The 278443-nt window shown below is 56.7% G+C and overlaps 7 protein-coding genes across 10 annotated transcripts; 3 read left to right on the top strand and 4 right to left on the bottom strand.

The window, feature by feature from the left end:
• Positions 1-696: 696 nt before the first annotated feature.
• On the top strand, positions 697-28856 carry GZMA (granzyme A). The gene is made up of 7 exons (XM_054575366.1): positions 697-948; positions 2480-2660; positions 22013-22141; positions 24620-24758; positions 26076-26217; positions 26420-26692; positions 28695-28856. Exons 1-7 carry the CDS (start codon positions 697-699, stop codon positions 28854-28856), a joined length of 1278 nt encoding a protein of 425 aa, XP_054431341.1.
• A 22370-nt stretch (positions 28857-51226) lies between these two features.
• GPX8 (glutathione peroxidase 8 (putative)) lies at positions 51227-55904 on the top strand. Its single transcript, XM_054575294.1, has 3 exons — positions 51227-51453; positions 52029-52290; positions 55356-55904. The coding sequence occupies exons 1-3, from the start codon at positions 51250-51252 to the stop codon at positions 55517-55519; spliced, it is 630 nt and encodes a 209-aa protein (XP_054431269.1). The 5' UTR covers positions 51227-51249; the 3' UTR covers positions 55520-55904.
• Positions 55905-87234: 31330 nt separating this feature from the next.
• On the bottom strand, positions 87235-92881 carry MCIDAS (multiciliate differentiation and DNA synthesis associated cell cycle protein). The gene is made up of 7 exons (XM_054575295.1): positions 92765-92881; positions 92582-92678; positions 92337-92425; positions 89251-89326; positions 88540-88754; positions 87864-87974; positions 87235-87651 (listed from the first exon to the last, which is right to left on the bottom strand). Exons 1-7 carry the CDS (start codon positions 92879-92881, stop codon positions 87235-87237), a joined length of 1122 nt encoding a protein of 373 aa, XP_054431270.1.
• A 3611-nt stretch (positions 92882-96492) lies between these two features.
• Positions 96493-98445, bottom strand: CCNO (cyclin O). The gene is made up of 3 exons (XM_054575297.1): positions 98086-98445; positions 97399-97584; positions 96493-96978 (listed from the first exon to the last, which is right to left on the bottom strand). Exons 1-3 carry the CDS (start codon positions 98443-98445, stop codon positions 96493-96495), a joined length of 1032 nt encoding a protein of 343 aa, XP_054431272.1.
• Positions 98446-107235: 8790 nt separating this feature from the next.
• DHX29 (DExH-box helicase 29) lies at positions 107236-142685 on the bottom strand. Its single transcript, XM_054575341.1, has 27 exons — positions 142398-142685; positions 139083-139156; positions 137832-137945; positions 136829-136958; positions 135954-136099; positions 134426-134554; positions 132785-132911; positions 131934-132089; positions 131349-131514; positions 130979-131102; positions 129487-130095; positions 128107-128250; positions 124297-124473; positions 123373-123513; positions 122094-122238; positions 121838-121955; positions 120683-120767; positions 119348-119436; positions 118164-118292; positions 117980-118055; positions 116874-117098; positions 114374-114510; positions 113885-113978; positions 111727-112029; positions 110686-110817; positions 109728-109824; positions 107236-107487 (listed from the first exon to the last, which is right to left on the bottom strand). Exons 1-27 carry the CDS (start codon positions 142570-142572, stop codon positions 107432-107434), a joined length of 4098 nt encoding a protein of 1365 aa, XP_054431316.1. The 5' UTR covers positions 142573-142685; the 3' UTR covers positions 107236-107431.
• A 50-nt stretch (positions 142686-142735) lies between these two features.
• On the top strand, positions 142736-187681 carry MTREX (Mtr4 exosome RNA helicase). Of its 2 annotated transcripts, XM_054575342.1 has the most exons (27): positions 142736-143166; positions 145584-145721; positions 147035-147101; positions 149574-149636; positions 150439-150551; positions 153673-153847; positions 153978-154068; positions 155054-155178; positions 156101-156199; positions 156650-156752; positions 158922-159053; positions 160551-160630; positions 161911-162021; positions 164139-164240; positions 166272-166397; positions 168428-168578; positions 173307-173479; positions 174054-174122; positions 176472-176600; positions 178478-178588; positions 179727-179915; positions 181998-182161; positions 184086-184191; positions 184524-184580; positions 185110-185272; positions 186135-186239; positions 187432-187681. In XM_054575342.1, exons 1-27 carry the CDS (start codon positions 143039-143041, stop codon positions 187482-187484), a joined length of 3123 nt encoding a protein of 1040 aa, XP_054431317.1. In that variant the 5' UTR covers positions 142736-143038; the 3' UTR covers positions 187485-187681. The 2 variants fall into 2 exon arrangements, with proteins under 2 accessions (XP_054431317.1, XP_054431318.1); XM_054575343.1 differs by lacking the exon at positions 184524-184580.
• PLPP1 (phospholipid phosphatase 1) lies at positions 187632-242749 on the bottom strand. 3 transcript variants are annotated; one of them, XM_054575344.1, is made up of 6 exons: positions 242367-242749; positions 217164-217318; positions 198509-198789; positions 192041-192098; positions 188347-188523; positions 187632-187994 (listed from the first exon to the last, which is right to left on the bottom strand). In XM_054575344.1, the coding sequence occupies exons 1-6, from the start codon at positions 242422-242424 to the stop codon at positions 187863-187865; spliced, it is 861 nt and encodes a 286-aa protein (XP_054431319.1). In that variant the 5' UTR covers positions 242425-242749; the 3' UTR covers positions 187632-187862. The 3 variants fall into 3 exon arrangements, with proteins under 3 accessions (XP_054431319.1, XP_054431321.1, XP_054431320.1); XM_054575346.1 differs by having other exon boundaries at positions 242402-242748; XM_054575345.1 differs by lacking the exon at positions 217164-217318 and adding an exon at positions 203662-203813 and having other exon boundaries at positions 242367-242748.
• Between the last annotated feature and the right edge of the window lie 35694 nt (positions 242750-278443).

Here is a 278443-nt window from a genome sequence, read left to right on the forward strand (position 1 = left end):
ACAGCAAGATCGCTTCTGACGTTGACAGATGCGGAGGTGCCTCAAAAAGCTACACGCAAGTCTGCCAAAGACCCCGAGATTCCGCTCCTAGGTGCAGGGCCAGAAAGTGGGGTTTAGACAGGTCCTCCACCTCCATGCACGTTGGGCCTGCTCACAACAGCCAGCAGGAGACCACCCCAGGGTCCCCCAGCCACGGAGGAGCGGTAAACAGGACGTGGTGCGCACCGGCGGTGAGTCATGGGTTAGCCGTCCCGAGGCACGATGTTCTAGTACGTGCCGCATCCGCCCCAACCCTGATGGCAGTTGAGGAAGCGAAATAAGCCAGGCAAAGGGACAAACACTGCGTGATTTCCCTCCTATGGAATGGCCAGAACAGGCAGCTCTACAGCGAAGGAGGCGGGTGGGAGGCGGCTGGGGCCAGAGGAGCAGGGTGGGGGCGGGCGGGGGAGGGGGGAGGGGTCGCTGCTTGGTGAGGCCGAGAGTTGCTGCCTCAGGCGCCGGAGGAGTCCAGAAAGCAGGCAGCCGTGAGGGTTGCACAGCCGTGACTGTGATTAATGTCACTGAATTGTACACTTTAAATGGTTAAAATGGCAAATTTTATGTGACACATATTATAGCACAATCTTTTAAAATTAGTGCTCAAAGTTAGGAATATATCAAAAACCATCCAACTGTACCTTTTCAATGGTGAGCTGAATGGCAGGTAAAGTGCATCTCCCTGGTGCGGTTAGAAAAGAAGAGAACGAGGGGGCGGCCCCCGTGGCCACCGCGCCCACAGCCCAGGGCGGCGGCGACCAGCTTGCGGGCCATGGGCAGCCTGCGGCGGGGGCGGGGGCCCAGAGTGTCCCGGCGGCCTCGTTCCCTGGAGGGGCCGCCGCAGAGAGGCCTCTGGCCCCAGACCACATCTATGAGACCGAAGCACAACCGGAAAGACTTGGTGGGAACCTTGTAAGTGTCTCTTCTTGTGACGAAATTGACCCTAAAGTTCGAAAAGTCAGAGGAGATGCAGCAACGCCTCTTCCGCCCACCGCTCTCCAGGGGGGACCTGCTCCTACACGTCTGCCCCACAGGAGGAGGGGCGCGGCGGCGGGAGAGGCGGGGAGCCCCTGCCAAGTGCCCCTGCCAAGTGCCCCTGCCAAGTGCCCCCGGCCCCTCCCGGCCCCTCCCGGCCCCTCTCACTGCAAACGCGTCATCGCAGAGTAAACTCACCTAAACCTTCCCGCCCGCACCCGGCCCCACAGCGCCAGCTCCCTCAGGCGTTTCGAATACTTCTGTCCCTTAACGCATGTTCGTTATAAAGACGTTCTCGCCTATAATCGTGACCCAGGGATAACACTTGTTGACATTTGGTATTAAAAGGTGTTCTAGTGTGTCACTGTCTGTGGGTTTACACGTGTATTTGTGTGTGTGTGTCACTGGCTTGAACACTGAGAATATCGTGGCACCTGTTCCTTTACGGAGCCGGAGCTGTTGTCTCAGAAAAGTGGAGCCGGAGGCACAGGCTCAGGTGCTACTATTGTAACAAGCTGGTCTCCCCAGAAGCAGGAGAGAAAGGAGGGGGGACAGGGAAAGACCAGTGAGGCTCTGGAGCTGGGAGGGCCCCGGCCAAGGAGCGCAGGCGCCTCTCGAAGCTGGGGGGGGGGGGCGGCGAGGGAGGGGCCCCCGCCCAGCCCCCCCGCCCCCGCCCCCCAGCGAGCACAGCCCTGCTGACACCCACACTTCCGCCCAGTGGGGCCCGCACCAGACCTCCGGACTCCAGGCCGGACAACAGTGAATTCGGCTGGTTTGAAGTCGCCGCGTCTGCGGCAGCGCGTCACAGCAGCGGGGGAAATCGCCTGGCTCTCCATCTGGGGACATGCAGACTGTTTTCAGCTTCTCATTATGAACAATAACGTGAGGGGACTCTCTACAGCTCAGCTCGTATGCATCGCCCCCATTTCTTAAAAATCGTGGACCCGACTTGCCAGGTCAAAGGTCAGGCAAAACCCACGAGCGGTCTGCACGCTTTGCCCCCCGGGGAGCTGGCGTCAGCGCGGATGCCGGCAGCCCGTGCGAGGCCCCAGCGACAGAGGGTGCGCGTTCCGTTCCTCCGCTGTTGGCCGCCCGACAGGCCGCGACAGGGCCCGGTGCGTCCCACGGCTTTCTCGTGGCCGAGAACTTGCGCTGGGTGCGCGCCTAGGAGCCCCCACAGCGAGCGCTCCGAAGAGCGCTCCCCGCCCCCCACCCCAGAACAAGTTCAAAGATGATGCCTCGAAACAGTGTCTGGTATAGACATGAATTCTCAGCTTTTTCACCTACACTCATGTTTGAAAGTGGAAAAGCTGCCCAAAGAAGAGCAACGCCCACCTCGATGTTCTCCACTTATCACAGCCCACGGCTCCGCCCCTGCCCTTCGAGGCGGGGGTGGTCTAACCCAAAGGAAAGGACCTCGCCCAGAAACCAGTGACCGCACGGCGCTCACGTCGTGTTCCAGTAACAGAACACGGGCGCCCCCAGCCGCACGGCGCAGACGCGGGCGCCGGCACCCTCCGCGCTCCTGCGCGGTGAACCGCCGTCGGCGCCCGGCCCCCGACTGCCTTCGCAGTGGCCGCCGGACGCCCTGCGGGCCCGGCCGGGGCTCCTGCGCCTCACGGCCGGCCGCCTCCTCCTCGTCCCTGGAGGTGAGCCGCGTCCGCCCGCGCGTCTCGGTTTCACTGGTGGGCAAGCAGGGTGCTCTATGTTCGTTTAGCATTGGGTAGGAAGGAAAAAGAAATCGCAAGTTAGCGTCCAACAGTTCTCCTTTGTTCTCTTTTTGAACTCTTTTAATTGTTGTTCTAGGAGTTGTCCCAGTTTTTCTCCTTTTGCCCTCCCTCTGCCCTCCTCTGTCCAGCCCCCCCACCCCTGCTCCCTCAGTCCACCCCCGCCCTGGTGTCCATGTCCATGTGTCGCTCATACGTGTTCTTTGTCCCCTTCTTTCCGCCATTGTCCCCCTTCTCCCTCCCCTCTGGTCACTGCCAGTCTGTCCCATGTTTCTGTGCCTGTGGTTCTAGCTTGTTTGTTAGTTTAATTTGTTTATGAGATTCCTCTTATAAGTGAGATCGTATGGTGTTTGTCTTTCGTGCCTGGCTTAGTTCACTCAGCATAATGCTCTCCAGTTCCATCCGTGCTGTCACGAAAGGTAGGAGCTCCTTCTTTCTTTTCGCTGTGTAGTGTTCCATTGTGTAAATGGACCACAGTTTTTGGATCCACGCCTTTGCCAATGGGCACTGAGGCTCTTTCCAGCACTTGGCTATTGTAAATAGTGCTGTTATGAGCATAGGGGTGCACAGGTTCTTTTCAATTGATGTTTGGGATTCTTAGGGCATATTCCCAGCAGGGGAATCGCTGGGTCAAAAGGCAGTTCCATTGTGAGTGTTCTGAGGACATTCCATACTGTTTTCCACAGTGGCTGCGCCAGTCTGCATTCCCACCAACAGTGCACTACGGTTCCCTTTTCTCCACAGCCTCTCCAGCACTTGTTGTTTATTGATTTGTTAACGATGGCCATTCTGACTGTTGTAAGGCAGTATCCCATTGTGGCTTTAATTTGCATCTCTCTGCTGGCTAGTGACGTTGAGCATCTTTTCATACATCTGTGGGCCCTCTGTATGTCCTCCTTGGAGAGGTGCCTATTCGGGTCCTTTGCCCATTTTTCAATTGGATTATTTGTCTTCTCATTATTGAGTCAGATTAGTTCTTTATATATTTTGGAGATAGGAATACATTTAACCAAGGAGGTAGAAGACCTGTACTCAGAAAACTATAGGACACTGAAGAAGAAAATTAAGGAAGATGCAAATAAATGGAAGCACATACAGTGTTGACGGATTAGAAGAATCAGCATCATTAAAATGCCAGTGCCACCCAAAGCTGTCTACAGACTCAACACAGTTCCTATTACAACACTAATGGCATATCTCAAAGATCTAAAACAAATATTCCAAAAACTTAAATGGGACTGAAAAAGACCCGGAACAGCCTCAGCAACCTTGAGAAAGAAGAGCGAAGTAGGAGGGTCACAATACCTGATATCAAACTGTTCTACAAGGCCACTGTAATGAAAACAGCCTGGTCCTGGCATAAGAAGAGACACACAGGTCAGTGGAACAGAACAGAGAGCCCAGAAATAAACCCATGTCTCTACCGTCAATCACTATCTGACAAAGGGAGTATGACAATGGAGTGAAAATAGCCTCTTCAATAAATGGTGTTGGGAGAACGGGACTGGTACATGCCACAAAAAATCAAACTAGACCACCAACTTACACCATACACCAGAAAAAAAAATGGGTAAAAGATTTATATATGTTTAAATTTAAATTTAACACCAAAAAAGTCCTAGAGGAAAACATAGGCAGTAAAATTTCAGATATTCCATATAGCAATATATTTGCTGATCTGTCTCATGGGGCAAGGGAAATAAAGGAAAAAAATAAACAAACAGGACCACGTCAAATGAAGAAAGCTTCTGTGCAGCTAAAGAAAATGTGAGCGAAAAAAGGGAACTGACTGTATGGGAGAACATATTTGCTAATTTCCAATAGTTTTTAATGTCACCTTTTGTCTCTGCTAAAAAAAAAAAAGCATGTTGACTGATTAAGATGAAAATGTACCCTCTGTGTCTACACAAAAAATATGAAGCATTGACTGTATCTGGCAGGTCTCACAAATCCAGGGCAGACCTGTAAGGCAAACCCTGTAAGTGAAAAAACTGACACCCCCATTAAACGGGGGAGGTGTCGATTACCTGTTAACTGGGTCTCCCACTCATGGAAATACAACTGAACAGTCGTCGCTCTCAGATAAATCCTTACGTGTTTGGTTTTAGAACGTATCTGCAAATGTCGCTTTCCCCTGGGGTTCGTGAGAAAGTAATAATATCAGTGTAGGACAATCCAATGCATATATACAGATGCCAACATGTCATAAAACTTACAGTTAAGCACAGCAGCCTTCTAAGTGTTTTTATATACAATGACTCACTTAATCTTCTGAAGTATCAACGTTACCGGCCCATTTTACACAAGAAGAAACTAAGGCACAGGCAAAGTCATCAGCTAGTAAGTCGCAGGGCTAGGATTCGAGCCTGGGGCTTGAATCCCGAACCGCACACCATGCTATCATGCAGCTCCTAGTGTGGCCAGAGCTGGGCTGCTTAAAGTGAGGTCACAAGCCTCTCAAGGCCAGGGACAGGCATCCAGGCGTCCGTGACCCTCCCAAACTATATGCAAGTATTTACGTGCATGTGCGGGTCTATATTCAAGAAACCAATATTTCAAAAATTACATAGGTAAAGAGACACTGCTTGAGGAAAACAGTGATTCACAATGGAAAGAGTGAGGTTCTTAGGTGACGTGGAGCTGGGTGAGCACGCTGCTGTGTTCGCTCTTTGCTGCCCCGTCAAAACTCCACGTTCCGGCCTGTGCGCGGGAATCAGAACCCCCACCCTGCCGCCTGCCCGCACGGTAGTAGGCGTCAGAGCCAGGGCCTGGGACAAGCCAGTGGCTGGGGAATCCTAGGTGCTTTCAGGATTACCATTCCTGTCGTTGTTTTCTTTGATTTTAATAAACCTTACTGAACTATCATGTCAAGTCATCATCACACCATGGAATATGGTGAGGTTTTCAAGGCCAGTAGCGCGGGGTCCAGCCCGAGACAGAGGCAACCCAGCCCGCCGCAGGGCACGAACGGACTGGAAACTGGGTCAGGGTACTGGAATTCCTCCCACTCCGCCTCCGCTGGGTGACGCTGGGGAAGTCACCAACCCTTCATGGCAGTTGTGAGCATTTAGAAAAGGGATTCTGTTGTCTGATGCCTCCTACTCCCTGAGGCTGGAAAGAGATAAATACTATGTTACAAGTGCTATGAACTCATGGGGCAGAGAAGTAAGTGTTGCTTAAATCCCTGACTGCTGTCCCCCAGAGAATCTGCAATTTTACCATGGAAAATTAGAGAAGCTAGAAAAACACTTAACCTTGAACAATCAAAAGAATAACAGCAAGTCAAGTTGGGGCCTTTTAAAACATCACTTCGCTGACGGTTCTCTTTTTAAGGACTGGCTCCAAAGTGTCAAGTCTGGACCCCCAAGGCACTTACACGTGATGCGCCGTGAGGTTCATTGTAACACTTCTCTCTGGGCCCTGGCATGGTCCCCAGCCCTGCTGCCTGACCGCGAAACCTCCCGCAGCCCCGCCTAGGGAAGCGCAGAGCTTTCCGTCTCCTTCGGAAAGAAACAGAACGCCCGCCCCGAGAACAGGCCCCGCCACCCCGCACAGGGCACGCTCTTGGGCCCCTGAGTCCCTTCAGCGCCTCAGCTCGCCCCCTCGCGGCGCTCAGCTCTGCACAGTTACTTCCCAGGGAGAAGAGGGAATGAACACGTGCGCTGTCCAGGCCCTGCCATGATGTCGGCCTGGACTTCGAGGCACACGCCCAGGTCCACTTCATGAACTTGCTATTTGTCTTTCCCTACTGGGGAGGTTACTCGACATTGATTGTTTAGCCACAACATATACTTTCACGCCCCAACCCTTTTACTGAGCTCGTCGGCCTTGCCTCCCTGCTGCATGAATAACACCAAATCAGAGGAGAAGCGGCGGGCTTCGTGCCTCGGCAGAGCGCGCCGGCCCTCGTGGGGGAAGTCCCCAGCTCTCCAGCCCCACCGAGACCCCCCACGCCCAGGAGCCACCTCGCACACACACTTGATGGGTCAGGGCACCGAGGGGAACAGGCAGGACGGCGTGGCGACCACACCTCATGCAGCAGGACCCTGGAAACTACTGCAAACATCTCGGCAGCAGGGAGAAGGGACTGGGTCTCCCACGAGCCGCAGGGCCCAGTCAGAGCCCCGGATGTGCCCTACTGCCCGCCCCCAGGGCGCTTTCCAAATGTTGAGACCAAAGGTGCTTTACATCCACAGGTACATGTTTCACTAACGAGGGACTTCCCATCCTGGACAGTCCAGGCGAGCTCTCAGCACCCCGGCCTCTGAGTCCAAGGCTGGAAGAGAGTCCCCGTGCAACCAAGGAGCAGGCAGGTTCAGTCTGGGGACCGCAGCCTAGCCTGGAGGTCCTGCCAGGATGCTGCAAGCCGAGCCCAGCCCCCCACTCCAGCCACGTCGCTTGGATTCCACTACCCTGGCTTTGCCTCTGCACAAAGGACCAGGTCCACGCTGCCCCTGCTGGTAGTGCCGCACAGCGGGCGCAGTGCCACTGCGTCTGGGAGCCACGCCACAGCCGGGCTGCCGTGGGGGCGGGTGCGCTGCGGCCACCCGGGGTCTCGTCTACAGGCAGGTTCCCGAGCAGGTCCCTGGGGCGGGCCCGGGGACACTGCCCTTTAAGTAAGGACTCTGAGTGACTATTATGACACCAAAGTTAGAGAGCCCGCTCGCAAAGAAGCATGTCTACGTAGTTATCAGTTCTGCCCTAACAATTTCAGAAGAAGAAAGAGAAATCAATTTAGACATTAAAAAAATAACATAAATGCCTAATGGGAGAGGAATACTTGCGTGTAACAAAGCTTCCCCCCACCCCGGGACTGAGTCCGGAGCTCACCACGGGAGAGCGGCCACTGCCGCGGCCGCGTGCGGTGCGGGGTGGGTTAAGGGCGAGTGGCTGCCTGCCGTGGGGCCGAGGGGCCGAGGCCGCCGGCAGCACTGGCCGGCCTCCCTCCCCGGCCGGCGGCGCCCGGTCCTTCCACCCGCTGGCTCAGAGCGCAGCACGGCTGGGTGAGGGGGCCTTCGCCCCAGGTCACTCTTTTAGTTTTTCCAGAACCCAGTGTGGGCATCATAGGAAGAAAGGAAGTGGCCCCTCACACCAGAGGCTACATGGCGCTCATCAAAGGGCAGAAAATATGTGCTGGGGCTTTGGTCCAAGAGAACCGGGTGTTGACGGCCGCCCACTGCACCCTTCAAGTGCTTCTGGGTTCCTCTCACTCTCAAGGTGCTGGGCTGGGGGACGGGGGGCAGGCGGGGGGCGCGGGGGGCAGGCTCTGAGCAGGCTCCAGAGCTGAGAGCCAGCACCGGGGAGCGACGGAGGGGCAGCGGGCGCGCACTCGGTGCCACCGTCGGTGACCACGTGTCCACAGGCAAAGGCGGTCCTGCCGCGAACAGCTGAAATGCGTGGCCCTTTCTCATACTACTTTAAAATATACGTTCACCATAAGTAGCGCAATTATTAACCTTTGGAAAAGCAGGAAAGGTGAAAGGCAGCGCCCCTCATCTTATCGGCCCCGCCCGTCGCTGTTCATGTTTTACTCCACACAGCGGCAGGCTTGCGCGTGAGCCCCTCACGCAGTCCCGCAAACTGCGTCCCCCGCGATCACCAGTGACAGACAATAGCATAGCCTTAGCATCGCCCCACGATGCCACAGGTTACATTGAACCATCGGAAGTGACTGATATTTGTGTGACTTTTAAAAATAGCAATTTTCTATGGTTTGAACCAACGCTTTTCCTAATTGTGATTGGAAAGTCAGGCGATGCTTGTCACGCGGCCAAGCCGCGACTTTCTTGATAAACGCGTGTTGTCGCTAACAGTGCCTGCAGTTCCCTGTTCCCTTCAGCGTAAACTGTACAAATTAAAGAAGAGACTTAAAACTAGCTTCTCGCCGAGAGGACCCACAGAGATGCGCACTGTCTGGTCATGTCAAACGAGAATTTCCCACGTGGGAACTTCAGCACGGGGCGCGCTCGGAGTAAAGCTCGCCACTGGCCGGTCAGGGCGGCCAGCCTTTCAGCGCCGCGGGGCCACACCGGGGGGAGAAGAGTTGTCTTGGGCCCCGCATCAAACGCATTGCAACACGCAGTCACAAAAGAACCTCATCGTGTTTTAAGTGCATTTACGATGTTGGTTTGGGCCACATTCACAGCCCTCCTGGGCCGCGTGTGGCCCTCAGGCCGCGGATCGGACACTCCTCGGCCCTCCCGGGGCCACGTCAGCCGGCAGGTCAGGACAGGCTGCGCCCACCTCCGCAGACTGGCTGTCACCATGCCACCCCCCAGACCACGGGGCCCCGTTTGGTGGGCTTGCTTCTGTCCGTGCCTCTAGGCACTTGCCTATGTGTGTTCAGATCCCACTTTATTTTCCTGTAAAGCCAAGAGTCATGTCTTCAGTCCCACCTATTAGAAGTTCGACTCCTATGGACCCCTGTCATGATGGAAGATAAAACGGGGCTTTTTGTTCCCCAGAAGCGCAGAAAAGCAAACCTGCTGCTGCTTCTCTAGGTCTCGGATTCAGCCTCCCCCACTACGTGGGGAGGCCACAAATCCAAGCCAGCGGAGGGCTGGCAGCCAGCACCGCCCCCGGGCCCCCGCCGCCCAGCGGCCTCGCCTCGGCCAAGGCCCCGGGTTCCCTTCCCGCAGCCCCGGCCTTAGAAGGCCCCGGGCAAGTTGGAGCGATCTACGATAACTCGCTCCTCGGAGTGTTTGCGAAAAGTCACTAAAACAGCAAAAGAGAAAAGCCCCATCCATTCCCCGTCTTGCTGTGCTTGTATATAAATAAAAAGGCCCTTTGAAAGAACAGGTTTGAATGAATCCGGCTGACGCTCAAGTCCATTCATTCTCTCTTGTAAATGACATCTTGTCCTTGTTTCCTCCAGGAAGGGCAAACCTCAAGTTATCCTTGGGGCTCACTCTATAAAACATAAAGAGAAATAGGTCCAAATATTTTCCATTAAAAAGGCAATTTCCTATCCATGCTTTGATCCAGTTCCAGAGGGATCTTCAGCTCCTTCAGGTAAATATGGGTTTGTTGGGAGTTTTTTTCAGTAACTTTTAAAATAGCTAGTTAAGTAAAAAGTTAAAAAAACTTTTGAACTTTGGTTTGTCTCACCTGAAAATGATTCTTACACCCTTGGCCTCAAGCCAAGGGGGACTAGTGCCCGCTGGGGAGTGCGGCGCATGCCTGGAACCTGGAACCGCGGCTGCAGGGGAACCGCGGCTGCAGGGGAACCGCCACTGCCGCCCTCCTGCCCCCGCGCGGTTCGTTGACATCTGCTCAGCAAGGGAGGCCGCAGCCTCGCGGAGCCCCCAGGCGACTGAGGACCCGAGGGGCTCATCACAGGACCCAGGCTGACATGGGGGGGGGAGCAATTGGAGGAAGGGCTCGCGGGGGCGGGGCCTCCTGTGAGCTGGGGGCTGTCAGGAGGCGGCCTGACGCTGCCTGGGCATCTCAACGGATCTCACTTGTCTGGGAGGCAGGAGGAAGGGCGAGGCCGGCCTGGCCGGGTGCTCGGGGGGCTGGGGCGTGGTCCTGGCGCGCACAGGAGTCCGTCCACGGAGGCACCAGTAAGTGGGGCGACCCATCAGTGTTTCTCTCTCTCTCTGTCTAAATCGATTTTCTTTTTAATGCGTGGAGAAGGCCACCTCTGGGATCGGCGACAGCGGGCGCTCGGCCATCTCTGTGCTGCACGCAGTGAGCTCGCCGTCGCCTGCCCTGGCCCTTGGCCCCGGATGACCTGGGCTCTGCGCCCTTCCTGAGGGCCTCCTCTGAGGCAGGGAAGCCTGGCCAGCGGCGCGGGCTGAGGGCGCGCACCAGTCAGCTTTCCTCTTCCTCCGACAGTGAACAGGAACCCAGTTCCCGGTACCCAGTTCCCAGTTCCCATCCCCGGTCGCTGCCAAAGTCACTCACAGCCCTGGGCGGGGGGCGGGGGGGGGGAGGCGGGGAGAGCGGAGCGCCAGGGGTCAACAGCTCTAACCCTGCAGCATGTCCCTCCTCAGGCAGAGGGACAACTAAGAAGAGCGCAGGGAGCTCCCCTAGAGAAGGCTCTGGGGTCGGTAGAAGGGAGCAGAGGGCCTTCCCGCAGGAAGAACCCCACATTGGGGCTCCCTGGGAGGCGCAGAGAAAGGGGGGCTGTGGAGAGCAAGGAGTGCGGGGACTTGAGCAGGAGGGGCCCGGAACAGAGGGGGCCTGGCTGCACGCCCTGCAACGGAGTGGGGATTGGGGGGGGGGGCTGTTCCAAGCAGGGCAGCGCCTGCTGGGACTGTTTGCAGAGGTTTCCTGGCGGCTGCGCGGGGGGCAGAGCAGAGGGGGCGGGGCTGCAGGAGGGTCGTCCCAGGCCAGAGGGGACCACAGCCCCCCGGGAGAGCGCAGGGGTCCCCACCCCCAGCATCAGAGTGGGCCAGGCCCTAGAACGCTGCGTGCTTCTCACAACCCGACTTCCATCCGGTGCCCCCCACTTGCATACTGACCCCCCACTTACACCCCGACCCCCCACGCTTACACCCCGACCCCCCACGCTTACACCCCGACCCCCACGCTTACACCCCGACCCCCACGCTTACATCCCGACCTCCCACACACCCCGACCCCCCACGCTTACACCCTGGCCCCACACTATGCCACCCAGGGCCCGGGCACGGAGAGGAACCCCGCCCCTGCCCGGAGGGAGCCCCCCCCCCGCCCCGCTGGGCTGCCCCCCGAGCACGGCCCAGGCACCCGGGGACGCTTCGTCTGCTGCTCTGCTCCCTGCCGGGTGGAAGCCCCTCGGGAGAGGGGGTTTTGTCCTTTCCCGTCTGTGTCCGCACCACCTGGAAGAGAGCCTGGAACCTGGAAGGGCCTCGGTCACTCTCCCCTGAACGGCTCTGCGGCAGGGATGGGGTAGGGAGGGGGTTACGCCGGACAGCAGCAGGGTGCGCAAGGGCAGGAGAGAGGTTCTGGGCTCCAGTTTCAGGCCGGGAGTCAGTTCTCCTTCAGGTCCTCGCCGCTACAGGCGGGGGGTGAGTCCGGGAAGGAGTCGGGCCGCCCCGCCCCCGCCCCCACCGGGTGGCTGACCGCGACGCTGCTGGGGGAGCTCTGAGCGGGGTCAGGACCTCACTGCCGTCCACCCTCCTGGCTAAAGCTGGCGACCTCTCATTGCACGGCACGCCGCCACCAGAGAGCCTGACAGGTCTGCTCCTTACAAACCCGTGTCCAGGGCCCATTCGTTGAGGTCCAATGTCCCTCTGGGGGTCTCCTTCCTCCTGGCCCACCAAGCAGGTAGCAAGCGCGGAGGCTGTGAGACCGTGCGTGAGGGGGGGGAGGGGCGGGAGAAGCTGCCCGGGTCCTTGAGGTCCGTCGCGTGGCAAGGCTTCCATCGGTGGCGGTCTTCCTTCTAAAGGTTAGCAGGGCGCGGGCTGGAGCGCAGCAGCCGGGGGGAGGGGCACTGCGGGAGCCCAGTGGCAGGACGTGGGGCCCTGTGCGACGCAGCCGGACAGAGGGCGCAGCTGCTCTGTCCTGGGTCCCCCGAAGGTCCCCAATACCAGGACCCTCTGCTGCTCACACTGGGCTTGAGGTGAGGAGAGAGCACCAGACTTGTCTCCCCGTAGTGTCCACGCAGGCGCGAGCGCACGGCCCAGGGCCGGCCTTGACTTTTGGAAAGAGGCGGAGCAAGGTGCGTGGGGCCGCTTTGCACCTGCCCAGGGCCGGTCTCCAGCCCCGCCCCTCACAGACCTGAGACCACCTGCAGGCGGTGACTGCGCTGGCCCCGCGGCCTCAGCCACAGGGCTGCCAGGGACCGCCCGGGCAGCTCCGCCACCGCCGGGCCGGCCGGCCACACGGCAGCTCACGCGGACGAGCTCGGCATAGCCAGCTGGGAAGGCGGCTCCTGAAGGTCGGCGAGGCAGAAACCTGCCGGCAGCCCCGCCTTCTGTGGGAAAACATGCTCGTGAGCAGGGTGCCCCTTCCCATCCGAGCCGTGTCCCGGTTTGTGTTCCCATCGTCCTCGCCTGAAACCTCCTCTTTTTCAGCTGGAAGGCAAAGCAACCAAAACGAAAGCTGTAGAGATCCTTCAGCTGCCCAAAGCAGGACAAGGCGTCGAACCCCGCACGACGTACCGTGTGGCAGGATGGGGGGGCACCCAGAGAAACTCGCGCAAAATGTCGAGTCACCTGAGAAGCCAACGTCACCGAGATCGATCGAAAAATGTGCAAGGATGCCGAGCACTGTAATTTTTCGCCAGTGGTTGATCGCGGCATGCTGTGTGCCAGTGGGGAAAAAGGCGAAGACGATTCGTGTGAAGTACGTAGCTTACAAATGTCGACGCTTTTTGGCTCTAGGACACAAGGTGAACCAAGGGCAAGAGAAGAGGGTGCACAGTTGTTCCTACCTTCCACGTGCAAGGCCCGACGGGGCCGCCGCTTGACCCGGGCTCGCTGGGTGCCCTTCGCCGCAGGTGAAGCCTTCTGCTCGGAGAGCGTCCCCTCCCTCCTGGCGGTCACTGCCAGGACCCCATTTAACCGCCCTCGTTGGATGCTGTCCAGACGTCTCAGGAATGACCATGACATCCGTCACGACTACACCTAGATTTTTACTGCATGTCCCTTAATCCCCAAATAAGCCCGGGAGATAGGCACCATTATTATCGACTCTATGTGACAGACGAGGGAATGAAGGCACAGAGAGCTACTCACCCCGGCCCGTGTGGCTCCATGGATTGAGCGCCAGCCTGTGAACCGAAAGGTCGCCGGTTCAGTTCCCAGTCAGGGCACATATGCCTGGGCCGAGGCCAGGCCCCTGGCAGGAGGTGCGAGAGAGGCAGCCACACATTGGTGTTTCTCTCCCTTTCTCCCTCCCTTCCTCTCTCTCTAAAAATAAATAAACAAAATAGGAAAGAAAGAAAGAAGGTAGGAAGGAAGTTATTTAACTTCCCCAAGTTAAATGGCTGCCACCTGGCTCTCAGCTCTGCACTGACCGGCCTTTCAAAGTGCCAACAGGCTTGCCCGGGGTTGGGCTGTACTAGGACTCACGAAGCGTAAGGGGTTCGCAAGGTCAGAGAGAAAGCGAGGGGAGCAGACGAATCTCAGAAAACTATCCCTGGCAGCCGCCTGAGATCCACAGCACCGCCTGGTCTGGCGCCCCCCTTCAGAGGGAGGAGTAACCGAGGCGCCATCCACAGCCTCCCAGGGACCCGTGCTCAGCCTCGCCCCCTAGCGCCCACTGACCAGGAGCCGAGAAAGCGGGGTCGGCCGAAGGAGACCACCGATTCTCGCCGCCGCGGGCTTCCTGCGCTCTTCTTCCCGTGTCCCGCTGTTGAGAATGAGTTGGCCCCTCTCCTCCAGAATGGCCTTCTTCAAAAGGAAAATGATTGGGAAAAGATCCACAAATCTGAGTGAATCGGTGCTGAGGGCAGCCGGTTCATCAAAGAGACGTTAGGTTAGCCTAACGTGTGGAGTGAGGAGAGAGAGAAGGTGCGTGTGGGTAGTGAACGAATGAAAAGGTGAGTGAGTGCCGGGGAAAGCAGTCCCGTCTAAAACGTGACTTTCTGTTGCAGGGGGAGGGAGGGGGAAGGACTCCAGAAGTCCTCTGATATGCAAGGGCATTTTCAGGGGCGTCACTTCCTTCGAGGAGTGCGGTGACCCTCCTCTACATTCTCCTGACAAAAAAGTGCCTGGACTGGATACGGAAAACCGTCGCAGGAACCGCCTGACCTTCCTGCTGCGGCGCGGGGCGCGGAGGCGGCCCCAAAGGCGCCGAGTGCGGCCGCTCTCCCTGCGCCCGCCTGAAGCCCCTGGCCCCACTCTGGCCTGGGGTACGGAGGACCTCCCGTCTGAAACAGCGAAGCGGTGGCTTCCTGCGCGTCACGCTTCGCCATCAGCTAATACTGCGTCCCGGGTGTTCTGTGTCTACGGCAAGCGGTGTCCCGGGAGGAGAGGCTCCTCAGTCCTGAGACCCTTCACCCTGCTCAGAATTCAAGGACTGTCGCTTTTGCCTTTATCTTTGAGGGGAAGTTAATTAAGGAAATTTAGAATGTTCTTTATTTCTCAAATGAAGCTTTGAAATGTCTGTGGCCTTTGAAATCTAGAGACTGACAGGCTCTTCAACGTGGGAATTGGGAGAGTGACGAAGGAGGGTTGCTTCGTACTCTGGACTTCCATATGTTTCCATTTTTACAAAATATTAACTCCTACAGGCAACGAGAAAGATCTGGGGTGTGTTTTCGATATTGGGAGGCTTCAGAATGTGAGGCTGGAGGTCGCTCAGAGCGTTGCCTCATTTGTTGACTAGACGTAGAGCGCAGTTCCCGTACCCATCGGTCTCTGTCCAGCCGGTGCCCAGATGTGCACTTCGCCTTCGCTGGTCCGCTTGCCTGTGTGCGCACTGAGCTGATGCTCTGTCGTTCCCAGTAAGCTGTGACACGGAGCGGAGAAAATGGCTCCTTCACCGTCTGCCCTCCATATCTCGTTTTCCGGTCCTGCTGCGTCCGCAGACAGCCGGCTTCTAATGAACTCATCCTCTGATTCCCCTGACGGAGGCGTCCACTTCTGTTCCTCAAACGTTTCTTGAGGCCCCGCCACATGCCAGGCATCACGTCCGCCCCGCAGAGGCCGAGATGCGGCCACTACCTCCAGGGCTGGAAGCCCGGTGGGGGGCAGGCAGGAGCCCCCGCAGCAGAGGACATCGACTTCCGTCCTGGGGAGGCTAAAGCAAGCTGTGCCCTGTGTGTAGAAGGCGACGGGGAAAGGAAGTGCGCGCGCGCCTGCCGGCAGCCGTCATGGCTAGTGCCAGGAGCCGTTCCGGTCCAGGAGCAGGGAACCGGTCCACAGCCCCCTTTTCCCATCTGTAAATGGGACACCCCATCGGATAGAAAAGGGCTTAAAAAGAGCCGCCCCCAGAATTTGATGGTCAGGGTCGCCCCTCACCCCCCAGGGCAGCTGTCATCCAAAAGCAGGCAGTAAGAAGCGTCGGCAAGGGCGTGGGGCCACGGGACCCGCCTCCGCTGCCGGCGGGGACGGGGACTGGCTCCAACAGCGGCAGGCAGCCCGGCCGCTCCTCCAAGGGTCGGACACGGTGGCCCCCGAGGAGCCGGCGGGCGCACTCCTGGGTGCGTGCCCAAGAGACAGGGACACACGGGCGCCCCCAAGGGCCTGGGCGTCTGTGTTTACAGCGGCGTCATTAGTAACAGCCAGTAAGTGTACAGAAACAACCCCAACGCCCATCAGCTGACGACTCTGCAAAGAAAACAGGGCACGTCCGCTCGGTGGGAGATACCAGCCACAAGGAGAAATGAGGCACAAGAGGGGCGGTCCCGGGAGCCCGGTCGCGCGCAAACCCCGCGCACGCTGTGCTGAGCGAAGGAGCCGGGCGGAAAGGCCCGTGTCGCGGGACTCCACATGCAGGAAAGGTCCGGAACGGGAGAGGCCACGGGCACAAGGGGGCAAGTGGGCGGCTGCCAGCGGGTGGCGACAGGGCTGGGGTTCCTTTTTCGCAGGGTGCACGCTGTCCAGCTTTCAGTAGTGGCGACGGGTGCACCGCCTCGTGCCTGGACCCAACCACCGAATTGTGTGCTTTGAAATGGCAACTTTTACAGTGTGTGGATTACATCTCCATTTAAAAAAGAGCCACCTGTGCTCTGAAACTGAAACTAGCGCTGCTTTCCATGGGGGCACGGCCCCCCAGAAAGCGCCACCCCCAGGGGGGTGTGCAGGTGCCACCGAGGAGACCCGGGGCCCAGCCGATCACGCAGTGTCCCCAGAGGCACCCGGAGAAAGCTGTCCTGCGGCTACTCCCCTGCCCTCTGAGCAGCAAGCCTCAGGCGAAGACGCCCTAGAGCAGGGACAGACTGGCTCCGGGGCGGGGAGGCCAGCCACTCGCCAGCGTGGGTCACTGCAGAGGCGACGCTGTCCTGGAGGCCGGTGCCTGGGCCTCGGCGGGCACGTCCATCAATTAGGCTAGGCCGGCGGAGGGCGGAGACAGGCACCCAATCAACGCCAGCCTCTCCTCCTTCCCTCTTGGAGCCTAAATTCCCTCTTGTTTAAAAGTCTGTAGAAGCAGGTGTCTCTGTGCATCTGATGAGACCATCCCAAGGACCGAACAGGCCTGTGGCCACCCCCCGCGGAGACCACCGAGGGGACTTGTGAAAAGCACACCCGCCTTCTCGACCGGAAACCGGGCCCGGAGGCGAGACGGGCCCAGAGCCCAACCATGGAGCGGACGGGGCCTGGCCTGCACCCCGTCCCCGGCCCCGCGGGGCTCTGGGGAGACCCCCAGCTCTCGGCGGCTTCCTCGGCCCGTCCGTCCCTGAGTGTCTTCCAGCCCCCAAGCGCGTCGGTGAAATCGCCCACGACAGGGCCCGTCCTGGGCGCTCGGAACACCCCTGAGCCTTCCGCCTCGCCCGAACCGCACAGCCGACCTGCACCCCGCCGCCCCAGGCCTGCCGCCCGCCGGGCACGCGTGCGCGCCCACATCCAGCCGCGCACCCCCGCTCGCCCACGGACTGGGGGTCCTGAGCGTGGCGCCTTCCTCCGCGGGTCCCGGCTGGAGTGGCAGCGCTCAAGAAAGCCTTCCCTGACCCCTCTCAGACGGACACCCCCGCCGCACTGTCTTCTCCAGTCCAGCGCCCAGGTCTTCCCCTGTGCGGCGCTGGTAACCGCAGACGGTCGCTTCGCATCTGTACAGAATGCTCCCTGCACACAGAGCCGCCTCCGTGCCCCGTCCTGGGGGGATCTGGAGGGGGGCTGGCCGGGCCAGAGCAGAGCCCCCAGCTGCAGACCCTCGGACGGCCTGGTGGGAGCTGAGCTCGCTCGGACACAGGCCGGCACCCTCCTGCCTCCCGCTTCACGCTGCTCCTGGCCAGGCTGCTGCGCTGCCCCGGCCAAGCCCGCCCAGTCAGACCCGTACCAGGGAGCCCTCAGGGACCGCGGTGGTCCCGCCTGTCACCTCACCTGACTCTCAGGTGCCTGTTAGGCGGCACAGGGGTCCACTCGCCTTGCCGCTGCCCAAGGCGGGCCACTGGCTCCCCTTAGTGAACTAGCGGCCACCCCGGGGCGGCCAGCCCCTCGTCTCCGCGCTCCCTGCCCCCCCCCCGCCCCCTGCAGGCTCTCAGCCCCCGCCCCCCGCCCGCGTGCGCTCACAGCCGGCCAGGGCTGAGGCTGCCCTCGTCCCCTTTGCGCCTCGTGCCCGGCACTGCACGTTGCGCCTGGTTCCACATGGGCACGCGGTAAATATTAGCGCAACTAACCAATTCCCATAGTCTCGGGCGAGTTCCCCAGAGCGGTTCCCTCCGCTGCCACCCCAGGAAGAGCACAGCAGATTCAAACAGACACGTGCATTGCTCCCGGGAAATGCCCATTCACCGACTTGTCGGGTTTCTAAATGCTGGCGCATTTCATCACACCGTGCTTTTAAATCGTGTTCGTTCATGTTGCTGCCCGTTCATCAAGGAAGCCCCCGAGCGCGGAGACGCCGTGAGCCCCCGGCAGCAGCCGCGAGCGTTCCGGGAGCCCTCACATCCACTCGTGGTCTCTGATTTATCACTCTTAGCGATGAAAGTTGTTTTCTCTAAAGTGATGGGCTTCCCACATCCATATCTGAGAAAAGGTCAGCCAAGTAGCCAAGTCTGAATGAGCGCCCTGCCCCGAACGACGGATCGGCTCCAGCTCAGGCATGGAGGAGCGTCTCCTCGGGCCGCCTCCACGCTCCGGGCTCGGCCAGAGCACTGGTGGGGCTCCGTGCCCCTCCCCCTTCATGGGGACTGTTAAAACGGCATTTACTACAGGGTAAAGATGTGTGAAAATTAAAATTTGCTCTTATTCTTTCATCCCTTTCACTCTTGGGTGAAAGTGGATTATTTCTCTCCCTTCCTTCCTTCCTTCTTTCCTTCTTTCCTTTCTTCCTTTCTTTCTTTCTTCCTTCCTTTCCCCCCGGTGCCTGACCATGAAGAATACAGTGCCTGCTAGTACCATTTGTTGCTCCTGCGTTGATTTGTGCAAAGGCCCCAGCAGTTTTACCCGTTACAGCTTTTGTGCCATCAGTGAAATTTTATTGTGAAAATAGTTTTGACCTTGTGAACCCCAAAAAGGGCCTCAGGAACCCCCCGGAGTCCACGAGCCGCACCACTGGTTTACAGTATCGCAATGGTCCGTTCACAGCTGGAATGAATTAAAATTTTTCCCAAGAATATGAAGAAATGCCCTGCACACACAATCTTTTAAATGTATATTTTGTAGGCAAAGCAATCTTGAAAAAAAGATGGTTAGAGTCCAACAGAGTTGGCGGCAGAGTTAGTGGACACACGCTTTTCGATTTCAGGACGTCCAGTAAGGCTGCAGCGCTCGCAGGGGGCCGGGGCTCGCCCGAGGCCAGACCGCGTCACGGGGCCGAGAGTCCAGGAGCAAACGCTGACACCCACGGCGCGCTGTCTCGTGACACAGGGAGCAGGACCGTCCGGTGGGAAAGGAAGAGCGTTTCCAACCAACGACGCCGGAACAACTGAATGTCCACAGGCCCGAGGGCGGAGCCGGGCCCCCGCCTCAGACCACACACACGTTAGCTTGAACTGCCCAGAAACTTCCATTGAAGAGTAGACCTAAACGCGAGAACGAAAACTGTGACGCTCTTGGCGAAAAATGAAAGCGATGCCTCCGTGGGGCTGGGCGAGTCAGTGATTCCTCGGGCGTGACACCTGACACACAAGTGATCAAAGAGGCGGGGGGTCGGACCTCGCGGCGGTTAAAATGCTGTGCTTCGAAAGACACCGTCGAGAAAAATAAAAGGCAACCCACAGACTGGGCGAAAATGCTTGCAAAGTGCATGCCTCCTCGGCCAAATGCCTAAGGCCGAGCGATGCCTGAGAAAGGGGCCCTGGGCCCGAAGTGAGCAGGGTGTGCTGTCGGGATGGTTCGTTGAACACCAGACCCTACGACCCCACGATAAAAAGACAATCCAAGTAAAACCAGGCAACCTATTTGAACAGCTGTTTCTCCAAAGAAGGTATTTTGTGTAAATGTCTAGCAAACACATAAAAAGAAGCTTAACATGATTAGTCATTTAAAAAAAGCAAATCAAAACCACAGTAAGAGATGACTTCACACCCACTAGAACACCAGTGGCTTTTTAAAATAATAAAGAACAAGTATCGGCAGTGACGTAAAAAGAGTGAAACCTTCATACGTTTTTATGGGAATGTACAATAAAATGGTACAGACACTTTGGAAAACTATTTAGAAGTTTCCCAAAATGTTAAACACAGGGTTCCCACATGACCCAATAATCAAACTCCCAGGTGTATGCCCAAGAAAAGTGAACACATATTTCCACACAAAAACTTGTCCATAAATGTTGCAGCAGCAACATTTACCTATTCATAATAGGTAAAAAGTAGAAACAACCCCAATGTGTCTCCCCTGGTGAGTGGACAAGTCAATATGGTATCTTCACACGATGGACTATCATTCGGTGATGGAAAGGAACGCAGTACCGAGGCACGTCACACGGACCTCAAAGGCACATGAATGAAAAATGTCTGAAGGCGGCACATGTCTTCCAATCCATTGGCATAAACAAACCTGGGGTACAGGGAGTGGCCCAGCAGTTGCCTAAGGCCCGGGAGTGGGCCCGGGGAGTCATAGGAAGTGACAGCACTTCTTTTGGAAATGGTGAGAATGTTCTAGAATTACCAGGTTGGCCAAAATTTTCATTTGTTTTTTTTCTGTACAACGGCTCTCGCTAACACTGAGTTGTCTCTAACTTCATTCGCAACAATTTTGATAGATTGTCTGTGACAACTGTCATATCAAGAGTATCAATATGCGTGAATTTTTGTGTAGCCATTTTTAATATACTGAAGATGGAAGAAAACATGCAACATTTTCAGCATATCGTGCTTTACCATTTCAAGAAAGGTAAAAACACAACTGAAATGCAAAGGAAAAGGTGCATGCGGTGAGTGGAGAAGGCGCGGTGAGTGGAGAAGGCGCGGTGAGTGGAGAAGGCGCGGTGAGTGGAGAAGGCGCGGTGAGTGGAGAAGGCGCGGTGACGGGCCGAGCGGGTCCGTCGTGGTCTGCGAGGCTGCGCGCAGGAGACTTCTCGCTGGACGATGCTCCCCGTCGGGCGGGCCAGCCGAAGCTGAGAGCAAGCAAATCGAAACACGACTTGAGAACAGTCGATGTTATGCCATGTCAAAGGCAGCTGACAAACTCAGAATATCCAAATCAGTAAACGTATTGGTGAAAATGAAAAACGTGTCTTTTATTTTACGGGAAAAAACTAAAGGGACTTCTTGGCCGACCCAATAATTACAGAGGTGTGGTAAATATGCTAAAAATCGCATTCACATAGAAAGAAACAAATTCACCGATGTTTCCTTTAACAGAGTCTGAGTAACTATAGTCAGTCAATATCTGTTTCTCTTTTAGTCTGCGCCAAAAGGTCCAAAACCAGGAGCTGGGCGTCCCATCAGTGTGACTAGACCTGAGTAACCTGTGATACACTAGGTAGTGATTCCGGGAAAAGGAAACCCGGGGGGCCCCCAGCGGCCCCCCTCCGGGCCATGTGACTTCTGCAAAGTAACCCCTGAGTCCGGAGCCATCAGGGTGTCAATCCGGGGTTAGGGTTAGTTTAACACCAACACCCCAACGGGACAGAGGGCCATAGGTGTTACAATAAAGACCACATCCTCCGCGCAGAAGAGGCGCGAAGCCATTTCTACTAGAAAGCACCTGACACGGTTCCCTCAGGGACGGACACGGGTCCCCCTTAGAGGGAGGTCGCCCCAATACCGGAACAAAGGAAGAAAAAGAGGGAGGGGACCCAGAAATACCTTCCAGGACCTAAAGCTGTAACACCAAACAGTCAGGGGTCTGGAAAGAGCCAGCGGCTCCACCCCGGCAGCTCGTCCCCGCACCTGCCTCCGCTCCTGATGGGAGCCAAGAAATGGGAGGGGCCCACCGCCCTCTGTCCTTGACCTACTGGTCTTCTGTCACCCAAAATGCTAGGCAGAGCCTAGGTTAGTGACCCATCTGTAGGACGCTTTTAAAGCTCGAGTTGAAGTCTCCGCAGAGCATCCATCTGTGTGCAAGATAATGTTGCTGAGGCTGGGAGCCAGAACCCTCACCCCTGCTCAGACGCCCCCCAGGCTCCGTGCTGAGGGCACCCACTCCTGCGGAGAGGCAGCCCACCCTGCCGGAGCTGGTGGGGGTCGGGGGCGGGGCGGCGGGGGGGGGGCAGCTGCTGGGGAGCTGCTCTCACTCACTTCTCTTTCGTTTCCAAACACTCACCACATCCTCTGAGCGCTCGGTATATAGACAGCGTCCCGCGAGGCCTGGAAACAGAGTGCCCCTTGTTTGATGTGGGGACAGCAGCCACAATGAGGAAGCCCGGTGTGTGCCTGCCGTCCTCCCTCTTGGTGGCTGTTCTTCTGCTGATTCCTGGAGGTAAGACCGGCTCTTGTCATTTCCCTTCTAGCCCAAGGGGCCGGCTGGCCGTGAATTTTGGGAATGTGAGCTCAGGGCACTAGGAGACCCTCCCCTAAGCCTACGGCTTCTTTCTTGGATTATAAATGTGTCTCTATTTTAGGAAGAAAAACATCCTCCTTTCTTCTTCACAAAAGATCATAGAGCCACTGGCATTTATTGCTGCCAAGGTGTAAAACTGCCAAAAAGGGCAACGGCGCAAACAAACAAGCAGCCCAAGCGCTCTTGAGTCAGGACGTGAACAGCGCCTTTCAGGGAGGGGACAGAGGGGCCTCAGCCTTTCTTGCTACAGAAAACGCAGGCAGTTTTAACGGCGTTGAAATGCGCCTGACCTGCACACCTGCAGCAAAGCAGGCGTGATGAGAATTTGTAGCCCGTGTCTCTAGGCCAGTGCTGTTAGCACAGCGCGCGCCACCTGGGAAGACTGCAGCGTCTGTGCTGAGCTGACTCTTCGTGTCCTAAGTAGTAGCCGAGGCGCGAGTCCCACGTGCGTCCGTTGTGTGTTTGAAAGGCCATGAGAACTGCTGGCATCCTCACTAGAAAGGCACCAGCCGCTGGGGGCGGGGGTGCTGCAGATTGCCTTTAAACCCCTTCCAGGAAGGGAGGACCCTCCAGGGCAGGGGTGAGCTGCGGGATGGCTGGGGAGCAGCCGTGGGTTTGCCCGGGGTCCAGCCGCTTGGGCTGGGGGCTTCAGGGGCAGGGGCTAGTGATACAACAGCCTGCCTTGCCAGAAACTCCCAGGGAAGTTCCCTGGTTCGTCTCACAGCTAAAAATGAGAAGAAATTGTCATCATTCAGGGCTGCAGGTCATTCGGGACAGAAGGGCGGGCCCAGGGTCCGCACGGCCTAGTCCAAGGCGTGGGGGCGCGTCAAGCTCTCCGCCAGGGTGGAAACAAAGCACGTGCTATTCCGGGCACATCCTCTCTCAAGGGAAACGCCAAACCTCAGGGCCCGGCTCGGCCCTGCTGGGGTCTCTGCAGCTGAGAGAGCGGCGTGGGCCCCCCGGGGGACGACCCACAAAGCAGGCCCCGCAAGCGGCCTGGACCCGAGCCTCCGCACGGGGGAGTGCGCTGCAGGGTTTTTAAACGACAGGGACGTCCCAGCCCCGACCCAGGCAATCCCGATTTATTTCAATTCTGGGTGGGGACCAGGGGTTGCTAGCTTTTAAACATGTTCCCGCCTGTTCTAAACATTCCTAGCGCCAGCCCTTCGAGGAGTGGTTGGTTATAGGAGCTGCAGACGTCTCTCTAGGGTGACACATGGGCTCCCCAAACAGAGGACTCAGCTAAAGAGAGGGTCCTGTTGATTTCCGCAGCCCAGAAGGTGCAAAGATGCACCTTTGGGGTCTGCGTTTACGTGATCCTCCCCAGGAAAAACTGAGATGCGGCTGAGGGCTCTTGGTTTCTCTAAGTCCCTTCTCCTTTTCTTCCCCAAGCGTAGAACTCCCCTCCCTAGCTCCCTCCTGGAAGGCGGAGCCCCTGCCACCACCTGCCGCGCCCTCGCCGCCCCCTCCGTTCGGACACGCACCTTCCTGCGCACCTGGCAGGGCATTGCTGTAGGAATGGAGTGCCAGGCGCCCCGTGGGCCCTATTTCAGGACGCGCGGGCCTGGGCCTGCGGCCCCGGGGAGTGTTCTCGGAGACTCTGAGAGCACTGGGTGCGGGAAGGCCAGCAGCTGGGGGCACCCACACGGGCCAGGATCTCCTGAACCTCATGTCCAGGCCTCCTGTCCCCCAGCGGTGCATCTAAACTCTTGGTCTACTCTCAGGGAGACGCCACATAAGCAGGATTCCCTCCTTAGAGCATCTTCCCTGCTCCCTTCCCCCTCCCCCCCGGAAAAGAGCCGATTAACCACGTGGTTCAGCCTGGAGAGGGAAGGGCGGCCTCAGGTGCAATCGAGGTTATTCCCTCAACTTGTGAATGAGGAGAGTGCAGATTTCAATGAAAGGAAGCCTCCGAGGACCACAGAGCTCAGGGGCGGGGTCACCGCTGGGAGGTATGGGTATCAGTTTGCAAGCTGGACGTTGTCACAGCCACAAGGGGTGCAAAGGGGGGTTCCCAGCCTTCTCAAAGCCTCTCTCCTTCCCCAGATTACACTCGGCCTGAAAGGGGAAGGGGCGGGAGGCTCTTGAGGTTGTCTTCAGCCCCTGGAGGCCAATGCCCAGCTGCCCCATCTTTGCAAGCCCTGAGGCCTGAGGCCCGATGTGCAGCCCGAAGATCCCCGGAACTGCCAATGGCGGCTTCTGTGTGGGAAGGAGGGGCCCCTGAGCACGTCCAGCAGGCACGGGTTTGCATTCAGACCCCCGGGCGCCCGCAGGGACAGCGGGGCCGGGCACTTCCGCCAGCGCGTCCGCTCCGCGCTGGTCTGGTCCTGGGAACACGGCTTTAGGCGGAGCTCTCGGGGCGGGCATGGGTATGACCTGCCTTCTTCTTTTCCGCAGCTCTCTGCATGGAGATTATCGGCGGGAGTCAGGTGGTGCCTCACTCGAGGCCCTACATGGCGCTGCTTCTGGGCCCTGACCTGTGCGGCGGGGCTCTGATCGCCGACCGGTGGGTGCTGACGGCCGCGCACTGCCGCCTGTAAGTGCCAGGTTTGAAACAGCAGCTCGCAGAGACGCTCTGACTCGGGTGAATGTTAATGAAGAAAGGGAATTCCACTGAAGCCACGGGAGGCGCTCTGGAAGCTCGCTCTGCCCGCCCGGAGTTCAGGGCTGGCCATGCCCCGGCCAGGGAGCCCCTGAGTGGGCGGCCCCCCGGCTCCGCCTGTCAGTCCCGCGGCAGCCCCGGCCCAGGCGCCAAAAGGCTGCGGCTGTTCTTGGCTTCACGGATGGGGAGAACGAGCCGGCGGTCCCCAGCGCCCAGCCCGGGGCCGCGCACAGCCACCCAGTCGAGGAAGCTTGTCTCCGGGCCCGGGCCCCGCTGGGAGCCGCCCGCTCTCCTGCCTCATCCCGGCGGCCGCCCTCCCGTTGGCGGGCGAATTCCATGTGGCTGTGGGAATTTAAATGAATACAATTACAACGGGATTTCCTCAGTCATCCTGGCCCTATTTCACGTCCTCTGTAGCCACGCGTGGCTCCTGGCTCCCTTGGGGACAGTGCAGGTGCAGAGGACGTCTCTCCCGTGCCCTGCCCCCGTGGTGCTCTGCTGAGGGCACGACCACGCGCATGTCTTAGCGAGACTCCTGCCCGCCGGAGGAACGGGAGACGGAATGGGAAGTGTGGGTGTCCCATCGCTGCGGTTCTACCAGCTTGGGGAAGGCGAGGGCCTTGGTCAGGAATACACCAGAGTGTTGCGGTTTGATTAATCAGAGCGAAGCTTTAGTACAGAGTGCGGGAGCGGATGTGGGCCCCTCCTTCCGACCGCCAGCCCCCAGTTACACGCACTCAATGGCAGGCAGGCCGGGTCCTCCGCGGCTCAGTGTATTTCTGAAAGTTCAGCCATTTAGATGAGTCTGCTGTTGTCCTACAGAGATGCCCTCCAGTGAGTCCCTCTACACAGGCCACGAGGCCTTGGCTTCTGTCCCTGGGCTACCGAGACCTTGCTCCCTGTCAGCCGCAGCCAGATTCCCAATCCCAGCGGAAGGAGGGTTGCGGGGGGGACAGGAAACCCCCCAAAACCCCACCCAAGATCCCAAGACTGCGCTTAGCTGCCGCAGAATTCTTGCTGTTTTCACTAAACCTAGCTCAGCTTGTTATAAATATGCCGGCGATGACAGTGTTGAATTCATGAACACCGTTCTTTGTGTTCTTTCAAGTACACGGTTTGTGTTCTGATCCCCACACAGCCATTTCCCCGGCAGCACATTCACACACGAGACAACGGCGCCAGTCAGCACGCAGAGTGCTGGGCTCCGTCCTGAAAGAGTAAACCCATTCACAGGGTTGTGTCTGTTTTCAGGAACAGAACTTCCAAAGTCATTCTTGGGGCTCACTCCGTATCCAAGAGAGAGCCAGAAAAGCAGGAGATTTTGGTGAAGAAAGAGTTCCCCTATCCATGCTACAACAAGGACACGCACGAGGGGGACCTCAAACTTGTCCAGGTGCGTGCCTGTGATCGGGCCTTTGGTTGACGTAAAGTCGCAGGGCCGCCCGCAGCCTGGCCACCGACTCGGCACCCTTCCCTGGGGGACCCTCTAGCGACAGACCATGCCTACCCTCGGGGCCCTGTGGGTGATAAAAAAAAAAAAAATGAGTATTTTCATTATCTTGTCCTTTTAATTCTTGATGCTTGTCTTCCAACAGCTGGCGAAAAAAGCAACAATTAATAAAAATGTGGCTATCCTTAATCTCCCCAAAAGGGGGGATGATGTACAGCCAGGAACCGTGTGCCAGGTTGCAGGGTGGGGAATGGTAAACAATCAGGATCAGAGAATCTCCGACAACCTAAGGGAGGTCAAAGTCACTGTCATCGACAGGAAAACCTGCAATGACCCGCAGCACTATAACTACACCCCTGTGATCAGCCTGAACATGGTCTGTGCCGGAAGCCTCAAAGGCGGAAAAGACTCCTGCCGGGTAAGTGCAGGACGGCCCCGCCCCCAGCCGTTGGGTGGGGACGCGCGGACGCAGAAGACGCCCCGTGTGCTCAGTCTTCCCGCGGTTTTGGCTTCCGTGGCCCCCGAGTGCTCAGCGGGGCGCGCAGGCCAGCAAGAATCACACGTTCACTGCAGCGGCGGCATGACCCGCACCCTCTTCCGGATGACGTGTCAAAGCTGCCCAAGAGCCCTGGCCGGGTGGCTCGGTTGGTGGGCACGTTGTCCCGTACACCCAAAGGGCTCCGGTTCGATTCCCCGTCAGGGCACAGGCCTAGGTTCTCCGTTCGGCCCATGGTTGGGTGCACACAGCAGGCAGCTGATCAATGTTTCTCTCTCCCATCAATGTACCCCTCTCTCTCTCTTCCTTCCTTTCTTTCTAAGATTGATAAGCATATCCTTGGGTGAGGATTTAAAAAAAAAAAAAAACACCCAAGAAGCAATGTTGTTTTTTTTATCGCTCTGCATTTTAAGAAACGTGGATCTAAATTTTGAAAAATGTAACACTCAGGAGAGCCGAAGTCAGGGTTCCCCCTGGGCCTTGTGCACCCTTCCCCCCACCTCAGCGCACCCCCAGATTCCTCTGCCATTCCCCCTGGGGGGCCGGCGGGGCCGTCCTTCCCAGGCCGGACTGAGGACCCCACAGCCTCCTAGATCCGAGTCCGACGTCAGCATGCCACTTCCAGGCACGACCCACTCAGACAATGTGTAGGCTCTGTGTCAGCGTCCCCAAGAAGGGATGGGACCGGTAGAAAAAACACTGTACGACTTTTAAGCTCTGGGGGATGGCTTGTCATTTCTCGCCTTTGCCAGAGACCCTGTGGGCCTGGCTCACGGAGGAGCGTGTGCAGTGAGCTGGTTTGAGAGTGAGCAGAACTGAGATCCAGGGTCCTGCATCCTTCCGGGGGCTTCTAGACACTAGCAGAGCCTGAGCAGCCCTCCCTCGGGGCCGGCCTGGGCCATTCCCAGGACAGGGCAGCCTCTGGCCTCGGCGCCGGCCGCTTCTCTCCTGGCCCCCGCCCTCCCTCCCCGCCCTTCGGCACGCTGGGCGCCCAGAAACCCGGAGCCCGCATGCTTTCGGGACCCACCCACGACACCCCGAGCCCATGACAGCAGCCCAAGATGCCCGTCGCCTGCCGCCCTCTGCCGTGTGGGCTTAGCTGTGCTTGGCCTGTCCTGGCGATGGCTCTGAACCTGAAGGGCTCCCCGAGGCAGGAGACACAGCTCCGTGCCAGCCTCTCTCGTGGCCCCCGACCCCGCCACACACAGGCCCGTTCTCGTGAGAACAGGAGGCTCCCCACCACCTGCACGATGCTGGACCCGGCCGCCTGCAGCCCGGGGCCCCGTCCAGCCCCAGCGGCGCGGTCGCGAGCCCGGGGGTGCGTGCACACAGGCCCGTCCTGGGATCCCCTGCGAGAACAGACGGCGCAGAGCCCAGGGGGGAGCCGCCGGGCAGAGCGAAGCCACGGAGTCCGCGCCGGGGGTGGGGGCGTGGGTTTCGGAGCGTCCGCCCAGAACCCGCGGAGGCGTGGAGAGACATTTTTGTCTCTTTGAGGGGGCGAGGAATGGCTGCTTTCATTTCATTTCTTTGGGAAGACAGTTCTTTGTGGGAGAAACTAGGAAACGGGGTTCCTATCTTTTGTCTCCAAGTCCCACCAGCCTCGGACTCTTCTGCCCCCGAGCTATGAGCATTTTGAGAAAACGACAAAGAGAAGGACTTCCTTTCCGAAGCAGAGAATGGGCCCCAGAATCATGGGGCACCGTAAACAGCAAGCAAGCTCCCCTTCCGTTTTCACTGCTTCGTAACCGAATCAAGTGAGACAGCTTAGAGGCGTTAAAATATTCTCGACATTTGGGCTCTCTGAGTGCCAGGTTTCAACGGCGTGAAGGGTGGTCTTAACTCCATTTCAAACGCTGTCTCTTCCGCGCAGCAACGGTCCTGTCCCTCTCTGATGCTGATCCCCGCCCCCTCTTGTCTTCCCCAGGGAGACTCCGGAGGCCCTCTGATCTGCGAGGGGACCTTCAGGGGCATCACCTCCTTCGGCAAGAAGAAAAAGTGTGGAGACCCGCGGTGGCCCGGCGTCTATGCGCTGCTCTCTCAGAAATACCTCAAATGGATCATCAAGACCATGAAGAGGGCAGTTTAGATCGTCGTGCTCCGTTTCCTTTGCTGTTGCTTCTTCTCCTTGTCATAAATAAAGGCAACGTGCACAGCTGCCCCTGGCCGTCTCCTGTGACGTCGGCGGGCGGAGCTCCCCGGCGCAGCAAGGTGCGCCGTAGGGCGGGCTTGTGGGGGGTTCAAGGGGGACACCAGAGAGCGCTGCCCCCTGCGGCCCACATGTCAAGCGGCGCGCAAATTTCTCTTCCGTGAGTCCCCGCGCTGCCTTCCGGGGACCCAGGAGGAGCGACCCCCCGCCCTCCCACCCTCCGGCCTCGGTCAGGGCGTCTAGCAATGAGCCGGGCGAAGGGCTCTGCGCAGGGGCAGAAGCAGCCAGGCCGGGGCGCTGGGCTGTGAGGGAAGGAGTTCGCCCTTCAAAGGCCATTGCTCCACATCTGCACCCGCTATTTAGATTTCTGTGCAAAATCTTGAGTGTCTGGGAGAAGCAGAAGCCGGAAAGGCCTTTTGGTATGATCCAAGGGCAGGCGAGAAATGAACATTAAAGGCCTAAGGGATACCGATGAAGCCGCGTCCCCGAGAGTCGGGGGGGGTCGGTGACCGCGGCGGTGGCCGTGGCTGCCAGCCCGCGATGGGAGTGAGTGTTGAGTTGTGGCCGGAAGGTCCCTTTGGAAAGAGCCCCATGATGTGAATGCCGCACATGGACTTGGTGGATAGTCATTCTCCCAGGAGCTGCTTCAAGGTGGGCTTCTGTGGACAGATCCCTTTGATTTGCATCGGCTCCTTTAGGAATAGAGACGTGACATGCATGTCCACAAACACACACGACGCAAACCTGACCCAAGAACATACAGCGACCCTGGGGGACAGGCGCATGCCCTAAAACCTGACCAGGCGCTGGCACACTGGTTTGCGCCCATGGCTGCCCAGTCGGCTGACTGGGCTCTAAAGTTATCAAGGCCCAGGCGCTTCCTCTGGAGGTTTTTGTTTGACTGGCATCCAGGGGGCCCGGGGCGCAGAGCCCTTCCCAGCAGCCCCCCACAGGCTGTGCGGGCAGCCCGATGGGCAACCCCTGCCCTGGACAGCGGCCCGGCGCTGGGGTCTGGCAGAGAGGCTCTGGGACCGTCCCTGGGGTGGCGGCCACACCCCGCTCTGAGCCCTGGCTCCAAGGTGGGGTTTGGGCCGCAGGGAGGGGTGGGCTCCCCCGCACCGCCCCGCCCGCCCAGCGGCATCCACTGCAGATGTTGTAGCCATTTATAATGTAGCTGCATGGCGCCCTTGTTCCTGGCTGGCGGGAGTGTAAGTGGGTATGACCGCCTGGGAAAATTGGTGATGTCTATTAAAACCAAATGTGTTCATATCCTGTGACCTAACAGTCCCGCTCGTGGGCGTATACCAAACAGAAATGAGTACCTTTTTTGTTTTTCCCACCAAAGACGTGTTCCAGAATCTGCAGAGGAGCTTTACTCTTAAAGGTCAAAGTCGAAAATAACGCAAATGTCCATCCACAGTGAAGTGGATAAACAGTTGTACATTTATAGGTCGGACTACTGCACAGCAATGATGAAGAACTCACTGTAGTTACGCACAGCAACACGAATTCCTCTTACAAATCCAACGTTGACAAAAACACAGTGTGCGTGGGATTCCTTTACCTGAAGGTTGACATCGGGCGAAACTAGTCCATGGAGAGAAGTCAGAAAAATACAGGGTGTTGGCTGGGGGCGGGGGGCGGGGAGAAGGGAGGAGGAGGAGGGGGAGGGACGCAGAGGGAGAAGAACGGAAGGTCAAAGACAAGGTCCGGGCCCGCAGCGGGGGCAGCAGAACAGAGAGCGGGGCGAGTGGGGCGGCACGGGCACTCCCCTCGGGAAAAGCCCCTCGTGTGGCTCGACCCGCACGACATCCCCTGCATCGGACGCACCCACGGCGTCCCTGTCGCTGAGAAATAAGGAAGCGGGGCTCAGGGCGAGTGGCTGCCGCAGCAACGCCACACACGGGCTGCGCCAGCCGCCGCGGCCAAGATCGCTCGGGTCTGGTCTGGTCTGGACCTGATGCCAGGCGCGGCCCTCGGCCCCGGTGGCCGGCAGGAAGGACAGCCGGTGCGCGCTGTCCCAGGGCTGGTGCTGAGGCCCGGGAGCCCCTGAGGGGGCGGTGAATCCCTCCCCAGAACAAGGGCTCCCCCGAAACCTGCCGCCCTCAGAGAACGCATGCGGCGCCTCTGATGTGGCGAGCCCAGCCCAGGCGGACCTGGCCGCCTCCCAACGGGCCAAGGCGTCGCTTCGGTCTCCCCCTCACCGGCTTCCTGTGGCTGCCGTACCCATGGGCCGCAAACCACATCACTTCAGGCAGCAGAAGTGGGTTCTCTCCAGCTCTGGGGGCCAGGCGTCCCAAATCATGGAGGCGGCAGGGCCGGGCCCTCGGCAGGGTCCAGGCTCTGTCCCCGCCTCCTCCAGCTGCCAGCAGCTTTGAGCCACCCCTGGTCTGTGGTCCCATCGCCGCCTCTTCTGCATCTCTTGCCAGGACACTTGCCATTGGATCTCAAGCCCAGCTGGAAAATTCAGGATGGTCCCCTCTCGAGACCCTTAACTTCACTACATCTGCAAAGACCTTTTTCCAAATAAGGTCACGTTCACAGGTTCCAGGGATTTGACGTGGCTATTTTGGGGGCAGCATTTGCAGCCCACCACCCACCTCGGGCCCCGCACCTTAAGAGCACCATCCTCTCTGACCCACCAGCACCCTGGAACTGCTGTGTTCTGCTCCTGCGCGCCCCCAAATCTCATCCAACTGCTTTTGAGAAAGAAGGGGAATGAGAAATAAATAAATAAGCACATTAAATTAACTTTCAACTCGCAGATGAATAGCCCAGACTCCACAGACCCAGCAGGTCCGGGGAGGTGTGTATGGGCCCTGAGCTTTATCTTGAGCGATTTTCACCAGATTCTAGAAGACGGGAGTGAAGGCGAATTCCAGAGGAGCCATTTGCCTGGGAGTCTGGGCTTGGGGTGCGGACGCTCTGCCCAGTATCGATGTTCAGGATGTGTAAGCGTCCATCCCTTGCACTCCGCCGGCTGCAGGGGCAGCGGCCTGCCAGAGACCCCAGGCCATGGCCTTGGAGTTCCCAGCGATCACATCGGCAGGCCAGCCGCAGGGAAGGTGGCCTCGCCACCGCGCCGCCCTCAGCGAGCCCACTCCTGAGCTTGGCGCCTGGCGCAGCCCGGCAGGACTCAGACCCAGGGCAGGACCGCTGTGCGTCCAGAGACACTGCTCAGGGACCAGGAGTCACCCAGGAGGTGTCATGCCCGGGTTCTGAGAACAGCTGCAAGTGTCGTAGACGTAGAAAAGTTACACAACAGCATGTTTGAGAAACTACATTCAGCGCCTGCTACAGGGCAGAACCCCACTGCTGGAGGGGCGGGCAGCGCCGGTTTGGCGCGCAGCCTGCCCTGGTTCGCCCGCCCGCCCGCCTTCGGGTCCCAGGCCGGCAGCGAGAAGACGAAAGCGCCAACACAATCGCTCACAGCTCAGAAAGGCTCATGCGTTTCAGCTCCTGACACATCCCAGAAAACTGAGTTGCCTTTTCTCTGTTTATGAATGATTATAGTTAGCAGTGAAAATCAGGATTTAGTACAACACATTTGTATTGATCATTGAAATGACGGGGGACACTAATTTTAAAGAACATTTTAACAGATACTTTGGTTATATTTATCTGTATATCCTTAACAATCTCATTTTTGAATATCATCTTCTATAGTCCATCATGTTATTGTGTCCTAATTAATTTTAATTTTTGTTCTAACGCTAGGCTAAGGTAGATTTATTTATTTATTTATTTTTTTAGTTTACTGGGTTTGGTTTGCATGAGGTTGGGTTGAGGTTTCAGAGGGAAATAGATTTTCTTGCTTTTTGTGTGTGTATTCTGTTTTTGTTGTTTGCTTTTGTAAAGAATATTATAATAAATATATCCTGGCATATGTCTTTTATTGCTGAAAAGTTGTTTTTTTAGGTAAATTCCGAGCTTCAGGGGTTTCCCAAATAAGTGGGACTTTTCACCACATCAGATGAGCGCCTTGCCCGGCCCCACATCTGCAGGAGGGACCTCGCTCCCCTCCCTTGAGTGGGGCCTGGGAGAGAACACCCCTGAGCCCAAAGGCAGAAAAGCATGGGTTTTTCACTAGAAAGAGGAATTTGAAGTACAGCGAAGGAAGAGAGTATCGTGCAGAGCGCCGTGGGGCGTCGGCGCACCTCTGCGCCGACGGCTGGCCACAGCCTCCTCTCCCGGGCGTGAGCGCAGGACCCGGCCGGCCAGGCCTGCGCCCGCGGCTCCAGGCACCCTCTTTGACTGAACGACGGGCGCGTGGCCGAGGCCAGAGCAGAGCCCACGGGGACTCCTCCGCGAGCCACGGGGAGCGCAGCTTTGTTCTCCGGCTCCCGACGGCGAGACTCCCGCTCCCGGAGCGGCCAGCGCCTCCTTGCCCGCGGAAGGGAGTCTGAATGGAGAAGGAAGCTAAACAGAGAGCAGCAGAGCCCAGAGCCAAAGAGACAGGGCCCCCACGACGTCACTGACGGCCCTGGGTCCAGCCGACACTTGCGACAGCCCTGAGTGCCCCGGAGCCTCAGGCGCAGGACCCTGCATGTTTGCTTTTTGCTTAAGTTCGGTCTGACTTCGGTTTCGGTCACTCAGGGCCAGACGCCTGCCCCCGGGGGAGGACAGGCAGGGCTGTCTTTCCGGAGAGCGAGGCAAGGCGGGCGGCAGCTTCTGGGGGAGGAAACCTCACAGGGTCGGCGCGCGGTCCTGTGCTCCGCGGCAGGGAGCCGGCGGGCTCTGGGGGAAGGGGCACCAAGGGACCGCGCGGCCTTCACATGCATTTACTACAAGGCACGCGGCCACGAGGAAGACAGACTTACGAGGTTACCAGCTGATCCCAGGTTCATGTGCGGGGCCTCGGAATTCAGAATATCTCACGTTATCTCAATGAAATGGTTTTAGTAAATATATATATAGGTCGTGTATTTATTAGTATTAATATATTACTACATGTATATATAGCATAGTGAAATAGTGTACTTATGAATTATAGTAAGAGGTTAGACACAGAAACTTATTTCCTGTTTTTATTAATTTATAGGTCTGTTATTAGTTTGATCACAACCCCTAACATCCAAAAAGAGTATAAAAGTACCTGAATGTCACAGCCAAAGGCAGTGTGGCTAAAAAGCAGCTGATGACAGAGGTTTGCGTCTCTCGCTCCACGCACCCCACATTTCAGCATCTCCACTGTGCCCTGGCAAGCCAGCAGTGCTGCCTTCCCCGTGGGCCGGGCCCGTCCCCCCGGCTGCACAACAAGCTGGACCCCTAACAGCAAGACCCAGCGTGGCTGTATGACAGACCAGATCTATCCCTGTTTAAAATAAATGCGTAAGAACAGGGCACCATTTGCACAGGTCACTCTCATAGAGTAAAACAAAACGCATGTTTCTCGTGCCCGCCCACCGCGACGGTCCCCATTCCTGAGCGTGCAGGCCGCGCAAGGAAGAGCCCACTCTGCTGACCCTATGCGGATGGCACACCATTTAGACGTGAGGCAAAGGCCCATTGGCACTTCCAGAGCCAAACTTCAAATTCGTGTCAGAGCGAGGAAACACTCTGTTGTTTCACCGTTTCGGCTCATCGTCCAAACGAGAACTTAGAGTAGTGATTGCGAAGACCAGAGAGACGCACCCTCAGCTCTGGTTGGAGGATGGCGTTGTTTGCGTCACTGACCCGGCCCCACAGCGTTTCCAGAAAACGGCGGGTCTACACACCTCTGTGATCCTGGAAACAGAGCCGCCATCCCTGACAGTATTCGGAAGCAACAAAGGGCAAAAGAAAGTGGTCAGCGTGACAAAACCGAATCATCGTTGCAGGGAGTGGAAAGGAAAGAAACAATGAAATTGACTTTGGTATTAATGTGAACAAATATTTTTAAAATATCCAGTGACATTGTTTAATAAAGAGCCCAAGAGCGCCGGCCTGAGAACCAAAGGGTCGCCGGTTCGATTCCCAGTCAGGGCGCAGGCCTGGGTTACAGGCCAGGTCCCCGGCGGGGGGGCACGTGAGAGGCACCCACACGTGGATGTTTATCTCTCTTTCTCCCTCCTCTCCCCCTCTCTATAAATAAAAATAAATAATATTTTTTTTAAAGCACAAACCATAGACCTCAGTGTAGGGACAGACCTTGTGAGGAACACGCAGGGACCCCACATGCTTTGAGCCGTCCTTCCATTCCTGGAGATTTTAAAACCAAAGAAAGTGTTGCCCATCTGCACATCACCTCAAAGGCCACCTGGAGCCCCTAAGACCGACTCTGAGCCTTTGTCAATGAATACGGACGCGCTGACTTCGGCTCTCTCCCTCTCTGTCCCTGTGCCACAGCGCACAGAGCTGCCTTGGGCTGGTTTCCGCCATGACTCCCTGAGGTCAGGAGTACAGGTAGAGCTTAGCTTTAACTCCCACCAGAACACGCCAACAAGCCTGAACCGCGGGCCGCTCTCATTTCATCTCTCCGCCCGCTGGGTTTGTGATCAAACCGAGAGTGACACGATCAACAGGAAGTGAGCCCACCCAAGTGACACGTGGTCTCCATGACCACATGGCTTCTGGTAAAAGCATGGCAGCCCCGGGTGGGGGCGGGGATCACCCGCAGCTGTGGGCGGGAAGTGCCAGGTCACTACGGATTCCAAGCACCGCCACTGGAGGTTTTGGAAAAGATCAAGTGCAAATCGGAGGCACAAAAGGAAATGCTCATAAGGGGGGAGTACACAGCACAGCACCTCCAGTGAATGATACCGCGTCGTGTATTGAAAGTTGTTAGGAGAGTTGATCTGAAAAGTTCTCATTAATTACCCCCAAAATAAAATGCTTAGGTATAAATCTAAAAAAAAAAAAATGTGTGCAACACCTATATGAGGAAAAGTACAGAACTCTAATCAAAGAAATCAAAGATCTAAATAAATTGAGAGATACCCCATGTGCATGGATAAGAAGACTCCATGTTATGAAGATGTCAGTTCTTTTCAACTTGATCTACAGATTCAGTGCAATCCCAGTGAGCTATATTTTTTTTTTTGGATATTGACAAAATGATTCTAAAGTTTTTATGTAGGACAAAAGTCCCAGAATAATTGGCACAACATTAAAGGAGAAGAGCCAAGTCAAAGGACCAGCACTATTGGACGTTGAGACTCGCTAGAAACTGCAGGAATCAAGACAGTGTGGTAACTGGCAAAAGAATAGGCAAATGGATCAATGATTCATGGTTGCCAAAACTTGGGAGCAACAAAGGTGGCCTTGAGTGGGTGAGTGGGTGAGTGGGTAGTACTCGGCGGTCCACCCAGACAATGGAACATTATTCAGTGCTTTGAAAAAGTGAGCTAACAAGCTGCGAAAAGCAACATCCTCGAAAAAGCAAGACTATGGAGACCGCGAAGTTTGCCAGGGGTTAGAGGAGCCGGGATACGTGGGGAGACACTAAGGGCTTTTAGAACCGGGAAACTGTAATGGCGAATACTCGTCATTATACATTTGTTGAAATCCATAGAATGCACCACCCAAGAATGGAGCCTACGGGAGCTACAGACTTTGGGTGACGGTGATGTATCGATACGGGCCCACCTACCGTAGCAAATGCACCACTCTTGTGCGGAATGCTGACAGTGGGTGAGGCCGCGTGTCTTGGGGCGGGGGGTGTAGGAGAACTCTCTGCACTTGCCCCTCGATTTTGCTGGGAACCCAAACTCTTCTAAGAACTAGAATAAATAGCCCCGACCCGTGTGGCTCAGTTGGCTGGAGTATTGTCCCATAAACTGAAAGTTGTCGTGGGTTTGATTCCCGGTCAGGCCACACGCCCATTGCGGGTCCAACCCCCCGTTGAGGTGCGTATGAGACGGCAACCAATTGATGTTATCATCTCTCCCACGCTTCTTCTCTCTCTAAAGCAATAAAAGAAGTCCTCAGATGAGTATTTTAAAAAGAAAAAAGAAAAAATAGGATAGAGATATCAATCTTCTAGGATATCAGAGCAGTTTAAGCACATCCCCTCTGCCTCTATAGGATATATAATTTTCCCCCTGTGTCACTCAGCATCTTACAGAAATTTGTTGCTGATCAGCTCACAAGAAGATGGGGGAAGACACCTCTCCAAGTATTTTAGTTTGCCTTTAAGAAAATACAATTCTGAGAAAAAGGTTAAGGAAATCGAGGACAAGCCCCGCTCTCTGCCGCAGCTGCGCGTTCCCCTGCCCGGAAGGAATGGTCAGAGGACCTGAAGACTTGGCGCCCCGGTGGCTCGCCCCCCTTGTCCCCTTCACGCAGCCAGGGGCCGCGGCCGGGGCCGCGCGTGCGCATGGCGCTATCGGGCCGAGCACCTGTCTGTAAATTATCTGTGCAACTTTTAAAAAAGTTCCCAACAACACTTTAAACGAAGAATTAGGATAATACATAAAAACGGAAGTGTCCTTTAGGACGGAGGGGGTCTCCTCCTTGTTCGCGTTTATAGGCGGCCCCCCCACAGGCACCTCCGGCTGGGCTCCCGGGGGCGGGGGGGCGGGGGGGCGACGGACCAGGTGGGGTTTCCGTGTGAAACAAACCACAGTTCTCGTCACAAGCTCCTCTCAGAACTCAGGCTCTGAATCATTCGTTTTCTGACCACGACAGCGGTTTGACAACTGACCAGGAAGAGCATAAAAATGACCACGACCCCCGAGCACTGAGAGAGGGGATAGTGACTAGGCAACGGACTGGGCCTCCAGAAACCCCACAGCAGGGCAGGCTCGGGCCACACGCGGCCGGGACGGCTGTGAACGAGGCCCAACACTAAGTCGTGACTGCGCGTAAAACATCATGAGATTTGCTGGTGAGTACGTGTTGCAATGTATTTAAAGTGTGACCCAAAGTCGCCAAAAGGCTGGACACCCCTGAGAGTGTTTGGGAGACTGTCAAGTTCACACAGGCACACACCCTATACGACCAAGGAAATGCCCACATTTACACACTCCATGCAACCAAGGAAACACACTCACACACGCGTGTGTGCACACGCCAGAAGAAACTAGATGATTCCCTGGGTAAACAAACAAAAAAAGATAATCCCTTAACTCAAGAGCACCAGGCATCCTGGAGATGTACGGGGCTGAAAACAGAGATAGTACAAGAATCTTTACACTGAATTCAGCAACCAACATCTCCCTACCCTAGTGATAGTTCAGAAGCCCACATGCCTCAGGAAGCATTTATTCAGAAGGAGAGAAACCAAAGCAAACAGCAGAGTGGTGGGGGACGGAAAACCAAAGCAAAAATCTATACAATAAAAATCCAGCCTACAAAAAAATTAAAACTAGGATCGCCACAATGAAAAACAAGAAAAACGCAATAGCAAGGGTGGTGGGCAGGGTGAGGCAACCACTGAGCAGGAAGGAAAAAATGAGTTCAGGAAAAAAGAAGAAAATTAGAGCACCAACCTGCCAAGACCGGCCCCATTGTTTCAGAAAGAAAGAAACCAGAAACAGAGGTGAAGAAGTCACTAAAAAACAATTTAGGAAACTTTCTGAGACAAAAGAACATGGTTTCTAAGACTGAAAAGCCTCGCGCGTGGGCTTTTCACTTACACCAAGTTAAGAAGCAAACCCTCCCCCCCCCGCCCCGCCTGGGCCATGGCAAGGCTTTCGGATGCTGGGGACAAGGTTTTCCTAAGAGCATCCAGAGGGAAAAGGGGGGTGACACAGAGTGTAGGGGGTCACAGCGGCATGGGGCTTCCCCACCGTGGACGCCAGGACACAGTAAAGGAACACATTCCAAATCCTGAGTAAAACCACAGCACCTGGCCAGCCAGACCGCGAGGTGAGTGGGAAGGCAGCATCAGGGCCTCTTCAGACCAGCAAGCCCAAGGCGGTCCCAGCGTAGCTGCCGGGAAAGAGAGGACGTGCAACAGGAGAGAAGCCGCGGGACCACAGAGGCACGCCGGCCGGCAGAGCGGCCCGGCCCACGGGCTCTGGGCCGGACGCGCAGAGACCCAGGAGCCCGGGGGGGCGGGCGGGCACATGGGGTAGGGGGGCTGACAGCCGGGGAGCGGAGCGTGGGAGCTTGAGGGTGTCCAGTAAACAGAAGATAAAGTGACGTGTTGATTCCTGGAAGAACAGAGAGTCACTCTAGAAAAGAGGCCTGCGGCAGCCCCACCCCCAGCTCAGCCGTGAGTAACAGTTGTACAGGAACAGGATGTAAACAGTGACGAGTAACTTCACCTTCAAAAGGGCGATGTAAGTGTAGGAGGAGAATGGGGCAAGAGGACAGCGTTCTTATCGACGACGACGCTAGAAAGGCGTGGTCAGGCCTGAAACGCGGCCTCCGCAGCCAACGGGAGTCACTCAGGCAACAGGCCAAGGCCAAGGCCAAGGCGGGCTGCGCGCCTCTCAGAGATGGGACTTGGGGTGGGGACGTTTAAGGCAGAGGATCACAAGAATTGCCGGAACTGCACGCTTGTATCACTGAGTTTAACAGGTATAATATGATACATTTTAAAATAAGGAGAAGATGCAGGAGGCTGGGGAGGCGGGGGGGGGGCACGCAGAGCCCCCTCAGCCCCGCCCTCTCCAGGCAGGTCGACGTGGCTCAGGCAGCTGCCGTCTCCCCTTACCCCGCCAAGCCACTTTCTGGGTCGAAAATAGCTGGTTTAGGCATTTCTGAAAACAAGCACACAAGAGAATACTGCTTTAGAAACGTCCATGGACTTCTCAGAGGTGAGTCGTGATAAAGAGCTAAAATCGATCATTCACTGGGAAGACCAGAGATTCCACATCATCAACGTCGATGCACAGAAATTGCTGTTGCCCCTCCCTGACCGCTGTGCGGTGAACGCCGTGCTGAGTGTGATATGAACATCCTTTCCCACCTCCCCGACCCCTCGGGGGGCAGCCAGGGCCCTGCTGGAACAACGCCCTCTTTTATCCTTCCGGTCTAACCACGCCTGAAGCCCGCACACCAACCGGAGACCGGGCGCGTACGCTGTGACATGGAAAGGCCTCCCCAGAAGGATGGAGCTGCGGCTGCTCTTCACGAGAAAGATCTTCCACGCGATGCCTGTTACATTCACCCAGAGGTGTCCCCCTAGTCGGCCGCTGAGACGTTCCCTTCCCCTGTCACAAGGCTGGGATGAAACTCACCTTCTTCAAGGCCCTTTTCTGTGGCCGTCTTTACCCGTTAGAAATGGAAACACCAAGTCTCAGAAATCTTAAGTAAGTTACCTAAATTTTCATAAGCACAGACTCGGATTGCTGTCTGTCTCGCCCCCCCTGGACACGCCCCCTCTGGACACGCCCCCCCGGTGGCATCTGAGGTTCCTGTCAAGGTGAAAGACCCCACTTTGCTCCCCTCCCCTGCTGCTCCTTGGCCTCTAAGTAGCCACAACAGCAAACGTCTCCATGAAAACAACTTCCGCCGTCTCCTGCCCAGGCTCCTCAGGGATGCTGGGACAATGTCGCGGCTGGAGGACACTTGCTGTCACGCTGGTGACTGGCTGACACCATTGTGACCCCACAGACAGAGCCCCCACCTGTGCGGCCCCATGACCAGCAGCGTCAGGGGCCGGGAAGGGGAGTCCTGGAGGCCAGGGCAGCGACAGCACCACCAGCAGCCGACGGCAGGAGGGACCTGGCGCCGACCACGCAGCCTGGCTCTGAAGTCACCACGCCCCTGGCCGCCCCCGGTCACCCCCGATCGGCAGGATTCTGACCACCCGCACCCCGGCCATCTGCGCCCCCGGACCCTTGCCCAGCAAGAAAGCACCCGGCCAGAGACCTGCTCTGGCGCATCCACTCTCAACTGCCCACGAGTTCGGGCAGCTGAAGTTCACACTCACGATATTCTGTCGTTCCTCCTGCAAGACCCAGAAGCGCGGCGTGGGGCGCACACGGACCGGGCCGTTTTGCCTAAGCGGAGGGCGCATGGGCGGCCCAGTACAGGGCTTTCTGAGTGAGACGCTGACCCCTTCGGAGGCTCCTCATCAGGTTCGATCAACTTCCAAACACGCGGCCGACACCTTATGTGTCCCAAGAATTTAGGGCAGACTCCAGAAATTTTAAAACCATAATAAGTAAGATACCTCCAACGTAGTCAAGGAGCAAACGACAACAACGAAGACTTAAAGGAAATATTTAAAATAAAGTGTTGAACTTATCCCCAGAGACCCCAAAGGGCAGTGTAGGCCGCCCAGTGGCTGGAGATGCCCACACAGGGACCTTCCGGCCAGCAGCAAGCACCCCGCGGTGTGCGTGACCTTACGACACCTTTAACCTCTACCTCTTGGTGGCCATTTTCATTTTGATTGACACTGACCAAACCCTTGCAAATCGGTGCTGTGCTCTATTTACTGAGGAGGTGCCTCTCCTCCTGCCCTCCCCTCGCTCGTTTTTTTCTATCAGGAAACCACCATTTTCTTAGTGATTGGCAAAAGCAGCGGAGCCAGCTCTCTCCTCCCCACAGGACTCCGTGGGTGGCCTGAGCCTGTCCGCTCCCCGCCTCCCCTGCCCGGCGTCCGCCCAGTGCACGGGGAGTCTTGCAGAAATGGAGGGTGGAGTAATTCGTTTCAAGACTTCCTTTGATGGGAGTCTTCAGAGATTCTTTCTGGGATCCTGCAAGAGAAACACGCAGCTGTGAATTTGGCTTTTAAAAAACAAGCTATTCAATAATCACTTTGGGGGTCCACCCCTGGAGCCCTTCCCAGGGGGACACACGGTGGAGGCAGGGGCCCTCATTTCTCCACAATCCCAGGACGAGGGAGGAGGGGGGCCTTGTCCAGAGTCCTGGGGCCAGAAGTGAACCCCCCTCAGTCCCCTAGGGCTGGGCAGACAGGCCAAGGGGACAGGGACAGACACAGACCCAGACCCAGCCCCAGCCCCAGCCCCAGCCCCAGCCCCCGCGGCAGCTGCAAGGCCGCTTGGCCTCTGCGCGGGAGACGCAGTTGCACCTTTGAAGAACCGGTGCACAGGTTCAGCCGTTTAAACTGATGGAGCAAAGAGTCTCCGGCTGGCCCAGGCGGCCGGGAGGAACTCGCTACGGGACCTTGCTTCGCCCATCACGGACGTTCGCTCCATGGCCGCGGGCACATCCCTGCTGCAGAAAGATGTCAGGGCAGTGTGAGGCGACCTCTGATTCGTATCGATGGCCTCACCTGGAATCGCCGTCCCTCCCCAGGCCCCCGGGTTACCTCCAGCTCCCAGAGGTCCCTGGGTGCGTGTCCTCCCCGACAGAAAAGGCCACAGGTGCCCGGGCCCTGGCTCGGCTCTCCCGCCCTGCTGGGCTGCCGGGGCAGCTGCCGCAGGGGCCGGCCCGCCGCCGGCCTCCTCACAGAGGCGCTCTGGAGGCTGGAGCACCGAGCGCTGACGCCTCTAAGGCCTGTCAAGGACAGGAGCTCTCGTCATGGCAACCTCCCGTGCAGGAGCAAAGCCTCGCTAGAGAATCGCGGAGAATTCATGCAGCACAGCGCAAGCAAGACACAGGTGTGGGGCTTCGAAAGCCTGTGACCTGGGAGGGTGCTGTTATGTATATTTTAAATAGAGAGCGTCCGGCAGAGGTCGCACCAGCGAGTGTGGCTGGCCGGGCACGTGAAAGTCTCGCACAAGAGGGACAGCCACCTGAACATGTCACCTAAAATGACACACGCTGTGCTTGAGTGTGATATTGTTATGTAACAGAATGACATGCTTATAATTTTGTGATAAAAGATTTGGTAGAGACTACCAGCTCATAAAAAAGGGGCGTTGTCTGTGCTGTACCCCGTATACATGTTACACACACACACACGTAGAGCTTAGGGAGCAATGATGTTTATAGTTATTACTATTACCTATCAATACGAATACTATAAAATATGAAGTTGAAATACTAGTCTATACACTACACTCAACATGTTTACATAAAACTATAAAATTTCAAATCTGGAAATGAAAAGCGATTTTCCGGCCCAGCCCCTTCATCTTGCAGCTGCAGGAAGCAGAGGCCTGGCTTGCCAGCCCCACCCGCGCCCCCTGAGCACACGCAGGGCGTGGCGCGCACGGAGCCCGTGTGGGGGCGCGGCAGGGGCCGGGCGGGGTTAAAATGCAAGTGACAAGCTAGAAATGAAGTGTTTAATTCTTTTTAAGATTTATTTACTTATTTATCTTTTATAGAGAGGGGAAGGGAAGGAGATGGAGAGGGAGAGAAACACCTCGTGTGGCTGCCTCTCACACGCCCCCTGCTGGGGACCTGGCCTGCGACCGAGGCCTGTGCCCTGACTGGGGATTGAACCAGGGACCCTTTGGTTTGCAGGCTGGTGCTCAATCCACTGAGCCACACCAGCCGGGGTGGAGATGAATTTTTTTTAACAAAATGGCAGGCATGTTGGTTAATACCAAGGGCTCCTTGAGGAATTTAGACAAGTTTACCCACGTAATAAAAAAATGGGTACAGGACATAAAAAAAGATATTCACAAAAGAAGTGTATAAATGTCCCCAAAATAATCAACCATACCAGTAATCAAAAAAATGCGTATCACAAAAAATAACAAGACGTTAGCAACAATTTTCTAAGTTACACTCCCCAGCGTTGAAGGTCCTAAAAACAAACCCTGGCGGGTCCGGCTGGCGGCGTGTGGCTTAGCGTCTGGAAAGGACCTCCTGGCCAAGCGTGTCAAAAGCCTTCCCATGAGTGACCCAGCAATGTCACCTGGAAGAATTTAAGGGAGAGATCAAAGGTGTGCGGGAAGGTGGGCACAGCCACCCAGCGTCTGGGAGGCCCACTTGTGCCCAAGCCCTCTCACGAAGGGTTTACCCCGCGTTCAGGGCTTGGCCCCGGACTCGCCCGTGGAGCAGGTGGGTGCTTCATTCCCGCTGGAGAAGCTGGGGTTTCGAGGTTCAGGGAGCGGCCACGACTGCGCGGTGAGCGAGTGGCGGTGCCGTAGCCCGACCCCGCCGCCTGAGCCCGCAGTCCACCACTGGGAGCGGGGGCACTGCCGCGGTCCACGTGCTCCTGCTCAGAAGCGCAGACGGACGGGAACTCGAAGTTTACCAACCTGCGAGGTCCGTTCCAGGACCGCCATGGAGGGAGTGCTCTGCAACCGTCAGAAATGCAAATCAACGCCAGCCACACCCCGCAGGATGGCTTTTATCACAAACTTAATAAAGAAACAGCAGGGGGTAGGACTGTGGGGAGCTGGGACCGGCAGGCACCGCCGGTGCCGATGGCAGCCGTGTGTGGCGTGGAAACCGACCCCGTGCTGGTCCCTGCTGCACCCAGAAGGGAATCGCTGCGCCTGTGTGTGTGCCCTCTGAGCAACGATCACAAACATGTGATCATGCTAAGCGTCCTGAGGGGGGAGGGGGACCCTGGATTGTCTGGGGGTCCTAACCGCCACCCCGTGTCCCCCAGGAGTGAGGCGGAGGCGGATCTGGCCTGACACTGAGGAAGTCATGTGACCACAGAGATGGAAGCACAGCGACACACGGCCAGGAAGCGCTGGCTGTCACCAGCAACCGGCAGAGGCGGGCGTGGGCTCTCCCCTCGAGCCTGTGGGGGAGCCAGGCCGTGCCCACTCCTTGGTTTCCGTCGAGGGAAACCCAGGTCAGGGCTCCAGCCTCAACCCAAACCGATAGAACAAATGTGTCTTTTGGGGTCATTCGCTGCATCAGCCATCGGGAGCTGACACACAGCCCTTCCCGCGTGGGCTCCCAGGAGAACTCCACCGAGTCTCGTCGACGGCTGCCCTTGCCAGGCGCCGGGGAAGCGCAGCAGAGGCTGCACTATTTAAACGCCTCGCTGCCCGTGAAGTAGGGGCTTCTCTTCGTCGCTGTGCGGAGTTGGAAAAGGAAGGTCCTTGGGCTGGAGCAAGGACAGGCTGAGCGAGGGCACCGGGCTACTCGGCGGCAGGCCCGGGCTGCAGGCCACGCGCACAGCCACACACAGCGCGTCTCTAGGGGTGACACGCAGGGGCCCCAGCGCACAGACACCGCGCCCGAGCGACCGCCGCGGCTGGGCCCACAGGTCGCCCGGCGCCTGTGCCCGAAGGGCCCCGCTCAGGCTGTGTCTGAAGGTTTGTGTCTCCCCCGCCCCCACACAAGAACCCACTGTGCGGTCCTAACCCCCGGGGCACAGAGTTAGGAGGTGGGGCCCGTGGGGGGCGGGGACCAGGGCATGAACGGGAGTAGGGCCCCCATAAAAGAGATCGGCAGCGCTCCCTGCCTCCTTCCAGCACTGAGGACCCAGGGGAGTCTGCAGCCCGGGACACAGCCCCAACCCAACCCGGCGGGGACCCCGCGCTCAGACCTCCAGCCTGCAGACCAGTGGGAAAGGCATTTCTGTTTACAAGCCGCCCAGACTGTGGTACTTTGTTAGAGCAGCCCACGCAGACCGAGACAGCAGACCGGGCACAGAAGGCCTACTTCTCTGATTCCTTTTCTTTCCTCTCCTGTGTGATAACCTTCCGAAGACCAGACACTTTGTCTTTTATCTTACCATCCTCTGAGTATAGGACATCTATCGGCATCTAAATGTGCCATAACAAATAGCCCGGGCTGGCGTGGCTCAGTGGATGGAGCACCGGCCTGCGGACAAAAGGGTGGCCGGCTCGATCCCCTGTCAGGGCACAGGCCTGGGCTGCAGGCCCTCCGTGGGGGGCCAGGTCCTCCGTGGGGGGCAAGGGAGAGGCGACCACACACGGATGTTTCTCTCCCTCCCTTTCTCCCTCTTCCCCCCTCTAAAAATAAATAAATACATTATGTTCCATAATAAATAAATGAGGGAATGGCTCCCGTTGGAGGCTCAGGACTAGAAAGTTGCAGGGGATTCAGGAAAGAATCCGGAGGTAAGGAAATAAACTGTCTTCTTTCCTTCCCCTTCCTTCTTCCTCCTCCTTAGAAAGAATTGTTGTCGGGTTGGACAGGACATGACGACACATTTCTGCAGACACTGGAGCGAGGTGAGCGAAGCAGCCACCTCCGTGTGGGCGTTTCACACGAGCACGGTGTCAGGGGCCAGAAAGAGAAGCGACAACCAGGGCCGCTCCGTTACCTGTGAGGACCTGGAAATGAGAAAACTGCTCCCCAAAGGAGACCGGCCCCTGAGTTCCCGGTTCTGCGACGGGAAGAAGAGCAGGCGGGCAGAAGGGGTCGCTGCCTCCCCGCACCCGGGGCGGCCGGAGCTGAGCCGCAGTGTCTCCATCCCTGGTCTTATGCTCTTCATTTGTTACCAGTGCTTTGGACGGAGGTTTATTATTATTTTATTTACTTTTTCTTTGTTCTAATTCATTCTAGAGAGGGGAAGGGAGGGAGAAAGAGAGCGAGAGAAACAGCCACGTGAGAGAGAAACATCGCGTGGTTGCCTCTTGCACGCGCCCCAGCTGGGGACGGAACCTGAAACCCAGGCACGTGCCCTGACCCCGCGTCGAACCGGGGGCCTTTCACTTTGCGGGACGACAGCCAACCCCCTGAGCGACACCAGCCAGGGCCGAAGATTTATTTATCCCAATTGCTTACCCTAATTTAAAAAAGACAGTTAACATACCAAAGGACAGAAATAGAACTCAAGTTAAAGCGTGGACAAGGTCCAAAACCAGCAAAATTCCATCCAGCGTGGGCACAGGAGGAACCTCTGCCTGCGCTGTTTTCTGCTGCCCGGGCGCAGCACGGGCGAGAACGGGGAGGAAAGTGGCCGCCTCTGGCCCTGGTCACCCGCCTCCGAGCTGAGCCAACGGCATAAACGACCTCGTTTTTCAAGCAGTGCAATTTCAGGCATCATTGAGGGGGAAACAGTGTTCAGAACAAAAGCAAAGAAACCCAATTTTCTGCGAACTGGTCAACCCCCTCTCCGCTCCCTAACCGGGCCGGGGGGAGGGGCGGGGACTACATGCAGCCTCAGAGGGTTGTTTAGGGAGGAGGGAGACGAGACGGGGTGGGGGGGTGGGGGGTACAGACCCTGAGTTTACTTCCCGGAAAGGGAGGGCGGAAAACCCAGCCACGCAGCAGCAGGGGAAGGGAGGGCGCGTCCCCGGGGCTCAGACCCCAGAGAGACACCCGAAAGGAAGGGAGAGACGTCTTCAACCGGGGACGGGCGGCCGTTCAGGAAAAAAGAAAGCTCGCTGTGCACCGCTCCCTATGACAAAAGTAGGACCAAGGGATGGGAGGGGAAAAGCTTCCGTTCCACACAGAGACCTTCCAGCAGCTTTGAGCGCCGCTCTCCCTGACATTTGGAGGCAAAGGACGGTTCTCAGTCAGTCCCTCTGCTATGGGCTTAGCATGGTGGTACCGGTGAGCGTCGTTAAAAGCAGGGACTGTCGTGTGCATTTTTCAACGTTTTCAATTTTTCAGGGTTGCTATAAAGCTTTCGCCTGCACAAAAACTAACTTGAATAAAATAAAGGAGGCCGTTTAGACCAGAAAAGTGAAGTCAAGAACAGACGGCGCGCGGTGTGGCCGGGTCACCGGGCGGCGGCGGCGGCATCGGGCAGCCACGGCGCAGGTAGCGCTGTGGGCCGGGCGTCTGTCGCCGACGTTCTCCAGCTTTGGCTCCAGGCTCTATCTCCCGGCCAGGGAACGCCTGCCTCACAGTTTTAAGCGACTCGGGCCTCTACGGACAGGGCGGAAAAGGAAGATAAGAAAAATGAGAGGAAGAAGGGAAGAGCGTGAACGGCTCTGTCCTCCGAGCGCCTGCCTCCGTTCAGCTTGCCTGCCTGGAGGGGTCGCACCCGCGGGCACTAAAGCGGGAGGAATTCCGAGCCACAGGGCCAAAACCTGCATGGGAACCTGGGGAGGTTAAAAGTCGGGTCAGGAAGTAACAAAGCAAAATCGACAGGTGCCTACCCAGGGACACACAACCCGACACGCAGCTGCACAGGGAGTGGGGAACCTGCACGTTCCAGGAGGGACACACCGGTGATGCCGGCGTCTTTCCACAACCTCGTGGCAGAGACGGAAGTGACGAAGATGGCCCGTCAGCGCTCAGGCGTATCGGCCCAACGCCCTTCCGAAGCCTCAGGAAGTCCGCCCGCCCCGCCCCCCCAGGCACCACCCCCCACCCGCGCCCGGGCCGCTGCCGCCGGCCCCCCCAGCAGCATCCTGTCCAGGAGACGTGTCAGAGTCAAGGTCTCAGGGCTACTCCGATTAGTCACGAAGACCAAAGTGCCCACCTGCTCATGGTGGAACCTCAACGCCTCCTCATCCCACTGGGCAATGCGACCCAAGCTCACTCCAGGCAGACTTTGGGGGGATTGTGACCCCCACTGCCCAGCCTCGGCGGGGGGCTGCAGAGCGTCGTCAGCGTCTAGCCCTTCCCTGGCGTGGCCTTGACCCAGGCTGCCTCTGGTCAGGCACTGCCGTCGCCCCTCAGCCTGACGTGTCCGGAGCCTTGCCCTGAGCCCTCCCGGGGGACCGCAGGACCCTCCGCGGGCTTGCCTGTTGTTCTCCAGTCCCTCTAGTGGCGGCTGACCCCTCCTCCCCCGACCGACCCTGTGGTCTCAGATGAGTCACTAACATCTTTCAATTTCAAACAGTTACGTCTGTAGAGAGCTTTATACTGCACACAGCCTCCTTCAGTGCGTACGTGTGTGTATTCAATCAATAAATAAATCGTGCAGTATAAAGCTCCCTGCAAACACGGCATTTGTTTAGCACTCAGTTATCTGCTGCCTTACCATTGCTCCCTAATTACTTCATGTGTGTTTTCTTGTCTTTCCTGAAAGTTGATTTCAAACCTGTGGGAGGCCAGTTTTGTAACTTACACCTGAGCTGTGGCCGCTGGCTGGCTGGCTGGCGGAGGCAGCGGCTGTATCCCGTCTTGACCCCGCAGCTTCCCTTAGTCTTGACCTGCACCCTCCGCAGCCTCCGCCTCCCTGAGGAAGCCTGCGCCGGCCTTCCGGAGGCGTGCTGGCGGCTTTTCCAGCGTGCAGCCTGCTGCTCTGGGCACAGGGGAGTCTGCAATATTGACAGGCTCGCCGTCTGAGAATGGTTTTACTGTAGACGTGACCTGGGAGCAGCGATGACCGAAAGCTGAGAGGCTACGACATGGCCGCATCCACAGAGGGAGACTCTGCCAAATGAAGAGAGGAGATGTCTGGGGCCAAAACCTCTTCGTGTTCCCCGAGATGCAGGGTGGGAGTTCCCCTGAAGGCTATATATATATTTATAGGTATAAAAATCGGGGTTTTTAAGCCTTAAGAATCATAAAATTCACACACCAGCTCTGATTTCACCCTTGACAAGCGATTTGCTTGCGCTTTCCACGTGGTGTTCGTACAGGGTGAGTTTTCCGCTCACACTGACGGGAGCCCCAGGCCGGCGCAGCTCTTCTGTGTCTGGTGTGCTGGCTGAGAAGCGGCCTCTCGCAAGTTTATGCAGCAAGATTTTGGCCTCTTCAAAGGCCGCGCCCCAGATCACGAAATGGGAGTTTCTGTACTTACCAAGCAAGGGACTGGAAACTACAGTAATGATGTTATCAAAATAAGATCACCCCCCAGGCCCTGCCTGGGGCAGGACCAGCTCCCTCCCCCAGTAGCCCCGCTGCTCCCTCCCCCACAGTGGGGGGGGGCGGGTAACGGGATTGGGTCGCAGGCTGGCCCGCAGCAGGCTTCCTAGGAAGCCGCTCTAAGGCTGACAGCCCTGGGCCCGGCGCGCGAACAGCCTGAGGAGCCCGTGAGAACATCCAGTGTGGAGAGAGACGTGACACACGCCTACCACGAAAGGCAACGGGAAACCAAGGAGGCTTTTTGCGCTGAGAACCAGAGCCAGGTTGTGGTTGCAGCTCCTCACACTGAAGCGTGTGCTTGTCACCGGGGACCGTGTAACAACTCAGGAAGTCCGGGGCAGGCCCGAGGGGCCGCCTTTCCCACGAGCACCCCAGTGACGGCAGCGCCCCGACCCAAGGCCGGAGAGTGAGGGCCGCGCAGCCACGTTCGGGGTTGGCGTGCACGTAGGCTCTTGGACTTGTTCCATGGCTCCCCCAGGGGACCCGGCGTAGAACCACCACAGTTCGGAGGTGACCCAGCACAGGCCGCAGGCATCCGGGTTTTGTGCTAGAAACGGCGTCCCCGGGAGGGTGCTTTCTGAGCGTATCCGCTCTCATCAGGGCACACGGGTCAAGGGGCGTATTGGTCTCGGACGGGTTTCTCGTGGCTAAGCTGTGGGCTTTGCTCAGCTGCCCCGAGCACGCCGCCCGCGGGGGCAGGGAGCAGGGCGCCAAAGACCGAACAGCGCTGGGAAGAGGAGCGGTCCCCCGGGCTCCTCGCCCCAGCCAGGCACCTCCCGCACCTCCCGGAAACACAGCAGTCAGGCCCAGATGGAACAAAGCCCCTCCGTTCACAGCTCGCTGTGGGCTTTGCACGGGCGGCCCGAGGGGGCTGAAGGAGCCGTGGACTCCTGCAAACGCCACCCCTTCCCCACAGCGACCCTGAACTTCCCAACAGTGGAGTCAGCCCCCCTGCCGGAAGCAGCCAGCGGGGAGGGAAGATAAAGACGAAGCAGCCAGACGAGGCCCCCACGTACAGGTGACTGGAGGGGTGGGCGCGGGAGTGGTTTCCTTGTTGGAAAATGATCTTATTTGTTAAATCCCTGCTTTGTTATGGAGTTCAGTATTTTTTTCAGCTACGGGTTGCAGCCCATCGGTGAAACGTGAAATCATTTTCACGGGTCAGAACAAGGTGTTTTAAAAATGCAGTCCACCGAGGCGCCTTGACGTTCAAATGGGAAGTAGTGCTCAGTCACGTGTGTCTGTGAGGTAGCCGGTGCAGTTCATTTCTTGTTGCGGGCCAGAATCAAAACACACTGGGCCACGGGTTCTTTTATGATAGAGGAGGGGTTGTTAAGCCACCGTTGTTTACACTCGGCGCTGTACTCGCCCAGCATCGCCTTAGGGAGGCGGGGCCGGAGCAAGCAGCCTTTCAGATGTTTCAGTGCCCTTCCACTACAAATTCCTGGAACGCACAGAGCTTGCTTAAAATCCATCGTACAAAATTCAGGTCCTTCGGGGCCTCATCGCATTAGCAGATCGACGCCGGGACTGCCGTTCCTGGGTCCCGGGCTCCCCGCCCCCTGCATCTAACCCTGCGGGTGGCGTCACGGCTTCCAAGGTACAAGAGCACCATCTTCTGGTGAAATAGTGTCTCTGCGGGGAGGGTGTTAAAGAGCTCCCCGAAATGTCCTGATTTTTCTTACAAAAATTGCTACTGGCATCAGAAATACCTTGACATCCTTCCGCGCACTCTGCCTGGTTCGGGGGTCGCTCCCTTCCCCCCTCTGAGGAGGGTCTTCCTGCTCCGCCCGCAGGGAAGCAAGCTAGTCTGTCCTTCCTGGTTTTCCGTTAAACGCAGGGTTTCAAGTTTCAGCTCCTCCTTGAATTCCAGCGCCGCCCTGCCCCAGAACCCTCCAAAATGGAGCCTCTGGCCGCTCACCCTGCGAGGTGCTCGGGGCCCAAGGCCAAGGTGTTCGCGGTCCTGCTGTCCGTGGCGCTCTGCTCAGCGATGCTCCTGCTGCTGCAGCTGAAGCTCCTAAAGCCCAAAATCAACAGCTTTTACACCTTCGAAGTGAAAGATGCCACGGGAAGACCCGTCTCTCTGGAAAAGTTTAAAGGCAAAGTAAGTCCCATCCTCTGCTTTTCGTGGCTTTTTTGTTTGGCCGCGTCCTCCGCGCGTTCCCTTAGTGGAATCAGTCTTCTCAGCGAAATGCTCGTGGGATCGTTCGTAATAAAGTGATGTGGCGGGTACATCGCTGTAGTCATCGGCGTCCTCCTAGTTTCTAGACTTCTCATTGATGAACTCAGGTTAACTTAACTGTTTTTCTTTGAAGGGTTTTCATTTGTGTGCTGAGTGAATACTTTAAGTTGTTCAGGAAATTCTTACGTGCAGTTCGTAATGTGACAATGGAGACGTCGACTGAACAGCATGAGCTTTTTTTTTCTTTCCTTCTTTTTTTTTTTTTTTTTTTCAATAAACCATCGTGAGTCCTTGGCGCTTTCTGAAAGGCAGCGCACTTTCAGCGTCTCGTCCGGGCGTCCCGGTTGGCACTTTCAGTAACGCTGGGTGTGCCCACACGTGTGAAATAACCACCTATCCTCCCCCACCCCATGGCTTAGGATTTTATCTACTGGCAGAATTTCTGTGGGTCTTTTCTCCGCTTCACTTTCCGGTTGGGTTTTTTCTCTTTCCGGGAGGTCACGCTCGTCGCCAACGTGGCCAGCGACTGCCAGCTCACCGGCAGGAACTACTGGGCGCTGCAGGAGCTGCACCGGGAGTTCGGGCCCTTCCACTTCAGCGTCCTGGCCTTTCCCTGCAACCAGTTCGGGGAGGCAGAGCCCCGGCCCAGCAAGGAAGTGGTGTCTTTTGTGAGAAACACCTACGGAGTCACCTTCCCCATCTTCCACAAGATTAAGATTCTGGGGCCGGAAGCAGAGCCTGCCTTCAGATTTCTCGTTGGTAAATGTCTCTCTTGCCTCCCCAGTTTCACGTGGTTTGTTGCTTTTCATTTTCAAGCAGATGTATCAGAACCAGACTTTCCAATTTCATTGGACATGTTTTAGTGGGAACATTTCATACAACTATCAAAGAGCCGGAATTTTATCCTTTTGAACTTCCTAGAAGTTACGCTTCCCTGAAATCCATGTTTTAACTTCTGGGATGCCAAAATAATTCTGGTCCACTCTATTTTATTCCTGATGCTCGTTTTACTGACAAATGTGCTTGAAGCGTGGGCTGAGCTATTTTCCTGGAGTGTCTTATTCTCCTCACACCTCAGCAGCCTCTGGGGGCGCGTCCCTCCCGTTGTTAGCGGGGACCCTCTCTCCTGAGCAAGCGAGCACCGTGGCTCCATCATCACCGCGGTGGCACCACGGTGCCTCACGTGCCTGCGACGGCTGCAAGGACGGACAATGCTCAGTTTACTGGGGTTTTGCTAAAATTCAAAAGAAAATATAAGGATTTTTTTGGAAGAAGTAGTGTTACGGTATTTCTACAGTTAGGCTACTAGCTACAGAAATCTGTCAGATCCTCCAGCATCACTTAGCCTGAAGGAGTGAAGCGAGTGAGGGTTAGTCACCAAAGCACAGGCTTGGGCCCCTCCCTCAGCTGCTTTGCGGTGTGGCCTCGGGCACATAGCTCTTCTGTGCCTGTTACCTCGTTTCTGAAAGGAGAGCGTCACTATTGTCTGCCTCCCCAGATTGTGTGGAGCAGGTGTTAATAGTGAGAGTAAGGTACGTTCACACCGCTGACCCTGGGCCGGACACGGTCCTAAAGGACGTTCATGCCATTAGCGGCAGATCTCCTCGGTCCTGTTGTCACTGTGGGTCACCTGAGTTCTGAGAAAACCGTGACTTCAGCCTTGGCTGGTGGGGCTCCGTGGATGGAGCGCCAGCCTTCGAACCAAACGGTCACTGGTTCAGTTCCCAGTCGGGGCACAGGCCTGGGTAGAGGGCCAGGTCCCCAGCAGGGGCCGCGCGAGAGGCAACCACACAGGGATGTTTTTCTCCCTCTCTTTCTCCTTCCCTTCCCCTCTAAAAATAAATTTTTTAAATCTTTTGAAAAAAGAAAAAAAGAAACTGACTTCAGTCAGGCAGTGAAGCTGCCAGTCCAACCAAAGGGCTAAGGGTGGCCCTTAGGTGCACCAAGGCAAGAGAAGCCGGCGCACGCTCCCGAAAGTCTCCATCGCAGCTGCCGAGCACGGGGGCACAGTGGCTCCTGGGTCCTGGGACCCTGCACTCCTAAGAAAGCTTCTCGAGCTCCACTGCCCCGGGTAGGCACGAAGGTCACGTGACGTAAGCGTTCCCCGGGGCCGGTGATGGTGGCCAATTAAAATCAGGTCTTTTAAACTGGCCCGCCTGGACAGAACTGAAGCCGGTCCAGGCCCGCCGGTCACCCAGGGGCCGGGGTGCAGAGGCAGGTGGGGGCTGCAGCCCAGCCTAGCGGCAGGACGGCAAGATGTGCTGAGTGGCTGCAGCTCCCCCTGCCCCGCTCCCCGCGGCCCAGGGAGAGCAGCCGCTTCCCATCCGCCACCGCTGGTGCCCGACCCGGAGGGAGCCGTGCCCTGAACGCACTTTCTGTTATAGGAAACGGCTGTGTTTCAAAATGACTTGAGAAGATGTTAACATAGCAATGTGCTCATACTGAGTCATTGATGTTTGATTTAATCAGCAATACTTCTAACAGTGAAATAACCAATGTAAATGCTCGACGCAGCGTGCAAAGTAAAGCACACAGAGGTAAATATTGGGCCCCATCTTACCATTTTTGACCTACGCCCCCTGCTGGCTCTTCTCCCACCTTTAACGCCCACAGCGGTGCGCCCTTCCAGCCGCTTGCTCCCTGTTTCGAGGGGAGCCAACACGGTTCCTCCCCTCCCCACCCCCCCACTTCTCACACCTCTGCCTCCGGCTCTGGGCCTGGTGGCCTTGGAGCCTGGGACTCCCCTTCAGGCCCCTTTCCCCCTCCTTGGCAGGCACCCCTTTTCTGCCCGCCCTTAACCCGGCTGATGCTCAGGATTTTCCCCAGAACCCATCTGGGCTCTTCTTGTTCTACCCTCTCTCTGCGTGAGCTCTGCCTCCTAGGCTCCGACACCATAGACCCAGCGGCCTCCTCCGGCTGAGTGCCCACAGACACCCAAGTCCCGCGCGGACGGGAAAGAGCTGGCCCTCTTCCTCTGTCCCCTGTGGAGGTGACAGAGCCTGAGCTGGGAAGGAAGGCCCTGAGGTCGCTCCGGGCCCTGCCACCCACTAACCCGGGGACCCGGAGTCCAGGCCGCTGTTTTTCTCATCTGCAAAATGGGGTGACGATGACGGCGCCCAGTCGGCAGGGTTGCCAGCCGGGCGTCCAGCCCGCGGCCCGCAGGCCCCTGGCGGCCCAGGATGGCTACAAACGCAGCCCAACACAAAATCGTGAATGTGCTTAAAAACTTTTTTTTGCACATCGGTTTTCATTGGTGTTTGTGTATTGAATGTGTGGCCCCAGACAACTCTCCTCCGTCCAGCGTGGCCCAGGGACGCCACGAGGCCGGACCCCCCGCGGAGGGTACGTGAGGGACCCATGCAAAGCCCTGAGCGCACCGGACTGGGCACAGAGTTGGCAGCGGGTAAACCTTAGTTATAGCTGTTTACAGCCCTTCTCGGGGTAGTCGGTAACAATGCACAGGAATCCAGGGTGGCATAAGTGGCGGAAAGTCTGCTTTCTTATATGTAAATTAAGATGCATCGAAAGGATTTCGTAATTTCTCAAAATAATATGATTATTTAGAATTTACCATTTTTAGCTGTGGAATATGTAACTGTATTAAAAACATGGATATACTTAATATGAAAAGTAATCCACACATTCCCTTTACAAAGGGCTTTTAGAATATCATTTTATCTTTAAAAAATTCTAAGAAATGGTTTTTGACATGAGGACAATCCTGGGACTTAATTCTAAAGTCGTCACTTATGCGGCCCTAATGGAATTGAAAGTCTTGACAAAAAATAAAATCCTCCTCATGAACATATATTCTGATATTTTAGATTCTTCAAAGAAGGAACCAAGGTGGAACTTCTGGAAATACCTGGTCAACCCTGAGGGCCGTGTTGTGAAGTCCTGGAGGCCGGAGGAGCCCATTGAAGCCATCAGGCCTGAGATAGCCGATCTGATTAGACAAATGATCATTAAAAAAAGGGAGGACCTCTGAAAGCGCCGTTGCCGTGCCAGTGTGACAGCCAGGACACAGGGGTGTCTCCCCGAGGACGCCCCCTCTTTCCAGGTGCTCTGACAACCGCGTGCGGCACCGAGGGATGATTCTCTCTCATTGTGCCAGTGAGTGGCCAGGAACATCTCCCCAACAGAGATGTCACCCAAAGCAAAAATAAAAGTGCCCAAAGACTCAAAACAAAACGCACGCAAGACTTCATTTGACCGCAGGGAGTGACTCGGAATACACAGTCCCCACTGTGCGCCCGGAGCCTGGCGTTCAGCTTGGCCTCTCCTAGGCACGTCCCGGCCGGGAGCGCCAGCACCCTGGGCCGCTGAGTGCCAGACACGGCGTGTGACTGCCGCTTCTGCAGTAACGAGCTGTAAGTGACTATTTTTATGTAATAAAACACAAAATAAACATGGTAAAATGTATGTGCATATAGATTCAAATCCTTAAGTATTTTTGTTTTCTTCCTGTGCAAGATTTTGTTTGTTCATCTCTTGAGTACAAGTTCATAGTATGTTTCACTACATCTGGCCCAAAAGCCAGGTATAAATGACACTGCCGTGACATTTGAAAATGTCTTCATTATTTTCAATATTTATTACTTTCCAGAGGAAACTCAAATTCCGTAAGTACAGTATTAACAGTTGGGTCGGTATCTCTGAGCGAAAATCCCAAGTGTAAGAAAAAAGCCATGCGTATACGACCATTGCGCTGGAATCCTCAGAGGCTGTGTCTGGTGGCTAATCTACTCGGACCAGGTTAGCCGTGTGGCGCAAGGGTTCACTGTCACTCTGGTGGCCGAGACCCTAAGAACCGCCCCCAAAGCGCCAACACGCTTCACGGAAAGAGGGGAGCAGCGGCTGAAGGGGCCGGGGCCGCCACTGAGCCAGGTTCTCAGAGTCCCCGCAAACTTTCCCTCCCCCAGTCATAACCTTTCTGTTTTGCCAGCCACATAATTATCAGCCAACCAAGCAACCTGCCAAGACGGCCAAGGCTAATCGTAGCCCCATGAAACAGTCATTTCATGAAAGGATTAAACAGGAAGCCAGGAGAAAAAGTGAAAATACAGGCGTGTGACATCCGGCAGGGGAGGAAGACGACCTGACCAGCGGCGAGCCGGCCCCCAGGCGCCGCTCGGTTACTGAACGTGCAGTCGCCTCTTCTCTGCGGGTGGGGTCGGCAACGCCGCCTCCGCGCCGCACGTGTAGTTCTGCGCAGGGGTTTAGACTGAGGCTCTGAAAGGAACCGAAAATATTTGCTGGAAGGGCCTTCTTCAACGTACATGTCCAACCGCCCAGACTGGACGTGCCCTGTAAGACATTCGCTGGGACGGAGGCGTAGCTCCCGCCAGGGCTCAGGTGCGCCCACGGGAGAGCCAGGTTAGTGAGTCGGCGGCCTGCTTCTACCTCTGGCCCGCAGCAGGCCTTTGGCCAGGCCCGCTGACCCCTGCTCAGCTTCCTCGCCTGTAAACCGCGGGAGGTGAGACCGAACAGAAAGCCGTCCCGACTCTCCGTCGGCGGAGGCGAGGAGGAAGGAGTCAGGCCCACGCTGGATTGGATCGCAGTTGAGGAAACAGAAGCCACTAACAAGTCCCCCCACCTTCAGTAGCTCTGCCCCAGGGGCCTGTTCGCCGGCGGATTCTCAGCCTCGGGGCAGGATCTCGTTCAGGGCGACCCTCCAAGTGTTGCCTCGAGGGCGGCCCTGCCCTGGCCCCGCTCCGACTCCCGGGAGGTCACGCAGAGCGATGGGACCGCGGTGTTGGGGGTGGGGGCACTCACATCAGGGGTATGAGCGGAAGTGTCTCCATCAGCCACACCGATGGCACGGGAGCTGCACTGGGGGGCGACCAGGACTGTCCCCAAGCACATGACTCCGATGGCCCTCCTCCCCACACGCGCTGGTCACCTCCCAAGCCACACAAGGTGGGCTTTTTGCTTGTGCATCTCCAAGCCCAGCTGCTTTATTCAACCTACAGCCTCTGCTCCAGTTGGCGTTTCCTTCCGTCCCCTAGGCCTCCGGTGTGCAGGGGAGGCAGGCGGGGCTGGGCCAGGGTGCCCCGGGCATCCACACACGTCCTGCGGCGGGCTTGGCGGGCAGAAAGGGGGTGGAGCGCACTGGCCCCCGTAACTCACGTCTTAGGTGAGGTCCTCCAGGTGCACTGAGGAGCCACGGCCTCTCTCTCCATGGAAGGCGGGGTCTTCCCCGTCTCAGCAGCCGCAGGCCTGGGGCATGGCTGCTCTCGCGGCCTGTGTGCGTGGCCAGACAAAAGGCGGGCGGCATCGGCCTCGCAGGACAGGAGCGCGGCCGTCGTCCGCAGGACAAAGGGACAGAGTCAAGGCATCCCATCGCGGTCGACGCCCCGCTGACCTCGGGGCTGTTTGGGCGGTAGAGGAACACTCACACCAGCTCCCGTGCCTCCTGCGGCCGCGGCAAGGGCGCGGAGGACACAGGAGATGTGAATCTGCCTCAGATGCGCCCGAAAGCCACGCTCCCTCGTGGACTGCGCTTAGCGATCGCAGTGTGTCCGTGGGATGTGTGTGCATGTGGGCACATTTCTTAACACTTGAGGCGCGGGCAGTGCCTGCTCTTGGGAGGGGGTCCCACTCTGCGCTCCCGCGCGGCCGACGCCAGCCTGGGGGTGGTTCAGTAACTGGGTGCCCAATCCTGGAGAATTTGACCCCCGGGTCTCCCAAGCCCATCCGGGCAGGCTCCAGAACATCAAAATTCTTAAAAATCTGACTTGATCGGTGTTTCAGAGGGCTCTCCAGAGGTAAATCTAGAGCAAAAACATCATACGTCCTCTTCGTGTTTGTTACAAACGTGCCACTTGGACGGGCTAAGTAATGACGTGGGCGCACCCGTGGGCGCTGGGTCACGGAAGGCGCCCGCACTGCGCCTGGGGACCCCCTCCCCCTGCGGCCCGACCGGAGCATCCGCTGGGCGCTCAGGTCGGAAAACCCTGCGGCGAAGGAAAGGCAGACAAAGCCCGAGAAAAGCAAAGGCCGCAGGTCCCGGGGCCCTGGAGCGCAGGGACCGGGTCGGAAAGCCTGCGCCCCCTGCGGGGCTGGGCTGGCCCTGTCCGAGCCCCCACTCCCTGGGGCGGGCTCCTCGGGCACAGCTAGTGCAGGGACCCTCGGCCCGTACCCAGCCGCGGCCTGATCCCCCTTTGCCATGGCATAATGAAGCTCTAAGGCCCGCTCCACCTCGGGACCCCCGCACCCCACACTCTCCTCCCCGCTCTCCTCTTGCCCATGGGGGGCCGGGGCTGAGCTGCCAAGGGAGGCAGCCCCCCGCCCCCGCCGAGGTGCTGGAAAGCACAGGGGCCGCCCCAGCAAAACGCCTGGGACAACCCGCTCCAGGCCAGCGGGACCTCGCCCTCTCTGTCACCCCTGTCCCCCCCTTTCCCTCCCGGCTCCCCAGTGTGCCCCCTCCTCCCTCTCACGCCTACAGAAACCTTCTCTTTCTGAAGGTGTGTCCTCATCCTCCTCCCTGCCCACGGCCTCCCTCGTTTCTCTTCATTTGCTCCCATTCGTGCCTCCTCCGGGCCCGGAACGGGAGAGCGGCTTTCACTGCCTGTTCTCCCTGTTGAGCATAAGCGCTGGCATTTTACATCTTCTCTTTAGCTTACGTCTTCTCTTTAGTTTACAAGCATTAAAATACAAAGGCCAAACCTTCTACATGTAGTAGGTTTTATTTTCATCAAAAGGTCAGTGACTTTCTATGAAAAATCACATGCTGAAATTTAACCTTTAAAAAAAAAAACAAGATGAAAACAATATTTACGTAGAAGCGATATTTAGACACGAAGATCCTGCAAATGACACTGGGCAACAACCAACAGAGGGTGAGATTTCAGAACAGCAAGATGCACAAGAATGGAATTATGGGCGCTTACTTAGCCCATGGTTCTAGAATGTTTCAATTTAAGGTAAGAATAAAATTATGCTACCAATAACTTACAACCCAGTGAGTGGGGCCTGTGGTCCAGCTCCCACACCGTATCGTGGGTGTAACTAGTTGCCCTCCCACCCGGCCCGCCCCCCGCACCTGCCACTGGGCCCGCCCGGCGCCCAGCGGCCTCGGGCCCAGCATAGCCGGCCCTGCTCGGCGGGTCAGCAAGGCCTCGCGGGAACAAGAAAACACCTAAAATCGTGCCGCACTGTCGGTTCTTCCCCCTCCAAACCTAACGCTCATCCTCACTTCCAAACGTGGCTCCGTGACGTCACCAAGAATGAAGGGAAAAGTGAGGCACGTTTTCCGCATAACTCAGTCCCATCCCCCACCTCCACCCCCGCACCCAGATTCTCTTGATGTGCCAAGTGACAATGTTCGGTCTGGAAAGGTGCCCCAACCTCCCCTCAGCAGGCGCGCACGTGGGTAGAGAACACTGCTAATGCCACCCCTGAGCCTGACCCCACAGACAGGCTACTAAAGGCAGTCAGAAATGTGGGGAAACGCTCAGGCTTTCATTCCAAATTGTCGTTACAGTCTAAATTCTTTAAAGTAAGTATTTAATTTCACTAATAATAAATATTGAATGTCACGAATACTTTAATACTGCCTACAGGTATTAGAGACCCCAAATTACTACCTGGAAACTTTTTCAATACTCAGAACAGCTTCTCCACCGTGAGAAAGCTGTCTGTTGCACTGTAAGTGAGTAACTGACTGGCAGTCGTATGTATTATGGTACTTGTTCGCTGGTTCAGAGCAAAAAGAGCGTGCACACAGTACTTACAGGTTTGATCATACTCGGATGCTCATTGTAAATGCAATAAGGTAGCAGCTGCATGTTAGCTGATGCCATTCGCTTATCAACCAGCTAACAGTACACTGCCAGCCCATCGCACACAGCAGCCAGTGGGCATCGGTGACCGGAAGAATTCATCCAGAAGCAGGTGGCAGGTGGCTGTGGCTGCCGGTCCCACCCGCAGCGGCCAGCCAACCACGCACTGCCTGCCGAACTCAGGTCGCCGCTGCGGCTGAACTTTCCGTGGGAAACATGGCCGCAGAGCTCCGATCTCAAAATGGTCACATTGGTGAGAACGTACAAAGTGTACCCCTCCAAAACCGTTGTAAAAAATAACACCAAAATTTTATTGAAGCTTGTGAAAAAACTTAAAAAGAAAAGCTTTCACAATGCTCCCACTTGAAGTTTTCCAAATTAAAATCCTGGGTATGAAAACGGTTATTGCAGTATAAGTGAATTTTTACAGTTATACTTAACTATAGTTTTTCCAATCACTTCTGTTTACTGGCAAAAGACCAGTCACATGCCCGGGAGTCACGGTGATACATAAGCCTAGCGTAAGACCAATCGTCAGCTATGTTTGGGGGGAAATCAATGTTAGAGAATTTAGGAAAGAACTTAAATGTCACTTGTTTACTCCTGCTATAAAGGGTCTTAGTCACTGCATTTGACAAGTGCAGTCGTGTGTTCAACTTATTGTGCCAGCATTTAAGTAGAGAAAAATGTAAATAGAAAAATCTGTGAAGGTGGTGATGGTTTGGAAACTAGGATCTGTGTGCAGAGATGAAAGAAATGGGAACTACTGGCCTGGGGCGGGGGGTAGGGGGGGAGTGAATGGTGATACGGAGAGATTTAAAGCATATGAGGACTGTTTGTGTGGGGAAAACAAGAAAAAAATCACTCGGGTTGGTTTCACGGTTGCACCGATTACAAGAGAAGCTAAGGGCCTTTGGGTTCCGACTTGCAAGGAGAAGCGCTGCGTCAGATCAACGCTGCAATCGCTGCCGCACGAGCCTGCAGGCCGTGGGTGGTGCCGCCTCTGCCCACCAGAGGGCGCCGTCCCCGCTCCTCGGGGGCGCGCTGACCGAGGCCCCGGGGGGCAGCGCGGCCAGCGCCGTTCCGACGACTGACCGCGGCCAGCTGCCCGTGCGCTGCCTACCTGACACCTCCAAGAGGAGCTCTCTGCTGTCGAGGCAGAAGCTAGAGGGTGCCGTTCAGATCCAAGTCGCCACCACTGTGTGCCCGGGGTCCTCGGGTCCTGACCGCATTCCTTTTGGCCTGCGCTCCCACTCTGCAGGGGACGACAACGTGTTTCCATACTTTCCGATCCGCCCACGCTTTCCACAACTGTCTCCTTCCGCTGCGAGCGTCTGTTGAGCGTCAAGCCCAAGGCAGACGCGGGCGTGCGCGCCGGGCACTCACCTGGGCAGAGCCTTGACTGCTCCCCTCGTGCCTTTGGCGAGCCCCGATGGCCTTCTCCGCCGACAGGAGCGCGAACACGGGGAGAGGGGCCGTTTAGGAAAGTCACGTCAGGTGGAGATGGTCCTAGACCTCCGCTCTCCTCTAAAGCGACCTCCGGCAGGCCGCTGAACCGCTTGCTCAGAGTCACGGTCAGGGTTCCGAGTCGTGCGCTTCCTCCGGTCCCACACTGGTACGACAAGGGCACCCTCCGCACGCCGCCGCGCTGCGGGCTGGGGCCGGGAACTCCAGGCGCCTCCAGCAGCCGCAGCGCCCTCGCTCGGCGCGGAGCCTCCGCGGGGCGGCGCGCTCGACCTCCGCTCGCCCCGGGAGACCCCGCCCCGCCTGCAGTTTAGCCCCTTCTCCACCGCCCCCGAGTTGGCCCCCACGCCTGCATCAGTCGGGACGTCTAGTCGCCGAACCTCGCCCCAGGGCCATCCTGGCTCGCCCTGGGCCCTGGTCCCCCGCTCCGGCCACCGCCCCCAGAGCGCTGCCCCGGACTCACTTTAAAGAGCTCGCGGGGCGGCAACCAGAGCGGGAATCCCCTCTCCGGCTTCCCATTGGCCAGCGCAGCGGTGACGTCAGAGGCACAGGGCTTTCCCCGCGCGCCGCGCCCGCCCCTCCCCCTCCCGCGCGGCGGCTCCGCGCCCGGGCCCGCCAAGCTTTGCCGCGAGCGGCGGCGGGCCGAGCGGAGCGGGCGCCGGGACCGTCCCAGCCGCGGAGGCCGCGGGGACCGCGGGGCTTGGCGGGCCGCGAAGCGGGCTCCGGGAGTTCGCGCTCTGCCCTCGCCCAGAAACCGACAGGTTCCGTTATAACGGGTCCTGGTGCCTTCTCCCCGGCGCCCGCCTTTCCCCCCGCCGCGTCCAGCTCTCTCTCCACGGGGGACGGCCCCTGTGCTTGAGCCCCCAGTGCATCTTCAACAGGCTGGGACACTGTGCTGGCGGGGGCGGGGCTGCGCTCCGGCACCCGGGCTCAGCGCCTCCTGGCCGCGCCAGCCGCCGGCCAGCCTCGAGCGCCCTTCCCGAGCACTAGGGGGCAGGGCGCCCCGAAGAGCCCGCGAGAAGGCTGAGCCACCCGGGCTCAATGCCGAGGAGAGGCCGCTGTAGGGGGCGAGGGAGGGGTTTGCAGGGCAGTAGCCAGGGGCCAGGTGGGCTGGCAGCCTTGGCCGCCCATCTGCGCGGCCGGAGGCGGGAGGGGGAGCTGCCTGGGAAACCCCCACCGTCTGGCAGCCGGCTTTTCCCTCCACTCGCCCACCCCCCAGCTGACTTGCTCTTCCTCTAATGCACCATGTGGGTCTGTGCACTTTTCTGGGTAAAGTGTTCATAGACATCAGATACTCAAAAGAGTGATTTAAAAAAAAACTAAATTCACTCTCCTCCACGCTGAAAGCAAGAAACAGTGTCCCCGAGGCCAGGACCCGATCTCAGGCCAGTTTTCCACCTGCAGTGGTAGAAGCCGGGGAAATGCTGCCCGTGGTAACTTAATCTTCAGATGAGATGTATCCAAATGCTTGATCGTCAGATAGCTGGGGGATTAAAGGACCTCTCAGTTTCACCCACAAGAAGCCGCCTCTCCCCGCGGTGCATTCAGAGGCGAGCCCACCCCCACTTCTGGGAAACCCTTTCAGCAAACAGGCAGGTTCGAAACGCCATTGGATGCGAGTCAGGAGCAGTGTTGAGTTAAAGGATCAGTTTTGCAACTGCCAACTAAAAAGAGCAATACACTGGAAATAATAGACTTTTTCTTTGTTCTATTTTTAAATACCATTTTACATTGACCAATTTATAAGGACGGTTACAAATAAGGAAGTAATAAAAACCACATCAATAAATGAGCTCGTAAATCCATGTAAGTTGGGATTTTAGAATCCAAATGTTTTACAAGTACTAAAAATAATGAACTATTCATTTAGAATTCAATTATCTGTAATATAAATTCCATTTTGGCCACTAATTTTACAGCACAATACAGAATCTCCAAATGCCTGTTTTCCCTAATGTTAAGTAGAAAAAAAAATTAGTCAAATATCTTCACTTAAAATGTGATTGTGCGTTTAAATATGCAGGTTGAAATTTAATGTCGGATTGAGGACGGCAGAGAATCACCACTCGGCCAGCCCCGCGCTGCTGCAGCAGGAACCACGGCGCCAAAACCAGCGGGCACCCAATGCGGACGCCTGCCGCCTTCGCTTAAATACGAAAAGACGAATCACGGCTTTTCATTGGACAAGCCTGGCAGACTCCCCGGTCACCAAGGAATGAAATAATGTCACCATAAGGACACGTTGACCTCGTGTGCCCCCCCCCCCATAGGATGCACTGAAAATGGCATGTCATGTTTGTGGTATTTTTGCCAGAAATACATAATCTGAATTTAATGAGAAAATACTAAACAAACGCAAATTGAAGTACATTCAAAAAAATAATTGGCCAATAGCACCCTTCCAAAGTGTCGGTCATGAAAAACAGTGAGCAACCATCGCAGGTCAGGAGAAACTAACACTTAGATGCATTGTCAGGCCCTGAATTGAATCCTGGACCAGAAAAAAAAGGAGATTTGTTGGGTAATTGTAGAAATTTGAGTAATGTCTTCAGTTTATAAAGCAGTAGTGATGTTAATTTCCTAGTTATGATCATTGTATCAATACTATGGTTAACATTTACAGAAGCTGAGTACATAGTGGAATTCTTTGTAACAGTTTTGTAACATTTTCCTAAGTCAAATTGTTTCAAAATGTAAACTTAAAATATTTAACATGTGGTCATACAAAAGAAACACTATGGTACAACTGTTTAGGAGGAAATAGAAACATAAATATTTTATCTCAGTTTTTATCAACTCATGTCAAATTCCGCTGTCAGGCGCCTGTGACTCCCTGTCCTTTGAAGGGGCTTCGCAGGTAGGTCTGTAATGAGGAGAGAAGACCCCTCGGGAAGGCGGTCAGCGACTTTGAGGAAGGGGGCAGGGGAAGTGACTGAGGGAGAGGGCGCTTGTGGAGGCGGTGTACTCGGCTCCTCGCGTGGGCGCCCGAGAGTCTGGGCAGGTCCCTGCTCTTGATGGATGGCCGGGGGCACCCGAGTTTCCCCGGAGCGGGCTTTTTTCCAGTTGCGGGTTTACGATCTAAATAACACGACGTTAGATGCCCGGGAGATGCGCGACGTCCGGGCGAGCTCCCTCCTCCGCTCGGCGCAGCCGCGCTTTGCCGGCCCTGCTCAGCGCGTTCACGCACGTGCTGCGCACGCATCGCGCGTTTGGCCTGTGAACCCTCCTGCGGAAAAGGCGCCGTGCCTGCGGCCCGGGTCGGTTTGCGCCTTGCCTTTTCAACTTCACTGCATTCCATTGCTTTTCCGGAAATACGAAGCCGGGCGCTCTCCACCCCCAAGGGCAACGGTCGGTCATTCGCGCTTGTCCCCAGAGGCGCCAGCCCACGCCGCCCCTGCGCGCGCGTCTACCGTTGGAGGTTTGACCTCCCCGGGGCCCGTGCCCCCGCTCGGTGCTGCGTGGACTCACGCGGCTCCAGCCAGGGCGGGACAGGGGAGACTGGATGGAGTTCGGGGTGTCCACACTGGCCAGGGGACAAGGAAGGGGAGGAAGCCACCGTGCCCCGCACTGATAAGCCCTCTGGGCGCCTCATCCACAGCTGGCACTAGCGGCCGGTGAGGAAGGGGTGAGTCCCTCGCCATTCCGACGACCTGCAGGCCCTGGGCTTTCCTCGCCAGGGTTCCAGCAAGGCAGATGCCTCCGTGGGAAGCAGGTCACCTCTGACTGCGAGGCTCATCTCTTCAATTATAAGTGGTTTACCTCTACGCACACGTTTTCATCACTGCCTGGCTGCTAAGCAGAAAGTCAGCCCATCCACACCCCAGTTAGTGGAGGCTGGCGCGGAAGTTTGCCCAGCCTGACGCGTGAAAATCTGGCCACCTCCCCTCCAAAGCACGTACTTTAATGTATTTTCATTGCCTTCTCCTTCTCCTTAGGGTCACCCTTTCCCAGGGGGCTGATGAAACAAGGTGCTTCCCCATCGTTTTAGGAATGTAAGGAAAAAGCCAAACCAAAATTAGTATGAATCTGTACGCATGGGTAAAGTCAGGCACGTGAATAGGGCTCCCTCGCTCTCTAAGAAAAGAGGACCCGTGAATGCCCTGGGCTTGGGAATGGCTTTACCGGGTAGCCTACCGGCCCGTGAGCACAGTGCAATCCGAAACAGAACTGGGGCTCTCCGTCCCCTCCCCCGCCCTGCCCCGAGCCATCGCTGCCCCCTGCCCAGCACACCACCTTGGGGGGGGCGAGTCAGAGCGCCCTCCCGCGGCCGCCCCAGCCCAGCTACCGAAGGCAGCCCTTCCCCCGGACGCGCTGGCTGCGTCGCCCTCTCCTTGGTCAGCGACAAGAGCCTAACTGGTCGCTGGGTCTCGGCCCATTCATGTAACACGTCTAACTGCACAAGGCAGGTGCCCGGCACCGTGAGAAGCCGTGGAGACCCTGCGGTGAAGCGGTAAGAAGCCACGCGCGTTTCCGTGAGCGGGTGGCACCTCTCCCCTGCCCCAACTCTGGGAGGATCTTCCCTACTAGTAGAGTTAAGTTTCAAACTCTCCAGCTCAATACAAGCGTTACCGGGGAGGCCCAAGTTTATATCCCCTCCCCCGGCCTTGCCTTGCTCCCAAGGGAAGAGTTCAGGTGAGAGACAGCCCGGCTGCTGGAAACGAGGTAACAAGTTTGTTTACGAGACACACGTGAGCCTCACGCTGCAGGCAGGCACCCGGCCAGTCTGAACGCCCACGTTTGGAGGAAATAAAGTTGTTAGTAAGTTTGTTCTATGCGCTTGAGCCAGCAGCCACAAGCGGGCGCCCAGCTAGTCTGAGTGTGCCAACTCTTGGGGTTCAGGGGCTGTGTGCTTTAGTCGGCTTCTAGGTTCCCCTCCTCCTCCGCTGCTAGGCCTTGGGGTCTATACACAGAGTTCAAAGGCTCTCCTTCCCAGAGAGCGGAGGCCATGCACACGGAGCTTCAAGGCGCCCCTCCTCCTGCACTGGCATGGTGTCCCTGGCGATGTGGGGGACCCCCCCGCCTCGAGGTCTCCTCGGACGGCGCTCAGGAGGCTGAGTCGGCGGTGAGACGCTCTCCCCGTTGTTCCCAGCCTCCTGCTGCAGGCTCTTCACAGGATCGCACGGGGCCGGCTCCCGCGCGCTCCCTTCCGGCAGCTTCTTCCTCGCCCAAGCCCTGCACAGCGAGCGTCTACTCACATCGCCTCCTGCAGCACCACCCACGCCTCCCATCCCCCACGCGGTCGGTGAAGGCCTCTCCTTTGCGGAGGCCGCCTTGCTTCTGAGCGCTTGTCCGCTGCCCTCGTCTGGCCCTCTTGCCCTTGAAATTTCAGTTCCCTTTTCCGAAAGCCTTCTCAAATCTCCCTAGTTGGAATTTTCCTCTCTCCTATGTTCCCATAGCATTTTGTTTGTACCTCCAGTCTGCTTCACGCCAGATTTTATGTCTGTCTAAGCATGTTGTAAGCTCCTAGAATGCAAGGGTCTCACCCTGGCTGGAGTGGCTGAGTGGATTGAGTGCCAGTCTGCAAACCAAAGGGTTGCGGGTTTGAATCCCCGTCAGGGCACAGGCCTGGGTTGTGAGCCAGGCCCCCAGTAGGGGGCGTGTGAGAGGCAACCCCACACACGCGGACACTTCTCTCCCTCCCTTCTTCTCTCTCTAAAAATAAATAAATAAAATCTTTTAATTAAAAAGAAAAGAATGCAGGGGTCTTGACTTTTTCGCCCCTGTGTCCTCTTTGGAGCAGGGCTCCGTGCTCTGGGTGCAGCCGGCTTTGCACATAGGGGCGCCCAGCAGGCATTTGCCCAACCGATTCGCACGCGAGGTGAGGGCCCCTCGCCACGCCACGGCCAGGATCCCGGCGTCCCGAAGGCAGGTGGCCTGAGCCCGCGCTCAGAATGCAAGGACTCGATGGCGAGGAAGTTGCGAATTAGCAGGTGCGGTGGGAAGACACGGTGCGGGGAGGCGGGCAGGCATGGGTCTTCCCTGCCAGCCACTCGTCGATTGTGACACTTGACACATGTCGCCTCTGAAGGCTCAGGCTCCTCACCTGCACAGTGTGTGAATTATTATCTGCTGTACAAATTGTCACAGAGGATCGAGGGAGAACGTAAAACCCCTGAGAGCACAAACCCTTCCTTCCGGGATAAAGCGATGGTACCTACATGGCTAGTTTGGAAAACTATTTGGATAATAAACAAGCCTCTATGAAGCACTGTCCCCGGGTCCAATGCCACACACAGTGGGTATCTGACACATAGTAGGTGGCCAGTGAATATTCTGTGAGTGAATAAATTGTAGCTTCCAACCCAAAATAGAAATGCACTAAATCAACGGGGACCCCATGGCTCTGGTCTGAGGGTTATGTCACGAGAAGCGCATGTTAAGCATGTTCCAGCTCCCCGCTCACCAAGCAACCCTTTGACGTCCGGCTTAAGCCCGGGAAGTTCACCCACCAGCTGCACACCTGGAAGGTCAGCTGCACCGCCGCCGGCCGCTCCCGCCTGAGCGCAGCCCCGCGACCGCAGGATGGACGGAGCGTGGGAGAGCGGTGGGTTCTGCCCCGAGCCAGGCCCCCAGGCTCTGCCACAAATTGTGGTGCGGGTTTAGCAAAGATGCCCCTCCCCAGAGTCGGGTTATGTATAAAATGACGGGCGAAGCTGGAGGGAGCTCCACCACCCCCACCGCTGCATCCTGCAGGTCACGAATGACCCGCCAAGGGACCTCAGAGCCGTCCTGCGGGGCTGGGAGGCTGCCTGGTTCCCCACCCTTTCCCACTCTTCTCGGGGAAACTCGCGCTCACGGACCACCGGCAGCACAGGAAGCGAGTTTTCCGGAGCTGGACACGCAGAGCACCACCAGGGGGCAGCGTGGAGCCTCGGACCCGACACTGTGGCCTCTCCTTATAAAGCCAGAGGCTGGAGAGGTGGGGACGCGGTTTACAGACGGCCCTGCAAAAAGCTGACTAGTTTAAAAATCTGCGTGTGTCCCTTCTTACCTGTTTTATGAGCGCTTGCTCTAATACCTTCTCTCCTCCCCCTCAAGTTTTCCAGGGCCCACTGATATATGATACAGGTACACAGGCGTGGGTGTGAGATTCGATTTTATCCTTGGTACAATGTAGTAAGTTAGCCTATTGCTGTTTCACGGGTGCTCACGTGAGGCTCCTGGGTCAGGAGCAGAGGACCTTGTTACAGCCCAGCCAGCAGCGCGGGCGCTGGGTTCAGATCAGTCCGTCAGCCCGCCAAACCCCCAGGGGCCGCACCGGGGCCCAGAGGGGGGCTGGCCCCCACGGTGGGGCTCGGCGCAGGAGGGGAACCCGAAGCCTGGGGGCCCCCTGCTGCTACGGTGAGCAGGAGCCAGCCTGCCCTGCCCCCCCCCCCCGCCCCCGAGGGGAGGCTGCCTCCCCGGGCAGACTGCCTGAGGCGAGTCCGTTCTGGGAACGGCGGAGGCGGGGGCGGCCAGACCTGGCCTCCTGGGCCATCCAGCACAACGCACCGGGGCCGGAGGGGCCGTGGGGAGCATCTTCCAACACAAATGCCAGAGTTTCTCCTCCTAATTCATTGTTTTTATTGAGTGTTATTATTAAACTCACACTGACACCAAATGTGTGCCTCCCAGCCCCTCAGGGTGTGAGCCCCGCAGGCTCTGGAGCCAGGAGACCTGGGCTGGGAATCAGCCTTTCCGGTCCCTTGCTGTGTGGCCTTGGCCAAGCCAAGGGCCAGGATCTCCACAAGGCCCGCGACCCCCTGCCGGCTACGGCCCCGCCTCCTCCGCAGCCACGCTGCCCGCGGGGCAGGGCTCCCAGGAGCCTGTCTCCAGCGCCATTCCTTCCCTCGAGAAGCGGGGCTGCTTTCTGCCCGGGACTGTGTCCGCTGGGCCCTGCCCGCCGCCCCCGCCTCTTTGCCTGAGCTCCTGTCTACCCTGATTCCAGACACGACTGCCGTCATAGCGCCCTCTCCTCTCCCCCTTAGGACTCACACGGCCTCCCCGCCCCACGTGGGGCCGCGCGCTCTGTGTGACCCCAGGGCGGGGGGCCTCGGAGCCGCCGCCCTTGTCCTGGCCTCCTCTCCCCACGGCAGCACCCAGGGCCTCCACTGCAGTGTCCGCCTGCCCGCAGCGCTCTGATCGCTGCGATTTCAAGCTTATTCAGGGAGGAGTCGGAGGGGTTGGAGGGCAGGCATTAGGCATGCGGGCCCTGGCATCTGGCTTGGTTCAGAGCACCCCTCTCCTGCTGGCTAGTTGTGATGTCTTGGGAAAGCATTTAACCTCTCAGCTGTAACTTCCGGGTGAAAACACGAGCAGCTGTGGACCTGTAGCTCAAAGATCGCTTGTCAGCATGAAGCCCGTTCCAGGCACATGGTCTGTCCGTGCTCAGTAGCTGCACCGTGGAGACGGGTGCGCTGCCACTGCGCCCGGCAGGCCCTGCAGCGAGGCTGCCCAACAGAAATAGAATGCACGCCCCAGCGGGCTGAGCGCCGGCCTGCAAGCCAAAGGGTCTCCGGTTCGATTCCCAGTCGGGGCACAGGCCTGGGTGACGGGCCAGGTCGCCAGCGGGGGGCGCCCAAGAGGCAACCACACACTGGTGTTTCCCTCTCTTCCTCCCTCCCTTTCTCTAAAAATAAATAAAATCTTTAAAAAAATAATTTAAAAAATAAATACGCAGATCATTATTTCTGCATGTAATCCATATAAAAATATTACTGAGATATTTTACAACTCTTTCTATTGTCTCCAAAATCCCGCGTGTCTGCTGTAGTTAGAGCCACCTCAGCTCGTGCTGCCACATTTCGGTGCGAGAGCCCCAGGCGGCAAGCGGCGGCCACCCACCGGGCAACCAGCCGCCACCAAGTGGGCAACCGGCCCTGGATCCCCGCTGTCCGGGCCGCCTCCGGCCTAACCGAGCACTCATCCGCTGGGCGCTATTTTAAGTACTAGAAAGAAGTAACTGCCTACTTGCATGTTTTATTCGACAGAGCAGAAACTTTCCTTACGAGACCGGTCAAAGGAATAAATGATCAAGGGGCGCTGTTAAATCTCTTGGAGAGAACAAAAGTGGCTAATTTATATATTATGATCTCCGTATGGTGTTCCAAAAGAAATTCAGTTAGAAATCGCATGCATTCATTTGCAGTCAGTTTTTCGCCGCCCCACATCAAAATGTGAAAGCGAACACGTTGGTCTGCGGCCTGGAACAGGGCCGGGCGGCTGGAATCCGGGCGGATGTTCTCCTGGCCACGATTAAACTGGAGCAAACGTTGTCCTCATTGTGCATAGCCTTCCGCTACGTGGCTTCGCTCCATCTGATAAGGATGCATTTGCTCTACATTGAAATGAAGTTTCTCTTCCCTGAAGGTGGCACTGTGCACGAGGAAGAGTGATTAGCTCTGTTCACCAACTTCTTCAGGACCTGTGGGACCACCTGATTTGGCTAAAAAGGCAGCAGCATGTGTACCTCGGCTACGCTGATGCCTTCGATCCTCTCAGTTGCTATTTTCCTTTCCTTTTGATTCTTTTCCCTTCTTTTTCGAGGTCAGAGTTATTGCCTATTATAACTGCGCCCTTTAACTTTTTGAGTGAATTTTTATATCGAGATATTGTTTTTGTTTTAAAAACAAAAACCTAATAGCTAAAATTTATTGATTGCTAACTGTGTCCAGCCACTTCACTGAGCACTTTACATACAGTATAGCACTTTTATACACTCCTCAGAGTGAATAAAGAAAGAGGTTTTTTTTTAAAAGACTATTTAGATTCCAGAGCTCCAACTTTACTGATATTGCTGGGGAAATTAAGAGTTCATTAACTTGTTTATCTGCCCCTTCTCCCCCCTCCAGAAATAGCATGTAAGGAGACAAGATATGAGGCTTGCCTTTATTAACTGGAGATGTGACTAAATAAGGGTCTTTATTCGGTTACCAGCTACCAAAGAAAAAAGGAAGATTTCACATATAGGACATTCCTGGTTTCCTGTTCACAAACCCACCCAACAGCGCTCTCTGGAACCAGGCCTGGTTTAACCAGGCGCAAACCACCCGCGCTGTTTAGCGGTCAAGTGCGGGAAGTCTCAACGAAACAGTTCGCAGTCACCTCCCCTCAGAGGGCGGGCGACCTCTGTCCGTGTCCCGCCCGTCCGAGGCCTCGGCCTCGGCCTCTGAGCACCTGGGCTGTGGTGTGTCCCAGGCACTGCCGTTCTCTGTTTTGGGGGCATCTGGGGAGCGGTGTTTGTTCTTGCTTTTTTTTTTTGGAGAGGGAGATCTTACAGCTTTATCTCCTAAATGACATGTAGGCCCCGCAATGCCCAGAAAGCCCGTGGGACGCGCTGCTGCGGGGTGCGCCCACGCGGCGGGGCAGCTCTGGGTCCCCTCGGCATGGAGGCAGTCGCGGGCGCCAGGCTCGAGTCCCCAAGGCGCCCTGTCCGGCTCCAGTGCCAGGCCCTCCCCTCTGACCACACTGGCTCGCGTGCGTCGGGGAATGGGGCCGCCGCCTCCCGGGGCCTCTCAGCCCACGGATGAAGAGGAGGCGCACGATAGTGACCCCGACATCGGTGGGCTGGGAGGGGGCAAGGAGTGGCAGGCCAGTCTTCTTCTGTCAATAAATAGAAACGGCGCCCTCTGTTCGCTTTGCTTCTGAAGGTTAAATAATCCCCATTCCTATTTCTCAGTCCCCGGTTTCCCGGACTCCTCGGAACCCTCGGGTTTCAGTGTTTATCTTGGGCCACAGAACTGCCGCCATGTCACCGGCCTCAGGGCCCGAACGCCGGGCGTTGGGGAAAACGCCTCCCTCCCCTTGTTTCCTAGTGTTCTGTCTGCCTTAGAAGGAACTACAGACATGTCCGCAACCCTGTGAACATGTGGTAAATGCCCAGGCACAGGCGTTGGCTAAAGAAATTATTCCACGTCCATGTAATAAAATGATGTCAGGAACATATTTAAGAAATGAAACCCATAAAACAACCCTAAATAGCCATTAGGTAGGAGAAAAATGCATGCGCGCTGAGGTAGGATTCCTGTTCTTTTAAGTACATGTTTGCATGCACACGCACACGAAATGCCCGGAAGTTTCCGCCGAAGCGGGAGGAACGTGGATGGTTGGTGTTTCTCTTCTTGCCTGCAGTCGCTGATTTTGCAACAAGACAAAGAGTGCTCCATTGTGTCATAAAACCCTCACAGAGCAGATTTTGGAATCCCGGTTTATTACCCTAAGAGGCCGAACAAACCTAAAGCAAAGTATAAACTGTCCTGAGAGGATTCTTACACTCTCAGGACCCGCAAGCTAATTGCAGAAAAGGCGGCCTGCGCCCTGTGCCGGGCTGAGGAGCAGGCCGGGGGGGGGGGGGGGGGGCGGTGCGGCCAGGCTGCGCCTGCGAGAGCGAGGTTGTGCGTGGTGACACGGGACTGTGCGTGGTGATGTGATTGGAGAGGTGCCACCCTGGGGACCCTGCAAGCTTTTGGTTTTTCAGACCTCTCTTTTAACAGGGACATGTCCTTGGTGGGGTCACAGGATTGTTTCATTTATTGACATTTGGCGGAAACGCGGTGAGAGCAGGCATCGGGAAGGATAAACCCTGTGCGCTGTGGGGTGACAGGGACGACAGAGGGCCGGACACTGGGTCCCGTGCGCAAAAACAAGCCGCCGCACGAGGTCCGGGGCAGCGGGAACGGGAACCCCGAGCGCGTGTGAGCGACGTGTGTCCGAGCGCGCTCCACCGCCGGCGGCTGACATTTTCTGAGCTCGAGCGCCCGCGGCTCTGGGCCCCGCTCACTGCGCCTTCAGTTTCTGCGTGAAAGAAAGCCACGCCCATGCGCTTGGAGAGGGTGGGCCCTGCCCGTCTACCGCCATCTCCCAGACGGGAAACTGAGGCACGGGGCGCTTAAATAAGGTGCCCGGTCCCACAGCCGGTAACTGCTGAGCTGGGACTGACACGAGCTGGCCCGATCCAGGACGGCGCTTGATCTCTCCGTTTTTCTGCTTAAATGTTTCTTCAAAGACATGGCTTTTGTTTTGTTTTAACAGCTTTGTTGAGATGTAACTCACAAAGCATAAACTTTACCCCTTGAAGTGGCCAAGTTCATGGTTTTTAGAATATTCACAGGAGTGTGCCATCATCGCCACAGTCGATTTTAGGACATTTTGATCACCCCCAAAAGAAATCCGTCGCCCCACCGCCCCCAGCCCCGGGCAGCCCCCCTCCACTTGCTCATCTGCGGGTTGGCGCCTTTGGACATTTCTCGGGCGCGGACTGGGACTGTCGGCTCCGTGATCCCCTGCAGGTGGCTTCTCTCATCCGGCATCGCGGTCTCCACGCTCAGCCGCGCGGCCGCACTTCCGAGCGCTTCACTCCGCCGCCTGCCGACGCACACTCCGCTGCGCCGGCGCGCGCGGCCGTCTCTAGCCCGCAGGCGGTGGACGCGGGGGTCGGCCCCTTGCCGACTGTGATGAACAGTAGCTGCTGTGCGCACGCGAGCGGAGGTTCTTGAACGGCCACGTTCCCCTCCTTCCGGGCAGGCAGCTGAGGGAGGACGTGCTGGATCGGAGGACACGCCTGCCCTCCAACACCGAGCAGTCGCCAGGCCGCCGTCCCAAGCGGCGACACCGCCCTCGGCCAGGCCCACAGCGTGGGAGGGTCCCCACGGCCCCGCGCCCTCGCCCTCGCCGGCGCCTCCTCTCTTCCTAGCCCGCCCCAGCCTCGGGCAGAGGGCCAGGCCTGCGGGTCTGGCGCAGGGCCGGCCTCGGGAGGGGCATTTCCGCCGCGAAGGCCGCCGCCCCTCCGCGGCCGGGCCCCGCGCCGCAGGCCGCCCTGCTCTGGCCTCAGAGCCTGCCGTTAGCTTTACTCAGGAACCTGTTCACTGAGAATCGACCTCTGCCACCCCCCCTCCAATTTCCCACCCCTCTCGCTGGTCCCCCTGGGGGACGGAGACGTCAGGCATGGACGTTCTGCCTGCCTTGCCTTCCGGCCACTCAGGCATGTCCAAGGCTCTCCGTGTGCCTGTCAAATACATACGTGCTCGCTTGGTGGGGCAGGCGGGAGGGGACACCGTCCAGGTAACAAATTCACATGGAAGCACCAAGGCCACAGTCCCACGTCCCTCCCAGAGAGAGGTGACAACGTTCACTGAGGGGCCGTGTGGGCCGGGGGGCTGGGGCGCCTACGACAGACGCCTGCGACAGAAGCAGCAAAATGGCCTGGCCACGGCGGTCACGACCCTCAGAAAAAGAAAGCCAGTGGCTGTATAAAATGGGGGCGAAACTCGCCCGCAGGTGAACAGCGGTTCTACTGGGAAGGATGATGTGTGTAAAGTGGTTTCCCGCTCCTTTCTCTGCTTTTTCTGAAACGGCAGGAGTGAGCACGGCCTACTGTTATAACAGGGAATCAGACGTTTAACGAGACTCCTTAGGAGCCCAAGTCAGCCTTTAAACAGAGGACAGTCAGCCCAGGTGAGTGCGCAGGCCTGGGGGCGGGGCGGCGGGTCCGCAGAGAGGATTCGGGCTGCACCCCTGCTGGTCGCGGGCCGTCCCCGGGGGCCGGGGGGGCAGGTGGGAGGGGCCGCTGAGTCTCTGGCGCAGCAGTTCAGACACAACAAGCTCATCCGTTTCCCACGGGCCAGTGTAGACACTTAGGGAGCGTAGGAGTCGGCCAAAGAATGATACAAAAGGAGGTTTTAGAAAGAAGAGTATGGAGAAAGAAGGAAGGGAGGAAAGAGAGAGGGAGGGAGGGAAAGGGAGAGAAGGAAGGGAGGGAGGGAGGAAGGAAAGAAGGAAGGGTGGAAGGGAAGGAAGGAGAAGGAAGGCGGGAAGATAAAGAAGGGAGGGGGAGGGAGGAAGAAAGGGAGGAAGGGAGGAAAAGGAGGGAGGGAGGAGACTTTGGACCAGGTGGCTGCAGGAAGCAGTCTGGGCCAGGGCCCCACCCCCCTGTCCCCGCTGGGAGCGGCCAGTTGCCAGCTGCCGACTCACTTCGGCTCCAGGCCCCTTGCACCTGCTGTAGACAGGCAGGCACTTCTTTGTAAGTTATCAATATACAGGGTCTCTTTCACAGGCTGCAGACTCTCCTCTTGTAGCCTCTCAAAGTAAAAGGGTCTCTCAGGGGCTTTCAGGAGGAGCACCCTAAGTGACTAGAGCCAACAAGGATTCACAGGTAGCATCCTGGGCAAGATTATGTTCTGCCAAAATCTTCGCAGTGTAACTACGCCTCCAAAAATTAAGTAAAAACAGATCTAGACTAAGAGGCTGTGGGGCCTCTTAATAACCTGCCATTTACCTAATTAACTGAAAATGGCCCGTCAATATAATATCCTATAGATTCCACAAGCCGGTCTGGTAAAACTGTGTTGTCAATACATATAACACACTTACTAGAACAAGGACATTATTGTAACTAGTTTAATACTTACATTTGACAAGCTGAGTTTTAATTTGTCATTCCAATTTGAGCCAGTAGTTCCATTTAGTTGATAGTTTTTTCAAACTAGTTATAAAATTTTTCCCTCCAGAATAAATCTATTAAATATTTTTGTGCCATTATGCATGATGCTTTAGGGTGCTAAGTATGTGGCCCAGAATATAAAATATTTCTTGAGTAAATCATTTTCTACATTAAATTCAGGTACAAATGTCATTCTCCCATTATACGTCTCAGCCTTGAGACGGTTACATTCCTTTACACCACAACTGCATAGAAGTTGTTCTATGATACAGCTGTTTTCATCATTCATTTAACAACTTCGAATTCACTTCCAAGCTCCCACGAAGACACGGGCAAGGCAGGGCCCCGTCGCCCCAGCCTCATTCTCTGCCCCAGCGGCCCCCCACCCCCTCCCCCTGCTCTGCGTCCCTCCGGTGGCTCTGTGGCCCAGGGCTCTCTGCTCCTCGTACACAGGCTTAGGGTTAAGCCACTCCCTGTGGAGTGTTTACTTTAAGAATCGGTATCAGCAAAACTTTCCAAATTTAAATGCAAACATGTCTCGCTTTCAGCCCGAGAACAAAAGAAGCTAAGGCTAAAGTTTCTCTAAGTAGCAGCACCTGTAAGTTCTCTGCTTGCTGTTGGGTTTGCAGTTTTACACCCGGTTTGTGCAACACTGCTGTTCACCCTGCTGTCAGCGACGTCCTGGCTTTAGCTTGTGGTTTTTAAAGCCAATGGGTGGTTTCCTAGGCATCACGGAAAAGCCCAGCTTTCATCTCTCCCCTGCAGGCTAGAGGGTGTTTAAAGCTCTTTATTCACACACGAGGGAGAGTTTAGGGAACTAAAAGCAAGAAACGAATAGGAGCAATTTTTCTTCTCAAAAGTCTTAAAACGTTCAAAGAGGCAACTAACCAGTGAGGTGGAAGCAAAACTAGGAATCAGCTAGAGTCAGCTCCCGCGTTATGAGAACTTAATGATGGCATTTGACCATTTTGATCATCTAGGAAACGTGGTCAATAGTGTCAGCATATAGACTGGACTACTGCAAATTACAAAGAGGTATAAAGAATCTTACTTGGAAGTGTTAGGTAAATGCCAAACATCAGTCAAAGGGAAAACAAACATAAGGAGTATTATTCTGCTCAGTTCAGTTTTGGCGTAAAGAAAAGACGTGTCAGTTTAGATTTAGAATTAATATTGAGTCTTATAGAACAAGATCATTTTTACTATTTTCTTCACTTAACTTGAAAAGGAAATAACAGACCTATGAAAGAAAGGATGGATGGAAGGATGGATGGATAGACAGACAGAACGGAGATATAAATGTTCCGGGGGGAAGAGACAAATTCGCCAGCAGAAGAGCTCTAAGTAGTGTGTGTAGATATTTCGCCAAAAGGAGGGGAACCCTGACTCTCCCTGAAGTGTGGGCCACACGAAGCGGACTTCGCAGAGAGGGGGACGAAAGCGTGACCCCATTAACCCGGTGATTCAAGTCGAGACCGACAGCCATAGAGCAGGTCGCTGGATCGTGCCCTGAAGATAACAGGGTGGCAACGCGCTTCACCTGCATGACCTTCCTCCACACACCACCGCACTCTCGACAGGAGGAAAGCGTGAGGTGAATTCAGCAGAGGGCCGGGCTGAAGTAGGCTTGGCCAGGGCCCCTCAACACTGTGGGGGGCCTCGAACACAAGAGAAAGTCTTGGCGAATGTCACGGCCGAGGTGAGTGTAAAGAGCTACGACAGCCACGTGTAGCGTGGTGTCGTGGGCGGGATCCCAGAACAGAAAAAGGGACGGCAAGGAACAACTGAGAAAAGCTGACTGAAGTCTGGATTTTGGTTAATAAGAATGTATAGATATCGGTTTCTTAATTTTAACAAGTATACCATACTAATATAGGATGTTAATACAGGAAATTGTGTACAGGAAATATAGGGGAGTTCTCTGTAAATCTCAATTTTTCTGTAAATCTAAAACTGCTCTTAAAAAGTCTATTTAAAATATAAATATTATGCGTGGCCAATTACATTATGTCGAAATATCAGGCAAAATAAACTTCAAGATAACAATATGACTTGCAGACAGAAATACTCCAAAGTGATAGAGAGAGCCAATACCTTAAAATATATCTAATAATTATTAATGTATGTGCCCAATGATAGGGTTCACAATACATGAAGCAAAAATTCATAGAAGAAAAGGAAGAAATAGACAATACCACAAGTATAATTGGGGATTTTAGTAGTATTTGATAAAACAAAGAAGCAAAAATCAGTAAGGATGTAAATGATATGAACAATAATATTAACCACATTAGTCTAATTGACATTTAAAGGAGACTACCCTCAGCAGCCTCAGAATACACACTGTTTTTAATGCGTATGGTACATTCACCAATTAGACCATACGCGAGGCAATTAAACAAATCTCAGTAGATTTCAAAAGATCAAAATCTTGGACAGGGGTGCCCAGCCTTGTGGCATCTCTGCACTCTCGGGAAGAAGAAGAGTTGTCTCGGGCCACACATTACGTACTTTGCAACATGTATACACAAAAGAAATCTCATCGTGTTTTAAATACATTTAGGAGTTGGTGTTGGGCCACATTCACAGCCGTGTGGAGCCCTTGCGGCCCGCGGGCTGGGACTTGGACACCGCTGTTAAAGTGTGTCCTCTAAAGCCAAAGCAGGGTCCACTGCCGCCGTGGCCCCCGCTGGCCGGCGGACGCCTGGCCGGGTGCCCGGTGGGTGGCGCTGTCGGGCCCGGGCGGCGCCAGCGAGAGCCGGAGTGGGTGGGCGCGGAGAGCCAGCAGTTAGAAGCTGCGTGAGTGGCGAAGGAGGCAAAGGCGGCACCTGTGGCCAGAAGGGTGGGGGAGGCGGGTCATTATTTTTCACAGACAGTTTTCTCTGTTATTTATTACCCATGTGTATGTATTGTTTTGATAAAACGTCACATTAAATGCTTAACATTTACTTCCTCCTTAGAGACACCGTTCCTGAGCTTCCTCACATAACTGGACTCCCTGGTCTCATTTCCTCTGTTGCCTCCCCGATTGTCACGGCACCTGCTCTACTTTTAAAAAACACATTTACGTTTACTGGCTGCTGTCTGTCTCTTTTCCTGACCTCTCAGCTCTGCGTGGGCAGACACACGCCTGTTCCGTTTGCCAAATACGTACCCAGTACTCAGCACACAGTAGGTCGTCAGTATATATTAGTTAAATCAATAAATTGTTAAATGACTGCATTTATTTTTCTTTTCTACAATAAATGTGCACTGCTGTTATTACAAATGATGTATTTTAATATAAATAATTGTGTAAATTGAAGAAATGTGTATGTCCATTCAGGCTTGCTTAAATTCCTCTCCTGGGTCACTCAGTTAAAGAGGAAAGGAGAAACACAACACGGTTTGTAAGGCTCGTTAATTATATTAATTTACACTAATTATATCAGGCTTCCCTGTTTTCTAAGGTCTTATGCTCTTATTTTATGGTTTCTTACTCATAAGCATTTTTATAAAATCTGAAGATATATGTGGAAGAGGGAGATACATAAATTAAACCTTCCTGTTTAGTAATGATGTGTTGCTTTCAAAGAGCAGTGATTGGCTATTTCACTATTATACGGAAGGGTTGATTTTTGGTTTGTACAAAAGAAAACTTCCCCACCCATCTCTCTGTTCTGCTCTCTGCACCCAGTGTCCTGTGACACCATAGTGACCAAGGCTCAACCTGGCGACCTTTGGGAGGCTTCACGCTCCCTCCTGTTTCCCCCACAAGGAAACAGCGGGCGCCAGCGGAGGGGCATCCTTGGGGGCCGCTCGCGCCTTCAAAGGTCAGCAACATTCGCCAGCGGCGGGCGCCTTCGGCGGGGCCGCAGCCGTGCAAATGGCCTTTGTTCGCCCCAAGCTGCGGGTGGGAGCCCTAGGAGCACACAGGGCAAGCCAAAGGGCGGGGTCGCCTGCCACCAAAGGCCACATTTTCTGTTCTCTGTTTTAAAAGATGAGTCACCTCCTTTGGAACGACTGAAATCTAAGATGTACAGGAGGCGGGAAGATTCGATTGCATAGGGGTAACATCCACGAAGATCAATTGCAATTAAAGCTGTGGAAGCTTTAGACGTTTCTCATCTCCAACTCCAAGGAAACAACTCCAAGGAAAGATAAACAAAAAGGAAAATTTTTTAAAGCTACAGAAACAATATAGTTAATAATATCATAAGGGCTCTATCTTGCAAGTTGGGTGTTTTTTTCCAAAGGACTTTACATGTGGTGGGTGGTTCTGAGGTCAATGCGAGCAGGAGCCCAGGAACCCCTGCTGGTCTCCCCAGAGCTCTGAGGTCTCCCAGGGAGAACTGTTTCCCCCTCGACACTCAGTCCGTACCCCAACGTCTCTCTGCCCTTCGTCCTGGGAGAAGGGGGGCCTGTCCTCGCTGTGAAGGCCGCCCCCCCCACGCCTCCCCTGCACCCACCGTGGGCGTCGCCAGGAAGGGCCTCCTCTGCCCCAGCGTGACCCGCTCCTCTCGCACAGCGTGGCTCCCCGGGGGGCGGGCCTCGCCTCCCCGGCGGTCCCCGCCCGGACCGCCGCCACAGCCCTCCTGCCGGAGCGCCGCCTGCCGCCACGGCTCTGATGTTGTCCAGTTTGGTGTCTGGCCCAGCATTCTGCCATTAAAACGACTGTAAGTCTCTACGCCTTATTTCTAAGTTTACGTTTTCTCAGGAAAGGAAATTCTGATGAGCTTATCTTACATCAAGAATCTCCTGGATCTGAAAATCAATGTAATAAAACATTTCAATAGCATAATGGACAAAAACCATATAATTATTTCTATAAAAGTCATTTGACACAATTTAACATCCTTTCATGAAAAAGGCTCCATAAACTAGGGAAAAGGGAGAGCTTCCTTAACCCAGTAAATGGCATCTATGAAATACCTGGAGCAAACAGAACGCTTACTGGGGGAAGACCGTCTCCCTCTGAAACCGGGAAGGAGATGAAGAGGCCTACTCAGCCCCCTCCCGGTCAACACGGCACTGGAGGTACTGGGGGCAGGAGGGGGTAAGCGGGCAAGAAAAAGAAACAGAAGATATTCAGATTGGAAGTAAAACTACCCTTCTTGCATATGATTTGATCTTGTATATAGAAAGCGCTGCGAACCATTTCTAATAACAATTAGAATTAACTAATTCAACAAGGTTAGAGGTTACAAGATCAATACACAAAAATCAGTTGTATTTCTATACATTAGCAGTGAAACTAAGAAAATAATTCTATTTATAATAGCATCAAAAATAAAATGCTTACATATAAATTTAACAAAAGAAGTGTATGATGTGTACACTGAAGCTACAAAAAATTATTAAGAGAAGTTTTAAAAATACCTAAATAAAAGGAAAACATTCATGTATCAGAGGATGTGATGTGGCTAAAGTGCCAACAACCCCAAACTGATCTACACATTCAACACAGCCCTACCAAACGCACAGCTAGCTTTTATCCAGAAAATAATCAGATAATTCTAAAATTCACGTGGAAATGCAAGGGGCCCAAAACTGCCATATCCAACTTGAAAAAGAATAGTTAGAAGAACGCACATGTCCCAGTTTCCAACTTACGACAAAGCTACCGTAATCAAGACAGCGCGGTGCTGCCGCGGCCGGCGCAGCCCCCACACGAGCAAGTGAGAGGCACCCGATCGATGTTTCCCTCCCTCTCTTTCTCCCTCCCTTCCCCTCTCTCTAAAAATAAATATTTAGGGGGAAAAAAGACAGCACGGCACTGCTTAAAGGCAGAGATGCAGATCGGTGAGATAGAATCAAGAGTTCAAAAACAAACTCTTACAGTTTTGTCCAATTGATTTTCAACAAGGATGTCAAAACAACTAAATGAAGAAAGAATATAGTCTTTTCAACAACCAGTGCTGGCATACCCGGATATCAACGGAAAAGAATCCATTTGATCCCTCACCATGCACGAAAACTCATTCCAAATGTATCATAGGCCCAACTGCACAGATAAAACTCAGAAGAAAACATAGGAGTAAATCTTTGCGATTGGAATTAGGCAGTAGTCTCTTAGTTGACACTACAGGCACAAGCGATACAATAAAAAATAAGTTGGGTTACAGCAAAATAATGTTCGCTGCAAGGAATATCATCAAGAAAGTAAAAGGCCAACCACAGAAGGGGAGAAACTATCTACAAGCTGTATATCTAATAAAGGACTTGTAGCCAGAATATATAAAGAACACATATCACTCAACCATAACAAGGCTAATAACCTCATGTGAGAGTGGGCAAAGGATCTGGAAAGATATTTCTTCAAAGAGAAGCGGATGGCCCACAAGCACGTGGGAAGGTGTTCGCCACCGTCGGTCATCAGGGAAATGGCAACCACGGCGCGCGATCCGTTCACGCCCACGGGCACGGCTGCGATCGAAGACGACGCCGGCGAGTGTTGGTGAGGATGTGGAGCAACGGGAACCCCTGCACACGGCCGCGGGCGACGGCGAACGGAGCAGCCGCTTCCGAGAGCCGTCCGCCAGCGCCCCCAGTGTTCCGCACAGAGTTGTCCTACGACCCAGCCATTCTACCCGGCTCCGCCCACGAGGAATGAAAGCGTATGTCCACACAAAACTCGTGCACAAATGTCCATGGCAAAATTATTCCTAACAGCCAAAAAAAGCGGAAACAACTCCAGCACCCGTACAATGGAACGTGAGTTGGCCATACAAAGGAATGAAGTGCTCGTGGGCAAACTCTGAACACAACACAGTGAGTGCGGTAGCTTAGTCACCAAGAAAGAGATCATTTCATATGCGATCTCACTTATGCGAAATGTGCAAAGTAGGCAAACCTATAGAGAGAGGGAACAAATCAGCAGCATCCCAGGGCTGGAGGGTAGGGGAGGAGAAGGAGGAGCAACAGCCCATGGGTGCAGGATTTCTTGTAGAGGGGACCGAAATATTTTGCAATCAGGTTGTAGGGATGGTGGCAACAGCCGTGTGAGAACATTGAGTTGTATGTCTCAAATGAGTGAATTGTACAGCCTGCGACTCACGCACCAATACGTCTGCCTCATTGTTTTATAGAGAGTCTCCTGTCACAGTCAGCCATCGGTGGCGGTGGCGGTGCGGCCAGGCGGGAAGACGATGGCGGGGCCCAAACTAACAGCCCGGCCCCTGCGCTCTCCAGTCTCTTCCCGGAGAGGGGCTGACCCGCGGAGCCTGGAACAAGCCCCAGGAGGCATCTTCTGCGTTAGGAATTTCCATTTTAAAGAAATAAATGGAAGACCAGTCCTGCAACCTGGGGAGCCGGGCATGATCCCCTGCGAGCGCCCAAGCCTAGGTCCCTCGCACAGCCTGGCGTTGGGCCGCGTTTGCTTTAAGCCGTGGCACGGCTCAGAAATAATCGCCTTTCCCACGTCCTATACCTAAGTGCGCTTTCTCATCACCACTCGGCGGCCTATGCAAACCCTAAGGAAATCTGTGGCTCCCCCTGCCCCCTGGGTCAGGACGGCACAAACCAGCAGAAATAATTGTCACGGCTGACTTATCCAGAGTTTGCTTGCACAGCTAAAAGTCCAATGGGAAGGGCCGCCAGCTACACAGCCCGAGCAGGCGTTCGCCTGAAGGCCGCCAGGCGTCTCCACGAGCGGAGGCGATGGAATTGCCGCAAAGCGCCACCCTGACTGGGCTGACCCCCTTACCTGTGATGGCGTCGGTTCTAAGGCTCCTGCTCTGTGTAAGGTTTCCTGACAAATGGTCTCAGATTGCTTTCAGGTGTAAGGGGCAATGAACTAAAAGCAACGGGATGCAGACGACATATAGGCCTCAATGTATAAATGAGTGACGCCAAGTTCGCGCCAGACAGGCAGGTGTACGGGCGAGGGGGACGCTCCTTAACAGGAGATCGGGACATTTCAGAGCAAGACGGGAGGCGGTTCGGATGGCAATAAAAACTGTTCACCTAGCGAGCTAGAAAAATGTAGGCCTTTTACCTAACAGTTTACAGAGGTCGGCGGTGCCGTTGTAAGACCGCAGAGCTCGAAAACGCAGGGGCCCGCGTGCAGTGCGTTCCTTCTCTAACGCCACCCGAGGGCCCCGGGGCTGCGGGGCGGTTCCACCGGGACCTGCAGCGAGGCCTGGGCTGCCCCGCTGATCCTGGGCTTCGCGCCCCGTCGCCTGCCGGGGCGGGACCTGCGCCTGGCTCTCCCAGGAGGCCGCTCCGCGTTCCCCGGCTGCACAGGTGGGCTCCTGCCGCCGCCGGCCACGACCCGCCGTCGCCCGCCCGAGTGCCTGCCACGCCCGCGCTCTGACGCCTCCCTCACGCCTGCGGCTTCGCTCCCCTGACAAGCGCTCGGGTCAGAGACGAGCCAGCGACAGGGCAGACGGGCTCCACGCCATTGTCCCGCGTTCCCATCAGAGTCTCTCCCCATCGCACGCAGAACGAAGTGCTCGGCTGGCCAAAAGGGTCTCTTCTACCCAAAGTCCTCAGTTTCCCCTCGTGGACTCAGCTCCAGCCACACTCGCCTCCTTGCTTTTCGCGGACCGCCGGGCACACCCTCCGCACACGCGTGCGCGCGCACCCGGCCCGCGGTTCCCTGGGCCTGGCAGCCGCCCCTCAGGCCTGCGGAAGACTTGCTCCTTCGCTTGCTCCGGTCACCCCGCAAGGGTCACTTCGTCAGGGGCGTGTCCCTGACGGACCACCCCACCTAATGCATTAGGTGGAGGCACCTGCTAACACCTAAGGTCTGTGCCCCCCCCCAAATCCTAGGTGAAGCCCCAGCCCGCACGTGATGGTAGAGTGGAACCTCAGTTCCCGAACCCAATTCTTTCCAGAAAACTGTTCGAGAAGCAATTTGTTCAAAAACCAGATCTCCTTTGTCACCTGAGAGACGCGTGAAGGATCACCCAGGGGGCAGCAGGAAAGGGCTGCGGGGTAGAGAATCAAGACCCCCAGTTTTGTGAGAAAACCCAAACATTTTTTCTACGAACGACTCAGTCGAGAACCAAGTTGTTCGGGAGCCAAGAGGTTTGAGAGCCGGGTCGGCTGCCTTTGGAGGCGGGGCCTTTGGGAGGTAGCTGGGTTTAGAGAAGGCCTGGGCCGGGGGTCGCAGAGCAGGGTTAGTGCCTCACGGGAAGAGGAACCCGGCACCCCCGCCGAGCTGGCACCCTGACCCGGGAGGAGGAGAGGGGTGTCGGCCAAGCCGCAGTCTCGGTGCTCTGCACGGCAGCCGCAGCTGGGACGCGCCCTCCATCCACCGCGCTGACGCGCTCGGTTAGCACTTGTCTCTTCCCAGGAGAAAGTTCCATCAGCGCAAGGGCTGGCTCTGTGTTTTGTTCTTCTGCTCTTTTCTTAGCACCCGTGTTACCGAGAGTCTCGCTAACAGTCAGTACATGTCTGTTGGATAAGTGAACCTGATGTTTTAACTCGAATACTTCTAAGTAACGCAAAGTTTGTAATTTATGCCATTAGTCCACAGGAGGGCGGCTCGCCACGACCCCCCGCCCCCCAAAAATGAAACTGCTGAAGCAGTGGAGTTGCCAGTGACTGACGTTCTTATAGGTCTATTACCTGAATGGTAGCAAGAACTGTATTTTTTTTTAAATCCAGGCATAAGACAAACAGAAAAAAAACCCACACATACTTTTTAAAAAATTTTTCACTTATTGAAGCTAATGCATTATGAAAATACTAATTGAGAAGTGGAGAAGAGAAGAACTTTTGACAAGCTGATTGTTTCTTGGGACAAGCTAAGGGTTTTCATTTTGTTTTGTTTCTGTGTTTACGTTTTTATTCTAGTCCCGGACATGTTAACTTGATATATGAGCTGATAAGAAGTCTGAGCCCTCTGGTGTATTTTTAAGTTCATTTGTTAGACAAAGTATGAGGAAATACGGTCCATTTCATCAATTTCTCTTTTTTCCCTTTCTGAGTGGCTATTTAAACACAGATAACAGCACACAGGACAAACCGGAGGAGCGGGTTCTGTCCGCGGCCCACGCTCACCTGCTGCCTGAGGTCGGCACCCAGGGGCACCCGTGTGGCCTGACGGGTTTGGAAGCCTGCCGGAGCGGAGGCCCCAGCAAGAAGTCCTCGCGTTGAGAACTTGGGCAAATGACTCCTTGACCTACGCTACTCACATGGTTGCACAACAGGGAAGAAGGAGCCTCGCAGCAGAGGGGACAGGAGCCAAGTCCAAGTGAAGGCTCCGGCCAAAAAATACATACGAAGAAGGTGCGCCCCAGTTCTCTTCTGCCAAGATTCCCACGCCTGGTGTCTGGCCCAGAATAAGAACGCTGTCTTCTGTGGATATGTCACTTTCTTAAATCAACGTATGTTTTTTCTTAACAAAATTTGCCTTTTGTGGGCTTATTCGTTTAGACAGAACTGTATATAAAATTAATATAAACGCGGACCATAAATCTCACGAAATATGAGTGATCGTCACAGACAAACGTGTTTAGCACCTGTTTTGCCCAGAAGGCACTGCCTCAGAGAATCGGCATTTTTCTCCACCGTGTTGCCCTCAGGAAAGCGGTCAGGCGGCCTCTCCTCATTTTCCATCCTGGCAGCGAGTGTGGAAGTTTTCACCAGTAACACAGTTCATTGTCCTTCCAGGACCGGGGGAGGCTGGGTGACAAAATGTGCATCCCGGGCAGCGAGAGGGACTGGAGTTCCCGAGAATGTTTCTTGTCGTAGACACGACTCAGCCTTTTAGAGCCCTTTTCCCTCTTACGAGCCAGGGCACTTTATATGACAAGAGTACTAAGCGGGTTCTAAGTCCCTCCCCGCTGTGACAGCGCAGAACGAAGCGCGGACGGACTGCCGCGCAGCACACGTGGGCGCGCGCCGCGCATGCGCTCACGCTGTCCGCGGTGAGCGGGGCGGGGCCTCCGCCTGGAGATTTGCTCCGGGAAAAAAATCAGTGTCAGGTGGCACTGGCCCTGCAGGGGGAGCCTCACAAGCCGGGTGCGAGAAACAGTCCCAGCTACGCCCGCTCAGCCTCCAGGCGCTTCGGTCATGGTACAGGGCAATGTTTTGGGAGGACCACATGCCAGCTCAGCTGGGGACCCAGCGGAATTTGTAACCCCCGTTGGCCGTCCGAATGGTGAAGGCGTTGCCCTGGGGGAAGGCGAGGGTGCGGATGGTGCTGTGGCTGCGGATGGGGGTGCAGAAGGAGCCGCCCTCCTCCAGCGCCCCGTGGCTCAGGTCCAGCGCGCGCGCCGGGCAGTCCGTGCGCAGCCCCCGGAAGGCACCGTGCAGCTGCGCGGGCCCGCGGGCCAGGCTCGCCGACTCCGGCTGCAGGCGGAGCCGCTTGGGGTCGCGGCTCTGCAGCGCTTCATCGCAGCGCTCGGAAATGTCCCTCAGGACGGCGTCCACTTGCGCACAGTCCTGCCCCGCGGTGACGAGCAGCTCCTCCAGGCTCCTCTTGGCGGTGGCCGCCCCGCAACTCCGGGCCTGCGTGATCATCAACTTCTACAAGAGACGAGGAGGGGCGCCGCCTGGGGCCAGCGTCGGGCGCGCAGACGACACCTGGGCGCACTTCAACTGGGCCCGGGCACGCGGCTCCGCGGACTCCCAGCTGGCCCGCCGTGCCCCACCCCGCCCCCGTCCCGCACTGGGAGCGGGGGCCGGGCGTACCCGACATTTCCAACTCCCGCAGCGTCCCACGTGCGCGCCCCTCTTACGTCCAGCACCGAGGCCAGGTGCCGGGTCCGACCGGCGAGCTCCTTCAGCCGCACGTTGCGCTCCTTGAGCGACGCGATCTCCTCCTGCTTCTGCGTCAGCGTCGCGTGCAGCTGCGGGAGATCGGGACGCTGAGAGAGCGGCAGGCGCCGCTCGGTCTCGTCAGTGCCAAACCCGGACCCCAGGGTCCCATCAGCAACGGGGGCCCGAGCGCAGTCACACTGATGAGAATTCGAGTTTTCTGTTTAAACAAAGCACTTGGACGAAATGCCTCTCAGCTAACCCTTGGTGTGGAGCGGCGGTGAAGAGCAAATGACTTGGGCAACGGGCGGACAGGTTCTGCCTCTGGAGCTCAGCCTCCCTGTACCTCAGTTTCCTTACCTGTAAAATGGGGCTGGTAAGAGTGTCCAGCTCAAAAGACATGAGTATGCAAGGCCAGGAGAACGTACATTGGGAAGCACGATACCAGGCCTACAGAAAGCCCTCAATAAATACGGTGGCCCTGTTCGAAATCTGGCGGGAAGAGGATTCCCACGTAGTGAAAATGGAAATTGAGGCAGGGCCCCGAAGCCAAAGCAGCTCCGTGGGCCACCCGCGGGCCGACCGCTTCCCACGGTCCCGGGGCTCCACTCCCTGTCCGGCCCCAGGACTGCCAGCCGCCGCCCCCGAGGCCCTTACTTGGTTGTTCTCAACCAGCGCGTCCCCCAGCGCCCTCTGGTTCTGGTCGGCCACCTCCTTCCAGTACTGCTCAGGCCGGAGCACTTCCGCGGGGCGCGGCGCCGGCGCGCGCGGGTCCAGCGGCGGGGAGAGGCAGGGCCCGAAGGGCAGCGTGTCGCAAGAAGGGAAGGGGAAGTCTCTGCTGGCCGCGGGAGGTGACATCAAGGAGGACGAGTCTGCAGGAGAGGGGGAGCTGGGTTTGCAGCCTCAGACCCGCGCCCGCTGGTACAGGGGCAAGACGCCACGCCGGATTCAGGGGTACGTGGAGACTCCTCTTTAGATAAGTAAAGCGGCCCTCGCCCCGCGTCCCCACGATTCCCAGGCCCTTCCTGGCACCTGCACGTACGCAGCAGGTGCTCAACCTGCCTGACGTCACACAGACCCTCAGCCCTGCACACTCCTGTCACTCACCTCTCCACCCCGCACCGCAGGGTGGGACCCCTGTCCCAGAACTCACACTCGCAAACGAGAAGGCGCTAGAGACCCTGCGACTCATCGGTTCCGCCAGGATGCCTGGGGGCCCCCTGAGCACCGAAGAGCCTGGCCTTGGACGAGTTGCGGGCCCGCCCTGACGGGTGCCCGGTTTACCACCTTCCCGACCCCGAAACCTGAACCGGTCTCCCCGGGTGGGGACACGCCGCCGTTACTGAACGGCAGAGAGACCGCACTTGCCTGCGATGAGATCCTCCACCGTGTCTCTGAAATCCTGCAGATCCAAGTCCGCCGCCGTTTGCGCGGCGGCATGGCTCTGAAATAAACCAGAGGTGTGAGCTACTTAGTGCCGAGTCTGGCAGGCCTGGGGCACTTCCTAGGCTGACAGCCGTCCTCCCGGCTCTGCTCGGCGGCGGGTCTGCACTCGCTCGCGCCCGGAACCGGGCCTCCTACCTGAAAACCAAAACCCCATCCGAGACGCGGGACCCAGCAGCCTTGCACCGCCATGGCGGGGAGCGGGGCGCACGACGTGGGGATCCCGTCCGCGAGGGTCGCGCTGGGCGCCACCACCGTGCGCGGCGGTGTTAGGCACGGAGCCGCCGCGCTCAGAGCGGGGGTCCTGCGCCCAGCCTCCCGCAGCGGACTGGGTGCGGATCGCCGCCTCGCCCCATTGGCCGGCCACCAGCCAATCAGCTGCCTGCGGCGCTCCCCTCGGGCGCCGCAGGACCTCCGCGTCGACCTACCTCCCACCTGGCTGGGAGCTGCGCTCTCCGAACGGAGCGCGCTGCGCGAACTTCCGGTCTTCCCTCTAGGACCCGACACCGTGCCGGGTCTCACAGGGCAGGGGCTTGAGGCCATACTCGCGCCCAGGCTCCGTCACACTAGACCACTCCTTCCCCATAAAGGGAGGGAGAGGGTAGGAAGACGCGTGGGCGAAGATGCTCACTCTGCGGGCGCGGCCCCTGTTGCTCTTGTTTCTTAAAAAATCAGAGCTCACTTTTCCCGGACAGTGTGACGCACCTCCAGCGCCTTGAACTGGACACTCTCCCGGGTTCCTGCCACGTGCCTGGGAGGCCAGGAACCTTCCCATCCCCTTAATCCCCGAACGTTGAGAGTTGACAACTCTCTACACAGGGTCTCGGTTACTTCTCATACCGATGCCGGGGGGCAGGCAGGGCGCAGCAAGCGGCGAGTCCTCCTTTGACCCTGAAGCTCGGAGAAACCGAACTGCCCGGCGCCGCCCAGCTCTGACACGGCGGCGGGATTGGGGCTCGCGTCCCGGAATGCGGGCGCCCTTTCAGTCCTCCTGCCTCCAGGCCTCGGTGCCTCCGGCGCCCCCGGCCTTTCAGGAAGCCTGGCTTCCGGCGCAGACCGACGGGGAAGCAGTCTCCGCGGGACCTGGTGCGGAGGCGCCTCCAGCAGGCCCACCAAAAATCTCTGTCCTGCTCGGTGCGCTACTGTTGATTGACAGGTCCCTTAGTGCCGTCACACCCTCCTCCTGAAAGTGCGTCTCTATACTATCGCGATGTTTGTGAGAAAGGCTTACTCTGACCCTGGCTTCACAGAGTGTGCAAGCGCCAGGGAGGAGGGGGTCAATCAGGGCGCCGCCGGCACCAGCTGGGAACTCAGGCTCTAGGGGAAAGGAGCTGGGAAAGGGGAGGCCGAGGGCCCCAGAAATGCCGGAGCAGAGGTCCTGCCCTGGCGGAAGGCACTGGAGAGGAGGGGAGACTTCCTCTCCCAGGGCAGGAAGGCCTCTCTCCCTCCGTAGAGCCTGCAGACTGGTCCTGGCCTCAGGAGCCTGGAGGCGAACTCAGCAACGCAGACGCAGGACATGCGCCGTCGGTGCGGGCCAAGTCTTGGTCGGTTCTGGACCTCAGACCCTCCGGGGCACTCCTCCCTGTCCGCCTTCCCTGGCAGGCGGCGGCTGGGCAGCGGACCGGGGTGGGGACCGGCCTGGGGTCTCCCTCCCTATGCACCAGCTCTGTCTTCCCCAGGACAAGTCTTGGAACTCTTGTGTGACCTCTATCCTTCAAACTTTGTGTCCCACCTTCCCAATTAGATACAAATCTGGCATTTCTCCACCTACAATAGCAGGCAAAAAACAAAAACAAAGAAAACCTAGAACATACAGTCACATTAAGTTCTGTATACTGAAGCAAAAATCCAGCAAGAGCCTGCCTGGTTCTCGCTCCTTGCGCAATAGACACCTTGGCATGAGGGCCCACTGAAAGGCATTCGGACACTGTCCTTCCTTGTTGAAGCGTCCAGATCCAAGGAGAACGACAGAACAGCCTCCGCAGGGCCGTGCCCACTCTTACCTTTCTCTGCGACAGCCTGTGCTTTCACGGACCACCTACCCTGAGCCCCCCTGAGCTCTGTCCCAGTCCTCAGAGGAAGCTCCGGGAAGCTCTGCTCCATCACCAACTGCAGCAGTGAGAGGTGGTCATTTCTTCTAGACAGTCCTGTGTGGGGCGTGTCCCCACGGGCCTCCTGTCCCCAGCACCTGCTGCCAGGGAGCTGGGATGGGCACCCTTCTGGGCTGCATTTGGCTAGGACCTCCTGCCCTTCCGGCACTTCGTGCCCCGAGGTGAGCAGGCTCCGGAGCAACCTGGGGGAGGCTCCCTTGTCTGCCTGCGGATGTCCCCCCCCCGGAGCCAGCGATAGAATGGGACGGAAGTACGAAGCTGGATTTTCAGGACAAGGAAAAAGTTAATTGCCTCTTTGTCTCAGGAGGGTAAGCAACGTGAGCCTTTGGAGAGGAAGGAGGAAAGAAACTTTTTAGAGCTGCTGAAGGGCCCCCTCTGCAGAGAGGAACGTTTTCTGCCGGATTTTTCCCAGAGTCCTTTGTTCCTCTGCCTGCTTCCTGCAAATGGAAACTCTCTTCCTCGTTTCCAGTCTTGATCCAGAAGTTTTCCTTGGATCTACACACTCCTTAGACACCCAGGGAATGGGAAAGTTTCACGAAAGGCTGGGAAGGGGCCGCTGAAGGGACAGACAAGACGCCCAGCGTCAGGTGCCCAGCGAGCACCGGGTCCCTCGATGAGCGATCGACGCTCCAGGGGATGGGTGGGAAGGAGGATGGGAGGCCGGCCTGGCGGGGGCGCCCTTGTCAGAACGGCTCCGAGAAGGCGGCCGCCGTCGTGACTTACTGGGAGGAGGGAAGAATTCTGGTCCTCCGGGCTCAGACTCCGGCCCCACGTCGCGTCACCAGCCAGACGTGCCTGCGCTCCCCACGGGCGACAAGCCTTTCCGGAAACACACCCATAGCCCCGGAGTCAGAGTTTGGGCACCGGAGGCAGAGGGGCGCCACGAGGAAGGGGAGGTACCTGCCAGGCGGCCGAGTCCCCTGCAAGCGGCGCGTCGGGCGCGAGGAGCGAGCAGTCGGCGAGGTCCTGCAGGTCTATGGTGGTGAGGGCTGCGCGGGAAGAACCGGAGACGCGCCGGGCGGGCTGCTGGCATCGCCGCCGGGCCGCAGGGACCCAGGCAGAGCAGCCCTTCCCGGCCGCGCGCGCCCCACCTGCCCGGCACGGGCAGCCCAAGGGGTGGTCGCGCGCGGGGCCACCGGGCTCACCAGGCAGCGCCGCGGGCTCGGCGCCCGGGGGATCCTCGTACACCGACACCGGGTTGTCACTGCTGCATCCGGGGAAGAACGTCCGCGGAGGGGCGAACTAGGCGAGCACAGAAACGGAGTGCGGGTCAGCCCTCGGCGCCCAGGACGTGCGGCCCCCGCCGGGCCCCGGGGCCCCCGCCCCACCTTCCTCTCTGGCTTCCCGGGCTTGCCAAGGGGCCGGCCCCGCAACTCCGCTATGCGGTTCGGGCAGATGCTGTCGAAGGCGCGGCGTCCCGCCGCTGCGCCCTCGCACGCCTGCATCCCGCCTCCCCACCGGCCGCGGCCCGCGAACCCCGCCGACGGCTCGGAGGCGGCGGCCTGCGGCCTGCACCCTGCGCTCCGCCAGGTGCCCGCGGGCTTGGGAGCCGTCCGGAGCTCCGGGAAGGCGCGTGGCCGGGTGGCGCCGAGGGGCGGGGGCGACCGCGCGCGGGAGGGGCGGCTCGCGCCGGAGCGCCAGAGGTGGCGCCTTGAGCCCGGACAATCTGCGCGCGGGCGCGGGCGCTCAGCCCAACCCGGCAACGGCTTCCCCCGGGAGCCGCGAGCGCGGGGCCCGGGCCCGCCAGCGCCCTTTCGGCCAGGCTTGGCGCCGCCGCCTCCTGGCCGCGCCAAAGGCGGGGAGGGAGGGAAGGGGTGGACGGGCCCCACCGGCCCCTAATGCCGCCTTCCCGCCTTTGGACCGTGGGGAGGAGACGTTAAGGATTCCTGTTCCATTTTCCTCCCACCCCAGCCACGGAGCAGGACAGAAACGCGCAGTTTTCAAAGCCAGGCTCTGCGGGGTTTGGTGGGGCGAACAATCTCAGCAGGAGCAGTTCCCCCCCCCACCCTCCACCCCCATCCCCCGTCACTGAAGCCCTCCCCCCCAAGACTCCCCGTGCAAGGGGTTCCCCGGCCCCAACTCAAGCTGCATCTGCCTAGGTCTGAGGCCCAGCGCCCCGCCCGCCAGCCCGGCTCTTTCCCCTGGCAGCGCCTGGGCAGACTCTGAAAGGGGGTCAGTTAAGAAAAAGTGACACCCACAAACTCTCCTCCAGTTTCAGAAACCGGCACAATGGAGAGCCCCAAATCCCCTACGACTCAGGTCTCGGTCCCGTTCCCCGGAGGCTTCGGCCCCTCTCGGTGGCTCTACCCGCAGGGGCCGCCTGCCCACGCCTGTCCCAGGAAGGGGCGTCTCCAAGTCCGGGTGAGGGGGCCTCTCGGGGCCACTCACACCCATAGAATCTGAACCATAGTCTGAAACCGAGGCCTTTGTGACCTCCCATTGGGCAGCTCGTGTCTTATGCCCAGTACTAGTAGTGAGCAAGCCTTTTTACCTGGGTTAATAAACAAGACCCCTAACAAGTGAGAGGAGCTGGCATTGACTTGGAGACTCTGATCCTCTGTCAACATGAGAATCCAGCGGGGGGAGGCCCGTCAGCCAGAGCCGGTGTGACGTCGCTGACCCTGAGCAGCTGTGCCTTCAGGGTCGGAGTCCGAGGATCAGAACCAGATTCAGGAGCCCCACCTCTTCAGGAAGACTTAACGCAGACTTGGATGGCGTTGTGGCGAAGATGAGATTATTTACGTTGGGACTCGTGCTTCTTGGGGTGGATAAATGAATGCTGTCCAAAAAGGGGCCTTTTCGGGGGCACCTCCGCCCCCTGCAGCCTGCCCCCAGCTCCACCGCCCGCTTCCCCTGGCTCCCGCACAGCGGAGCCGCTGGCCAGCCCAGCCTCCACCCCCCTCCTCGCCGCCTCCCCAGGCTGTAGAAGGAGCGGGGCGGCTCTTGGCTAGGCTCTGGGGAGATGTCTGCACATGGGGACCGGCACCGATTTCCCAGGCCGGGTTCACTTCCCATCAGTGAGTGCCATGTCCGAGGAGGAAAGTGGGAGCGGGCACAGAACCATGTGTATCTACCAGACAGGTCGCCGCAGCAGGAGCTGGGCGCGCGTGATGCTCTGCCTCCCAGGCTGAGTGATTCTGGGACCAAACCTCCCACATCAGTCTTGGCTGCGCGACGGAGCGACGCTGGGGGAGTCGCCCCCTCCCAAGGGGAAAAAAGTCACATTCCTGCGGAACAGCCGCCCCCCAGCCCCTACCCCCAGCCAGGCTGAGGGCTGCAGAGGCTTTGGCATTTGGCGCAGAGGACGCGACTTTTCTCCTCCTTCTCCCCTTCGCAGACCAGCTCCCCCTCCGATAGCTGGGGCCCCCAGTCCCCTCACGCTGAGCCCCGAGGAGTGAGGTCCTGGAGCGCCTGGCATGTCTGCAGACAGGGAGGGATGGTCCCGGAGGGGCCCGGGGGAGCGCTGGGAGGGCGCACATGACAGGAAGCGGAGGGAGGCTCTCTCTTTGCTTCGTTTGCTTTTTATTTGTATACTTGCCACGCATTTAGTTCTAAACTCAGCAGAACATGCCTTGCTCCCCCCCAAAAAAGACCCGTGTTTTCAACCATACAGAACGTGTGAATAAACAGCACCATGGACAGTAGAGTCACCTCCAACTGCTAACGCTCTCCTGCATTTGCTTGATTTCTGTCTCCAAGTGTTTCTCTGTGTAAGCCCCTCCCCCACCCCTCCCCCTCCCCCGCGATGTGCAGGCTGCCACCAGCCTCCGAGGACTTGCTATGTGCAGGACCTGGGCCGGGGGTTTGTGTGGAGCACCGTGTCACACCCCCGCCTCAGCCCTGCCACGGGAGCCCGCTGGTACCCTCGTTCCTACAGAAGGGCCTCAGACCCGCCCAAGGTCGCCCAGCAAAGTGACTCCGGACTCCACTTGTTCAACTAGCACTTTGCACACCGCCCAACCCCGCCTCCCCTTCGGCCTCCCAACAGCCCAGGGTCAGGGACCAGGGCCCGCTGTCCTGTCTCGGGAAGAGGGTTTTCTGAGCAGACCCCTGCACGCAGCCGGGGCAAGTTGAGCAGCTTGGCTACGGGTGGGCGGGGGAGGGGAACGCAGACCACCTGCCTTCTACCCCCCCTTCCCTCTGCTGTTGGCCTCTTGCGGCCCAGGGTCCCTCCCTGAAATGCCAGGGACGGGGCTCCGCCTGGAGAACGCGCTGGGCTGAGACGAGGAGGAAGGCGGAGCGCAGTGCCTGCCGGTGGGGGCTGTGGCGACTGCCCGGCCGCGGGAACCCCGGGCTCACAGGTAGCAGGTGTGAGCGGGACTCAGCTGCTGAGCCACCTGATCGCACGGTCAAGGGCTCGACTGTAGCAGCCGTTGCTGCCCGCAAAGCCTGGCCCTGCGGCACCTGTGGCTGTGCGGAGCACCGCCTTCACCACGCCGGCCCGGCGAGTCCGCGGCGCACAGCTCCCCCGCTGCGCGGGGCGGGGCACCAGCGCTGCACTCTGGCCGCTCCAGACAGCAGGCACGGATGCGGGCGCCATTGGCCTCGCACCCCAGCTCCCGCTTTGGCCTTCTAGGGGCGAGTGGGCCTCCCTCTCCTGACAGGAGAGGGGTGGGTGGCAGGATACAGGCCTGAAGGTGACCCCAAGTCGCCTTGCAATGGAGCCGTGCCCACCTAGGTCTCCCCTGGCCTGGCCGTTCTTGCAGAGATGCCAACTCCAGAGTGGAGCTGGAGGTGGGGGCGGGGGGTGGCTGCCTCAATTGTTGCGTTGTGGCCGAGGCCTCATTTGCCAGAGGCCTTCACCATCCCTCCAGGTGACAAAGAGGAGTGTTCAGACACACGGGGACAGACTGTTTATTGGGCAAAGGCGGCTCTCTCCTGTGCGCTCAGCAAAATAAATAAGCGACCAGACACTAATATCGTACATTATTTACAACCCACAGGGCGAGCTGGGGACCACGCAGAAGCCCGGAACGCTGCTCCGTGGGCCGACACTGCATCCTCTCAAAGCGATGGGAGAGGCCCGGCCCGGGAGCCAGGAGAGCCAGGGTCAACTTTATTTCGAGCTCGGGGACAAGCGGCACTTGTCACAGATCTGGAGGGGCAGCAGGTGCGCCAGGGAGGTCCCGTTGATGGCCACGAGTAGCCGCAGCTTGCCCAGGCAGTCCTGCAGCTCGGGCTCGGCGTGCCCGCCCAGGCTCAGGTCCAGGCGGCGCGGGAGCCGGAGCAGGCCGTCGGCCAGCGCCAGGCAGCAGATGGCCAGCAGCGAGGGCGCGTAGCCGCAGAAGGCGTAGTCGGCCAGGCTCAGCTCCGCCACGCCCTGCGCCAGCGCCTGCGCCTCCAGCGCTTGGGAGGCCGGGGCCTGCCCGGCGTCCACGCGCGCGTGCGTGAAGTGCTCCAGGAAGAAGCCGACGGTGGGTGCGCCCAGGCTGAAGCGCAACTTGTGCAGCACGATGCGCTCGAGGTTGCAGAGCTGCTGCCGGGAGAAGGCGCCGCAGCACAAAGCCAGGAGCTGCTCCACGCGCGGCGGGTGCACCTCCACCTGCGGCACAGGGCGCTCAGCTCCCGCGCCCCGGGCGCACCCCTGCCTCCACCCTGGGCTCCCCCCGCCCCCCAGCCCTTCCAGCCGCACAGCCGGGGCTGCTCCGCGCCATTACTTCCACTGAAGTCACCTGTGCTGGGCTTCCAGACTACCTTCGCTAACTACTGTCTGGCTAAAACCAGGCTTGCGAAGATTTAAGGGGACTGGAAGCGCAGCGGGGCTGCTGAGAGCTGCCGGGACGGACTGGCTGCCGCCTCTCTCGGGCCTGGGGGTAGCTGTGAGGTTAAGGCTGCGGGGCGGACACATTCGCAAACGTCTGCGGAGCGAGTTCAGGGAGCCCGTCCCCGCACCGTGTGGGCCGGAAACCCAGGGGGCCAGAGGGCCGGGAGTTGGGCGCCCCCAGGCTCCGCAGGCAGGTACCTGTTTGCAAGCGATGAGCAGGGACGTGACCCCGAGCAGCTGGAAGCAGTCCGCAGCCACAGGCGTGGTGGCGAGGAAGCGGTCCAGCGTGTTCACCGTCAGGCACAGCGACTCGAAGGAGAGGCCGAACTGGCGGTGCACGGGGATCAGCCAGCTGAGCAGCCTGCAGCGGGACTCGGCGGTCACCTGCCGGGGCGGGGGCGGGCGGCCGGCTGAGCCTGCGGCCGAGGGGCTGCGGAGGGCACGGGCCGCTGCGACCCAGGGGGCTTGCCAGAGGAGGAGGAGAACGCTGGAGAAATGCGTGTAAACTGGGAACGCGGGGCGCGGCCCCAGCGAAAAAGGCTGGGCTGGGCGGCGGGACGCCTGGATCCACGTGCGCCGCTGTGCCTAACGCACAACCCAGCACCGCGCGCAGTCGTCTCCGCAATTTAGCGGAAGGGGGTGGGGGTGTCCCCACCTTGCAGATGAAGAAACAAGCTCAGGGTTGTTAAATAACTCGCCTTGGGTCGGTAGCTGTGCGGACTCAACCTAGAAAACGTCTTAATTCCTCTGCGTGCTACTGCGTCCCCACCACCAGTTTGGAAGCTTCGAAAAGGTCCCCTTAAGCGTTTAGGGCCCACTTCGCTCTGTCTGTAAAATCTACCCCCTGTCCCCTGGGACGCGGGCTGGGGCTCCACCGGCGCTCACCTGCGGCTGCCGCGCCAGCGCCTCCCGCGCGTGGAAGTGGCTCTCCCGCGCCTTGCGGAAGGCGTAGCAGCTCTGCCCGTAGTCGCGGAAGGTCTGCAGGTCCAGCTGCAACGACTGCTGCGCGGGGCCTCGCCCCCCGGTGGCCGCGGGGCTGCCTGCGCCGTCTGAGCCTGAGCCGGGGGACTCGAACAGGTCGCCGATGCCAGAGTCCCCCGGGAGCCGGCACGGGCTCAGCGGCTGCAGCGGCTGCTTCCTCCGGAGGCGCGGGCGCCTGCTTTTCTTGACCGGGGCTCGCAGGTACTGGTTATTGTCCCCTGTCCCAGCCCGGGCGGCAGGGCTGGCGGGGCACGGCGTCACCATGCTGCGTCCCGGTGGCCGCCCCGCCGCTCCGAGGCCGCGGCGGGCGGGACGCGCGTACCAAAGCGCGAAGGAGCCCCGCTGGCTGGCCCGCGAGGCCCTAAGTACCGACCTGTGCCACGCCCCCGGCCTCTCACTGGCTGGGCCCCCGCCGCGACCGCCGCGCTTTCCCGGCCAAACTGCCGCCCCCGCGCGCGGCCCGCAGGCCCAAGGGGGAGGGGCCCCGGCGGCCGCGCACCCACCCTGCGCAGCCGGCCCTGCGCGCTGCCCGCGTTACCTGGGCAACCGAGCGGTGCGACGGCAGGAGGCGCGAGCAGGCACCCAGCGGCAATGGAGGTGGGGCGGCTGCGCGGCCAGGTGAGCTCAGGACCCGGCTGAGCGCGTCCTGGGGCCACTTCCGCCCCTGGTCGCCGGGCGCGCGCTTTGCCACGTCCGCCTCCAGCCCACACGCGACCCGCACAGGCAGCACCCGCAGTTCAGCGGCGCTCGTGGTTTTGTTTTAGTCAGGACCCGAGTAGCCGGGGTCCCTCCCTGTGCGGGGCTCGGCGCGGCGGTCGCCTGGCGGCCGGAGGAGCCTCGCCCAGCGGGCGGGTGTGCGCGCCGGCCGCCGCTCGAGGAGCAGGCCGGGTCGGCGCATTTGCCGCTTTACCGAGCGGCCGGATCTTCGGCCCCTCTGCCCGGCGGCCATCGTTGCCCGCCTGCTCCCGGTCTCCCGTCTCCGCGTCCGTCCCTGCAGGGCTCGGGGAGCGGAGCGGCAGGGGTCCTGCTGGTTTGCTGCGCCGCTGCGTCCCGTCCGGGACCCTCGAGGAGACGCGGCCCTGGTGGCGCAAGTGGCACTGGGGAGCCTTCCAGATCTGTCGCAGGGGCAGGAAGCCCAGGGGTCCCCGAGAGGTGAAATGACGAGGTGCCAGCCCGGCGCAGGTCCGCTTTTCTCACCCCGTTCCAGGAAAAAAAGGAAGAAAACCTCCGAACGTGTGTGATCAGAACGTAACCTTTTGTCCGCAGACCTTCCGTGGGTTTGGGGTGCTGTCTCCCAGAGATGCGGGCTGCAGGAAAAGGGCCGACTGCGGTTCTGGTCAGCGTCACCCCGACTTCCCTGGAAACCTGAGCCAAGTCTTCGGTCTCCAGACGGTAGGGCGTCTCTTGTAACACGAGCGTCGAGCGGAGAATCACCTGGGCCTGAAAGCCCAGGTGCCGGCCTCCGCCCCCTCGTGGGCGGCCGCGGGGAGCCCCGTGGCAGGGCCTCGAATCCAAGCAGCGGGCCCGACATCGGACCCCGGGGAGGCAGCGCTCAGGGCGAGGGGGAGAACCCCGGGGTCTGGCCTCTCCAGCGGCCGACGGCCCGCGGCGCCGCGAAGGGAACTCGGGGACGCAGAAGCGCCGCCCTCGCTCGCGGGCCTCCTTCCCCTCGTCTGTGCCGCGGGTGTGACACCCAGTCCTTCTCGAGCGTGAACCAGGCTGTTGGGGTGACGCCAACAACGCCACAGGCAGCGCCTGGTCCACCGGCGGCCGAGAGGCGAATGGTGCCCTGATCGCAAGGCTGGGCTCCCCGGAGACGCCTGCAGTGAGAGGGAACCCCCAGCAGGGGGTGCGCGAGCTCCCGCCGGACGGCGACGTTTTTTCAGGACAGGTGCGCCTCGTTTTATTGCTCGCCGCTTTATTGCGGTGCACAGATGTTTCGCTTCAAGTCGAAGACAAGGCCCTTCACCTGCCAAGAGATCGCCGATCGCATCGCGTTGCTGCGGAGGTCGGGCTGCCTGCAATGTTCCGAGGGGCCCTTCCCTCTTGGAGCGGACGTTCTGCCAGGGACAGTGCCGCCCATCCCGTGTTTCCTTCATTAAAGTGTGGGAAGAGTTGCGGGAGAGGATCTCCTGGGTGCAGGGTTAGCAGAGAGAGTACAGGACGCCGGTTAAATCCAAACAGCAGGCTGAGAACAAATAAACCCGAAGTGAAGTGTGTCTCAAACGTGGCATGGGACATCTTTATACTAAAATAATTTGTTTATCTGGAGTCCAAATACTGCACGGGGCAGGCTTACACCAAAGTCTTTGTTGTTCACCTGACGTTCAAACTCCCCGCATCTGGTGGCCCTTCCCAGGCACCGGGGAGCCCGTGGTAGGAGCCGCTGGCCTGGCCTGGACAGACTGCCTGGCTCCAGTGCAGGTCAAGCTAACAGAGAAGGCCAGGGTGGGGCGGAGCTGGAGGGGGGTGTTTGGCAAGAATGTCCCCAGCACAGGAACGGGCTGCTGGGGTCTAGAAATGTGACTCCTGGGCGGGCCTGAGGCCGGCCTGACCCAGAGACACAGAATGAGGGGCCGCGCGGGGAGGAGGCAGGGAGGCAGCAGCTGATACTCCCATAAAATTACCGCGTGGTGCTCTTTATGTGAGCTGTACGCATGCCCTCTCCGGAGTATGCTATGAGGTTGACGCTGCATGGTCCCCATTTTACAGAAAAGGAAACAGGCGGACAGAGGACAAGTTTAGACTTGACCTGACGCCCCTGAAGGGGCCAGACCAAGGCAGAGAGCTGGTGTGTCCTGGCTGGGTGGCACAGTCGTTGGAGTGTTGTCCCTGGCACTGAAAGTTTGCAGGTTTGGTTCCCCGTCGGCGCAGGTAGCAAGGCCCCCGGTCGGGGTGTGTGCAGGAGACACCGATCAATGTTTCTCTCTCTCTCTCTCTCAATCAATAAACACATCCTGGGGTGAGGGTTAAGAAAGAAGGAAAGATCCCCGTGCCTGACCAGTGGGAAACGGACGGGAGGGGCCCGGCTGGGGCCACGTGGGTGCAGCGTGCTCCAAGCTAAGGGCTTTTTGGTCTCTCCCTGAAGGGCCTTGAGAATTACTTTGTTTTCTAATCTCTCTGGGACCTGCACCCAATGCACCTTAAAGGCAGTAGGTAAACCTAAAGTACTTTAAAAATGCCAACCCTAACCAAGCCCAGGCTTCTGTGCTGAAAGCTGTTGAGCGCTGGGCCCGGCTTCTTTGCACCTGTGGGCCCGAGGTTGTCTTGTGTTCTGTTCCATCTTCCCAGGAGGCACTTTGGCAGCGAGAGGTGCCCCCGCACCTGCCCAGCTCTCGGCGGCGGCTGAAGTGGGGCGGATGCAGGCACTGGCAGCACTTTTGTAGCAAACCCAGCGGGTCGCTGCCTAGCCGAGGACAGCTTTGCTGGCGCCTCAGACAATCCTTAAACCCAGGTTCGATTGTCACTAAAAAGTATATTTACTTAAGACTCCATTTTCCATTAATGTATTTAGGTGCCCAAATTGAGAAGTAATTAAGGTGCTTGAAGTCAGACAAGTTTTGCCCGTATTTAGTAAACAAAGGACAGGAATTTCCAGCACATTTTTTGAAGCCGGACGTTTGGCTTCCACGCCTAAAAGTCCACCAGTCCCTGCGGCTGCCTCCCCGCCGCTTTGCCAGTTGCCAGCCTGGCCTGGTTCCTAGGCATGCTCAAGCGCGCTGCCACGCCCTCGTTGCCACACGTGCCCCTCCCCCGGACTCACGCCCACCTGGGCGACCTGCCCGGCACAGGTGGTAGCACGCAATGATAGTTAGCATGCTCAGCTCCGGAGTCAGACTCCGTGGGTTCGAACCCCAGCACGCAAGTTCCAGAAACTCGAGCAAGTGTCCTCGCTGTTAAAAAATATGGGGTCGTAAGAGGACCCTATAAAATTGTCCTGCAGGTTGGGTGAGGCATGATATGTGCCCGGTGTGAGTCAGCGGCTACGTCGTTACGTTCTGTCCAAGCTAAGGCACGTGTCTTTTTGCCACCCAGGCCGGGGAAAATTAATACGTATCATTCAGTCTGTTGCTATCTATGTTGTATGTTATACGTTGATGCGTGTTTGTAGCTGTAAGGGGCACAGAGGCTGCTATCCCTCCCGCAGCTTCCCGGGACGTCATCCGAGCCCCGAGGCGGGCCTGGGGTGGCTGAGCGGGGACGGGGCCTCCAGACGAGCGTCGCCTGGGGCAACGCTGACGTGTTTTCCCTCTGTGAAGTGTGTCTCTGTTGTGTTCAGACGCCGCCTTCCAGAAGGAGGACGTGGCATCAGGAGGGCGCAGTGAGCACGGTGGCCCCCAGAGCGGAGGCCACTGGGGCCCAGGTCCCCGGGGCGTGGACGGCCGGGCGCCTGGGAAGGGCTTCTGGGAACCGTGGCCGCAGCGCCGCTCCCCGTGCTGGGGCCCTTCGGCGGGGCGGCCGCACCTCCCCGCAGGCCCGCGGGGGCAGGTGGGGACAGGCCTCCTGGCCCTGCGTGTGTCACGCCCACAGCGTGAGCATTCACTGGTTCACATGCACTGTCAGACCTGTTTCGGGCCTTCGTTATGTAAGAAGCAGGGGACCCAGGTGAGGCCCGAAAGGTGGCGATGACCGCCATGCGGGGACGTCGGAAGGGAGTGGGCAGAGTGAGGCAGAGCTGGGCTGCTGGCCCGGCCGAGCCGCGCACCTTCCTGGGGGCCCTGCTCCGGGGCTTGCGTTGGGTCAGTGAGCAGAGCGGACGGACACCCTGCCTCCAAGGAGCTCCACCCCGGGCCGGGCCGGGCACGGGGGCGCTGGCCGGCCGGCGGGCTGCGCAAGGGGGCCGCTCGCTCAGAGAGAGCTGGTCGCTGCGAATCCAGCAGGGCGCTGCAGGAAGCGGGGAGTCGGCCACGAGGAAGGACACCTGCCGGAAAGCGGCCCGGCCGGCGCGGGGGCGCAGGCCCCGAGGCCCAGGCAGGCGCGCCCCCTGGGGAGCAGGAGCCGTGCGTGTGGTCAGAGGGCTGGAGACGGGCCGGGAGCAGGGTCGTCCGCTCCGTTCGGATGCGCTCCGATCTACCGGAGCGTTTCATCAGTGCCTCTCCCCGAAGAGGTGGGGACAGTTACCGTCCCCACTTTGCGGGCGAGAGAATCTTGACGGGGTTGAGTGGAAGGCCAGGACCCACACCCAGATCAGGGATTCCATCCGGACCGCCGCCCCGATGCTGTGCTGCGTTCGCTACATGCGGAAGGAAGGCTGTGAGTCGCCCGGGAGGAGGGGCCCCTGGGGTCAGAGCGGCCGCACTTTCCCGGGGTGAACCCCAGAGGTCCTGCGTGGGGTGCAGCAGGGCAGGCAGAGCCGCCTCGGAGCCACGGGGCGCCCGCAGCCGCAGGCTGGGCTGGGCTGGGACCGGCAGGGGGGAACGCGGGGCAAGTCCCCCAGGTGGGGGGGGCTCAGCAGCCACTGGGGCTGTGCCCAGCTTGTCCAATGTCTGCGCTCGGCCACCACTGAGGAGGCGGTCAGAGCGTGCGGGGCTGGACAGACAGGTCTGGCCCGTTGCTGCCCGGCAACCTTGCGGGAGGGAGAGCGCTGAGGGGGAGGGGAGCCAGACTCACAGCTGAGGAAAAGCGTGCCCTCCTCCGCACCTCCCGCTCCCGGGCAAACCTCCTCCCACGTGGAGCAGCCCATCAGACAGTGCGCTCCAGGGAGCTGTCCCAAAGCCCTCCTGCTACCAGAACACGACTGTCCTGAAGGCTGAAGCTGTCGCCCGCTGCTCTTCCACAGCCGTTTTTAATGAGCACCCACTACATGCTGGGTGCTGCTCTGGTTTTGCAGGGGTGGGTGAGACGCCCGCGGCCCCAGGTCGCACGGAGCGGCGGCAGGGAGGCCGAGCGCGAAGCCGCCCTCAGAGCAGGAGGGCTGTGCTGGGCGGGAGAGAGGCCGCCTCCATGAGGGGCTCTCGGCTTCCCAATCGTCGGTCAATCATTGAGTGATCGGTCATCTTCCTTCCCCGCTGTGCAACGCCTCTCCCGCAGCGAGGTCTTCCTGCAGGTCCCTTAAATCCCTGCCGTGGGCGGGGACAGGTGACTTCGGGTTGGGGGCGTCCCCCAGTGCCCAGAGTCTCCCGAAGCAGTTACCTGCAGGCGGCCCGCCCAGCTGGGGGAGCCCGGGCCGGCTGGGGGCGCACAGCGGCTTCCCCACCCGGACACAGGGAAGAGCGAGCGGGTCTCTGACTGGCCACTGCTGCCGGAAGGCAGGCCAGCCTGCGGGGCGTCCCCTGGGAGCGGAGCCAGGCCTCGGTCAGAGGGACAGACCGGCCTGCCTCTCCTTCCTCCCCGCAGAGAAAACAAAGAGGGCAGCAATTAGCGCCTTCAGCCCTGGTAAAAGAACCCCGCGGTGGGAGTGAAGCCGAGCTGCCCAGCTGAAAAGCTACAAAAAGAGGACTGGGTGGGTGGGCCCAGCGGGGCAGCTGCAGAGGCCACCTGGTCATGTGCTGCTCAGAGTCTGAGAAAAGACACCCAGGGCCTGCGGCTGCCAGGAGCCCCGGTGGGGGGAGCAGGGTGGGGCTGCGGAAGGGCCCCCCAGCTCCCGGTGCTGCGACCGCGCGGGTGCGCAGCTCTGGACGGAGGGGCTGGCCCTTCTCTCCCGCGAGCCCCGAGCCTGAGGCTGTGCCCTTCGGACCGGTGCTTCCTGGCCCTCACGGAGAGATGGCCTCTTCCAGTTTCCCTCAGCATCATAACCGGCGTTTGCATGTGTTTTTCTCTCTCTGCCGCCTGCGCTGCTGCCGTACAGGCTTGGCGGAGACCCCGAGGGAGCCGTTTGCGGAGCGGGTTCTGCGCTGCCCCGTTAGCCCAGGGGTAACCTGGCCCTGCTAAGGATACACTCACCACGGCAGCGCGGGAGGAGGAGAGCGGGCTCCGCGGGCGCACCGGCCGACCGGCTGCGCCCCGGTTGTGTGTGAGCTCACTCACCTACGGAGCTCATTCGGGGTCGGCCCTGCGCTTTCCGGTGAATGCCTTTCATTGCCTATTCCTGATGAGAAAAGTAATGGCTGCTTATTGTGACAAAGTTAGGAAAGTTGCACAGTGCAGAGAACTTAATACGGTTTCCTAACCCAAAGCCCTGGCGCCTGGTGGGCGCCCTTCCAGCCCCGTGTGCGTGTCCGTGCCTGTCACACAGGGCGCATGCCCGCTTTCACGTATGCTGCTTATTAAGAAAGCGTGCGGCCCCTCACGCAGCCTTCATCCTCCCAGCCCGCCCTCGCGGCTCCGAACGGCGACGGGCCGCGCCTTGCTCTCGCTCCGTCCTGGCCGGCTCCCCTCCAACCTGACGAGCCCGGTGCCGCCTCGCGCGGCAGGAACCCGCCTGGGGAGTCTGCGCGCAGGAGCGTCCGCGGGGCAAACCGGCAGGGGCTCCTTCCCGCCAGGGCTAGAACGGGACACATGGCCCTCGCCCCCAGCCCCTGGATGCGACAGCCACCCCAGGGCCGTGTGTGGCCAGGACGCGGCCTCGTCTCTGGCCGCCGCCGGTCGCACCTGGCGCCGCAGGCTGGCGTTTCCCCGTGACATGGCCGCGACTTTCCAGAGCTGCAGTCTCCAGTCCGGCGTGACCCCGTCCTCCCGGGGTCAGGCCCCTGGGGCGGCTTGTACCCAACGTCGCACGCCCCGCGCGGCAACGCGGGCTCCTGGGACGGACCAGGCCTGGGTCTGGGACGCTGTTTGTGGGCTTCAATTCACAAATGCTGGGACGGCCGCGGTGGAAAGAAGGGGAAGGGACTGGTCCAAGAGCACGCACGAATGACCGAGCCACGGACGCGGACCACAGGCAGGCACGGTGGGAGCGGGGCGGGCGGGCTGGGCGGAGGAGGGCAAAGGGGGAAGGTCGGGACAGCTGTAAGGGAAGGACAACAGAGGAAGAGATGCTGTGACGCCAGCGGGAGAGGCACAGGGAAGTTTCTTTCTCAGCACAGACGTCTGCGGCCAGAAGCCCAAAGAGGGACAGACCGGCTGCGCGTCCCCAGACGCCGCCTTTCCCGGCGTCCCGCTCCCTCTGTTCTTGCTTCTCTCGTTTCTTTTCGCCACACCCTTGTACCTCCTCCTCCGAGGCAGGGTCCCCCCTGGAAACCAGCTGACCTCAGGCTTACACGGCCTGCTCTTCCTGCGCTCGGCGCTCCAGCTCCCTCGGCCCGTCCTCAGCCCCCCGCCGCCCGCCCCCGGCCCCCGCACAAGGCGCTGAGCGGCCGCTGGGTCGCCACGCCCTGGGGGCTGTGGGCAAAGTGGTAACACACCCCAGGCTGAATGGGACTTGCCTGTTAACAGTTTCCACAGCCTGACCCGAGGCCAATAATTCCATTTTACAATCAAATGTAGAGTGTGTGTATCTCCACCCGTTTCCAGATTCTGTCTTCTATACAGAAATTAAGCCAGTAACAAAACTTCTTATTCGTCAGGAAACACTGAGCACCGGTTACAAGTGCGAGCAAACCGGGCCCGTGCTCCTGCGGGCCCGCCTTGGCCCTCAGCGCCGTCCCTGCCGCGGGCTCGCAGAGCCACGGCCGGAGGCCCCCGACGGCCCTGACAGGAGACGAGGGGACGTTCCTCTCCGTCGTCACAGTCACAACGGAATTTCAAAAGGCGCTCGGACACCGAAACAAGTGAGGCCCCCGAGAAAGACCCAAGCGCTCCCCGGCCGCCCCCGGTCCACGGGCGGGCCCAGGCCAGGACTGAGGCCCTGCGCGCTGGCCGCCCTCGGCCCGGGCACTGTCGCTGGAGTGCAGGAGAGGCCCGGGTTTTGACTTTGAGTGTCAAATACTAAATGACTGACTCCCACAGCTGTTCCTTTTCACGGAAACCTAAGTACAGCAGGTTTGGGGACCCACCTTCTCCCCGGGTCGGGAAGGTGTGAACTCGCCAGGCACCAGCGACGCACAGGGCGGGGAGCAGCGGGGAGCACGGGACTCCTAACACCGAGTCCCAGACAGCACAGACCTGGCCTGCCCGCGAGGCACAGAGGGACGCGCACAGCAGGGGTGGCACCAAAGGGTTTATTGTGTGCGTGTGGCAGACCCACTGCGCGGCATCATCGTTAGAAAGAGACGAGAGAATCACGCGTGAAGACGGCACTGCCCCGCCCCCTCTGCCACGGCTCGCGCCGCCTCAGCCAGGACTGGAGGCCCGGCGGGCTGGCTGCCGGCACACGAGTTCATGGCTGTATCTTCATCTGGATTTTTAAAGCAGGAGATCATGGATTTCAGTTTCAATTAATATTCTCTGTTTTTATCAGTTCCGTTATGATCTGTAGAATCTTGTCATCTGAGTGGGAGAGGAAAAACAAAGTCATTACTGGCTCATTTCCCAGTGTATACAGATGTCAACAACAGGCACACTTCGTTAAAACGTTCTGTTAACTTAAAATACAAAACTAACAGTAATTACAAAAATTCTGCATCACACCAATTTGCTGCTCTGACAAACAGGAGGTGTGACTGTGACTCGCTCACAGCAGCCACTTTTCACGCGACTGTCTGAGGGGAAGGGTGCCCGTGCCCGGGCGGAGGCCAGGTGCGGCACGGGTTCGAATCCCTGCGGCCGCCGGCTCAAGTCACTGGCCGACGCAATGTGTTGCCCTACAGATGTGGTCTTAATTATCGCTGCACTCACACCCACTGTGACAAAAAGGAGGCTAAGGCCTGAGGGGTGATGCTGGGTGACTGTTAGTCCTTCATGAGGAAGTACGTATTTCAAAAGCCCTTCAGACCACAAGTCTGCTGACTCTCCGCCTGGGTCAGGTGCTCCAAGGCCGAAGGCCTGGCTCAGAAGGCGGGGAGGGTCAGGCCTCCCTGGGGGGACTGCCTGGGGACTGTTGTCTCTCCTGTTGTCTTTGGGGGAAGGAAGCAGAAGACCTTAACAGGAAGTGCATTCACAAAGGTGTCAAGAGGGGATGAAGGCCGCCTCCCACAACAAAGGGACGGTGTCTGTCAATCAGACAGACAACAGAGGCTCCTGGGGAGGTTGGTTAGCAGCTGCTCGGATGTTGTGGCCTCCTCACCCCGACTCGGGGGTTAGGACTGAGGGTCCTCCCTTGCCCCGCAGGCTCCCTAAGAGGCCAGCTGGGTGCGAGTGGGCACCGCGGGGCCCTGTGGTCAGGGGCCAGGCCCAACGGGCTGCGGGGGCATAAGCAAGGCCCCCTGGTGGCCGGGAGTCACCGCGGGCCCACAGAGAGCCCGGTTCTCCCTGGGGGAGGGCAGGCCGGCTGAACACAAGTGACGAACTTCAGTTACTTCTTCGTCCAAAGCTCAGCACCACGTCCCAGCCCTTCTCCCTAAAAGTCCAGAGAGAGAGGGCACCAGCGCCCTTCCCCGGCCTCCCCAGCACACACCTGTGCCCCCCTCAGGCGAGCTCTGCTCCGACTTGTTTTACAGCCCACTGTGCCCCCTGCAGAGTGGAGGCTGCTCCTGTCCTTCACGCGCCCCCGCCCCCGCCCCGAGGCTGTGGTAACGGCAAAGCTCCCGGAGGGGGTGCGGGGCGCACAGGCCTGCCCGGCTTCCAGCAGCCGGGAAGACCGCAGGGCGAAGGCCACGCAGCCACATCCGGCTGCACCCCAGCCCGCGGCCGTGAGGACTGACAGGGCAGTTGCTGAATGCAGTCACCATGGACCCATCACCCGATTCTTAAAACCATTAGAGCAGAAAAAGCAAATTTAAGTGCTTCCTGATGTGAAGCAAGGGGAAGTCTAGCACCAACCAGAAACAATCGTTTTCCTGAAAACCTGATTCTCATCAAGCCTTTAGACAGAACTACTGGTTTGCATGAAACAGAACAGTGAATTGCGTTAACTCAGCGTATGAAGACGCACCAACCACATCCTGAATGTGGGAAATGCTACCCAGAAAACAGCCTAGTTCACAACGATCATTTCATTCAAAAGGCAGGGAGATGGCGCTGGGGAAGGGCCATGGGTCAGGCGAGGGCAATCCTGCCACACGGCTGCAGCCACCCCCCACAGAGGGGCTCCATGCGCCCCGCAGGCCTCGGGCCGCGGACGTGAGCAGCTGCCAGGGCCCCCTGAGGACTCCTGGGCGCCTGGCCCGCCCAGGGAGCCTCGGTGCCCATCGCGCATGCTGGGCAAAGGTGCGCGCGGGTTCGACACGGACCCAGGCTCTGCACTTGCGAGAAGGGCAGGGAAGCAGGCCGGAGCCCCCCGGACGGGCCCCCACTCTTGTTTTCTTGGACCCCAGTAGCCGTGGTCCCAGGCAACCGGTGTGCCGATGGGCAGCACAGCTGACAGTGCTCAGTCTTACCACCCTCCGTCCTGCGAGGTGGCCGGAAGTTTAGACGTGATTCGAAGAGAAAGGATAAACTAAAGGAATCTTAGGAGAATCGTTAGGCTGTGAGTCTGATGGAATTCAGCGTTAAGTACATTTTATTAAAACAATTTTTAATCACTTGGAATGAAAGACTTCACTGTGCTGCACAGTGTACTCCAGTGTTTAAAAGCAGTGTTTAAAAAGCAAGTATTTGATTTCCTACCAACATTAGAATCAAATACTTACTTTCAAGGGACATCTTAGGATTTTCGAGCTTCTTTCGGAGGACGGAATCAATGAGGACTCGGAGCTGCTTAAAAATGACCGCTATCTTCACAGGGGCCTGTGGGGAGAAGACGGCCCACCGGCGCGGCCGCTCCCAGGCGGGGGGAGGCGTGCCAGCGGACCGACGAGGTCAGTGTGCGTGCCCACCGCCTGTCCTGGCACACGGGGGCCTCCTTACGGGACACTAGGGAAAAACACAGGCAATCACTTCCTGTAGCTACGCTGCGCTAATCTCAGTTTCCTTACTAAGAATCCATACGTCTGACAAAGTTTTATGTACTCACTGTTAAGTATACGATTGAGTGATATTTAGTAAATTGGCAGAGCTGTGCGATCCAGTGATAGAACCTTCCCACCACCTCAGCTTCTCTGTGAACACCGCCCGTCCGGTGTATTTACGTCTCCCGTCTCAGACACTCAGCTCCCCTGGCGCACCCAGGGGCCTGCGTTAGACCTGCTTAGTGCAGCCGGTCAGTGCTGACGGGCTACAGAGAGAGAGCCTCCTGGCCGGCGGCCGGGTCGGCCCAGCTCTTCCAGGGGTTTCGACAGCGGTGGAAGGGGCACGGTGTGGGGCCGGGCAGTTCTAGGTTCAAGTCCTGCTCTGCCGGAAGCAAGCCATGAAATCTCGGAAAGCTCCTTTAGCTCTCACTGAATGCACGTGCCACGCCTATGGAACAAAAACTAAGCCACCGAAGGCCACAACGCACAGCGAGCTGGCCTGTTACTTGAGATGAATGCAGCCTATAACAATGATATAATCCAATTCTCAAATTTAACACATGTAAGAAAAGATAAAATAACCCACTTTAAGTCAAATTACAGTAAAAAGTTAGGCAGATGCCAAAACACTGTAAACCTCCCTCATCCACGCTGGGAGTGGGATTTTAAGACAATCACTAAAACCAGCTGACGCGCGCACCTGGAAGCAGATCCAGCCGTCCACTGAGACAAGCCGCTCCCGGTGCTGGACTTCGATGTCGCCGCCGAAGAGCAGAACTGGAAAAGGCGTTATCAGGGTGGTTTCCCGCAGGTACACTCTGGCATACCTCACCTGTGCGGGGAGAAGGAGGGAAGAGACTTCACGGCCTAGAAACCTAAGGACGCCACGCCTCCGCATCACGCGAGCACGGCTCTGGAACTTGGAGCACACGGAGGCTTGCGACGCTGCTGTCACAGGCTCGTGTACGCGGCTGCCGCCGCCGCCACCTGTGCGCTTCCGCTCTCCACCGGCGCGGCACACGCCCACCGCGCGTGCGCACAATGCAGCTCGTTCCTGCATCGTTACCTACGAATCATTATTGCTTTCCATTGGAACAACTGTCAACCTGCTTTTGCCCTGCCCTGTATACCCTGAGCATAAATGAAACTGTCAACAAGCAATTTTACAATGTGAATGCTGTTAAATAATCAATGTAGAAATAGAGTTATGCTGAAGTTCCAAGTTTCTGGTTTCTAGACCAGTGTTTGGCTACGGCGGTTAGTTGTTTGACATTTCTCGTGGTTGACAATTACGTTTGACGCTGGGCTTGAAATGACGGCTCCTTGTTACTTAAACAAGCTGGTTTGGGCGGCTGTTTTAGTCGTAACCCGTAAACATCTGGCATTAAGTCATCTTACGGTTTCACGGTCACTCCACCTGTGAGTCCTCCCACGACCCCCTTTGGAAATGCGGCTGTGGGAGACCGAGCCGGCGCCTTAGCGAAGGCTCGGGGCCGGCGCGTCGGGAAACGCCATCTCCTTGCTCCACGTCTCTCTGCTCCAAGCGCTAACTCACCGCGGAGCCCTTGCTCTTCTTCTACTAATGAACAAGGACTGCTGTCCATTGAACGCCTACATGCACCTTGACTTCAAACACGAACGGAACGAACAGCTCGATTTGAGGCCCAAACGCCGTGCTGGCGCTGTCAGGAGGGACTTCTGGACCCCGCCCCAGCGCCAAATTGGGGCGGGCGCTCTTTACCTTCTCCTGGAACAGGAGCCAGCCGTAGGTCTGCAAACCCCGGTTCACCGAGGACGGGTGCACTTGTGCCTTGCCTTGGGCTGTCTCCACGACGCATGCCAGCTTCTCTGTGACATCGACGGATTTTGCACAGATGATCTTCCCCACGTTGTCATAGAGCCCGGCGGCCAGAACGGCTCTGAGAAGGGCGACGTCTTGGAAGGACAGGGGCTGCGAGGCCCTGCTCCCTTCCGTGCCATGAGCAGGTGTGGGTGACGAAAACCCCGCTGCCCTCACCAGCTTCATCAGCTCCTGCTTCACATCCTGCGGGGTTTGTGGGAGGAAGAGACAAGGTCGTGGCTGATTACAGCAGAGAAAGCACCCGATGGCCTTGCAACTTCTATCGCTGTTTCCCATCAAAACTGGGAAGATGTCAAATGGTCACTCACTTCGCTACAGCCCAGGTTAAATCAGAGAGGAAAAAAGATGCTGGAAAGCCAGGGACTAACGAGTCACCTGTTTCCGCCGCCCAGAGGCTTCGGATGTCGAAAACACGCGGGCGTCTGAAATGGGAGGTGACGAAGGGTGCCCCACACTCCGTGGCTCAGCACGCTCCCTCCTGGGGAGCGCCCAGGGAGCGGCGCTGGGGGCCTGGGGAAGCCGGCCCGGCCTGCAAGGGCCTCCTTCACGTGCCTCTGGGAGCCTTACTTTCGTTTGCTAAGAACTTGAAGCAACTTCACTTAACTAAAATGCTTACCTACGTAAAGGGGGACAAGAATAGGGCGGTGGAAGACGATCTGACTTTGGGGTGGGTGCCCAGAGCGACGTACGGATGACGCATCACAGAAAGGTACACCCGAAACCCAGAGGGCCACTGGCCAGCGTCACCCCATACATTGAGTGGGAAAACAAACAAATGACCAAATGAAATTACTACTTAAAATCTTTTTCTACTTTCGGTAGTGCCAATCAGCTAAAATTCTACAGGAAGGACCGCCCGTTCTTCAAAGCAAACAGGATACAAGTGATTACAAGGCAACGTTTACATTTAGGATTTCCGTTAGGTGTCTGGTCTGGGGCTTAAGGGGCTTGGGTTCCGGGGGAGGAAAGACCAGCAGCAGACAGCCGCTGCTGCGCGCAGGGCTGGGGTGAGACAGACAGCGGGCAGCCCCAGGGGGCGAGGAAAGGCTCGGGGCGGGGGGCGGGGGAGGGGGAGCGGCACCTGGGAGGCAGGGCGCGGGGGGGGGCAGACACAGGGGTGGGCGGCGCCGCAGCGGGTCCCAGTCAGCGGCCCAGAGGCGCTCGTCTTTGGCTGACCCCTGCACCTGCTGCGAGAAGAATGAGGCCTGTTCCCCTAGAGGAGTCCCTGCTGCCGTCCCGGCTGTGACAGTGAGTCACAGGGCAGGCAGGGGCCGCACTGCGTGGGGGAAAGCGCGTCTGACCTTCTGGAGCGTGAGCATAGGAGGAGGGACGCCACGAGGCAGGCCCGGCTCGCACTCAGGCCCCTCACAGCCAGAAGGCGCCCCAAGCCGCTCCCTGTGCGCCAAGAACAGGCCCGCTGTCTGGGGAGGGGCCCGGCTCGCCCACCCTGCCTCCCCGCTTCGACTCCACTCGGCTTGTCCTCCCCGTAAGCCTGGCCCCGGACAGCAGCCCGAGCCCGAGGGTGGACGGAGTCCCCGTTTCCCTGCCTCCGGGCCTGGTGACGAGCCTCGTCCCGCTCCGCTGCAGGGTCCGAGAGGCCCCGATGCCCCCCCACGGCCACCACCCCACAGCGCAGCCGGGCCCTGGCTAAGGCTGAGGGAGGCGCAGCTGCATCCAGAGGCAAACGAGTGATTCCGAGCCTGGGGCAGGAGGTGCCAAGGTGGCCCAGACACACTGTCATTCCCAGGACAAGGCAGCGGCCCGGCGGCCAGGCTGTGTGAAAAGGGCTCGGGGAGCCCCGAGGGGCTCTCACCGCCCAAAGGGGTGACAAGCTGGGGATCAAAACTAGCCACCAAGGGCGGGAACCCATCAAATACATTTAAGTCACGAGGTTCATAATGATTTTTATAAAAAACGGTGTTCGTTGATTGCCCAGGGGAACGCTGGGGAACCAACTCGTTACGGAGACTGCTAGCGGGAGGACCCCCCCTCCCCCGCCCCCGGCCACGGCCGCGCCGCGGGGCCGCCCCGGACTCACCTCCAGCGTCAGCAGCGCGGTCCGGCTGAGGAAGTGCCTCCGGCAGTAGGCCATCTCCGCGCGGTAGCCCCCCTCCTGCCGCGCGCTCTTCCACCTGCAGAGACGCAGCAGGCGCCGCCTGGGTCCTGGGGGGCCCTCCCTCAGGGGCCCCGCCCAGCGCGCTCGGTCATCGCCGCCCCAAAGAGGGTCTTGCTGGTGGGAGCTACCAGCTGTGTTTAAAATTTCAACCACAACATGCATTTTTCCTGCTTACGTAAAGCAGTAAATTACCTTCAAACATCAGTTAATACACACATAATAATATGAAATAGGCTGCTCTTAAGTTTTAGAAAGGATTCTAAAACTATGAACCTGTGAAATAACTAATTTCATCTTGGTGTACTCAAATAAGTTTCAATCTTAGTTACGAATCTAAAGCTTTCAGTGAAAGTGGGCGATACACGCTGCACAGCAAGCCGCCCCACCGGCAGCCCCGGGCCCCCGCGTTACCCGAGGTAGGCGTTGTAGGTGGTCAGGTGGTCCGAGTCCGCCACGGCCAGGGCCGCCTTGGCCAGGTCCGCCTCCTCCTTTCGCCCGATCGGGGTGGTGAAAGGAGACTTCTCCGTCATGACAGCGGCGAGCGTCGCCTACCCACGGAAACCAGAGGACCTCCCGTCAAAGGGGGCGCCCCAGGAAACAGCCGCGCTTTGAAGCCGCTTGCTGCTGCTTTCCGGTGGCCTCACACTCTACGACCGCAAACGTGCTTTCATTTTAAGGAGTTGCTTTTCGTTCCATTTTATGGAATCTAAAAAAATACATCACTCTATCTTTATGCCATCTTTGTGAGACAGACGGCAACAGTGTCCCCGGAACCGGAGAGGACCGAAGCTGAGCGGGCAGCCGTCTGTCACAGCGGGTGGCTGTCCCAGAATCGTCGCTCAAACCCCGTGACTCCGGCTGAACCCCCTCCCCCTGAGCGCTCTGCAAATACAGGGCGGGCGAAAGCAGGCTCACGGTTGTTCAGTGGAAAACAGTACAACGGTTAATAAATAAGGACACAAGAATAAGTTCTGTTTCACATACAACGGTAAATCTGCTTTTGCACCATGCTGTACTTTAAAAAACTGTACCTTTACTGTGGACGTTATTGCCTAAGCCCCCACGTCCCCGACCCCTCTGCCCGCTTACACTCGGCCCCTCCCCGCCCTCCAGCCGTCCCCGCGCGGCTGTCCGTGCCGTGGGCTGTGCACACCGGTCCTGCGGCCGGTCCCCGCCCCCTGCCGTCAGTTCCACGTGTCCATGCCTGTGCTTCTGTTCTGTCCGTTTAGTTTGTTCATTAGGTCCCACACGAGTGGGACCATATGCTGTTTGTCTCCCCTGCCTGGCCTGGTTCACTCAGCATAACGCTCTCCGGGTCCGTCCGTGCTGCCCCGAAAGGGTGAGGTGCCCTTCTTTGTTTGGGCCGAGCAGACTCCCACTGTGTCAACGCGCCACGGCTTTTCTATCCACTCGTCTACCCGTGGGCACTCGGGCTGCCCCCAGATCTTGCCTATTGTGAATACACTGCTAAGAACATAGGGGTGCACAGGTCCTCTCGAACTGGAGTGTTGGAACCCTTAGGGTATATTCCTAGAAGTGGAATTACTAGGTCAAAAGGCAAATCCATTTTTAGTTTTTTGAGGTCACTCCACACTGTTTTCCACAGCGGCTGCCCCGTCCGCAGTCCCACCCCCAGGGCAGCAGGGCCCCTTCCCCACGTCCTCGCCAGCACTGGTGGTTTGTTGATTTACTGATGATGGCCATTCCGACAGCTGTGAGATGGTAGCTCACTGTGGTTTTAATTTGCATCTCTCTGATGATTAGTGCACTGAGCATCTTTTCATATGTCTCTGGACCCTCTGTATGTCCTCTTTTGAGAACTGTCTCTTCAGGTCCTTCGCCTATTTTCTAACTGGGTTGTCTGTCTTCCTGGCATTGTGTTGTACAAGCTGCCCATGCGTTTTGGAGATCACAGCCTTGTCTGAGGTGTCAGCGGCGTCTGCGTTCCCCACAACCGAGCTCGCTTCCCACGCTGCGGACGGTCTCCCCTGACGACCTGCGCTGTGGCTACAGCCTCTCAGGCCAGCCATTGGGCGGAGGCCACTGTTTAGGCCCAGTAGGACTCTGGTGCGGTCTGTTTCTAGTGCCGGAGAGAGAGACGCGGGAACGTCACGCGCTCTCTGCCTTGCTTCTGTGGCCACCTCGACGGGCTGTCCCGGGGCCGGCAGAGGCCCCGGGCTGGGCACTCCTGAGACGGCGTGAGGAGCGCTGCGGGCACCTGCCGGCCTCTAGGACCGTTAACCCCTGCAGCGCGAGTGCCTGAGGCTGACCGAAGGCGCAGGCCCAGCCCGGGGAGGGAGGAAGAATGCCTGCCGCACACAGCAGAGCCGCCGAGGCAGGCCCACTGCGGCGGCTTCCCCCTCCGCGCGCCGCAAGCTCGGCTCGGACGTGCACACCCGGCCGTTTAGTCAGGGGCCGGGACCCCTTTCCTTTAGGCTGTCACATAAAAAATGACAACAGCCAACAAAATAGCCATCCCGTGTGGATCAATCAAAATTAGACATATTTTTTGTCAGATCAGCAAAAATATATTTTTCGGTGTGCCACACAGAATTTGGTAATTATCCTGCGTGGGCCGAGAGATAAGAGGTTGACAATCACTGGTCTGCTACATGTTCACTTGAAGAGACGCTTCAAGTGGGAGGTTTCACAGCAAAAGTCTGGACAAGCCGAAGGCGCGCATGTAACAGCGCCTGCAAGCTATCAAAGTGAATGGATGAGCATGCTTTCTTGTGTGCAAAATGTAATAGTCAAAACTTCTCATTTAGCATTCAAATCTCTTGCATTTCAACGTTAGTACAGACATTCTATTTAGCTAGAAAATTAAAAGCTAAAAACTATTCCCAAACTTAGTAATTTCTCAGCGCAAACGGCGTTTGAAGCGGAGCAGCGGCAGCGCCGGTCCTCTTACCACAGGGTCCAGGCAGCCAAACACAGCCCCGAAGATGAGCATCTTGCCGATCTTGACGTTCACAGGCAAGGCCGCGAGGTGCTGGCCCAGGGGCGTCAGTTTGGGCTCGTTTGGTTCACAGGCTCCAATTTTCCGGAGTGAATGCATCGCGTTGCTGATTACTTGAGGCTGAGGAGGGTCTAAGGCCTTGGAGAGGAAATCTTCAGGAGACCCAAGGCTGCATTTCTGCAGAGTGAGAAAGAGCAACCGAGTCAGCGCGACCCACAGCGAAGGCCAGGCTGGAGCGACCCCTGAGCTCGGGAACACCCTAAGCGCAGAGGGTGCCGTCTGCGCGCGGGCGGCCCCTTCCCACAGCCAGCAGTGCACGCATGCGCGGGTGGAGCCTTACGGAGGCGGGTGTGCGATAAGACCTTCCCGTCCATATTTTTAGTTTCTGCATTCCTCGTTTTTATGGAAAGGAAATCTAAGAACCGAGGGATGGCACAGCTCGTTGAGACTGGGGAGCCCTTGGGTGGGCCAGGGTTTCTCAGTGCTGGCTCCACTGTCTCCTCGGGCCAGACCGAGGGCTGAGGGGTGGTGGGGGCCCCGTATAAGGTTTCGCAGCCTCCCTCCTGCCCCCAAAATGCCTGCAGACGGAGCCCTTGTCCCCTGGTGAACAATGACACCCCCGCTGGGCATGGCCCATGCAGGACGTGAGACTGTGTCCTACTCTGTGAAGCGGGAGTGCCTGGGACAGAACTAACGCGCAGCAGGAGGGGCTGTTTATTTACAGCCACTAAACCCAGTCCGTGAACCCCTAGGCAGGGGTGTCCAACCACGGCCGGCGGGCCACACGCGGCCCAGGACCGCTATCGAGGCAGCCCGACACAAAATCGTCAATGCACTTGAAAATCTTTTTTTTTTTTTTTTTTGCGTATCAGTTTTCGTTAATGTTTGTGCACTTAATGTGTGGCCCAAGACAACTCTTCTCCTTCCAGTGTGGCCCAGAGACACCAAATGGTTGGACACACCCGAAAGTCATACAAGGCAGGATGAGGTTAGGTCTTCATTTTTTTCCCTAGCAGGGGTGAAGAATAACAAATTCATCGGAGTTCCTGTGGGATTACCATAATATGAAGACACAGTTCCTCCAAAGGCACACGTAAGATTTCAGGAACGGAATAGTCCATAAAGCCTTCAAATCTGAAAAACAGCAGCAAACGTCAGTCACGGCTGCGGCCCCCGCCCCCCCGCCCCCTCCCCTTCCTCCGCACAGACCCCGGGATTTCACGGCAGCGCTGCTGCGCCTACCTCTCCCTCGTGTACAGCCGGAAGCAGATGCCCTCGCGGACCCGCCCGGCCCGGCCCTGGCGCTGCAGAGCGCTGGCCTTGCTGATGAACGTCTCGACCAAAGAGCTCATCTGACTGCTCTCGTGGTACCTACAGGGGCGGGCGAGGCAATGTAAGTACGCAGCTGACTGAGGCCGACTCTGGAGGAGCTGGGACACTTGCCTCTTGGAATTAAGTTGAAGACAGACCAGAAAGAGTCCATTATCGCTGTGGACCAACACTTTCCAAATTGAGCTTTAAATTTATACAATTTAGCCAGTGCTGCACACTAGCTCGCATACCGTACATTAAAAGCTCTGGCACAAGGAAAACCGGCCTAACTCGGCCTTTCCCACGTCAGTCTGGCCATGGAGCCTTCCCGACTGCGGTGGGATGTCTCTTCGTTATGCAACAGGGGCTCCCAGAACGAGCTTTGCGACATGCCTCAGTGAACACTGTGACTCGCCACACTTTTCCCAGGACACAGTGAGGCTCTGAAAACGCTTCTCCAAAGGTGCAATTTTAGAACTCAGGGGTTTGCCGTGTTCTGGATAGCCACGCTTATTTCCAAGTGGCGCTCGAGTCTCCTAACTCACGCGCGTGTGCACCGATGGCGACAGACCGCCAAGGTGGCTTCACCTGATGACGCGACCCAAGCATCCGAACTGCTACAGGAGCAGGGGCTTCTCGGCGAGGATCCAGCCGTGAGGACCGGCAGTGCCGGCCACTGCGCTGGGCGCTCCCCACCGCACGGTTTTCATTTCCCTCTTTGATGTGTGAAGAGGTCGATGGCTATATTGCATTACTTAAGATTATAACCAAAGATTTAAATCTAACTGTAATTCCAAAATCCATACTATTTTTTTATAATCTCCCAAATAATGCTTTTCTAAACCAATTTACTTCACAAGCCAGCATATTTATAAAAATGTACGTTCTGAAAATTTTCTCTGAGAGTGCTTTTCTAGAAGTAGCATTACACTGGCTGCTTATGGGAAAGGCAATAGCATGAAATTCGATATTTTAAAGTTTCTATAGTTTTGCTTTGGGCAGAATTAGGATATTTGAAAACTTCCTTCTATGATTCTGTGGCTTCTCCTAAGAATTCAAGAGCCCCACACTCTTTTCAGGTTGAAAACGTTTTGATTTGGAAGAATCAAACTTACTTATTCTCTTTTGTTCTTCCAGCATCAATTACAAACACAACATCTGGAATGGTGATTCCCGTCTCTGCGATATTTGTTGCGAGAACAATCTGAGGGGGAAAAAGAAACCCAGAATCCTCAGGTAACAACTTGCAGCAACGTGCTGTCACGTGCGACTTCACAGTTTGCGTGAATGAATCTAGAACGTGAACTTCAGCCCTGGCTGGTGTGACTCAGTAGGCTGCGCACCCTCTCGCGACCTGAAGGGCCAGAGGTTGGTTCCGGGTCAGGGCACAGGCCGGGGTTGCGGGTTTGGTCCCCGGTCGGGGTGCCTACAAAAGGCAACCAGTTGATGTTCCTCTCTCACATCAGTGTTTCCCTCTCTTTCTCTGTCCCCTCCCCCTCTCTAAAATCAATAAGCCATGTCCTTGGGTGAGATTAAAAAACAAAAAAAGGTGAATTTCAATTAGGTTTACAAAAATTTACAATCTATTTGTTATTGCCGTGCAACTTGAATTTGCTCTAATTAGTTTCATCACCTCAGCTTGCTCATTCAAGTTACACTTTTCATTCCAAAAAAATATCATTTCCTTAATCCTCGTCAGCACCTCAACAACAACTGAGGAGCAGTGGAAAGCGGGCAAGGCCATGTGCACTGACCCGACATCTTCTAACTGTGCTCCGAGAGCCCCCGGGCCCTGGGGCCGCGCCCCTTTGAAAGAGGAGAGAGTGAGGCGGTTGCCCAGGGCCCCAGGCAGCGTAGCCGCTCAGAGCTCCGGGACAGGACCAGGCCCCGGCATGGGAGCCCGGGCTCTGCCTGGGAGCTGGTTGTCCCCACGGCTCCTCCCCGTGCTCTCTCTCCACCCCTTCTGACAGAGCGTTCAAAACCGGAGAAGCTCCCTTTGGCAAGTATCTCTTCACTCATAATCCCAAACAGAGGACACAAGAAAAATGCTGAGATTACCTGCCCCTTAACCTAATGGTCTATGTATTATAAAACAAAAACAAACAAAAAAACCCCCAACCAAACCAACCAAACCACAATCAGGGAGGAACAGCCTGGAAAACAACAGCGAATTCTGCCTGGACTCTGACAGCTGCTGACACCCAGCGTGCCTTGCGATGCTTCCTGGGGGGCAAGCCGTGGTTTTTCTTTTTACAAGCAACGTCCATGACATATTTTCCAACTACCATTCCTCCTAAAAAGCTCGTCCCTTCGATAACACGTTAAGTGTCCAAAGGCTTTCATTTAACGTTGGGTTCGCTTCCACGTGCAGCTGCCTTCGGCGGACAGTGCGGACGTGCCCCTGCGACCCGCCCCGACCGGCCCCACACACTGGCCGGACGCAGCTTTACCTTCCGGACTCCTGGAGGGGGCAGCGCGAATGCCGCGGCTTGGTCTTGGGTTGAAAGAATGGAATGCAGAGCTATCACTTTACATCTGAAAGTTAAAACCATAGTTCTTAGCAAGACTTTCTCTTTAGAAGACACTGCAAAGGACAACAAAATGTATTTGCAAATACGAAGCAAATTTAACTACATTTTTTATCATGAAAAATTTCACACACACACAAAAGTTCTGATAATGGCACAATGAAACCCCACATACTCATCAAAGAGTAAAAAGCTTAACTTGAATAAATCACAGGGAACACAGGGCTCATAGGGCTTTAAATGTTCTGAGGCTGACGCGGCAACGGCGAGCTGTGCCAAAGCCGAAGCCGGTGAAGCAGGCGCCCGCCCACTCGGCGTGGGGGGGTCTGCACGGCCAGAGGGCTGGGAGGGGCTGCTGCCCTGCTGCCGCCCACGGGACCCCTCTGCTCCATCACACAGAAAACAGAACAGCCCTGGCGGGTGCGGCTCAGTGGACCGAGCGCTGGCCTGCAAACCAAAAGGTCACCAGCTGGATTCCCAATCAGGCCACAGGCCTGGGCTGCAGGTTTGGTCCCCTGTTGGGGGCGTGGGAGAGGCAACCACACATTGATGTTTCTCTCACATCGATGTTTCTCACCCTCTCTTACTCCTTTCCCCACTCTCTAAAAGTAAATAAATAAAACCTTAAAGAAGAAAACAGAACAAATGCAGAAACTGAAACTAAAATTTTTAGTAGATAAAATCTTGTAATAGAAATGTTACAATAAAAACAAATTTGCTCCCCAAGGACAACTTTAACTGAAGGCAAAAAGACTTTGAAAGCTCCGATCAAGAGTTTTCATGTATGGCCCCGGCTGGTGTGACTCAGTGGATTGAGTGCCAGCCTGCGAAATGAGAGGCCTCCGGTTCCATTCCCAGGCAGGGCGCATAACTGGGTTGCGGGCCAGCTCCCTAGTTGCGGGTGTGTAAGGGGCAACTTGATATTTCTCTTCCACATCAATGTTTTTCTCCCTTTCTTTCTCCTCCCCTTCCCCTCTCTCTAAACATATATAAATAACATCTTTTTTAAAGAGTTTTCATGTATGAAACCTTTTTCTATTTTAAGATCATGGGGAATATAGTAAGATTTGTAGTTACCGTTCAGAAGAAAACCTTCTGTCAGTCGACAGGAGATCATACAACTGCTGAATGTGAGCAAGGCCGGGTAAAAAGATCAATACTGCTCCTTCAATGTTTCTGAACTGGGGACTTCTATCTGCAATTTCAAAAAGGAGAAGCTGTTCAAAATCAGAAGAAAGATAAGGGACAGCACAGAAGGCATTGATAAAACGCCTCCCGTGAACAGAAAAGTCTTATCAGAACAGACGGCAGCACACTGGGTGTTGACGCACACCTAAGTACGTGAGGAGCTCCAAGACGAGGTCCAGGTTGATCTTCTGAGGGTTCATGTAGAGGAGAGCATGCTGGGTGCGGCTGCTGTACTTTTGGTAAAAGGGACTTAGTTCAGCACCTGCATCAGTCTGAGTTGGGATGTATTCCTAACAGAGACGCAATCAGAAAAAGATAAAAAAAAATAGTTAAGTATTTTTAGAAGACAAAAAAGGAAAAGATCTGTTTTTCTCACTGTCACCATTATTATTTTGTTACAATAGTGCCAGAGCACGTTTAACCATGGAAAATGGAACAGAGTGTCACCGCTCTCCTGGAACTCAATTTCATCCCGTCCCCCGAGGCGCAACAAGGCCCTCCTCTCGGCACAGATGTGCAAAGCCATGATGGGAAGGCAGACGCACAGGTGCTGCTCTGTGGCAACGGAGGGCTGGGGGAGTGGGGTGGGGGGTGAGTCGGCTTCCAGGCTGGGACGCGCTGCTGCCCTGCGAGTGGTTTACACCTGCCTCCTTCTTCCCAGGTTTGACTTTGGTTGCTGAGTCCCAGGCATCTCTCCTGAATACCTTTAATTTTCTAAAGTCTTTCTTTAGTTTCTGAATTCTGTCTCTGAGATTTCAGGGACAGACTTTAATTTTTTGCTTTCTTGGTTTGCCTGCTTGCTTAAAGGACAGAGTGACTTTGTGCTTCTATGAGACTGGGTCTGTGCGTGAAGTACCGTGGGCACAGCAAAGACAGCAGGTGTAGGAGCACCGGATCGCACACAGGGTGGCCCAGCTTTGTGATGTTTCCAAAAACACGCCTGAAGCGCACTCTCCAGGGAGCACTGTGCCGGCCCTGGACGGCTCAGCTCCAGAGCCGAGCTGGGCGCAGCCCGGAAGGAGGCTGCCAAGAAAGCCGCTGGCCAGTTCCCAGCGTCCGCCTCGTCCTGACCTGCTACAGGGCCCAGGTACCGCCGAGAGAAGCGTCACCAGCTGGCTGCTCAGTCACGGAGCGCCGCTATGGAACAGCACACATCGCCCCCTGCCCCCTGCCCATGGTCCTCGATTCTGGGTGAGAGCCGCTAAGGCCCAGAGTAGTACAAGACAACAACACATCACGGCCTGGGCGCCGCGAAACAAAGGAGAAAGAAGGGCCTTTCGAACATGCTCTCAGCCACGCCCGTGCCCCTTCTACCAGCGTCCGCTCGCGTCCCCGTGCCGGCGTGGCTTCAGGACCCTCGGGGCAGGCTACCCGTAGCTCTGGGGAGCGCTGTCTGTCAGCCTTCCAAAATGTTATCTTTTTACCTGGTACTTTTTTATTCCCCCTCCTTTGCTTGTAACATTTATGGTTATTTCTTCTTCCTCCTCCAGATATTTTTGACAATATTCTGAGTCTTTCTCCAGTACAAAGCCTGTTTCTTCTACTATATCTTCAAGATAAAAAACCTGCATAGAATAAGGCATGAAAATAGTAAAACTTATATTCATTTCAGTAAATATCCTTTTATTTTTTTATTTTTACTTTTAAAATATTTTATTTATTTATCTTTAGACAGAGGAGAAGGAAGGAAGGCAGGGAAACATCCCTGTGTGGTGGCCTGTCATGCGCGCCCCCCACTGGGGACCTGGCCCGCAACCCTGGCCTGTGCCCTGTGTGGAATCGAACCGGTGACCCTTTGGTTCACAGGCCGGTGCTCAGTCCACTGAACCACACCAGCCAGGGCTCAGCGAGTACCTTTTTAAAGAGAACAAGGGGATTGTTACTTTTGAATGTCACCAAACACTAATGTAGAATATTATGAAAACAGCGTTATCTGCATTATTTGGGAGCGAAGCGCTTTGCTGACAAGGATGAGCCTGTCCCCAGAAGCCTCAGGACAAACGGCACTGTGGTGTGTGCTTCTTACGTGTGGAACTGATGAAGAGCTACAGAGGCAGAAAGAGGCTTCAAAGCCGCGCTGGCAGGAGAGGCAGGGCCAGGGAGCTCCCCCCGCCAGCGCCCCTGGGGCACAGGGGCCTCTGCACTGGGGAGGCGCTTGGCGCTCGGCCGGCGCACGGGCCTCTCCGCAGAAGCCTCAGGGCGGCAGCACTGACCCCCAGGCGCCCCGCCACCAGCCCCCCCTGTGGCCTGTACCCCGCTGGGAACGCACTGCTGTCCCCCGCGGGCCCCTGCTGGGCCGCCCGCGGGTGGGCGCTGCTTCCGTTCACTCCTGCTGTAAGGACGCTCACCTCGACAGGGTAGCTTCTCCCTGAAATCCTGAGGACGGGGCAGTGCGTGAAGTACGCGGAGAACTTGTCGCTGTCCACAGTGGCGCTCATCAGGATCAGGTGCAGGTCGGAGCGCTTCTGCAGAATCTCCTTCAGGATGACCAGTAAGAAGTCTGACTGGACACTTCTCTCGTGCACCTAGGAAAAAGGGAACAGACGCGTTCGTTGTACACGCGGCCTAGTAAGGCTGAAACAATCAGACACGCAGTCGCCAAGTTCACCAGTATTTAAACATCGTCAGTGCCCGTGCGGGGAGACAGGAGCTGTGTGCCCAAAGCAGGGCAGGCGCCCAGAACCAGCCACGCAGGCCCCCGCAAGAGGCAGCCAGGAACAGCCGGCCCAGGATGAGCGGCCCCGGCTGCCTGCGGCTGGCTCCACCCCAGCGGGCGCCCTGCGAGTGCCACGGGAAAAGAAAAAGGAAGAATAAAATGGAAACCAGTAAACCACGTGATCTGGGGCTCCGCTGCGAAGAGAAAGCGGCGCTGTCCCCGCCGCCACAGGGCTGAGAGTTTACCCACCCTCTGGAGACGGGCGCCCGGCCAGCAGGGATCTGGCGGGGTCCCTATCGGCTGTCCAGGAAGAGCGCGCCTACGCCCCACCAGCGGGCGCCTGTGGCCGTGTGTGACAGCCGCGGCGCCCTGTCCGCCCGCCCGCCCGCCCCGCTGCGCACGGCAAAGCCGCAGCTCACCGAGGAAACAGAGCGGGGAGCAGGTTTGGTCACTTGTTTGGCTGTAAGGACGGCAACAGTGTTTAATGTTCAGGCTCTGGACCCAACTGCTCGGACCCCTCCTTGGTCTGGCCACTTGCAGCGTGACTTGAGGAAACTTACTCAGCCGTCTCAGGGTCTGTTTCTGCTCCCACAAAACGGGACCCAAACAAGGCAGTGCGCGGCTGTGACAACCCCGTGGGGCCACGGGAAGCCCCTCCGCCGGAGCCCAGCAGCAGCGGGCATGGGCGCTGCCCGCTCTGTGCCGGTGCCCGGCTGGGACGAGGACACCGTGCGGGCCACATGAGAGCGCAGGAGAAGGCGGCTGCCCCCGGGGCTGAGGAGGGGGCTGGAGAGACTGCCATCGTGCTGAGAGCTGAGGGGACTTTGAAAAAAAGAGGCAGGGACCGGATGAGAAGGGAAAAGGTTGTCCCAGGACCCAAGTCCTGCGAAATCATGGTGGGGGGTGGTCAGGAAGAGGGGCAGGGCGCGGGCCGGGAAGAACCTGGAGAGGGGCTCGGGAACCTCAGGACGCTGGGGCAGGGAGCTGAGACCCCAGGGAGCCCAGGAGTGACGGAAGCCTTCTGGGGCAGGGCAGCTGTGGCCCGGGTCTCGTTTTTAAAGGCACCTGGCTCCCGGGTGGAGGATGCCACGGAGGAGAGCGAAACCGAAAGCAGGGCTTCTGACTGGCGGCTCTTCCACTAACTAAAGAGACCGCGGCGGCCTATCGGAGAGCAACCCCAGCGGACACAGGGGCTGAGGCAGCCGGAGAGCAGAACCAACAGGCCCGGGGGTTTTGGCCGCGGGTCTGTGCTTTCGGCGTCTCGGGGCCACACGGGAAGAAGGAGGGCTGTCCTGGGCCACATGCTAAACACACTGTGGCACGTAATCGCAAAAAAGCCTCACAATGTTTTAAATTAACTTATGATTCTGTGTTGGGCGGCAGGTTGGACATTCCTTATGGGGATGCGGGAGAAAGAAAAAGGAATCATCTTGGGGGGTTTTCCTTTGTGGTTTGACCGGGGTATTTATGTCCGCAGAGCAAAAAGGCGATTTCCTGGTGGGTGACACAAATCCGGGGACATCATCAAATACACGGTACTAACACATACTCTGATTTTTAAAAGAGAGAGAAAAAGGAGGCTGGAACATAAAATAGAGCTCATAAAAACCTACACTGTATTGTTAGGGGCAGCTGGGAGAGACGGGCAAAACTCTGGGTGTGGACATACCGGCAGCCAGCGGGCAAAGCTGCGTAACTCACACACTGACCGGAAACCGCAACAAATCCCACCGCCGTCCCGAACGCCGAGGCCGGAAGCGCCACCCCCGGCGTTTTCAGAAAGCAGCTGCGCAGGGCCCACTGACCTCTGCGGCACATCGCTGCCACGCTTCTCTTCAACGGAACGGCGGTTTCAGTGGGCTTTCCTTACTGTGCCGTCCTGCGGGGGACGCTGGGACAATTCAGAAACCCTGTCCACAGACTGCTGCCACTGCACACCAGAAACAGCGTCCCGCAGTTGGTCTGGCTTTTACATTAGCGCGCACCCTGAGAGAGAGCTGCCCAGCAATTTTCTGATAAACCGAGGCTTTGAGAAAATCTGACTAGCTAATACAAATATTTCGACCTACTGTAGCAGTAAAAAGTTCTCATTCTAAACAGACGGATTAGCATTTTGCTTATCTGGGCGCTTGGGGACACTGGCAGAATGCAGGTCTGGGCTGCGCAGAGCGGGGCTGTGCCCGGCAGCTGGCCCGGCGCCCTGCGGCCTGTCTCCCCACCCCCGTCTCCTCAGTGAGGACAGCACTTCTCCCCCGGGAGAACAGGCTCCTAAATAAAGATGACTTCCCATCACTTCCCTATTACCAAACTATTAGGCTATTAAAAACACCCTAACGTTCACCTGTCTGACAACAGGAACATGGTTAAATAAATAGGGGACATCCAAACTGTATACCACAAAGCTACTAAAAATTATGCTTTTGTAGACGAATGACATGAAAGAACTATAAAATACATACATATTATACACATCTATACACAAATTAAATGTCAATGTTGATTTCTTTTATGGGTCACAAGATTAGTATTTTTATTTTCATTTTTCTATTTATCTGTATTTCTAGTATTTCCTAACGAAAAGGAGGAAAATAACACAATAACCTATATATAGTTATAAATTAAAAATCAATGAATGACTGAACTTTCACTAGTGCCTCTGAACTTAGTGAATTAACATGTTCATAAAAATTTTACATCGGAAAAAATTTTTAAATATTTTTTGAATAGAAGTGCAATATATATTATTTCTTCTGGTAAAACTTATGTGCAAAACAAATCAGTTTATGTATGCTAGGTTAGTATGCCATTTAAAGTAATTCTAAAGTGAAACTCTTGGCATAAGTCAATTTAAGTGTGCTTTCAAACCTGATTCAAGTAGGGGTATGTCTAGAGACAAAATGACACAGTGGTGAAGATTCCTCGGTTTTTGTAAGAATCAGAGGAAATCCCTTGACATCTGAACGTGGCCGAGAGGCAGTGAGTGGGCTGGCTGGAGCGCGGCCGCAGCCGAGCACCTGGCCTTGACCCCGCAGGCGCGGAGCTGACAGGCTGTGGGAGCTCACGCAGCTATTTAACGCTCTGCCTCAATTCCTGAGTGGTAAAACAGAGTAAAACACTATCTACACTGGACTGCGGGGGGAGTGAATGAACGTGATATATGGAAAGTCTTTGAGAACAGCATCTAGCATGTAGTGAGTGTTATTTAGTATTTGCTAAATAAATCTGCCCTGGCTGGGGGCGCACCAGAAGCAACTACACAATGATGTTTCTCTCCCTCTCTTCCTCCCTTCTCCTCTCTCTGAAAATAAAATAAAATCTTAAAGTAAGTGAAGTAAAAAATAAGTCAGCAACAGATACATTCGCTAGAGAAAATAAAATAGTTATATGTAAAGTGCCTGGCCTATGTAAGCACAGAGAAAATGTTGGCTAACATTACAAGCAGCATCTTTTTAATACAAACATGTTCAGGACTTCCGAGACCACCACTCCAGAACCTACTCACCTCGTCTACAATAACATGGGACACACTCGTTAGGAGACCGTCTTCCTGGAGCTTCCTCAACAAGACGCCTGTCGTACAATAGAGCAGCCGGGTGGACTCGCCAGCCCGAGACTCCATCCGGATCTGATAGCCGCAAAGGGAGCTCTGCGGGGAGCACACAGGGCGGTCAGATGCTCACACGGGCAGGGACAAGGGCGGGCCCTGCCCCGGGTGCCCCGGGTGCCCCGACTCCGTGCCATGGGACACCACCCCGGTTTCCCCAGGGCCTGCAGCCACAGACACCGGCAGCATTTGTTCCGTGCATTTTAAACAACACAGACCTTTGCTCTTGTCAAAGCGCTGAGCCCAAAAGCTGTCCTGCTCTGTGCCCCACGGTGTGGCCGCGGAAACGTGACCGGGGGTTTCAGACTGAGGTGCGCAGGGGCGGGGCCCGGTGGGGCCCCGCGCGGTCTGCGCGCCCGCCAGGCTCTCACAGGGGCTGCTTCCGGGCCAGGCAGCGGCCAGCGCAGCGGCGGGAGGCCCCGGAGTCCCTCCTGTCCCCACGTTTTCTGCCTCACTTCCTCCTCAGACACTCCTGGGTCATGTGTGCAATGGCTGCCACTGCCTTCAGTAAGCTCCTTGTAAGACAAACTGACATTTTTTCCTCTTCTATTCCATGAGAGAAACCCAAATAATTTGCTACGTAAAACAATTTTTAACGAAGGGGTGCCCACCTTAACGGTAGACAAAACTGTCAAATGCCGTCTCTGGAAAGGACAGTTCAAAGCACAGGCGAGCCGAGTTCTGCGAACCGGGCCTTCACCCCTGGGTCTGGCCCGTCTCACTGGCCCGCGTCGGGCATCCCCCGGGTAGGGGTTGGCAGCCCGTGTCCACCGACGTGGCAAAATGCCCGACAGCAGACACTTACACACTTTTTCTAGTTTGTTTTAAATACAGGGTTGCAAAAGAGTCTAGAGTTTCTTTCTACATTGTTTTTCCTTCTGCTCATTGAAAAGAATGAATGAAAACCATTCAGGAATACGTTCCATGGAAAAGATTCACAAAGACTCCAGCTAGATGGCATTAGAGTCAACTATGCATTTGTCTATAACCTTTGAACGTTCAATTTAGTAGTAACACATCTGACTACTCAACTATTGACCTGAATCTATTCTTTTACACGAGAATTTTCATGACCGAATCACTAACGACCGTTTTCACGCAAAGGAGAGTGGCACCGCCCCGCGTCTGTCAGGCAGGATGCGGCCCGGGCCCGGGGGGGGGCGGGTGCCCCTGGGTGCCCAGGCCCCGTGGGACTCCTATCTGGTGCAGGTGGCGCCTGGGTCCCGGGAGCGGAGGCGCGACGCCGCCCTTCCCCGAGGCAGCGGCGGGACGGCTTACCCTTCCTCCGGGTCCGTTTTCACAGCCCAACTCGTCACACACCCTTGTGGCTAAACTCACTGCCGAGATCCTCCGGGGCTGGGTGCAGATGATGTTGCATTTACTCGTCCCCGACTCCGTCAGAAGCAAGTCCTCCAAGAGGAACTGTGGCACCTGCGTGCTCTTCCCACTCCCGGTGTCGCCTGCCACCACCACGACCCGGTGCCTCTTCAGAGCGTCAACGATCGAATCCTTGTGTTTGAACACAGGCAGCTGCTGCCTCTCCTTGAGAAGTCTCTGGTACTTCGGGGAGCTTCGCAGCTTTCTAAAGAGGCTTCTCACAGGTTCCAAGTCTTCTGCCTTTTCCGATTCCGAGGACGGTGCAGAAAAATCCTCATCAGAAACTAAATTTTCCCAGGACTCCTCCGGATCTTCAGAGTTTTCTCTCTTACTTTCAGAATGCTGCTGCTGCTGCTGCTGCTGCTGCTTCACTTTATTCAGAAGCTTGGCAATAAAAAGATCACGTGGTTTATTGGTTTCCATTTTATTTAATTCCTCCTTTTTCTTTTCTGCATCACTCCACTCCAGCCAAACATCTCGGTAAGTTGGAGGAAGTAACTGATGAACTGACTACACAGGAGAAAAATAGCAACATGTTATTGTCACTCACTCTGGACACCAAAACCCAGGTCAGAACTTAGAAGGATAACAATCTTCCTCTTAAAATGTAATTTATCTTTTAAACTAGTCAGCTGCTACTTTTAAGGTAAGATGTACATGCCTATGACACAAACTGAGAAGTAGCCTATCATATTCCAGCTTCTGAACTTACCTGTGGCGTGGTCTTGGGCAAATGACTTAACCTGTCTCAGTTTCTCCATTTGTAAAGTGGGGCTAGTAAGCGCCTCCCTTCAGGCACGCTCGGAGGTGAGCTGCAGGTTAATCCACGGGAGGGGCTCACTGCAGAGCAGTGAACTATATTTTGCAAAATAGGGCAAATACAGACATGAAGAACTTTTATTGATGAAACGGGAAGGAACTATTGTTTAGAGTTCTGCTTATTCAGTGTCTGAAATTGTCAGTGGGTCTAATCTCCCAGGAAGAAAGACGCATACAATTCTTGTGAAAAAAAAGTGTGGACGGTCCCCCCAAAGAGCCCTGTGTTCTCTCGAAAGTGCTTCCTTCAGTAGCACTTTATTTTAATCTTTCCTTAAACTGGAAGCTTATAGTTAATATAACTTAAAATTGAAACCAGAACCAGCGCCCGTAATTTTTTAAAGCTGAGCCAACACACCACTAAAGGGACACTGTTCACAAGCTCTCCTTAGTTCGCCCCCCGCACGGTGACTTTCCCTGAGAATGGTGCGGCCTGGCAGCCTGGACCGACCAGGGTCTGAGCCTCGGGTCTGAGGGGAGACGGGCCAGGCCACATCGGGGGTGAGAGGAGGCCGGCAGCTCTGAACGCCCTGCCCGCCGCGTCTGCTGCCCGGCGACACCGGAGCGGGAGCCTCACCTGCCCTTTCACCAGCCGGTAGAGCGCCAGCGTGGCCCCCAGGTGCTGCGCTTGCACGCCGTCCTCCGTCAGGATGGCGGGGCACACCACCAGCACGTCCTCCTCGGACCTCACCACGCGCACCCTGCGGAGGAGACGTGGGAGCGGCGTCAGGGTCCACCAACGGGAACCAACGCGCATGTTCATCACTTAAACGAAGGGCTCCATGGAAGACGCGTGCTTGACGCTCTGCGAGCACCCCCAGCCTGAGGTGCGGAACGGGAGAGCTTCCTAAAGGTTGGCCTAGCTCCTGACAAACCAAAAGATTTTCATCTTCCATTTTTCTAAAAGTTACTTCAGTTAACAAAACAAACAAACAAACAGAAAATACCTGCATTTCCAGTATCGACCTACGGGAACTTTTTCGAAGGAAGGATTTGGACTCTTGGGAAGATTCTTCCTGACCCAATCGATGAGGAACTGTTTGGGAGACTTTCCAGTCCAGCTTCGGGCAGTATAGTCAAGATTCCTGACGTCATGGGTTTCCTTCTTCTTCTCTGCAATGACAGGCAGGTGCTTCTAGGACACCGCGGGGGGGCGGGGCGGGCTCCCAGCTGCTCCCACCAGGCCACGCGCAAGTGGCTTTCAATGGCCTCCTGGAGGGACTGCACGTGTTACTGGTGAGAGGCTTTTTTCACCAGGAAGCTCACGTTGGATCTGTCATGGAAAGACTGTTCTCGCAGAGTCTGGGGGCTGACGTGGAGAGGGCCGAGGCTGCAGCAAGAGAGCTGCAGTTACAAGGTGCGACGCGAGCAAGTCACCGCGACTGCTACTCTCCCCAGAGAGCCTGCGGAGCCGGCCGCACAGTCGTCTTACCTGGTCTGCTAGACGCAAAGGAACACGATTTCTTCATTGCGTGTTCCTTCACATTTTGCTAGCTACACATTACACCTGGAACGCTTTCCCTTCGTTTTACCTTTCTCCTCAGCAGCAGCTGCAGATTTTTCAAACAAATTAAAGGTCAAAGCACTTTCCCCTTCTGTGGCTACAGGAGGCTTTTTCCTCTCATTCTGTTGCTGTGAGATCTTCACGGCTGGGTTGAATACTGGATGGTCTTCTAAAGTTTCCATTTCTACCAAGAACAAACACAGTGTTTAGTTTTATGTGTTTGTTTCTTATGCCCTTCTACTTTGCAAAGATGGTTTTAAAAAACGCCTTTTTCATTGTGACCAATTGTTCAACACCTCCTATCAGAAATTTGCACAGAAGTAAAGGCAACTTATGTTTGAGTCGCGCACTGAACTTTTTAAACCAAACTGTCCAGCTGAGGTAGAAACGAGCCCGGGGGCTGGGGGGGGTGCGGACTCCGCCCCTTGACCGGAGGTGGAGTTCCCTGCGCTCACAGACGCACAGACCACAGCTGCCGGCTCCAGGTGGCCCCCGCAGCCGGCTTCCGTGTGGTCTCTGAGCCGAGGGGGATTTTTACATTTTTAACTGGATGAAAGGATAAACAAAAATAGGTGGTGATGTCAAAGTTATATGAAATTCACGTTTCGGTGACCACACGTGAACTTTGAGGGCACGGCCATCTGCTCATGGATCGCCTCTGCCTGCTGTTCCGCCGCGACAGCGGCTGAGATGCTGTGACCGTCTGCATGGCCCGCAGGACTGCCCATGTTCACGGCTTGGCTTGTTACAGACGGCGTTTGCCAGTCCCACACATAAAGCCTTAGGAAAGAGCAGGCCCACTAAGGGGAGACGACCTCCGTCCTAGGGAGGCCAGTGAAGAACTCACATTTATACATCGGAGAACTTAGAAGCGTTTACCTCTTTGCAATTTCCTTATTTTTTCTTGAGCCTCCCTTTGCCCTTGCTTGTTTTTTTCCAGCTTAAAGGTCGCTGCTTGCTCCTTTGCATCCAGGAGTTTTGCTGCAAGGTGCAAGTACCTTTCATTCTGTCCCAAATAAGAAAATAAAAAGCAGAGTACGATTACCTTATCATCCTGTCGCTGTGTGAGAGCAACACCTGTGATCTTTAATCTTACCCACAGGTCCAGCAAATCCACTTTTAGGATTTTTTCACAGAGAAATAACACAAATGTGCAGATTTGCAGGGAGGTAGAAGTTTACTGCGGCTCTGACTGAAGAGGAAAATTAGAAACCAAGTAGGATCTATCTACAGAGAAAACCAGTCAGCACCGAGGGGAAAGAGGCAGCGGAAGGGTGAGGGTGGCCCACACACAGAAACGTCCTTACGGCTTCACTACGACACAGCCAACTACAGGACGAAAAGCATGTGAGCTCATCTTTAAAAATGCATTTTTATTTTATATATTTTAGACACACATGTCGTTAAAGGACTGCATACGCCGTAATTTAATACTCCTCTCCTGGTTGCCCTCCTCTAACCTCCGCCCCACAGAAGGGGGCACGAAAAAATGGCCTTGGGGAAAGGATGTTGTAGCGCTGGAGGACCTCACTCTCCTGTGCGCACCCGAGCCCGAGCTGCGGTGACGCTCCAACGCCTCGCGTTTCCCTGCAAGGGCCAGGGGGGCAGCCGGCAAGGCGAGGCGGGCGCAGCGCCCGGCGGGGGAGGGGCGCGCGGACAGCCGCAAGACACGCCGCGTTGAACCGGGGACCGCGCCGGGGGCGCGCCCAGCGGGACTGGGACGGCTCGCGAGGAGGCAGAGGGACGTTGCGCGAGGGCCAGGAGACTCAGCCTCCTGTCCACCACGCTCAAGCGTGTGGTTCGGAAACGTCTGCGTTCAGGAGGGGATGGGAAAGAGGCCTCCCTCTCGCCCGCCGCCCCGCCCTAACCTCCAGCAACAGCTTCTCACAGGGCTTCCCAAGGACCTCCTGGTGCCCACAAGAACTCAAGTACGGGTGCTTGTTCGTGTTCCACACACGTGGGTTCATTTCAACACGCGTTGTCCTGCGACCTCAACCCGTGCCCTTGCTGAACCGGCTTTATTAAGGTGTGGTCACTTATGGTAACACACGTTGATTTGTAAAGCCGGCAAGCCGGCGACGGCGGCCGACAGACGTGCGTATCTGTGCGCGCGCCCCCACTGTCTCGGGCGCTCCCTCCCGGAGCCCACAGTGCGCGCCTCCGCCTGCCCCGCACGAGCGCGCACGCGGCTCCTCGGGAGTCAAGAGCGGGAAGTCGGTCGGCTGGGCGGTAGGCTGGGCGGTCTCCGCCCGGCCCCGGCCCCGGACGCCCCTGCCCCCGGTCCTGCCAGTTGCCTGCGGCGCTCGGCTACTAGGAATGAAGTTGCTTCGAACAGGTATTTGTAGACAAATCTTTTTTGGTGGACATGTGTTTTCAATTTTCTTGAATACATAAATCCCTAGGAAGGAAACCATTGGGCCATATGGGAAGTATACGTTTAACTTCATAAAAGTGCTAGTTTTCCAAAGTGTAAGTCTAAAAGGCTTTCCAGCCAGAAGTCTAACACGTATTTCCACTCACAGGGTCAAATTTTTCCTCCTCTTCTAAACTTTTAGAATTTTCACTCTTTTCTTCTTCATTTTGTTGTTCAGCATACCGCAAAATCCATTCTTTCATATTCACTTCCGTATTTTTTTCTTCCTTCTTTGGCTGGAAATAGAAAGACAAGCATCTGAAGAACCGAAGCTGGAAAAAGGTGTCCACGCTGTCATCAAGTGCCACTGCCCCCACAGTTTCTTAGCGCCCAAAGCAGACACAGCGGCTGAAAAGTCAGATTCTGCTGTCACCAGCGAGGCGCAGGCGACCTGGACTCAGCACTGCTTTAAGAAAAGTTTAACCTTGCATAATCCAAAGAATACGTTTACATAAGGGGCACAAAATGAAAGGACTGTTAACCAAAAAACAAGTGTCATCACTTAAAAACAGTGGTTTTATGAGGATGGTACTTACATTTTTGTGTTTTCAAGCTTTACTGAGGTATAAGTGAACGTGTTTACTAATATACTATATGCTGCATACTAATTATATCATAATTCACACGTAACGTGTCAGTAAGCTCATCATTCTGATGAGCCCGGACATTCGCATGGACCCATGATGCGCCACCTCCGTCAAGCGCCCTCACGTCCCATGCGCGTGTTCGGGCTGGGGCGGGGCGGCGTGCAGGGAGAGCGCCTCACCTGCGGCCCGCCTGTCGGCGCTGCCAAGTCGTGGCGCCGCACGGTCACGGCCGGCGCAGCGGTGCACGGCCCGCCGCCAGAGCGCCCTCGCCCGCATAACCGATGCTCTGCCCCGGCCGAGCCACAGCTGCCCGCCCCCTCCCAGCGCCGGGGGCCCCACGTGGTGCTGTGGCCGCGAGCCTGACTATCTTAGATCCCTTGGTGTTTGTCTTTCCGTGGCTGGCTCCCTGCCTCGGCAGGTTCTCTAGCTCATCCAGGTTTCCGGGTGCTTTGCGACATGCAGGGCATCCAAGCGCGGTGCCCGAATGAACCGCGCCGTCCCGCGCTTGCGCCGCCTCCCTGAGGCACCGGGACGGGAGTTTGGAAGCTGCTGTGCCGGCCACCCCTACAGTCGGGTGTTGGCCAGGGCGACAAGGCAGGGGTTCGCAGGCCTGCGCGCCGAGGCCTCTCTTCTTGAAATGCTTGCTCTTAGAAGCCAACGCCTGTCAGAAGCGCCCTTTGTGAGGAGCCCAAGCCAGTCCTGGCTAGCACCCCCGTCCCCAGGCACTGCTCCTGTGAGTTTGAAACTGTCTTCTGGACGGTCCAGCCAGGGAGACACCTGGTGGGACAGAAGGACAGCCGGACTAAGCCAGCCAGGACTGCAGAGCCCTCGGAAAGAGTATGCTGCTCGTTCAGGCCGCAGCGTTTGGAGGCGGACTACGAGACGGCTATCGGCCGCTGAACCAGACAGGGGTGGAACGGCCTGGCCACCCGTGGGCTGTGGGCAGCAAGCGGGGCGCTGTGACCTCCCAGGGTGCGTCCCGTTAGGAGCCGCTACACGTGCTTCACTCTGATTTTATTCACCTTTAAACGTGTGATTCTTAAATTACCTTACTCTGAGGGTCCTCTTCCTGTGTTTTGGTTCTGGGCTGCAATGGAGGGGACACAGCGGCTCGCACTGGAGGGGACTGGAACTTTGGCCTGCTTTTAGGCTGTTGCTCTTCAAACTCCTGACTGAAGCCCTCAGGAAGCGAGTCTTAAGAGAAGTTGAAATGAAAATAAACACGCATGCGACCCTGACACACAGACAGCACTGTGGGCCCACACGAACCCTGCCCGCACAGAGGGCCCCTGGCGTTCCCGCACCCTGCGCCTCCCAAGAAGGGGAGCCCTACGATGAGCCTGCACCCCCGCATACCAGCTGCAGGGGCCTGGGCGGGAGCTCGCCAGCCGCCCACTTGGCCATTCACTTCACCCTCGGTGTGGCCGACTCCTAAATCTTCGTAAAAAGATCTAGCCATTTCTACTCCTCGGTTGCTTGTTCTAGCATATGGCAGCGCCCTTGATGAGTCATGCGAGCAATATGCATTCCTGGCTCTTGCCAAAGGCCCCGACCTTGACCCTCTGCTTAATCAAATGTTATTTATCCAAGGCCAGGTGGCCTAATCTCTAAGCCAAAAGCAGGAGACCCAGCCTCATGGCTTACAGGTAGGCAAACTTTGAGAATTTGTTGTATTAAGTGCTTTGTAAAATGACAACAGCTGAAAGCAACAAACGAAAAAAATTTCTTCCTGCAGAGACTACACCTCTAAGGAGATTATACCAAAAAGAACAAAAAGGAATAAGAACATTCTAACAGAAAATAACTATAACACAGTGAAAAAAATTTTAAGTACAAGTCAAAAGCTTGCTGCAAATATCACATGTACTGCAACCATTTCAAAAGGCTCGGAAACAGAAAGAATCTTATGAGTGTGCTGCCCACCGTCCGAAAGGTTCAAGCAGAGCCAGTCCAAGGCAGAGTGAAGGTCCCCTCCCTGCAGGAGCGAGTTGGTCATGGCGTCTTCGATGTCCTTGGTCTTAAAGGAGAAGGCTTGCAGGGCCGTGTACAAGTCCTGTTGAGGGCAGGGGAAGAGCCATGTTGCCAATGTTGTCTCCCTTCTGTACTAATTTTAATCTCCCATTCGTTTTAATCAAGAATCTTTGACACTAATTATAATTCCAAAAATATCTTTATTTTTTCAATTATCAGAATTAAATGTGCTTATGGTATTGAGAATTTGAGAACTACAGATAAATTCAAAAAGGGCCAGGAGAAATTGCTCATATTCTCATGGTCTAAAGATACTTTTTGCAACATAATGTTTCCTTTCAGTCCTGTTTCTATGATCTTGTGAAAACAAATTTCACTTAACATTATAACATAAGCATCTTCCCAAGTTATCAGAAACTCTTTACCACTTTGAATAGTCCCATAACATTGCACTGGAAAGTCATACCATAATCTAATCATACAGTTTCCAACTGGTGCCTGCTTAGGACGTTTTCATATTTTGTTACAAGCAGTGCTCCAGCGAACATGTTCGTACATAAAAGTACTTTCGAAAGCATGGTCTTTAGAGTTGGGCAGAACTGGGTTCAAACCCAGCCTCTGCTTCCCCGGCTGCTGACCAGCTGACGACCTCAGGCTGTGCCTTGGGTGGTAACCTCTCCAGCTTCTCGCCCTTCACTGGGAAGACGGGGCAGCATATCTGCTGGGACTGCAGTGTCACAGAAAAGGTAGGGGACATGCCCACAGAGCAGAACAGCGTAATTCTGGGAGTGTGACCTAGTTTTCACGTCACTGTTTAGATGTGAAACCTCACACAGTCCCTCCCTCCTCTCGCAGGTGGAAATGACCGACTGAAAAACTAATCGTATCTCACATGTGATGTTGTCTTAAAAACGCCCTACAAAAAACAAGGAGCTTAAAAAAATGTGCCAAATACCTGTAATTTTTTGGCAGTAAGTCTTCCAGAAATCATTCCCTTGTCATTATTTTGCTTTTTATGCTCATTGATCACTCCAATAATCCTTTGCTCTAGTTTATTATTAATTACCACCTGTTAAGGCCAAAAAAAGATCAATTAGATGCTAAATTATGAAATCACATTTAGTAAAATTAAATAATTTGAAGTGTAACAGTTTTCTATATCCCTGCCGACCAAGGCCAGAACTTCAGCTAAAATCATATAGAGCAATTATCAAATTTTGGATTACCACTCATTAGAGGACATCGTTACCATACACTTAAGAAAAGTGGGATATGAAAAAAGCAACAACATATGGCAAGAAAAAAACATTCTCTTCTTAAGCCTCTTGAAGGCATGTTTTTCAAGACATTGTCCTTGGGCGCCCCTGGGCTGATGCCTAAGCCGCTCTTAAACACACGGAGTCAGGGCCCTTGGGGCGGAGCCCAGGCCTCCCTCACAGTAAACCAGCCCAGTCACAGCCCGAGGGAATGGAGGCCACGCTGACAAGCCTCAAACCCAGCAGAAGTCAGATCTGTGGGATGGCGACGAGGTTACACGTTCCTTCGGCTTCTGGAGCTTTTCCTATTGGCCAGTTACTCCTTTGTTGCTTCCCTATTTTCAACCTAAGGGCACACAAGCATCTATGTAAAAAGGAGCTCCCCTTCACTAGGCCTTTACTGAACGCCCCCCGTGGGTGAGCAGAGAGCTAGACTTCAGAACTCAGTACAGTGTAGGAAACACACACAGAAATCACACTGTAACCCACCGGGGCAGTTATTCTAAAAGCCCCCTGAGAGCTCATGAAACCACCCAGATGAGCAGCCCAGTGTCTTGTAAAGAAGTCATTGAGGTCGCAGATGAGGCAGATGGAGACAGGGAAGCAGGCGCCCCAGGCAGAGCGCACTGGGCCAAGGCCCGCAGGCATAAAGCCCCGTGGGCTGGGGTGACAGCGGGCTGGCGGGACCGTTTCCGTGGGGAAGAGGCTGAGAAGGGGCACCAGGCCGGGCCCGGAGGAGGGCTGGGCCTACAAGCCGGGCGTCCCAGCCTGTCGGACTTCCTGCTGGCCGGCCACACACAGGGGTGGCTGACTTTACTGAGCGTTTTATAGATTAGTGGTCACTGAGCTCTTTACAAAACCTTTAAATACCCCATCTTTTCCTTATGCTTAAGTGTGTATCTTTTTTAAAAGGAAACATTCTTGAAATGACTGAAAACCTTGATACTTACTTTCAAAATAGATTTATCCAGACTTGCAGGACCACCAGAATCATTTGCGGAGTTAAAACTATAAATCTTCGGACCTGTATATAACAGAGAATAGGCAAGGCAGTGTCATGGTTACTGCCCATTACACGATTTCAACTCCCCTCTGGAGGTCGCTAACTCATTTCATGCCAGCTCTTTCTCCCCACCCTCCCGGACCTAGAGGCCCCCCCGGCGCCCTCCAGGTTTTCACAAGCATATGACCGCTGTCAAGCTGAATCCTTTCCCCACCACGTGAGAGTGCCAGCCTGTCTTTAGAGTAAATCTATTTTCATCTTCTTATTTTAAAAATTTGGTGCTATTCTGCCTGGAATGCAGCTGAACGAAGACTCTCAGGGACGGCAGACGCCTGGCAGGGAAGGGGGGTGAGTGGGAAGAGGGGCACTTCTCCCCAGGCAAAAGGGAAGGGAGAACTTCCTCACCTTCTGTTAAGTCCCAGGTCACTCTGTTTAAAGGTTCCCTCCGGGAAGCCGTCCCTGTCCTAGGCCGACAGACCATGCCACCCAGTTTTTTCTTTACCAAGTCCCTGTTTTCTGACCATCACGGTACTCGTCGGTCTTAGTTTGGTGGCCCTATAAGTATCTGTAATGGTTTTTATAAGTTTACTCGTGCTATCAGTCTTACTCCTCTCTGAAGACTTTTGGTCCCAATTAGGTTTAAGGATTTCCACAGACATAAGCCTAGTGTTATAAGCGCTGCCCCCAACACTCCGCGGTGTATAAGCTCCTTGAAGGCACGGATCGCAGTCTGTTTTGTTCCTCTGGTGTCCCCTGTGCTTTAACTCTTGCTGCCACACAGCAACTCTTCAGAAATCATGTGATGAACAAGGGAAATGAAAAAAACAAAAACGAAAACCAGAGTGGCAGAACACCTGGAATCGTGCCAGGAGCCAATCTGTGATGAGGGACCATCTGAGAGTGGGCTACATAGAGCCCTTCAAACTGTCTGAAGAGGCGGAAACAGAAGTGGAGTCCAACAATCACATTTACATTAGGAACCCCAAAAAGGTCAGAGGTAACATTGTTTCTCAAAAGTAGTCTTGTTATGGTATTAAAAAAATATCCCCCCAAAGAAACACAAAGCAACAACAGAGAATCATGTGGCAATCTGTGTAGTAACATTATTTACACTACGCACTATTAATTTATAGTTATAAAACGTTCCCTACAAGTTCGGTAGACCGCCTCTCATCTCTCTCCAAATTTCTTGGACTTAACAATCCCTCGAAATCTCCCCTGTCACTCACTCAGTGGAGCTGTTGAAGGGCTGCACCCCGCGCTACAGCAGACACCACAGGTGTGACACACTCTGTGAAACAGCTCTGACTGCCTAAAATTGTATGCAGTAGACAAAATGTGCATTTCCCCACGTACCAGAGGCAAGATCTAAACAAGAGAAAGAATGACTCAGATCACGTGACACATGAATTGTGGGCACGGGGAGAATTAAAGCAGCTGGCATGCGGGGTGGCTGTCCCAGGGTCTTGGTGGGCAGGGTTAGGGACAGGGGACATCCCACAGAGAGGAAACAGCAAGAATGCCCCCGAGCAGGCAGAGCCAACAGCCGCATGTGGAGCAGTGACCATATACCAGGTTCGCTGCGGCTGACCACGGAGGCCAGGACACCGGCCGGGACAGGGCCCTGGGTGCTGCTGCCGGCGGGGCCTTCATCCCAAAGCCAGTGCGGAGGCTGCGCGAGGCAGCCGGAAGGGCAGGTTCCTCCTTGCTCCCTCCGGAGCTCTGTGCCCGGCAGGCCGCGGGAGGGAAAGGTGGGGCTGGGCTGGCCCTCCAGGAATTCCCGAGCACTAGCCTGGGCGTGAAGGGCTCAGATGAAAAGAGCAAGGTCGGAGTGAGAGGTAAACCAGTGGAGACCGCACAGGGCTGGCAGCAGGCTGGACACGAGGAAGAAAGGCAGCCTCAAAAGCAGCTGCTGCCGTTGGACAACAGGGATAGGGAAGAAGAGAAACATGAAAGTCACAGGAGGTGCTAGTCTGTTAAGTCTGAGCTGCCTGCCACAAAGGGCCAGACGTCCCAGGCGAAGGTGGAAGCGGCCACCCTGAGCCTGGCGGAGAGACCAGGATTGTCATCTGCAAAGGAGAAGACAGATGGGACAGCAGCGGACAAACCCTCCTAAAACGGACACTGTCCCAGATGGGCACCTTCAGGAGGGGACACAACAGCAAAATGCCTGTTGGAGAGTTCAGAGAATTCAGAGGGATACCCGCAAACGAGTTAGAAAGAGGAGGTCGATTCATAGAGTACAAGTGCACCGAGCAGCCACGGGGAAAGTGGCATTTGTAATTACAGACATAATGACTTTGCAGTGGCAACGTTACAACAAACCGCAGGAGGAGGAATTGTCATCTGCCTCCCAGGTGAGGTCTGCACCTGCGCACCTCTTCCTCTCCCCTCCCCAGGCCATGCTTCCAAGCTACGAGCACCCCGAAGGCCTGTGCTGCTCCTGCCCCAAGGTCTTCTCTGCCGGGAACACTATTTCTGCCATTTTTTCTAGAATTAACGCGTCCGCACCCTCCCGACCTCAGCCTAACGCCGTCCCTTTCAGAGAGGCCGTGCACGGCCCGTCTCCTCCGCAGTCACGTTCGATCACCGTATTACACTCTGTGCCTGGGCTTTCCTTGGCGGCTCGGCCCCTACAGACCACGCAGCAGCGCGGGCCTCCCCGGCAGAGCGACGGGCTCCGCAGCGCGGGGTGGCCCGTAACCTCCGGCCCGACGCGCAGCAGGTGCTCGACAGACGCGTGGCGTTTTTCAGAAACACACACACGCAGACAAGCTGAGCGGAACCAACGGCGAGCAGCTGACTCAAATCAGCCCCCACGGGGACCTGTTGCGCTCGGGAATGGTCAACCGGCCGGCAGCTCTCCCCGCGGCGGCGGCACGGAAACCACGAGCGCGCGGCTGCAGTGGGGACCGCGGGCAGCGGCCCGGTGTGTCGGCCCGGAGGCGGCGGGTCGGCACCGCGTTCGCACTAAGCGCCGACTTTCCACGACACGTGGCACCGCCGCAGCGTGGCTGGGCACGACGGCAGCGGCAGGTACGGGGGAATGGGCCCGGCTCCAGGGGCCAGTCTGGGGCGACTGCGGTTTTGTTTTCGGAAGGAGAAAGAGTCGGGGTAGACAGGGGAGCGTCGCGGCTCGGGAGGCCCCGACAGCTCGGGCGGATCTAACGAGGCAGTCGGGCCGGGCGGGCAAAGGTGCGGCCGGGGTCTGCGCCGGCGCCCCTCCCTCGGGACTGAAGCCGGGCCGGCCGGCCGCTCGTACCTGTCTTGACGCGCGGCTCCCGGGGACCGGCGGCGGCGGGCGGCCTGGCTACAGGCTTCTTGGTCTGGGCCTCGGGGGCAGCTACGGCCTCGGCGGCCTTGGCTCTGGAGGCGGACACGGCGGCGCGCACTGCCGCGGCGCCTGGCGCCTTGTGCTTCTTGTTCTTGCCGCCCATTTTGCAGTCCCGGCGGAAGACGGCGCCCGGTCCAGACCCGGCCCCGGCACAGCCTCCGAGCGCGCTTCACATTCCCCGGGTCTCGCGCCGCCAGTCAGCGTCCTCCATCCGGGCCTCTCGGGCCGGGACGATCACCGCCTCCCGATTGGCCCGGCGCACGACGGCCCCGCCCCCTCGCCGCCGCCGGCTGGCCGGGCTCGCCGCGCTTCCGCGGGACCCCGAGCGGCCCACCCAGTCGGGGTCTCAAAGGAAGGGGAGGCCGCAAAGCTCGGGAAGGAAAGAAAGGTCGCAAAGCTCGGGCAGAAAGGCCGGGTCGGAAGAGAAAAGTAGTCCGGGAAGCTTCTTGGAGGCGTGCGACTCGATCACTTTTGTCTCTCTCGGGCCACCGTTGGTGCCTCTTGCGTCACGGTCGGTGCGGGCGAGCGGCGTCGTGTGCCGGAGGGAGACAGGCTCGCGACTCCGGGAGATGGCGGACGCCTTCGGGGATGAGCTGTTCAGCGTGTTCGAGGAGGACTCTACCGCTGCGCCGGGCACCAGGAAGGACAAGGACAAGGGGAAATGGAAGGGGCCTCCAGGGTCAGCGGAAAAGGCCGCGTAAGGGAGATAACCATTCTCTCTCTCTCTGAGTTTCTCAGTGCTGATGGGAGGAAATACAAGCCTTTTAAAGAGCCCGAGAAAACAGGGTGTCCACGGAGTCGCTGTCGGGAAGCGGGGGGTGGCTGGGGCCAGGGCGCCGGGTCTTGCGACCCCGGTGGGCGCAGGCGCGGTGGGCCCCGCGCTCTGCACTGGGGCCCGCGTGGCCGCCTGCGCGTGTCTGCGCCTGGGCGTGCGGGCAGGCGAAGGCGGGTCCCGGGCCGTGAAGCCCCAGAACATCGCGTGGCCGGTCGTCTCTGATACAGGGAACGACGGACCCGTTGAGCAAAAAGTTAAGGAGCTTAGAAAACCGACTTGAGTAGCCTTGGGAGAGGGAAAGTAGCCGCGGGAGCAGGGAGAAGAATTTACTATTTCCAAGCTCAAAAGGAGGAGATGATGGTACCTACCACCGGCGTTATTGTGATAATTAAGTCAGAGCATGTGTAAAGCGCTTAATAGGGTAAATTTTCAAAAGTTGGCCATCGTTGAGTTCATTATCCATGCAGGTAACGGAAAGTGAACAGAATTGTTTATAGTAGAGCAAGGAAAAACTGATGCGTGACAGTATAATACTGTATGTAATACTTTTAGGTCTTAAGTTATTTCTCTTGTAGCTTGGTGTGTATGTTACATGGAACTTGCCTACTTGACACTCGTGAGCTATATAGAAAAGCTAGAAATAAAGCGTCATAGTTAACAAACTGACTCGTTAAGAATAAGATTTTGATTTATTGAGATCCTCTGTAAATGTTATTTCTAGACATGACAACCAAATTGTGGGATCCTATACAGAATCCTTTCCTTATAAAGGCCATGAAAGCAATTGGCAGCATCTGAGTAAGTGTGTAGGTTAGATAATAATACTGAAGCAATGATAATTTCCTAATCCCAGCCATTGTCCTGGGACTGGGACCGGACATCATGGGGCGGGGCGTTCATTCTGTCTACCATGCTGTTGGAAACACAAAATGGTACAAATCTATGCAGGGGAATTTGGCGGCACCCAGCAAAATTATACACTCTTTGAGCTAGTAGTCATACTTTTAGGAATCTACCCCAAAGATAAAATTTAAACTAAAAAAAGGGACATGTCCAAGGCTACTCACTGCCACATCACTTACACAAACAGTGAGGACTGGGGAAGATAGGCACAGGCGTGCACACACATACGTGTGACTTGAGTGTGTTTGCAGCAGAAAGAAGAAAGGACAAAGCAGAAACTTGAGAGGAGAGAAGAGACAGGACAGAGGGGCCAGGATGAAAGCGAGACGATACTGTTACAAACTTCTGGTTTTGGGACCATAAAATGTGTTACATACCTTTTTTCCTAATCCTCACCCGAGGACATGCTTACTGAGTTTAAAGAGATGGGAAGGGAGGGGGAAAGAGAAAGGGAGAGAAACATCGATGTGTGAGAGAAACACTCGGTCGCCTCTCGCACGCCCTCCGACAAGGGTCAGGCCTTTCAGTTTGCGAGGTGACACTCCAGCCGCTTGAGCCACACTGTCCAGGGCAACATAACTTTTTTTAAAAAATGAATATTTTAGCAATCCTTAAAAATGGAAAATAAATGGAAACATGAATACAGCAGGTATCAAGTTAGTAGCATAAACATTTTTAAAAAATAACTTATGGCCTATTTTCATTCTTAGTGTGATAGATCCTAAGTACAGAAAGAATCACAAATTGTACTCAATATCTTAATCTCAATATTACTGGTGTTATTTGTATTGGGGATTGGCCAAAAAACCTGTTTAGTTTTTTCTGTAAAAGACACATTTTGATTTTCACCATCAAATTTATTGATTTGGATATACTTTGTGTACGTTGACTGTCTCTTGCTGTGGGCTTCTAGTGGGTGGAGGCCAGGGCTGCTGCTCCACACCTTCCATTGATAAGAGAACCCACAGCAGGGAATTATTTGGCGAGAATGTCAATAGTACCAAGAAACTTCGCAAACCACTTTTGACATACTTGATCAGTCACAGCACCTTCATATATTGCACAAGTTTCTTTTTGCATTTCAGTTGTGTTCTTACCTTTCTTGAAAGCGTAACACACCAAAAATGTTGGTATCTTCTGTCTTCGATATTGAAGTGGTTGCACATTCACCAATTTTGATGAGTTTTCTTTTTAATGCATGTTGGTATGAGAGCTGTCACAATACAATTTTAGAAAAATTTTTTGAATGAAGTAAAGACAACCAAGTACTGCGAGAGCCCTTGTGTGGAAAAAACCAAACGATCTTTTTGGCCATCCCAGTATGTACATGAATTTTTCTGTTAATGGTGCATGTTACATGTGGGACAGCATTTCAGAGTCCCTTGTAACGGGAGAGCTGATACTGCAGGATTCATGTTAAACCGTCTACTTCTCAGGAAACGTCCCGATGGCAACTTACAGTCTGAGCCCAGTAATGTTGGAAAAGCCAAGAGAGAGGCGGATTTCGAGAGCGCCGATGAACCCACTTTTGGAAAGAGGACCAGGGTAGAGGAGTCAATAACTGAAGACCTAAGGTAGTATTTCCACTGTCCTCAACGTTAGCAACTTGTAAATTGGGTAGTTGTGTGAAGTTTTGAAAACCGTTTCTGTGTCACTTTTTAATGAATGGGCTGAGTTAGAGAAGTGAAATATTCTTTATATAGATACACAAGCATCTAAACAGAGAAGATTTATCTAAGTTTGGGGAAATGGAAGACTATAGAAAAGATGTTTTAATACTTTAGAATCCAATTTTAAGAGAGGATATTGAAGCCAGGTTTTTAAAACAGAAGAAACGACGTAGTTGCCTTCATTAACATCCCAAGAAGGGTAGGATAGAAAAGAATGAGCCTGACCCGTGGGAGGCGGGAGGAGGGGGCATGCAGGTGGGTTCGCGCCGCAACCGCAGGAGCAGGAGCTCTGGGAAGCAGGCCTCTCGGGGAGGAGGCCCCGGGGGGCGCCGGCCACAGGGGCTGAGGTTTTTGGGCCGTGGTGCCAGTTCCTGAAGCAGCTCCTCTGTTCCCTGGGGCGACCTTCACGGCTTGGCGCGGCCCTTCTTGCAGGCCATGCCCTGGCGTGGTGCTACGGTGAGGAACTTGCTCCCTGTGGTTTCTGGTAGACCAGTTCACTTCTAACGCAGTGAGCCAACGTAGCCACCGGTGATAGGTGTGTCACTGGCATAGTTCGGTACGCCGTGTGCTCACGCTAGTACAATGGGTTAAAGAGGATACGGCGATTTAAAACTCATTGTTGCTTATCGTCGTTCCCCTTGGATTTTATCCAGAGCGTGATGATTGCTTGAAAGTAAAAGTCGCAAGTGCAGTCAGTAAGAGAAGGTGAATCTACCCCAGAGACGTGTTTATTTTTCTTTAATTTACCCACAGTCGTGTTTCATTCAGAGTCTGTGTGGAGTCTGCGTGAGTTAGGGTTGCGACGAGACCAGGGACCCCTTCCAGGACTGAGAGCCACGCCCACTAGATCAGTCCCTTCTGCGCTTCGTGCCGTGCCATGCTTTTCATAGCCGGTTTCCTGCTGGACGTAGGGACCATGCACTGGAGAGGCACGTTCGATTCAGAGTGGTTCCTGGGGTGAAAACGTCATCCTCTGAGTGACCCGTTTGAAGATTGTTCTGTATTTGTACTAAAATATGTTAACTGATCTTGAATTCTTAGCATATATTTGAAATTTGTGAAAATTTTTTCATATTCTGAATAGCCAGACTCTCTCCAGTTTGGAGTACTGGTAATCGGGCAGTATCGTTTTTCTGAAGCCTACAGGTGGGAGGCTTACTCATCTCATTACAGAAAAAAGACAATTCTAATGTAACTTCAATGTCTTTGTTTTGAAGTCTGGCAGACCTGATGCCCAGGGTCAAAGTGCAGTCGGTCGAGACCGTCGAGGGCTGCACCCATGAGGTAAGCGGAGGCGGCGCAGTTGGCTCTGCAGACGGGGCTTTGCCGTGGGCCGTCTCGCACGCCGGTCTGCCTGCAGAGTGGCCTCCGGGCCTGGGAAACAGCGAGGGCACGTCGGTGCAGCGCGGCCTGTCGCCGGGGCCTTGGCTTTGCGCCCAAGCGTGAGCGCGCAGCCTGCTGCAGCGCTGTGACTGCGGGGGCGGCCAAAAGGTTCGTTTAGTTTGTTTCTCTAGGATGGCTCTTGCAGTGCTTCATTGTCTTTAACTTCGTTTGAAACAATTTTGTTAGATTGTATTGTGACAGCTGTCATATCAGCGTGCATTTTTAAAAAACATCAGAATTGGTCAATTTTTGTGTTGCCATTTCAATATTGAAGAGGAAGAAAATACACATTTTCAGCATAATATGCTTTCTTATTCCAAGACAGGTAAAAGTGCAACTAAAATGCAAAAAAACATTGGTGCAGGATAGGGAGAAGGTGCTGCGACTGAACGAATGTGACGAAAGTCGTTTGCAAAGTTCTTGGTGCCAGTGACATTCTGGCCAAATAATGGCCTGCTGTGGGGCCATCTCATTGGAGGGTGCGGAGCAGCAGCCCCGGCCTCTCCCCGCGGGAAGGCAAGAGTGGGAGAGACCGACACGCTCAAAACATAAACAAATCGATGACGTTATTGGCGAAAATGAAAAAAATGTGTTTATTTCATGGAAAAAGCTGAACAGGCTTTTTGGCCAGCCCCATACAGTCTTTGATGACTTTCTTAGTCTCTTGTCAGTGGTTTTTTAATTCATGGACGTGGAGTAACGTGATTTGCGTCATGGCGTGGTTGTGAAGGTTATGTCAGAAATTGGGTGAGGCCCCCGCACAGAGGGCGCGCTCAGGACCCTTGGCTCCGCTTCCCTTCCCGGAGGCCGAGCGCCCGCCTCCCTCTGGGGGCCTGATTTGCAGCTTCGTGGCTCTGCCGCAAGGGAGCGGCCACAGCGGCTCGCAGTGACCCCTGAGAGGTTAGCGTTGGTACACCTCGGGGGACAGCGCACCTGTAGCGCCGTTTCTTTCTGCTAAAGGCCTTCGGTCTTTCCGGTTGTTGCTCTCGGTGTGACCCGAAACCCCCGCGGCTCGGAGCAGGGCGGGGCGGGCAGCCCAGCGCCCCAGCCCGAGCGCTAGGGGAGCGCGCCCGCGAGTCCCAGCGGGCGCAGCGGAGGACGCGGCCGTCTGCACCCAGCGTGGTGGGTCCTCCGGGGGGGCAGGGCTGCGTGGGCGGCGGGCCGGGGCCGGGGCGCACCCCGCCCCGCGGGGAAAACACCTCACCCGCTTGCTCAGAGGCAAGGCAAAGGCCTGTTCCGGCAGCGCACCCACCTCGCGCGGGGCCATGGCGTGGGGGGCGGGGCCACAGGCAGCCCGGGATTGGCGGGGGCCAGCGGCAGAGCGCCCCTGCTCCAGCCGGGGTTACGCCCGCGGGCCGGTCCCCTCGTGGGGTGGTGTCTCCCCGCGGCAGGCGCAGGGATCTCATTCAAGTCTGCAGAACAAAGTCCAAGGAACACAGTGGCGCTCTGTGAAGGCAGAGCACCTTGTTTTGTAAGTGCCTGACTTTCTGCGAAAGTCCCCCGTCCTTCAGGGAAGCAGAGGGCGGCCGCTCCGCAGAGCCCGCTGCGCCCCTGCTGGGCCGGTCCCGCCGGACTCCCGCCCTTCCTCCGCGCCCCTCTTCACTCTCCCGGATGCGGCCTCCTCTCCCCACGTCCCACCAGGAACTGGTTTCCGAGTGTTTGACTCCTGGTCTCTCTGCTGGTTTTCGGTTTTTTCACTTCTTTGTCACTGCAAGCCTGTCCTCTTCTACCTGTTTGTTTCGTGTTAAGTGTTACCCACACTGTTCCCAGAGAAGAGAAGCAACCGTCTTCAGGTCTCATATACCTGAAAAGGCGACGTTGTTCGTGTTCTTTGTGCGCCTTACTTTGCCCCCGCTGTCCCCAATGGATTATTTATACACTGAGTGGTTTACGTTTTGGGAATTTAGATAAATTGTGACCTGCTCTCCATATCTTCATCTTCGCTGGGGGAAAATCAATTTCTTGTTCTAGGAATCAGGGAGTATGATTTTACTTCACATCGTTTTCTTTCATGTAGGGACATCTCTTTTTGTGTCCATTCAGCACTTTTTGACCATTCATTAACGTCAGGCAGTGATACATCAGATGCAGAAGATGCACAGACACTGAGGAGGGTGCCAGACCTGGACAAACACAGCTCCTTCAGGGAGACGCACTCAGAAGCATGTGGGCGCATTGCTGTTAGATGAAGTGCTCGCGGAGGGTTTTCAAGGGTTGTAGCTTCAGCGTTTTGATTTGTTCTTAAAGGCAGTCCCCTGATCTCTACACTAGCAGACACTAGTTTAGTTTTATTTTTCACACAAACATGGACTAGGGAGTGCTGAATGCATCAGTTCTTAAATAGTAAGTTGATTTTTTTTCTTTTTATAATAGGTTGCCCTTCCTGCAGATGAAGATTATTTACCACTTAAACCTCGAGTTGGAAAAGCTGCAAAGGTCTGTACTTTGAGCAATAAAATTTTTAAGGTTTTGTGAACCTTGTTTCCTAAAAAAAAAAAAAAAAAAATCTTAAATTCTTCCAAGTGGGAGTTGTACGCTTCCCAGTGTACACACACCAAGGAGGGCCCCCTGAAATCAGACGCAGCGAGACCTGGTCGGTAAACGAGCATGCCGAAAAACGTCGTGTGATGAGAGTTTTAAAAATTAACAGTTCTCACCTTTTTAAAGAATCTAATGAAAATTGTTAGTCTTTCTCTAGAAGAAAATGCACGTGCGCAATAAGTTTTGAGTACAGTTTTAGGAGTTTAACAAGCCTCTGGTCAGACCTGAGCTCTGATGCTTGCGCTGGGGTGGACTTGGGGTCCTGGTCGGCCTTGGAGGGCTGTCCTGTGTCTTCCCGTGATTTTCCCTGGAGGCAGGGGCGGGGCACATGGGGCTCCGCGGGTCCCTGGGGCCCTGGATGTTCTGCCGCTGCCCAGGGAGCCGAGCGAGGGGCCTCACTTTCCAGAGCCTCAGAGGTCCCATCTGTGGGGGAAACGGTACCTAGTTTAGGGGTGGTTGTGAAGCTTAGTAATGTATGGAAAATACATCGCAAAGAATGGTTTTGAGTTAATGATTATCATAATGTATATAAGCAGGATGTATAATTGAGAAATTATACTGCAGAGTTAACGTTTGTGCTGTCTAAAGATTTTTTTCCTCTCCCAGGATGCTGCTGGTAGTAACAGCTCTGATTTTAAGTGTGTTCGGATGTAGCTAGAATTTTCACGTGGATGTTAATGTATGTATATTTTTATAGGAATACCCATTCATCCTTGACGCTTTCCAGAGAGAAGCCATCCAGTGCGTGGATAACAATCAGTCTGTGTTGGTGTCTGCGCACACATCCGCAGGGAAAACCGTCTGTGCCGAGTGAGTGGCTCTCTTTTCTTGGTGAAATTTTAGGTCTGTTAATGTCTGCCTCTGTATCTAGTGCTCCTGTGTGGGTACGTAAACATTTTACACGTGTGGGCTCTCGCTGGACTGACCCCTCTGTCACTATGTAATGCTCATCTCGGCCTTTGTTTCAGTCCCTCACTTGCGGTCTGTATGTCCCAATACCTGAAGTCAGTCTGGACGGTTCTTTCTAAGAGTATTGTAAGTTTAGCTTCTGTATTAGGTCTTTGATCCACTTGGAGTTCCTTTTTCTATGATGTCAGTAAAAAATTGTCACTGTGATAAAATATCTGAACTTAAAGTAGTCGAACCTCCTCTTCTATATCTGTGCCTAAGGAGGACACTGGCTTGGCTCCAGCGCCTTCTGGAAAAGGGTGGGATGGTAAGAAGCCAGTCCTGCTCCACTGTACAGAACCGGGGGCACGAGACCGCCTGTGTTTGAGGCTGGGACAGATGCGGAGGAGAGGTTGAGCCGCTTCCGGTTCGGACGCCTCCCTCCCGGAGAAGTGCGCGGCAGGCGTGGCACGCTGTCCATCTCAGGCCGGCACGCACGGCCACTGCCGTCCCCGCATCCATATGGCGTTGCTTTCGTTCTTCCTACCAGAGGGGAGGCATTTTCAGCGGAAGAAGTTGCCGCATGTTCTGAGACCTGCTGTCAGACCCTGGGTAGGAAACCGTAAAGAGAAATCGAAGAGATTTACCAGAGGTAAAGACGCTTTGGGAAACTGGTAAGGGCTGCTATGAACACAGCCTTGTGGTTACTCAGGAAGGTAGATGTATTATTACCCTGCGACTCAGCAGTTCCCCTAGGTGCGTCCCCCAGAGAACGGAAAACAAGTTTTCAAACAGACACTGTATGTGAATGTTCACAGCAGCTATTCACAAGCGTGGAAAGGGAGAAACAGCCCAGAAGTCCATAGGTCGGTGAAGGGATAATATAATGCGGTACATCTGTGCAATGAAACACCACTCAGCCACGAAAGCCATGCAGTGTGGACACACACTGCCGTGAGGAGGGACCTCGGAGACACCGAGCAAAGGGAGCCAGACCCAGCCGGTCTCTTGCCGTGTGAAATAGCCTGTTCGTTAGCCTGAATGCGCACATCCACACGAAGAATTCCAGGGGATGCTGAGGGCGGGGAGCAAGGAGTGGCTGCTTAGCGGGTGCAGGGCCTTTGGGGGGATAACAATGTTTTCAAGTCGGATGGAGGAGATGGAGGAGGTGGCCACGCAACATAGTGCCGGTGCTGGGTGTTGCAGAGTCATGCGCTTTACAATGGTTAGTGTTTCGTGAATGAACTTCACCTCAATTAAAAAATGTGATGAGGTGCACATTGGTGTATACATACCCCAATTTTATAACTTCAGGGAGCAGTTCATGGATGTCAGATAAAGGTTCCCCTAGGAACTCAAGGACTTCAGGTAAACTCCAACTTCAGCTGGTGACTGTGGCAAACACAACATTTTATTTATAAATCTGGCACCGGAATTGCCACGGTGTCAGGTCGTCTAAGTAGTTGAGTCGTTTTCCTGGCACTTCTGGCTTTTAGTTCCATGTAAACCTTTTTCAGACAGCTGTTTACTGTACTGTTCATATACTGTTCAGTGCCCCCATTGTAAGCGTGTGGCTCAGGGGGTGTCCGTGGGTTTGGGCAGCTGTAGCCTTCTCTCCCTCTGCGCGCGGGGTCTGCGCCAGACCCGCCCCTCACTGCGTCCAGCCCCGCGAGCCCCGCCCGCTCCCACCTTGGCTCTGCCTTCTCCAGGCACCTTGCAGCGCCTTGCGGAAGGGGAGCCACAGGCCAGGGGAGGCACGGGCTGCGGAGTCTCCTGTGTCTGCTCTTCTGTGGCGCTGCCATGTTTCTGAGCTTCCTTCATTGCTGGTTGTATGTATCACTAGTTCATTTCTCTTGGTTGGTAAGTAGTACTACATTTGATGGATACATGGCGTTTTGTTCATTCAATTGATAGACATTTGTGTGTTTTTTGGCTACTATTAGTAATACTCAAATAAACATTCCCGTACAAGTCTCTGTGGGAACACTTATTTTTTTGGGTAGACACCCAGTTATCCTGCTTTCCACCTGTAGAATTTCCACTTGGTTATGTTGTTATACAATGTTTCAGTTTCTCTATTGATACTGCCTTATTTGTTGAATCATTGTTTCCTTCAGTTGTTAGAATAGGGTTTTCTTACATTTTGAGCACTTTTTTGTAACAACACCCCTGAGGCCTTGTTCTGCTAAGTTAAAGATCGTGACCCACTGAGACAGAATCAGCTTCTCATGATCGATCGCTGTTTGTATGGATCACACCTTCCTGCTCCTCATTATGTCTTTTTTTGTTTTTGAAAAGTGGGTATTTTAGATAATACATTGCATTATCTCTATATTCTGTTTTTCTTACAATTCATATTTGATTGTTTGGACAATTTCTAATTTTTTAATCATTTCACTCTTTGGGGACATAGTTGAGATGCGTGTTATTTTTATTTCCTCAAATAGGTCTAAGCCTGTCGTGGGCAGGAACTGTAACAGGGAATGTCGACCACAGTGCTGGCTTAGTTCTGACTCTGTGGTCTGTAGCTAAATACCTAAATTAGGTTGAATGTGGAAAACAAAACCATCTTGCACCCTGTGTCGGTAGCTGCGGAAGGGCTCCGCCGCCACCAGAGCCCACCCTGGCTTCCAGCCAGGGACTGGTGCCGCCCCTGGCTCGTGCGGGGAGGCACGTCCGCGGGCTGCCGGTGTGTGCGAGCCGTTGGGCCGAGGCGCTCACCCTCCGGACGCGCGTTCGTGGGACCAGAGGCCTTGTGCTCACAGGCGATGGGGAGCCCCCCGCGGTCCAGCAGCCCGGTGATTGGGTCTGTTGGCGTCAGCCCTGGAGGCAGAACGCCCGGGCTGCCGCACTCCAGGCTTCCCGTAGTTACTGCTCTGCTAGTTCTCTGGTAGCAGACAGAGTGAGATGTTAACGTTTTGCAAACTCCATTTAGGATAAGTAATAGGAAAACTCAGACATAATTTATATGTTAATGGAGTCTTTAAAATCGAATACTTTAAAGAAAAGGTTTTGTCGATGTTGTTTTCTTTTACATTTTTAGGTATGCCATTGCACTGGCCTTAAGGGAAAAACAGCGTGTAATATTCACCAGCCCGATTAAGGCTCTGAGTAACCAGAAATACCGTGAAATGTACGAGGAGTTTCAAGATGTTGGTCTGATGACCGGAGATGTCACTATTAACCCTACAGCATCTTGTCTTGTCATGACCACAGAGGTAATTCATGCGGTGCCTCATCCAGTTTTTCTGTTTTAATTTAAGTAAAGTATCCAGTTAGAAGATCTAATGTTTTATCACTTGCTCTATATAAGTAAAAAATATGTGTCAATTCTATTTTTTTCTTTAGATTTTGAGGAGTATGCTGTACAGAGGTTCTGAAGTTATGCGAGAAGTTGCTTGGGTCATATTTGATGAAATTCATTACATGAGAGATTCAGGTATGTGCGGCTGTGTTGTTGTGCCATGTGTTTTCGTTAAGAATGGCGTTAGGAGTTTGCTTAGGAATGCTTCGGGCTTGGTGAGCACGTGGAGATTCTGCGGGGGAGGCCCTGAGACCCCCACACCCTGTCCCACGCACCTGGCCCTGTGTGCGTCCGCGGGCTGTCCGCCTCTGTCCATCACTGCAGACGGGCGGACCTGAGAACAGACGGGGTGTTTCATGTGGCTAGCGCTCCCCTAAACTGGATTCTGGATGGTTTCCAGTAGGATCTCAGTCAGCCGCAGCTTTTTAAGTAGTCACCTTTTCTAGGTAAGAAAATGCCAATAAAACAAATATAATCAAAACGAGTTTCCTTTTAATAGTTAAATGTTTAATGTGTACACATCTAAAACCTAGTTATTTAAACTAAAGCACCTGGTTAACCTGTGCTCACACACTGGACACAGTACAGTTTAAATAACCACGTACGATTTGAACATTTTACCCTTTACAGATGCCTGGAATTAAGGTCTGAACAAAGTCGTTTTGATTCTAAAATCATGCATCCTGTGTCGATTTGTTTATTCTAGGGGGAAGCTCTCAAACTGGTTTTTCTGCCTATTTCCATTTTAATAAAAACTGACTTGAGTTTTGCGGCCCATCGTGTCTTTTATCCCGAGAGGTGGTGAGGGTGATGGGCATGAAGAAGCCTCGTGGTGCCGGGGAGGCGTTTCTTCGATGATCCCCTTGGCCGTGGGCTCTCACTGGGCCCCAGGCCGCCTGTGCAGACCCTCACTCCCAGGGGCGTGTGCGCAGGGGTGCCACCTGCTGGCCGGCCGCTGGCACCGTCGCCACACAGGCGGGCGGGCTTCTCTGGAAGGGTCTGCGGCTGCAGATGCCTGTGCGGAGGGGCGTCTCCGTCCCTTGTGGAGGTCGGGGACAGTCACTTGGGATCGCCGGTCAGCGAAGCCACCCTGAACACAGGGCCTGTGTGCGTCTTTCAGAGCGCGGTGTGGTGTGGGAGGAGACCATCATCCTGCTCCCCGACAACGTCCACTACGTCTTCCTTTCGGCTACTATCCCCAATGCCCGGCAGTTTGCCGAATGGATTTGCCACCTACACAAACAGGTACTTTCTTTCTCTTCTCTGGTATCTTCAGTATCTGAAGTGTTACTGGCTGGCCTTGCTACGTCCTATGCTTGGTCCCTAATGCTGCCTGAATAAAGGAACTGCTCCTCAGATCAAGCGAGCCTGTCAGAGTGGACCGACGTAGCTTTTTACAGGCGCGGGCTGCTGAGCCCCGTCTGACGTCCAGTGGGTCGGAATGGCGGTGAGTAGGCTCTTGGTCACTGCAGCTCGTAAAAGCTCCCCAGCCGGCCCCGATGGCCTGCCCGGTGGGTAAGGCCCTGCCTGTCGCGGGGCTGCGAGCCGGGAGGACACGGCCCCGGTGCCCCCGCCGCCCCCTCGCCCAGCTGCAGCCGCGGCGCGGGCCTCACGGCAGGCGTTTGTTCTGGGTGAAGGACTTCCTCTGCGTTTTACTTTCCTGCCCCTTTTCCTTCACCGCAGTGTCCTCACCAACCCCTTGGAGCCTGTTTGCAGCTCCCTAGCGCCACTTGGTGACACCCCTGGCGCTTCTGGAGGACAGGGCGCCCGGGCGCGGGGGGAGCCCCGCTGGCCGCTGCTTGGCGGAGGCTTGGCCGGGCCGGGGGCCCCTCGTGCCTCAGGGAGCGCCCTGTGTCGCCAGGCGTCGTTAGTCACGGCGGCCCAGGTCTAGGGGGCAGGCCCAACATCGTTACTGAAGTTGAAACAGGGTAGTAGGCCCTGCTTAAGAACTTGGTAAAATTGAACAGATGCGAGCATAATTTTAGGCCTAGTTTTTTCACATTTCTCTCCTGCCTGGTTTTAAGGTGATTTTTAAACGCTTTTCTTTTTGAACTGCTGAATTCAAACTTTTCACTTCCCCCAGCTTCTGTGAGGTGGGTCAGACACACAGTGTCAGTACTGAGGAAATGGAACACTGCGTGTTTGACGTGCTCCCCTCTCTCGGCAGCCCTGCCACGTGATCTACACGGACTACCGACCGACCCCGCTGCAGCACTACATCTTCCCGGCGGGCGGGGACGGCCTGCACCTCGTGGTCGACGAGAACGTAAGGGGCCCCTTCCGGCCTGTGCTTCGGGGTGGGGGGCGCATCGCCGGGGCCCTTTATTCCCACCTGAAAATGGTTTCGCAGTCCGTGGGGGGTGCTGCTGGGGTTTGGGGGGGGGTGTGGGGGGTGTGTGTGTGTGTGGCAAATTTTTCTTGCCTTGTGCGTGAATCGGAGTTTTCCCCCCTTTCCAATATTTTTAAACACTTGGAGAACAGGGACTCTGGACTTGCTCCAGATGCCTTATGTTTCGCTTCCCCCAGTTTTCATCCGTCTCTGTCACCCTCTGTTACCTTCCCACACCCGTCGTTTTTGATCTGTTTTTATGCTCTCTGTTGTAATGATTAATTAGTGTGCTGTTTATACTTGAGGAAGCTTTGCTTTGAGGTATGGAAGATGTTTGGATCGTGACTAAGTATTTGTGAAAGTACATAGAAGAACATCTGATTCCAGGGGGACTTCAGAGAGGACAATTTTAATACCGCAATGCAAGTTCTTCGAGATGCGGGGGATTTGGCAAAAGGAGATCAGAAAGGTCGGAAAGGAGGAACAAAAGGTAATTTGGAACTTTGTTTTAGAGAATATTGCATGTAAATTGTATTTTTAAAATACAGCTTTTGAAAAATTTAACTTTTTCCCTCATAAAGGGAAAAACATGCTACAAAAAGATACAGTTAATACATGGTGCAGCTGAGTGAGCACGAGTGGGTTTTTCTGTCTGACACGCCCCGAGACGTCATCCGCGCCCTGCGCAGCTCACCTGGTGCAGGGCGCTGCTCGCTGGCCCTGTGCGCGTCCGCGGGATCCCATGGCCGTCACCGCGGGCGGTGTTACCCGAGGCGTGATGCCCATGCCACGCCCCTCAGCGTTTTGAAGTGTGCAGTGTGGTGGGTCTCTGTGTTCACAAGGTCACACAACCGGAACATCCCGGGACACGGCTGCCCGCTCAGGGAGGGACCCATCACCGTCAGCAGCGGTGGCCACCCTCCCCCCGCCCTTTCCTCGCCCTCGTCCTTTGGTAATGGTTTTTCTCCTGGACATTTTATATAAACAGGATCACAGCGTGTGTGGTCTTCTGCCCTTGCCTTCTTTCACTTAGCAAGTTTTCATGGTTCGCCCATGCTACAGCGTGTCAATACTTCATTCCTTGTTATGTTCCAGTAACATCCCATCCCATGTGTGTACCACTTTCTATTCATCCATTCATAGTTGACGGTATTTGGAATGTTCTTACTTTTTGAGCATTATCAATAATGCTGCTATAAACGTTTGTGTTCTTTGTTTTTGTGTGAATGTGTTCTCATTTCTCATGAGTGTACACCTAGGAATGAAATCCCTGAGTCACATGGTGCCAGATTATTTTCCGAAATGTCATTTCTGCCCTGGCTGGTATGGCTCAGTCGGTTGCAGCACCGTCCTGTGAGCCCAAAGGCTGTGGGTTCGATTCCAGGTCAGGGCACAGGCCTTGGTTGTGGGTTCAATCCCCAGTCAGCACACGTACAGAAGACAACCAGCGATGTTTCTCTCTCACATCGATGTTTCTCCTCCTTCCCTCTCCCTAAAATCAATGGAGAAAATATCCTCAGGTGGGGAGAGGGAGGTGGACGAGTGGCTAAGAAGCACCTGGCAACGCACGCACCACCACGGGCTACAGTGGGCGTGTAAGTCACGGCCACGCTGCGGTGCCACTGTGCACCCTAGGGCCCTGTGACCACGTGGGCTAGAGTGCTGACAGGGGCGTGGGGGAGGGGGCCTGCCGCTTTGGAAAACGCAGGACGTTCGTTTATGTATGTCTCCTCTAATGCTGCGGCTTCTGGTGCACGGCCGGCGCCGCAGGCGACCACGCCGGCCAGCCAGGGCCAGGTGCGGACCTCCTCTGGGGAAATGTCTGTTCAAGGTCGTCCCCCCTTTAAAATGATACTGTCTTTTTGTTGTTGGGTTGTAAGAATTCTCTGTATATCCTGGACACTAGACCTCTGTATCAGATGTGTGATTTGCAAATGTTTGCTCCCATTCTGTGGAAGAGGATTGTCTTCGTTTTATTGTTTGTGCCTGTTGAGGTATAGAAGTTTTTAATTTTGATGAAATCCAGTTTATCTCTTTGTTGTTTTTCGTTGCGCTTTTGGTGTCATATCCAAGACTGCCTTGATTACCTCCATCTCATGAAGATTTACTGCTCTCTATTTTTACTTGTGCTGTTCTCTTTATTTTTATTTTCCCTCCTTTGCCCACCTCCACCCATCCCCTGCCCCCGCCCTCCGGCCGTCCCCGCGCGGCTGTCCGTGCCGTGGGCTGTGCACACCGGTCCTGCGGCCGGTCCCTCACCTTCCTGCGGCCGGTCCCCGCCCCCTGCCGTCAGTCCCACGTGTCCATGCCTGTGCTTCTGTTCTGTCCGTTTAGTTTGTTCGTTAGGTCCCACACGAGTGGGACCATATGCTGTTTGTCTCCCCTGCCTGGCCTGGTTCACTCAGCATAACGCTCTCCGGGTCCGTCCGTGCTGCCCCGAAAGGGTGAGGTGCCCTTCTTTGTTTGGGCCGAGCAGACTCCCACTGTGTCAACGCGCCACGGCTTTTAAATCCACTCGTCTGCCCGTGGGCACTCGGGCTGCCCCCAGGTCTGCAATACTCCTGTGTGTTTCTAAAAGTTTTATAGTGTTCGCTTTTATACTTCGGTCTGTGACCCATCGCGTTAATTTTGGGTTTGGTTTTATGTACTCTTTCTACAGGACCATCAAATGTGTTCAAGATTGTGAAGATGATTATGGAAAGAAATTTTCAACCTGTGATTATTTTCAGTTTTAGTAAGAAAGATTGTGAAGCCTATGCACTTCAGATGACCAAGTTGGATTTCAACACAGGTACTGTGTGATTTCAGTGTCGTTTTAATGTGACGTGTAAATGAATGTAATCTATTTCTGGTGAGACGTCATGTATCGTATGTTGCTAGGATATGCAGTTCACCTTACAGTTACAGTAGTAGGTACTCATCCTACTTGTAAAAGCTTTAACAGAGTCTTATTTTTCATTTCTTTCCTTTTTTGTGCCCCGTCTTTTATTGGCAACTCTGAGTGCATTGCTCCGTAGAATCCTGATCCTGAGAAACAGGAGCCCGCACCTTCGCCGGCGTCGCTGCCCTTGCTGCGCAGGCTCTGGCTGGCTGCCCCGGGCCAGTCGCGTCCCTGGGCCTCCTTCCGCAGCAGAGGGCTCTGGGCTTCGTGCTCCTAGAAACCCAGCCCGGGGAGGACTGCCCTTCACCTGACCTGGTTTTTGAATGAAGGAAGGGGACACCTGGCACACTCATAAATCACTCTAACGTATTAACTCACTGCCGGGGGTAGCACAGCCTGGCCAGGAAGTGAACACCCACCCAGTTGTTACTTAGTTCAGCCTTTGGCATAAGTAATCCTGTGCAGTGAAAAGTACGTTCTCACCCTGCAGAACTAAAATTCAGTTACATTGTTTTCTTTATAGAGACACAGAACTAAACCTGTCCATGTTAAAGGTAATCATTTACCCATGGGTAAAAGTAACAAATGACAGATAGCCTCTTAAAGCCAATAATATAGCAGATCCTCAAGTAATGTTTTCTTCAACATCGTTTTACTCTAACGTTGACAAGATGCTGTAGAAACTTAAGTCTGTATCGTTTGGCCTGTGGCAAGATTGGTCTCATTATACATGACTTCACCTACGGCCCTAGAACAGCACCCATCGACTCTGAAGTGAGAACTTCTGTATTTTTTTGAAGGAGTGAATTGCTCCACTTAGAAACGTTTTCTGTCTACGGCCCCACCACCCTGAACGCGCCTGATCCCGGAACCTAAGCAGGGCCGGGCCTGGTTAGTGCTCGGATGGGAGAAACGTTTTCTCACAGCCGCTGGCGCCGGCTCCCTGTTGCCACGCTCTGCGTGATGAGCTCACGCGCACTCGTCGACTCCCTCCGACGTCGTCGACGCAGTACAAGGGGCGCTGTGGGGGCCAGAGCCCCGGCTGTGCGCTGCGCCCCGACTGCTGGCCGCGCCCGCCGAGCCCCCGAGCCCCGCTGTCCCCAGGCGGGGGGCCCGAGCCTCCGAGGCCGGTGGCGGTTGGACTGAAACGCCGTGGGCAGGGTGCCCGGGCCGGTCAGGTGCTGGTCTTATAGGGAGGCCTGTCTTCAAGGAGTAAGTGCGCTGGACAGGCTTTGCAAGGTGGTGGATCGAGGAAGTCGTTACATGGGTGTTTTAGTCGACTTCCCCTTCTGGCCATCTTAAACACCGACTCTTCCTGTTTCCTCTTTTGACACTCGTATCCTCTGAATGGTGGAGGGGTTGTCCCTGAGTCGTGCAGATGCCTACAGACCTTTGTTTCTCTCTCAGATGAAGAAAAGAAGATGGTTGAAGAAGTGTTCAGTAATGCGATCGACTGCTTGTCAGATGAAGATAAGAAGCTCCCTCAGGTCTGTGTTTGGGGTCAGTGAGGGGTGTGGCTGTGAACAGCCGGCGTGCACCCCTGCACCCGCTCTGCACGTCCGGGCTTTGTGTCTGCACGGTGCCGCCGCCTGCGGCAGGAGGTGCGCCGTTGGGCACCGGAGGGACGTCTGGACTTAGGTCTCCGAGCCCCCGAGAGGGCGGCGGGAGGGGGTGCCGCCCGCAGGAGCTCCTGGCCGAGCCTGGGCGCCATCCGCAGCGCCCGCCTGGTCCTGCTCATGCCCATTAGAAGCCACTGAATCTCTTAAGGCTTCTAACGAAAACAGTAGCGCAGCCCGGTGGAAACCGCACGTGGGAGCAGGAACGCCAGTCCGCCTGGCCTCGCGCTCGTGGTGGTTTTCTTTGACTAGTGGAATCACCCGCTGCGTTCTGAGGTCTGCCGGGGTCTGGTGTCACTCCCAGAGCCTCTGACTTCACGGTTTGGGTGTGTCCCGGTCCTGGAGAACCTCTGAGCCGCCGCGGGTCTGACGTGCGCCCAGGTCTGAGAACTGCCGCATCGGTCCCCCTGGCAGGGGGGATCCGTTCTGTGGCCAGTGGGGCGGCTGCGCGCTGACTCCTTGCAGACGGGCGCTTTGACTTAGGAGGGATTTGCGATAGGACTGCGGCCCCATGTTGGTATTGGAAATAGGGCTTCCTCACTGGACCACTGTGTGGCATTTCTTCCTGGCTGAATTGCTGGTGTGTCGAGGCTGAGCCCCATCTCCGTGGGGTTCGAGTGGGCGCTCGGGGGCGGGCGGGCGGGCGGGCGGGCGGGCTGCTAACAGCGGGCACTGGGGGGGCCGCCGACGGGGCGGTAACGAGCATGAACTCTCCAGGGGTGTTTTAGATGAAATATGTTTCATGGTAAATGTTTTACAGTTACTGATTTCTTTTTGGTTTGAGTTGGCCAGTATTTAGGTTTATTTTGTGTAGATACAAACTTTGTCCTCATAACTTCTAACTTTTTTGAGGAGATAAAGTGATGCTGGAGCATTTGAATGAGGCAGCAAAGCATTTATTTATAAAGTTTATTTAAAACATATTTTTCAGACTTTGTCATAAGCTGTTTTCATAAAGGAAGCGAGTAGAATTATGTTGTTTTGAGTTTAATCTGTGGGAATATGGGGCTGGTTTTGCTTTTTTTCTGAAGAGGTTATATAACATTTCTTGAAACAACATTCTTGAATACCCACTTTTCTTAATTTGGTTGGTTTAACATTTTTAGTTCATTCTTCCTCACATCGTAAAACAAACGTTACTTCCATTGCAGGTTGAGCATGTGCTCCCCCTTCTGAAGCGGGGGATCGGCATTCACCATGGCGGCTTGCTTCCTATTTTGAAGGAAACAATAGAAATTCTGTTTTCTGAAGGACTGATAAAGGTGTGAATTTATTCTTACTCATTACGCACTGTTGAACAGTTTGAACACTACTGAGGCCGCTGTTCACGGACAAGCTTTATATGGGCTCCGTGGGATTTTAACCGGGCAGTGCGGCCTGACCGAGGGGATGCGCTTGATTTCGGTGCGCGGGGCCGTCCTAGCCGCCCCCCTCCGCCCCCCTCCGCCCCCCTCCGCCCCCCTCCGCCCCCGTTGCCTGAAAGCAGAGAGCTCCTGTGAAGCCACTCCCAGGCTGGGACGGCGTAAATCGAAGCAGCATTTACATTAATTTTATGGGGCGTTATTTTTTTTTCACATTCCCAGACCCAAAATTCAACACACACACCACGTCTTTTTCATTCATCACCATTAAGATGCTTAATGACATCCAGCTTTATACTAAGTGACATCCTCACCAGCCCTGAGGCGTCTCTCAGTCCTTAGGACAGGTCTTGCTAACGATGCGTAGCGTAGATCAAGGTAAAGCACAGGCGCTCCCAGACGCAGCCCCGGCTGTGTGCGCCGAGGGGCTAAGGCAGCCCCCCGGGAGGGCCTTGCTTGGCCACGCGGGCTGCCCTGGCGTGCGCGGCCCTGGAACGTCGGCTGGGAAGCAGGCGCCGAGCGCTGTTTGTCTTTTCACCGTTTTTTGTAAAAACAAAAGTCCTCTTTGGATTTCTCTTCGTTAGCGAAAACAGCTACTAACGTAGGTCTTTTGTAAAAGTGAAACGGCGTAACACCAACTTTCAAAACACGGGTACCTGCCTTTCATAAATTTTGGGCTGTAGGTAAAAAAATCATTTGTTTCCTTTTTCTTCGTCAGGTAAGAAACGGTGACCACAATTGGGTGTGGTGAGGCATTTTGTAAAAGGTGCTATTACCAGACCTGGACTTGACTTCATAGGTGCACTCCTTTCTGTGTACAAATCAAAAAGACTGGTTTAGAGGAGAGCAGAGAATTATAGGCAGACTTACAGGTGGTCTGAGTCACGCCCGTTTGATTTAACATTTAAAATTACGCTGATGTCTGCACCCAGAAATTGGATATTAAAAATGGGATACAAGTTCAAAATGTAATCATAAGCCTTGATATGACTCAAATTATTTTGTTTAAAAATCATATTAGAAATTTATCATAAGAACCTCAGTACCAAGTAAAATATTTAAAAGAAATATATTCATCCTATAGAACATACTTGAGGAATTTCAGATGAAGACTCGATCACTATTTATACCTGGGTCTTGGTCAGGTTCTGTTGATGTTTCCTTCTACAGTGTATATTTTGTTAAGGCCCATTTTAAAAAATCTTTTTTTAAATTTTGTTTATTTTCAGAGAGGGGGCAGGGAGGGACAAAGGGAAGGAGAGAAACATCAAGCAAGGTGTGGTTGCCTCTCACATGCCCCCAACCAGGAGCCTGGCCCACAACCCAGGCATGTGCCTTGACGCAGAATCGATCCAGCGACCTTTCAGTTTGCAAGCTGACACTCAGTCCACTGAGCCACACCAGCAGGGCTAAAAAATCTTTTCTTAAAAGTATAAATGATACATGTTGGTTGTAAAATTCAAATAGAACAATGGCATACAGCAAAAAAGCGGAAGGCCCCATGTCCTAGGAATCCCCGCGAGCCTGTGTGCCGAGCGCGCACCATGAGTGGTCCCCCTCCCTGGTGGAGCCTGGGTCCCTTCCCGGAACCTCGGAGACCGCGCTCCCGCAGGAAGCTCTGCGCGCAAACTGCACACGTGTTTGCCTGCTGAGGTCTTAGACCCGAATTGAAAGAGCCGCCAGCTCTGGTCCCTCCCAGAGACCCCGGCGGAGTGTCCAGCCGCCGCTGCGCCGTGGCAGGCCTGCTCCCCCCACCGCCCCCCGCCCCACCCTGAGTTAACCGCCCCTGGAGTTGAAGGAGGCCTCTTCCCTGAGCTGAACGTTTGCTGGGATGCAGAGGACAGTAAATATGACTTGATAACTTCATGTGCAAAACACTGAAACATTTCTGGGAAGAGCTTAATTGCCTTTATTTTTATAGAGTTTCATTAACTAATTTAAAAAATTAATGATCTCTTACAAAATTAGTTTTTCAGCTTAAAATCCATGTTTAATTGTGTAACTGTTCATTTGTTTAGGCCTTGTTTGCAACAGAGACTTTTGCCATGGGAATTAACATGCCCGCTAGAACAGTGTTATTTACAAATGCCCGAAAATTTGATGGGAAAGATTTTCGATGGGTAAGTGAAGTAACTCGGATCCTGAAATAGCGTTTGTCTTTATTTTATCTAAGGCGATTTTGGCTCGTGCAGTTTTTGAGATTTTCAGTTTTAAACACTCATCAGCGTGTATCTGAGCTAATACAAGTTTCTCAGAGTTAAACTTCGGACCCTTTCCTTTTCTGTCCTTTGGCCAAAAACACACTTTCCGAGGAAGAGTGTGGCAGTGAGGGAGGCCAGGACCGCTGTGCCGCGCGTCACGTCTCCGCGGCTGCGGTGGGGGACCCCCCCGCCCCCGCGCGGCACTGGCCACAGGTGCAGCCCACCGGTCGCCCTGGGGGTGGCAGCGGGGCCGACATGGTGCCCGGGGCCGGAGGAGAGACAGCTGGGGTCGTGGGCGAGACCGTGAGGTGGGGTCGAAAGGGAGATCCTACTTTAGAGGCCATAACCGGGTCAGCAGACAGTGACCGGGCGGAAGTCGACGGACACGCAGTGAAACGTTGCACCATGGAGTCTGAAGTAGGTATAGGAAGGAGAGAGAAGTCCCATGCCTGTGAGGGGTCAGGGAGGGCTTCCGGGAGGCAGTGCTCCTGACCCTGAGCCGCAGCAGCGGCGGCGGCGGGCACATCGGTAGGCGCAGCGCGGGCGAGGGGGGCCTGGCTGAGCGCGGGCCTGCACCGCGCCGCACACCGTGCTCCGGCCTTGGAGGAGGTTCGCAGTCAGCTGTCCCTTTGTTAACTTTGTGTCCTGAAAAGGGCGATCCTTTTCCACTTACAGGAGTTTCTGGCAGGAGTCATTAATCATCAAAACACTGAAAAGTACCGGTGGTAGAGCCGTGAGGGCAAAGCATTTTGTTTGATATGGGTGGGGTGCCTTTTCTCTTCTGAAATGTTTCCATAGCCTTCAGAAATTTTCTGTAACTTGGAGCTTTCTTGAACTGAACTTTTAAAAATGCATGTGGAATCTGATTTTTTAATTCTGAAGCAGCTAAAACTCTTGTTTTATATTTTAAATTAATGTAGACTTTAAAATTCTTCATAACCTATCAGTTTAAAATCACTTAACTCTCTGACTAGAATCGATGCCACAAGAAAACAGGTAGATAAGTCATGTGACTTCGCGTGCTTTGGGTGTCCCGCGGACCCAGGGTGGGGACGCAAGGGGTGGCGGGAACGGGGGAGCAGAGACCCCCCCGCGATGAGGCAGGACCTTGGTTACGAAACCTCAGAACCGCAGTGTGTCTGGGCGGTGCCTCTGGCCCTGTGGGGTTTTATCGGGCTGCCTTTTTCAAATATTCTTTTCTGACGTGTTTTAGGGTTGGTTGGTGGTGGTTGCTGTTTTCTTGGTGCCTCCTTTGCATCCAGGAGGTTAACTTTCCATTTGATGCTCAGTAACCCAGTGATTCTCGCTGCTTCTTGAGCCAAATATGTTTGAGAATCCGAAACTGGATTCTTTCCCCCGAGAGCAGTGACCTCGTGCTTAGGGATGAAACCGCCCGGCGCTGAGGGGCTGGCTGTCACCCTGAAGCCCGCGTGTGGGAGGCTCGCAGTCACCCTGAAGCCCGTCTGCGCAGCGGCCGCCAGTGAGGGACGGGCTCCACTGAACTCCAGGGACGTGCACCGTGGAAGGAGGGAGAGCAGTGCTTCCTTAAAGCGCATGTTAATTTTGTATTGATCTCATTCTGTGAATTAAGAAATCTATGATCAAATTAATTTAGTGTTTTGTACCGTTTGGTCATTGTTTGCTTTTTTAGACTTTGCTGTTTCTCGGAATGTCTAACCTACAGACACAAATTTTTTTGCCAGTGATTAAACTAGTATTTCCCTTTGGGTCTGGTGTATTTGATCATTTTGGAGCTAAAATTTAAACGTTATTCTTAAGTGTTTTGCGTTTTTGTGTTTTCACTTACACTCTCCTAAAAGTCCATGATTTTCGTCAGGTATTTTGGGTGTGGGGGTGGGCCTGGCAAGGGGGTGTGTTCTGTAAGGAAAACATCAAGACTGTTGCCTGCCGGGCCCTCGCTGACCATGGGACCGCTGGCTCTCCCTGCAGATCTCCTCGGGGGAGTACATCCAGATGTCGGGGCGCGCGGGCCGGCGCGGCATGGACGACCGGGGCATCGTCATCCTGATGGTGGACGAGAAGATGAGCCCCACCGTGGGGAAGCAGCTGCTTAAGGTGAGTCCGGGCCCGCGCCTGCGCCTGCGCCTGCGCCTGCGCCGAGGGTGGGAGGGGCCTACCTGCGGGGCCCGCTGAGACCGGCCTCCTCGGTGCAGAGGCTTTGCCGGGACTCCCTCCCCATCTGGGCCTGGGGCGGGGCTGCTCTGAGGGCTGAGCCCAGCACCCCGCCCTCCGCTCTGCTCCTGCAGGGCAGCTCCTCTCAGGGAGGGGCCGGGGCGCAGCTTGAGTGGGCCTTGCACCTGCCCCCTTGGGGCCCCAAGGAAGCGTTGCCATTCCCAGGGTGTGGGCGGTGCCGCCTGCCCCCCAGCTGCCCGGAGGCCTCGGAGTCAGCTCCGCCCATCCTCGCTGGTCGGCCGAGAGACGAGCCACAACCATCCTGATACTGACTTTATGTTTTTAAGCTTTTCTTCAAATTAGCCTGTTCATTTTGCTTTCTTAGTACTTAGGTTTTGGATTAAGATTTTTATTTTTGTTTTCTTTTGAAAAGCTTCTTAAGGACGTTCAGCCTGGTTTCTTTTCTTGTCCTTCTCCATGTAAGAAGTTATTAAATCTCTAAAGACAACTGTTACTAAGATAGGGAACTTAACAGTAATTAAAAATATAAAATTAACTGCCAGCTTTTTAGCTGTTTAAAATAAAAGTGAAAAGGTGTGGGGATTAAGAAGTGCAGACTGGGAGTCACGGAATAGTCACCTGGATGCAGAGCACAGCGAAGAGAGGCAGCCAGTGCCGCCCAGCAGCCGCGCGTGGTGCCGGGCCGGGCAGGGGGCGGCTCGGGGCCGCTCCCGAAGTGCAGCCCGTGGCCGGCTCATCTCCGTGCTGTTTTCCTGAAACCGGTCGGAATATGGAGCGTTAACTGCATTTGAAAAATAATAATTTAAAACAAAAACTAAGTGAAGCTTCCAAACACGCTGAGACACACAGAGGTCGGCGTCTCTCTGAAGTAGACTGTGCTCAGCTTTTAGGGCCTGGGGACTCCGTGGAGAATTTGAGGTACTGGGTTTGGGAAGCCTGGTAGGCTGAGGCGAAAGGACAAGTAAAAGCTTTATGTTATTTTTTAGGTGTCAGTATCAGCGAAGATGAAGCTTGCTTGCACATATTTATAGCGATCATATTTTTAGTTTTAGAGATTAACCCTTGGAAATCTATTTTTAAACATTTATGTAACACCTCATGTCAGGAAAATGACACAGGACTGAGAATTTGTGTTTTTACTCTTTTTTCCTAAATTGTGCCAGATGCAGTAAACACTGTTTTCCTTCCTCTAACTCCATGTGTGGAAGGAATTGAACCAGGTTGTCTCATTGTGGGAGGCGCTGTGTCAACGACAGCACCCGATTCCGTTGGTACAGATTTTTGTCCGTTTGCTTGACTCCTCCGGGCCCACGCAGACGCTCTGTGGTGTGTGAGCGTGCGAGCTGACCGAGTCACCACCGCCGCGGCCGTTGTCCGTCGCGGCGCCAGCGGGGAAAGGCGCTCGCTTCCTCCATCAGCGGTTAGCGTTCTGGCCAGGGAGTGAGGCGTCACCGCGACCTCTTCGCCCGCCCAGAGGGGGTGGGGCCGCAAAGTGGAACGCTGCCCAGTGCGCGGACGGCAGAGAGCCATGCACACTGGCAGACGGGGCTTTTAGAAATTTTTATTTGTAGTAGAGACACAAGGGGAGAGGGAGAGTGAGGGAAGCATCGATTGGTTTATCGTTGCTCCTTGTATGTGCTCTGACCGGGGATTGAACCCTCACCCTTGGTGTTTTGGGACAAGTTTCTGACCGATGAGCTGCCTGGCCAGGGCCAGCAAACAGTATTTTAACTGCTCCTGTCCTGTTAGTGATTTTGGTTTTTTCCCTTCACTTTCCCAAAGGTGAACCGTTTTATCACTTTGCATTGGTCATTTTAAGGGAAAGAACTTAATTTACATTTCTGTAGTATTCCTTAACACAGACTTATGTTATTAAGCAGTTTAACAGGTGAACAATTTTTGTGTAAAACTATTTGAATGACCTAAAACATTGGCATTTTGTTTTCTCTTAGGGCTCAGCTGACCCTCTGAATAGTGCTTTCCACCTCACCTACAACATGGTTTTGAACCTGCTACGCGTAGAGGAGATCAACCCTGAGTACATGCTGGAGAAGTCTTTCTACCAGTTCCAGCACTACAGAGCCATCCCAGGGGTGGTGGAGAGTAAGTGGGACCGTCGCGGGGGGCCCGGTCACCGCCGCTCCGCGGCCCTGGCTGCCGCCGCCGCCTGGCGAGGCGGGTCTCGGCCCCAGTCACAGTCAGGGAGGAGCTGGGGTCCGCTCAGTCGCCAGGCCGCGTATTTCCAGGGGGAGGTGCTGGGTTGGACACAAAGTTCGTTCGTTTTTTTCCACAAAATACAAGGCACCTGTTTCATTTTCACACACAACTGTTGGCGTGCGTAGTTGGAGTGTGTCGGTCTCTCCCGCTGTTGGCAGCTCGTGAGGCGCGGCCAGGGCTGCTGCTCCACGTCCTCCCGCGCAGAAGGCGCCCGCGGCAGGGAGCTACTTGGCCGGTGTCAGGAGGACCAAGAAGCCTCGCAAACCGCTTTCAACACGTTTGATCAGTCACGGCACCTTCACACACGGCACAAACGAAGTGTTTTTAAAAATGCACGCTGATGTGACGGCTGTCACAATACAGTCTAACAGAACTGTTTCCAATGAAGTTAAAGACAACTGGGCACTGCTATAACCATCGCGTGGAAAAAAACTAAACGAACTTTTTGGCCAACTGAGTAAGAAAACCATGTCAGGACACCTCTCTGTAGGGGATTCAAATGTAGTGTCGTTTATCGTGACAGACATGGAATGTGGTGACTTACGGTCCTGACCAATGCTGTCATGAAAGCCTGGCGCAGCGCCAATACACTCGACTGTAAGAGGCACGTGTAGATTAATCCTGCCCTTTCACTCTTTCTTGTTATAAAAGAACGCCGTAGTTCACGTTTATGACACCTTAACTTTGTGAGTGATTAAAAAGACGTGACACTTTAACCTAGAGCCAAATGCAGCTCTTGTAGAATTTCTAGGTCTTAATGTTAAGGTAATGCTTTCTAAAGTTCAGAAACCAAGTGTTCATTGGTGATTACATTTAAGTCGAATTATATATTGATTCTTACCTTAGAGGATATTGTGGCTGATCATAGAGAACTGATTTAGATCTGAAATAGAGGCAAACATTGAAAACACTGGTTTGGGTAAATCTTAAAAAATAATGCATAGTCACAGTAAAAGACAAAGAAAACAAACCAGCAGAGGACACAGAGCACAGCCAGAATCATTTGTAGCCCCGCGCGGGGACACCCCACCCACACGCAGGCCCTCGGCAGCTCCTGCACGGCAGGGCCCGTGTGCCTGGGGCAGGGCTCAGGTCGGCTGTCTGTCGGCTCCTCCCCGTGCCTAGCCCCCGCACCCTTTGATTTCCATATCCCTCAGAAATACGACTGTTAGCGACTGCAGAACATTTCCATTTTGTAACCCTCAGACTGGCCTAACAGGAAAGGCAAACGCGAGACGTCTCTCTGTCGTGAGGCGTAGGATACGCCCACTGAGCTTCGCTGTAGCCACAAGCAGACAGAGGGGAGAGGCTCGGGCCACCTGAGTGAACTAGTCTCCTTTGTCTTGCCTTGTGTGATGACAGCACCGTTATGTCCTCTTTCCTCGGTCTCTCAGCCTTGGGCAAGGGAGGCACCTCACCACACACAGTGGGGCTCGGGGGGGGGGGGCTTCGGCGCCACCGCACAGGCGTCACGGGGCCCCCGGCAGCGAGGTCGGCGACAGTGGATGTGGCCCCTCTCTGACCGGGAAAGACCTGGATGAAAAGGCGGTTGGGAATCCTGAGCTGGCTGGTTGTGAAACTTGGCTTTGCCCAGCTCACCTCAAGCAAAGCTGTTGGAATTGAAAACATCTTATAAAATTAATGGTCAGTGTCTAATTTTAGATCACATGGCATTTTGTTATTTTCTTGTAGGCTATTTCTTGACATTTACCTTGGTGATTAACGACAGTCTTAGCAAAGTGAGAGGAAAGTATTCTAGTCTTGGGGAAACTTGTTTTTAAAAGAGCTATAAATCTCCTCTCCTCTTGCAAAATATATATATAAAGTGGAATGAAATGAGTATAAATGAGGTTTAAATACAATGTGGATTTGGGTTTGAATTAGGGAGGTACTGGGAGTAGCTTAGTACTGAAAAAGGACATTCGTTAATTTTACCTCGTGTCATTGAAATTTTAGCCACTGCTGCCATTGGAACGGGTATAAGGTTACAAGTCAGCTTCATACTCTGCATAAAAAGAACTAGACCTGACCTGGTCCTTCTAGGCAGTCGGCGCGAGGTCACCGTGGTGGGCGCGGCGCCCACCCAGCGGGCCGCAGACCGGCCCGAGACCGAGCGGCGCGGGCACGGCGGGCACGGGCGGGCGCCCCCCTCTGCGGTCTCCCTTCTGTGTAAACATGATGCTGCCGAAACCTCTCAGTGCCTCGCTCGCCTGTGACCCCGTAGGAAGTATCGCAGGTGCAGTGGGGACAGGGAGGAAGCTCCCAAGTGTCTTCCCAGTTAGAGCCCTTTCACCACCCCCGGCTGGGCTGGGCCCTGGCTGTTCGACAGGGCTTGGCCAGAGCCCGCTCCCCATTCTGCGCCCTGAACGTGGCCACCCCCTCCCCCCCGCCCGCCCCTGCCCCTGCCCAGCCCGGCCCAGCCCCCGGCCGGCTCCTGCTGTGGTCGCTGTGGTCCTGGCTGGCTGGCCTTGCAGGGAGGCCGCGGGGAACGTAACCTTTGGCCCTGGGTGTTGCTGCCGAAACGCCGGGGCCTTCTCTGAGCTGGCTTGTCCCTGCATTTCCCTACCTTTGTTTTGGAAGGAGCTAGTCCTTTTATTTGGAGACGAGGAAGTAAACAACTGACTATGCAAAGCGTGACATACTTTGTAACAGAAGAGGGAGGAGTTTAAGTGAGGAAAGGGGATGGGTGAGGGGTCGCAGCACCCGTGGCAGAGTGTGCAGGGTGGAGCCGTGTGGCCGAGGAGTGCCCGAGGGAGGGGAGGTGGTGGCCCCGCCGTCCCTTCTCAGGCTGAGCCCCTGGGGCGTGCCTGACCCCTGCCTGCTCCTGCAAGGGTGGCCTGCCTTTTGCTGTTGGCCCTGCTAGGACCTTTCAGAGGGACCTGGTACGATGGTCACCACCTTAAATGCCCCAAAATTAAAGTGCGGACTGTTGTAATGAGTCTCTACTTTATAAATGACAGTGGTTCTTTTATAGAAATAATGAAACGTATTTAGAAGGCTGGCGCGCATGAGATGGCCTCGTTCTGATTTACTGAGCCCACACCAGGGCTTTCAGGGCGCCGTAAGAGTGAAACTTCCGGGATTTCACTGTTCTTTCACTGAAAGGAAAACGCAGGCTAGGTTTCAGTGCTCTGGCCCAGCTTCCTCACGGGACAGGGCCGCAGTTAACCGCCAGAGCGCGGGGCTGCGGGTGGGACGGCCTGAGCCCGTTTGCTCTTTCATGCAAACTGGTGTAACACCTAGTCCCCCCTTCCCATGGGGGTGAACTGAGATAGCTTCCATTAAACGCTCAGCGCTACTTGCTGCAGGTCAGTGTAGTCATTTAAACTGCGGCCCGTCCAGGACGCTGCCCAGCACTGGAGCAGCAGCCCCTCCTGCCCACCCACAGGCCTGAGGTCTGTTTCACACATAAAGGAGGAAGCAGGTCGCAGACTGTCCGAAAGGTTTGTGGGTCTGTCTCACGTGCTGTTTCCTGAGACTCTGGGGCTCCAGCAGCAGAAGCAGCGTCTTCTGCCAACGTTCCTCTGCCCTCTGATCGGGGGCAAGGGATGGCCTTACTGTGGAGAAAAGCAGGGTGCAGCCAGACCTCGGGAGTGGCATAGCGCCGTCATCGGAGTCCTAGCTGCACAGCGCGCGTGACCGTGAGGTCGGCTCTCGGCCGGGCCTCGCTGGCACGGAGCGGGGGGAGCGAGGGCGGGCAGCGTGGGCGATCCGAGCCGCGTCCCCTCGCCTCCCCAGACGCTCCTCCTGCAGCACTGGGTTGCCGGGCCCCCCAAGCCCCCGCAGACGGCCTTGCCTTGTGACCGTGGGCCTGCCTGCAGGGCTCGCGTCTCTGTGCGTGGCTCTGCTTGGGCGAGAGCTGGGCTGGGGCTCGTGGACGGTCCCAGTCACGAAGGGGACAGTGGCTGGAGCGGCGAGTGTTCTGGCCGCGGAGCGGGCCGGGCAGTGCTGGCTGGGCGGCTGTCTCAGTTTTGGAGACCTAGTCCCCGTGGCGGGGAAGCCTGCTGACGTCGCAGACTGACTCGGCGGAGAGCGGTAAGCCGTTCAGGTGGCTCCTGTGCGGGCGGGCTCTTGGCAGCTCTGCGGATGGTCGAGGCCTGGGCTGGTCGCACAGGAGCCGGGGCCCCCGTGGCTGTTGTGGGCCTGCAACGGAGCTGGTGCGGGTGAGCAGCTCAGTGCGTGACTTGACCCGATTTCAGTAGCCACAGGCGCCAGTGCCTTCTGGCTGCTCCCCTAGAAGGAGCCGGCCCAGAAGGCGCTGCCGCCATGGTGCTTGGAGGGCAGTGTTGTGTCGAATGGTGTGGGCCTGGAGATCCCAGGCAAGCCTCTCCCCCACCGCAGCAGAGAACTGACTCACAGGTAGAGCCACTGCCGGGTAAGGCGCACTTTGAGAACTCACCGTCATTGAGTTGGGGAGCTAGAGGGAAAGCGCAGGAGGTGTCGCTTGCTGGGGGAGGAGGGGCCAGGCAGCTTCGCCTCGGGGCGTCTCCGGAGCGCTCGCTCCGAGCCCCCCTGTGCGCCCCTGCCGCTGCCTGCCCTTTCAGCGGGAAAGGTGTGTCTTCGGTGTCCTGACGTGAGGTGTGTAATGATCTTGTATGTGTGTTTTATTTACAGAGGTGAAGAACTCAGAAGAACAGTATAATAAGATAGTGATACCAAATGAAGAGAGCGTGGTCATCTATTACAAGATTAGACAGCAGCTCGCCAAGCTGGGTAAAGAAATTGAAGAATATATCCACAAACCAAAATACTGCCTACCATTTCTACAGCCAGGCCGTTTGGTAAAGGTGTGTTGTTTTCTCCATGAAATATTTGGATATTTTAATATTTGATGTTTTTGAATAGCTGTTCTATTTTTTTCATGGTAAAATGCTTCCTACTACAATAGTTTATCTGCAGTAATTGTATCATTTTCTTGGTTTCATGTGGCTCTGCTTAAGGGACATCACTAATCAGATGTTTATTCGGGGGTATAAATTGCAGTAGACAGCTTTAGAGTGAACACACAAAGTGCTTCTAGTTAAAAACATAAAAGGCAATTTTACTTACAACTAAAGCGGTTTTGAGTCTAGGATGAATTCGTTATCTAGATGTCCTCAGAACAGATTCCCTGAGTCACGGCCTTTAACACGGGCTTGCCGGTGGGGAGAGCCACGGTGTTGCTGTTCGAGAGGGCACTGACCTTCGGCAGCGATTTCTTCCTGTAGAGCTACTGTCTCTTTTGTAAGTTTCACGGTGGTCTCTCAACAAATACTTTATCAGGAAGACTCTACATTTTATTAGCGTGGAAAAGGACATCTAAATTGCCTTTTGGACATAAATATTCTTGTTTATCTGCTTTTTTTTTTTTTTTTCTTCCAGGTAAAGAATGAAGGCGATGATTTTGGCTGGGGAGTAGTAGTGAATTTCTCAAAAAAGTCAAATGTTAAGGTAAACCATTGTTCTTAAAGTGCAATTTTATGTAAGTTGTTAGTGAAATGTTTTTCTCAGAATTGTGAAATTGATCAAAGTAGAAAAAGTATTACCTTAAGAGAAGATGTAATTCTTGTCCAAGGAATTAATTTTTTAAATAATCTTACGCTTAAAATGGTATGGCTTACTTTCCTAACAGAAACAACAAATTTTAATTTCATGACAATTTATATTTCTTCTTGGAGTTACTTAGTCTTTTACATAATATTCCTTTTAAAATTGAATATTAGAAAAATCGGCTTTTGACGGTGAAGAGTGGAATTTTGATTGGGGTATGTGATAGAGAGTTAAAAGAACTAGGAGAGCTGGTCGATTTCACTTATTATGTAAGCGAAGAGAATAATAAAGTTGGTTTTGGTCGTTATTTATATAAATATTTTGAAAAGATGACTTGCATGTGAAACTAAGGGTGATTTTGTTCATGGGTTAGGAGAGTGTGTCATGACATGAAACCAGCCACCTTGTCCCTTGTGTTCTCCTTAGCCTGTTGCCTGCACGTGTGTGACCTCAAGTGAGACACTCTGTGTCCCCACGGGTGTCCTCGCCTTCACAGTGAGGGGGTGCCCACACTGGTGCGTGGGCTTGAGGTGACCACGCCGTGATTTTGGGCCGTACGCGTCTGCCCCCAGCCCTGGGCAGCGGCGGCTCGGCAGGGCGCTCGGGGGAGGGGGCCGTCCTGAAGCCGCTCAGTGGGCTCCAGGCTGCGGAGGCGGTTTGTCCTGGAGGCAGGAGCCCGCGCACATGCGGGCGGCAGGCGTCTGGGCGAGTGGATGCCAGTGGCGAGTCCCGCTGAGCAGCTCCTCGGGGTCCCCAGTTTACGAGCTGGTTAGTGGTTGCTCATCTACAGGACTTTTTAAGGATTGTCGGTCATAGCGTGGTGGCAAACCCGTGTGGACCACGGAGGCAAGGCCCGGGCCGGCCTGTGGCGGTCGGTGGCAGTAGGGACCGAGGACAGGAGGCAGGTGGCAGCCGCTCCAAGACAGATACAAGCAAAGGGCGCTCACAGCACAGCGGGGAAGAAATTACATCAGAGGCGAAGGGCATTAAAAATTTTAAACAGAGCCCTGAAGGAGGAGCAGACTTGTTTGCTCCCTGTTCACAGTGGAGAGGCCGTGGGCGCAGCAGGCCCGGGCCGCGTCCGGTGCTGGGAAGGGGCCGCCTGGAGACAGGAGGCAGCGCGAGCGGCGGGACGGGGTCGAAGTGCAGGTGCGCGCTGGAGAGCAGGGGCAGGCCGTCGCGGCCGTCGGCTCTTTAAACCTGTTCACGCCTTGGAATGAGGGATTGACGGGATCAGAAGGTGTTTCGAGGATCCTGGAAGAACTAGCTGAGTAGACGCACGCTGGTCAGTTAAGGAGACTTTTCCTCTTTTTGGGGCGAGCACCCACCCGGGAGGGAGAAGACAGACAGGGGAGCGTCCCGCCGGAGGGCCCGGGAGCCAGGACCGTCCTGGGCGGGGGGTCGGGGGCTGTCTGTGCCTGTGACTGTATTTTTGGTTTGTATTTAGGACTATATTGTACTGTTGTTGAGCAATCGGTAGTTGCAGAAATAGATTTTAGGTATGGACTTTCATTTCTGGACAGTTTTCATTTCTGAACAGGAACTGTGTGGGGAAGGGACCAAGCAGTCACTTCCTCGCCATGTGTTCCTCAATCAAAATAGCTTTTACCTATTTTATGCGAAGGAAGTAGTTCAAACACTGAACTAGAAAGCAGAGAGGAGCCCTGGCCGGGCCGCTAAGCTGGTGGGAGTGCCGTCCCGAGGAATTCTTTCCTGAAGAAGAGGAGGGCTTGCTGCTGGTGGAAAGGCTGCCCTCGGAGGCCTTGTTACGGTGCAGAACGCATCGTTAGTCCTTAGACCTCAGGAACCAGGGTCTCGTTGGAGACTAAGATCTCATTAGAGAGTATTTAATAACATGACATGAAGCCACATTCTAGAGGTACCAGTGTTGAAGCAAGAAATTACCCTGCTTTCAGTATATTTACGTTGTTTACTTAGGGTGCTTTGAAGATACAGATTTATTTTTTGATGCTGATAACTTCAGTTTAAAAAAATTCTAGTGTGCTGCCAAACACAATTACAAACTATCATTAGGAACTTAAAATGGCGTGTTAGGTCACAGCGATCGTGCTGTTTGAAACCGTAAGTATCGGGTGGTTTCTCTCTTCGCGCCCTGTGGAGCACGTTGGAGGCTGCAGGGAGCGAGCCTTCCTCCCGCGAACTTGGCTCCCACTGGGGGTGTGCACGGGGCCAGCGCCGGCGCTGCGGCCCCAGGGTGAGCGACCCTTCCCCCTCCTCTTGTTCTTGCAGCCGGGCTCGGGGGAGCTGGACCCCCTCTACGTCGTGGAGGTGCTGCTGCGCTGCAGCCGGGAGAGCCTGGAGAACTCGGCGACGGAGGCCGCCCGGCCCGCCAAGCCGGACGAGAAGGGGGAGATGCAGGTGCGCAGGGTGCCCTTCCGCGCGCGGCGGGGGTTTCGTGGTGCTGTGTGCTCACGCGCGTTTCTCAGGGTGTCGTAATGTTGGAAGCTTCCGGGCTATTTCAGATACATTAGAGTCCTTGGAGACTGAAGCTGCTTTTCTTCTGTCAGGTCGTGGCAGGACTAATGAGAACAAAGTGAAAGACAAAAAGAATTTAACTTTAGTTTGCACACGAAGTTGGGTTTTACCTGGGCCACAAAACTGCTTCTTACTGTTTTTATAATCAAGTAATTACACAGTTTCACCATCCGTGTCGTGCGCTGCGCTCCTGTGGGAACGGCTGAAGCTGTGCCGTGGTATCAGGCGGCTCCTGCCCGAGCGTCCGTGGCAAAGCCACTCAGTAACGTGCACGTGCTCTTAATGAAACATGAGACGTTCAGTTTGCCGTAGGAGGTCCCATGTTTCTTGACCATGTCCTATTTCATGTTAAAATAATTAAATAACTAGGTAAATATTTCGATGTAGGTTTCGAGGGTGCACTTGACAGCTCACATCGTGGTGGGATCCTGTCACTCTCAGACGCCGGGTCAGGCACAGGGCGCGGTGCCTGCGGCTCTCGGGAAGGGCCATTGTGATGGCGCCTGGTCTGAGGACCGTCGCTGCGCAGGCATGGCCGCTGCAGCCGCGCAAGCTGCGTCGGGGTCCACCGGGGGCCCGGGAGGTCCGGGGAGCGTGGCGTTGCGGGGGCCCGCTGCTCAGTGCGGGACAGATACAGGCGTCGGAGCGTGGTCACCTGTGGCTCCACCCTCTGGCCGGCTCTGCAGGATTCCGCCTGCGAAGCCTGTGTGGCGCCCGCCCGGGGTCTGTGTCACCACCGGCTCAACAGTAAATGGGGCCGAAATGCGCACCACTTGGCGAGTGCTCACTGCACGTGGCCTGGCGACTGTGGGGCCAGCCCCGCCCTCCCCCTCATGGGCAAGGGCAACAAGGTGTCGTGGGGACAGGCAGCCTCTGCAGGGGCGCCCCCAGGGACCCTGTGCTCCCGAGTGTGCCTTCCTGCCCCGTCGGTTTCCCTTGATTAAGGGGTGACTGAGACAGTGCCAGCCCGAGCCCCGTGTGGCCTCGGACTTCCAGGGCCTGCAGCTGGACTCGAGGACCCGCGCTCAGCTGCTCCCATCTCGCTCAGTAAAACACCAGGAATGTCTCTGCCACTGGCAAGCCAGTGGCACTTGGTTACCATGGGCGATCAGGGCGAAGGCAGCCGCGGGAGACCAGTGCGTGTGCCCAGTCTGGGCCTGTGGCAGCGTGAGCCTCTCTCAGCTTGTAGAGGCCCCTGGATTTCGAAGAACCAAGGCGGCGTGTGTGATGGCGGGGGCGGGAGGGGGCGCCGGTCAGAGAAGACAGGGACCGCGGCCCCTCGGCCCGCCCAGCGGGGCGCAGTGCCGGCCCTCCTCGCCCGGGCGCTCGGAGGAGGCCGCCCGCTCCACAGGGACACACACACACACACACACACGCGCACACACACACACACACACGCGCGCGCACACACACACACACGTGCGTGCACACACACACACACCACATTGGGCTCAGGGAGCGCCTGACGCCGAGGCGCGGGGCAGGGGGGCGGGGATGCGGTGTAGGTTCTGGGCTGAGGGGGACACCTTACTTTTTTGTACCGTTTATTTGTCTGTTATTTAGAGGTTTGGATTCATTTTTACTTTTAAAATGCAGTCTCTGCGAAGATAAAAGCTTCTGCAGTGATTACCTTCTACCCAGCACACCTGTCCCGCACTACCAACGCGGCTCCCGTTGAGGGCCTGAAGCCGCTTCGGGCGGCGCGGCGCGGGCAGCTCGCGGGCCTGCCGGTAACGCTGTGTGTGCCTGCTCGTTGGCAGGTGGTCCCGGTCCTGGTGCACCTCCTGTCTGCCATCAGCAGCGTGCGGCTTTACATCCCCCGGGACCTGCGGCCGCTGGACAACCGGCAGAGCGTGCTCAAGTCGATCCAGGTGCGCGCACTTCCCCAGCTCGCTGCCTGCGGGCTGCACTCGGGGGCTGCACTCGGGGGTGGGAGGCGGCGGCTGAGGGCTTTTAAATGTGTTGCTTCCTTTCAGAAAAACTAGACGCGCTCCAGGAGAGCCGCTTCCTGTAACAGAGCGGCGGCAGCTGCGCCCCTCCCCCCGCCTTCCCACAGGGGCCGCGGCAGACGCAGGGCCGCCCGCGCAGGACACTGGGAAGGGGCGATAGCCGCGCCGAACCTGGTGCCTGGGCTCTTGACCATTTTTTAGTATAGTTCATAAATGGAGGACATAGTTTTATTTTCAGCCAAAAAAAACTATGATTTTTCTGGAAAGTTTTATTTTCCAGTAAAAAAAGGAACTTGGTTAGTTATTTAGCAAATCAGCATTTGCATTTGCGCTGGGCATCGGGGGCTCTGTGCTCCACGCTGAGTAAACAGGTGAAGAAACGCGGTGCGGTCCGGACGCGTTTGTAAGCTGTGGTCCTTGACATGAACAGTCCTACACATTTAAAAAAGTTTTATGTATGTATCTGTCTGCTTATTTTAATTCCTAACCAGCCAGACCCTACCTCACCCGGAAAGCCCACCCCGGGCACCGAAGCCCCCGGGAGCCGCGAGCTGCCCCTTCTCCGAGCTCCTGGGCTCATTTCGTTGACAGTTAAAATACCTAACGAACGTTAGCAGCAGAGACCCAGGCCCTCCCAGAAGCACCCGTCTTTGCCTCGGTTGTGCCCTCCCTAGGGATCAGCCCCAAGGAAATAATAGGGAATTGAAAACAACGTGTTCACGAGGGGTGTTCAGCACAGGGTGCCTGTGGGGACGAGACGCTCCCGCCGCCCCCACGCGTTAGGTGACGGGTTGCCCGGGAGAACGGCCGAGCGCTGCAGCCCGGGGTGTCAGTGGCGTGCGGCGCGGCCCGTGTCAGGGACTTGCGGGGCCGCGGCCGGGGGCCTCACAGCACGGGTGGGGGAAGGGCGCCCACGGGAGCGGGGGGTTCAGCCGCATAGACACGGGCGGCCTGTTTGTTTTTGTGTTTGTGCATAGAAAAAACATAAAATACTGGTTTAGTTTCGTCTTAACTAGTTTTGTCTGTAAATGGAAAGTTAATTTCAAATATTTTGTTTCAGGAAGTTCAGAAACGGTTTCCGGACGGTGTGCCCTTGTTGGACCCTATCGATGACATGGGCATTCAAGACCAGGGCCTGAAGAAGGTCATCCAGAAAGTGGAGGCCTTCGAGCATCGGATGTACTCCCACCCGCTGCACAACGACCCCAGCCTGGAGACCGTGTACACGCGCTGCGAGGAGAAGGCGCAGGTGCGGCGGGCGTGCTGGTGGCAGGGGGTCTCCGGGCTTCGCTCGCAGCAGCTGTCACAGGAGATTGTCTTGTAAATAAGCTGCCAGCGCTCAGCCGGACAAGGCGAGGATCATTTCACACTCTAGTTTGGCACTTGAGGGGGGTTTTTGCAGTATGTTTTTATGAGGCCCACTTCGCCTAGCCCAGTGCCCAGCCTTTCACAGCTCCCATTCAGTGGCCTTCAGTGTGGCCTCGGCTGTCTGTGGCCATAACCACTGTCAAACTCGAGAACACCCCCCCACCCGCAGAAGCAGCCCGGTGCCAGGTAGCCGCCCCGCCCCCCAGCCCCGGGCAGCGGCAGGTCTGCGCTCTGCTTCTGGCCTAGCCCGTTCCGGAGATTTCGTGTCCCTGAAACCACAAAGCACGTAGCCTTCTGTGTCCACCGCCTCCCACTGAGCATCGCCTCCGGGGTTCGTTCGCGTTGGCGCATGAGTTAGCGTCCGCTCGGGGCTGCCCCCCTCTGGCTGTCGTCAATAGTGCTGCTGGGAACACCGTGTCCGAGTGTGTGGACGTACGTTTTCGTTTCCCCCGGGTGGAATCGGGTGGAAGAGCTGGGCCATGGAGTGACTCTGGGCTTAACTCTGAGAAACCCCACGCTGCTTCCCAGAGTGGCCGCCTCCCGGTGCGTCTGCACCCGCAGTGTGTGAGAGGTCCGGCCTCTCTGCACCCGCACCGACGCTTGTTCTCGTCTGCGTTTCCACTGCGGCCAACCTGGTGGTGTGGCACTGTGGTAGCTCAGCTTTATAGTTAGTGGCTGTAATCTCGAAGCAGAAGAGGCATTCATATAGGTTTTCTGAATAATGAATTTAGGAAAAGCCTTTGGAAGTGACACGTTTCTTTGCACGGTCCCGTCTTTGCACCCGGACCTTCGTCCTGCACAGGTGTGGCTTCCTCCTGGACGCGGTGACCCCTTGCTGGGGTGCCTGGGCTGTCCTGTCGCTCCGGCTCTGTGAGCCTGGCCAGCTGACCTGGCACACTCTGCCTGCTCGCGTTTTCTCACCTTGGTAAACTCACCCTCAATCGCGGTGACCGACCTACCTCGTGTGATTGCCATGAGAACTGAAGAAGGCGGAGCCCTGTAGCTAAGCTGCTCACTGGGGTCAGTAGACTGGCTGCTGGCCACCGTCACCGCCTGCCTGACCATCTGTGCCTCGGTGGGAGCTTCATGTGTCGTTGCTCAAGTTCCTAAGGCTTTGGCCTTCCCCTTCTCAAGCACTGACCCTTCCCTTCTGCCTGTGTTCTTCTGACTGGCACCCCTCCCCCGCGCCCCTCATCCCCCCCCCACAGGATCCCAGTGGGTCCTGTCCCAGGGAGACATGCGTCATGTTTACCGAGTGACCAAACTCAGAATGCATCCACTCCAAAGGATGGACTCGAAATACATGCTACTTCCAAGCTTTCATCTCTGTGGAATGGAGACTGATTTCCTTTGGAAAGCCATTGCCAGCTGTGTGTGTAAGACAGGCAGGTTTCTGGTGTGATTGGAAGACAGAAGAGAGGACATTTTCAGGGCATCATGGGGGACACGGGGTGTGGCGGGGTAAGGCCCCTCCGCCCCGATCTTTCCTCCCTGCTCTCTGAGCTGCCCCTGCTTCCCCAGGAATGACCCGCCGCGGCGGGGGCTCGCAGCTCCCGGGGTGCGCTGGCTGCGGGAACCCTAGGATCCGCCGCCCCTCCAACGGTAGCCTTCCTAGGCCCCTCCACCTTCAAACAGGAGCCACACTCTGTCCCCTAACTTCGTGAGCTTTTAACAAGAACCGGATCTCCCTGCTCTGCCTCCCCCTTTTCAAATGGATGTTTGGTATTTTTTGTAGTTACTCTTTTCCCTAATATTTAATCACTGCGAATACGTTCTGACTCCTCGGCTGTGTAACGTCCTGGGAAAGTATCTTAAACCCCACAGGCGTTTCGTGAGAGGCCCCCCACGAAAACTTTGAGGCGTGCGTGGCATGGGGGCCTCCCGCGGCGGAGCCTGCCTCGCTGCGCGCGCACGTCTGCCTCGCCGCCCTGACCGAGCCCCCTTTGCCCTTTGCCCGCCGCAGATCGCGCTGGACATCAAATCTGCCAAGCGAGAGCTCAAGAAGGCGCGGACAGTCCTGCAGATGGACGAGCTCAAGTGCCGCAAGCGCGTGCTGAGGCGGCTGGGATTTGCCACCTCCTCCGACGTCATCGAGATGAAGGGACGGGTGGCCTGCGAGATCAGCAGGTGAGCCGGGCTTGCATGGGCCTTCCCCTCCTAGGAAGGAGCGCTGGCTTCAAGCCGGGCGGCGCGTGCCGTTCCCTTCCTGTGAAATGCAGCTTTTGACCATGAAATTGAGAAACTGGAAAAGGAAATGTTTAAAAATCTCTGGGATTCCGCTAATTGACATCAGCACCATTGGCATTCTGATCCATTTCCTTTTTATTTTCATGCATGTGGGATTTTTACTTAATTATAATCTTATTTTAGATATAATTGTATATCCTTTTAAAAATTATGAACATTTTTCCACCTTGAAACTCAGCCTAATAAGAATAACCATTATCTTATATGTATAGGCAATTTTATTCCGGACTGGGGCTGCGATAGGGTGTTACAGCAGAGCACCTTACAGCTCAAGGTCGGGTGTCAGCCGCCGTCCGGCCACCCTCTGCCCCACCACGGAAGACCTTACAACAGAACGGCCTGAAATCGCCGGTCTGTCGTGTCTCGGGGTTTCTGTGGGTTGGAAGCAGGAGCGCCTGTGGCTGGTAGCGTGGGCCTCCTGGTCCTTCAGCCTGTGCGCCATCTCGTTTTCTCCCGCGTCTGCAGGAGGCGCTTTGCAAACAGTTGTTAAGGTCCACACGGCGGCCTTAGCCAGCGGGCCGGAGAGCGAAGGCCTCGGGCGTGGTGTCCCCGTTGTGGGGTGGACTCATTCCACACTAGCAGTTCCTGGCCCTCGGGTTCCGGTGTCTGCAGGAGCCCCAGGGGGATGGGGGCAGACGGGGCCAACCATGGCTGCCGGACGGGCGGCGAGCGCCCAGATCCGATTAGTCGTTGCTGCAGAATAATGTGATACCGGGTTTTCCAACTTGGTAAAGCCAGTGATCCAGAATTTTGTGAAATCTCTTAATTTTACATTTTCACATAGTAAGTCAGTCATTTTCTAGTTCCTGTGTGAGCCAAATAAAACGGTTCTTCGTGTTAGACCGCCCCCCACCTCGCCCCGGTGGAGCTCCGCCCTGGCCTGTGAGCCGAGGAGCCTGGGCGCCGCGGGGCCGGCGCTGCCTGGGAGCCGGTAGCGTAAGCGCTCCTTTCCGTGAGGCCCCCGCGGCCGGGCTTCGTCCCGGGCGGCTGGCGTGGCGCTCGGTCTAGGAGGGGCTGTTGAAAGTACGTTTCTGTGCCCCTCCCATTTGCTTTTCCCTCTGGTCCCTGTTTGGCCGGTGGGTCCCAGCCACTGAAAGCAGAAGCCGGGGCGTGATCCAGACCCTCCCGCCCCTGCCGTGTCCCCGAGCCGTGGCCTTGGCCTCCCGCCCTGCAGCGGACGCCCCCCGGCTGTCCTCGTCCCGCCGCGCTGCCGGCCACGGCGGGCCCGCAGTGACCCTCCTGCTCGGCGCCTGCCGTCCGGCCCCGGCTGCCCGCCCTGGGCGCGGCTTCCACGCCCCCCACCCCCCAGCCTGGTCCTTGGGGTCGCTCTCGGTGAGACGCCGGGACCGAGCGCGCCTGCCCGTTCCCCCTCAGCGGCCTGCTGCCGCGTCCCGCCCCGCAGCCCGTTGACCCCCGGAGACGGGGAGTCCCTGCGTAGCCTCCCCGCATCTGCTGGGACTGCCCCGAGCTTCCGCAGTCGCGGGTCCTCCGCGGGTCGGCATGCAGTCGCCCGTATAAACTGCCAGGTCACTGCCCCGTGGCCGTTCTCTTCCGTGTCTGCCCCTGCGTGAGACCTGCCGCCTCAGAACGACCCTGCTCTGCCCCGTCGGTGGTCGCTCCGCTCTACTGAGCTCTCGGGGAACGGCCGCCCCAGGGCGGTTACGGAGCGTCAGGGCCCGCCCTCGCCCCTCGGCGGCGGCCCCCTGCGGGGACGCGACGCGTTCCCTAAGCGCCCCAGGGGGGCGGGGGGCGGGGGCGCACGCGCGGGCGCTGACGTCCGGACCCCGTTGTCTCCCGGGCGCAGTGCCGACGAGCTGCTCCTGACCGAGATGATGTTCAACGGGCTCTTCAACGACCTGTCCGCCGAGCAGGCCGCCGCCCTGCTGAGCTGCTTCGTGTTCCAGGAGAACGTGAGTCAGCCGGCGCGGCGCGTCCTGCCCACTCGCGCGTCCCCTCACTTTATTTCACCGCTGCGGGGCGGTTTCCGTCGCGGAAGCGTGTTCCTGGTCACACGCGGGGGGCGCTGGGACGCGGCGGTCATCGACTCGGCGGCGGGGGGCGGGGGGGTGGCCGGGGGCGGGGTCACGGCCCTGCCCGCCCCGCGTCGGTGCCGTAGCCCAGGCCGCGGGGCCCGGGGAGGCGGCCCTGGCGGCGTGGGAAAGACTCCGCGTCGCAGCGGCGTGCGCGTGGGCGGCGCGCGTGGGCGGCCTCGCCGTCTGACCCCCATCCCCCCGCCCCGCAGTCCAGCGAGATGCCCAAGCTGACGGAGCAGCTGGCGGGCCCGCTTCGCCAGATGCAGGTGAGTCCACGGCCTCTCCCTCGGCGGAGGCGCCGGCGGGGCGCGGCTGGGTCGGTGGCTGCGTGTTTCGTTGTTTGTTTTCCTCCCAGTTCCCAGCGGGGCGCTCGGCTCCGTTGTACCGGAGGAGGTGTCGCGGCCTCAGGCCGCCGTAGCGAGTGCGTGTCGGGCACTGTTCCCTCGGGACGGGCGGCGCCGGGCGTGCGGGGCTCGGGGGAGGCGGGCGGCGGGCGGAGCGGGAAGGGGCTCCTCGAAGGAGCCCCGGGGTCTGCGGTGCCCGCGTTGCGGACCTGCCAGATTGTGGAGGAGAAAAGAGGGAACCGGAGCTCCCGTGACGGGGAAAGGAAACCGTCGGTTTTCTGAGGCGCCGTCGGGGCGCGCGCTGCCCTGCGGCCGCTGCGGCGCTGCTCCTGGGCGGCTCGGACGGCGTCTCTGTTCCCGCCGGGGAGGGGCCGGGGCCGGGGCGCGGGGCACTGGCTCTGCGGGGCGGCGGCGCCCGAGTAGGAACGTCGGTCACGTTTCGTCCTTGAAGGAATGTGCTAAACGAATCGCGAAAGTGTCAGCAGAAGCCAAGTTGGAAATTGATGAGGAAACGTACCTGAGCTCGTTCAAGCCTCACCTGATGGACGTGGTGCACACCTGGGCGACTGGGGCGACGTTCGCCCACATCTGCAAGATGACGGACGTCTTCGAAGGTGCGGCCGCCCTGAGCGCGCGCCCGTAGAGGGACGCGCCGTTAGCCCCGTGGGGGTAATGGGTTCTTTGTGCGTTTGGGGAGTGAAGTGGGATTTTGTGCCTGTGTAGGCCGAAAGCGCTCCCCACAAGTCCAATGTACTGTCGCGTAAGCAGGGCCTGTTCGTCCTAAAGCCCCCGGGAAGCTGTTCTGACGGGTTGTGCCCTTGTGCCAAAGTCCCTGCCGTGACGGGTCCCACGGGGCCCACGGGGCCCTGCCGGCCGTGGGGGGGGGGGGGGGTTGGTTTTAGCGCCCCGGTAACGGCCTAGCGGCTTGGGCGTAACTGCAGGGAAGGCGGCGGGGCCGGAAGTGGGGCCCTCGCTCCTTGGCGGCCCGCGGGGCCGGGAGCCGGCGCTCCGCGAGGCGGGGCGTTTCCCTCCCGCGCCTTTTAAGAGACGCCACGGGGCCCGAGGAAGCCCTGTGCGCCGCGGGTGTGCGCGAGTCCCCGTTCTCCCTGCGGAACGGGGCGCCGGCGCGGCCCGGGGGTGAGCCTGCCGCTGCGGGGAGGGCGCGCGTCGCGGGCCGCTGTCCGGGCCCCGGCGGCCGGCAGGCGCTCCCGGTTTCCTGTCCCCGCGGCTGCCACCGCCCTGCTCGCCCCCACGGAGCCCGGTGGGTGCCGTCGCCTGCTGCCCCCCGCCCCCCCCCCCGCCAGTGTCGCTCCCCTGCGGCCAGCTCTCCCCTTTCCTCCAGGGGAGCGGGTGTTGCCGCGGTGAACCCCTGCCTCCCTAGCGCTGGTGCCGACCCTTCTGGTGCTTCGCAGGCGGCCGGGCCCCCGCGACGCCCCGAGCGCCGGCCCCGCCTCACGCCCACGCCCCTCCTTGCAGGCAGCATCATCCGCTGCATGCGGCGCCTGGAGGAGCTGCTGCGGCAGATGTGTCAGGCGGCCCGCGCCATCGGCAACACGGAGCTGGAGAACAAGTTTGCGGAAGGTCAGTGCCCGCCCTCCCGCTTCTCCCTGCAGGAGGCTGGCGGGGCGCCCCCAGGAGGACCCCGGAGGGCCCCCCGCGGCCTTCACGGGAGACTTGCGCGCTGGGGGGTGCCCTTGGGGCCTCCTGCGTGCTGGCAGGCGCAGGGTCCGGCAGAAGGGGGTCTTCCTGAGTGGTTGGTCGGGCGGTTCACACGGCTGTAATAATTTGTAGTTTTAATTTGAACATTTCGCCTACGGTGTCACGTGGTGTGCTTGAGAGGGACGCTGTGTAGTAGAATTGCCTGCTTATGACTTTGTAATAAGAAAGCGGCGTTGTGCTGGACCCTGTATTTACTGTGTGCGTCCCACAGGCCGGGCCCTGCTCGAAGCCCTAGGGGACGTAGCACCGAGCAGGAAGCCACAAAGCCCTGCCGGCCTGGAGCTGCCGTGCGTGTGGGGGCATGGAGGGGTGAACACGTCAGCCATCACAGTGTGTCGGGGTGGCGGCTCTACAGAACAGGCCAGGGAGGGAGGGGCGGCAGAGGCCCTTGTGATGAGCCGAGGAGGTGCGGGGGGGCCTGCAGCCCCCCGCTGCTGTGGCTGCAGGCCTGGTGCCAGGTGCTATGCACCTGGGCACCTCGTGCTCCTCGGGACGGCTGGACCCAGGTGGCGGAAGCACGCGGGTGGTTTCCTACTCTCCCCACTCTCCCCGTGTCGGCCCACCTGCAGGGCGGAGCTCAGGCACCAGAGCCCCAGGGACCTCTGGGAAGAGGGCTGCTGACAGCAGCCTGGGCTGCACACGCTGGCGGGGGGCAAGGGGGGGGCAGGCCTCGCTGCTCACACTCCGTCTGTACTAACACGCACACTGCCCTGCTTTGGCCCGGGAGGAACTTTGCACACAAACTGAAACTAATATTTTCAGGTTGAAAATTCATGCTTTTGGGTCATTCTTTTGACAGTTTAGCCTTTCCCCACATAAGACTGGAATATTTTAGACCCCCCCTCCAACGCACGCACGCACACTCACACACACGGTACTTTGCAGTCATGTGGTAGGACGAGGGTGTGGTTTCTGAGCTTCCCCCCTTCTGTGTTCAGACCAGCTGGTCCCCCAGCGTCGCTGGGGCTGGGGGGTGTCCTTGACACCCCAGTGGGGAGAGCTACGTTCCTCATGGCCTTGCAAGTTCACACTGAGCTGTATTTTCTTCTCTCAGGAATCACCAAAATCAAGAGAGATATTGTGTTTGCTGCCAGCCTCTACTTGTAGCAAGTTACGGGGACGTGGGCCTTCACACCGTCACCCCCGAGGGAGGACAACAGGTGCCCCCAGGACCGACAGGCTCGCCTCCTCACAGCGGTTGTCCTCGCACATTTAACAGGGACGGTGTGCACAGCAAGCATCATTACAGACATGTTTGTACATAAGCGTTACATTTTTTAATAAAAATGTACAGGTGGGCATCATTTTAGTGAAAGGCTTGCAATTTCTTCATGAACTCGGAGCGATGAGGGAACTGTTGTTAGGTGGCTATATACACACAGGTGAAGTGAGCGTCAGGTGTAGCAGCAGCACCCCCACGGGCTCCCCCGCGACAGGGACGCCCCCTCGCGCCCGGGGCGGGGGCTTAGGGAGCAGGCGCGCCCCTCAGGGCTGGTGAGTGTTCCCGTAGTGATTCCCCGCAGGGGGCGTTTCATGCAGGGTTGTGTGCGAATCCTCCTCTTTCCTTTGCCTTAAAGCAGAATCTCTCTCCTTGAAGAAGTCTGACACGTACACAACCTAGGAAACAGGTCACACTTAGAATGGGACAGAGCACTGAACGTCACTCACGCATGACAGCCCCCTACGGAGCTGCAGTAAGCAGTCTGCAAAACCACACGTACCGGACATCCGTCATGGGCACAAAAGGGAGTGGCTAACGGGAATTTTTGCTGAAAGGGACTCCCCCAAACTGAGACTTGCTTTGCTATATCCTGGGCAGGCGGCTGCATCCCGCCGGCCCTTGGCGCCCCGCTTCCTGCGAGTCAGTGTTCAGTTCGTCACCAGGAGAGAACTAAGGAGGAGCCTTTCACGAGCTCCGCTGTGCGCGTCCCCGTGAGGGTCCGCGCGGGCCGCTGCCCGGGGTACTTACGACCAACACGGCCACCAGCGCGCCCTGGATGAGTCCGGTCAGCACATCGCTCCAGTGGTGTTTGTAGTCGGACACGCGCGAGAGGCCCACGTAGACGGACGTGGCGACGAGGCCGAACTGCAGCGTGGGGCGCAGCAGCCGCGCCCAGTCCGCCTTCATCCTGGCCTGGAGGTAGAGCTGGCGAGGGGAGAGCGGGGCGGGCTCAGCGGGCCGGCCGGAGGCCAGTCACCCTGGGAGCCACCCGTAATCAGTAAATAACAGTACTGTGTGTGGAGGCGGGCTTTGGGCCGTTTTGTTTTTGAGGAGAGGACAGAGAAACTGATGTGTCGCTCCGCTTCGCACATCGTTGGCGGGGCCCTTTGTGTGCCTTGCCTGGAGATTGGCTGGCAGCCTGGGCCTATCGGGACGACGCTCTCCCCAGGGAGCTCCCCGGCCAGCGCCGGGCAGGCCGTTTTTGTAATCACCCACACACCCAAAAGCTCATCCTTGTAAGTAAAACAAAAACAAAAACCATGTTGCCCCAGGCCCTCGCAGAACCTACTTCCTCTGCAGGCAGGCCGCCTCTCGCTCACTGGCCTCCACCCCGTGCCACAATTGTCATTCCCACAATTGTCATACGGAGGCGCTGCTGTTAGGAGCCCCTCGACTGGGGACCACGTCTGCCGCGTGTGCTCACACAGCTGACACGTGAGCGCTCCACCAGTCTCGAGTGAGTTCGCAGGGCGCCTGAGACTAAACAAACAGGCTGTAACTGTAAGTCCGTGCAAACGTCTGCCTAGCAAAGCAGTTCAGGCTGCAGGGCAGTCCTTGCCCAGTCGGGGCCACGCCGCTCTCAGCAGCGTCCACACCCTTTCCAGTTCTGTGACTTCTCCTTAATGGCTCGGCGCCCAGAGCGTCCCCTCCCTGCGTCCCCACCTCAGCCGGTGCGGCCCTGGAGCCCGTGGGGAGGGAGTGATCTGGGTTGGTTGCCTGGGTGCTCCTCTCAGCAAATCCGATCTCATTAAAATTTTTTTGGTCTAATTTCTATCCAGTAAGGATATACTTAACATCCACTTGAACACTCTGTCCAGTGAGGCAGACTCCTAGCGGCCGCAGTCCCCAGAAAACAGGTCACGTGCCTGGGCCTGCTCAGCCAGCTGGTTCAAAATGGCCGCCCGGCCCCACCCCCGTCAGGGGCGTCCTCGCAGCGGGCAGTCGGACCCTGCCCACCGCTCCAGAAGCCCCCAGTCCTGAGCACGACTCGGGGGGCCCGGCGGGCGAGGGCTGCTGGCTCTCCGGAGAGCCCTGCTTTTTTGTTTGTTGAAGCTGTAAAACTAAACAGCAAGAGGCTGGTCTCCAGCTTCTGGAGCGGAGACAGGTGGCTCTGGCAGCCAACGCCCAGGGGACCAGGCCCTGCGCGGGGCCCGCCCAGCAGCTCTGGCTGAACGGGAAGCTCTGTGTGTTTTCAGGAGGACGGGCCCTGGGCTGGGGCACAAGCTGAGCGTTACGTGTTTTGTCAAAACATTCGACTGTCCCGATCCTGGTGATTTATCCGCCTTTTCATTTAACAGGCAAGGACTTTTGAGACTATAGAGCCGAAGACGTGGGAGTTAGACAAGTACAGACTTCCCAGGGGGGCGGCCCGTCTGCTGAGGCGTGACCGCAGCGAAGGCTCGGCTGGGCCCGCCCAGGGCCGCCCCCTGGGGGACTGTGAGGCCCCCGCGGCACCCCTCTCCCGAGCCCTGCCTCGGGCTCTGGGCAGCCTGCAGACGGGGGTGGGAGGGGGCGGTATTTTGCCCCAATGTCAAAGATCCTGTGACAAGGGACACTGACTTGTGGGGCATTAGTCACAAACACTGCACCATGCTTTGGGTGACACTTGGCCCCTTGGAGGAGCGCCTTTCTCCTTGCCCACCCGCCCAGTAGAGACACCCTCCACCCCGCCCCCGCCCCCGGGGGCACCCAGAGCCCAGCCCCGACCCCTGCTCCAGGCTCTGGCTCCTCCGCTGTCAACACCGACAGTCCTCGGCCCTGGGGCAGGCGTGGCTGAGCTCACGTGCCTGCCCCTCTGCCCTGGGGAGCTCCGGGGAGCCCCACCCAGCTGGGCGCCCCGACAGCCTGGCCAGGCCTGCACAGGCTTCCCGTCCAGCGTCTGCGGCTCGGCCAAGGCAGAGCTGCGCCTTTCACCACGGGAAGTCAGTCTGTGCACCTGACCGGACAGCTTCGCAGCAAGAACTCTGAGCAAATCCAACCTGCCCCGGGCGGCGGTGGGGGCCGTGGCAGGGAGCAGGAGCCGGTGGGAGAAGCCCCAGCCTCCATAACCCCACGGCGTCCCCAGGGCTGCCCCCGGGGCCGGGGTCACCACGGGGCCCTCAGACAGAGGAAGGCTCCAGGCAGGCGCCTGGCCAGGAGGCCACCGCTCGGTGAGAGCCAAGGGCGCCATCTCTCAGCACAGCAGGCCCTTCCGCTGAGCCCACGATGGGCTCAGCTGCTCCGTCCGATAGTTTCAAAGAGATAAGCAGGCGCTTCTCAGCCGGGCACGACCAGACCCACAGCGGCAGCTTTGCAGCCTGGGGGCCACTAGGCCAGAGAAGCTGGGCCCCCTAAGCAGGCGCCCCTCCCGCAGCTGCAGGAAGAGGCCCTGCCCCCGGGCTCTGCTCTGGGGGGGTCTCCTGCCAGAGCCGCACAGGGTGCCCAGAGGGGCCCGGTCAAACCTAAGGCAGGCCCACGCGCCAGGCGCCGGGCCGGCCAGGGGAGCCCTACGCCGCGTCCTCGCCCAGTGAAACGAGGCTGGGGCAGAACCGGGCAGTTTCCACACACGCGGAAGCAGCCGAGGATGAGCTCTGCCGCGCTGGTTCTGAAGCAGGTTTGAGTTTTATGTAACCCATCTGCAATTTTTATGCTCTTTTAACTTCTGGAATTTGGTTTTCCAAATAAAAGGGAGATTCTGGTAAAACTGACTTTAAATTCTCCACAAATGAGAGCAGATAACTCCCAGCAGCCCGCTCTCCCCGTTACCCATCTTGGGCTCTTGAGCTTGAACTACTCACAGCACTAATGTCACCAAAGGGCGGGGGCGGGGCCGGGGCCGGGGTGGGGGCGGGGAAGAGCACATTCGCACAAAGCGCAGCATACAAAGGCCTCTTAAACAGTAAGGCAAAAATCAGCTGGTTTGTCTCCAGGTCTCCTTGCCACCGAGTTCTGATAATTTCACACAGCGAGAAAAAAACGTTATAAAAAACCAAGAGACAAGGCCCACCCCGGCTGACCCCGTGTGAGCCCCTGTGCCACCTCCTCTCCTCTCCATCCCTCCTGGCTGCCCGCTGGGTGGCGGGGACCCCGGAGCGGCCCCGGCCCCCGGGGGTGCTGAGCAGCCCTGCCCAGCGCACCTGGGGGAGGCCTCGGGAAGCGGAGGGAATACAACCCGCTCGGGGAGAAGCAGCAGCAGCTGCCGGGCGTCCGGCCAGCCGAAGGCCTCCCCACCGCGCGGCCCCTCGGAGCCGGGCCAGGAGGGCTCTGGGCCCCTGCCTGGGGTTCCCGAGGGACCTGTGGGGACCGCACAAGCTGTCTCACGCCCCAGGGGAAGGGCGCGTGCTGGCTCAGGGAGCCCCAGTCCCGGCGCTGCGGCCGCTCAGGCCAGGATGCGGGCTCTGACACGCCCATCCCGCCCGGCCCCACTGCGCCCCGCCCCACCCCGGCCTGGTCCAGCACTCACCGCCACGAACAGCAGGCTGTACATGGAGAACGAGGAGTGGCCCGAGTAGAAGGACAACCTGAGAGAGAGGAAAGAAAGGTCCTGAGTCCCCGCATCTCCGCCCTCAGCAGGCGGCGCGCGCCCCTCCCCCTCCCGCACGTGGGGGCGGGGGGCCGGACGGGCTGTCCCAACAGGGCTCCCGAGGCCCCACCGCCGGCGCTGTCCCCCACGGACCCGCCTGGCTCCGTCCCCCGCGCGTCCCCTGGTGGGCGCCCCCAGCGACGGCACCTCTGGACACTCAGAAGTGGACCACTTTTTAAAAAATGAATTTCTAAAGAATTTAGGACGCTGATGTTTCAGCATTTCCAATGGGCGCACATCCTTCCTCAGGCTCCCCCAGATCAAATGCTTTCATCTGGTGTTTATTGCAAAACCGTGCGAGGACCTTCCTGGACCAGGTGAGTCACCTGTGCCGACAGTTCTGTCTACAAACACCTGTGAAGCGTCTTCCACCTGGAGCTGACGGACACTCGGGAGACCTGACGCCGCGGACACAGAAAAGCTCGCCCACTGACCCCAGGACCAGGGCCCAGCCCGGGGTGCAGCCTGCGTCTCCTGGCCCTCCCCGCGCCCAGCAGCTGGGACCCGGCGCCACGCCCGCAGGTTCGTCACAGACTGCGCCCTGCGCGGCCCTGCAGGCAGAGGAGGAAGGTGCACGGGACCCACGCCAGGCAGGCAGGTGCGCAGGCCTGGCCACGCGGAGCAGGCGGCGGCAGCGACCTGCAAAGCTGGGGGTGACGGCCCCCAAAGATGGAGGGAAGGAGCTTCTGCAGCCGCGTTCGCTCCTCGAAAGGCGCGTCCCTGCCGACAGCCCCCAGGGCCCCTGCCGAGTCCCGCCATCCTCCCTGGGCTCCCGCCCGCCCTTCCGCCCTGCGCTGGCCTCGCCGGCGCCGCATCCAGAGCCCCTCCAGATCCAGGCCCGGGGCGCCGGCCCCTGGCCCTTCCCCCCAGGACACACGTCGGATCTAGAGCGGCCAGTCACTCCCTCCTCAGAGGAGGGTCTTTGCTGTCCCACCAGCTCGGCTATTTGTTAAACAGATGTGCATGTGTTTTAAGATTTACAGAGTTTCAACCTACAACACAAACATGCACACACGTGGGTGTGAGACAGCACCTAGCACGCTTAGTCCTCTGTGTCAGTGAGCATTTCTGATCCTCGCTGCCAGAAAGAGGGGCAGTCTTGTTAAAAGCAAGATCTAGGATTCGTAACATGTTACTTAGTAACAGTTACTTTACAGGGAGACACAACAGTTGGGTAAAAACCGTGTTTTTAATTATAAAGTGGTCAGTGCTCACAGATGTTTCCAATCACGGCTGTTCCACCAGCTCACCGGCCGCAGGCGGCCCAGCCGCACGCGGAGCCTCCTCCCCGCTGGGGGCCCTGGAGCCTCCACTGCGGGGACCGGCCCGGCTCACAAGCTGCACCCCTCTGGGGGCCCCGCCCCCTCCGTCAGGCCCTGCACCAGGAGCCCGTGGGGAAGGCGGGCCTCCCGGGCGCGGCCGAGGGCACAAGCACAGGGAGAGCAGCTCCGACCACCTGCGAGGAAGCAAACGTGGCCACCGCCTCAACGGCCGCCCTCGGGGACACCGCTCTGCCCTCCCCACGCCCCAAAGGCCACATTAAAGGAAGTGAAACGGCAGCAAGAGGCATTTTCTCCAAGTATTATTTCCTGATTATGAAGTTTACAGAACACCAATTATAGCGTGAAGGGCACGAGGAAGCGCCCCTGCGATGACCTTTAAACACGGGCTGGCCCGGGGGCGCGGCGACAGCAGGTCCCCTGCAGACGCGCAGGGCGGTGGCCCTCAGCGAGCCCTTCCCGGCCTCAGCTGTCGGTCCCACGCGCCACAGAGGGGCTCTCCCGGCCAACAGCGTGGCCACAGCTGGGCGGTGGGCTCGCAGGGCTTCGTCTCGACGCCTCTCGCAGCCAAGACGCCGGGGGAGGGGCCGGGGGCGCAGCAGAGGGGCTGGGCCTCGCCCCCAGCGTCCCCGGGAGGCGGCTGCCCCGGGGACGCCCGAGCCAGACAGAGCCCCCGCCCGGGGGCCGCCCTGCTGCTTCGTGGGGAGGCTGTGCGCCGGCTGCCCGCCGGACAGCTGGGGCTGCCAAGTGGCCCTGGCTGGGACACGCTGAAAACATGCCGCTTGTTCAGACCACGTGACACTGAACGCTTTCCCATTGGGGGAAACACAAAGGTGACCAGGAGGCCATGCAAACTGTCAACAGCGGCTCCAGGGAACGACACGGGGCGGGAAGAGGGGGGCTTCAGACACAGCCACCGGCTCCGTGGCCAGGCGGCCGCGGCCGCTGCCCCGGGCGTCCGGCCTCCGAGTTCCGGCGGGACAGCGCCGTGTGGCGCACTGCCGCCCGGATCTCCGCACACACAGGCCCGGCCCCAGAGCCTGGGCACAGGCCGGCCTCTCCACAGCCAGCACCCGGGCAGCCTAGGAATGCAGATTCTGGGGCCCGCCGACCCAGGGACTCCAGGGCTGAGGCCCGGCAGTTAGAGGTGTTCGAACAAACCCACCCTGTGCGCCCCGTGAAGCTAACGTGTGAGACACACGGGGGGCCGGATGAGCCACAGCGACACCCTGGTGTCTGGCGCTGACGCTCGAATGGGACGTGGAAGGGGCGCTTGGCCTGGAAGCCCCATTTGTTTTAAATACACTGGTAACGCCTGTCCTTTCACGGAGCAAAGGCTCTCTGAGAACCACCTGCTCCTCCGTCCCGCACATGGACGCTTCCACGGGGCGCTCGGGCTCAACGGGGACACGCGGCCGGGCCGGCACCCTTGGGCCCCGCGGGAGGCCCAGGCTGGTGCGGGCAGGTCCGACCGGGGACCCTGCACCGTGGCCTCGCGGTCTCGTTCTTAGGACGGGCGTTCGCTCCCCCGAACTCCAGGCTCACCGACCCACGTGTGGGCTGCATTAGAAAAAGAGAAAAGAGCAACTATACTATGATTTAAACATATTTTAAAAAAAATACAGGAATAAACCAGAAACCAATTTAAAAAGGGGGAAATTACTTCTTGCCTTCAACCAAACATACTGCAGTTAAACACCTCATCGGCACAGAGCTGCGTATCCAAAGAGAAATGACTTCGTACTGAATGCCTGGCTCATGCAGCCCCAGACCGGCTTTCGCCAGTGGTCGGGGACGTGGACGTGGAGCTCACGCTTCAACAAACGTCACCTCGATAAAAGCCAGAAAAAAGGAGCTGGCGAACCTCTCAAAGGTGCCCAAGTTTCTATGCGGTGCGAGCCCAAACGGACCTGCTGGCCAGGCAGCCTGCCGCACGCCCGCCTGCTGGCCCTCCCGCCGCGGGAGGCCGTCGGAAGCACCAGCAGGCCAGCAGCGCAGGCCAGGCGACTGACAGACCCCCGGGAGGGAGACACACGCCTGAAAAACGCAACCCTTTTTGTACCATCTGAAATAAACTACACTGTCCCTCATTTTGTCCAAAAGGCTTGTGAAAGAAAGAAAAATCTCTCCATAAGATCTCCCGTCATCCGAAAACCCTGAGCTAAGACTTGTGCAGCTGGCCCGTAGGCCCACCCTGACCACCGCCGTGGCCTCCCCGACGCCTTGGCTTAGGCAGAGCAGGAGAGTGTCCGGTCCGCCTCCTGCTGGGGGACGCGGCACAGACGCTGCCCGAGGCCTGCACGCGGTGCCTGGTGGAAGGAAAGCACCAAACCGAGACTCAGATGGTGAAAAACATAGAGGAGCTCGCCAGACTCCGGCCGCACGGACATACAGGCAGAGCCGCGCCACCGTACACGGGGGTGCGCGTGGCGGGGGACCGGCCGGGGCGATGCCAAGGGGACCTGGAGGGCGGCGTGAGGCCACACCCCCGCCGGCCGCAGCGGCAGGAACCCCAGCACCAGGCAGTGAGACACGCAGCACCCAAGACGTGTGCAGCCAGCAAAGCTGACCTTGGAAAACGAAGGCAACGTAAAGGCTCTTCCAGATGAGTAAGAGAGGACAGCTCGTCACTAGCAAGCCTGAGCCACAAAAGCACTGAAGAACTGTCTTCAGGCCGAGAGAAAGACCCTGAACTCCAGGTCTGTGAACAAAGACGCGGTCCTTGGGCTGTCCTGAAACTCACCCCGACTCACGGCGCCTCCCCGTCAGGTAAGAGGCCTTCACTGTCTTCTACGGGCTTCTCTAAACATCTCTGTTGAAAGCAAACATTACAACGCTGTTTTGCCGAGTTAATGTATGTGGACAGAACACGTACAACAGTAATAACCCAAAGGGCGATGAAGTTTGGGGCACAGAGCTGTCCTGGAGAGAGGAAGGGCTAATCTCCCCGTCGGAAGGTCGGCGGAAGCTTGACAGAAGCTCTCCAGGAAGCCCTCTGGGATCCCCAGAGGGACACCAGAAACTGACCAAGCAATTTCGATAAAACATCAGTAAGACACTGACAGTGTTTAACTAGAAAAATGCTTGTATAATATTCAGCACAAAAGCAAGCAGTGTAGGAGGAACAGAAATTAAAGGAGGTTTAAATTAAAAAATTAAACCTAAAGCAGTATAACGTTGAATGTCAATTACACCTCAATTTTAAAAAAAGAAATGAGACACACGAAAAACACAGAGCAAAATGGCCGGTCTAAATCCATACGGATAATTACGTCGTATGAGTTAATTAAACACTAATGAAAAGGCAGGGGTTTCAAATTGGATTAAAAGGAGGAACAAGATCAGACTACATACTTTACATATCCAACACACACATTTGAAATCCAAAGTTTCAAATACACTAGAAGTTTACCTTGTGGAAAATAGATGCTACCCAAACCACGAACGCATGAGGGATGGAACAGCCACCCAGTAACGTGGGACAGAACAGACCGAGGCAGAGAGTGTTTCTAGAGACATTCCATACAGAAAAGGGCAAAACCAGCAGGCGGGGAACCCACACAAACATCACACAGCAGGAAAGAAATGCAACAAAAGAGGACGGAGGTGAAAGAAGGAACGTATTTCCATGGCTGCGGCGGGTGCTCTCAAAGCCCCCGAGGCACCGACAAAACACCTGCGCAGGGACCCCGGCGACACAGGAGGCTGGGGCCATGTGGGCAGCCGCCCGCGCAGGCGGGGGGCCGGACACACGCTGTCCCCCAACGGACACGCACAGGGCACGTCCCGCCCGGCCGGCCACAAGCGCACCCACCCCCGCGGCGCCGCCCCCTCCCCCACTGCGTCCACGGGCCCCGCTCTCCCTGCGTCTTCCAGTCGTTCAGTCCAGAGCCCCTGCCATGTGCCGGTGGCGAGGGCCGCAGTGGCTCCACCGCAGTCCCAAGCACTCCCGGGGCGCTTGTCTCCCGAGCCCGGCTGCCAGCGCAGCTGCCCAGCTCCTTGCCACCTGCGGGTTTGGTCCCCGTCCCTCCTCCGCTCAGGAAGACGCGACGGCCGCGTGCTGCCCTCCCGCCGCCTCAGAGCAGCTGGGCCCGCAGCCTCTGGCCGGGCTCTGACACACAGTGGCTCTCGCCGCCGCTGCCCTGTGCTAGACGCCATGCGTCCTGCCTGGCTAAGATCCAGGAGCCCGTGGCGGCCGGGGCGTAAATAAAGCTGCGCTGGCCCACGGCCACGCCCTTGTTCAAAGCCTCCCCGTGGCTGCTTTTTCCTGCTACAGCGGCAGCCGCCAATGGTTGGCAGATGGACCACAGGGCCCACAAAGCTTAAAATGTTTACTCTCTGGCACCTGGAAACGTTTGCTGACCCTGGACTATCAACGACCTACATTATTCTACATTGGAGATAAAAGCAGTTACGTTAAAACGATCCTGGAGAGACAGGGACAAAACGGGTGGGAAGATGAGCAGTCTCGGCCCCGGGCCCCTCCGGCTTCTCTGAGCGAGCGGACGGCTCGTCCTCCTGTGGCCACGGCGGCCCACCCAGGACTACGCAGCGAGCGGCCGCGGCCCAGCACCCAGGAAGACGCGCGCCCGCGAGGCGCGCTGTGCGGCCGGCTGCCGACCCACCGCTGAAGGGCGCAGCCCTGAACGAGCAGACAGTGCGAGGGGTCCGCCCGGGCGCTGGAGGGCAGCGCACTCTCTCCGGAGAGGCGACTGTTCCTGCGGACGCGGGAGGCCCGGCTGTGGCGTGAAGGAGACACGCTGCCGGGGAGGAAGGGGACCTTCAATCCCGCGACCCTGCGGTCACGGGAGCACCGGACAGGAGGCCGCCCAGACACGGCCCCCCTCACCCCCAGGGTCGGGCACCCCGCCCTGAGGGCGGGGAGTCGGGAGTCAGGCTGGGCTGTGCTATGGCGTGAGAATTCACGGAAAGTCCACGTTTCAAGTCCTTCTGTAAAACCGGAAACGCCCTTAGCATTCTGGGTGAAGCTGCTGTTAAATATTTGCGTGCAATCAAAGTGAAGACAAAAACGCACAAGATAGAGCTGCCGCCAAGACTCGCCACGCACCTGCCTTCCTTCACTTTCTGCTCATTCCCCCGACACACGTAGTTTTCGATGTAACCTTCGCTGCAGTTGATTTTCGACCAGTCCGGGTCGCAGACGTCCAGGAAGTGAGGCCGCAGCCGGCCGATGGAGTACTTGGCGATGTCGGTCAGGGACTGACTCGCGGCCGCACCAAAGAGGAACGTCCCGATGGCTTTGTAAATAGTGGCTACATAGTTATTCCTGATAAAGGAATTCGAGTGCAAGAGGTTACAGTAAACAGACACGGCTTCGCCAACCACCATCTGAAAAAGAAACAGAAAAACAGTGGTAAAGCAACAATCAGGCACTTTATACAAAATTAAAAACAGAAGAGAAAATGGTAAATCGCAATAAAAATCTTTATTTTACAAGCCTCCCTTTTCCTCCTTTACAAATGGAGAGCCAACGGAGGGCACCTAAACCACGAAAACGGTGTTAGATCAGTTGTGGGCCCTCTTCACAGAGCAGCTGTCAAGCCGAGAAACCTTCAAAGTCTCCCTAAAGCAATACGAACTCACTTCTTCCCTGGTGTTGAAATGGTAACTGAGCTTTATTAAGGAGACAGAGATGCACTGCGGACCAACGCGTGGTCTGGTCTCAGGACACGGACTTCCCCGGGGAGAACACCCCTGACAGGACCCTGGCTGCTCCATCTTCACCCGACGTGCCTGAGGGCCACGGGCACCATCATCCGTGTAGCGGCCAGAGGACGGAGTGTCAAGGAGCAGCACTTGGGCGTCCAGGCGGGGCTCTAAGTCGGGGCCAGGCCCGTGGAAAGGTCGAACCCGGCTGGACGCTCTTCTGCAGGAAGACGTCCGTCCTCCCGGCTGTTGCTGTGGGGGGTGGGCTGGTTTTCCCAGGTCCCAGCGCAGCAGGAGCACCAGCTTGCGGCAGTGTAACGCTAAAGGCCTAGGTTAAAGGCCTAGATGGGTTTCCCAACATTCCATAGGCTGCAGGCTCACCCCTGAGACACTTAAAAAGTGCTGACCATCAACATTGTAACCGTTACCTGTGCTGAGAAAATAAACCGCACTTGGACGCCTGAGACCGGCTGCCTGAGACCGAATAAACCCGTAACAACAGTCTGGTTGCTAATCTGTGCTGAGGTGGGCAGATGGGTCACCAGGTTCCACTTATGATACATACTCACTTCACTGCTTCATTTTACTAAAAAAAAAAATGGTTCAATTTAAGTAACAATTTTACCAAGCGTCCAAACATCCCCACTTAGCAGCGGCCACGGCCTTCGCAGCGAGCCGCACCGCGGGCGAAACAAACGGCTGCGTCCGGAAGAGGATTTAAGAACCCGACATGGCAAGCCCTCTCCTCATCTGGCTCAGCGGCTCCTAAAGCTCCGTAGTTGGCGTGTGTCACTCTGCCTGCTGGCCTGCGCACTCCACGAAAGCCGGAGCGAATGCCAGCTGTTGCCTGGAAAGCCAGTGCCGGCGCGGCGGGCAGTGCGCTCCAGTGGAGACGCCGCCTCTGAGTGAAAGGCAAGCACCCTCCGTTTAAGGCAGGAAGGCCCAGAGTGGATTCCTCACGGCGCCCTACCCGTAGACAGCTTGGCCCGCCCTCCCTGAGTCCAGGCTCCGCGGTTTCGCATGGGACTCCCTGCTGCCCCCAGGGCCTGGCGCTCAGGGCCACAGGCGCCTCAGGCCACCGGGGCATCCGGCACCGAGAGCAGCAGCAGGAAAGAACTGGTCTGCTGTGTCGCTGCATTTGATCTTTGATAATTTAAAATATATACCAAGTCTATTGACCCAGCATTGTTTGAGCAGCTGAAACATCCACATTTCAGTTGTCATTGTGCAAACAATCAACTGTTCTCTGGAAAGAAGTATTTGATCTGACTCTTCCTAGTCACCATAATCATCAAGGGCCGGGTTCTTGCCGCTGAACAGAGAGAACGAGCCGGGCAGGGGTGGGCAAGAGCACTGGGCGCAGAGCAGAAGCTGATCCACAGGAGGAGGAGATGAAGCGTAACCCTTACTCCTGGGGAGGGGAAGGGCTTTATGCTGACAAATGCCAGGTCAACGTATGACACGTTTATTAGCACTCCGTCTTGGTCAAGAGAACCAGACAAGAGAGAAGTGCTCAATATTAGGTCAAAAAGTCTGTTTAGTTTTTTCTGTAAAATCAAAGACACCTTTTTCATTTTCACTAATAACTCTACTGATGTGGGTGTCTTCTGTATGTCAGCTACCTTTCGCGTGGTGGCCAGCTGACTGTTCTCAGTGAACGTCTTGACTTGATCACTATCAACTGCAACTGGTGTTCCCGACTGTGGAGCGTCGTCCGGCGAGAAATCTCCAGCACGAAACTTTGCAAATCACTTTTGACACGTTTGATCAGTCACAGAACCTTCTCCATACACTGCACACATCTTTTTTCGCATTTAAGTTGCATTTTTACCTCTCTTGAAATAATAAAGGATAATATGAGGTCTGCCCAGAAAGTATACAGCCATATACTATGAAAAATAGAGACATTTACTGAAGATACAAGATACAAGGAACGTTGCATACAGGTCAATGATGCCTCAGTTCCCTCCAAAGTAGGCATTGGGGACCTCACATATTCTCTCGGTGTCACTTCCACTGTTCAAAACACTCCGCAGAATCCTTTACTGCAGTCGCCATCAACTGTCCCATTGAATTTTCCTGAATCTCAGCAATGGTCTAAAATCTCTTCCCTTTCAAAGGTGACTTCAGTTTTGGGAAAGGCCAGAAGTGTTTGCTGATTGCAGCCCGTACATGTCCAACGTTCTCAGGTGCTCTGCTTGTCGCAGGCCTTCCAGAACGTGGAGCACTTTCAGCAGGTTCTCGACCGTGTTGGAAGCGTCTGGCCACACCTTTATTTGCACGGCACGCACTGCATCATCCATGAAAGCCTTCTGCATCATCCAAATAGTTTCCATGGAGGCAGAGGAATGTTCAAGCTTGACACAAAATTTCATGCAGACTCGCTCTACTCCGTCATTCTGAAAGCGACAGCCATGCAGCGCACATGCTCTCTCAACGGCACCGACCACCCCTGCTGACGAGTACAGTGAGGTGGTCATTGTTCACGCATGTGCATTCCAGGCCACTCTCTTTGGCTCCCAGGTCACATCGATGTCGCACAAAACATCCTGGTTAACGACAGCTGGATTTTTTCCGGACAGACCTCATATGCTGAAGATGCTGCATATTATCTATCTTCAATATTAAACATCTACACAAAAATTCACCAATTTGAATAAGATTTTTTTTAATGCACACTGATATGACAGCTGTTACAATACAATCTAACAAAATTGTTTTGAATGAAGTTAAAGACAACTAAGCAATACTAGAACCAACGTATGGAAAAAACCAACTGAACTTTCTGGTCAACCCAATAATTCTTCAAATTAAACCTGGGGATGGGTCTCTCTTTCACCTACACAGGGTGGCCATACATTTGTCTCATTTTAATATCGTCTCCCGCCCTCTGAGTCGTTCATGCCGGCGCCCAGCCTTGGGGAGGCCACACTTGCGTTGCCTGACCTGCGGCTGAATCACAGGCCAGGGCACCTGGCAGGCGTTACTCAGGTTCTAGAGATGGACAGAATTATTAGAGAGCCGCAGATAATGTTCGGGGAGTAGCCAGAATAGTTCTGAAGATCAAGGTAATAGCTACCTGCATCAGCGTGACTCAGCCACATAGAGTCTGCGTGCCACAGCTCCCCGCCCCTCAGGTCGCCTTCCCCCGACTCCTCACACCTCTGTTCTGCCCTGGCCGCGATGCGCCTTCCCCGCAGGGCCCGCCTTCCCTGAACCGATCTACCCGCTGGCACGCTCCCTGACACCTCTGTCCCCATTCCCTTTCTCCTACGAAATCCCTCTCAAAAGCCAAAGGAGTCTCATCAGAGAGAACACATTTTTTTCTGAACCTCAGAACAGATTCTGCCCTCACTTTAGTAATATTTGGCAGGGCTGACCGCACCCCCTCATTGAACTGCTCCCCGGCTCCCAGAAAGGACCTTGGCAGGCGTGGCTTCCTCTCCTGCAGAGGTGAGAACTCGGTGCCAAGACCTGTCTAGGTGGACATGGTTGCTGGTTTCCTAGCTGCCCTACAGTGGGCGAGTCATCGGGCTCACTCAGAGCGCGGGACACACAGGCCCACGTGAGGCAGCAAGGCTGCCGAGAAGAACAAGGCTCCGTCTCTGCCTCCAAGGAGCTCGGTCTCGTGCAACAAGTATCTGTACAGCCGAGGTTTCCTTTCCTTGATTGTCTCCCGCAAATTATGAGTTGATCAACTTTCAGTGCTAACAAGGAGCTGTGGTCATCCTTGAATAAGACGTTAAACTTCCAAATTAAGAAATGTCTGTTTCTTAAGTAGCTCCCAAACTGAAAAAACAATGCGATTATGTGGTTGGCTTATCTCCCGGATGGGACCATGTTTTCTACTTTTAACTAGGATGAATCTTGTTTCTAAAGTTACAACTTACAAAGCATAAAACTAATCTAAATCATAGCATCTCTGGGTAAAGAGGGCACAGGAACCGTCAGCCCAGTCTCGAGAGTCTTCTCCCCACGGCCACTCCCTAAGCAGCGCCCGAGCCGTGGAAGGGACGGGCGCGGCTGTGCTTCAGCGCCGGAGAAAGCGGCTCGCACCCCCGCCGGTCGCGGGCAGGGCTTCAGCTCCCCTCTCCTGTGTCCGGCATTACCGGAGAATTCTTTGACGCAAACAGGGCTTAAATGAAATTTTAACATCAGTGAGCAATTTTTATTTCCCAGAAGTCAGTAAATAGAAAGTAGGGACATATATACAGATTCAACACATTATAAAATAGCAGACATCTCATGTGTAAAGAAACACGTTGATGGGAACGGTCCTCTCTTGCATGGTCACGGCCACAGCAGCGAGAGGGCTCTGCAAACCGCGGGGATGTAAAGCCTGCACAGGCAGTGACTTTTCTAATTGCAATGTTGCCACGCTTTTGGCCCCACCTAAAACAGCTGAAATTTTCTTGATCAAATAACACCTTCAATGAAAGCTTAAAAAGCACACATTGTTTCACAAGGCTATGCATTCGATCATTAACAGGTTAACACAAAAATTAAGCCAACTGACCAAAAGTGAAAAATCTGAAAAAAATGGGTTTAACTTACAACGATAACACTGAATGGAATGACTATTCCACCTAATAAGGCATAAGGGATGGTGTCTTCTTTGTAAGGGTACTTGATGGACTCATCGTTACAGAATAATCCTCGCTGGAAGGGGGCATGCCTTGAAGTAAGAATTGCGCAAGGCAATCCAGCTAGCAAAAGGAACAAATGAAAATGTCATTAAAAAGGGAATATCAAAGCTAACCCATGGCAACAATTATCCCAGAGCCGTGTCTGCAACGCAATGCCCGGGAAAGCGAGCCGGAGTGCGGGCGGGGCGGGCAGAGCGGGCGCAGCAGCAGCCGTGGCGGCAGCTCGGGGCAGAGGCGTCTGTGCTGCAGGGAACGTCGCCTCGGGGCCCTCCGCTGCCCGGCCCCTGGGAGCAGCACCCCCCCCACCCCCGTTCCTGCCCGCGCTCACTGAACGGACTGTAGAAAGGAAACGATCCCTCCCCAGGCGCCTGTCCGATCGTCACAGGGATCCCTGCGCTGTTTCCAGACCGACCGGCCACAGGCTCCACTTCCAAAAGGGAAACAGCGCTGCCCTCCCCGCCCCCCGTTTCAGCTCACTCTCTACCACCACCGTGGGACAGGCCAGGTCACTGGCTGGGCCTTCAGGCACCTCCCAGAGCTTTACCCGCTGGCGGCTGGACTGTCCACAGCTGGGCCACCGCTGCCGTGAGCAGCGTCTGAGCGTGGAGCCAAGCTTCTTCAGGAGAGCCGGGCCACAGGGCCGGCCCGGACGCGCCCCAACGACAGGCCTCTGCTCCTGTCCCCCGGCCGCTCCCCAGAGCGCCTGCCGCGCACTCACCTCCTGCAGTGTCTGCCTTCGGCCCAGACGGGGACTTGGAGACCAGCTCTCCTCTGCCTCACTGGGCCTGGCACGGCAACTCGCACTGCCATGCGTGTGCGAGACGCAGCCGAGCAGGAAGCCCCCGGCCCACCCCACGCGGGCGGCCCCGTCCCCGCAGCCGGGCCCGACCGCCGGGCCAGCAGCCTTCCGGCTCGGGTCTTCCGCTGCCAGGCCCCGAGTCTCGGCGACCGTGCACGCTCTCAGGCACCCTGCGGCGCCCCGCGGGTCATGCGAGCACGCGAGCGGCTCTTCCGCGCAATCGTGACCACGCGTGCTGCCCTCTGCCTGGAGGGGCGTCTCTACAGCAGCCCCCTCATCGGCCAATGGCTGCGCGTGTCAAATAGCGTTTCTCTGAACGTTCAGTTGACAAAATTCATTTTCATTCCCTCTTTAAAAAAAAGCAACTTCACGGAGGTGTGATTTATGAACCCTAAAATGCATCCACTCTCGGCACATAATCCCACCTCTTTGGTAAATGCACAGAGCTGTGCGGCCACTGCCAGAACGCAGCTTCCCGGCACCCTCGGCCCCCCGAGACCCCAGATGCCACCTGCAGTCACTCAGTGCGGCCACCACCTGCCCGGGGGCCGGCCATCTGTGGACGCAACGACAGGGCACGAGGCGGCCGCAGTGGCTCTGTCAGCAGCGCAGTGCCCCCGGGGGGCTGGGCGGCACCCCGGGCCTGTGCGTGCTGCGCTGGCCTGCGACGGCCACAGCCAGTGGAGGCTCGGGGCACGTCTGGCTTTTGTCCATCGTGACTAACGACACTGTAACATCCTGTACAAGTATGTGCGCAAACGCGTATTCTCATTTTTAAAGCAGAGGCCGCGGGGTGGAATGACTGGGCCGCATGTTTAACTTTCTGCGAGAGGCCGCGCTCTTCCCCGCAGCGGCCGCCTCGCCGTGCGGCCCGCGCCCCGCCCCTCCATCTGCCTGCACGGCCACTCACACGAGCCCCCCAGGAAGCGGGCTCTGCGGAGCCAACACCTGCTCACCCGCAGATCCTCGCGGCCTCCCACCCCCTACCAGTGCGCGTTCCTAGCAAATGGAGGGGACATGTGACGGGTGACTCAGTGCACCCACACACGGCGCCCAGAGAACACGTCTCCCTCCCTACCGGGCGTCGGACCTCGCCGAGCAAGAACAGGCTCATACGCCGTCTCCTGTGACCTGCTCTAGGAGAAAGCCCCGCGTCTCGCTACCACGGCACAAACGCTGACCCGTGCCCTCCTGATGGAAAAGACTGGCGTCCGGAGAGACTGCGCGCCGTGGCCAAGCTCGACGCGTGAGGGGACCTCTCCCGACAGGGGGACCCACGCGCGGGCCTCCACGTGGCAGGGCCAGAGTCCCCCAGGGGCAGCACGGGCGGGTCGCTTTCCGTTTTCCTGCAGAAGAGCCGTCCATGGCGTGGCCACGACACGGGTCGGAGGCCCGGGGGAGTGGCCTGCCCCGCCAGGGCGCCCAGCAGCCACGCAGCCACCATGGGCCACGCCGAAGCGGGGGCAGGGGCAGGGGCAGGCAGGGCCCCACACGGCTCCGACACAGGGCGTCACCGGGCACCTGGAGGAGCGCCGAGAGGCCGGCGCCACACCTCAGCGGGGCAGGGACGCCGCTGGGCAGAGGACGGGCGATCTCAGGGCAGGAAGAGGGGTGCGCAGGGGGCCGGGAGGCGGGAGGAAGCCCACAGTGCCGACGGACGGGCGCAGCAGTGGGTCTGCTGTCATGGCCGCTGCCTGGCAGCGCCCCGGCGCAAGGGCAGGCAAGGTGCGACCTCAGTTTACCCTCCTCTGCTCGTCACTTCAAGGTCTGCCTGCGTTCGCTCACGACTGGGGCATGTTCCAAGGAGGAAAGAGTCAATTCCGAAAAGACAAGTTGTTAAAAGTTGCCAGCGAGTACCTGAAATATAATCCCTGGGCGTGGCAGGCCTGTGCACTGCGAACCCCCGAACACCGACGGCAGGACTCAGAGGCCTGAGCGCAGCCGTGGGGACACCGGCCCGGAGGGCGGCCCCTGCACACGACACACGGCCGTGGCGCAGTCCTCACGGGAACCCGGCCGGCTGCTCACGGCGCCGCAGCCCCGGGGCCTGGGGGGCGGGCGGGCGGGCCCTTGGCAGCTACAACAGCCTCGAAGGAGAGGAACGAAGACGCAGGGCCCACAGTCCCTGAACTCTGAGAAAACGCAGCTCTGGTTTGCCTGCACCTCCGTCGATTTTCCGTCACTCGGTATCTGCTCCACCGCCCAGCCCGCAGCCGCTGCCGCGAGGGCTGTGTGTGGGCCCGGGAGAAGGGGGCGCCATGGGCTTCCGCGGGCGCGGCACGGACAGCAGGCTTTCCGGCAAAGGACGTTAGAGCGGCTGCTCGCCAACACACACACGAATGAACTTCAGGCGGAACCTCACACTTTATACAAAACAACACAAAATGGACCACAGAGATAAGTATAGCACAAAAAGCTATAAAGCTTTTAGAAGGAAACAGAAAGTCTTTGTAATCGGGTTAGGCAAAATAAAAACAAGAAAACAAAACAAACAAAAAAAAACCTCTTGGATATAACATCAAGAGCACAATCTCTTTAAAAAAAAAATCAATAAACTCGATTCACCCCTGTTGTGGAACCTAGCCTTGTTATCCACTAGGTACAGGGCCTTGGGTGAGTGGCTTAACTTCTCTGAGCAAAAAAAATTCTTATCTTTTAAAAAAATACAAAAACAAAAACTTGGTTCATCAATATTAACTTAATGCTTTCAAAAGATGCATTTAAGAAAATGAAAATACAAGCTACAGACTGAAAAAAATATACTTGCACATCACATAGTCAACAAAAGACTTCATGTGTCTAGGATAGATGAAGATTTTCCTAAACTCACAGTAAAAAAAAAAAAAAAAAATCAGAAAGTGAGCAAAAGACCCGAACACGGCTTCGCCAGAGAGGACACGGCTGGTCAGCCAGGCCAGCAGCCGCTGGAGAAACGCGAGCCACAGCCGGCTGAGACGCCACCGCATGCTGAGGAGAAGGCAGAGAGAGAGTCTCCGCAGCAGGGCTGGGTCAAACCCTGGTTCGCCGGGAACGACAAAGACAAACATACTCGTGCTGGGGAGCGCGGCACCCTGGGCCCCCCACACCGCCGCCCGGGGGGAGGGCCGCTTGCGCCAGGCGGCCGCCGGGGACCGTGCGCTCGCCAAAGCACCCAGCAGTGCCACTGTGGGGCGCGGGCCCCGGGAAAGTGAAAACTCACATCCACCCAAACGCCAGCCGACGCCTTTCATGAGCCTCACTTACGGCGGCCGAACCCTGGGGGCACCCAGGATGCCCCTCGAGGGACCAATGGATCAACTCTGACGCATCCACACAGTGAACTCCTTACTACTTGACAATAAAAAAGCTAACTACTGATACGCACAACGGCCTGGACAGATCAAGGGCACAACTGAGTTTTCAGAAAGCCAATTTCAGCAGGACATGCACTGCATGAGTCCAACTAGTAACATGTTGGGCAAAACCACAGTGCAGGGCGGGGGGGGGGGGATCGCGGGGGAGGGGCCGCGGACAGCGAGGCTCTGAAGAGGTCGCATGGGAGGGGCTGAAGGCCCAGGAACAGCCCCGAGCCGCAGGCGGGGTTACACCACCTGGAAGTGTGATAAATCCACAGAATTACACACACACACACACACACACACCCCTCATGTAAAAACCGGTGACGCCGGAATAGGGTCTGCATTTCAGTTATTAACGCTGAAGATTTTACCACGGTTATGTAAGATTTTATTGTGGGGGAAGCTGGACGAGGGTACCTGGGACCTTGGAACTGACTTTGCAACTTCCATGTGAGCCTAAGATGATCTCAAAGTAAAACATTCTAAAATGTGTTTTGAACGCCGCTGAGACATCGAAGACGACCACCCCGCTGGACGCAGCGGCCTGGACTCTGCTGGCCATTCACAGGAGCTGCTCCTCTGAAGACGGCGGTCAGAGCCGGGGACACTTCAGTTCACAGGGCGGCGGCAAGGTGACGAGGAGTCACATTGACGGCTGGGACAGACGGAGGACAGGACCTTTACAGTCGCCGAGCTAAGAGAACTGAGCGCTCCCTGGGACGCTGGGGAGGGGGACCAGCATACTCCTGAGAGAGTCCCCAGGAGGCCAGCAAACCACAGTGCGCAGGGCAGCAGCTGGCCAGCGCCGAGGGCGGATGCAGGCCTGCGGGAAAGGGCTCCAGCCTCCCCCCAGCCCCCGAGGGGCAGAGACAGACCGGAGAGGGCTGGGGAGGCCAGCGAGGTGAGGCGGCGCGGCGATCACTGCCGCTGCAGCTCCACCAGCGACCGCCTCCTCAGGAGGGGACAGACTGGGACGGTGGCGCTGGCAGGATGGGACACACCCTCCCCGGTGGCTTTCGGGTAAACCCTGAAGCACCCACTTTGCCGTCAGAGAAGCACACGTGCGTGGAACGGGCTGAGAGACGGGTGCAAGGCCGTCCAGATTTTCAGCCTTCCAGGGTCTCGAGCGGGGTCCAGAGACCCTCCCGGGGCAAAGCCACTGCCTGGCCAGCCCACGGTGCGAGCCATCTGCCCGCACCCCTGCCCACCCACCTCCTCTTCGCCACCATGGCCGCAGCCGCCCCCACTGACAGGGGAAAGCCAGAGCAAACGAGCTCACAGGACCCACCGCCTCCACGGGAGGCCGCCCCCCGACCCCCGAGCTCAGCCAGGGACAGGCAGAGGGGACCGGGCGAGAGCATGCCTGCTGACGCCTGGGGAAGCACCTGCCTGCCCCGCAGGCCGCCCTCTGCTCGCCAGACGCGGGTTCCAGGCCCAGCAACAGCTGTCCAGAGGACCGCCCACGCCGTTACATTTCCAAAGTTAAGCAAAATCCTGCGGTGAACAGAGCAAGCGCCTTGCCCAGCGCGCTGCCCTCCCTCCCCCGCCCAAAAGCTGGCTCGCTGGGCCCGCGGAGCCACCAGCCGCACCAGGGCGCCGGCTGCCTGCTGCCGAGCCGAGCAAGGGCCAGCTCCCCCGAGACGCAGGGCGGCTGTTTGACAGAAATCGAATTTTTTTTCCTCTCAAGTTCTCACATCTGCTAAAAGGATACTTTTAGGTACGTTAACCTAACAGATGAACACCCAAGTGTAAGAACGCATGTGCTGGAACACACGTGCACACTTAACTAATAAGCACATGGGCTGGTGCTTGGTTCCTCAAAACGCCCACATGTTCTACTGAGGGAATGAAAAGGGGTCAATGACTTGACCTTCTCGCTGCTGTCCCAGCCCCGCCTGTGACCTCTGCTCACCATAACCCCACAGAGGACAAGGTCCCAACAAGGAAGTTCCGCCCCCGCCAGCCCGAGGGGCAGCTCCGAGCTGGCTGCTCTGCCAGACACAGAAGTAAAAGTAGAGAAAGTCCTCTCTCCACAGCAACCGAGACTCCGGTTCGAGCCGAGCAAGGAGCAAGCAGCGGCTCCTAGGACCCTGCCTCGCTGCCAGAGTTCCAAACCTGGGCGCTGAACAATGGCTGACTGAAAGGGCAGAGAACTTTCTCAGATTCTTATCTAAAGATGGAGCGCCAAGACCTCTGGCTTCATTAGAATAGTAAGTGATTCTCCAGACAGCAGAGAGGCGACCCACGCGATTCGCAGGGTCGAGGACACAGAGTCCCGTGGGCGGCTTCTTCCCAGGCACGCTCTCTCTGCTGCCCCGCAGCCGCTGACAGAGGCAGCGCAGGATCCGGCCTCGCAGGGCGCGCTGACTCCTGGGGCTCCCGCCGCCCGCCCCGCTCACCCTTCTCGCCACCGTCCTTCTTCTCAACGAAGACTAGGTTTGGGATTTCCAAGTATCTGTGTAAAGTAACCATGTAACATGAATAAGAAATTAATTTTAAATCAGCTTTCATTCCAAGGCCCATAATCCCTTACTCTAAGACCCAAAGCCTTCAAAGTCCGAGTTCTTCGACAACATCTGGTGCCAAAGTCCAAACCTGAAGTCATCGAATGGCCAACCTGACCCGGAACAAAGGGACAGCCTCGCTGTACTTCCCCCGCTCACGGATTTGTCACATCTGCCTGTGGAAACACTAGTGTCTTCCTCGTGAGGCACTGCACAAGGTGCAGAAATAAATCCCACAACCTTTCAAAAGCCCAAAGCTTTCTGGCTCCAAGAATTTGGATGGATAATGGACTATGAACTTGTATTTATATAAAATCTTCACTATTAAAAGATGCTTCCAAGTTCAACCTATTGTTTTCCAGAAAACCAAAGAGTTTTCAGTGTATTAAAAGTTTATTGCATAATAAAACTTCAACAGTAATGGTCTCTTACGTAAGATGCAGTGACTACATCCCACACATATATTTTCTTAATCATAGTGCTACAAGACTTTGGTTCCTTATTTGTTGTTTTCCACTATAAAAACTGAAAACTGGCACTGAATTTATAAGTACTGTTGTGCAACATTAAGGCTTAGGAAAGTATATCCTAGCTTATTAAATGATCAACCACTTTTGTATTCCTAAGTAAAAACAAATACCCTTGTAAAATGAGTTCATGAATAAATAAATAATATGAATCATAGCCTTGAAACTTTACTTTTTGTATCTTACCAGGTAATCTCATTTCTAGCAACAAACGTATAAACACTCACTGTGAGGATCATTTGTAGCAACCTTAACTCACGGTATTTAACCAGAGCATTGACATTTCACCAGACTTTACGAGCAAAATTTTTTTTTTCATTTTTGAAAAAACAATTATTTTGAAGCAGTTTTAGGTCTGTTAAGAAAACTGAACTGAAAGTGACAGATAAATTCTGTCTCCCCAACCTCCACCCTTGACTCCCCGCCTGTGAGCATCTCCGGCGAGTGTGGCGCATGGATTTCCCTGCAGAGCCAACGGTGACGCGCTCCTCGCCAGCGAAGCCCCGCAGGCCCGTCCGCGCTCACGCCTCCCGCCGGCATCGCGCCGCCTGGTCTCACTGGCCCGGCCCTCCGCAGGCCTCCCGCTGGCCCCTGGCGGCCCTGCCCGGTCACCGTCTCCACGGTTTTGCCTTTTCCCCAATGCCGCGGAGGTGGAGTCACCCAGCATGACGACTTTTCAGATTGGCTTCTTTCACTGAGCGACAGGCGTTCCAGGTTCCTGTCTGTCTTTTCCTGGCTCGACAGCTCAATTCCTTTTCGTGCTGAGTGACGCTCCAGCGCCTGGAAGGACCCCCGTTCCTCTCTCACCCGGCAAAGGACACCTCAGCCGCCTCCAAGTTTCAGTGATTAAGCATAAAGCTACGGCCCCGGCGGGCGCGGCTCAGTGGACCGCGCACCGGCCTGCGAACCACAGGGTCCCCGGCTGATTCCCAGTCGGGGCGCGTGCCCGGGGGGCGGGCCAGGCCCCTGGTTGGGGCGCACGAGAGGCAGCACACATGGACGTTTCTCTCCCTCTCTCCGCCCCCCCTTTCCCCTCTCTAAAAGTAAAGAAAGAAAATCTTTTAAAAACAGGATAAAGCCACCGGAAACACCCACAGGCTGCTTTCTGTCGGGGAGTGAGTTTTCCGCCCGTCTGGGTCGGTGCCTGTGAGCACGAGGGCTGCAGCGCAGGCCGGGGCGGTGGTCACTGGGACGGGAGCTGCCGGACCGGCCCCGACGCGGCCCCCCGCCCCCACCCCCGCCGCGGCGCTCGTGCCGGTGGCTGCCAGGGCCCTGCATTTAGTCCCTCTGACCAGTGGGAGGCAGTGGCGTCTCATCGCGGTGCTAACTCGCACTTCCCTACAGAGGTGGGATTTGGGCGTATTACGCTTCTCCGCCATCTGCGCACCTTGTCTGCTGAGGTACCTGTCCAGATCTTTTCCCCACTTTTTGTTGGGATGTTTGTGCCCTTATTATTGAGTTTCAAGAGTTCTCTGTATACTTTGGGTACAAACCCTTCACCTGATGTGTATTCCGTCTCTCGCTCAGTAGTTTCTCATGAGACGCTGTCCGGGGTTTGTCCAGCGCCCGCCACGCAGACCTGACAGCAGCAGGTGACCCATCGGGCCCCGTGGAGCCCGTCGCCTGCGCCCACGGGGTGAGATGCGGCACAGGCAGCAAGGCGACTACGTCCACACGGACACCAAAGCGGGAACAGCACACACCCTGCAGTGAGGGGCTTTCGACAAATGAGCGCTTCAGACAGGGGAGGCGTCACAGGATTTCAAGCGATGCACATTTTGAATGGATTTGGGATGAAGGCTTTTGCACGTTAAGACACATTCCCACGGAGCCCCTCCATCGCGAGCTGATACCTTAATGCACAACACGCACCGAGGACGAGGTTCGTCACCGGTAGGATAAACCGCGACAGCCTCCCTTTGACCAGGTGCCAGGTGGGCTCCTCGGAGTCCTCTTCTCACGCAGGCTTCGCCCTTGACCTCGCTAGGCCCGCACAGCCCAGCCTTGGCAGGAGCCCCCCGCCCGTGGCAGGCCTCCTGAGGGAGGGCAGGCTTGCCGGGAGGGGCCATGGGGACCCCCGCATTTACAACCAGCCGGTCCGAGTGCCGGCGGCCTGGGGCTCCTCAAACCGCAGCTGACGACTGGGGCGAGGGCAGTGCGGCGCGGACGGCGGCCTCGGGCCTGCGGGGTGGGCCGCTGCCTGCGCGGCCAGCGTCGGAGCTGGGTCCCAGGGCGTGACCACAGGCCTTCAGGAGGTTCCGCTGGTCTGCACGGCCGCTCAGGGCCCCAGATGGCCCGGCGCATGGCCCGCCGAGCCTGGAGGACGGAGCGGAGGTTTGATTTTGATTTATTGTGCATTTTAAAAAGATCGTTACCTGAATGTTTTCTTTCGGCTCATTCTTGGACACAGACAAAACTAAGCCCACATGGAGAACAGTGAGCTTCCAGAACAACCTTGTGAAAATGGGCAACATGGTTCAGACAGCTATACCTCCTATTTATCAAAATAAAAACGGGTTAGTTTTAGTGGGTTTTTAAATTTCAAAAGCCTTCCTTATTTGAAAAACAGTATGTGTTCAATAGAGGGGAAAAAATGCAGGAAACAAAGTGAAAATAGTCCCCTTTTCCTAGAAACCCCTCTATTCAAGGGGGCCACCTCCCTGCCGTCTCCCTCTCTCGTCCGCTGCTGTTTTGTGAAGGTCTTCCCAGGCCAGCAGGTATCGGAACAACTGTAAAATGGGTTTGCAGTATTTCATCACTGGGGTAAACCATAAACAGTCCCCAACAGCTGACGTAAATTATTTCCGATTTTTCCGCTATAAAAAATACTCCTGTGATGAACACTCTTGTACGTCACCTCTGCGTGAGGTGATCATCTCCGTCGGGTCCGCGGCTGAAGACGCGGGGCCCAGGCCCGGGGTGTCTGCTCCCCGGTGTCCGTCGCGGGGCCCGCTCCCCGGGGACCCTCTGGTTCTCCGCACTTGGGGCGGCACTTCCCTTCGCCGCGGCCACAGCGGCCGTGCTCGGGGCGCCAGTGAAATGAATGTGCTGGATTCCTTAGGAATGGTCTATCTTTCTTGTATTTCTGGCAGTGTTTTTTCTTCGACGGACACCTTTCTGTTTGTGCATGTCCTTCGCCCACTTTGCTCTGGGGCGGTCATCTGCTTCTCGCTATTTATAGCAGTTTCTGTAGAGAGAGTGGGGCTGACAAGCCCTTTCGCACCCATCCACGTGCACTCCCAGCCGGTCGTGCTGCAGCTTCGGCCGCTGTGAACGGTGCAGTGCCTCTTCGGCAGTTCTGTAAACTGGTCACCAAAAAAACAGACACACACATGCGTGCACACCCCCCCACATACACATACAGGCGTGCGCACCCCTCCTGCTGCTGAGCCTTGGCTGCGCCTGGCCGGTCAACGGGAGGGATCCCCCAGGCCGGCCAGCTGCCAGGACTGGCTGTGACCAGGGACCTCCAGGGAGGGTCGGCCGTGCAGGGCCCACCCCGCAGGGCGGGACTTCCTTCCGCAGGACTCTGGTGCCCACGGCACCTGCCCTGTGCGTGTCACTCGTGGAGGTGGCTGGGTCTGACACTGTCCACCAAGTACACTGGCTCTGGGGCCTCCTGGGACAGGCAGACCAAGGTCGGCCACCGCCTGTGTTCTGTCCAGGACCCCCCCCCGCCCCCGGCATGAGCTACAAAGCCACCTGCAGGGGGCCACTCCTTGTGCTTGGCTTAGAGGTGCCCAGGAGAGGCCCAGCTCTCAACCAAGGCCGGCTGCTGCTGGTGCCAGGCCTGGGGCCACTCAGCAGGAGCTACGGGGCTCGCGGAGGCCAGATATAATTTACAAAAATCTGCTCCTTCGATATAATTTACAAAAATCTGAAGCACAGACCAAGACAAGCCATTTGTATGGACAAGCCACTGGAAACAGCTTGGGTGGGCCTGACCGCTGGGTGGGGCAGGGTCCCCGGGAGTCACCAGGGTGGGGCGAACAGTGGGACTCGGTGCTGCCTGCGGGCTCGTGCGGGGGTGGGGGTGGGGGGACTCATGGAGGGAACAGAGGCCTCTGCCAGCACTTCTGTCGGGGAGAGAGCTGCCCCCACCCCCCGCTCTCACCCTGATGCCGCACAGTTCACTGCCTCCCATGCGTCTCTGGTGCCTTTCAAGCTGCTGCTCCCACACTGGATGGAGCTCAGAGGGAGGGAGTCCAGGTGAGTCTGTGCGTGGGTCCTTTAAAAAGAGCTGCCAGGGACTCCAGAAGCTTCCGTCAATCCCCGCTGATTTTTACAGCCAGAAGTTACGGAACTTTTCTTCCCGGCACTGGACCCCGGGGCTGGAGGACCTGGTGTGGGGCGGGACCCCTCGCTCCTCAGGGGGGCCCCCGCAGATGAGGTGCCCCTCCTGATTTTCATCTGCCCCACGTGGGCGTGGGGCCAGCCGGCTTCCCGTCTCTGCCCCTCCTACCAGCGTCCCCGCGGCCTCTCCTTTCACTCTGCAGCGGCAGGGCTTCCGCGCGGCCCCGTTTCTGGCAGCTCCGCGTGACGGCAGTTCTGCAGCTGAGCCGCAGCTTGGACGTGGTGGTGGGAGGCGGCGAGGAGAGCGCTCGCCTCTGCCGCCACGCAGCCCGGAAGCCTGCGTTTCTCCTAATCTAAGCTGTTGCACATGTATAATAATTCAACAATATTTGTTATAAAAAGAAGTAAAAAACAAGACATAAAACTGAGTTTGTAGCATACTCATGATATAAAAAAAACTGTCCAACCAAAGGGAATAATATCAAAATAGCAGTTGTCTTCAGGTAGTAAACTAAGGATGACTCCTACTTCCTTTTTCCTTCGTAACAGATATTCGTAAATTCATGAATAAGTATCTATTATTTTTATAATTTAACCTTCTTAAGATGAAATACAGCAAGTCAAATAACTAAAAGTTGCTTCTGTTCCTCAAGCAATTATCTCCTCAGATACAGGGGTAAAAAAACTATCTGGCAACAGTTGCTCAAAATCATGGCCACACCAGCCACCTTGTACCTCACACAAGTACAGCGACACTGTCCACCGCCACCCGAGGGCAGGGCTGGACGCTTCCTGCACCGCCTCGCCAGCTGACGGCTGAAGAGAAGCTACCAGCTATCTTAGGGAAAAGGTAAGTATCTTCTTAAATTAAATCCCAGATTTCTCTCCCTTTTTACTCCTATAAAAGTGGTTATAATCAAATTAGAATGTATAGTCTATATACATACGCTAATGTATATATTGTATATGAAAATACTTTTCTCTTGGAACCTAACAAAATTCCAGTCCCCTTCGCCTTCAGAATACGGTGCTGAAAACCATAAAAAAGTCTGCTATACAAAACGAACTAAGATATGCTCTCAAAACCCAAAGAACAAGGCTGTGATGCTGAGGCAGTCTGGGGACCCATTAGGGAAAGGAAGGCCCGCCTGCGCTGCGGAAAGAGGCTGCTGAGTGCGCTGACAGGCGCGCCCGCCGCCTGCCCGCCTGGGGAGCCAGCGGCCGGGAGAACCGGCCCGCCGGCTGCGCTCCCAGGACCTCGGGGGCCGCGTCCTCCCTCCGCGCTCCTCTTCCGCTTCCAAGCCACAGAGCGAGATGCAGGCCGGGCTTCGAGTCGGGGCCGCGGGTAGAGGACGTGGGCTGAGACAGCACCGTACCCCGCTGGTGAAGTGTCAGCAAGAAGGAAGCTTCCGGGCTGCCAAAAGCAGGGGAATCCAGCGTCACCCTACACACTGGTGGCTGCCTAAAGGGCAGGACAACCAGAAAGCAGTGACGCCGTGACGCTGCACTCGAGGACTCACTCTGCACGTGCTCACAGCCCTTCCGCCCGGTGGCCTTTTCCAGTTTAATGAGTAACACCCGTCTCCTTGATTAGGGCCCCCAATTCTGCGTATGACGTGATAAAGCAGGCATGGCGCTGGCCTTACCACGTTCCTGCTCAGGCACAAAACAGCTCGCTGGGAGCACGCGAATGCCCCCACCTGCCCCCGAAAGGAGTCGGCCCCAGGGGCTTCTGTGAGCCAGTCCGTTCTGGGGCGGTCGCTCCACGCCCCCCACAATGACACTCAGGGGTGCTAGGCGGTACCCCTTCCCCCGGAGAGGCTGCCCCCGGGCCAGACGGCCACCGCCCGGCACACCGGCCCGCGCGGGGGACTCACCCCCCAGCTCCGGGGCGCCATCCAACCGCGAGCACAGCACACCCATCGCTGCCTCCGCAGGCGTTTACTTACAGAGAAAATGGGTAAACCAAGCCCCACCACGGTGAGGATAGCGGACGTGACGGTACTGTCATGGAACGGGTACTGGATGCTGTTGTCATTACAGAAAAAGCCTCTCTGAAATGGATATATTTGGCCCAAATTTAGAACAGCCATAGGCATGGAAGCTGTTGGGGAAGGGAAAAAAGATACATATGGTTACATTCACAGCACTGCATTAGGAAGTCAAGTTCACTGACGGGGGGCAAGTCCTAGATGTCTTCTCCCCGTTGGGGGAAACCACCAACGCTGCCCAAGAGCCCAGGGTGGACGCGGGCCCACTGCCCGCAGCCCCAGCCCCGCCCCCGCCCCCACCCAGTCCCGCTCTCTTATTGGCATTGACCTCTGAGTTCAGAGATGCTCGACACAACAAGGCTGGGGAGAGAGCAAAACTGGCCCAGGGGAAAATGAAGCTGAGAAAACAGCCTGGCTCTGCATTTTACATTTTGAAATGAATTCATTTTTAATTGAATTGCTTAGTATCTTAAAGCTATTGAAGAAAAAAAGGAGAGACTCAGTAAATACACTTAATAATCTTAACATCAAAACAGCCAGATAGTTGAGGAAAAAGGTACAAAATTGGTTCACATTAAAATTTAAATAGGATTAGAAAACAATAGAAATCATAAGAATATTTGATAACAAAACCAGGAAGAAGCCCTTTATATCCCAAGGACAAATTTAAAATGGTTTTTATCAGCTCTGGCAAGACCCCAAAATCACTTCAACAAGTTGAACAGGAATAATTTCATTTGAAATTTCTCACCCAAATAAAATGGAAGACCCAAGAGAAATTCAGTAAGTTCCATCAGTAGCTCCCTGGCCTGTTCACACTGACCGCGCTCCCCGGCTGGGTTAAACACGGAGCGCCCGCTCACCGCGCACTCAACAGCGAGTGCGTCCTTCCCCAGGGAGAGAAGTCAGTGTGAACCCGGCACCGGGTTCAGGGCCCGACCTGCACGCGTAGGAACCCAGAGGGCCGGCAGGGAGCTGCTTCAAAAGTGGAGCCAAGATACTAAGCACTTGTCCAAACTCAAAGGACTGTACAATAAAAGGTGAATTTTACTATACAATTTCAGAGAAAATGCCATAAAAAACAAAATACGACTAATTTCTAAAAGGGTATGAAAAGCCCTGCGGGAATTCAGAGGTCAACCGGAAGGAGAGCAGTGAGAGGGAAAGAAAAGGCAACCGAGCTGAACGTGAAAGCGCAGGAAACGGCCATGCAGCGGGCAGGGCTGCCGGGCACGTGCGGGGCGCGCGGGCGCGAGCGGGGCTGGGAGGCGCGGCCGCGCGCCGCCGGCTAGCACCGCTCGCAGGCACCATGCGCGCACCTGCCGGGCATGTGTGCTGCGCGCTGCGCCACCCTCCCCGCCCCCCCTGCTCACAGGCGGGACGGGTCCCACGAGGCTGCAGAACGCGGGCCTGGCTGGGACCCCGACGCGGAGCCGCAGCCGGCACAGGCCAGTACCGAGGTGGCACGTCCACAGCCTCCCATGAGGGCAGGCGATTGCCAAGGCCACAGGCTCGCCCTCCCCTAAAGCCCACTCCTCAGAGAGCCCCTGCAAGGTTCCCACCAGCGACAACTGGAAGTCGGCGGGGCCAAGTCCTCGTCAAGTGGCCGCTGCGCCCCGCAACGGTGTGCTTCTTAACAGGGGGAAGTGGGCTTGAGATTCTGTGTTTACCAAAGAGTTACGTTTTAAAATACTGGCCAAAAAGTTGCTCATCATGTAGGAAATAAAAGGCCCCTGTTCTCTCTTGCATAGGGTCAACACCTGGTAAAAGAAGTTTTAGAAGGTGTTTGGGTTTTTGTTTTTTTTTTTTTTGGTTTTTTTTTGTAAGTAGAAAGGGGAGCGTTCAATACAGCTCTGAAGCAACCCAGGAGCCATGCGCTGCGTCCTGCACGGACAGTGACCAAGAGCAGGCTGCACGGGAAGGGTCTGGAACCCAGAGGTGGCTCAGCTCGGTGGCTGGTCACAGGGCTGAGGCCACGGGCGGGCAACCCCGCAGAAGAGAGCCTCTCGCGCGCAGAGAGGGCGGCCTCCGGGGCGAGTCGGCACCTGCTTGGGCACAGCCCCGTCCTTTCCTCTCCCTTGCAGCCTTGAGGCTCCGTCGACAGATCGCAGGGAACCACACGCTGCTGCCTGAAGCGAATGTCTTTCCGAGCCCCGGGGGCCCTCGCGCACAAGGCGGGCAAAGGCCACGCGGCCGAGAGCGCGCCAGTCTGTGCTCGCGTTAGCCCTCGCTGGGAGGCGCTGCTGTTCCCACAGACGCCGGTAAACCCGCTCTCGCCCACCCTTTACGTCCCACCGTCCAGCGGGGGTGCTTGTCCTCCGTCTCTGACTCCTCGGCTCCCTACCTGGGCCCCGCCCGACACGGCAGCAACCAGAGGGCAAAGACTGTGTCCTCGTATCCTTTGCACCAGGCACACCCAGGGCCCTGAATAAAAATTTGCTGAATGGCTAATAAAATTCAGGATAAAGATCAGAAAGAGAGAGAGATACGCAAATTGTTGGCTTTAGAAGTGCAAAGGACAGAGTTCTCTGAGATAGCAAAGCCTGAGGTCACGAGGTCACGACTAAGACAAAAACACAAGAGACAAAAACACGGGCGAAGCACTAGTAGCCGCAGCGAACTGGACCCAAGACCACAGGACAGGAGAGAGAGGGGAGTAGGCGCCGCTGTGTGAGCAGAGTGGCCGCAGAGAAGCAGCCACCGCGGACCGCCGGGAGGGGAAGGGGGCCGGGCGCCCACACCAGGCCGCCCCAGAGGAGGAGGGGGGAGTGTAGACCAAGGGCCTGAGGCGCAGGGTGCGACTGGTGACCTGCAGAGGGCGCACCACCCCCCATCACAGGATCTTCACGAAGACATCTCCAGCAGGAGCTTCACTCGCAGGCACCAGAGTCCCCGCAGGGCGCCTGTCTTCAGGCTTGGGCGTGGCCACCACTTCCCCTACCACCCGCCTGCACAGCCCTGTGGACTGGGCCGCGTCCCCCAGTGCGTGGGCCGGACGTCTGACCACCATCTTTACTGCAGTAGGAGAAACGGCTCTCGGGAGGCAGCGAAGCCAAACGAAGTCAAAGGGTCTGGTCCCAACCCAACAGGAAGAGGAAGGGGGCAATCTCTCCCTCCAAACGCGCACCCAGGGAAGGCCCGGAAGCGGCCAGCACAGGGCAGCTCCACCAGGCCCGGCCCGGCCCGACCCAAAGGCCCCTGGCCTCGGAGCGCTGGCCCCCAGGCCTGTAAGAGACCATCTGCTGTTCCCGCCGCCCGGTCGACAGCACCCTGTGCTGGCGGCCCCAGCAGGCTACGGCAGACGCGCACACACACACAGGCACATCCGCCACCCTGGAGCAACACGCACCCGCGCCCTGAGAAGCAGGAACAGCCTCCGTCTGCTCCGGGCGCTCCTTCCAGTGCTGCTTTTCGGGGCGGCAGGGAGAGCTGCGGGCAGGAGGCGGCAGGACTGGAGGGTTCCTCCCCAAGAAACTCTTTCTGAGGACAGGTACGTTTTTTTCTCAATACATACAGGGCACAGAGGCTACTTTGCACCCTAACCATTTTAGAATGTTTTTCTCCTAATTAAAATTCCTCCTGAAGAGAAATCGCTTTGAAGCAGCTGGCCTTGCTCGCTGCACCTCGACTACGGAAGCGCGCTGGGCGCGGCCACGTGCACCTGCGTGGGGTCCCCTCCTGTCCCCCCCGCGGTCACTGACCCACTCCCTGCCTCACAGAGCCCGCGCCACTCACAGATGTGCTGCCAACAAACACTCCAGCGAAACAACTCTAAGGGGCATTTCAAGGACAGAGAAGGGCTGAAGTTAGTCAAGTCAGCTTCTAACATGGAGAAGCAAAAGTGGAGAAAAACAAGTGCTAAGTTTACTTTTTGAACAGAGTGAAATAAAGACCCTGGTTACTACTGCAGTGACTGTACTGACTTCAGCACCCAGCACCTTCCTCTGTTTCCTCAGAAGGTCCCGTGAAGATACCAAAATCAACATCACGCCGCATCACGAGGAAAGTCAGCTGCCCAGCCTCGGGAGCACCTCCTCTCCTCCTCCATTCCGGTGTTTCGATTCCCCCCCCGTGGCAGCCACGGTGCTGGGACTACAAGAGGGAAGGGAGGAGGAACACCGCCCCCGAACGTGTCCAGTGGGAGAGGGCTTGGGCCACGGGGCAGACGGGCCCAGGAGTGGCAGGTGGCTCCCCGGAGACGGGAAGGGCAGCAGGGCCCAGGGACAGAGCCCCCTCCTGAAGCTGCCACCCCCAGGCCTAACAGGCCCAGGGGCCCAGGGGCAGGACGGGGGTGGGGGGACGTGGGGGACCCACGCAGCAGCCCCGCCCCCGCCGCTGGGAGGGCGGGAGACAGTGCCCAGAGCAGGTCTGCACATGGCAAACCGTGGCGCGCCGACCGGCCGGCAACCGGCTCGGGGAGGCCCTCCAGGGTCTGGGCCAGGGCCGGTGCTGACCGAGGCAGAGCTGCTGAATGAATAAGTGAACAAGTGAGTCAACGAGTGAGCAAAAGCCCCCGAGGCACACCAGTAACAGCTGTGTGTAACCATAAATTTAGGTCCTGAGAGGTTTTAAGTGATTTTTCTCTCCAAAAGACTCAAGTTAAAACAAGCCAAGAAAAGATGGAAAAACAAAAAACCCACACTAGTCAACAATCTCAAGTCCAAGAACATGCCAGGGAAGCCCTTCTAATTGTATATCCTACCAATGACTTCTCAAGCTTGTTTCCCGCTGAGAACACAAAGGAGCGTTCGCTGCGAAAACAAAGGTGCAGCGGCCTAGCTGGTTAGAGCATGGTCCCGCCCCCGCCCGGCCAGGGCACAGGCACACACGGGGACGAGCCGGTGAACGCACCCGGGGAACAACAAATCGATGTCTCTCTCAAGTATATTAAAAAATGTATACCTTAGAAATTAAAAAAACATTCGATAACTTATTTTTTAAAAGCTCAATAAAGTAAAAGGAATAAAGAACAGAAATGAATAAAACGGAAAACTCAGATGAACAAAGCCAAACGAGTTTTTACCGGTTAGGGATCTGTCTTGTTAAAGGCTTAAGAGAATAAAAGAAAAACAAAATACAGAAAATTATTAAAATTTTTAAGGGTATCAACTCTATCTCTGGGCTAATTGTATGAGAGACTCGCAGACACTATGTAACTCGCACCCAGGGCAGGGGCAGGGGCAGGGGCGGGGCTGAGGGCGCAGGCAGGGCTCCCAGGGTGGCGCACAGGAAGCCGGGTTGCAGACAGAAGTCCTCCGCCCCCACGGCCCGCAGCCTGGGCTTTGTGAGGGCCTACCCACCAGGGGTGCCTTTCTTCACCCGCAGACGCCGGAGGGGGAAGACCTCTCTCAGAGGCCGCTGCGGCGCCCGGTTCTCGGAGGCGGCCTCCGGGGCAACAGGCTCCTCCTGTTGGGTGAGCGGGAGCGAAGGTGTCTTTGCTCTGGGCGACCCAGGCCACGGCCTGTCCTACGGTCGGCCCACACTGGGCTGCCGACCAGGGGAGGGGACAGGAAACCTCAGCAAGGCTGACAAGAAAAGTCTACAGTGAGGGGGCTGCTTCTAGGAGCTGAGAGCTACCAGAAAGGCGGCGGATCAAACCTATGTGGAAGAAATAGTCTCCTTTCCAAAACACGCCTAGCGTAGGCCCATTTAACCACGTGTGCGCGTTCTTCTCCATGTGCACTGGGGCCTCACAACAAGTCCACAGCCGCCTTTGGGAGATGCGCACTATGGACCCTTTCATTTTCCGCTTTCAGCAGCCCGAGGTTAAAAGTAAATAAAAAGATGTGTTTTGGCTCTAAACTACTTTGTGTGACCTGAGTGGTTTTTAGAAAGTTCTGTTCATTCCAAACTTGAGGAATGTTCTTTATTTGGCATCTAATTCAGTTTGAACGAATACATTTTGGGGAAAAATGTGGTATTTTTCTTGCTTTCTTTGGAAACAGGTGTTGCAAATTCTGTCCAGAATCACACAAGAAATCCTCCTGCTGATGGACAGAAGTCTGCACAGGAAGGGTCGTTAGCCGTCCCAAAGCCGAGGCCGTCGTTCGACTCTCACCAGCCGAAGCCAGGCTGCTGAGCGTGCCTGCCGGTTGCTGTTCCTGGCCCGACGCACGGACCCCTGACGCACGGCGGTGTGGGCACACGTGGGCACACGTGGGCACAGGTGGTCAGGCCGCCCGGGCGCCTGACAGTCAGACTACAGGTGAACACCTGAAACGACCAATCGGAAAGGGGACAGCCGATGCCACGGGGCTTTATTAGGATCACTCAGAGACAGTGACAACAGCCATGAACTTGGAAAGAAAAGAGAAAGTCGAGGCAGCCAAGAAAGGAGGCGTGCGTGTGCAGGAAAGGAGGGTGGCGTGCACGAACGGAAGGACAGCGCCAGGGAAACCGGGTGCCTGTTCAACACGTTGGTAACAGGAGGCCCCCCGCCTTCACTCTCGCCGCCTATCCCGACAGGGGCCTCGGCTTCTTATTCCTTCCCTAACCTCACAGAGGGAAACACGATTACATCACGTGGAAGGCGAAGACACCTGCCCGGAGCCGCTCAGGCTGAAGAGGCAGGTTGTGCACCACAGTCGACGTGGCCACGGGCCCCCTGCCTCCACGTGGTCTTCACATCACATCGGGCAGAGGCTGCAGGGGAGAGCGAGCGGAGAGCAGGTCCCCGGGGTCCTGGCACAAGGACTGTGGCGCCGCCAGCGGCGAAGCCTGAGGAGGCGGACGGGGTGCGCAAGGGGGGAGGCGATTTAAAACCTCTTCTGATGAAAAGGAAGGACGGGGGGGAAGCCGGTGCACACCTCGCAGGACAGAGGGCAGAGGACGGGTGGCCACGGTTCTTCTGTCTGCAGCGCGAATGCCCCGAGAGTGGGCCACGGTGACGGAGCGGGTGGCGAGGTGGCCTCGAGAACAAGGACGGAGGCAGGAGCCAGGTCCAGGGCAGGTGGAGGGAACGGAGTCACCGGTGGGCAGCCACAGCCCCCGAGAAAGGGCCAGCGGGCGTTTTTTTAACCAACAACAACAACAAAAAGGTTCCTATTTCACCTGCACAGCCACACAGCCAGCCAGGCCCTGGTCCCCTGCGCGTGGCCCTGTCTAGGCACCAGTGTCGGCCCGCCCCGCCCCGCCCCCGCGGCACCCCGCCCTCGGCCCGCACTGAACAGGCCACTTCAACTTCCATCTAACCCTCCCAGTTCCAGAACAGGAGCTCCAAGACGGCAGGGACAGGCAGGCCCTCGACAAATGTTTAATGAACAAAGAGTAGCCCCGTAAAACAGGTATTATCACCCCACTTTAAAGATGGGAGGATGACTCACAGAAGACAAGCAGCATAATTAAAGCCACACACGTAACAGGGTGAGATTAAAAGTATCTAACAACCTGCACCGCCCGGCGGGAGCAGTGCCGCCTCGGCCTCGTGGCCGCGGGGTCCCGGACAGAGCTGCGCGGGAGGCTCCGACGCAGCCTGGCCATCAGCCTTGCGAGTCTGTGGTGCCCCCAAGACGCACACGTCCTTCTAAGTGAAGCGGGAACAGTGCCGCCTGCCACAGAATGAGGAGCGCGGGGACGAGAGGGGCTTCACAGAGCAGAGCAAACACCCGCAACAACCGCAGTGCGAAGTGCAACTGGAGATGAACTCAGGACGGAGAGCTGAGCTCGAGCCACTGCCAAATACATTTAAAAAAAGAAACTGATCTAACTGAGCGGGAGGGAAATGAGGAATCACAGAAATACAGGCAGAGAGCAAAGCTAGAGAAGGGAGGCTTTCGACTCCGGCGAACAGCTGGGACCCGCGCCCGCGGGAGACGCCCGCGGGAGACGGCAGTCAGCCCTGAGGGCGGAAGGGCTCCCTGCAGCGGGGGGGGGGGGGGCCGTGGGAGAGGCACAGAGGCAGCAGTAGCTCCCCGCCCGCCCGCGGCCAGGGGTCAGCCTGGGCCCAGAAGCCTGCGAGGGAGAACGCCGCCCCTGCGCCGCGCCCCAGAGCCGCTCACGCCGTCCGTCGCCATCGCGGGGGGCGGGGGGGCCTGAGGGAAGGGAGCCACGCTCACCTCGCTGTTACACCCGCGAGCTGTTCTGACTGTTCCGTTCTATCACTGTTGCTGCTCATCTCAGCTGCTTACAAATTAAGTGAAAGGTACCTACGTACAGGACAAAGTACAGCAGAGACGGGGTTCGGGACCATCCGCGGTGTCAGGCATCCGCTGGAGTCCTGGAACGGGGCAGGGAGGGGCACCGGGTGCAAGAACGATCCCAGGGGCACGGGTCCGACAGCAGAGCGCCCTCCGCCTCCAGAGACACCTGCACACGGTCCCCGGTTTGCCGTCCCCACCTCCCTGTGGTCGATGTGGCTTTACTATAAAAAGTGCTAAGTTACCTTGCCGGGTTTTGGTTTTGTGTTTAAGTTGGGACAAAAGGGAAAAATGGCAGTTTGAATTTCAGTGACCTTTACCAAAGAAGGCTTTCACTTCTTGTGGTCTTCTGTCAATAACTAACTATAATATCCTCAGCCTGGGAGTCTCGTGGTTTGTTAAGGCACTTAAAATAAATGTGTATCTACTTAAAGAGCTTTTTAAAAAAAACATTCAGAATGACTACAAGGACAGGCTCTTTTACTGTGAACTCTGAGATTTCTGCACAAAAAAAACAGTCAGCCTATTTATATTCGAACAAAAATAAACAGTGAGAAGTCGGTCACCTGTTGCCTCCCTCCCCAAAGGCTCGCAGAGCCCACAGGCCAGAGCGTGAACTCCTCCCCCCTCCCCGCGCGGTGACAGCTGTCCCCTTTCCTTTTCCAAGCCCCCAAGGCCACGAGCAGCAAGCCCCCCACCGGGTGGGTTTCCACGAGCACCAGGCGAGGGGGCCGGTGTCCAAGGTGCGCAGAGAGGCAGCCGTCTGTTTGACGCTTTACTTTCTCCCGGGCACTTAATCAGGAATCTATTTCCAGCTTCTTTAGTATTTGAAGCTGTGACTGCAATTATTTCTCAACCCAAACAAATTCTGTTTACGAGAAATGAAGAGTCGGGGGCGATACAAGCCCATTTTGAAAGGGGCAAAAACCGCAGCAAAACCGCAGGGGAACGCTTTGCGCCCTCAGGGCTGCCTGGCTGGGCGTGGAGGGTGCTGAGCGGCAAGGCCGCGCCCCACGGGCCGCGCGCTGTGCCAGTCCCCCTGCGTGCAGTCAGCGGGGAGAGCAGGCCAGCGGCTGCCGGCGGCAGAGGGGGTGGGGGCTGACGACCAGAGAGCGGCATGAAGGAACTGTTTTGTTCCTTCTCTATCTTGATTGTGCAGTGGTTATGTGACTCTACATTCTAAATCCATAGAACTGTACCCCAGAAGAGTGAGTTTTACTACATGTCAACTTGAATCCAACCAACACCAGCGGCTTCAGCCTCCTCTCCCCTGTCTACGCCCCTCCCCTCCTGCCCACCCCACACAGCACCCCACCCACGCCCACCCCTGCAGCGGTGTGTGGCCACCCCAGGCCCTTCCCTGGAGCAGCGGGGCGCCGCGCCCCACGCTCCTCACTGGGCTGACGCCCTCCCAGCCCCGCCGGAGCGCCCACGGGCACAGCGCTTACCTGCCTGGGCTCGGCGCCCTCCCCCAGGGCGCGTGACTGCCCGTGGGCCCCGGGACCGCCGCGCACTCGGAGCCCAGTCGCGGGCCTCCCACGGCTCCTGGCCTCCGGGGTGCGGGGCGGGGGGACAGAGGACGCACCCTCCCCAGGGGCTCCCCTCTGCCCGCCCCCTTCACCACCCGCCACGGCCGTGGGCCCAGGACGCACGCAGCCCTGCCGCGCCGCGCCGTCTGCCAGCGAGGTGGGCCTGCGCGTGGCCCGGCCCCGCGTCCAACAGAGAGCAGCACGCTCACTGCCGCACAGCCAGTCGTGCGCTGGGGCCTCGTCGGTCCGCCCGGGCCGGTCCTACTGGAGGTGAGACAGAAGGGCCAGGGGAGGCCAGGGTACACGGACAGCGTCCCGGATGCGCGACCCGGGAGGCTTCCCAGAGCTCACACAGGCACGGCGCACACAGAGTAACAGCACCACAGCCGCAAAGATCTCAAAATAACAAACGGAGGTAAAGTGGATGATGCCAGACACAGACAAAAGACCACATAAACAATAAAAGTGATTTTGTAGAAGACTACTTAAAAATTGAACAGGATGTGCAGCAATGTACCAATTGGTTTTTTAAAAGGGGGGGGTGTGGTGTGTGTGTGTGTGTGTGTGTGTGAGACCACACATCCCGTGTGTGTGTGTGTGTGAGACCACACATCCCGTGTGTGTGTGTGTGAGACCACACATCCCGTGTGTGTGTGTGTGTGTGAGACCACACATCCCGTGTGTGTGTGTGACCACACATCCCGTGTGTGTGTGTGTGACCACACATCCCGTGTGTGTGTGTGTGTGTGTGACCACACATCCCGTGTGTGTGTGTGTGAGACCACACATCCCGTGTGTGTGTGTGTGAGACCACATCCCGTGTGTGTGTGTGTGAGACCACACATCCCGTGTGTGTGTGTGAGACCACACATCCCGTGTGTGTGTGTGTGTGAGACCACACATCCCGTGTGTGTGTGTGTGTGAGACCACATCCCGTGTGTGTGTGTGTGAGACCACACATCCCGTGTGTGTGTGTGTGAGACCACACATCCCGTGTGTGTGTGTGTGTGTGTGTGACCACACATCCCGTGTGTGTGTGTGTGAGACCACACATCCCGTGTGTGTGTGTGTGAGACCACATCCCGTGTGTGTGTGTGTGAGACCACACATCCCGTGTGTGTGTGTGTGTGAGACCACACATCCCGTGTGTGTGTGTGAGACCACACATCCCGTGTGTGTGTGTGTGTGAGACCACACATCCCGTGTGTGTGTGTGTGTGAGACCACATCCCGTGTGTGTGTGTGTGAGACCACACATCCCGTGTGTGTGTGTGTGAGACCACACATCCCGTGTGTGTGTGTGTGTGTGTGTGACCACACATCCCGTGTGTGTGTGTGTGTGTGAGACCACACATCCCGTGTGTGTGTGTGACCACACATCCCGTGTGTGTGTGTGTGTGTGTGTGTGTGAGACCACACATCCCGTGTGTGTGTGTGTGTGTGACCACACATCCCGTGTGTGTGTGTGAGACCACATCCCGTGTGTGTGTGTGTGAGACCACACATCCCGTGTGTGTGTGAGACCACACATCCCGTGTGTGTGTGTGTGTGTGTGTGTGACCACACATCCCGTGTGTGTGTGTGTGAGACCACACATCCCGTGTGTGTGTGTGTGAGACCACATCCCGTGTGTGTGTGTGTGAGACCACACATCCCGTGTGTGTGTGTGTGTGAGACCACACATCCCGTGTGTGTGTGTGAGACCACACATCCCGTGTGTGTGTGTGTGTGAGACCACACATCCCGTGTGTGTGTGTGTGTGAGACCACATCCCGTGTGTGTGTGTGTGAGACCACACATCCCGTGTGTGTGTGTGTGTGTGTGTGAGACCACACATCCCGTGTGTGTGAGACCACACATCCCGTGTGTGTGTGTGTGTGTGAGACCACACATCCCGTGTGTGTGTGTGTGTGACCACACATCCCGTGTGTGTGTGTGTGTGTGAGACCACACATCCCGTGTGTGTGTGTGTGACCACACATCCCGTGTGTGTGTGTGTGTGTGAGACCACACATCCCATGTGTGTGTGTGTGTGTGACCACACATCCCGTGTGTGTGTGTGTGAGACCACACATCCCGTGTGTGTGTGTGTGTGTGACCACACATCCCGTGTGTGTGTGTGTGTGTGACCACACATCCCGTGTGTGTGTGTGTGTGTGAGACCACACATCCCGTGTGTGTGTGTGTGTGTGTGTGTGGGACCACACATCCCGTGTGTGTGTGTGTGAGACCACACATCCCGTGTGTGTGACCACACATCCCGTGTGTGTGTGTGTGTGTGAGACCACACATCCCGTGTGTGTGTGTGACCACACATCCCGTGTGTGTGTGTGTGTGAGACCACACATCCCGTGTGTGTGTGTGTGACCACACATCCCGTGTGTGTGTGTGTGAGACCACACATCCCGTGTGTGTGTGTGTGTGACCACACATCCCGTGTGTGTGTGTGTGTGTGTGTGAGACCACACATCCCGTGTGTGTGTGTGTGTGGGACCACACATCCCGTGTGTGTGTGTGTGTGAGACCACACATCCCGTGTGTGTGTGTGTGACCACACATCCCGTGTGTGTGTGTGACCACACATCCCGTGTGTGTGTGTGTGTGTGAGACCACACATCCCGTGTGTGTGTGTGACCACACATCCCGTGTGTGTGTGTGTGTGTGTGAGACCACACATCCCGTGTGTGTGTGTGTGTGTGTGTGACCACACATCCCACATTCGGGTGAGACCCCCCCCCCCCCAAATACAGGAGAGAAGTAACCAGTTGAGTTGCTTCTCCCTTTGAACCAACAATGCGACTTCCAGTCCCGGAAACCCCGTCCACAAAGTCCCCTTAACCAGGGGAGTCCCCCTGGGCCGCAGGGGGGCGGGGGGCGTGCCTCCCACCCACAGCAAGGCCTGCGCTCGCTCCGAGGACCCCTGTGCCCCCCACAGCGCTGGTTCCCGAGCGAAGCCGGAGCACCCAGGCCGTCTGCCGGGAAGTGACGCCTGAGGGCCCGTCGAGAGGCTGCGAGCAGCGGCCGAGGGCAGACCTCTGAGAGGACTGCGTCGGCAACCGGACGCGCAGAACGGGAATCGGACTGCGTCATCTCAGTGCTCGACACAGACACAGGACATAAATAACTGAGGAATCTACACTACAAATAAAAAAGTTCAAGTAACCAAATAAAATCCAAACCCGAGACCTCAACTGCTGTTGACAGGCCGCCGCCCCATGGAAAAGCAGGCCGTGTGGTGCCTCTTCAGGCGCTCGGGGCCGGTCGGTCCGGCAGGGCCTGAGGTCACGCCCCGCCGCAGGGGCGCAGGGGCTAAAGCGAGGCCGCGCCAAGGAGTGTCTCAGAAGGCAAACAGAAAGCCTCTTACTCTGGCAGGAAGTCACCAAAGTGGCGTATCTAAATTGGTAACCTTTGTCTAAAATACACACACACTTTTCTTAAAAGGCACACAAGCCAAAAACGTTTGGTCCGTTTCTTTTTTTAATGGTTATGATTATCGCAGCAGCAAATCATATATCTGTTTTCCCAAAAATGTGTCTGTGCCACTCAAGCCATCCCACACGGGAGGTGAGCAGAAGACAGAAGGCCTCCCCGGTCCCTCGGGCCAGGCCAGCGCGCCCCGCTGGGGCGGGGCGGCACGGCCGGCAGTGGCCCCCATGGCGGGCAGGCACCCCGACCGCTGAGGGCCGCAGGGTCCGGGCGCGCGGCCTGCGCGACGCCCCTCTACTGCCAGCGCAGCCATGCAGTGGCCGACACCGCCCCTCCCTGCTCGGGAGGACGCTGGCGCTCGGCAGGACCCAGAGACCTCTGGCGCGACCTGGAGCCCAACCCCGCGGCACGGCAGACCCCGGCCACCTGGGCTCCACCTTGGGCAACGACAGCGTCCAGTGACCTGCTCGCTGTGCTCAGCAAGGAGGGGCTGTCCCGGGAGCTCGGCTCCACCTCCGACCCCAAATGCTGTCCCTCCTCGCTGGCCAGACCAGCCCTCCCCCCGCCCACGGCATGGCGCCGTGGCCCCCGCTGTCCCAGAGGGCCAGCGCCCCCCACCTCCCCGCCCTCAGAGCCGCCCCCGCCGCCCCGCCTGGAGCCCTCCTCAGAGGGCCCCGGGCGCCTTTCCTCATTCGGTCGCTATTTGGGTGTCACCCCTCTCAGCCCAACTTTACAGAGGGATGACCAAAACCCCCAGCGTCCAGCTCAGCCCTGGCCACCCACCGCCAGCCCCTCCAACGGCCTCAGTGTCGCCAGGCCCAGGGCGCACTTGCCAGACATTATCCCAGCTGACCTTTCGGGAGAATGGAGACATTATCGCCACGGTCCGCTGAGTCACTCCCGTCAGCTGGCTTTCCAGATACATCCGTCTGGCTTTCCAAGTGTCCCCCTGAGGCTGCGAGCGCCTCAGTCCCTCCGCCCAGCCCAGGGGGCCAGGGCTTCCCTCAGCTGCGCCCTCACCTGCCTGCCTTCTCCGTCACAGCCGCCTCCCGAGGCGCCTCTGACGCCCAGGGCTCCCGTTCCCGCGGCCTGCCGACGGCCGCCCGCACCGGACCGCCCTCCTGAGCCCTGGCCTTCTCCAAATGGGAACTGACGCTTCTTCTCGGACTCCTCAAAGGCACCTGAAACGCAGCACGCCCAGCGCTGCCCCGTTTCAGACGGGGCCGCCCCAGGGCTCCAGCCTCCAGCCCACTGTGCAGCCAGCGCGGCCGGGGGTCCTGCCCGCGTCCCTCTCCGACGGCCCACGTTGGCCCCGTTCCCAGAGCCCGCCCGCCCGCCCTGCCCCGAGAGGCCCCCGGAAGCCGACCCCTCCTCTCCAGCCGCGCCGCCCGCTCTCACGGCCACTTTCTCACGTGGACCATGGACAGCCCTCGCTGGCCTTCCTATCTGGCCACTCTTCTCTGGCCCTGGGCCACCGCCCTATGCTGAAGGCACTGTCAGCATCTGAGGGAGCCGCCCGTTCTTCCTCTTCAGAGCCCTTTCCCTACAGTATCTTGATACCCGACTTCTCCGTCACAGCACTCGCTGGTGCATTTTGGTTTATCTGCACCTCAGCCCGCTAAGGCAGAGCCTGGTGCCCGATACATAAGGAGCCATCTCTGTGGAACTGGCAAGTGTCCACTGCGTAGTGAGCGCCAGGCCACACACCACGGAGACTCTGCAGATGGAGGCCAGGCCGTGTTCCGGTAAAGGAGCTGAGGCCGTGAACTACTGGGAGGGCCGCTCAGAACTGCCCACTGGTTTTGCGGCAAGCGTCGCCGTCTTTATCTCCCGGAACGGAAGGCTTCCTCCCCTCCCCGGAAGCCTCCTGCTGCTTTGGCTTCAGGGTGGCCCACGTCCCATCCATCGCTCACAACAGGGCGGGTGCGGGAGCAACGGCCGCGCTGCAGGGGCCCCGCGCCCCCGCGGCCGACAGAGCTGCACGCCTGTGCGGCCAAGGCAGAGGCCCAAGCGGCGCCCCGCTCTCCTCTGTGCCAGCCACTGCCCCGCTCGCCACTGCCTAGGCCCTCCAGGCAGCCTCAAGCGCCGCGGCCTCCCGCGGACGGTGCTCAGCCCGCCCCTGGCTGGGCGGGGTTCAGGCCTGGCCTCCGCAGACCCCCGCAGCCCAGGGTGCCTGCTCGCAGGCCGCATGCTCCTCCGCGTCCGGCCCCGAGCCCACGGGGGCCGCTGGCTGCCGCACACGCTGCGGCCCCAACGCCCCTCCGCGGGCGCGGTCCGCTCCCTGCCCTGACCGCGGGACGGCGGCTGGGGGACTCCCGCTGCGGCCCGCGGGTACAGAGTCACACAGCCCGTGCCCAGAGCGCTCCTGCCCATGTGACCACAGGGAGCCGCAGAGGCAGGGCCAGATGTGGCTCCCAGGCCAACGACTCTCCCTGCAGGCTCGCCCTTCCGGCCCTTTACACACGGTTCCGTAAGCAAATCGCCACTCGCCGGAAACCCGTTCGCAATGTTAAACCCTGAGCAAGGGGGGGATAGAACAAACGATCTTCATGAAAGGTTAGTTATTTATTAGATCTAGTTATCAATGAAACCGCGTTCAGCGGCAGCGCTCAGAGCCTCACTCGCACAATGGGACGTAAAGCCGGTATCAACGTAGATATCCAACACGAGCTACGAAGCTGAGTATTACCCATAACCTGCCGAACAAGTTTTGATAACATCACAATTTAAGAAACCTTTTCCCCACCTGGGCCCCCGGGCCAGACAGAGACCATACCTGGAAAGGAGCACGTTGAAAATGCCTTTCTCTTACCCACACTGTTTGAAAAAAGAGTAAAATACAACAAATGTCTCTTGCTTCTGCTGCACTGCATAACTAGGCTAAGTGTGTTTTCCAAATCAAATCGGGATGTCATTGAAAAAGTGTGTTTTTTAAAAATAGTTTTTTTTAGGGAAGACTGTTATAAAAGTGTATCTCTTAGCCCCGCCTGGTGTGGCTTGGGGGTTGGGTGCTGTCTGGCACACGGAAGGGTCGCTGGGTTGATTCCCGGCAGGGCACACGCCTGGGTTGGGGGTCAGGCCCCTGGTTGGGGGCGTGCAGGAGGCAGCCGATCGATGTTTCTCTCCCTCTTTCTCCCCCGCTTCCCCTCTCTCTAAAGATAAAGAAAATAAAATCTTTTTAAAAAATAAACATTTTAATTACATTTCGTCATATATTTAACAAAACGAAATCCATGAAGAAAACTATTCCCTAAAATGAGGACTATCCCAGAACACTGCAGATAGGTGCAGTCTATCTATCTTTTATTGCTTAAACTCTGTGGGAAGAAGAAAGGACACATTCTTACTAGTCAAAAGAAGTTTATGAGGAGAACTGGTTTTGTTTAGCTCCTTCAACCTACACTGCAAGTCAGTTAGCTCTCCGCCAGCTTATATTCAAGACGTAAACCCTGCGTGGCTCGGGAGCTGCGAAGCGCGAGCTGGTGACCACGCCGCCCCCGCCCCCCTCCCCGCACACATCTTTGTGTTCCCGCTGCTCGTCTGCGGCTCTCGCCAACTGTGGACGCTCATTTTCCAGGCACCGTGGACCACTGCTCACCTTCAAGTAAAATCAGGAGATCTGACCAAGGTATTTCCTTCCCGATAAAAAAGGTTAGAAGTAATCAAGATATTTCTTTTAGTGATCTGGGCACTGAAAACTGAAATACGAACCAGGTTCCAATTCCCATGCTGTTTAAACTGAAGCTAGAACTATGCTAAATAATGTTCCCAAAGAAAAGAGCCCGCGTGCGATACCGAATTTAAATAACAGGCTGAGTCAGTGGTGCCAGACTGGCTCGCTAGCCTACGAATGACAGCCACAGCCACGGCCGCAGGGGCCGGCACTGCGCTAACCACGCCCCGACCTCATGGCACTGTGAGCAGCCCTGTGCCCTCAGTAACGGAAGCCCGACGTCACCCGGTAAGGAGTGACGGGCAGGGCCAGAGCTCACAGCCCGGAGGGCGGCCGACCCGGGGTCGCGGCCCATGGCTCAGGCAGCAAAGGCCCCCCCCGCCCCCACTCTCCCCCAGCAACACTGGCGGCCTTGGCCGCCCGGGGAATTGTTCTCAGGACTCTGCGCCCTCCCTGCTGGGCGTGAAGGCAGTGCTCGCAGGAAGTCACTTGACCTGCAGGTTGACTTCAGCGAAACACCTGCCCCCCTCCCCTCACCAGGCTCTGTGGACGGAGGCCCTGTCTCCCCGGCCCTCGGTGGCCTCCGCGCTGTGACGCCCCAGGCCCTCAACGTGCTGCGCAGGACTTGTTTCTCCAGAGCCTGGCCTCCGCAGGAAGCAAGAAGCCACCAAGGTCCCCAGGTTCTGCTGCGTTTTCCCACCCCTTCGGGGCACCCAGTGTGCGGGCGCCCAGTGCAGGCGATGCCTGCGGAGCCCGGTGATGTGTGACGACCGCGGGGGGGGGGGGGGGTCGTGCGACACCCCCCGGGGGCTCCTGCAGGCTGGTGAGGGCATGCCCTCCTCTCAGGCGCCCCGGGGCGCCCCGGCCGCCTCCCTCCCCGCCGGTGTCAGTGACCAGAGGCAGGGCAGGCCGCGCCTGGCTGGACGGGCTGCCCATTATCTCAGGAGCTCATCCGCTGCGCCTTTCCTGTGTGTCATTTGCCGGGCACCACACCCTGGAAACACTTCCAAACAGTGACAGCTGAGCACGAAACCACGAGGTTCTAACTTTATCTGCTGGAAGGAGGCGCTGAAGGTGGCTGGGCTCCCACGTGACCCCCCTCAACACGAGGGCAAAGGTCGCACCTCCCTGCGGAGGGACGCCTGCCACAGCGGCACTGCTGGAAGACAAAGTCTGCGGCTGTGTCACCGAGCAGGACAAATGAGGTGTCACCTTCCAGCCTGACCTCCCTCCCGGCGGACTCTCCGCAGTGACCGGGAGTGCAAGCTGCAGAGACTAAAGCTCCCCCTTCAGAAGCAGACACCCGCTGGAGACGCCCCGGGCCGCAGCCACACCTGGGAACAAGAGAGTCGTGCACCTGCAGGCCGCCTAACGTGGTGACGGCTTTCACAGCCAGTTAGGTCCCCGGTCCCTCCTTCGTTTGCCTCTCCCTCGCTGCCACCTTTCCCAAATCCCGACCGATCTGCCTCCAAGAGCCGCAGTCCTCGAAAACACACTCCCCCTTCCCGGCCGCCCCGCCCCGCCCCTCGCCGGGCTCCAGGGGCAGGAGGCACGCGGCACGGAGGCCGCCCGCGCAGGGCTGGGGGCAGCACACGGAGGCCAGTGGCCATCCGCCTTGCGGGCCCTGGGACCGAGTCACGGAGGTCACGACGCGCGTGCCATGCGCGCAGGCCGCGCTCCAGCCACACCGCCCCCCCTTCTGTGACACGGTGCCCTCGGCCCCTCCCGGCGCCTGGGCCGACCTCGCTGAGGCGCCCCGTGGCCGACGCAGCGTCACCCTTAAATCTCGGTGCGGAGGCCCCTCCTCCGAGAAGGCTCCCTGAGGCGTCTGCCCGCCACAAGCCACTCTCTTCCCGCGTCTTTTGCTCTTTCACAGGCCTCACAAGTTGGTGCCGACCTCACCACCCCCTCAGGGACGGTCACGGCTCCCGGCGTCGGCGCAGCGCCGCCCTACGCCCGGAACGGGCGTTCGGTAAGTAAACGGGGAAAGGGGAAGCGGGGTCGACATTCTAAAAACTGAACACTGTGCTCACACAGCGAAATATATTAACACCACACATCAAAATAAACAGCGGATGTGAAAAACAAGGGTAAGGGGGGAGGGTGTGGAAGGGCAGGACACAATAACTCTTCTTCCTTTGCTGCCTGCTGAATGGCAGAGAGAAATTAAGTTGATAGGATTTACACGAAGGAGGATGCACCATTAAGGTTATTACCAAATGTGAGGACTAGCAAGCCTGTTCTTCCCGCGAGGAAGGACCGTTTCCGCGGCCTCGGCGACAGGGACAGAAACGGCAGCAGAGGGCAGGGCCTGCCCACGGCCTGGGCCGCGACGCCCGGGGCCGCATCAGGCCGCCTGTCAGCCTCAGGGGCGGCCGCGACCACGCGCCGAAGGTGCGTCCAGGCTCGTGAGTGTCCCTGTCCCTAATACAGAACTGGCTGATGTCACGGCTACGAAAATAATTGAAGTTCCAGTTGGTAGGGCCGTAGCGCATTCGTTTTATTCGGCAGACACAGACCGCGCCTCAGCGCGAGGCACAGCTCTGAGCCCCTTCCACGTGGGCTCACTCGCGCCCGCTGGCAGCCACGCGAGGTCGGTGTTCACACCATAATACAACCAAGGAAACTGAGGCACGAAGAAGAGACTCGACCAAGACCCCATGGCCAGTACGCAGAGGAGGGAGAAAGGGAATCCAGAGGCTGCCACCAGGCCCCACGGCCTCGCGCACGTGTTAAAGGAGTTGGGGTTTACACAGAACAAGTCGCTCCCACGGCTCGGCCTGTTTCAGTCAAGGAGGTAATGACTCCGCGCACCTTCTGGGCTTTACACCGGGGCAGACGGGGCGCGGGGGAGAGCAGGGGGTGGGGGAAGGTCATGGAAACGAACCACAAGGCACAGAAGGGCTGAAGGCGGCTCCCAACAGCCTCAGGACAAACGCCTTTGAAAAGTGAGAGAGGCGAGAGGAGGCTTCCAGAACCCCTCACCTGCGTGTTCCCGGGCGGCGCGTTCCTAGCCCACGTGCTGAATTACCGGGAAGCAGACAATTAACATGCCAAATTCCTTTCCATAAAACTGAAACTCTATGTTAACGGATGCCCTTAACATCCTGGAGGTCAGTGACTTTCTACTAACTTCTGTCTGTTTCAGCAGGATCCACAGTAACACTTTAAACTTGAATTCCTTGCCCCAAAGAATCAGGATAATTCCCCACACAGAGTAACACAGAAGAAACTTGGGTAAAGCTCAGTCAAAAACAAGAGAAAAATTAATAAACATGTGTCGCATGTACATGAGTTTCGAAAGATGTAAATCAAAGAGAATATAAAGAATTCACAGTTCATAAAATCCACAGAGGAAAAACGTTCTCTGAACATCTCCATCCCTGTTCCAAGCGAGGTAAATTTAAGTTAAACCTCAGCCGTGTAACATCCACGACCGGCAGTACCAATTTCCTTCAGGCTTCTGCTCTTGTTCCAACTGGCCATTTAAAGACAGAAAAAGCCTTGCAAAAGGGCTCCAGTCTGACCCTAGAATAGGCCAGGTTTGACAAATTTTTGTTCATTTTTTGAGATCCCACCCTCCTCTGTGGCCAGGAGGAAAGAGAAACACCTGGTCAACTTTCCTCAGAAGCAAAAGGAGTCTGGGTATCAGAAGGGGCTGCAGCAAGCGATCAGGGTGGGCACTGCGTCCTACGTGCTCACCCACTGAGAGACGCCCTCGACTGCCCGTGGGGCTCGGCCCCCACGCGCCCACCGCAAGCTGAAAATGCGTGTGGCATACCCCACCCAGCAAGCATCACAGCTTCCACACCCTCCTCGAACGGGCTCAGGGCTCCTGCGTTCGCCCAGAGCTGGACCATCGTCTCGAATTCCACCCGAGGCAGGAGACACGGACTCTGCAGAGCACCTGCTCTGGCCCCCCGCGTTCAGGGGCCAGGCTGCCGCGGCCCAGCACCCCCAGAGCGCGCCATGCGGCCTGCCACTGGACCGGAGACTGGGGAGGGGTCTCAAGTTAACGTTCCACGTGCGGTTCCCATAGAATGCGCGTCACCTTCACGCCCTTGTCAAGTCAAAAGCAGAAAAACAAACAAACAAACAAACAAAACACCCAGCCCTGGCTGGGGTGGCTCAGTGGCTTTAGCTCTGACCTGAGATCTGAAAGGTCGCCAGTTCGATCCCCAGTCAGGGCACAGGCCTGGGTTTCAGGCCAGGTCCCCAGTAGGGGGCGTGTGAGGGGCAACCGATGGATGTTTCTCTCCCCCTCTCTAAAAGCAAGTAAATAAAATCTTAAAAAAAAAAAAATGTAAATTAAACTGTCCTAAACAAGGGACTGTCTGTACTTATTTACTTATTTTTATCTTCAGTACCTCGCACAATGCACAGACCTACTCGGTATTAAATAAATACGTACTGGATAATGAGTGAATGAATCAATAAATGTCAAGTGAAAAGAAAGGGAACAGACGTTAGAGACTAGTCAGCAAGTGACTTTTTCACGAAATACTTGTTTTCCCCCAGGAGAGAGGGGCCGGCCTGAGGGCCGGAGAGAGACGGCCGGCTCAGGAACGAGACGTCCAGGGCAGAGCGAAGCCAGCCCTGCGGCGAGGCGCTGGGGCCCGACGAGGAACAGGATCCCAGGACCACCTCGCGTTCGTGGCCGAAGCTGTCTGCCCCGGCTGCTGGCTGCCACCTGGCAGAGCGGTGCCCACATGTGGAGCGCACTGGGGCGCCGGGCGCCCTCCCGGCCCCGCGGGCCCCGCTGCGCCCCTGGGCCCGTCGGCACCTGCTGCTGGGGGCGGCTGCAGCTGGCATCCCGTGCAGCGCGGAGCTACCTTAGATCTGTTCTGGACACGCCTGAGGGTTAGCAGTAGAGTCCAGGCAAAAACACACTCCCCGGGGAGCATTCAGAGGGGTTAGTGAAGGGGCCCCCGTCAAAGGCAGAGGCAGGATTCAGGGGGGAGGCCAGGGAGGGGAGAGAGGCCCCGGCCGCAGGGTCAGGGAGCATCGCCGCCTGCAGGCCCACAGGGCGGCTAAGGGGGTCACCGGAACCCAGAAGTGCTGTAACTGGAGCTGGCAGAGGCCGCTGAATGGAAGGTGCGACCTGCTCGCAAAACACAGAGCAGCTCCGGCAGCCCCACCGGCAGGAGGGCACTGGCTCTGCCAGGCCTCGGCTCCTGTCCCACCGGCCAGAGCCAGACTGACACCAAAGAGCAAGAGCTCAGCTGACACAGTCCACAGAAGTCACGTCCCAGAGCGCAGAGCAGCGCAGAGCAAAGACTGCAGGGGCGGAGAAAGGGATTCTAAGTGACCGCCACGCAACAAGGCACAGGTCCACCAACGGTTTGCCAGTTCCATCCCAATCTACAGGACAGCATGGGACAGCCTGTGGCGAAGTCACAGTCGCAGGTCCTTGCCTGCGCTCCTGCTGCCCTGTATCAGTTTGCGGAAGGGACAAAAAGATCCCCAAAGTAATTCCAAGCAGCTTTTGTCATTTCTGCATCGGAGAGTAAACAGATAGCCCGCTTATCGGTAGTGCATCAAATCTGGGACCACTCCCGCCTCTCTCTCAAAGGGCACCTGTCCCAGCCCTCCCTCGGTGCGCTTATCTCGATGTACTATAGCTCCGGTTCGTTCCTCCCTCCTGCTCCTCCCTCCGGAGACCCTGCGCTGCGGCGGGGCAGGGCGTCTTCCTATCTCCCTGTCCTTACCGCCTCCCAGGCCTGGCACAGAGTCAGCCTTCAGTCAACACGCTCTGAACGGCCTGGTGGACTCGGACCCACTGACTGGCAGCCGAAGGCCACGGCGGACAAAATCTGGGGCGGCCCTCAGCAGTTCAACACCAGTCAGCTTCACTCAGGACCTGGTCCCGCACGCTGGGCGCGCCCCCCTGCAGGGCAGCCTTCCTTGTGCACTCGGGTGTTGACGGCCGTTTCTACAAAACCCATCCCCCAAAGAGCCAGAGACAGATGCAGGGCGGCACTCCATTTCAGGAAGAGGTCAAATACACCTCCTCTCTCAACAGCCTCGCTCCTTCTCCAAGAACTGAACAGATCTGCCGAAGGAACTAGCAGCTTGGGTGCTTCGTGGAGAGGAACTCACGGGGCGGAAGTGCTTGTCTGCCCACGCACAGGGTCGCTTCGGCCGGCGCCGCCCGCCGCAAAATTACGAAGCAGCCAGGTGACACGCTCACACAGCACCGTCCTGCGAAAATGGATACACTGTCTGGCGCTGGGTGGTTATTATCAGAACCTGGGACATATTTACATTGTAATTATGAATCATTTTCACAGAGCCCTGTATTTTGAAGTGCTTAATCATCTTTCTGTTGGTACAGTCAACTCTTACCTGTAGTTTTCCACAGAAAAAGTTAATGCCAGGCTAATAACCCTCTTTCCACTACCATGATTTTAGGCCGCCAGGGAGGTGAATAAAAATAAATTAAAAATGACTCTTAGACGCCACAAGAAAGGTGAGTTTGCTATAAAAACACATTGTCTTCCAAAACGCAACATGAAAAGGTTTTGCTTCCCTTGCACCACCGTGGCCTGCTCACTGTTGTTTGTAACAGAGTTGATGGTGTTAATTGTACATTCATCTTATAACTGAACTAAAATAGGTCAGTACTTCATTTTATATTGAGAAAAAGGGAATTTGGGTCTCATCATGACAATACACTGAGTTACTTTAAAAAAAAAAAAAAAAAAACCTCTGAGGTAGAAACGTGTTTCATGCAGGTTTCTTTTCCTAAAACATACTCGGTGCATAAATCTTCAAAAAGAAGCTTTTTCCAAAACCATCAAAGATACTTAAAACCCCGAAACACAGTTTTGCCTCCTTGATAAGCCCTGTGCCTCTCAGGTCCCCTCTGAGATTAAAGGCCAGTGGACACTGGGCCGTGTTGACAACACAGATGACAAGAACCCTAACCTCTAAAACCGCACTGCGTTCCACGTCCCTTTAAAAAGCAAACACAACGCGGACCCACCGTGTGGTCTGTGTTTAATAACAGGAGCTTCAGCTCCCTCAGAGTGTGATTAAGTTTCCTCCGTCAAGCAGGACAGTGCTTGGCTCAGGAAAAAAAAATGGTTGTTTTATAAATTATTAACTCCCACAGGGTAGGAAAAGGGGAATTTGATATGTCATTCTGGCAGGACGCAATACACAGCGATGACAGGATAATATCCCAATCACCTCCGACCAAACATTTCCCTTTTGCTCCGTGAAAATATAAAAGAAGCGTAACACACTGAGCACCAGCTAAAACGCAAAGACAAGCTTCCTGTTGAAAATAAGTGAATGTGAATATATTTTAACGACATTATTAATAGGTCCTGACACCTGAAGCGATTGCTTGTGACTTGTGTCTCCTTAAAAATGGTGTTCCAAAACTGCGTCTCCCTTCCCTACCCTGAATCCCTAGGCTTCACTGCGGAACAATACTGGAAGCGTCTTGGTAAATAATAAAAATGTTTCATAAATAATCAAAAGGGATCCTCCGTCCACAAACACCGGGTAACAGAAGGCGCAAGTCTGCCGCGAGGCCGCAAGCACCTAGGCAGCCAGCCGGCTGGGGCAGGAGCGCGGGGCGCTGCGCTGACCCCGGGGTTCCCCGCAGACCTGGAGCCCCCGCAGATCTGCACGGGGCTGCTCGCGAGTCACCCGGCCGCCGCCTGAGACGCTGCCAGGGCCGTGGCGCCGATACCCACTCGCGGGCAGGGCAGCCCAGCCCTCCGGCGGGTCTTGTCGCGGTTCCCACGCGCGTTAGGAGTTCGCAACGCCCTGCCTTAACAACATTGCGTATTTTAAAAGGTGAAAGTGCCTCCCTCCAACGCCTATTGCTTGTTCAGATGACTTCAGCGCTGTCCTGTCCAAGAGGAGCAAAGGCGAGCCGGAGCTGAGCGCTCCCGTCCGGGAGACGCCGCACAAGCGCTGTCACAGGAGAGCAAAGCCGCGCGGGCGAGGGGCGCGCAGTGAAGCAGCGGCAGGTCTGGGACGCCCCCGCCCCCCAAAAAAGCAAAAGCAAGCACTCCAGACCTATAGGCAGAAACCTGGCACCCTCACCCCTTCGCAACCTGACAATTTACAACCTGGTAACACCTTCTAATTAGGAGCGTTCTGGCCTTTTATAGACGGAAAATTAAACTGCTTCCCAGCAGTGAGATAAAGCGGGCAGTGGCGCCTGTCTGTGGGACCCCCCGCCCTCGCCCCGGGACTGCAGCCCGCGGCTCCTGTCGCTCCAGAAGCCGCAGAGCTGGGGGCGCCCTACGCCGGGGGCAACAGCGGGCGCGACGGGCAAGGCGGGTGCGAACAGGCGGGCGGGGGGGGCGGGGCGCAGCTGCCAAGCGGGGTCCCGGCGGCGGTGGCGGCAGCAGCAGCGGCGGGGGGCGGCGCGGACGTACCCAGCAGCACGCACAGCATATCCAGGACCACGTACGGCAGCCGCGTCCGGTCGAACATGGTCGCGGCCCGGGCGGCGGGCGGCGCGCCGACTCACGCACTAGTCCCGACCGGGCAGCCGCCGAGGGCGAACGGGACGGGCGGCGCTCGGAAGGCAGCTATGGCGCCGGACCCTCCCCCACAGCGCCGCAGCCTCCCGGTCGGGCCGACACTCCTCGGACTCTCTCCGCCGGCCCGGCCCGCCCCGCAGCTCACCGCCCGGATCCCGGCGCCCACTCCAACAGGCGGGGCGCCGGCGCTCGAGCTTTAAGGATGGGGAGTGTTGGGGAGGGGCGGCGCGGCACGGGACCGGCAGGCGCGCTGCCTCCCGGCTGAGCGGGCGCGGCGGGGGCGGGGCCGCGAGACGCCACTCGGGGAGCTCCGCCAATCAGCGCCCGCCGCCCCGCCCCGCTCGCGGAGCCCGCCCCTGAAGGAGGCTGCGCGGCGGCAGGGTGGAGCCTGGGGGCGGCTCCCGTGCGGGCCAGACCGCGGCGCCGCGACCCGCGCACTGGCCGCTGGTGTTCGCTGCCTCGCGGGGAGACCTGGGCCCCCACGCCGAGCCCAGATGCCCGGCTACCTCCCGCTCTTCCCGCAGGGGACAGTAACAAAGACCCTCCCCCTGTCTCCGAGCCCTCGACTCACCTAGGCCTGCACCTGGGCCTGCAAGTCCGGCCTGGAACCTGCGAAATCATCCCCTGGGGCCTCGTTACCTCTGATAAGGGATCCGATTTCTCACCCCAAGGCTTTGGTAGGCGAGCCCACGGCCTGCCCGTCGTAAAGCGCCGCCGCCTTTAGTGCTCCGGTGGTAATTTTCCACCCGCTAACCCCACGCGACTGTGCTGGGGCGCGCGGAGCTGAGCGCAGCTCCTCCTGCTGCGGTGGACCTGAGCTTGAAAAGAGCCGTCCCGCCACTGAACAAGTGTCGCCTAGGCTCCTTGAACGGCGGGCAGCACCGCTCTCACCCGACACCCGGAGGACTCCGGCGGAGGCGTAGTCCACCTCGGCTCCCCAGCCAGGAAAACTGGATGCCGGAAAACCCCGTTCTCTGTTGTAGTCGAGAACTGGTGCAGCCCGGGAAAATGCTGTGCGAGTGTTTTATTAAAGGTTCAGCCCTCTCCAGGCGTTGAAGATCAGTATCTTTCCTCCTTGTTCATATACTTCTCATACAGATGTGTAAAATGCAAATCGAAAGTTGTAATTACTACTTCTAAAACTTTTCTTGCGAAATACCCCTGAAATAAAAATCAGTGGCGAGATAACATTACCCTCGGGGAGTCGAGGAGTACCACGTGATCCACACAACCAAAAATGCGTTTGAAGAAGCCCATTTTTCTTTAGGACGACTGTGAATTTTGGATTTCACCTTTTATTTATATTTTTTTAAAGCTTTAAACAATTTCTCCCTGAGTGATATGCCTTAGTTTATTGTGTGGTTTCTCTTACTTCCAGATTAAAAGGCCCCCAGATTGCAAGGCCACAAGAAACTGAAATTACTTGCGGTCTCTTAAGTATTAAGTATTCCTTTAAAAAAAAAAAATGTATTGAGACTGGGGACCAGACATAGTCTAGGGGCAGTTTTTTATTTAAATAACTTTTGAAATGAACATTTTAAATACTTTTTCAAAAGTAAGCATTCAAAAAAACCCCTTACTGTTTAATGTGTGTATGTTCACTGTGTCTTCACTCATTCATTGGTTCAACGTTTACCGAGCCTCCACCCCAACAAGCTGGATACAAGACCCTCTGCGCAGCCGCTGAGACACTAGAGCGCAGGGTCGGTGCCCTCCAGGAGCACGCCCCCCCACACCCCACCCGCGGTGGGAAAGGCGGGCCTGTGATGAAGTGAATTCCGGGTGTACAGCAGGGAGGGGGGCTTTTACCTGAGGGCTCCAGGAACACTCCTTAGGAAGGCGACACCACCTTCTTTCCCGTCTCCCTCCCTTGCCAACAATCATTTTCTGCGGTGAGAAGAAAGTCAAGAACATCAATTGCTGATATGTTAACAGATTTTTTGTCAGCAGGAGGAGTTACAGCTTTAGTAAGGAATCAACAAAACAAAGTCCATTAAGATGTACGAAGTCACACGCTGTAATTTAAAATAGGATCTGTGATCTGTTCCAATGAAAAGCAGTTAAGTCCTTGGCTGAAGAGAGATTGACTATGGAATGTCATTTTGTTTCTGGGTGGGAGCTTTTGTTTGTTTTTGGAGGGAGCGTTGTTTGCTTGGTATGCTGTCATGATTGGATTCTTGTGTGATTGCTGGAATCGAGAATGAATTAAGTAACCTTGAAATGACGGTGAAAAGAGTAAAAAGGAAACACACACTGGATAGTGACACCAGGAACACCCCTGTGGGGATAGGGACCAGTGTGTCCCTAGACTGGATGTGAAAGCTCAGAGGCTTCCTTACATGCTTAGCAGAGCTTGTCTGGGGCCTGGATTTTTTCCTCTGACACAGGCCTAAGACAGAAGCAGAGTGAGTTTGGGAAGGAGACCCCTTAAGTCTCCCCGAAGAGGGAAGCGAACATGCTCTCTCCATGAAACTAACTTTCTCATTTCATTACTAAGCAGTTTGAAAAGGAGACTGCAGTCTAGACCCTTCACTTTCACTTTTTCTGCAAACACATCTGTATTCTCACTTCTGTTCCTGCTCCTCTCTGTGTATTGTTAACCTGGAATTGTCGGTACGTCTCCCTCTGTCACGGGACTTCCACTTACTTCATCAAGTGTCTGCAAAGCAATAAGAATACATTCCCTCAGAATATTTGTACTATTTTTTAAAAGATTTATTTATTTATTTTTAGGCGAGGGGAAGGAAGGGAGAAAGAGAGGGAGAGAAACATCAATGTGTGGTTGCCTCTCACACGCCCCCAACTGGGGACCTGGCCCGCAACCCAGGCCTGCGCCCTGACTGGGAATCGATCCTGCAGCTCCTTGATTCTCAGACTGGCACTCAATCCACTAGCACCACACCAGCCAGGGCTATTTATATGTTCTCATGTCCTTTCTCCCCACCTGGACTGAAGCAAATATAGTTTCCCTCATACGCGGGTGGCACTGTTAGACCAAAACAATAAAAAATGTAAATGTCTCCTTACCTAGTGTATCACCCCTCAAAATTTCACAGCATGGTACATCATCGTCTTTCTAACACTCATTGCCAAAGCTATTTGTTTCTTACCTTATTTAGGTTTTATGTAATGTTTGATATATCAATATATATATAATATGTAACACGTCAGGAAGTTACGGAGCACAGTAACAAAATGAGCCACTGTGAATCTGCTGCCGGATTTACCTGTGCGGTGCCTCAGTACCCCTGAGCCTGTCGGTGGGCTCTCGGCCCCCTCTCTCCCCACTGCAGGGGAGATGACCGCTACCCTGAATTTCGTGTTTCTCTTTTCCTCGCTTGGTCGCCTCTTTTTGAAAAAGCACATAACTACATGCACGTGTACCTCTAAAAATATGTATTTTTCTTTAGCTTTTAAAAACATTATGCCAAATACAGTCATCTGCTCTTGATGTTTTTCACTCAAAACTACATTTCCTACGTTCAGGTTGCTGCACTCATTGAAGTCTATCATAGGAATGTATTTCATTCATTCTTCTGACAATGAGCGTCTGGGTTATTGCCATTTTTGCTGTTACAAAAATGCTGCTGTGATCATTGGGTGACCTGCCTTCCGTGTGGAATCGGGGGTGGGGTGCACCCTAATCCGACCTCCCTAGGTGACCCCAGGTCGCGTTGCCAGGGATTATGCCGTCTAACCGCACCCACACTGGTCGGGGGGAGACCCCACATGCTTATCGACACGTATGTTGGAGGCTTCTTAATTTTTCGCTACTTTAGTGGGTGCACTGTGTATCTCGTCATAGTCTTAATTTGCATTTCCCCCGTCACTCAGGTGGCTGGGCATCTTTTCCTAAATTTATTCATCAGAAATGTATCCTCTTCTGTCATTTCCCTGTTCACATCTATTGCCTATTTTTCTACTGGGCTGTGTATCCTATTTTTAGCAAACTGTGAAAGTTCTTTATATATTCTAAATACTGATTCTTTGTGTTGTAAATTTTTTTCTCCCAATACTGTATGGCTTGTGATTTCACTTCTCTTCTGAGCAGCCATGTGGCAGAATTCTTGTCAGGGGAAGCAGAGGTCCTCTGGCAGGTTCCTGGGGAAGATTTTGCTTTCCTGACCAAAGAAACAACAGGCTTTACTACCTCCCTTTCTACCTTCCTTGACCATGGACGTGATAGTTTGAGCCACAGCAGCCATCTTGTGATCAGGAGGGAAGGACAAGAGGAGTAGGGTCACTGGTCTTTCTAATGTTGAGCCACGACAATGACCAGCAACTGGCTCCCTCCAGGTTTCTTCTGGTGTGAGAGAAAAAAAAAATGCTTGCACCTCAGGTATGCATGAGAGATACAAGACTCAAGAGTATTTTGATTCCTATTATTGAGAAACCACCAGTCACCTTACTCAAAGATAACCTTTTACTTGAGCCGATGTCATGGAATTTCTGGTCCAAACCAGATAAAAAAACGGATGCTGAGGGGAGGAGGCTTTGAAGACTGAAGAATGGTTTGGGCATAGAGTCAAAGGAAATAGCACATTCTGGAGCCCTTGAGTAGGAAAAGCTGCAAGGCAGGGAACTCACGCTGAGGATTAGTGGAAAGTTCCAGAAGGTAGGTTCGTAGCTCAAAAGTGTATCTGGAGGCAAAGAACAATGACTAAAAATACACAGTGACTCGCCGAAGGCCGTCTTTTAAAACGAGCCCTGGGCTCTGGGAGCGAGAGAAGTCGCTCTCTGTGGGCTCTACACCCAAGATGAGTAAACCTCATTTTACAAGCTGGGTTACTTAATTTCAAGTCCTCGGCTATGTGTGTTTCCATTGCGTTGCCTTCTGTCTTCCTAAAGTCTTGTTTATGGCTTCCAGGCCCTTCTCAGCTTGGCTGCAGGGCGCTGAGGGAAATGTCTGCTGCTGACACTCGGCCCAGTCTGCCAATGCGACTGGGAGGCAAGAGTCACTGAAAAACCACAGAAAGCGAGTGAACCTCTGCGATCAGAGTCGTGGGCGCAGGGACAGGCTGGGCTCCACCGGGCTCTTCTCTGCCCAGACTCTTCGCTGGGGTCACACTTGCGGGGCCCAGGGTTGACGCTGTTTCTTAGGAAGACAGTAGTTTCTTTTTTCCTTGGTTTCAGATTTTACTTATTTATTTTTAGAGAGAGGAGAAAAAGAGGGAGAGAAACATCAATGCACAGAGTTACATCGACTGGTTGCCTCTCACATGCCCCCAACTACAGACCCCACCGTTAGCCCAGACTGGGAACTGAACCAGAAACCTTTCGGGCCACAGGCCAACGCTCAGTCCACTGCCCCCCACCAGCCAGAGCCGCAAGGCAGTATTTTCTTCAGAGGCTTCTTGTGATGATTAAATATTGCACAAAGTGTAGCTGCAATTGCCTAGCAAATGTTTGACCTAACGCCATTTTTTTTTTTTTCCAAAGAGTTCTGCGCATCTGCTTCCCGGCCGCCCACTCAACCCAACACCTACCCCAGTTCCCCAAACCGCCGAAGAAAGGGGGCTGGTCCTACGCGGCCTGTTCTCAGTAAATCCACACCTGGCCTGGGGCTCACCACTTCCTTTCTCTAGGATGCTCACACGCTGGTTCCTGAGCTGTCTCCTAAACACACGTATCACCCATGATACAGAAGCTCCTTTCCTATAATATATCTATAGTCTTAAAGACATCACCTGTTTTTTTCTTTTAAAAAAATATGGAATAAGATTACCATCCAGTTCTGGGTCTTTAATTGGAACCATCTGTTTTAGAAATGAATAAAATGTCCCCTTCCTCCATCTTCTGATTCCCTGCTTGTCCACACCCCAGTCTGAGCTGGTCTCACCCTTCCGGCCCCTCTGCCCCGCCGCGCCGACCCCGCACCGAGGCCGGTCAGCTGCTCTGCTTGGGCGCAGGGAGGGGGCCCCCTTGGGCCTTCCAGTCCCAGCTCCAGGGTTGTACTCGTTGGTACAATGACCTCACCTGCAGTTTTTAAAAAAATTGCTTGAATAAACAAATAAATGTGCAAAAGCAAAGCAAACAAGAGTCAGGAGAGAGTCCAGCTGTGTCCCCCACCCCAACCCTTTTTTCCAGCTCCCTCCCCCAGATTTAAGCGCGTCCTGGGGGTGAGGGGAGCAGGGCCGACTCCCCCGGGCAGCGGACAGGAGCCGGGACGCCGAGGCCCGCGGCCTGGCCCGGGCTCCCCAGGGCCGCCCCCGCACCCCGCGGCCCAGCCCCTCGGCCTCTCTGGCAAGCCCGCCGTGCACACCTGCGAAGAGCAGTGCCCGACCCAGCGCCCTCATCTCCCTGACGTTTTCCGCCGCGCTATTCAAAGCGTGTGAAGGAGCACTCGCTGGTGGCGCTGCCGGTTAGAGCAGCGATTTTCAACCTTTTTCATCTCCTGGCACGTAAACTAATTTCTAAAATTCTGCAGCACACCAAAAAATATATATATATTTGCCAATCTGACCAAAAAATAGGTATAATTTTGATTCATTCACACCAAACAGCTGTTGTTGTGTTGGTTGTTGTCACTTTTTTATTTGGCAATCTAAGGGAAAAGGGGTCAGTGCCCCTGACAGAAGAGTCAGGTATTGCATGTTTTAAAAATTCTTGCAGTGCCCTGGCTGGTGTGGCTCAGTGGACTGAGCACTGGCCTATGAGTCAAAGGGTCACTGGTTCAGTTCCCGGTCGGGGCCCATACCTGGGTTCCGCCAGGTCCCCAGTAGGGAGCTCACAAGAAGCAACAACACATTGATGTTTCTCTCCCTTTCTTTCTCCCTTCTTACCCCTCTCTCTAAAAATAAATAAATAAAATTCTTAAAAAAAAAAAATTCTTGCGGCGCACCAGGTGAAAATCATTGCGTTAAAGCATCATCCGCCAAGGTTGTGGATTCGATACCCAGTCAGGGCGCCTACAGGAATCAACCAATGTGTACATGACTGGGTGGAGCAACAGATCAGTGTTTCTCCCTCTTTCAATTTTTAAAATTTTAATAAAATAAAAATAAAAAAGAACGTTTGTAACATGTAGGAATTGCAAAGCATAACAAACTAAACACCCGAGGACTGACTACCCAACACTATCTCTGATGTTGAAGTTACTTGGGCGTTTCCCCCAATTCCACCCCCTACCTTGCTCCCCTTTTACCCCCACCAACCCAGTGGTGACTGCATTCTTAATTTCGTCTTTATTAAGCCTTTATTTAAAGTGAAGTGTGGCTTTAGCACATATTTGTTCTAGTCAATATTATACACGCCCTGAGCTTTATAAAAACAGGACCACACCACGTACATCAGCAAGGGAGGATGCGCTTTTTCTGGTCGCTGTTCCCAGTGCTTATTCATGGCGTTACCTGTCGCTGCAGACCTGTCATTTTCGCTGACGCACGCCTTTCTGTGTGCGCCTCGGCCGCACTTCGCTTACCCACTCACCCCTCAGGGGACGCCTGGGCGGTTTCCTCCGGACTTCCACGTGCGCGTGAAAACGCGCCTGTGAACACTCAGGAGCTTGCATGCTTGTCAGGAGCAGAACTGCAGGGTCCTGTAGCCGGGTGGCCATGGCCCCCAAAGACATGCCCACGTCCTGCTCCCCCAAACTGGCTGCTGCTACCTTGTACCGGGAAACAGTCTTCGCACACGCCATTCCGTGAAGGGCCTTGACGTGAGGGAGTTCCCTGCAGCAGCCGGGCGGGCCTTAAATGCAGTCACAAGTGTCCTTGTGCGTGGGAGGCAGCTCGAGGCCAGGCAGAAGGGAGGGCGACTCCTGCCCACTCCTGGGTTTGAGTCCGGTGGCACTGACGTCAGACTTCTGTGACAGACCACATGTTGGCAGCTCTAAGCCAGCAAATACGTGGTGATTTGCTACAACAGCCACAGGAAAGTAACGCAGGTCTGCACGTGTGCAGCTCCACAAGCTAAGGCCCAACGATTCCAACCGCAGGCAGCAGGTGCCCAGACACGAGGCGTGCCAATATCGCGCATCCCACATTAGCGCTAAGGGTGGTTCCGGAATTCCGGGGAAGGCTCGGGAAACTTGTCTTCAAACTCTCTGTCCATAACGCTTTCAAAACAATGGGGAAAAAAGTCACCAAAGAATGGGCGTATAGAGAATGGGTCACCATCGACTGGTACATCTCCGGCTATTGCTTCGCAGGCTTGTTCGAAACAACCGAGTTCTTCGCTTGGTTATGTTACACACCTGCTGTCAGGGACCTTGGAGAGGCCCTGTTTTTGGCCCCGGGCCAGGGAGGTCTAAGCAGCTCTCAGACGCCAGAACGGGGTTTTCGGATCCGGGACGATTTCCTCATTTACAAACCAATTTCGTTCTCCTACCGAGAGCAGCTTTACCTACCGCGCTGGGACGGCACTTCTCTTCCTGAAACAGCCTCCCGCTTCAGTGAACGGGGGAACTGCAGGTAAAATCGCTGTGCCCCGGACTCCTCGCCTATCTGCTCTGCTTCACTACGGTTCACAACCCCGAAACTCGCCAAGCTTCCAGCGTTCCCAGGTCGCCGTCACTGCTGGCGGCGGCCCGCAAGGCGGGAAGGCACGTGATCGCAGAAAGGTTTGCTTTTCTAACCTTCAGGACGAGGAACGTGGTTTAGTTGTCTGTTTTTAAAAATGTTGCCTGTCCAAGAGCCGGAAAAATGACAGTGGATTCGCTTTTTATTGCTGCTGTAACAAATCACTACAAACCCAGTGGCCTAAAACAACACAACTTTATCATCTTACAGCTGAGCAGGTCAGAAGTGCGTCCTGGGCATCACAGAGCTAAAATCAAGATGTTGGCAGAGCTGTGCTCCTCTCTGGGAAATCGAGGGGAGAACCCACGTCTTTAGTAAATAAAAATATTGCCCTGACGAATGTGGCTCAGTTGCTGGGGTGTCACCCTGCAAAGTGAAAGGTCCCCACTTCAGCCCCTAGTCAGGGCAGGTGCCTGGGTTGTGGGTTTGGTGCTGGTCGGGGGTGTACAAGAGGCAACCATGCAGTGTTTCTCTGTCACATTGATGTTTCCCTCTCTTTTTCCCTCCCTTCCCCCGCTCTAAAACATGAGTAAAATCTTTTTAAAAATAATAAGATAACCTTTCATCTCCTTTTCATGCTGGAAATATTCATCAGACGAGGTGAAAAGAATCTCTTTCAAGTCCTTCCCACTAAATACCATCCGTTTCCCTTGCAAATCACGCCCATCCACTCACACAGACCGGTTCAGCAGCTGCCGAGCCGCGCGCCGCAGGGGTATGGCTCAGGGGTGGGCCCTCGCGACCTTTTCCAAAGACCCAGCCTGTGCGCAGGCGCCACACCTCGCCACACCTTTGACGGCCCCTGAGGCGTGTACTCCAGAGCCCCAGCCCATGGCGGGGCCTCCCCTCTTTGTGCCCACCGGCCTCTGGAGCAGCTGGAGGCCTGGTCCTGAGCTCTGGCCAGCCCTGTGCCGAGGCCTGTGTCAGCCAGGATCCTGCAAGGAAGACAGAAACTGTTCTGAGTGTTTACAACAGAGAACATTTAACGGGGGGGGACTTGGGTGCATGGTGATGGAGTAGCTGAGAAGCCGACAGGCTAGTCCGGCATCCGAGGTACCAGCCGCAGCAGGAAGACGCATCTCTAGGCTGGCGGGCGGAGGGAGGAGACGATGTGATTAGGGCCCAGGGGCTGGAGGCCGCTGGCGGAAACGAGAGCCGCGGTGGGCCCTGGCCGCGCAGCTCAGTTCGCCAGAGTGTCGCCCCCAGGTGCCAAGGCTGTGGGTGCTATCCCTGGTCAGGGCACACCCAGGGGTCAGCCAATGAATCCATCGATAAGCGGAGCAACAAATCGGTGTTTCTCCCGAGTCAATTTCAAAAATACAACCACCACCACCATGGGCCTGTCCGGTAGAAGCCGAAACTCGCAAGACAACACAAGTGCAGCCAGAGAAGGAGGCTCCCGACTTCCGCCACCAGGCCCAGGCCAGTCCCTCGCAGTGCCCGGCCAGGCCCGCGCCGCCCGGAGCGGAGTGGCGAAGGAGCTGGAGACGGGGCCCGAGGACAGGCACCGGGCTGGCAGGGTGCGTCTCGGTGCCGGCCCCCGCCCGGGATACAGTTCGCCCGCCGCGGAGCCCCCACCCAGCCGCCGGCACGCCCTGCCGCCAGCTTCTGGCCCCGTGCCGCCGGAAGTGCTTGGAGGGCGCGGGAAACAGTGCAGGCTCCCGGGCTCCTCTCCCACGTGGAAAAGGGTTTTGGGAGGCGAAGTAGAAATGCCTTTACTGTTGTCTAGCATCTCAAGATGATTCTGGTGTGCGGGCGGCCCTTGGAATGATTTTATTTAATGTAGCGTTTGACGATAAGGCTTCTCGGGTTCCGCGTCTCCGGACCCTGTGCGCTGCCTCCATCCCCCGGGGCGAGGCCCGCCGTGCGCAGCGGGGAAGCCGGCACGTCTCCAAACGCACACACGGGGTTTGATTCGTAGGCATAGATCGAACTTCCTATTTATACTCTTGCCAGAATCCATACGGGGGTCACTCCCTGTGCGACCCTCGTCAGCGGCAGGGTGTCTGATGATATTTGTGAGTGTACGATTTGCTGCCTTTGGCCGAGTTAAGCTCGGCAGCGCGCCCGAGGACTCCCTCCGCGGTGCGGTGTTGGTGAGGCTGCGGCCGGCCGCGGTCGTCTCAGCCAGCACTGTGCGCACCAGGAGCCCGTCTCTGCGGAAGGCGGGTCCCCGTCTGCCCAAGGCCCGAGTCCCGCGCGAGCCTCCGGTCTTCTGCTGTCACGCCTTGCCTCTTGCCGACCCCGCCGCAGCCTGAGTGGGGCTCCGGGGCCGGATCTGGCTTGGACCTGCGCGGATTTTTTTTTTTTTTTTAATGTTCTATATATTCAGATTCAATACACAATTTTATTTGGAAAGAAAAGCGTTTCCATTTACTCATTTTCGAAGATTCTGCATTTTTCCGGACACTGCTTTGCATTGGGCAAACTCATAAAAATGTCCAGAATTGCAGGGCCCGCCGCGTTTGGCGTTTCTGAGAAGCAGGCTCCCGGGGCGGAGAGATGCGGTGCAGCGCGGGGCTCGGGGAGTCGGAGCAGGCCCGCCGGTCCGCATTCGAGGCGTCAGGCTGCCGGCGCGGGCAGGAAACTGCCGTTAACCCGGGGCAAGGAGCGCGCAAACGGGCACGGAGGCCCGGGCAGGACACGGCGCTCAGGAAGCGCTGTGGTTTCCCAGATCAATTCTGTTTTAGCTAGAAACCTCCTCGAGCTCTGACATGACGATTTTTAAAAGAGATATTTCCCTGAAATCTTAGGTGGCTTGGATTTGCTATCAAAAAATAATTTTCATCTTTAAAATATTGGTGTATTTCCTAGTAAAATTATGGAATGTAACGTTTTTGTACGTTTTTCCTATGCTTACAGACATAACTCACTTTTTAAAAAACCCTTATGGGGGGGGGTTGTATTCTGTTGTTTGCCTCCAGCAAGCCACCTTCTGCAGCCGCATTGAGTCCTCTTCAGGATGTGGTTAGAGGTAGTCCCCGGTGCAAGCAGTTACAACCAAGGAGGGGTGAGCGACTCACGTACACAACAGTCATCCGGCTTCGACGTGGGGGTTCACTTGGGGAGACATCAGGTGGCCATTAAAGTGATACAAAGTTAATATATCGTGAGATGATATAGTTTTTGGTGGAAGTGGAGGACATAACATATGATGGAATTAGGATCATGTTTTAAAATACATGCACAAGATCCTTTGATCCAACAAATCCATGTCCCAAACAGGTGTACGAAGGTCAATTCGCAAGGATGTCCGCCACATTGTTTATAACTGCAGAAATTAGAAATGGCAAATCTTCATCAGTAAGAATTAGATAAATAAAAATGGTGCCCACATGCAATGGAATACTATAGAGTAATTTTTTTTTTAAAGATTTTATTTATTTAGTTTTAGACAGAGGGGAAGGGAAGGAGAGAGGGACTGTGGGGTGGCCTCTCACATGCCCCTCAATGGCGACCTGGCCCGCAGCCCAGGCCTGGGCCCCGACTGGGAATCCAACCGGTGACCCTTTGCTTTGCAGGCCGGCGCTCAGTCCACTGAGCCACACCAGCCAGGGCTATGTAGTCATTTTTAAAATGGAGTAGATACATTTTTAAAATGCAAAATGAGCTTAGATGTCTAGGTATATTGTTAGGTGGAAAAAAAAGCAAACTACAGAACAGAATGTATACTTTAAGCCATTTGGTAAAAGTATCAAATCAGTATATATAAAATAGTATGTAATAGATATATATTAATACTATACATATTTAGACTATATTTAGGCTATAATACATATAGACTATATTTTATTACATAATAATACATAATCAATGTAATATACATATAATAAAACCACGGTCAAACTTTTCACAATAATCATCTCTGTAACTATTTTGGGTTGGGATTATAGGAAATAATTTATCCTTTATTTCTGTATGTGAAATGTTTATAGGAAGCATGCCAATTTATAATACGTCATACACACTTTTATGACACAAAATTAATAAAATTTTAGCATAGAAATGTGGACCGAAAGCGGCCACACTAACCAACAAGCTCAGCGGGGGCGGGGCCTGCGTGGTGTCCGGGCCTCACGACCTCAGAGACGGAAGGTAACCTCACAGGACAGTCTGAAGGTGAAACCTCCTAACTGAGGGCCGTTCAAGGCGTGTAGTGGTGTCCGGCAGCAGTATTTTTCCCTTAAAAAAAAATCTCCATCTTTACCTTAACTGAGCCTTTCTATTGTCTTTTTGCCTCTAAGATAACACGCCCTTGAAATGCCAGAGTAATTTCCGCCCCCTCACCCCACCGCCGAGCGGAGGCCGGATCGCTCCACTGCTATATTGTCATGTTAATTGTTAACCGGTACCCACCTGTGTGACGAAGCCGCTGTCTATCCTTTCACCTTCTAGCCAATCCCGAAGGTCCCCGCCTTGCTTCCTCCCGCCTCCCTGATCTGTCACCAGTGCATTTCCTGGCACCCCCGACGTCTCCCCCTTTGATTCTGATGAATAAAATCAGGGGTAAAACTGCTGTTTTCTCAAGCACTTCTCAGTCCTTTGACATTTTGCTTCCTGGTAATTGTCATCAATTTGGCTCAAATACACTCATAAAAATTCTTACAGGTTTGGATGTTTCTGGCGTTGACAGAAAAAAGACGGGAAGAAAATACACTAACGTGACTACATTGATTATTTCCAGTTGATGGAAGCACAAAATAGCTTTAAAAATTACTTGTGCTCTGTTAGCGTGGCCCGTGACGTGGGCTGTGAAAGAATTCACAAAGGGAAGGCAGGGAGGAGAATAAAGCCTTTATTCACTCTCCAAGAAAGGAGACAGGAGACGCCCACAGTGAGGGGTGGGGGCTTTGAGCTTTAATTGGATCGTAATTGGATTGAGAAGGGAGCGGGGTGCTGGTGTGCGGCCCTGGGCTGCTGGGCGTCGTAACTGAGGCTGCGGTTGGTTCCAGTGCTGTCTTCCGCCTGCGGCTGGAGGGAGCGGTTGGTCCTGTTCTTGCTTCCAGTCGTGTCCAGTCCCGGGGCCGTCAGCTCTGAGGCTAAAATGTCAGGGATGTTTAACAAGGTCACAGGCCTGCTCAGCAAATGGCGCCACCACAGCAAATGGGGTGGCTCTGTCCTTTCATGCTCTAATAAATGTTGACATGCTCCAGAATTTGAATTCCAGAGATTACAGTCCACAAATGGTACCCCCCACGGGAGGCTTCTCCCGGGATCCCTGCCCTCCCAGCTCCGAGGCTCCTGGGGACGTTCCACCTTCCCAATGAAGGAGGGACGGGGACAGGGAGCGATAAAGGGCCGGCAGGCTGAACATGGGAAATCACCGGCCAAGGCCACAGCGGGTGGGATTTACCACAAAACCAGAAAGACACCCAGGTTCTTGGCGCCTGAGTCACCAAACAGCAGGAACAGCTTGCAAGGAGCTTGCCCACGGAAAACCCACCGCCAAGCTGCTTCCCCTGCCCGCGGCCGGGCTCCCCACAGGCGCGCCCTTGGCTCGGGGCAGGGGCTTCAGAAAACACACGTGACGCCCCTTCGTGGCATCAAGCCTTCACTTCGCCAGGATTAGAGGAGGAAGGAAGGGTTGATTCAAATGCCACAGACAAAAATGGGCTTTTTTTCTGGGACAAAGGAAGAGGAATGGTTTAAGTTTGTGGCAAATAAAACGCAAATAGTCTTTTTTAAAAAATTCTATTCAGCACTCGGGTACAAGCACATGTTGTACCCAGGAAGTTCAAATGTCGCTCATCATTATTAATACTCTTGTTTTCCTCATTTGCTCTGTGCCAAATAAAACAAGGAATTAAACACCAGCCACTGCAGGAAAGCGGCCAAGAGCTTGCGGATCCTAGATAGACAAGACCTTGTCAGCTTTTCCTTTTCCTGCAAGGAGGGTGCCATCCCCCCCCTCCTGCCCAAGGATGGCCCCGTGGAGGTCACTGCTCTCTGTCACACTGACTGCCGTCCTGTTCCCCTGGGGAAAAGTCTCCCACATTCCCGTGGATGTGACGGAAACAGACAAGCGCTCCTAAGAAGGTGCTCGGCGCCGACACACAAGGACACAGAAGGAGGCGGTGACCTCGGGGGCTGCGTTTCCTCCCCGAGGTGCAGCCTCGGGCTGGTCAGGCACAGTGTGGTGCACAGGGGGCTGGCGCACACCCCTCCGGTCTCTGCAGGCAGCTCGGAGGCCGGGACCGGAGCGAGGGTGCGTTAGACCCAGAGGTATGCTGGCGTCAGCTGAAGTGGCCAAAGGAACGCCCCAGCCAGGCGTTTCCACCAAGCTAAGGGGTTCTCTCTGCGTTTTGAAACCTCACCGAGCTGTGGAAGGAAGAAATGAGTATGGTTTCCTTGTTTTCTTCTTTTTTTAAAAGCTGAAACAGGAGCAGGATTGTAGCTGTCACGAGCTGACTCAATATTTTTTTTTACAGCGCCAAAGCCTTTAAAATCCTGGGAACGTTGTTGAGAACAAATGTTCGTGTTGGGACCTCTACATTTGCTGGGGGAGGGGGTGCCAGCCGCCACCCAGCCCCGCGGCCGAGGAGGGCGAGTGAGCCATTCTGCCCAGGGTCCGGAATACCTTGGGACTGAGGAGAAAGAGTCTTCAGCCCAGCTGTCCAGCGTGAACAGGCCAGGGCAACGTGCGCAGCGCGCCCGAGAAGGCCCTTGACGTTCGAACCCCGCACTACGCCAACTCCGGAACGGTCCCTCTGGTGCTACCTTCCCGGGAGGCTCTGCACAGGCCCGGGACGGGCCTCCAACCCTGGGCGGATCCTGTTTCCTGGAGACAAGCCTGAGGCCTAGTTGCAAGGGATCAATTTCAATCCTCCGCCTTAACAGAAGCCACCGGATTAAAAATATATAGAAAAAGGGAGACTGCTGGCTTGAAGCCCTTCCTTCACCCAGACTTATCCCAGTGTGGCTAACGTTCATCTAGGAATTGGTTCCCACGTCAAAGCGCATGCGTTTCTAAGCGCGTCCATGGATCAGTTCAGGGAACATTCGTCGGGGGCTCTTTGTAAGACACTAGCTCTCAGTAGGGCTGTTCGGGCCGGTCCCAGGTGAGGTGGCTCTCGGGAGACCTGCGCGTGACTGCAGAGGCCACTACCACAACCGAGGGTTCGTCTCCCCTGGTTGGCCTGCCCCCTGCCTTTCCTGTGGGAAATGTCTTGGGCCATTGTTGTTAAAGTAGAATTTTTAGCAATGGAACAACACAGCCCTTGACATGAATATTTAAGTGAGTCGATGGGAACTGGATAAACTGTGAAAACCCATTCAATGGCTATTATTTAGCAACAAAAGGACCTGGCGAAGCCTGAGAGTGTATGACCGAGTGGAAAGCGCCAGCCTGAAGGGGCGTTTCCCTAGAGAATTCTATGACACGTGGGGGGCTGCTTGGTGCCAGGACAGACAGACAGTCCTCTTTTTGCCTTATTTTTGTTTTGAGTAACAGTATAACAGGTCCTACTTGTGAGAGCAAACAGTTTTGCCACATTTTGGGTCAATCTTGCAAGTAAAATTTCCAACTTCTGAGCTAGCGCCTCCTCTCCCACCGTCAGGGTCCAGCGAGGGGTCAGAAGCCATACCGACCCCTGTACCAGGGAACTGAGTGTAAGGAGCAGGAAGACGGCGCCGATTAGGACCTGAGGAATGAACAGCGAGGCCCGGCTCCGAGGACGTGGGCCTCGGGTGGGGCCTGAAGACCGAGGGCTCCGGGACACAGAGGGGCCCCCGAGGCAGCCCCCCACCCCGGGCTGGGGGCCAGGCCTCTGCGGAGGGGCGTGGTGCGAGGGGCGGCCCCCGGAGCGGTACAGCGAGGCTGCCCAGGGCACGCGGACCACCTGCTCCCTGGAACCAAGTGAGCTCCGGGAGGGGGCGGCCGGTCGCACGGTGAGGAGCTGTTCCTGGGGAGACCCCGGCGGTGACCCCGACAGGAGCAGGAAACAAACAGGAAGTCCCTCACCCGCCCCCCCCCGCCCCCCCGCCCCGGCCCGACGCCCCGTGTTGGTAGGACGTGTTGCGGGTCGAGCCGGCGAGGCAGGGGCGAGGCGTGCGTCACCGAGCGCGGCCAGAGCGCGGGTCCGGGCTGAGACCGCGGCGGACGGCCGCACCGAGCCGTCGCCGGAGCTCGCGACGCCGGTGCGTTTGCTCCTGGGGGCCGCGGGGCGGGGGGTGGGGCGCGGACAGACCTGGGTTTAAATTCGGTTCGAGCGCCGGCCAGGGTGTCGCTCTGGGTCAGTTACTCTGAGATGCCGTTTCCCCGTCGGCGCTCGGCACCGGGAGCACCTGGTTTTCAGCGCTTTTCGGACATTCAGTTAGATCGTGCATAGAAGTTGCTCAGCGTGGCTTCCACGCCAGGCAGCGGGGCCTCAGAGCCGCTCTGGATCCCTGTGCGGACCGGCTTTCCGATCTACGCGGAGAGCTAGCTGATAACTCAGAAAGTGTAACACGGCTGGGGGCGGGGGCGGGGGTGGGGGAGGGAAGTGTGAGCGGTTCTGAAAAGGCAGGACAAGGAGCCCCTGCGGTGGCCGAGGTGTCTGTACGGGAACTGCGCCCTGAGCGCAGGAAACGGCGTCGCTGGCAGCAGTGCAGAGAGGAACCCAGGCGCCCACAAGGATGAGGAACCTGGGGAGACAGGCGGCCGGGCTCGGGGCTGCGTTATGTCGAGATGCAGGCTGTGGTCGTGGCCTGTGCCTTGAGGATACGTTATCACGGGGCAGGGGGGAGGAGGGGACGGAGCAACGTGTGCAGCGGGGCTCACTGTGTCGTTTCTTACAGTTGCATGTGCGTGTACGATGATCACAATGACAATTTCAGTAAGAAGACAGTTCGTGGTCAATGCCGAGACTACCTTGTCCGACGCCCTTACGTTCACGGCAAGATGAGAAAAATATCCGATGGGTGGATTCATGTCATGCGGAACATTTTAAACTACGTTGCTAGGGACAAAAAAAGTGAAGAGTGTGAGGTTTTCATGCCAATGGATTTGAGTCTACAAACAAAGGTGAAAGCTGTGTTACTTTCAGAGACTATTTTGATTCTAAACAACCGGACCAACGGGCCATTTTGAAGGGCGGTGCCCTGCACACCCATGCGCAGCCTGAGGCGCCGCTGCTGCCTCGCGCGGGTCCACGCTGCCCCGTTGCCGGCACGGAGACGTGGATGGGCTTCAGGTTACCAAAAGAGTTCTTTTTTTTGGCCCCAACCATCCAAGGATTTTACCTAAATTCCTCCCTTCAACTTGCATTTGGACGCAGCCATAAACTACCTTTTAGTCATCCTGTTGAACGTCAAGATAAAGCAACATTTCAAGCACCTCAGCTAGTTCCACAGGTAAGAAACGTGGAAAAAGTTCCCGTCGAGAAGGTCTTGCCGAGCAGCCGGGGCCGCGGACGGCAGGCAGCTGGCGTCCTGCGGAGCTTCATCTACTCATCCCACGCGTTGGTCCCCGGGCGAGCCGCGGTGCACTTACTGGGTTTGGTGGTTGAATTCACGAGCTGCTCTGAGGCAGCCGCCTCCTCTCTGAGGCTGCCTGCGATTGAAGACATATCTCAACTAGTATCTTGGACTTGATCAGGCTTCCTGGCTCCAGAAGCGATGGAGGCGAGCCCTCAGAACAAGGGCCGGCTCCCCCGCCTAAGCGAACGATTACCCCGGGAGCGCCTTCCGCGCGCGGCCGCCAGGTGCTGGGGCTGCCCGTGCCCCTTCTATGGGCGTGGAAGGCCTCCCACCGCAAACGCGGGGCAGGGAATGGAGACAAACCCGTTGTCTCCATTGGCTTCCTATCAAGTCCCATCTCATTTCGTGGTAAACGGCACCTTTCTGATAAGTCCTACTACATGGCGCCTCCTAATGCTACCCCTGACAGTCCGGTGCTCGGAGAAAAGTGGCCGTCACCAAGAGGTGAAAAACAAACCTTTTATGGGGCCCACTGAATTAGTAAGTTGTTTTGAACTCTAAACAATGGCGTGTTTTTGTGCTCTGAGTAGAGTGGGTGTTCTATAAATTTTTAATTGTCGGTGACAGGAAGTGAGAGGAGGCCTTGGCTGGGCAGCTCAGTCGGTTAGGGTGTCGTCCTGAAAACACCAAGGCTGTGAGTTGGATCGCCGGTCAGGGCACACGCAAGAATCAGACAGCGAGTGCATCCGTAAGTGGAACAATAAATCGATGTTTCTCTCCCCCCGCTTTTCCCTTTCTCTCTAAAATCACTTTTTAAAAAGTGAGAAGAAAAATATTCACACGGGGAACTACCCCAGTTGGGATTTGATGAAGACAGGTGGCTTCCACAAAAGGCAGCCCTCTTGTCTGCAAATATGTTTCTGCTATTGCCTTCATCCTCATTAAAGATCTGCCTGCACAGTGAGAGCTGGAAATCACATCTCAGAATTTTCCCCCGTAAAGAACAGTCGTAGCACAAAGTTAAACCGCCAGAGAAGACAATGGGTGAGCGGACGAGCAGCAAGGAAGCCGCACGCGTGTCTGGGCCCCTCCCTCTGGGCGGAGGCCGCGTCGGGGCGCGAGGTCCGCCCTTGGCTGCCGGTCACTGCCTGGTCCGAGGGCGCGAGGCCTCGGAAGGCCCGGAGGCCCGCGCACGTGCGGGCTGAGCTCAGCGGCAAAGAATGTCAGGCCGCAGCATGGGAGAGGCCAGCGGGGCCTGCTAAGTCAGGAGGGAGTCGGAGCCGGGCGGTGCCTTCGCAAAGCTGTGTGCGGAGGGTGGGCGGAGAGCGGGAGAGGGCGATGCTGATGTTTCCCAGGGTGAGCCCACAGGGACCAGCTGGTTCAGCCGTGACCTGAGCTCAGAAGCTTCCCTCTGCTCCTGACAGACCATTACCAAGGACGGCGGGGAGCGTGGGCCGGAGGCGGGAGGGCGTGCTCGCCCGGCGGGCCTGGGAGACAGCCGAGCCCGGCAGCTGTCCTTACGGTCAAAGGGCGAAGTGTGAACTAACCCTTGGAAACGTGAGGCTCAATTGTCTGAAGGCAGCCCCTCTCCTGATGTCACGACCACAGTGGTCTGCGCCATGCCAGCCCACCCCAGGGACACCGGCAGTGGCTCGGGCCCTCAGCACCTCTCCTTGCAACCCCGCTTTCGCCAGCGAGCCCGCCACTCCCCTGTCCTCCAGCCCTGAGGTCTCGGAAACTCACCCGGGACGCTTGCATCGCTGCCGCGGGTCATCACCCCACGCAGCCAACGTTTTCTCTTCCCCCAGCGTCTCCCGCGTCTGCATCTATCCCGGTGTATTCCCCCACTGTCCCCTCACGCCTGAATATGTACCAGGCCTTTTACCAGCCCAGTCACACCCCTCCGAAAACTCCTGCTCCTGCCACCAGGTCATCTTGTCCCTCCTGTGCTAAAAACTTGCAGTGGCAGATGCCTCTGGTCTATGCAAGAAAGGCCCGGTGTTCAACCAAGCGCCCGCAGGCTATAAAAACCGGGCCTGGGGCTGCATTTCCAGTTTCATCTCCCTACAGGATTGTGCGTCCCTCCCAAACGTCCCTGCAGCATTTGGCTCAGGCCGATGGCCTTTGCTCTCAAAGCTGTGCTCCTGGCCGGAATGCCCTGCGGGCCAGGCCTAGTCACGCCCCTTGGAGCTCTGGGTCAACTGCCTCTGACCGTGACTCGCCTCCCCAGCGAGCGTTGTGGTCCTACAACCCGTGTCCTTGGTGTTGAAGAGCTTTTCCATTAGATCTGTGTTCTTTTTTAAATTCTTTGGTACTTGACATTGTGGCAGAAAATTCTGGAATCCAGGCTGTGGTCCGTTATTGGTCCTCTGATCTTCACGTTCTGGAACCTGGTGGGTTCTATCGCATAAATCACTCTCTAACTGATACAGTTTGGCTTTAGGTGAAAAATGCGAACGCGTGGAGAATTGCTGCCGAAAGGAGCGGGCAGGGGGGCCCGTGCTTGGCCATGCAGAGCGAGGTCCGGCAGCGCTGCCTCTCGTGGGAGCGCGTTGGAAACGGAGAACCGCGGGCCCGAGCCCAACCTGCGGAGTGGGATCTGCATTTTACAAGTTTCCACAGGACATTTGTGTGCACAGTCCCGTCCGAGGAGCGCGAGGACCACCCAGAAAAGGCGGAAAGAATGAGGAGCGGTCCTTGTTCCGACCTAGGAGTGGGGAGCTGAGTGTGGTGCGCCGTGTGCCAGGTCGGACCCTGGAAAGATGGCGGAACCGTCCTGAGCCCCATCTGCTGTTTCCTGCGCAGCTGTGAGGTTGGGTGGGGGGGGGGGGGGGGGCAGGATGTGAAAGTGATTTTAAACTACGGAAGTTTTACGCGTACTTTTGACTGTATTTTTCGATTGCTTTTCTCAGGATCTCACAACCAGCATGAGGCCCAGCGGGGACCGGAGCGCTGTTCTCCTGACTGTGGCCCCGGCTGTCCACAGCGAGCCGGCTCCGCCGCCACTGGCACGAGGTGCCTCCGGGCCCTGCGGACGGCCGCCGCGCCACCTCCGCAGAAAGGAACGGGGCGACCTGTGCCGGGGTGTCTGTGCTCCGGCTGGGGTGGCTCTGCGGACGGAGCGCCAGCCTGTGAACTGAAGGTCACCGGCTGGATCCCCAGGCGGGGCACAGGCCTGGGTTGCGGGCCAGGCCTCCAGCAGGGTACACAAGAGGCCAGCACACAGTGATGTTGGTCTCCCCCTCTCTCTAAATATAAATTAAAAAAATATTTTTATAAAAACTGTTTGCATGTGTTGATACTGTACCACCTAGTCCTTTCTCTACCGGTGCCTGAGCTTCGAGAAATGACTGAAATGCAGTGACAAATTTTAAGTAATTATATCCACTGCAGATTCCTGTGTAATAGTAGTAATTAAACAGCTGCAAACAACCTGAATGCCCAACAGCAGGCACTGGTGACCTGAATGGTGAGGCATCACGGCGTAGCCCCTCGCGCGGCTGTTACAATTTTTGTCTCAAAAAGAGTTTTTAAGGCTATGAGATATTGGGCGTACCATTAAGCCAAACGAAGAAGGAGAAGGGAAAAAAAAGAGGTAGACCATAAAGTTATGCAAGTACGATCTCAACCAAGCCTTGAAAAATGTGGAGGAAAGGTTACAGGGAACCATGGGAAATCACTCCCTGCGCTTGTCTCTGGGCAGCGGCCTTCCCCGCCCGCCCTCATTTTTCTAGCATGAGGCTCTTGGACTCTGACCGGGAGCCTGGACGGACCAAGAGAAGCAGGAGTTTCTCTAACTCTTGCTCATTGGAAGTGAAGGCGTGTCTGTTGGTTAGTGGCTGCAGCTACTTCCAAAATACTAGTAACTTGTTTCCCTCTCTCCCCAACAGTACCGGACAGTTCAGTCTACAATACAGTACCCGCCCCCCCGCACTGCTCACAGGTTCTTGTTTCTTTCCAGAAGTAGTGCCTTTTTCCCCCCAAGGGAGTATCCTGAACTGCTCTGTACCTCTGTTCTTTTCATTTTAAACCTTTTCTTCGGAAAAAAAAAAAATTCAAGCCTTCAGAAAAGGTCCAAGAATAGTCAAAGGAACTTGTGCCCCTTCCCCTCCGTTTGTCGGCAGACGAGCGTCTACCAGAACTTTGTGCTTCTCAGGTTATCCCAGCAAAATGCGCTCGGCCACCAGCGCTCCTTCACGGGTCCTTTCCTGTCCGTGCAGCTGTGACTGCGCACGCAGGGCATCGTCGCAGGTACGCACAGCTATTTCCTTTTTCTGACATAAAAATAATATGTGCTCATTGTGAGAATGGCAGACGTGACTTAAAGGTATAAGTAAGAACGCAAAAAACTTTGCTCGTCATCTCATCATTTAGGAATAAACACCATGTGTTTGGGTTTATTTCCTTCTCAATTTTTTTCGGTGGATATAGACATGCATCCTCTTTGTACCATAATCAGACTATTCTAGTCGTGCCATACTAGGATATGCTTTTTCCTTTAACTGTAGATGACAGATAGCTTTCTAATTCAATAAATATAAATACGCACCATTATTTTTAATGGCTATAGAATGTCTATCATATTTCTTTGTTTATTTAGTCAATAAATATTCATACACGGACAAGTCACTGAGCCAGATTCTGGAGATGCGTTTTTGTAGGTAAGCAAGACTTTGTAAACACAAATTTACTATAATTCATTTAATTCATCCCCTATAGCCGGACAGTAAAGTTGTTCAATTTTGCTGTTATAAACAAGTTATGATAAGTATCTTATACATACATTTTTGTGCCCTTGCCCATTAGAATAAATTCCTAGAAGTGTTAATTTCTTGATCAGAAGCAGACGTATTATAAATATCGATTCAAATGCAGATCACCTTTCAGGGAAGTTGTTCTGACTGGCCTTTCGTCCACAGTGCTCACTGCTTCATACTCTTGCAACACGGAAATAAGTAATTCTCTAAATCCTTGCCAGTCTAACACGCAAACCTCCAATAAAGTGCTCTCTCCCCCTCCGCCCCCCCTACCCCCTGCTCATAAACCGACAGCCTTATCTTTTACCTTGGGAGGTTTATCTTTTCTCAGTGTTTTGTGAAAGTGTGTACATTAAGGAGACAGTCACATATTTTACAAACATTTCTCAACTTTGTGTTTGTCTTTAGACATGGTTCGTGGTCATTTTAAACGAGAGTAAAGCTATTTCCGCCCCCTGAGGAGCAGATGAAGAAATAAAATGCAGTCGCTGTGGTCAAGTGGCTCAATCATTAGCCTTGAGTGGGCCTCGGCGCAGGGAGACGCTTGCGCTTGCTCTAACTCGCCTGGGGACTCGGCCCTGTGAACTCCGCAGCGTCACGTCAGTACGCTGCACACCTGTGCCGTGCGGTCACATGGGGACACACAGCCAACCGCCGCCTGACCGACGGAGTGACCGCCGGACCCCCTCCGTTCCTGGACGGATCCGGGGGCTAAGAATGCCGGACTGAGTCTTCTCAAGAATGTGCTTCGCACCATAAAACTTTCAAACTTTCCTTTTTCCTCGGGAACCCCCTGGGCATTGCCTGGTGGCGTTCCTGCTTCGCAAGCCATAGGACCCCTGAACAACTCCGAATCATTTTCTTTCCCTGCCAAAGCCCCGTGGCTCTTCGTGAGGTCCCTCAGCACCACACAGAACAATTCCCGTGGGACCCTCCGCAACGCCCCGCACCGATTACCACGCCCACTGGGGTAACGGTGTTTGGAACGACTGGGACCCAGGCCTTGTGCAGACTCAGCGCACGAGCCTCGGGTCCGCGTTCCCGGCAGGGCGAGCAGAGGTCCCTGGGGAACCTGGAAGTCCCTCCCGTGGCGTGGTGGCAGGGTGAGGGGCTGATCTGAAGACAGGAGCTGGAAAAAGCCGTGCGGCCAGGGAGGAAGGTGGGCAGAGGGATGGACAGAGATGCGGTGGCTGTGGTGGGGAGCGGGAATCTGTGGGGCAGAAAGGCTTAACGGCGACTGTCAGCAAGTCTGTCTGTCGGACAGCCAGCCCACACAGAGCCTGTGGCAGCACAGGCCACGCTACTTAGCACACGTTGAAATTGGACTCGGACGCGTTTTTGGATACCCAGGCGGGCGAGGGACCCCACAGCGGGTGCTGGTGGGTGTGGCGCCCGCCGCAGGCTCCGGGCCGTGTGTGTCGGGCTCGCCAGCACGCAACCCTCGGCTAGAAAATTCCTCCAAGGCACTCGGGGAACCATCTCCGATCTGCGTGGGAAACTGTGCCAGTGCGGTGTCCAGGAGGCTTGCTGGGGCCTCAGGAAAGAGAAGTGAGCGTGTCCCCTTCTGAGAGGACAGGGAAGCAGGGCCCGGGCCACATGGCCTTAGGGGAACTTGCCTCAGAAAGACACTCCACGGGAGGATGGCAGAGAGAGAGGCAGGAGGCAGCTGGCCCCAAGGCTGCTGCCGAGCCACAGAGCCCCCCAAGCCCCCCGCTTCCGGCCTCCCTCCTACCAGACGCGCGGGCCTGCGGCCCTTCCCGGGGAGCCAGAGCGGCCGTTGCTTGCAGCCGCAGACGCCCGGATGCGCGCAGCGAGGCCTGAGCGTGCGGGGCCCTGGCAGAAGCGCGGATTCCTGGGCCTCGCCGTCGGGACGGGGCTCAGAGCCAGTGTTTAGACGGGGCCTCCGTCCTGGGGCCGCTCCAGACTCTTCCCCGTTCCCAGAACGGGCCGCGTCCTCTGCCGACTCAGGGCCTTGGCATGCTGCCCCTCCTTCCGGAACACTCCCCCCTTCGCTCTCGGGGCTCCTGACTCAGGCTCCCTGGCTCTGCAGCCCGAGTGCGTGTCCCAGCCACGTGCCCCCGCCCCCCCGCCCCCAGCGGCCTGCTCTCCGGGCACAGCCCACCTCAGTCCCCACTGCCCCCCGCCGCCGCCTCCCAGGGGGCCGGGTGGGTCTGCATCTGGCACCGCGATCTCCGGGAGGCTGGGCCCGTGGCCGCCCCACAGGGACGCTGCAGGGAATGACAAACATAGGTCAGGAGAGCAACTACTTAATTTTTTTCTTTTTAAAAAATATTTTATTTATTTATGTTTAGAGAGAGAATGAGGGAGAGAAACATGAGTCAGTTGCCTTTCACACGCCCCCAACCAGGGACCTGGCCCAGAACCCAGGCCTGTGCCCTGACGGGGACTCGAACCGGCGACCTTTCGGTTCACAAGCCCGCACGCAACCACTGAGCTCACCCCAGCCAGGGCTAATCCTTTCTTTAAAAAGTAGGTTCTGAGGAGAGAAAAAGGACATTAGGCAAAAATGAAGGAAATCTGAGTAAGGAAAAAAGCAGGGTTTGTGTGTGTGTGTGTGCGTGTGCGTGCGTGTGCTGAATGTTTAATACGGCGTAGAGACCCACTTTGAAAAACTGAGCTGTAATTCACATACCATAGCAGTCACCCTTTCAGTGTCTAAACTTAGTGGTTTTTAGCACATTCACAAGGTTGCGCCAACGCCGCCATCATCTAATTCCAGCACATTTTCATCAGCCCCCAAAGAAACCTTGTATCCATTAGCAGCGCCCGGGGCCCCCTCCCGCGCGCTGGCAGTCCCTCGCTGCTTTCCGTCTCTGTGGACTTGCCCGTTCCGAACATTCCACATGTATGAAGTCATACAATAGGTGATCTTGTTAGTCCGGCTTCTTTCACTGCTTAACGTTCGCGGGGTTCGCTGGTGGCCGGTGTCAGGGCTTCGCTCCTGATGTGGCTGAGTGACAGCCCACTGCCCGCATAGGTCACGTCTCATTTATCCCCCATCAGTCGGCGGACACTTGGGTCGTTCCCACTTTGGGGCTACAGCGAAGACGCTGCTATGAGCACCAGTATGCAACATGTGTGTGAACATGTGTGTTCATTTCTCACAGGCACACACCGAGGAGTGGGGTGGGGTGGTTGCGTGGTAATTCCACGTTTAACTTGTCTGAGGGATCGCCAAGCTAATTTCCAAAGGGGCTGCACCGTGTACACCCCACCCGCCGTGCTGGGGGTTCCGATCGCCCCACATGCGCGTCAGCGCCCGCTTGAGCAAACTATCTCAGGCAGACCGAGAGGGGACACGGAGAAACAGGGATGCTCCACGCTGTGCTCATGTGCTTCATGCCCCCACATCAAACAACCTGTAGCACCCTCTCCAATCTGCCCCATGACCTCTAAGGGCTGGTGAGGACGGGGCGGAGAAAAGGTCTGGCGTGGACACGAAGGACTGATGCGGCCGAAGTTGCCTGTTGGGATACAAGCGCGCGCATTGGGTCAAGAGCTGGCAGGAACTCGGAACCCGCAGGCCGGGCCTCTGGGGCCTCGGCTCCCCCCACGCCCTGCGCTCCGGCCTCTTGGAGGTTCAGGAGGGAGGGTGAGCTGCGGGGAGGGAGCGCGTGTGAGGGAAGAGAGGCTGAAGCGGAGGCGCTGGCGAAGGCTGCCGGCGCCACGCGCCACACGGGAGGCGCGGGGCTCCCCCGAGACCCCCGCCTTGCCCCCAGGCCCCAGGACTGGGTCCCGGAACGGAAAGGCTGTGCACGAGAGCTGGCGTGGAGGCGTGTGTCCTCCTAGACTCCACGTGTTAAAGCCCCGTGTCCCGCGCAACGGTGCTGGGACAGAAGCCTGGGGGAGGGGTCAGGCCGTGTGGCCGGAGTCCTCAGAATGCGGTTGGTAACATTCTAACAGGCCCTTGGGCCCCGGAGGACACAGCGGCGGGAGGGCCACAGTCTGCACCTGGGCGGGCCTTCCCCCGACCGCCCCCTGCCGGCGCCCCTGCTGTGCGTGAGCCGCCCAGCCGGTGGCGTATCCGTTACAGCCGCCCCAACAGACTGAATCCACCGCCCTCATCAAAGACTCTGCGGGGCTGGGGACGGGGCGGCCCCGCCTCACGCAGACGCAGGGACCCCTCCCGGAGGGCAGAGACCTCCTCCCGCCGGGGGCCCCCGCGCCGTCACCGCCCGCGCGTTCATCTCCGCACGGCACACGGAGGCCCTGGGGGGCCAGGGTGACAGCGGCCGTGGGCCTGTGGGGCCGGGGGCGGGAGACCCCGGAGGCGCCGGGAGAGCGGGAGGGGTCCGCACCCGGCTGCCGAGGCAGTGAAGGCTGGGCAGGTGGCGTCACCGCAGGGGGACAGGGCAGGAGGAGACAGGGGTGGCAGCTCCGCGCGGTCCTGGCCTTGTGGGTGGCCCAGGAGGGACACTGATGGGGACTGGAGGGGAGGGTAAGGGCAGGGACCCCCGGATGGTCTCCGCTGCCCGTGTTTTAAGAGCAGTCAGCATCCTGGCTGGTGCAGGCCGGGGAGGTGCAGTCTAACCCCCTATGAAATTAGTGAAGAACAACGAGGTAGCTGCGGAGTGAGCCAAACACGTTCAAAATTAATGGCTGAAAACACATTGTTCTTGCGGGATGACTGGCTGTCCTATAAAACGGAAAGGTCCCTGCCCCGGGGCCCTTGGCCACTGTGGCCGCTGAGGTAAGAGCTGTCCTGTGGCCTTTCTCACCATAGGCTGCCGTGTTGTCTTCGCATCTGGGGACTTTCCGTGACTTCAGAGACAACCTTTCCCACAGTCTGCCATCCCATCTGACATTAGAGCTTATAGATGGAAATATAACCAGTGGTCAATGACAGGAAGAGTCCGCGGTGGGCACAATGAGTAATAGCCCCCAAAATGAGGGAAGTTCAATCACACCCAAGACGCTGAGCTCACTAAGAGCCAGCGCAGCACCCGGGGGACCGGCCCCACCCAGCGCCCTCCAGCCCCCAGGGAGGCGGGGCGACGGGCCAGGCGCGGTGTGCACCGCGGGCAGGCGAGGCCCCGCGGCCGGCCTGGCTTTTCCAGTAGGAGGAGACACGGTAAGTTCAGGCCAATGCTCGTTTTGAAGGCATCAGGAGCTCTAGCATTAGATGCATTTTCCATCAACAGACACTTTCCAGACTGTTAAGAAATTGATACAGCAGATCTTACCTGATAACGTTCCTGGCGTGCGTTGAAGCATGAAAGCGGCGTGGGGAGTGGGAGGCGGGGGTGCGTGTGTTGGAGGAGCCGCTGGGAGGGCGAGCCCAGAAAACATGCAGATGCCCTCCTCAGGGCGGGGGCGGCTGGCAGATCAAAGCAGTGCCCTCAGCCCCCGGGGTGGCTGGGGAGGGGCCCATGGGTCCACAGCCCCACAGACAATCAGGCCAAATTTTGACCTTTTTATGCTGGTTCTTCTATAAAATCTTATATTTGAACACAGGGATTTGCTGCTGAAACAGAGGGGGGAACGGGAGGGAGACTGAGCTGCAGATGTTACTGCTCTGCACTCCGGAGGCGTCTTCTCCTGGCTGCGTCCTGCGCACTCGGTGCAGCGCGAGGGCGGAGGCAGCTCTCCTGACTCAGGGGCGTCCGTCTGCACCTGGCCTGCCAGCTCGGGGCCTGGCATCGCTCACCGTGGCTGCTTCCCCTCTGGGGCGCGAGGGGAAACAGAGCAGAGCCCGTGGCTGCGCTGACCCCTGGCCGACCTCCCGTTCTGCAATCACCGCACACCGGGGAGAAAACTCAGGCTGGGCGTGTGGGGGCTGCCCGAACGGGCGGGGCTCAGCTGGGGCGGCTGCGGCTGAAAGGTCGTGGGAGCAGAGAGCAGCGAGTCCTCGGAGGGCCAGGAGAGCTGCGGACATGCCCCCGGAGGACAAGCCAGCGGGCGGGAGGGTCGGTCACTGTAGCACTCAGGCCCCGAACTGTGGAAGCCACAGGTCGCGCTGTGGGGAGCCAAGCCAGTGCCGATGGCTGTTTCCTGTTTTGTTTTGCTTTCTGCACCTTGGTCCTCAGGCACTTGAGGACGCCGTAGAGAGGCACCACACACCGTGGTGGCATCGAACTGGGAGGGGCACAGGGACAGCCAGAGAGGACTACACTTAGAGGACAGCAGACAGGAAAGATGGACAGCGGGGGAATCAGGGTGCCGTCTGGGGGCTCCCAGTGGCTGCATCTGACAAGGCAAAATTTAACCAGTGCAGAGCGGCAGGCTCCAGTGCCGCCCCTGCCTCCAAGGGCCCCCGCCGCACCGGGCCCTGGGCCCCCGGCTTCAGGCGGGGTCAGCCCCTGCCGCAGGCACAGGCGTGGGCGCGGTCAGGTCTGCCCCTCCCAGTCCTGAGCCCCGCGGGGCCCCCGGGCCCTGCTGGGGCTCCCCGCTCGCTAGCGAATCTGCGGCTTGGCGTGCCTGCGGCTCCCACAGCTGGTGACCAGGTGCCGGGACTGGCCCAGCGGCCAGGTGTGCAGGAAGCGGCAGGTTCCCTGGCTCTGTGACTGGCGGGCCTGCCCCGTGCCCTGCGTGGCTCCTGCTTTTCCACGGGCGAGGACGCCCCGGGCTCAGGCAGGGGACCCCCAGGAGATGGGAGACTGTCTGCTAACCCGCGGGACTAACTAGAGTTCTCCATGTGACACGTTGAACACCTCAACCTACAGCAAAGTTGAGAACACAGCACGACGAGCAGCCTGTGCCCTTCACTGAGAAGCGTGGACGGTCAGCCTTTCTCCCACTTGTTTTCCTTGTTTGACACGCACAGAGGCACACACGCCTGTAACGGCCTTCCTGGCTAAGTTTCTTCAACTCAGGATCATACCCGGCACTCAACTGTCACATCTCTGTAGTTCTCTTGAATCTAGAGCAGCTCCCTTGCTTTCTGAGCATCGACGTTTCTGACGCCCCAGAACATCTCTTGTGCAGACTGCCGGCAGCGAGAGGGCCTGGTTTTCTCCTCGTGCTGAGAGTCAGGTTGAGCGCTTTGGCTGCGACGCCCCACCGGCGGAGGCGCGCCTGGCGCCCACGCGCCCTCCCTCCCCGGCTGCCCGGCAGCCCCTCCCGGCCCCGTTGGAGGGCACGGCGGCGAGCCAGGCGGGCAGCTTGCACTGGGCGGGCCCAGGCGCCCAGGGCCCGGCCGGCGCCGGCCACAGGCACCACCCTGGCGGCTCAGACGGGGCGGGGTGAGTGGGCAAATGGCTCGGCGCTCCCCCGGGGCTCCCACTTTCCTTCATCACACGCATGCTTTCAGGTCCACGGGGCGCTGACCGTGCCGTCCCAGAGCAGAGGAGGCCGGGCCGCGGGTGGACCCGGCAGGAAGCAGAAGGGCAGGGCTCCGCAGAGGCAGCCGTCCCCGGGCGCTGTTGCGTGGCCGCAGCCTGCGGGCAGAGCCTCTGCATGCAAGCGGAGCCCCAGGCCCTGGGGCTGCTGTGCTGGGCTGCGCACAGGGACAGGAAGGACCGCAAGCCGGGTCGGGGCGTCTGGCTGACAACAGGGATTGGCAGGCACTTAACGCTCTGCGTTAGCAAGGAAGCCCGGTTCCGCTTGGAGAGGAAGCGTGGGCACCAGGGGCTCACAGAGTCGCAGTCAGAGCCAAAACCCACATCCAGAGCCCCAGCGGGCGCAGGAAGCCTTGGGCTGCGAGTCCCCCTGGGCGCGAAGCCTGTCCTCTCGTCTGCGCATCCCCCCAGCCCCGCGCTGGGTGGGAGACGCCCGGGCCTTGCTGTCGCGCGCGTGAGTGGATGTGCTCGCTCTCCAGAGAGGCAGGGCCAGGCTTCGTGCTCGTGCGTTTATTTTTTTATTTTTTAAACATCCTCACCCAAGGATATATTTACTGATTTTGGAGAGAGGAAGAGAGAGAGAGAGAAACATCAGTGTGAGAGAGAAACGTCGATCAGCTGCCACCTGTATGCACCTCGGCCAGGGATGGAACCCCCAACCTAGGTCTGTGTCCTCAGGGAATCGAACCCACAGCCTTCTGGTGTACGGGACGGCACTCCAGCCAGCTGAGCCACCGGCCAGGGCTTATGTATTCAGTTGTATTTTTAACAGGGCGCTGTGTTCTTTCACTCCGTGGCAGACTAGAAGGCCTCTGCAGATGTTTCTGTCGCCCGCTTCGTTTGTCTCACTGGTTAGCAGAGCCCTGGGGGCGGGCGGGGGGGCGCAGCCGCACCTGGCCCTCGGACCCGGGGCCCTCTTCACCGGCTCCCCAGGCAGGTTCGTGAGCCCCCTTGTCGGGGGCAGCCACAGCCGGGGGCAAGGCCAGTCCCGGAGACTGTTCTCCTCACGGTGTCCCTCGTAGGAAAGCTACTCCAAGTATCTTTCAGGGAACTGCTTCTGCGAAACCGCCGTGACTTCATTCGTGAAGCTTCGATGTGAACCGCGTTCCCGACGTCCAGTGTTTCCACTGACTTGCACCTTCTCTGCGGAAACTTCCAAGTTTCCAGAGTCAAAAACTCGACCTTCCACTGAGCCAGGAAGGTCCAGACCCAGCTCCCTGGCCGCCCCCTCTCAGGCCCCTTGACCTCCAGCGCCATCGCGATGGCCGTCCCTGCGGCCGGGGCTCCCGGGGCCTGGTTTCACGGGGAGGGCGCCAGCGTCCGCACCTGCGGCAGGAACGCGGCCTCTCCAGGCCCCTGGGATGCAGCCACAGCGACGTGTCGGACGGACGGCAATTTGTCCTCAGTTCACCGCACTCTCTTTGACACGCGCTCCCTGCTGCCCTGCTTTTCTGCGGCTGAGACACTGGCTCGGCTGCATGGGGCCAGGTACGTGCTGGCCCCTCAGGCCCACGTCCCGCCTCCGGGCAGCCAGAAGTGGCCACGGCGTCTGCAGTACGTGGCAGAAACAGGAGGTAACACGTGGACACACATAACATCCAGGCCCTTCCAAAGCCATAAAGCGCCGTCCAAAGCTCACGCTCTCACACTGGAAAGGCTGGGGAAAGTCCAGAAGCCGCGCTGGAGAGCAGCCGTGGAAAGAAAGCTTCAGTGGGGAGGCTTGTCGCCTAATTGAGACAAGAGGGTAGAGCGGGTCAGAGACTGCGTGCTGGAAGCTTCCAGCAAGCCCTGCTTGGCAGGCTGGGAGCGCGGCTCTGGAGGATCTCTTACTGGACAGGAGCGCTGAGTGGCGGATGGTGGGGTGCGTCGGGCGACTCGGGGGTGGGGGATGGGGCGTGAGGACTGCAATGGCACCCCCAGCCCGGCGCTGAGGGAGGGGTACGGGCTGGGGCTGCCTGTCCTGTGTCCCGCTCGCCCCAGCCTGGGGGCTTCCTTCTGCACACACACTCCAGCTTAGGTCTCCAACGCCGACAGCTTTTGTTTACAGGCGACGCGAACCATGAATCTGCGCCATCACCTCGCCTAGCGCCCTCCTTCCCACCTTCCTGCCTGAGTCCCTTGGAGACGCTGGGTGACCTCGGTGTCTGTAAACCCCTCCAGCTGCTTTGCCTTCCCTCCCCCCTCAGGCCCTCCCCGCCCTTCCCCTCCCTTTCTATTTCTTTACTTCCCTCCCCCTTCTCCCTCCCCCTCTTTCTTCCCCTCTTTGTGTTTGGCCCGTGTGTCAGTACAGCTGAGCCCCCTGGCCCCGCGGCCGCCCAGTTGTCCTTTACGGGGAGCTGATGTCAGCCGGCTGGCCTGCAGCCCGGGAGCCGTCTGCTGCTAATGAACTGGCAGGGGGAACAAAACCCTGCAGCTCTCCTGGAACGGTGTTGTCATCTCTCGCTGGAGCCCAGAAAACCCCGGGCCCGGAGGAGGACGGAGGTCGCTCGAGTGGGCTGGCTGGCCTTCGGCATCAGCCCCCAGCTCGCAGGCCCTGGCTGTTGGTCAGAGCCCAGGACTCCTGCAAACGCGAGGGCCGAAGGCCAGCCCCTCCGAGCGGCGCGCCCCCGCCCCCGCCCTCCAGGAGCGCTGGCAGGCCCGCGTCCGGGAAATTCTTACATTTATAGTCCTGTGCCTGGGGGGCTGGCCGGGCAGCTGCCAGGGGCTGAGCACGTCTCGCAGAGCTGGGGCTGAAAGAGCCCCAGCAGCCCCCACCCTCCCGCCGAGATGAGGCAGAGGCTGGAGGGGGCGCCCAGCGTTCTGTGTCCCCCAAGTCTGCCTTACTGAAGTCCCACCACCCTGGACCTCAGATCGCAGCCTCAGCTGGCGCTGGGCTCTGTACGGAGGCCGAGATGAAAGGAGGTCACGGGGCTGCAGCCTAGTCCAACAAGACCCATGTTCTTAAAGGAAGGGCACGTTTGGACACGGCGGGGGGGGGGGGGAAGGCAGCTGCAGAGGGAAGCTGTTTGTTCCCCCTGGGGCACTGCAGCGAGGAGCCCTAGGCCTGCCGGCCCATCCCCCCGCCTTGCCCCCACTGGCTGAGTCCCGCCCGAGGCCACCCTGCAGCCACCACCCGCCCTGTGCACAAGCCCCCTGAGCTCCTGCCGCCGAGCGAGCCTCCAGCAGAGTCACGCACACCACCTGCTTGTGCAGCAGGGAGCACCCGAGGGTGCCTGGGGGCCACCTCTGGACTCTTGGTGTGAAATCACGTCACAGACTTTGCCCTTCGTTCTAGGAAGGAGGAGGGACTGTGACTCGCCACGGCCCTTAAGTGGGGGTGGGGGGCGGTTGTCCCCAAGGAGCCACATCCCGCTTTCCATGGGTGGCCCTGCCGCCTCCAGCAGTCACCCTGCGCGGGGCAGGGTGAGACCTTTCTCAAGGTGAGATCCGCTTTCTCTCAGGTGATCGAAATACCTTGGAGCCTAAAAGTAAGGAAGGGGGCTCTAAGGTAGATGCTTGCAACCAGCTTTGCTAAGAAAACTGGAATGCGTGGCTTTCAAAGACAAAACACTCCAGATCGAGCCATTCAGCGAATTGCTCTCTGCCTGGTCTTTGTAGGTCGGTGAAACCTGCCAGCAGCAATCTGTTGGGTCAGAGGGGGGCTGGGGCCCCGTGACCCGCGGCTCGGTGTCCTGGGGAACGCTGGTCGCCGTCGGAGGGGATTCCAGATTTGTAGGTGTAACAAAACAGACTGCTAGGAGCCGAAGAGATGGGAGGGATGTTGTTGTCCTAAGCAAACAGGGAAGGCCACCTGAGGAAGCAGAAGTTTCGGTTCCAAGCTGACGAAATTTCCACAGCCAGCGGGGAGCCCAGTTCCCCTGTGCAGGACCAGGGACGCCTTTAACCTCCTCGGCCCACTTCCCCATGGGGGACGCAGGCACGGAGGCTCCGACTCGTCTGCCAGGGTCCCTTTTGGAAACTGGGTGACTATCAGGAGGGCCTTCTGCAGATGGGGAGCCCGCGACCCCGGAGGGCAAACTGGGACGGGCACAGGGCCTGGCCAACTGCCTGCCGCCCCGGACAGTCCTGGACGCATGGTGGGCCCTTCCGGGCCTTCACGCAGCCAGAGGCCACTGCCGCTCATTGGCGTCTGGAACTGCTTCGTGCGCTGGGCTGGACATTCAAAGGAAAATTTCAAGAAATTTTAAAGGAAATTTCCAAATCTGCTGGCTGGTGTGCTCATCCCTGGATGTTAACGGAACCATTCACATTTGAAAGCCGGGCCGAGCACGGCCTGGCTGAGCCAGATCTTGCCTCTGCCTGCAAGTGAGTCCCGTGGTGCGGCCCCCCCCACCCCCGAGTGCGCACGCATGGAGGCCGCTGCGGCTGTGTCTGGGCCAATGCGATTTATGGTCCCGGTTCAACAAGAAACATCTGTCCTCCAGGCAGGGAGACGGGAAGGCGCTGAAGCCAGGCCGATTTTTTTTTTTTTTTAATGTTTTGAAGCCAGATTTGATCTTTTTTTTCTTTAAATTGATTTAAGAGACACACAGAGAGAGAAACATCAATTTGTTGCTCCGCTTATCGATGTATTCCCTGGTTGACTCCTGTATGTGCCCTGACCAGGGATCAAACCCTCGCCCTTGGGGTATCGGGACCACGCTCCAAGCTGCTGAGTGCCCGGCCGGGGCCCAGCCAGGCTGACCCTGATGTGCTGTTCCACTCTTGCAGGGTTTCATGTTGAGGTTTGTGATTAGCACGCAAAAGGGAAAACAAAACAAAAAGATCCCGAAACTGCGGTGGCTCGATTTTCCTCCGTGTTGAGGCCTATGCTATAAACGATACGCTCTTTATTGAAATTTACTTGGAGAGAATAATGTGAGAGCAGATGTGGAGAGAAGCCATTTTTAGTCATATCACGGAAGCTGACAGGACCAAGCTGACACTTCATCCCACCGCCATCTCTGGACCTTTGGGGAAACGATACCGTTAAAAAGCGGCATCCGCGACACTAATCAACCCATTTCCTAGTCATGTGTGGTCACTGCTGACTCTCGCACAGAAGGGAAATGCTGGCAGGCTACCTGGAGAGCACACGCTCGGAGAAGTAGGCGCCGTGGATCCCTACCTACTTGGGGCCGAGTAACCCTTTAACACGCGCCTGCCGAGTTCCTCTGCTCTCCCTCCCACCCTCCCGGCCCCATAGGGGCATTGAAAGCTTTCGTTCAGCACGTTTCCTCAGGGACGGTCTCGGCAGCTAAAGTCCAGCCCTGGCTGGCGTGGCTCAGCGGACTGAGCACCGGCCTGCGAACCAAAGGGTTCCATTCCCAGTCAGGGCATGTGCCTGGGAGGCAGGCCAGGTCCCCAGTGCGGGGGCGCATGAGAGGCAACCGCCCATGGATGTTTCTCTCCCTTCCTCCCTCCCTTCCTCTCTCTCTAAAAAGAAATAAAATCCTCAAAAAAAAAAAAAAAAAAAAAAGCAGGAAAAGGAGCCGACTCCCGGCTGGGCTCTCAGTGAGTGTCCCGGACGCGGCCTTGGGAGTGGGCGGCGTGGGCCCCACTCCCTGCGGCCTCGTCAGCACCGAGAACGGTCATCGTTTTCCCATTTTGTCAACACCAGTTGTGAGAAAATGGTCTCCCTTTGTCATCTGATGGCTATTGGTACTTCCTCTTCTGTGAACGGTCCGTTCTTCTGCTGTTTTCTCACTTTGAACCGGGGTCTTAGGTCCCCCCGACTGACTTCCCTGCCGCTCGGACACGTGTGAAGCCAGTGCCCTCGCAGTCTGAGATTCCTCGTTGGCCTGGTGCACGACTTCGGGTCTGCGAGGTTTAATGGTCTCCTGCATCGAATCCCCAGCTTTTCCCCATGTGAGTCCCTCCGCGTTCTCCAACACGAGAGAGGTTTTACCCAGGCAGAGCGGGGAGAAACGGTCCCTGGTTTTCCTCCCTTTGGATGGGAGTTTTTCCGGCCAGGTGTGTGCTGTGCTCCATTCACACATGTTTCCTGCTCGCCCTCCGAA

The sequence above is a fragment of the Pteronotus mesoamericanus genome, unplaced genomic scaffold, assembly GCF_021234165.1.
Source record: "Pteronotus mesoamericanus isolate MK-2021 breed Mesoamerican mustached bat unplaced genomic scaffold, CSHL_Meso_final contig_29, whole genome shotgun sequence".
Taxonomy (NCBI): domain Eukaryota; kingdom Metazoa; phylum Chordata; class Mammalia; order Chiroptera; family Mormoopidae; genus Pteronotus; species Pteronotus mesoamericanus.

Coding starts and splice junctions, on each gene's coding strand:
- GZMA (XM_054575366.1), top strand. CDS start 697: ATGGCAGGTAAAGTGCATCTCCCTGGTGCGGTTAGAAAAGAAGAGAAC. Junction 949..2,479: donor AAAGACTTGGTGGGAACCTT/GTAAGTGTCTCT, acceptor TTCCAGTAACAG/AACACGGGCGCCCCCAGCCG. Junction 26,218..26,419: donor GGGACCTCAAACTTGTCCAG/GTGCGTGCCTGT, acceptor GTCTTCCAACAG/CTGGCGAAAAAAGCAACAAT.
- DHX29 (XM_054575341.1), bottom strand. CDS start 142,572: ATGGGCGGCAAGAACAAGAAGCACAAGGCGCCAGGCGCCGCGGCAGTG. Junction 139,157..142,397: donor GGAGCCGCGCGTCAAGACAG/GTACGAGCGGCC, acceptor TGTTATATACAG/GTCCGAAGATTTATAGTTTT. Junction 120,768..121,837: donor AGAAGGTTTTCTTCTGAACG/GTAACTACAAAT, acceptor TTTAACTTTCAG/ATGTAAAGTGATAGCTCTGC.
- MTREX (XM_054575342.1), top strand. CDS start 143,039: ATGGCGGACGCCTTCGGGGATGAGCTGTTCAGCGTGTTCGAGGAGGAC. Junction 179,916..181,997: donor GCTGCGAGGAGAAGGCGCAG/GTGCGGCGGGCG, acceptor TGCCCGCCGCAG/ATCGCGCTGGACATCAAATC. Junction 182,162..184,085: donor GTGGCCTGCGAGATCAGCAG/GTGAGCCGGGCT, acceptor TCCCGGGCGCAG/TGCCGACGAGCTGCTCCTGA.
- PLPP1 (XM_054575344.1), bottom strand. CDS start 242,424: ATGTTCGACCGGACGCGGCTGCCGTACGTGGTCCTGGATATGCTGTGC. Junction 217,319..242,366: donor TATGCTGTGCGTGCTGCTGG/GTACGTCCGCGC, acceptor CTTCCCCAACAG/CTTCCATGCCTATGGCTGTT. Junction 188,524..192,040: donor ACAGCCTGCTGTTCGTGGCG/GTGAGTGCTGGA, acceptor TCCCCTCGCCAG/CTCTACCTCCAGGCCAGGAT.
- MCIDAS (XM_054575295.1), bottom strand. CDS start 92,881: ATGCAGGCGTGCGAGGGCGCAGCGGCGGGACGCCGCGCCTTCGACAGC. Junction 92,426..92,581: donor CGAGCCCGCGGCGCTGCCTG/GTGAGCCCGGTG, acceptor CTTCCCGCGCAG/CCCTCACCACCATAGACCTG. Junction 88,755..89,250: donor GGTGGAGGATCTCATCGCAG/GCAAGTGCGGTC, acceptor CCTCTCCTGCAG/ACTCGTCCTCCTTGATGTCA.
- GPX8 (XM_054575294.1), top strand. CDS start 51,250: ATGGAGCCTCTGGCCGCTCACCCTGCGAGGTGCTCGGGGCCCAAGGCC. Junction 51,454..52,028: donor TGGAAAAGTTTAAAGGCAAA/GTAAGTCCCATC, acceptor TCTTTCCGGGAG/GTCACGCTCGTCGCCAACGT. Junction 52,291..55,355: donor TGCCTTCAGATTTCTCGTTG/GTAAATGTCTCT, acceptor CTGATATTTTAG/ATTCTTCAAAGAAGGAACCA.
- CCNO (XM_054575297.1), bottom strand. CDS start 98,445: ATGGTGACGCCGTGCCCCGCCAGCCCTGCCGCCCGGGCTGGGACAGGG. Junction 97,585..98,085: donor CGCTGGCGCGGCAGCCGCAG/GTGAGCGCCGGT, acceptor CCGCCCCGGCAG/GTGACCGCCGAGTCCCGCTG. Junction 96,979..97,398: donor TGCTCATCGCTTGCAAACAG/GTACCTGCCTGC, acceptor CCTGTGCCGCAG/GTGGAGGTGCACCCGCCGCG.